The sequence below is a fragment of the Hippocampus zosterae genome, chromosome 2, assembly GCF_025434085.1.
Source record: "Hippocampus zosterae strain Florida chromosome 2, ASM2543408v3, whole genome shotgun sequence".
Classification (NCBI taxonomy): domain Eukaryota; kingdom Metazoa; phylum Chordata; class Actinopteri; order Syngnathiformes; family Syngnathidae; genus Hippocampus; species Hippocampus zosterae.
In genome coordinates, this window is record NC_067452.1 from 12,683,178 (window position 1) to 12,885,034 (window position 201,857).

The 201,857-nt window shown below is 43.2% G+C and overlaps 6 protein-coding genes and 4 long non-coding RNA genes across 29 annotated transcripts; 5 read left to right on the forward strand and 5 right to left on the reverse strand.

The window, feature by feature from the left end:
- Positions 1-528: 528 nt before the first annotated feature.
- nt5dc2 (5'-nucleotidase domain containing 2) lies at positions 529-14,085 on the forward strand. Its single transcript, XM_052058055.1, has 14 exons — positions 529-976; positions 3,149-3,333; positions 3,421-3,495; positions 3,559-3,614; positions 5,756-5,849; positions 7,125-7,253; positions 9,513-9,573; positions 9,636-9,738; positions 9,887-9,988; positions 11,313-11,394; positions 11,527-11,613; positions 12,015-12,155; positions 12,239-12,303; positions 12,652-14,085. The coding sequence occupies exons 1-14, from the start codon at positions 625-627 to the stop codon at positions 12,911-12,913; spliced, it is 1,794 nt and encodes a 597-aa protein (XP_051914015.1). The 5' UTR covers positions 529-624; the 3' UTR covers positions 12,914-14,085.
- A 1,606-nt stretch (positions 14,086-15,691) lies between these two features.
- On the forward strand, positions 15,692-126,402 carry rap1gapa (RAP1 GTPase activating protein a). Of its 19 annotated transcripts, XM_052058006.1 has the most exons (26): positions 29,586-29,926; positions 52,687-52,722; positions 81,519-81,612; positions 96,106-96,141; positions 97,991-98,038; positions 98,146-98,184; positions 99,398-99,592; positions 100,516-100,619; positions 100,949-101,027; positions 101,096-101,149; positions 102,726-102,809; positions 103,914-104,014; positions 104,754-104,883; positions 108,857-109,012; positions 110,055-110,126; positions 110,208-110,294; positions 110,375-110,518; positions 112,890-113,024; positions 116,226-116,303; positions 116,967-117,076; positions 117,147-117,266; positions 118,480-118,636; positions 120,133-120,244; positions 122,149-122,228; positions 124,461-124,508; positions 124,580-126,402. In XM_052058006.1, the coding sequence occupies exons 1-25, from the start codon at positions 29,883-29,885 to the stop codon at positions 124,467-124,469; spliced, it is 2,304 nt and encodes a 767-aa protein (XP_051913966.1). In that variant the 5' UTR covers positions 29,586-29,882; the 3' UTR covers positions 124,470-124,508; positions 124,580-126,402. The 19 variants fall into 19 exon arrangements, 18 of the variants coding, with proteins under 18 accessions (XP_051913980.1, XP_051913981.1, XP_051913965.1 ...); XM_052058020.1 differs by lacking the exons at positions 29,586-29,926; positions 124,461-124,508 and adding an exon at positions 15,692-15,779; XM_052058005.1 differs by lacking the exon at positions 124,461-124,508 and having other exon boundaries at positions 29,584-29,926; positions 125,994-126,402.
- Positions 122,908-123,527, reverse strand: LOC127596085 (uncharacterized). The gene is made up of 2 exons (XR_007961369.1): positions 123,260-123,527; positions 122,908-122,965 (listed from the first exon to the last, which is right to left on the reverse strand). It is a non-coding gene; the product is annotated as an uncharacterized LOC127596085 (long non-coding RNA).
- Positions 126,403-130,727: 4,325 nt separating the features above from the next.
- On the forward strand, positions 130,728-132,819 carry fitm2 (fat storage inducing transmembrane protein 2). The gene is made up of 2 exons (XM_052058182.1): positions 130,728-130,947; positions 131,791-132,819. The coding sequence occupies exons 1-2, from the start codon at positions 130,775-130,777 to the stop codon at positions 132,431-132,433; spliced, it is 816 nt and encodes a 271-aa protein (XP_051914142.1). The 5' UTR covers positions 130,728-130,774; the 3' UTR covers positions 132,434-132,819.
- A 3,732-nt stretch (positions 132,820-136,551) lies between these two features.
- Positions 136,552-151,274, reverse strand: gdap1l1 (ganglioside induced differentiation associated protein 1-like 1). The gene is made up of 6 exons (XM_052058158.1): positions 151,041-151,274; positions 146,408-146,600; positions 145,088-145,261; positions 141,625-141,719; positions 140,640-140,754; positions 136,552-140,563 (listed from the first exon to the last, which is right to left on the reverse strand). Exons 1-6 carry the CDS (start codon positions 151,221-151,223, stop codon positions 140,220-140,222), a joined length of 1,104 nt encoding a protein of 367 aa, XP_051914118.1. The 5' UTR covers positions 151,224-151,274; the 3' UTR covers positions 136,552-140,219.
- A 2,626-nt stretch (positions 151,275-153,900) lies between these two features.
- jph2 (junctophilin 2) lies at positions 153,901-176,426 on the forward strand. Of its 2 annotated transcripts, none has more exons than XM_052058001.1 (6): positions 153,901-154,851; positions 156,974-157,790; positions 169,189-169,307; positions 171,340-172,190; positions 173,758-173,919; positions 173,992-176,426. In XM_052058001.1, the coding sequence occupies exons 1-6, from the start codon at positions 154,473-154,475 to the stop codon at positions 174,121-174,123; spliced, it is 2,460 nt and encodes an 819-aa protein (XP_051913961.1). In that variant the 5' UTR covers positions 153,901-154,472; the 3' UTR covers positions 174,124-176,426. The 2 variants fall into 2 exon arrangements, with proteins under 2 accessions (XP_051913961.1, XP_051913962.1); XM_052058002.1 differs by having other exon boundaries at positions 153,903-154,851; positions 173,819-173,919; positions 173,992-174,136.
- LOC127596103 (uncharacterized) lies at positions 155,107-178,242 on the reverse strand. The gene is made up of 3 exons (XR_007961390.1): positions 177,723-178,242; positions 156,670-156,716; positions 155,107-155,498 (listed from the first exon to the last, which is right to left on the reverse strand). It is a non-coding gene; the product is annotated as an uncharacterized LOC127596103 (long non-coding RNA).
- Positions 178,243-180,617: 2,375 nt separating this feature from the next.
- Positions 180,618-190,535, forward strand: LOC127595971 (nuclear receptor subfamily 4 group A member 1-like). The gene is made up of 7 exons (XM_052058071.1): positions 180,618-180,739; positions 183,269-183,977; positions 184,946-185,075; positions 186,308-186,471; positions 186,551-186,753; positions 187,032-187,210; positions 188,580-190,535. The coding sequence occupies exons 2-7, from the start codon at positions 183,279-183,281 to the stop codon at positions 188,828-188,830; spliced, it is 1,626 nt and encodes a 541-aa protein (XP_051914031.1). The 5' UTR covers positions 180,618-180,739; positions 183,269-183,278; the 3' UTR covers positions 188,831-190,535.
- LOC127596102 (uncharacterized) lies at positions 183,847-186,295 on the reverse strand. The gene is made up of 3 exons (XR_007961389.1): positions 186,177-186,295; positions 186,031-186,082; positions 183,847-183,949 (listed from the first exon to the last, which is right to left on the reverse strand). It is a non-coding gene; the product is annotated as an uncharacterized LOC127596102 (long non-coding RNA).
- LOC127596097 (uncharacterized) lies at positions 186,341-187,032 on the reverse strand. The gene is made up of 3 exons (XR_007961383.1): positions 186,891-187,032; positions 186,617-186,775; positions 186,341-186,456 (listed from the first exon to the last, which is right to left on the reverse strand). It is a non-coding gene; the product is annotated as an uncharacterized LOC127596097 (long non-coding RNA).
- Positions 190,536-201,857: the final 11,322 nt, after the last annotated feature.

Below are 201,857 nucleotides of genomic sequence, written 5' to 3' on the forward strand. Positions count from 1 at the left end.
AGGAAAGTTTTTTTTTGGGGGGGGGGGGCAGGTAACTAAGTATTAGGACCCTCTTACTGCATTGATATAGCTTATAGTGTTTTAAGACTTTTTATACTTCGTTTGTCATCGCCCTCCTCCCCCCAAAAAATGTTTTTGTACTTTTTTACTGAGTCTAATATGTTGACTATTGAAGGACGAAACCAAGTACTCGTACCTCGTTACTTTGCTTTACAGGTAACAAAATATTTGAAAAGTGTTACGGTCATAATGTAGTCTAATGTTACTTCCCCTAAAAAGTAAGGAATACAGAAGTCAACTTTTTGTGAAGTAAAACATTTTTGTTACTTCTTCCCAATTGGAACAAACGATTCTGACTTCATTATTACTGTGCTGAAGTGTACGTAACTGTGGCATTTGTACTTCGTTACTTTCCATCGCTGCTCGGGTAAACAGCTATTTCCAGTGGAAATGTACTTTGTCTTCAGGATTGGCTGCTCGAACAGACGCCCCGCCCTCTTTTGCATTTAGGGGACGTGCTCGGACTTGAAGCAGGGTAAGAGTATTAGTACAGTCTTACTTGTGGATTCACCCGTTGTTGACGTTCACGCCCAGTAAGCTTGAGCAATTTTTCAGGCTCCTGCAATGTCGCTGAAATTCGCGGCCACGTCGCTGACTCGCAGCCTCGGGAGCGGACGAAGTCGAAAACAATCCGCCAAAATAAACCGCGCGTGCTGCGTCACGTTACTTGGCCACGATGGGACAAAGGAGCGAAGCAGTTGCTCCTCCGGCGGCTCCAGGGGGCCGAGTGGCGACGTGCAACCGTGCAGCGAAACGCTCCACGCGGCGGCCGGACAGCGAGCCGAGGAGCCCGCGGGTGCGCCCGGTGTGACTGGCGCAAGGAGACGGGCGTCAACGTCTTCTGCCACCGCGGATCCCGTGGACCACAAGACCTACATGTGGGCTCGTTACGCTGATCTGAGACGGCTGGTTCACGGTCAGTAGGATGAGAAACTGGGTGACATGAATAATCGTCCATCGCATCTCGAAATAACCGTCGTCTCTTCTGGCCTTGCCACTTGAATTCCTTGCGTAGTGTTTGATTTAGTATTGTTGTTGAGCCCTCAATGAAAAATAAAACCAGAACCGTCAGTAACTTCTCCCAGCACGGCAAATAGACGCGTATATGCGTTTTTGTTCGATAGCCGTGATATTCCGCTTCTGATCGTCACTGGCAAGTTAATGGACCCCACAAGTAGAACGACTTGTTCATAAAAAAATTCCCCACTTCTGCATGACATTTCTGGACACTTTGGCACACTAGTAGTAGGACAACTAAATGTTCGTACTGCGAGTGGCAATACTAATGATACAATTCCGACTGGCTAACATCGAGTGCTTCATATCTAATAGCTTGCAGAAATGTCACACTAACACTAGTGGAGCAAACGTCACGAATAAGGCACACTTGTTCTGCTTTTGCGTTGAATGTTGAAAATTGGCCCATTACTATTTTTGTCTTGTTCACATTCATACTTTTGATTAAAAAAATATATATACACACCACTAACCCATTATCTGCTCTTTCTTGAGTGCAATTTTTCAGTACTCTTCCCACCTCTGCTTACTAGTCACATGTTTTTGTTCCTCTAAGGTGGATGTCAAATGTACTACTAGTTACATGCAACTGGTAGAATTGAGCACATGACATTACTGCACAACAAGAGGACAATTTTGACTATATTATCTGTGAGGCTAAACTGTGTGCTAGTTGACATTTGCGTGCTGCTACCACTACCTGGGAAGTGTTGGGTGTTAACTGGTATAAATCAACTGAATTAATGGGACAAATACTTGATAATGTAAATGCTTGGAGGTGTTTTGACTCTGGCTTTTGGATTATAGTATGAAACCAAATGTGGTGGGTGCATGTGCAGCTGCATCTCCCAATGCCCTCAGCCACACTCTATCACTCAGGAACACTTTGTAAACTCCTCGTGCAATCTGTTTTTCCTGTGTTCCTGTGCAAATACAAGACTGCAAATGCTGATTGTGCTGTTTCTCTAACATCAGGGTTGCCCTAGTCCAGTCCTCGAGAGGCCCGATCCAGAATGTTTGACGTTTTTCCTCCTCCAACACACATGACTCGACTGATCAGCTCATCATCAAGTTTCAGAGAAGCTTGATAACGATTCTGATCATTCAATCAGGTGTGTTGGAGGAGGGAAACACGTCTAACAGGCTGGATAGGGGCTCTCGAGAACCGGACTTGGGGGGGGGGGGGCCCTAATCTATAGGATGTTGTTTATGTGATAAACAAAACTGAATCTAGAAGAGGGTGATGGAATGTCATTTAGCTGGATATACCATCGATGAAATCTGTACAGTCATTATGCAACTTCCTGCCATTTTGCCAGGCTCTCCAAATTGAAGTCAGCTGGGTTCGCCGCTGAGCTACTTTGGCTTCCTGTTTCTTTTGCAAGTTTCAATATTTTGTGGTGATTGAAAGCACTTATTTTACAACTGCTTTTCTTCTTGTGTTAGTTCAGGCTTGGGCTCCTTGAATGACGATGAAATTGAGTGCAAACATCACAAGACTGAAACAAAATTGAAAACCATTTTTAATGGATCATCATAGCAAAGTGGAGTTGGACAAGCACTGGTAGATAATTGGGACAAACGGCACTTTTTGTTGTTTTCTATTACTATACAATCTATATTTCTTACAGCTTGTACATGGCATGTGTTTTTCTTTTCGTTCCTTTAAGGTTTACAGTACCGGTACTTGCAATTTCCCAAGTTGTTATGTTTGTATCCAAGATAGGATGTCAAAAGCTACGCTTCCTTCAGTCCCTCCTTGTTCGGTTCTGTTTAAAAAAATACATAGGGCTGCAGCTAACGATTCTTTATATTTTATGTTCCCATATATATATATATACATACTCACACACAATATTGATCCAGAATTCCATAAAAAGCATTAAATCCGTGAATCTAAAAGCAAGGCCTTAATTGGCATTAAAATGCCTGAAATCGTATTGCCTGTTGAGCGAGTGAAATTCCAAGGATCTGGACATTAAAAGTTAAACCTCCGTGAATCCATTCTTAAATTAGTTGTCGACTAATCAATGAACTGTTGCACCTCTACTTATTTCCCTTTCTCGGTCAGATCTAATTCCACCCGGAGCGTGCAAGTCCCTCAATTCATCAGCCATCTACGCCAACAATGAAGTCAGCTTGGCCGAAGTGGACATCTACGGCTTTGACTACGACTACACGCTGGCTCTGTATTCCAATGCGCTCAACACAATGATTTACAACACAGCCAGGGACTTTCTCATTGAGCACTTCAAGGTTTGTACCAGTTTGAAGTTGGGATATTAGAAATGTCATATTGCACAAATGCATTCAAATGTTCCATTTTGTCCTTCTGGTCTCCAGTACCCCGAGGGAATCCTCAACTATGATTACATTCCCAACTTTGCGGCTCGGGGGCTTCACTATGATATCCAGAAGGTAAATGAACTTCAAGTTCCTTGAGTCAAGTTCCTTGAAGTGAAACTACTTTTCCCCTTTTAGGGCCTCCTGATGAAGATAGATGCCTTCCATTACATCCAGCCAGGAACAGTATACAGGTGAAAAAGTATTTGCTGTTGCTGTGTTGCACATGCAGGGCGTACGACGAGTTACTACACAGTTCATCCTTTTAAAATCCCATTTTGGGAATCAGTCAGGCAGATGTGAGACCATCATCTTTTGACAGTTTAGACCGGGGGTCGGCAACCGGCGGCTCTTTTGCGCCGCCCTAGCGGCTCCCTGGAACTTTTTTTCCCAAAATGTTTGAAAATGGAGAAAGATGGGAGAGGGAAATATATTTTAATATGGTTTCTGTAGGATGACAAAAACATTCTTAACATTTTCCAATGCTGTAAAAATGTGTACAATAAATATTACATTTCAACATTTCTGTCAATGAAGATTTGCATCACAGCCTACCACACACATTTTTATTAGCAGGGTGGGATACCAGCCAGGTGGGTGTTATTTAAAAAAAATAAATATATAATATAATAATGGTGTTTCATGTACAATTCGCAGAGGGTACTGGCAGAGAATGGGAATCTGGAGGGCAGAGAGGAGCGTTTCTAAACGGCACACATGAGCGACAATAGTTAACGCGCTGCAAAAGTGCGTCCCATACCTCGGGATGCGCGTGTGCGGTAACGGGTCGATTTTGGGAGGCTGGTTGATTGAAAAGTGGATCTTCGGTCACAAAAGGTCGGGCCCCCCTGCTCTACAGGATGCACTGCAGGGGAAAAAAATATCATGAAGGCTCATTGTGTATTCCAATTTGTATGCCTGTGTGGTCTATCGCCCAGAAAGTATTCGTGTAGTACCCTCCCATACCGCTAGGGAGCAGCAACAGCTATCCAATTGCCTTGTGTTTAGACGAGACAAGCGAATTTGTGACGCACGAATGCAGGACGACGGTGAAACAATAAATATGAAAGATGATCAAATGCTTTGTGTTCATTTGATTCCAATTCGAGCTGTTATAACGTCATTCTTAAATGTTAAAAACGGTTATAGTAACAATATAACAGGTTAATTGTTAAAATAAGCGGGGTTTTTTTCATTGTTTTACTCATGTGAGCAAATCTTTGTGTTCACGGGAAACATTTAATTTTTAAACCGGACAGAAAAGCCACATCAGGACAGAGGAAATTTATGATCATTTTATGTGAATTGCAATCTCATTCTAATTAATTCACCAGATACTTTTTAATGGATACAAAAATGAAAGAAGTGTGCCCTGGCTCAAAAAAGTTTGAAAAACACTGGTGTATTTGTTGCCAACTTAGTAATTTTGATTGGAGGCTAATATAGCTACAGTACAGCATGTTTCCTTCATCATAAGGCTTTTAATTTTTTGCTACTCCAGACATGTTTTTTTTTTTTTTTTGCCTTGGCTTATGCTTTACTCAATTGTGTAAGCATTCCCTTTCCTCTGGCTCATCATTTGAGATTGGAACAGTGTTGCAAAATTGCCACCTGGCAAAAAGTGAATATGTCCCCGACCGCAGTTTAGCGCCAGTTCAAACACATAGGCGAAGGTCTGCCACTACTATCGTTGATGAAAACGCTGAACTCAGAGAGCAGGCATTCGTGCGAAGCCCGGGAGTTTATCCAGAGGCGTGCACTGAGGACCGGCCTTCACAAAAGCTCCATTCAGCGGCTGCTTCGCTGAGTGATAAACTTTTACCCATTTCGACTTCAGGTTGTGGAGCACTGTAATTTTCAAGCTCGAAGCATTTGAGCAACCCAAAGTCTGTCTGTGAAAGATTTATCACTCTCGGAAGCATCCTCCGAATCAAGTTTTGGAATCAAGTTACGGCCGGCTGGATACGCCTGCTCTCGGAGTTTGGTGTTCTCATCAGTGTTGGTCGTAGCGAGCCTTCCGCTTTGTGTTTGTCCAGCACACAGCCGTTCTTGAGAAACTTGTCATGGATAGCGTAAATTGCATTGTTTGTGACGGCCGTAAATCTTCGTAAATTGGCGCCGAAATGCTGGCATGGGCAGCGCAACTTCTTGTTAACGCTGGTCCAACGTCAATTGGCGAGCCACCAGCAAAGGAGTGATATGCTTGCAGAAAGAGCAACATCTAAGCTGACAAATGCAGATGGATTTATGTCTGTCCAAAAACAAACTAGAGCAAAGGAAGTGTCCAGTGACTTTTGAAACGGTCTGTCATTTCATTTTTGATGTTTGATTTTAGGGGCCTGAGCCCCGTGCCAGACGAGGAGGTCCTCAAACTCTACGGGGGAACTTACCACATCCCTCTGCAGCTGGATAGCGGCTTCTATGGAAAAGTGAATATACGTTTTACAATGCATTGGCGCCTTGAGAGAAGAGTGACTTGACTTAAGTGTTTTTTTTTTTTTGAGATAAGAGCCGTTGTTCAGATGATTTTTCCTTTGTCTTGTGAGCAAAGAGATACGAGCGCTGTATACTGGCCGTCAACTCAACTCATTTCACAACAAGCAACAGTTTGGCAGATAGTGAAGAATTCTACAAAAACAAGCTTCAACTCTCTTGATACTCCCAGCTAAAGTGTACTCTGAAACAAATGACAGCATTCTGAAATTCAACCAACCCCCTAAATTTGCTTTAGAGAAGTCAGGTTAGCTTAATGCTGGCAAACAATGCAAAATATCACAGGCGGAATAATGATTGGCATTATCATGGTGTGACAGCCCTTTAAGCAATAAATACTTCAACTCAAAACGGTGGAGCAACACTTGTAGACAAAATACAACAACATTCACAGGCGTATACTTCTTTTTCTTCTGCGAAGAACTACTCATGTTACTGCAGCTTGCTGAGGAATTTTGACCAGCTCCACGTATTCCTTAAGGAACAGCACAATGCCCCCCTCCGAAAAAAAAAAACAATGTCAGCCATAATACAATTTCTTTACATTTTTTTAATCATGCCATTACAGTATATTTGATGTAAACTACAATTCTACATAGTGCTATTTTTTAATTAAAAGCCACGACATTATTATTATTAATTTTTTTAGGAGCGGTGGGAGTCAGGCTGGGACAGGTCAATGGCATTTCCATTCTTGTCAACAGGGGAAAATGATTTGAGATTCTTGTATTTTGAGTTAATCTCAAAAAATGCACAAAAACAAATCCAGTTTTTATCCCAAACTCTGATGTCATAAAGATTACATAAATATATTAACTATCCAGTCTGAGATGAATGCTTACATAAGCAAGCGATCATGGTTGTTTTATAATCTCATTTTGGGTCTTTGTCATCATGAAGCGGAAAAAATGTTGAGATTTTTCTGCAAAATAATGATTTTTAGATCAGATGATTCTCTCCCCTGCATCCAGTGTGTTTGACGTCACAAAGTTTAGTTTGTCCCAATTGCTCATTAGCAGAAGCTCACACTGATATTTGGAACTGCCAAGATGCTTTCCTGCTTTAAGTTCTCGTCCCTTTCAAAAGCATCTCAGTCAAATGGGTCCCAACCCAGGCTGCCCCGTCTTTGCCGTGCTATGATGAATGCTGGAAAAAAAACATCGCAATCAAATCTGGCTGTGAATGATGAGAGCTGTTGTACTTTGCAACAGGGCCCAAAGGTGAAACAGTTCATGGACATCTTCTCCATCCCTGAGATGACCCTCTTGGCTGTGGCAAATGATTTCTTCATCACCAACGACATTGATTACGATCCGGTTCACCTCTCCAAAGACGTCTCCGTGAGTAAACATATTTGGACTGTGAAATGTGTGAAAGTTTTTACGGGCTGTGTGAATTGGAATGGAAACCACCCCACATTGTGTTCACTCTGGCAGTCATCTGCGCTGGTGCAATTTCTATTCAAAACCTATTGTCATTTGACACTAAATGTAAAACACACCGTACATCTGCTTTTAGCTCGAACAATAATACATGTTTGTTAAAACCCTATTGATCAGAAAGTACTATATAATGGACCCAAGATGCTCATGAGGTGAAAGGCCGTAAAGATTATTTTGTCAGTGCACCGTCACTGGCAGTTTTCAAAGTCTTTTTTCCTGTTGCTACTCAATACTCATTGAGCAGTTTGTTTGTGTATTAACTTGGGATGAGGGCTCATTCGACCCGTATTCATTTCCGTCTTTGCCTCTCAAGACGTAGTGTTAAACAGTATCTCACCAAAGTGAATCAGCCCCTCACATATTTGGAAATATTTCATTCTTTCTCTGGGACAGCACTGAAGGAAGATTCACACTTTGCTACAATGTAAAGTCGTCATCTTACCGGGTCGCTGAACTGCCCTCTCAAAATAACTCCCCACCGCAGTTTTAGTCTGTGGAAACTTCCCATACCGAAGAAAATCCTTTGCCTTCTGCAAACACACCGGGAGAAATGCACTTAAGACGCTATTTAACTTTTTAAAGGTTTTGTCACGTCAAGGGTGCAAGACATAAATATAAATAAAAGTGTTTTTGGGACATTGAAAAGCAAGAATAGCCTACCCGCCTTCAACCTGTTTTATGAAGTTGACCATGTTTTGGTTTTTTTTCCCTCATTCATTCATTTATCCAAACTACAGATTTTGCTTCCAAATATATTGTTGACCACAGTGGTGCTTGGAGAGCTGGATTTCCAGCTTGAAGTGTCAAACGAAATATAAAACAGAGAGAACTACACAATGTGTATGCAAAATTGACTCGCTTTACATAAGTCCATTTAGCTTAATGCTAGCAAATGATGCATAACACCATTGATGGGTTAACGAATAGCATTTGTTGCGGTTCTCACCCCTTAAGCAATTTTGTATTTGAGCACAAACTGGAGAGACACACAGACAGACAACACTCCCTGGGATATTTTTCTCTTATCCTCTGTGGAAAAAAAATGACTAAGATAAATGCAGCTTACAGAGTCAGCAGTGACACTTTTCTTTGTTTCTGTTTTTCTAAATTGGATTTGGATTTAATGTATTTTCACTTTGGGAACGAATTAAGATGGTGTCAGCAGACACCACTGTATCTCCTCGGTTGGTGTCGTAGCTTCAGCCGCGTCTCACAGGCATGGTGCGAGTCTGCCGCACCTTCTTTTCGTTGGCCTTTGGCTCCTACTGAGAGGTTTAAAGAAACAATCCTTTGACGCTCCTCAGCTGCAAGCACAGGAATCCGCTGAGTGAAACAACCCGGTTGGGCAAAGAATAATAACTCTTGGCCTTGACTAACGAGACTTTCCACTTGCAGTGCACACAACTAAGGGCGGGTGAACACAGCAAGACAATCAGGCTGTTTTTGTTCCTCTTTGTTGTCCCTGACCAAGGACGAGACCGCCCGATTGTCTTATAGGTTTATTATTATTAATATGATTAATTTTTCTGCCTGAAGTGTTTTAAGAGTGGATTTGTCTCGATAATAGTGCTTGAAACTGATCGTCTCGACAATATAAAATATGAAACGTGTTCAGGATTTATGACCATAAATCTTAATGTATGGGGAAAGCAGACATGCCCATTTAACTCGGTGCACTGAAGAAGTGCACTGATTGACAAACAAGGAAGCGGCGATAAACAAAACCAAATGTATCCTACTTGATGTTATTAATATATATATATTGCACAAATGTGTCTTCCCCAGACAGCAGGAATTGTTTTCCAAAGCAAGTGTTTTTATTGAAGACATCTTCACCGCTCCCCACTCGTGTGCTCTTTAGAAGCACTCGGCAAACATCAGCACATGTTGGCGAATGTCTGTATTCATTTTTGTAAGGTCACGTGTGATCTCGCGAGATCTCTTCATTTCGTGATCGATGGCGGAACAGAATCCTAATATGTGTTTGGTCTTCTGTGTTGGGATGATGGGAACACAATACGAGCAAAGCTGTTGAATTCTGATTTGTTCTCTGTATGTGCTGGGTCTGTCACAGATGAAAACGATTATGCGTCTGAGTGTGTAAGCACAAAGTATCAATTTGTCTAAAGACCTTTTTCCCCCTTTTGTCATTTTCAGGAAGCAATCGGCATGGTGCACCTCAAAGGCTTCATGTACAAATGGATCATGCAAGACCTTGGTAAGATTTTTCAAGTCGGGACAACGCGGCATTTACCTGTGAGTTGTCCTCTTTGTGTCTAGACAAGTTCATTCTGAGAGGAGATGAGACTGATGCTGTTTTGCACCGACTCGTCAGTCATGGAAAGAAACTTTTCCTCATCACCAACAGTCCCTTCAGCTTTGTGTAAGTGTGGCCCAGGATTTGGGCTTGCAAGCGTGTTAAATCTTTACAAAGTAGTTTCAAAATATTTTCTTGCTATATACTGTAGATTTTTTTTTTTACCTTTTATGTGAAGTACCTTCCCAAGTGATTCTTTCGCTTTCTTGTGTAGGGATAAAGGCATGACGCACATGGTGGGCAAAGAGTGGAGAGACTTCTTTGATGTCATCATCGTGCAGGCAGACAAACCTCACTTCTTCACTGACTGTGTCAAGTATGTAATGTACCGACATGTCCTGTAGTGCAACCACTAAGACGCACAGACAGATCGAACAAAAAATATTAATTGATGTTTTATTTTGAAATCAGCTGCATCTGCCTGTGCCTCTGTCCATGTCAAACCACTTATTTCGGTTAAAAAAAAAGTGATGTTTGTAATCGGGCAATAATGAGATAGAATGCACACCTACAATTTACAATCCAAAGAAAGTTGCATTTTAAAAACGGCGGGCCTCATTCACAAACAGTGCATATGCACAAATTGGCGCTTACACTGTGAACATAAACATTTGATTCATCAGTTTTTTTCCCCGCCTATATCAAGCCATTATGAAACACACACACACACATATGCATTGCAAGTAAGAATTCCAAATAACTAATGGTCTGTAAATTATTAATTAACGTCATCACTTCCGCCCTGGTTGCATTTACATATGTCAGAGATGGCCGAGTTTCTGATTATAGCCACCAATCCCTCCTTTTGTGGAGTGACATCAGTTGGTCCTGGTGTTTGACCTCCTCCAGTTTCATTTTTTTCCCCTCTGCTTCAATATCCTTTTCTTTGCCTCCACCTGAATTTCAAACCATTTTTATTCACCTGAGCCACGGTGCGGACCTCAGGAGACAGCATTGATAGCCTCTCTGATAAGGGCTCAAGTATCGTTTTTTGGGTCATCAACATGTTAGTGGAAGCTGCTTTAAAAGTGTTGTTTTTCTTGTCCCCAACTCGGACACAAAAAACGAAATTGCCACCATCGTACTGTATATTTGAATGTAATTCTTGGCGACATTTTTTGCAACTTCAATTCTTTTTGACAATCTCGTTTTGATGCATCAAACGGATGTCCTTTTATCAGAAAACTGGGGTGTGGTGTATGCAGATTGTGAGCATGAGCTAATTCTAACCATTTCATTCAGCGTAGTGGTGAGCTGTGTTTTTATAACTTTTTTTGTATATTTTCTACAAGGGGTAGTCAATATATTTCTTCAGGTCCGTGGCACAAAAATGGCTGGTTGGGGCCTGCTGCTGTATGTATTAGTGTGCATAAAAGCAGCATCTCGCGAATCAGGCTAGCCTTGATTTAATGTGGGATTGCAAGGGGTAGTGTGGCTTCCTCTAGTGGTGCAAAAAAATCACAGCCTAAGTTCAGTTCAGTTGTATTAAATCTTTACAAAGTATTTTAAAAATATTTTCTTGATATACAGTATATAATTTTTTTTATGTTAAGTATAATTTCAATTGAATCATTATTTCAGGGCATGTTGTATTTTCATGTATTGAAGGGCAGTGTTAATGTTCAAAGTGTGCATTGCAGACCCTTCCGTCGTCTGGATGGCAATGGGGACCTTCGCTGGGAAAAGATCAGCAGTTTAGACAAAGGCCACATCTACAAACAGGTCAGTGCTTTGACACTGCGGGTAAATAAACAATGCGAGGCGACTTTCATCAGGTAAGGTGGAGAGCGCAAATGTGGCATTTCCTCATCAATCACAGACCCACTGACATTGCATGTTTGTTTCGTGTCGCAGGGAAACCTGTTTGACTTTCTCAGGTTAACGGGCTGGCGAGGATCGAAGGTTCTTTACTTTGGAGACCATCTTTATAGCGACTTGGCTGTGAGTGTCAAAGCCTGATGGGCATCTTGAACTGACCTCATGTCCTCTGTTAGCTTCTTATTTGCTAACATCAAGAAGTACATTCTCGTTCAGTACTATTTTTGCCGAGGTAGATCTTTCATATTTCGAAAATCACCGCCAAACAAAATTGTCACAAACGTAACACATAAAGTAGGTTGGAATAATGACTTTTTAAAGATGTCCTGAGATTTTTGGCTTACTCGAAATATATCATTGAAAAAAAAGCAAAGATCCACCACTAGAGGGCAGTGCTCGCACAATGTGGTGGGAGTTTTGGATGCCATGTTGTTTCCCTTTCAAGTTTTGTTTTGTGCAAACTCGGAGTGACGTACAGTAGATACCCATTCAACGGTGAGAAACATTTTTCTTTTCTGCGGCAGGACCTGACGCTGCGACACGGCTGGCGTACGGGCGCCATTGTACCCGAACTGGAGCATGAAACCAAAGTCGTGAGCACTGAGCGCTACTCTGTCAGCCTCACTTGGCTGCAGGCCCTCACTGGCCTGATGGAACGATTACAGGTGAAACGTTCACGTCAAACCAAAAGCAGAGTGCTAGTAAAGTTGTGCTTGGCTATGTTTTTGACTCGTACTCGATTCCCCAGACGCACCGTGACCCGGACTCCAAACAGGTGCTAGACGAGTGGCAGAAGGAGCGAGACGAACTTAGGTGTGTGACTCATACGCTATTCAAGCTCACTCGGGGGTTGTCTCATTCACTTCTGTCTGAAATTTACGCTTTGACTTTGACACTCTTTGGTCAAAATAGACCAATAAAATAATATAATGCGAATCAGGAATTCCACCCAGTGCACTTAATATTCGCTTGATGTTCACTTGGTTAAAATTAAGCAATTTCAAAGTGGCCAAACTGCTGCTTGCTGGAAGTTTGGTGCTGTCATCTTGCTCACTATACGCTGTATATGTCTACGTTGTCTGTAAATGATCAAAATGGCACCAAAACAAAGTTGGCAAAAATGTTGCTCAATCATTTGACTTGACTAACTTTGTTTCCCAGGGTGATGACAAAGAACTTATTCAACCCTCAGTTCGGCAGCATCTTTCGAACGTGCCACAACCCCACGTACTTCTCCCGACGCCTGTCTCGCTTCTCCGACCTCTACATGGCCTCCCTCAGCTGTCTCCTGAACTACGACCCTTCTCACACCTTCTACCCACGCCGCACCCCTCTGCAACACGAGTCGCCGCTGTGGATGGACCAGCTCTGCACCGGATGCATGAAAACGCCGTTTCTGGAGGAAATGGCTCAAATTCGATGAGCGCATGGATTTTTCAGACACTCGATTGCCTTTTACAACAAATATGTTTGGGTGCGGCAAAGCGCCACAAAATTGTACATTGTGACCAGTTTCGCCAAAGAAGTAGATGGGAAAACAGCCTGAAGAAAGTAAAGCTGATTGGGCTGCTTCAACTCATCAAAAAAAAAACAAAAAAACTACATACGCACAAGTAGCTTTTCCTATTTACAGTAGTTGTGGCAATAAACTAGTGTGTGCATAAATAGTGGACTGCGGTTCACTCTTTCATCTCAAGTAGGCGTTTACATCTTTCATTGCTTTTATAATTTTTACATGAAGGAACTCACATGGGGAAAATAATGAAGCATTGAATGACTACACTATTAAGGAAAAAATTTGAATGCAATGGTACTTTGACTTGCAAGTTTTATGAGTTGTCATTTGGCTGGGTTTTTTTTTAATATACAGTACAAGCAAAATTGGATGGAATGGATTCATTGCATCACCATTCATTTCAGCGGGGAAAGATGATTTGTGACATGAGTGTTTTGAGATATGAGCCAGATCGCTGAATTAATTCAATTTGTATCTCAAGGCACCACTGCAGGAACGTCAAATTGTAATCTTACAAGTGCAGTCATATTTTCAAGGGAAAAAAATGGCATAATGCGAGAATCAAGTCTAGCCATCAACTTAATCACTCTGCGAAAGGTTATTCAGAGGGAAGATACCTTTCCCCCGCCCTACGTAGTTGTTTTAACTTTAATGTAAAATTAAAACTTTTTCCCTCTCATACTATTTAGTTTCTGTGCAGCCTTAATAGTTATTTGTGAAAAATGTCTTTGTGTATAATCATGTCATTATGTTTTTTGCAGACAGTTTGGTTTGTTCATTGCAAAGTCCAAATGTCTCCTGATCACAAACTCAAGTAATTGCACGTTGTAATGTAATGCTGGTGTTGTTTAGGTCAGGAAATAGAATAGGTGGCAACTTCAAACAGCTTTAAAAAAAAGAGGTGGATTCCTCTGGGCTCTGCGTACCCCTCTTCAGACTTGTCTCAAATCGTGTCAGATAGTTGCTGTTCATGTTTACTTGCATCGTACGAGTATTATCTCAAAGACAAGTACGACTGAGTTCAGTGGCAATGCATCTGATGAATGTACGTTTCAATAAACTGTCTCAGCAGGAAAACATTTGAGTGTCATGTCCACATTATTTTGTCAGCAATCAAACATACATTTAATGTTATTCTGATACTTTGGAATTTGATGATGTGAAGTGAGCCAAAATATGCAAACGTGGCAAAGAAAGTTTTACAGGTATAATTTGTGTACACTGACCAAAATCCATTTTAGATTTACAAGTGTTAGTGAATCAAGGAAAATGGTGGGAATTTTTAAATTGTACTGAAGCTAAATGCTTGTATTTTTATGGAACAGTGTTCATTTGAGAGTTTGAAACAAGTGAGTGAACTGTCTGCAGTTCCACCACCCATTTGCACTGATTCCCAGAGAAATCTGGCTCTGCTGGTCCTTGAAGTCTCAAATAACTCTTAAAACAGTAGAAGAGTCCACGTCGTACACTATAATTGTATTTCTGTTGGACCGTGAGCTGGAGTTCATGGGCGAGTTTGAAACTGTCTCGAGAACTGACTGTGTTTTTTCACCACATTTGCACAATTTTCTGCAGATACATGCCCCCGTTGATCTTTCAAGGGTCATGGAGGATTCTTGAAACATTGAAAGAGTATCACATGAGAACACTCAGATGTAAATAGAACATCACATAGTTTGATCGTAAATGCTTTCAAACGAGCCAATCAATACACACGCTACAGCTAGCCCGCCGGTGGGTCAAAGAAAGAATGAGGTCTCAAAAGGACAGTTGGAAATGCATGCAGTCGGAACCTCACCTCCACCTTTCATTATTGTTCTTGAGCAGACAGACTGGAGTCGCTTCTCACGTACTCTAATTACACCACCTGTTGTGATTTATGCTTAAAAAAGGTACCCAAGCACGGTAAGACCAGTGATGCAATAACAAATTTGACATTTGCCCTTAGCTTTGTGTGCATAAAAAAGTGACATTATGTAAGTTTAAGTTAAAAAAAAGAGAAAGTACAGTAACATTCCTCCACCTCCATTCACCGATTCTTTTTTGTACAATTTATAACTTTTGTTTTACTTTGTTTATTTTGGGTGTAATTCCACAATTGACCACTAAATGGCAGCGCACTAATTTTACATTAGATTTGAAAGAAGAATGAACACTGGAAGTATTTGAACTCAGCCTATTTTTTGCTGATGATTATTGATTGTCAGATCTTTAGTCCTGTGTTTTACACCTACAGAAAGCAATGGCTGTCGATTCATTTTATAATATACATCTTTTGCATTTTATTATGGATGTATAGTGTCCAATGACAAGTTTATTAGTTAGAAAAAAAGTGATTTGTTTACTGTAAACACAGTAGTAGCACTGTTTGTACAATACAACCTTGCTCTCCCAATATATTACTGAGATATGTATTTAAATGTGTTTTTCTTATTTTCAGATATATTGAAAGACCTTCAAAAAAGAAGTGCTGCAAATGCTGTGAAACCATGCCTCCGTAGTTGTTGGTGTATTTCTATTTTGCAGATTTCGATGGATGGAAATTACTGCATAGCTTTTACATGACCTGCACAAGTCTCCTGGACCCAAAGAGGTGATCTCAGCTTTGCTTGTGAGTTGTGCATGTGGGATTGAAGTCTAGGTCGGGGCACTTTTTGTTCGTGTATTTCATTGGCTGCGCGGTTGCTAAGCAGTGCAGCATCCGTCGCCGCACTACTCTGAACAACAAACTCACTCACTTCACCACCCGCCTGCAAGCAGACAGCAGAAAAAGGTAACGTTCTCTGCATGCTGCTCTTTTTCATGTGTCAATGTTAGTCTGCTTGCTTTTGTTTGTGGTAACAAAGCATATTAGCGCGTGTGAAATTTGGCGTGCAGAGTACAGAGATCTTGCGGTACTTTCAGAGGCTATTTTTCACAAGTGACATGGGCACGTATTAATAATGAATGCAAATCTCTCTGCATGAAGTAACTCATTAGTTGCGTGACCTGTTTCTGCCACCAAGCTCTTACATCATTGCTGCATATTTTTTCGGGTTGCGAAACGTGTTTATTGATGACAATGTGGTACATGCTCGTGCTGACCTGTCTTGCGTGTGCCTCGCAGGGCCGGTCGTAGCTTGAATGGTGCTTGTTGTGTGTTGTTCATTCAAATATCAATGCAGGAATCATATCAATGAACAGTCACAGAGGGCCAGTTTAAGAGTACAGTACATTAAGTATGGTTGCTGTTTAATTTTCAGCCCGCCTACACGCTATTGTTCGGCCAAACTCGAGATACGAATGCTGCATGATGGCAGCAAATTCTACTCACTTTACAGTTAGAAGCCATTGTTCTTCATGCAATTTTTCAAAAAAGGGCATTCCACCTGTTTATTGTCACACACATTTTTAGTTTACCGTCATAAGCATCAAACAAAGAAAAATAGATCTTGCAAATTTAAAACAACCATATAACTTTTGGTGAGAAAAGTAATGTAGCTTTATTCTAACAAACAGTACAAAACAGCATATATTGGCTTACAAATGGCATCCGTGTCACGGTGTTATAGACTAGCGCAGGGGTGCCCAAACTTTTCGGATCGAAGATCTACTTTTCGATCAACTAACCTCACAGGATCTACCCTTACCGACTTGTGTGAGCGCACGCGCGCGCGCACACACACACACACACACACACACACACACACACACACACACACACACACACACACACACACACGCCATGATGAGAAACAGCCTGAAACTGAGGCATGCGATGCACTTTTGCAGCCTGTTAACTATCGTAGCTCACAAGTACCATTTTAAAGTGCTTCCCTGGACTCTCCTGGATTCCTATTCTTTGTCCGTGCCCTCGGTGAATTGGACACGAAGTAAACTCTGAATGAGAAGAATGATGATACAAGATAGAGCGCAACAGCTCTGATCACAAGCTGCAATTGCAGACTGCTGAGCGCTAACAACTTCCGGTGACGTAATCAGGCGCCACCGTAAATTCAAGATTTACCTGCTTTATTTTATTTTTTTTATATTTATTTTGTGAAAATGAGACTGATAGGATGATTAGGATGCAGCGTACATGAACACAAAAAAATATGTTACGAACATGTACAAAGACACACAAATGGTTGTTTGGTTTTTTTTCTCCTCGACACTCTTCAGATCTACTTGGGACCTGCCTTAGATCTACCGGTAGATCAGGATCTACCTAATGGACACCCCTGGACTAGCGGATATCGGACCAAAAATGGTGGAGCGACACATATAGACAGACAATATAACAATACTTACAGGTATATTTATTCCTTGCAAAGAAGGACTAATATTACTGCAACGTGCAAATGAATCACTTGAGACTGTACAGTGGTACCTCTACTTGCAAAATTAATTGGTTCTGGAAGAAGTTTCCGAACTAGAAAATTTTGTAAGCAGAGATGTGTTTTCCATGTAAATGCCCTAATTCATTCTAAGCACCCCAAAATTCAGATGTAAATGTTTTATAAAGTATAAAAATGTATCAAAATATGTAACAAATACATGTTACAATTAGATTATTGCACAATAAATGTGAGTTGTGCATAATGTAAAAAAACAAAGAACAGAGTAAAGAATAAAAATGATGGTCATTTAATTTTTGGCTGTGTCCTCATCCTTTTTTCCCCCCTCTTTAGTCCATGTTATCTTTCAGAAGTGGTTTTTGCCTTTTGAAAGAACTGATCCAAGGATGTTTGCGTTTGTCGGCTTTTTACAATCTTTTGAAAATATCCAAGGCAAACATCAGCATAGTGAGCGATCTCCCGACTGGTCAAAACTTTTTCTGGGTGATTCACATTTACGTGAAACTGTCAGAACCCCTCATGGCTCGCAGGGGTGAATGGTGATGAGGCTGCATGGACACATATCTATCTATCTACACAAACTGTAGAGGTCCCTCTTAGCCAATGCCAGGAAAATGCTAGGTCAGAGCCAATGGCAGAGCAGCTCTAAGTATGTTGCGTTCAGGAAACTCGAAGCTGCGCGGAGCAGCCCATGCTATATTTTTACCTTTAGTATCTTGAAATTTCTTTCGTAACAAGAGGCAATATTTTCCAGGTGGGACGTTTCGTAACTTGAAATTTTGTATGACGTTCGGAAGTAGAGGTACCACTGTATATCCGTCTCTAATAACCTGTCACAGAGTGAACAATATATACACACCAGAGGAAGCACCACAATGTCCAGTGAGGTGAAGCAAAAAATAAAAAATAAATAAAAACCAGAGCAAAAATCAATATTTCTTTACATTATTTCACATTCTAACATTGCTGTCTATCTTTTCCAAAGTATGATATGATAGAGTGCTGTTTTTGTAATGGAAAAATATTTTGGGACCTTTTGCTCATGTAAGCATTCCTCCTTCCATGCCTCGTTCTTGAATGTCTCTTGATATGGAACTTGATTTCTTCTTTCTTTCCTTTTCAAAATGCGTTCATCCTAGTCCCATTTCGTCATGTGCTCGGCTGCTAAATCTCACGCCTCGCCGTTTTTACTTCTCATCGGTCTCAGTTGAGTGCATCTACGTAGTGATGCTGTGTTGGCAGCACAGAGAATCCCTCCTCCCAGTAGCCTCCTGTATTATTAAATGTCACAGCACCTTTACTTTTATAGCCCCGCAATGATGGAAGTATTCCCTGGGGAAAGAGTATGTGCACGGAAAGGAAGCCATAAAGCAAACATTTGCATTGTTTGTGTAGCTGCATGGCGTCACGCAGGCCACATCGTAGGTAGGGTTCCCCACGGAGGGCCGCGGAGACTACAAATATTCCTTTCTTGTCGTGTGTTTCACACTAAACAACTGTCACGCAGAGTAAGATTTCACAGAAATGTTGTCTTCAATCGCGTTTTGTCTTCACTCGACTGTATATGTCTGCAATATGATTGAGTGAGCACGACCACAAAAAATCAGTGTAAGAGTAGACAGGACCCAATCAGCTGTGTAAATAAGAATCTTCAAGAATTTCAAGAATCTTGTGGCTGCAATACAGTATATCCCAACCGGGTAGTCGTTTTCCACACCATGACAATGATGCGCTCTAAAGCCACGACGGCTGTCCAAAGTCCCGTTCCATACATTGGCTGTCATATTGGACTGTTTTTATGCATGACATTCTTACATTTTGGGATGAGATGAGCATGATGGTGAAGGGCCCTGCAGTCAGCAACTAATTGAGTGTGCTGCAGCGGGGCAGTTGTTGTGCAATCATTAATCAGATGCCGCACGACAGCATTAGGGATGAGTCATTCTTCTTCTTATTATTATTATTTCACAAAAGTAATGTTGTCTCATGTCTTCAAGAACTTTTGTGTCAAACAGTCAAGTCCATTTTGAGCGCGTTCCACCTCGATTGGGTCATGGTGATTTTGTGAGGAGATCATTTGGCTTTAAGTGATAGGCATTCAAACACAATCGGTGGAGCAACACGTGCGCACACAGTGTAACAATACTAACAGCTATATGTTTTTCATGCTCAGTGAAAAATTAATAATATTACTGCAGCTAACTGAGTAGCTGAAGGCTGCCTCCATGTACAGTACATCAGTATGCGTGTATTAGACTGTCCCAAGGTGGCCAAAATGTGTACACCGGAAGGAGAAGCACAATGTCCATTGAAGTGAAGTACGAATATAGCAAAAATTGTTACATAAGCTACATTCTATTCATTATTCTCTTATGCTACTACCCCATGTGTTCTTGATGTAAAATAGTATAGGGTGCTATTTTTATGATTAAGAAACACATAACAAACATTTTGGTTGTTTTTTTTGGGGGGGGGCCGGGGGCATAGATTAAAAGGATTTCTATTCACTTCATTGGGGAAAGATGATTTGAAATATGGATATAAATATTGAAAAAAAGTCCTATCTCAAGGTGCCACTGTATTTATTTTTTTATACACCTTCAGACTATTTTCATCCAAATCTCTGCTCTTCTCGACACAATATCTTTTGGCTTTTTGACTGATGTAATTTCCAACCTGTCCTTCCAGTTCCTCAAGTTAGACTTACAGAATGCATACTCATTGAAACATGCCCACACAATGACTTTGTCAAACAGTAGCAGTTTAAAAAAAAAGTTTGCAAGGCCGTCACAATGCTGTGCCAGGTCAGTGTCTATTACCCCTCACAAGCAGTTCATTGTCCATGAACACACAATATAATACACATACTTCTAATTGTCATGATCGGTTTAGGGACCAACAGGTGGCACTGTAGGGCTCCCCCGGCAGCTGCACGCCTGTTGGTCATTTGGTAATTAGTTGTATAAAAGGACTCCTGCTCGGTGTCGGGTCATTGTTGCTTCTCGCTACTGTCATGTGTGTTGCTGTTTGCTTTTGTTTTCTGTCATGTTTAGTTCATTGTTATGTTTTAGATTTAGTCATGGTTTTTGTTTGATACTTTGGACTTTCTGTGTTTTGGATTTACTTTTCTTTGTTTTAAATACAATTCTTCAAATACATCCCGCTCCTCCCTCCTGCCTGCTTTTTGGGGTCCACCCCCTGCTACATGACACTAATAATTGTCTATGAACAACAGATCTTTTCAAAACATATTGATTGGCTGTCCAACATGAATAAAAGATAATTATTCCTTCATCAATTCCCTTGATCCTTTAAAAGACCACAACAGGTCAACATTTCTGTGGGAACACTGAAGAAATCTGGTGGACTGGTGACATAGACAGCTTACATAAATGTCTAAAGCCAGAGACTGTTACACCCGCGCTGCAAGAAGGAGAGATACCGACGCTCGTTCCTACCGACTGCTGTCAGGCTGATGAATAAAAAATAACAATCATAATAATAATAATAATTAAATTATGTGAAGGAAAATTGTAAATAGTACTGTGATTTATCCATTGTGTTCATATTGTATTTAATTGAAAGATGTTTGTTGTTTTTTTTTCTCTTTCTCCTTTCTTCTTTCTACATACATTCTTGCTGCTGGAGGCTGTAAATTTCCCCAGTGTGGGACGAATAAAGGATATCTTATCTTATCTTAAAGCTCCCTCTTAAAAAAAGCCTCACTGTCTCATGAAACATATCCAATTTTCAGAGTGGAGTTTCAAAACTTCCAACTATTCCCACAGTTTTCCTCAGTTTAACACACACTATTAAATTCTGGGCGGCCCGGTGATCCAGTGATTAGCACGTTGACCTCACAGTGCAGAGGTACTGGGTTCAATTCCAGCTCCGTGTGTGGAGTTTGTATGGGTGGCCTGCGTGGATTTTCTCTGGGTACTTCGGTTTCCTCCCATATTCAAAAAAAACATGCATGGCAGGCTGATTGAACACTCTAAATTGACCCAACTCTTGTGAGGATATGTGGATCGGAAAATGGATGGATTATTAAATTCTAAAATTAAAATTTTTGTCAAAGTGTCAAATCTGACCGGACACGGGCTCAGTGTAGACAATCTTTGTACCACTTGTAGAAAAGAATATTTTCCCCCTTCATTTTTGTTTATTTGGATCACATTATCAAAAAATAATTCACCGGAAGAATAACATTGAGGGTATATTGATTGCTGTCAAAACAGTGCAGTATATGCAAGGATTATAGAGAGCACTGGGACCCTGAGAATGTGAGCAAGCGACCTTGGACACATGCAATGGCAGCTTTGCCATGGATTATTTATTGGCGGGTTTATGCGAGGCCAGCGGGCCGTATCGCTCTTTCATTGCCAAACATGCTGCGAGCCGCTTCGGCTTAGTTGCCTTTGTTGCTCTGTAATTCGCTGCACTTGTGAATTCGTGCTCCACTTTGACGTCTGATGTGTTGGCACAGGCCATTTCGACCACCTCCACAGCCATGTAGCTGCACGAGAAATGCCTGATGGTGTGAACATGAACACAATCAGGGGGCGGTGGATAGCATAGTGTCTGGCATGAAAAATGAGGTAATAATCAAGATCAGTGGCTCTAAAACTGAGCCTTGGGGGTCCACAAAATAACTTACAAGAAATGCTTATGTCATGTGACTTAAAGTAGTGCAGACCTCCAGATTGGGGAATTTATCGACCTCATTTTTGGGTCAATTAAAAGCTCTGTTAATTAAAGTAACAAATGTAACACATTAATCTGACATCCTTCGTATTTGGTTACTTTTCTTTAATAAAGTTGCATTCTTCCAGGAATAAAGTCCTTGTTTTAGGTACAAAAAGCAGGTAGTTTTACAAGAATTATTTCATAGAGCAAAGGTGTCTTTTCCAGAATATAATCCGTATTATTACGAGACTAACCTTTTATTTATGAAATCTGTTGTTTTTCTTCTCTTCTTAATGTTTTGCAATGATTAACTCAACTACTAATTGTTTTATAAGAATAAATGACATAATCAATTAATCATTTAGAGACCTCGTTCAACTTAAAATTGGCCAAATCTTCGGAATTTCATCCACTTAATGATTAAAAACAGTACAGTAGCTTTCCAGTCCTGCATAGAGACTGCATGACAAAATGACTGACTTGAGTCCTAATAAGACAAACATCTGCTTTTAATTTGGAAAACAACAATCAACATCTTTGAAAAAATATTAGGGACCAAACCAGTGACTGAATCCTAATCAATTCAGATTTTTTGCATTTTCTGCACAGTCAATTTGAAAAAATGTCCTGTTTTTGATTATGACTGTTTGATTGGCGTTATGATAATAATTTCCTGGACCTATCATGTCTTTTCAGTGACTGTTTCTATAATGCATTTGCATGTCAGTTCATTTATTTGTTGTTTGACAAATGTCACTCATCTTGAGAGTCATGCTCATACTTTGATGGCTTTAACAAAGACTATGCGGCGTTGTTTTTGCTGTTTTTCTGTTGGATTGTCGCAGTGGTAAGATCCCAGGGTGAAACGTATTTTCCCTCTTCTATTCGCAGAACTGTTATTCATAATTTCTTTCCCTGTTGAATTATTCATGTTTTTGTGTTTACGTCAGGCAAGACTACTGGAAACAGATTATTAGATCTGAAGTATATCTTCTCTTTGATGCTTTTTGAATTAGTCACCCTTGCTTCGAAATGTATTCTCTTTCTCACCTTCACCCATTGAGTTGTACTTGCATGTACTGTACTTGTATGTACTTGTTTGATGCGCGACACTTATGAACGTGAGGTGTTTGTGTGTCCTTTGTCGTCGCATGGCAAACCTGATTTAAGAACCATTCAGGAGCTGAATGGTGTCAAACACCTGCTTATTTAAAACAATCAAACAACTTTCTCTGTAGTATGCCCCACTTGCTTTACGTTGACACATGTTACAAAACGCCATTGCCGGGATAGTAATGAGCAGTGACAGTTTTGGAGTTATAACCCTTCAAGCAACTCATATTTGACCATAAACAGTCAAGTCAAGTCAAGTCAACAGTATTTATAGAGCACTTTCGAACAGCCATCGCTGCATACAAAGTGCTGTATATGGAGCGATTTAACATACACAATAAACAGTAAGACGAATCGGTAATAAAGGCGGTGGAAAAGCACCAAACAGTAAAATCAAGGACAAATCATGCTGAGTCGAACGCCAAAGAATACAAGTGAGTTTTGAGGAGGGCTTTAAAGATGGGCAGCGAGGAGGCTTGCCGAATGTTCAGTGGGAGGTCATTCCAGAGAGAGGGACCAGCAACAGAAAAGGCTCGATCCCCTCTGAGCCTCAGTTTAGCTCTTGGTACCTCTAACAAAGACTGGTCCACAGACCTGAGGCGCCGAGCAGGTGTGTAGGGGCGGATGAGCTCAGAGAGGTAAGGTGGCGCGAGATTATTTAGAGATTTGAAAACAAAGAGGAGGATCTTGAAAATAACTCTAAAATGAATGGGGAGCCAGTGAAGGGATGCCAGAGTGGGAGTTATATGCTCCCTCTTACGAGTACCAGTCAAGAGGCGAGCAGCGGCATTCTGGACCAGCTGAAGGCGCTTAATGGAGGACTGGCTGACTCCAAAGTACAAGGCATAGCAGTAATCCAGCCGGATGTGATAAAGGCATGAATTACTGTCTCAAAGTGTTCATGTGAGAGGAGAGGTTTTATTTTGGCCAGCTGTCTAAGGTGAAAGATGCTTGATTTAACAACGGCACCAATTTGCCGATCGAGTTTGAAATCACTGTCCAGTTTAAGGCCCAAGTTTGAGACCGTTGATTTCAGATAAGGAGACAGGGGGCCCAAGTCTACAGGATGGAATGTACAAGGGCCACTGGGACCAAACAATATCACCTCTGTCTTCTTTTCGTTGAATTTCAAGACATTTTGTGCCATCCAGGTTTTGATTCCTTCCAGACAGGATAGGAGTGGCCTTAATGAGAAGGCGTCTTTCTTGCTCAGTGGGACATAGATCCGGCAGTCATCTGCATAGCAGTGGAAGGGAATACCATGTTTCCTTAAGATGGAACCCAATGGGAGCAGATACAGCGAGAACAGCAGAGGCCCCAGAATTGAGCCCTGTGGAACACCACATGACAGGGGAGCAGTGCGTGACTCAGAGCAGCCAAGGCTGACACAAAAGGTCCTGTCAGCTAGATAGGACCTAAACCACTCAAGAGCACTGCCGCCAATGCCCACCAAGTGCTGCAAACGAGTCAACAGAATACTGTGATCCACTGTATCAAATGCTGCAGTTAAGTCCAATAAGACCAGACACACGTGGTCTCCAGAGTCATTTGCCAGGAGGATGTCATTAGAAAAATGTAACAGGGCTGACTCCGTGCTATGCATCGTCTTGAAACCTGACTGGAAGACCTCCAAGATGTTATGTTCATCCAAGAAAAGTTTCAACTGCATGTGCACCACTTTTTCCAGAATTTTGTAAATGAAAGACAGTTAGGAAATGGGCCTGAAACGTGACAGCACATCTGGAACAAGACCAGGTTTCTTGATCAAGGCTTGGACCACAGCATGTTTAAACTGTTGGGGAACTACACCAGAAGAAAGGCTGCTGTTGATGATATCCAAGACCGATGCACCAACACTCGGGAGAACCTCCTGAAAGAAGCGTGGGGGAAGAGAGTCGCAAGGGGAGCCAGATGGCTTCGTCTGGCGAACTACATCCTCCAAAAGCGCCAAGGACACAGTATCAAAAGAATTTAGTACAGCTGAACATGGAACATGGACAGAGGGGTCAGATGCGGTATTTGAGACCGGAGTCCTAGCTGTAGAGACCTTATCAATGAAAAACTGAAGGAATCTGTTGCACATCTCGGGTGAAGAATCCGAGCAAGTAGGCAGAGGGCGTTTGAGTACAGAATCTATCGTTTTAAATAGTGCGCGTGGGTTGTAACGGTTAGCTAGTCCGCCAGTGGAGCAACACGTGTAGGCAGCAATATCAGACTTTCAGTCAAATTGTTGAGTTGTTAATACTGATTACCACAGGGGGTGGCCCGGTGGTCCAGTGCTTAGCGCGTCGACTGTTCAATTCCAGGTCCGACCTCCCTGTGTGGAGTTTAGATGTTCTCACGTCAGACCACAAGCCTTTTGGTCTTCATTTACTTTTTGAGGCAAACTTTTTAAACTTTCTGTTACATTACGATAAACACATTGTTAAGAAATGAACGATGCTAGGATGATGAAATGCAAAAGCCTCATAATTCGAAAAGAATGCCGAATATGTTTGGAATAACACCGTCATGTTGTCATTTTAACAGTGCAAATGGGTGCAAGATCTAATTACAATACAACAAATTACACTTGTGAAACTGATGGAATTCGAAAGGTAAAGAAGTCCTGTTACCATCTGTTACCTGTTACCCTTTTAGAGATGTTTTAATTTCACGGCCCTTTTGCAATCACACCTTGCACTACGGACTCCAAGTTGAGAAACACTGACAGGCACCAGTATTAACCCCTTAGTATTCACTCCCCTTGAGATGCTTTCAAATCATGCTTTCACTTCATGCAAAGAAAGGTTCATTCATTCATTCTCCATTGATGCTGAATGCACTCTTCAGGTCCTCTCTAGCTGTCCAAAGGAGGGCGCTATTAACCAGCATCTATCTATCTGTCGCGGGTCCTTCACAGGGATGTCTGTCTATCTGCCTGCCTGTTCGACTCAGCGATGATCTTTTTGATAAACTTGTTATGTTGGGCCATTGATTTTGTCTTCTTGCATGACAGTTTTCTTCTTTTGTTTCTGATATTGTCATCATCACGCAAAGGCTCTGAACCTGAGCGCAACGCCGCTACTGTCTATTAATCAGCTTTCATGAAAATTCCTGCTCGCTCTTAGAACCGTACATTACAGCCAGAAGTGTGTTCCAGGGCACACTATCTGTGACCCTGATGCTCCATCATGAGGGAACTAGATCGTTGCAGTAAAGAATCACAGGAAACATACCTTTGTGTGTGTGTGTGTGTGTGTGTGTGTGTGTGTGTGCGTGTGTGTGTGTGTGTGTGTGTGTGTGTGTGTGTGTGTGAGCGTGTGTGTGTGTGTGTGTGTGTGAGTGTGTGTGTGCGTGTGTGTGTGCGCCGCGTATGTATGTATTATACTGCCTCCACATACCAGGAACTAAACTGAGGCTCAGAGGGGATCGAGCCTTTTCTGTTGCTGGTCCCTCTCTCCGGAATGATCTCCCACTGAACATTTGGCAAGCCTCCTCGCTGCCCATCTTCAAAACCCTCCTCAAAACTCACTTGTATTCTTTGGCATTTGACTCAGCATGACTTAGATTTGTTCTTGGTTTTACTGTTTGGTGCTTTCTACTGCCTTTATTACCGATTTGTCTTACTGTTTATTGTGTATGTTAAATTGCTCCATGTACAGCACTTTGTATGCAGCGATGGCTGTTTGAAAGTACTCTATAAATACAGTTGACTTGACTTGACTTGACATGGCCAAAAGAAGGAAGCAGCCAAATATGCATTGCATTGGAGCAAAAAATTAAAAAATAAAAAAGGCAAACATTCTTTACATTCTGTTTTATTATGTAATTACTCTACATCGAGTTATCGAGTCCTATTTTCCTCATTCAAACAACACATATGAAAACGCCTTTGTTATTTTATATTGGGAGTTTGCAACAGATCAATGGCATTTTTGTTCATTACAGCGAATGATGATTTGTGACATAAGTGATTGATTTGATTCCAGAACATGGACACAGAATGATGTGAACTTGTATCTCAAGGCAGCATGGTACTCAAGACAAGTAGAAAGTAAAAAGTAAAAAGTACTTCCCTAACATCATATGCAGAACCTGGAATAAGACGCTGTGAAAGGCAATAGTGTATGCAACAGTGGCGGCTGTTAGGGTAAAAGTGAAAGCAACAAGCGATCTCTTCAACACTGTTATTTGTAGTCTACATACTGAGTTTGTCTCAAGGATGTGAAAGTGGGCTATTTTCCACACACAAATAAGTAAGCAGCACTAGGTGACCAAGCAATCCTATTAAATTCTCCTAAGCCGTAATTTTGTTGTTGATGTGTTTTTCATAATGACACAAAAGAAAGCTAAAGGTGAGTTAAGGTCTGGTTCTTTCCAGTGACTTCAAAGCAAAATTGGCTTTTGAATACTTGGACACTTGTACATATTTGGACGGCAGCTTTTCCTCTGCAAACTCTCCAAATATCCGCTTCTCTGTGAAGTCTTGTTCACTCAAGTATCTGGAAAATATTTAGAAAGTATACAGCGGCAATGGGGAGTGTGTTCATTGATATATAGAATAAATATTGATGGGGGAAAGCACCCTCCTTCCTTTTAAGCGGCTCTTTGCGTGCTTTTCACGTTTTTACAGTTCAGCTCTTTGGTTCATGGCCAGGACCCAAAAAGCACATTATTGTCACAAAAAATCACCCTGAAGAAAATTTCATCAAGAAATACAAATAAATGATTAAAACGTCCGGTCTGACGAACAACATACACTGTCGTCAGTGACTGCAGTCATGTCATGAAAATGAATAAATAAGTAGAAAGCCATTATCTTTGACTTACGTTGTCATTTTGTTTTTTGACATACTCATGGCCATCACTTTCCTTGACATCACCTGATCTTAAAAGTAAATAACACTTTCAACTGTAAGGGGGGTCTAGGAGCAGGAAGAAACAAGACTTCAGGACTTGTTGCATTCATCAGTGACTGTGACACAAGTCATCCTATCCCTCATAAATCTTTTTCTTGATTGCATTCGGGAAATCTTACAAAAGAAAGCAATGTGAGGCCAATGCATGAAGAGATTTGAAAGTTGTTCAGTGGCCCTCCTCTTCAGTGTGCAGGTGTGGAGCAGGGCAAGCTGTGATTACAGTGCCTATGTTTGACGGTTTGTCTTTCAGAGAGCTGAACAAGTAGCCCATCAGGTCCCACAATGGACAAAATATGCCAATGTCTGTTCTTCATTGAACTGACGTACTGTACATCACAGTATCTTAATATTTAACGTTATATTTCATGCTTAGTGCTTGTACTTTGTATAAAAGATCCAGCCTTCAACAAAAAAGGGTCTGAAGAATAAAAAAATAAACACATATTGTGATTTCTTTTTTCTCAGTGCAAAGGGCATCATGCATCAACATTACAGGACGGCACAAAACTGTTGAACAGCAAACAAACTTTAAGTGCAAAAAGTCATTTTGTGCATTTTTTCACAAAAATCAACTCACTCAGTATTGTAATATTATCCAGGTTCTATATTTGTCCTACATATCATTCCAAATCCACCCAAAATATTAAGCCTACTCACGTTGTACAAGTAGTAAAGAGGATTGTAGACTTGGTGCAAGTGCAACTAAGTGATGTCTGCCATCCATTCGTGAATGGTGATACCATAAGTTAACACTAAGGTGGACCCCTCTTATTTGTGGGTTGTGGGGTTTGTGGTGTGTGGGACGACAGGGCTGGCCCACGAATAGTGAACATCTGCATATAATTGTCAGCACTTTTCTTTTATCACCTCCAAAAATATATCTATTCAAAAATGTTGATACATCTACTCAATAAAAAATATTTAAACCATTTATATTTTTTATCACAGCACCATTAGCCATCCCGGATCACTGGAGACAAAGACATGTCCCAGTTGTCACGTGGCATTATTTACAATAACAATGACAGATTACCAGGTGAGTGTTGCAGAACCTTCTGAGCATGACATTGCTTTTCCAGAAATATCTTTTGCTTCTCACCATCAACAAGTGGAGATGGAGAAATAAAATGTATTATTATTATTATAATACTGCAATACATGTTCTTTAATCCACTGTGTATAGGACAAAGTAGTGGTAATTTCAGCGTTTACATGTATTGACAGGAAACAGTTTTCAAAAACATCTTAAAAGCAAACACGACATGGCTTGTGGCTCGATTTAACTCTCTCTCTGTCCATCATGAATTTAAAATGTCACAATGACGTGTTTTGCTACTCCAACTCGGCTGTGATAACACCTGCTCCCACCAACCAATCAAAGGGTGGAAAATACCGACGTCATGGCCCTGTGAAGAATTTAAAATCTGATTGGTTAACGAAACTGTCCATTGTAGATTGCTTTCAGATGCGAACGCATACAGTCTAAAATCTGACTGGAGAAAATAAACAAATAAACAACATTCAAGTCCTGGAAGCAGAGACGAAATACACATAGGTGACTGCTGGGAATAAATTAATTCATTTTCCTATACACATTTAGGAACGTCCACCAAAGGGGTACGACTGTATGCCACTACACTTGGCGGTTCGCAGGAGACTGACATTGTCAGCACACCCTAGTCTATTCCATGCCGCTCAGCCTGTGTCTTTCCCTCCCTGTTTGTGAAGGAGGCGTGTAAGCAAAGAAGAGGCAGTTGGGGGCAGTGGACTAACACACAAGCTCCGTCAGAATAAAGTGACGAGTCCATTCAGCTCTCGGTGGACTCAGTCACAGCAGGTATGCCGCAAAGAAAGAGGAGTTTCACTTTTGGAGCCTATGGAGGGTAAGGGTCTAGTTCACTCTCCTGAAGGACGTGATGATACGAACGTGTGGTAGAACGTGTTTGGTTTTGTAGCTCGGACTGACTCCGGGTTTGATGACTTTGCACATTCTCGTTTGTGTGCATGCGTGTGCGTGGTCGGCTCCATGTTTTGGATTGCCGTCGTATTTATCACTGCCGTTTAATGATGATTAAACGGCTCCGCTTGCTGTCTTATAGTCCGGTTGAGAGGGATGAAATTTCATCTGTGCTGTATATTGCACATACAGCGCATTTGACAATACTGTTCTACTTGGCTTGACTTGAGTTTTTTGATGCTTCAACCCAGAGGAATTAATGGGTCACTCTTGATTTGGAAACATGCTATGTTTAATTGAGATTTCATTAATTATATTTTGCTGTTTCTCTGCTTGTACTGCAAATTCAAGCCATGTAAACAGGTGTGTGCCACAAGCTTCGACTGGACCAAACCTGTCAACTTTTCGGAGTGCCAACCTGTATAAAGTACCAAAAAATCCTTATAAAGAGCAATAAATCCTTATAACATACAAAAGCATTTTATATGTCAAAATAACGGCAGCAAAACACCCACGAAATTTTCAATGGTATTTATTGTATATCTCCATAATACATTCATTCATTCATCTTCCATACCGCTTGATCCTCACTAGGGTCGCGGGGGGTGCTGGAGCCCATCCCAGCCGTCTCCGGGCAGTAGGCGGGGGACACCCTGAATCGGTTGCCAGCCAATCGCAGGGCACACATAGACGAACAACCATTCGCACTCACACTCACACCTAGGGACAATTTAGAGTGTTCAATCAGCCTGCCACGCATGTTTTTTTTGGAATGTGGGAGGAAACCGGAGCACCCGGAGAAAACCCACGCAGGCCCGGGGAGAACATGCAAACTCCACACAGGGAGGCCGGAGCTGGAATCGAACCCGGTACCTCTGCACTGTGAAGCCGACGTGCTAACCACTGGACTACCGGGCCGCCCTCCATAATACAATGTCTGGTTAATGTCTAATTATCATTCTACTTAGTGGCATTACTGTGTTCAGAGTTGTGTTCCTGCGTTATTTTTTTCACCAACTCCAAATACTGACCCATCGGCTCGATGTTACAGCATCCATTCATATCTACTTTGCACTGCAATAATGCTGTCAGTGTTTCTGGGGCAAGCGATTTTCGGAAATCTGTGTGAGGAGAAAGTTACCGGAAATGAAAGCATTCGAGTAGACTAGCACCATTCTGGGCAAAAGCAAACGGAACTACCCGTTAGGGGGGAAACCCCCCCGGAAATGTTCAGTATCCGTATGATTTGTGCCATACGGCCATATACATAAAATTCACCACAAAATCCATGTTAATTATGGCTAAAACGTATGAGTTGACAGGTATACTGGACACTCATGATTCACTTTTTACAGAAAGTGAACAGGGGCACTAATTTATCTGTGCCTATTTAATGCATTTGGAAATGTGCATTCTACTTGAAGTCTTGCTATGAACACCCATAATAATGCATTTGATGTATGTAGTCAGCAATGGCAATAAAATTGGGTTTATAAGGTGAATGGGCATCTTGCCTGGTCTTGGTCACCTTGCGGCAGAAAAACACAGACATGCACGGCCATCTCACAGCTGCTGTGAAAAAAAAAACAAGTGCAGCAAATGAACTCTGACCTTGTCAAACGTCCCAGATTGATGACGTTTGACAAACGAACTACAACTACTGGACATCGGTGGGAACAGGGAGTTCTAAGTGAAGTTGCGAGTGGTGCGGGAACAATGCCGAACACACCTTAACTAAAAGTGGGAGGCAGCGCTGGGCAAGTAACGCCACAATTTCTGTATGGATTGTGGATGCTGGGGCTAACGTGTCTGTTTGCACTGTTGTTCGAGCTTTCGCAAAAGGTGGCATCATTTTTGAGGAGCCGCACAGCAACGAGACCAACTCTGACAAAGACGCAACGGAACCTGGTTCCTTGTTTGATGGAGAACTTGCCCAGCTGTTCATTTCGAATACAGAAGATTAGGACTTTGATGGATTTGTGGATGAGGATTGATAAAAAAATAACATGAGTACATTGTTAAAGACTTCAATAAAGTACAACCAAACTCAGTTTTACTCCCTCTGCCTTTTTAAAAACATACGCTACGTGCATGCATGCTACAGTATTTTTCTTAAGCTAGCATACGTTTTACCATGCCCACGTCCATTAATGCGTTGCGTCTTGTGTATGTTTTAAATATGGAAACAGCACCCATAACTGACACTGTGTCTCTTGACGCATTGCGCAGTATTGTCGTGAAAATATGGCACTGTTCATTGAGATGTCTCAGCTGTTGTGTGCTCATCAGTAAGGCACAAATTAGTTCTACGTAGAGGATAAAGATTATAAACGTTCACATTGTTATATTGTCTCTGCACTTTTTACATCAAATCTGTTAAAGCACCACAAAATAGATTATTTTTAGCCTTGACAGTGAGATAGCAGAGTAAAGAGCTAAAATGTATGTTTATTTTAAATACACAAGTTATAACTATATTTTTGGCCTAATTTGGCAGTAAATTACAACTGAGAGATGCATTAAATGCTTTTTTTTAAACAATTAACCATTAACTCGAAACTCTGAAGATATTTGATCAAGTAGAGGGAGTGATATATCTATTTAAACCACTTGTATATTTATTCTACAGTCGACCCCCGTGGGGTATAGGGACTTTCCCAGTCCACAAAGCTAAAATCCATGCACAAGTGATGCCTGTTGAAATGCAGTGGGTAAAACAAATAATTATAATTTCATAAATTTTATTTAAAAAAGCTTTGAGAAACATTTAAAGAATAAATAAATAAGTAAAGTGAAAAGTTTTTCTGACTTTTTACCAGCCAATCACAAAACCACACAAACGCTATTGAATGGTCGAGGGTATGGGGGCGGAAGATCCACCTGCTCAAAGGCATTCTGCTCACGCGACAAGGTTAAAAATAGATTTGCTTTTGGACTCACGTTTATCTCCACCCAGTTGACCAGTAAAAATCAGTCACTTTTCAGTTTTTTCATTTTGGATTTCCCATTGAAAATGGAAAGCGTGACTGAGACACTGTTTCAGAGGCGATTTGTGCACTTGCATTTTCTACTTTTTAGCACAAATGTCGCCTGCAATCACAGTATTAGTTGCTAGTCCCAGTTTGGGACATTTTAATGCAATGCGAAATCAAGCCTGTCACATGCCTGCACGATAGGAGTTTACAGTATATGCTCTGTTGCTCCTCCCCTCACGCGCATTTGCTGATGAACTAAATTAGATGGATGAGCGTTGTCCTCAGAAGAGCACAATGCTTGATCTGTGGCCGCGGGGAGGGGAACACCGTCAGGCGATATCAACAATGTGATGCTTGGCATCATGATGACGTACAGGAAGAATTTTGTCTCATTCAAATGCCCAAAAAACAAAACTTTTTTTTAACTCTTACACGCTTCTTTGGTCAAATTTGACCTGTTTTGACACCCGAGGGCCATTAAAAGATATCCTTGCACGGAAAAGATTTAAGGTACATTGAAGGGTGACTTTTCCTAAAGTAAGGCAAAAAAATGTGTGTGTGTGTGTATATATATATATATATATATATATATATATATATATCAAATCTGACCTTTTTTTACAAGAAAAGATTTTACCGTTAGAGCCATTCCACCAAATCACTGCTGTTTGTATGTTGTAGCTGTCTCAAAATAAAGTAACTCACATTCAAAAGTCACCAAGTTCATATGAGCCTGCTGTATGAAAGAAAAGATGGGCGGCTGTTGCTGAGAGAGATTTGATGTCCTCCGGCCTTACACTTATTGTACTGGCAATGAAAGGGTGTGTGTGTGTGTGTGTGTGTGTGTGTGTGTGTGTGTGTGTGCGCGCGCGTCTGTGTGTTTGGGGGGGTCTTTTTTTTGTTTTTTTGTATGTCAAAAGTTGATTGGACCGCGAGGCAGGGCTACTTGAGGACAGGAGGCCATTCAAGTGCTTTTCCAAGGGCAGAGGCCAAACAAACAGGAGATGGAGGCCGAGTGGAGGGCTCTTAAGCGCCTACTCGGGCAGTCCACCTTGCATATTTACGCTCTTCAATGCTTTTCAAAGCATCTGCCGATGAACAAGACATTGGGCCAGATTCAGATCTTTTTCATGCTGCTAATTAGGTGGTATTCGATTATACAGTAATCCTTTGTGTTATATGAATATGTATCACAAGACAAAACGGGATGATTTGCTTTCCCTACAGCAAGGAGGTTCTCGCATCTCTGAAAGATTGTAACAGTGCTCAACACATATTTCCTTACATCCTCATGTGACACAATATATTTTTTTTTTCTGACAGCTAATGTGTATTTATTTTGAGGCGCTGTACTAAAGATACTAGAAAAGACCAGTAAAAGTAGACAAACTGATTCAACTCATGTACTTACGTAAAAGAAAAAAAAAATACACACCTGAAATGTACTTTAGCACAAAAGTAAAAATACACTTTCACTGTCAATTGTGTCGAATAATTATGAGGATCTCTTGGCACAAAAGACAAACAATTTGATGCGCAAAAAAAGCCACCACTACTTTCATGTTAAAGTAATGAAATACACTTGTTTTAGGAAAGTATTTATGAAAGGAATAATATGGATTTGAAACAGCAATACTAGTGTTTTCGTTTTCTTTTTTTTACGGTGTCAGCCGTTTAAATGCTTTCTGATGTATGAATACGGTGCATTCAATATGAATGCACCGTATCAATATTGACTATCACATCTGATACCTGCCCACGTCGCAGGCCGCATAATGAGTTTGTTTGTTGTGATTCTGCTGATGGATGGCTCTTTGACGTGTGTGTGTGTGTGTGTGTGTGTGTGTGTGTGCGTGCAGATTCGCTGCATACTGTACTCAAACTTGTAGTGGAGATAAATGAGAACACTCTGCTCTTTGACACACGCGTTTGTCAAAAGGCTCATTCAGTCTCTTGTACAGTTCAGGCTTGTTTTCCTTCTGTGTGCTGACGGTATCGATTGTATGTTCGCTTCTCAGTCATAAATAGTAAAGTAGTTCGTATTTGCGTGGGTTATTTTCATTTGAACATGTCGCATGCAGTCAAAACACTTTGGGATTTTGACTGTAGATCTTTTAAAGTCCCTTTAAAAGTCTTCTAAATTTGCCACAGCACAGAGTGTTGGGAACAAACGTGCCAAAGTTTATTGAAATATTGCTGAGTATACTAAATGAGGGCTTTAAAACAGTGAAAAATCTCCACTTTTAAACGCTGTGGGTTGCCCGCTAAACGCGATAAAACAGGTGTACCGTCTCGGCCAGATTTGGACAGTCAGCTAAACTCATCTTCTACACCACGACTCTGAAGACGTTATTCTTAGTCCACAGGTTTAATGATGGAGAAAAAGGTGAAACCACGATGCTACCAAAGGCGTGAGATGTTTGTGGATTGTGCTGCATTAAACTTGACTACCATGCGTTTCTCTCTTGGTGACGATCTATCGCTCTACTTCCTGCTTCCGCCTACGCGTTTTCCGCTTTCATGACGTCGCGCCTGGTTGTGAACTACGCTGCTTGCAATGAATCAATAAAGTTACCTTGTATATAGAAAATACTCTTAACTATGCACCAGAATATTAACGTTACCTTAGTGTAACTTAAATTCAACACTCAAATTTAGATTAACTGTAAATTGGCTACAGAACAACAGGGGTGTCAAATATACAGCTCGCGGCCCGGATCAGACCTACAAGCAGTTTTATCCTGGCCCACAAGATGAATTTGTGAAGCATAAAATGAAAAGGGGCCAACCGATCAATCAGCCGGCCCAAATTGGCCAAACAAATAGCCGATGCTAGTTGTACACGAGTAACACTAGTTTCTATATTTAGTACACATTATTCTTCCAGAAAGGAAGCCTGTAACAGACCTTGGTGAATTGGTGATTTATTTTTTTAAGTGGTTGTAAGTAAAGTGTGGTTGTTTGTTATGTCAGTTCAATACTGCTCAAATATATTTTTTTACTCATAGAATTGGTTGAAAATACAACTGTTGGTTTATGAAAAGTAGAACGTGTCACAATTCTGATTTGTTGGCTCTTGTATTTGTTTAAATTGAGGAAATGCAAAAATATGCCTGCTGATACCGGAGACAAATTCCTTGTGTGTTCTACATACTTGGCCAATAAAGATGATTCTGATCTGTTTGTCAATGTTGAAAAAATGAGTTGAGCATCTCAGGGTTGGGGTGTGGGGCCTATATTTGGGTGTTAGCCCCGGGGACTATCAGTAGGTCAAGGCGGCCCTTAAGAGTCGTCTATACATATTTTTCACAGCTTCACTTAATGCCGGCTTTGAAACCAACGTAAATGCAGCCAACAGGTTTTGCGTCCTCATTTTGTTGTGATGAAGCCCGGCAATCAATCGTCAGAAAAAAAAAGTCCAGCTTGTTGACTTGAGATGAATGCTTTAAATTTCTGGAGGATCTCGTGGTTGTGCGAAATGTGAAACACTATCTCAAGTTGCTTTTGAAAATGATTCACTGAATGATATGTTTGTCTCACGCGGCTTGCACTTGGACTACTACTTGAAATTCACATTTAGAATGTTGCCTCCACGCCTAGTCAGCCCAGCTGATTGCAAGATGAACAACACAATTGTTTGCTTTAAGATGATTTATTCAGGAGCCTGTTGCTGAATTGATAACATATCACAGCTCACTGGACATGGTTTGGTTTGGTTTGGTTTGTTTATTGAACATAAAACATATACAGTAATAATTTGACAGAAAATAAGGTAGATAAAAAAGTAAAAGAAAGAAATCAGTCTTCATTCAACACAGTTATTATGTTCAAGGGAGTAGGATGAAGTAAAAAAACTTATCTAGTCCTACCCCGTTATGTGTTTATATCTACTAAATCATTTTTATATCAATCAGAAAAGAAAAAGTAATAAGAAGTCTCCATTAAGGCTCATACTTTACCCTTAACCGTGATATTTTCACAACTTTTGGTTTGTATCGGGATTATATACATCCTCACCCTGGCACTCTTGTGTCAATTTTCTCTTGTATTCATTATGGATATTGCAATACCTTTCTCTATTTATCAACTTAGTTCTGATTTATCATTATATTTAATGTTTAGAATTTATCATTTTAACTCTGATTGGTGTAGGTTGTTTGTACTATTTTTTTGAATTTGTTTTTGAACTCAGCAAGCGATTTACTCATTTTTAGGTCCGTTTCGAGATTATTCCACAGATTAACACCTTTGCTAGATACACTTCTTTGCTTGATGTTTGTTCTTGTTTTGAGTTTTTTGAATAAGTTGGTACCTCTTAATTCATAGTTGCTTTCTCGAATTTCAAAAAACTTCTGAATGTTTTGGCAGAGCAGGTTATTGTGTGCTTTGTACATTAATTGGGCGATTTTAAAGTCAACTAGGTCATAAAATTTCATCGTATTTAATTTAATAAATAGTGGATTTGTGGGTTCCGTATATTTTGATCTATTAATAATTCGAATTGCTTTTTTTTGTAGTTTGAGAATAGGGAGTGTGTTTGTTTTGCAGGCATTTCCCCATATTTCCACACAGTAGGTCATGTATGGTAATAATAATGAAGTGTATAATGTGTACAAGGATCTCTTATTTAGCACTTCCTTGGTTTTGTAGAGGATCCCTACGGTCTTGGCTATTTTTCTTTTTACGTTATCGATATGTGGTTTCCAACATAGTTTTGAGTCTATTACTAATCCGAGAAACTTGGTTTCATACGCTCTTTCTATTTCAATTGAGTTTACCATAATTTTAGCTTGGTGTTTGATTGGTCTTGTGCCAAAAACAATTGACTTCGATTTTTTCAGGTTAAGTGACAATTTATTTCTGTCGAACCAGTTTTTTAATTTGTTTAATTCGTTTTCTACGGTTGCCAGGAGCTGTTTCAGATTTATTCCAGAACAGTAGAAAGTTGTATCATCAGCAAATAGGACACATTTAAATAGTTTTGAGACCTTGCAGATATCATTTATATATAAGATGAATAGTTTTGGACCAAGCACTGACCCCTGAGGTACTCCGTGAGTGATTTTCAGTTGATTCGTTTTTTTTATTGTTGAGTTGCACGTACTGATATCTGTTTTCTAAATAACTTTTTATCCATTTATAAGCTACACCTCTAATGCCATATCTTTCTAGTTTTTTCAATAATATACTGTGATCTATTGTGTCAAAAGCTTTTTTTAGATCTAGGAAAACCCCAACAGTAAATTCTTTGTTGTCTATATTAGTGGCTATTGCTTCCACAAACTCCATAAGTGCCATTGAGGTGGTCCGTTTTTCCCTGAAGCCATATTGATTCTCACTTAACAGCGCATGCTTTTGTATAAAACTATCAAGTCTGCGAGAAAATAGTTTTTCTAATATTTTTGAAAATTGTGGTAGTAGTGATATTGGTCTATAATTTGTAAACAGATGTTTTTCTCCACTTTTATAGATTGGAATAACTTTAGCAATTTTCATTTTTGATGGAAAGATACCAGCTTTGAATGACAGGTTGCATATGTGTGTGAAAGGTCGCACTACATATTCTATAATCTGCTTGATTATTGTCATATCAATATTAAAGCAATCAGTTGACTTTTTATTTTTAAAAGTTTTTATAATATTTGATACTTCTTGTTTTACTGCAGTAAGGAACATCGTGGAGGAGTTTTTTTCTACGTATCTATCCACTTCAAATAGGTCTGTTGGATCAGGAATTTGTTTTGCTAGGTTACTGCCGATGTTGACAAAATACTCATTAAATTCAGTTGCTATTTCTGCAGTTTTTTCCAAAATAGTATTTTTGCCTTTGATAAAATACTCTGGATAATCCATTTTTTTAGGACTATTTCTGATTACTTGGTTAAGTATTTTCCATATTTCTTGTGTGTTACCTTTATTCTGCTCTAATAGTGCATGATAATGATCTCTTTTACTGGTTCTTATAATATTTACTAATTTATTTTTATAGGTCTTATATTTTTTTTCTGCTTCTTCAGTTCTGAATTTTAAAAACAATTTATATAAATTGTTTTTCTTTTTACATGCGTTTTCTATGCCTTTCGTTATCCATGGCTTACTTGGGTCTTTATACTTTTTGGAAACTTTAGTTAATGGAAAATGTTTATCATATAAGAAGATTATGGTAGACTGAAATACTTCAAACGCTGTATTTGGGTCTTCGTTTGAGTAGACCTCGGTCCAGTTTTGTTTTTCTAGGTCTTGCTTAAAGGCATCGATGGAACGTTGGGTTCTTAGTCTTATTTCTGTTATACAAGTTGTTGATTTAGCTTTTCTATCGAAATAATTATGAAAAACTGCAAAAACAGGCAGGTGGTCACTTATGTCATTTATGAGAAGTCCACTTTCCATTTTATGATCAATCTTATTTATAAATATGTTATCTATTAATGTGACCGTGTCAACTGTTATTCTGCTAGGTTTCAGGATTACTGGGAAAAAGCTGTTGCTGTACATAATATTTATGAAGTCAGTTGTTTTTTTGTGTCTATTTGGGTTTAATAAGTCAATGTTAAAGTCACCACACATTATTCGTGTTTTCTTATCGTTGCAGTAACTGAGCATATCTGTTAGTTTTTTATTGAATGTGTCAATACATGTTCCTGGTGTCCTATAGATGCAACTTATGATGATATTTGATGCCTTTTTATTGTGTATTTCAATGGTTAGACATTCCATTAGGTTTTCTATTGTGTTTGTCAATCTCTCGATTTTACTGCATTTAAGTGCTTTGTCTACATATATTGCAACCCCCCCTCCTTTTTTGTTTTCTCTATTAGTTGCAAACATTTCATAACCTTCTATTTCCATTTCAGTTGTTTTATCTTCATCAAGCCAAGTTTCTGATATGGCAATTATTTTAAATTTATTGAATTTAGTCAGGTATGCTTTAATTTTTGTGAAGTTTTTATAGAGACTTCTACTGTTTAAGTGTATTACCGAGAGTGCATTTTCCAATTTTATATTAGTGTTGAATTAGTGTGAAGCAGGAAACAGAACCTTGAAAGTTGCTCTTATGTTGAATTGGACGCAGAGGGGACATCCGACTTTTAAGGACCAGGGACACCAAGTCACCTCATAATCTGAATGCCAGTTAAATACTGTAGAAGGACCGCAGGAATTCAAAATTCCTATTTTCAAGATAGATGTCGTTATGTCTAATATGTCAAGTGTGTGTTTGCGTGTTTGTGTGTGTGCGTGTCTGTCTGTCTCTGAAATCATCACTCTTGTTGAAATGAACGGAAATGCTGTCAATCCATTCAGATCTCTCAAAAACAAAATCCGCAGATTTTTCTAATATGTTTTTGGCTAAATTAGGAAAAATAGCACTCTATCGAATTGCATGTTATCACATAATACAGTATTGAAATGCAATATAAGGAAACATTGTTTTTCTTCTATTCAGTGGACATTGTGCTGCTCCTTATGGTGCGCGCGCGCGGCTATACACGGAGACAGGCCTCAGTCAGCTGCAGTTATATGATGGCTTTTTGGAAAAGGATAAAGAATACTGTATATGCCTGTGGGTATTGTTGTATTGTCTGCCTCATTTGTTGCTGCGCTGTTTGTGTTCAATTAGACATTGTTATAACTGCACAACACCAATGCTATTAGCTTGCCCTCTCTGGCTTTTTGCAGTGCTGTTTCGCATGAAGTGAAAATGGCTTTACGGGGGGACACCAGTTTGAGAAGCGCTGGCCCAGAGTTTCCTGATATTCATTTCCATGGAAACAGGCTCATGTTTGATCACGAGTTGAGAGAGGAGAGAGAGCGAGAAGCAATATTTCTTCCTCCTTTGACACAAATGAACCAGTTCATCAAGTTGATCTACTTTTTTCAAGCGAAAAGCAGGCAACGCACACCGTTTGCACTGTGCAAATATCACACATGAACCACATGCACATTTGTTCTAACCTACATTTCTCCATCGTAGCATATCAAACAAACTCTTCTTTATGTATAACAGACAGGAAACAAGAAAGACCAAAAAAAGACCCAACATGAATAATGAAGGAAAGTGTTAGACATTACAAGTTCCTGTCATTTCAAGATATTTAGTAATATTACATTATTATCTTGTCTGAATCAGGGTTAGCATAATTTAGGATTTTTACTTTTCACATTTGTATGTATATGAGTGGGGCCGCTTTGGAGACCTTAGTATTGCATCTCTTACTTCCAAATCTGAGACCATGGCCCTCAGTCGGAAAACGGTGGCATGCCCTCTCCAGGTCGGGGATAAGATGCTGCCTCACCTGGAGGAGTTTAAGTATCTTGGGGTCTCGTTCATGCGTAAGGGTGGAATGGAGCGTGAGATCGAGAGGTGGATCGGTGCAGCGTCTACTGTGATGCGGACTCCGTATTGATCCGTCGTGATGAAGAGGGAGCTGAGCCGAGAGGCGAAATTCTCAATTTACCGGTCGATGTACGTTCCTACTCTCGCCTATGGTCACGAGCTGTGGGTTGTGACTGAAAGAACAAGATCCCGTGTACAAGCGACCGAAATGGATTTTCTCTGCAGGGTGTCCGGGCTCTCCCTTAGAGACAAGGTGAGAAGCTGGGAGGGACTCAGAGTAGAGCCCTGGGAACAGCTGAGGGAGAGGGAAGACTAGGCTTCACTGCTAATGCTGTTGCCCCCGCGACCCGACCCTGGATAAGCGGTCGAAAGTGTGCGTGTGCGTGCGTGTGTGTGTGTTTTTTTAGTCAAGTCAGGTCAACAGTATTTATAGAGCACTTTCAAACAGCCATTGCTACATACAAAGTGCTGTACATGGAGCAATTTAACATGTACAATAAAAAGTAAGACAAATCGGTAATAAAGGCGGTAGAAAGCACCAAACAGTAAAACCAAGAACAAATCTAAGTCATGCTGAGTCGAATGCCAAAGAATACAAGTGAGTTTTGAGGAGGGCTTTGAAGATGGGCAGCGAGGAGGCTTGCCGAATGTTCTGTGGGAGGTCATTCCAGAGAGAGGGACCAGCAACAGAAAAGTCTCCCCTCTGAGCCTCAGTTTAGTTCTTGGTACTTCTAATAATGTCTGGTCCACAGACCTGAGGCGCCGGGCAGGTGTGTAGGGCCGGATGAGCTCAGAGAGGTAAGGTGGCACGAGATTATTCAGAGATTTGAAAACAAAGAGGAGGATCTTGAAAAGAACTCTAAAATGAATGAGGAGCCAGTGAAGAAATGCCAGAGTAGGAGTTATGTGCTCCCTCTTACGAGTACCAGTCAAGAGGCGAGCAGTGGCATTCTGGACCAGCTGATGGCGCTTAATGGAGGACTGGCTGACTCCAAAGTAAAGGGCATTGCAGTAATCGAGCCGGGGTGTGACAAAGGCATGAATTACTGTCTCAAACTGTTCATGTGAGAAGAGAGGTTTTATTTTGGCCAGCTGTCTAAGGTGAAAGAAGCTGGATTTAACAACGGCACCAATTTGCCGATCGAGTTTGAAATCACTGTCCAGTTTAAGGCCCGAGTTTGAGACCGTTGATTTCAGATAAGGAGACAGGGGGCTCAAGTCTACAGGATGGAATGTACAAGGGCCACTGGGACCAAACAATATCACCTCTGTCTTCTTTTCGTTGAATTTCAAGAAATCTTGTGCCATCCAGGTTTTGATTTCTTCCAGACAGGATAGGAGTGGCCTTAATGTTGTGCTGAACCACCTAAAGAACGTCACTGGACTCCTGCTGGACCCTCTCCAGTTTGCCTACCGGGCAAACAGGTCTGTGGAAGACGCAGTCAACATAGGTCTGCACTACATCCTCAAGCACCTCGACAGCACAGGGACCTACACAAGGATTCTGTTTGTGGATTTCAGCTCTGCGTTCAACACCATCATCCTGGAACTCCTCACCCCCAAACTACTCCACCTCGGTGTGTCCCCTACGATCTGCCAGTGGATCCTCAGCTTCCTGATGGGACGAACACAACAGGTGAGACTGGGAGCAACAACATCATCAATACGCACCACCAGCACTGGAGCCCCACAGGGATGTGTCCTCTCGCCACTGCTCTTCTCTCTCTACACAAATGATTGCACCTCAACAGATCCAGCTGTCAAACTCATAAAGTTCGCAGACGACACCACGGTCATCGGTCTCATCAAAGACGGCGACGAGTCTGCGTACCGCCAACAAGTGGAGCAGCTGGAGCTCTGATGCGGCCGACACAACCTCGGGCTGAACACGCTCAAGACTGTAGAGATGATCGTGGACTTCAGGAAACATTCTTCTCCTCAGTTGCCCCTCACACTATCCAACTGCCCTGTGTCAACCGTCGAGACCTTCAAGTTCCTGGGAATCACAGTCTCCCAGGACATGAATTGGGAAGTCAACACCATCTCCATCCTGAAAAGGGCCCGGCAGCGGATGTACTTCCTGAGGCTGCTGAGGAAGCATGGCCTGCCACAGGAGGTGCTACGACAGTTCTACACGGCAGTCATCGAATCAATCCTGTGTTCTTCCATCACGGTTTGGTTTGGGGCTGCCACAAAAAAGGACAAAATCCGACTTCAACGGACAGTTAGGACGGCAGAAAAAATCGTTGGCACCGCCCTACCCACTCTTGAGGACTTGCACACTGCAAGAATCAAGACAAGGGCATGGAAAATCCTCCTGGATCCCCCGCACCCTGCCCACCACCTTTTTCAGCCACTCCCCTCAGGCAGACGCTACAGATCCATGCGCACCAAATCCAGTAGACACTTAAACAGCTTCTTCCCTCTAGCCATTAACTCCTTAAACAGTCACTGACATAGTCACTCTTCTTGCACCACAAAATGGTACTACAAAACTACTGGTTACTCTAAAATGGTTCAATGATTTTGTTGTTTACGATGATACTAGTGCAGCGTGTTATACCGAAGACAAATTCCTTGTGTGTTCTACATACTTGGCCAATAAAGATGATTCTGATTCTGATTCTGATTAATGAGAAGGCGTCTTTCTTGCTCAGTGGGACATAGATCTGGCAGTCATCTGCATAGCAGTGGAGGGGAATACCATGTTTCCTTAAGATAGAACCCAATGGGAGCAGATACAGCGAGAACAGCAGAGGCCCCAGAATTGAGCCCTGTGGAACACCACATGACAGGGGAGCAGTGCGTGACTCAGAGCAGCCAAGGCTGACACAAGAAGTTCTGTCAGCTAGATAGGACCTAAACTAATCAAGAGCACTGACGCCAATGCCCACCAAGTGCTGCAAATGAGTCAGCAGAATACTGTGATCCACTGTATCAAATGCTGCAGTTAAGTCCAATAAAACTAGACACACGTGGTCTCCGGATTAATTTTCCAGGAGGATGTCATTAGAAACGCGTAACAGGGCTGACTCCGTGCTATGCATCGTCTTGAAACCTGACTGGAAGACCTCCAAGATGTTATGTTCATCCAAGAAAAGTTTCAACTGCATGTGCACCACTTTTTCCAGAATTTTGTAAATGAAAGACAGTTAGGAAATGGGCCTGAAACGTGACAGCACATCTGGATCAAGACCAGGTTTCTTGACCTTGGACCACAGCATGTTTAAACTGTTGGGGAACTACACCAGAAGAGAGGCTGCTGTTGATGATATCCAAGACCGATGCGCCAACACTCGGGAGAACCTCCTGAAAGAAGTGTGGGGGAAGAGAGTCGCAATGGGAGGCAGATGGCTTCGTCTGGCGAACTACATCCTCCAAAAGCGCCAAGGACACAGTTTCAAAAGAATTTAGTACAGCTGAACATGGGACATGGACAGAAGGGTCAGATGCGGTATTTGAGACCGGAGTCCTAGCTGTAGAGACCTTATCAATGAAAAACTGAAGGAATCTGTTGCATATCTCGGGTGAAGAATCCGAGCAAGTAGGCAGAGGGGGTTTGAGTACAGAATCTATCATTTTAAATAGTGCGCGTGGGTTATGACGGTTAGCTAGAATAAGGTCCGACAGATATTCTCTTTTGGCCTCTTTTACTGTGAGCTGGTAGTTACGCCAGCAGTCTTTCCAAATTTGATAAGAGACATGCAATTTGTCTTTTTTCCACTTGAGTTCAGCTTTGCAACACCCCTGCCTAGCTTCCTTTCCTTATACATTTTTTGTCCTATTTTTCCCCATTTTAATGCTCTCAGGGGCAGCCCGGTAGTCCAGTGGTTAGCACGTCGGCTCCAGCACCCCCCGCGACCCTCGTGAGGATCAAGCGGCTCGGAAGATGAATGAATGAAAAAATAACTGCAAAGATTTTAGAGCTGCGATTGGCTGGCAACCGATTCAGGGTGTCCCCCGCCTACTGCCCGGAGGCGGCTGGGATGGGCTCCAGCACCCCCCGCGACCCTAGTGACGATCAAGCGGTACGGAAGATGAATGAATTAATGCTCTCATCAACTTGGAATCATGAATCAGTTTTCTCTGTGCCATATGTAAATATTTACTGAAATAACAATTTTAATTTTAAATTTTACATGAACATTTTTCACTTGGAGCAGTTGTTCACACATAATCTCTCACACAATATTACTGTCCATCAACAACAGTGAAAATTTTTTTTTTGTCACACAACAGCTGCTTTAACAGCTTTTTTAATGAAATCAAAACAGAGCAATATAACATTATAAAGTGCACATCTAAGGTACACTACTACTCAGCCTATAGTGGATTTAAACCATTGTTGCATACTTTTTCTCAAGTTTGCTTTCAACACAGCATTCTGTTTCTGTGTTTGTTGAAGAATAACGAGACACCGGACACCAGTGTTCATTATGTGCCGCTGTATTCAAAATTGCCGGTCTTACAAACAAGCACACGCACTTCCCCCGTGCTGCAGGGTCAAACCATTCTGAAAGGGGGGGTTCACTCCCACTAACACAGTCAGGCTATGTTGATTGTGTTGGTCCTTCTTGCGCGGAAGTCTCTCTACGGTTTTGTGTAGACCTTATTTCGAATGACTACACTTGGTTCGATGACAACACTGGAGACATTTTACTTTCGCTAGGTCGCTACCACTACAGCGCGCTGTCACTGTCAGACGAACACAGAGAAGCTCTATTTATATGGAGACAGAACACTGTAACCTTCCACACAAAATAGTTCCAAACAAGTAACAATCGCGTCAGTGGCATACATCGTGTACCTGTATGATATATACAGAGAGAGAACGGGTAACTTAGATCTTGTCAGTGGAGCAATCTGGCAACTTTTTAAAAGTAAACTTCCCATTCATAAACTCTTTAAGTTTCCGTTTTTGGTGTCTCGAGCTGCCGTGGCTGGTAAAACAGACATGGGCGTGGACTTCTGCAGCGCCCTTGTTGTTTTGTTTCTGGTGTATTTATAGAGCAACGTAACATCCGATTGTAACATGTGCCGCGTTAATCTCGCGAGAAAAAATTTAATCCCGTTAAAATTCATTTAAATTAATGCCAATAAAAACACGCTAAACTGACAGCTCTAATATATATATATATATATATGTAGGGCGGCCCGGTAGTCCAGTGGTTAGCACGTCGGCTTCACAGTGCAGAGGTACCGGGTTCGATTCCAGCTCCGGCCTCCCTGTGTGGAGCTTGCATGTTCTCCCCGGGCCTGCGTGGGTTTTCTCCGGGTGCTCCAGTTTCCTCCCACATTCCAAAAATATGCATGGCAGGCTGATTGAACACTCTGAATTGTCCTTAGGTGTGAGTGTGAGCGTGGATGGTTGTTCGTCTATGTGTGCCCTGCGATTGGCTGGCAACCGATTCAGGGTGTCCCCCGCCTACTGCCCGGAGACAGCTGGGATGGGCTCCAGCACCCCCCGCGACCCTAGTGAGGGTCAAGCGGTACGGAAGATGAATGAATGAATATATATATATATATATATATATATATATATATATATATATATATATATATATATATTATTGTAAGATAAGTGGACACATGGATCAATACATGAGCGAAGCACAGAAGGGCATTGGTAGAGATACCAGAGGAGCCAAACATCAGCTCCTGGTTGACAGAACAGTCGTACAAGACTGCAGGTCCCGACGTACCAACCTGTGCACAGCTTGGATTGATTACAAGAAAGCCTATGACTCGATGCCACGTACATGGATCACTGAATGCTTGGAGTTGTATAAGGTGAACAGGACCCTAAGAGCCTTCGTTGCGAACTCGATGAGGATGTGGAAAGCCACACTTGAATCCAATGGCAAGCCACTTACCCAAGTGTCCATCAAATGTGGCATATACCAAGGTGATGCACTCTCCCCACTGCTGTTCTGCATAGGACTGAACCCCCTAAGCCAGGCATGTCCAAAGTCCGGCCCGGGGGCCAAATCCGGCCCGCGGTCGAATTTCATCCGGCCCTCGGCCCCTGTCATAAAATCAGTGCCGTCTGGCCTGGAGGTTGGGCGCAATGGAACACGTGTTGCATTGACTGAGGTCTCGTAGACTGGTGAGTGATGTTTCATAGAGTACTGCTTCCCTCTAGTGGCTAAATGAGTAATAGCATTCACTAAATGAGTAATAGCATTTAGACACTAGAGGGCATCACTCACGAGTTAACAAGACATCACTCCGTGTTTATATTGACTGATATGTCATCTTTCAAATGATCCTTGCAGTTGTGGATATGTGTATTGCTTGTTCATTTCCCTGTTGTTCGAGTCAAAGGTTTTGTGACTATTGAAAAGTCATGGTGATACATTTTATGTTTCAAATCAATCAATTTGCACTCAGGAGACTTCTGTTTAAGAAAAAGTCAAGTGAATAAGCAGTTGCATGTGATATACCTGTTTCAAATGAACCAAAAGAAATTCTTAAAATTGTTGAAATTAAATTTAAAATGGAAATGTGAAACAGACTGGCTTACTAAAATTTGTTGAACAATATTGTTGTTCAATGTAAAGAATGTCAGCCAAGGTCGGCCCCCCGACATTTTACCACATAAAACCTGGCACCCTTGGCAAAAAATTTGGACACCCCTGCCCTAAGCCAAGTAATCACCAAGCCAGGCTATGGATACCGCCTCAGGAATGGAGCTACAATCAGTCACCTCCTCCACATGGATGACATAAAGCTGTATGCTAAGAGCGAAAGGGACATAGACTCCCTGATCCACACAACCAGGATCTTCTACAGCAACGACATTGGGATGTCATTCGGGCTTGAGAAATGTAGTCGGAATGTGACTAAGAGAGGAAAGGTAGTCCGCACTGAAGGGGTCTCAGTCCCTGATGGAACAGTAGCAGACATTGAGGACAGCTACAAGTACCTCGGTATACCACAAGCCAATGGCAACCTCGAACTGGCAACAAGGAAAGCGGCTGTGGCCAAATACCTCCAGCGAGTGAGGCAAGTCCTAAGAAGCCCGCTCAGTGGCAAGAATAAGCAATAAACAGCTCTGCCCTGCCAGTGATCAGATACCCTGCAGGAATAATAAGCTGGCCAGAGGAAGAGATTCAGACCACGGACGTTAAGACCCGAAAGCTCCTAACCATGCATGGAGGGTTCCATCCTAAATCCAGCACCCTGAGACTGTGCGCTAGCCGAAAGGAAGGAGGCCGGGGACTAGTGAGTGTGAAAGCCACTGTCCAGGATGAAACATCCAAGCTCCATGATTACATCAAGGAGAAGGCTCCAACGGATGACATACTCAGAGAATGTGTCAGACAATGGGGAACAGAGGATGAGGCGCTGGAAGAGGGACCATCATGGGAAGACAAGCCCCTACACGGGATGTACCACCGGACCATAACTGAAGTGGCTGATCTCAAGAAGTCCTATCAGTGGTTAGAGAGGGCTGGCATGAAGGACAGCACAGAGGCACTCATCCTGGCTGCTCAGGAGCAGGCCTTGAGCACCAGAGCCATCGAAGCCCAGATATACCACACCAGAAAAGACCCAAGGTGTAGGTTGTGCAAAGAGGCACCTGAGACGATCCAACACATAACTGCAGGGTGTAAGATGTTGGCAGGGAAAGCCTACTTGGAACGCCATAACCAGGTGGCTGGCATAGTCTACTGAAACATATGTGCGGAGTATGGACTGGAAACCCCAAGGTCAAAATGGGAAACACCTCCAAAGGTGGTGGAGAATGACAGAGCGAAGATCCTGTGGGACTTCCAGATCCAGACTAACAAGATGGTAATGGCGAACCAACCAGATATCGTGATCATAGATAAAGGGCAGAGGAAAGCCGTTGTAGTGGATGTAGCGGTCCCAAGTGATGGAAACATCAGAAAGAAGGAACACGAGAAACTCGAGAAATACCAAGGGCTCAGAGAGGAGCTGGAGAGAGCCTGGAAGGTAAAGTTGACAGTCATGCCTGTGGTGATCGGAGCACTTGGGGCAGTGACCCCCAAACTACATGAGTGGTTGCAACAGATCCATCGGACATCTCAGTCCAGAAATTTGCAGTGCTGGGAACAGCAAGGATACTGCGCAGAACCCTCAAGCTTCCTGGCCTCTGGTAAGGAGGACCCGAGCTGAATGAGGGACGGACACCACCCGAGGGGTGAGACGAGGATTTTTTTAATACATATAATGTGTATATGTATATAGCCTATGCCAGCTGTTTTCGGGCAGTAGGCAGGGTACCCCCTGAACGGTTGCCAGACAACCCCACGCTCACACGGACACTGATGAACAATTTAGAGTAGGGGGCTCAAACTCAATGTACTTGACTGGAGGCATAGTCAGGGTGAGCCTGGGCCGCATCAGGTTTTCCACAAGAAAAGCTCTGGTTAAAAACATTTAAGTGTTTTCAAATATCTCTTTTTAACACAAAATAAGATGAATAAAATAAATGAACAGATTTTGAAGAGAATCAATCAATTATCGGGAATAAATAACTAAAATAATAATGATACAGCAGATATAGATGACTGAAGAAACCCCATGTCATTGCTGATGAGAGAAATATAATTCTTTTCTTTTTCAGATTCTAATGTCTGTATTAACAATTCTTTAACGTTTCTTAATAAGAATGAAACGTGGAATATGAACTTTGGCTTGAGGGAGGAAGCAGTTGAGAGCCTCAGTAGGGCTTGAAGATGCTCATCAGTACGTCTGGACCTGTACTTGGACTTACTGAAGTTCAAGATGGAGAAGAGCTTTTCGCAGAAGTACGTGCTCCCAAAAAGGCACATGGTCCGCTTCAACATTCGGGAAATCTCAGGGAAGCTGGGGTTCATTTCCCTGCAAAATTGCTCAAGCCTGTCAGCTTCTCCACTAACGTCCCTGAACTTGGCTTTGAGTTCAGTGTTGCACTGAAGGTCAATGATCTACATTTGTTAAAAATGTCAATCATCATATTTTAATCAAATTAAATCTTTGACACATTTAGCAGTGTTTTACAATTCAATTACAATTTGGTTGACGAATAGCCCAGATGGAACTTCAACAAGTTGTTGCTCTATACATAAGTCCTGCCAGTACTGAGTACTGAGTGCGCTGAAGATTACTTGGAAAAGTTCTGTTTTGTTTGGAATGCAAGATAGCAATGTGTGATGAAACGGCTTGTTAAGATCATGTCACACACCCCATGATGTCATAGCAAGAAACATTCGGATTCTTTATGACCTTGTGACACTTTGGAGCCTCGTATGTTTCACTGTTTGGACAAGGAGGTCTTATGTACATCGAGTGTTTGACCAAATACTCGTTTTAATGAAAATGTCCTGGATTGGTCGAGTCAATTGGCAGGAATGCCAAGAAACTTAAGCAGCAAATGAGATTTTGCTGTTATTCCCTCAAAAATGTGGAACAGAACCCCGTGTGTGTGTGTGTGTGTGTGTGTGTGTGTGTGTGTGTGTGTGTGTGTGTGTGTGTGTGTGTGTGTGTGTGTGTGCGCATGTGTGTGTGCGTGCGTGCGCATGTGTTTTGGAAGCGCTAACACTCACTTCACTTGTATTACTTGCAGTGGTGAAATTTTGGTTTGAAAGTTTGGGGGGGACAAATATTTTATATGGTAGACCCTTGATGATTTTTCCTAAAAAAAAAGTAGATCAGTCTGGTGTAGTTGGAGGGTCACATGAAGAACAATTATGCATAAAACAACAACAATGGTTCAGCAAGTGTGGTGTGACGTCGTCTCCCTCTGGTGGTCCACTAAAGAACAACTGAATTAAATGTTCAAAGCGTGCCTTACGTTTCATGGCTACAACTTGTCCACATTATTGGTAACGGAAGAATTGAACTCCTGATAACCTGAAGTTATGCATCGCCATCGTCAGGTGGGGCAGCAAAACCATGTTAATTCTATTCTACATGTGGAGTATTTGCACCATGTCATGTGAGTCCCGACAAACTAAACATTGTGTGTTCCATGCCTTTGCAGCATCAGCGAGCTGTGGTGTGAATCCATGAACTGTGGACTAGTTCATACATGGAGTAGCTTTGGCGCTGTTGTACATCTGTTGAGCAGAGGTCCGTTTCACAAGGCAAGTTCAATGATAACTGTGAACCTTCACTTATCATTGAACCTCCTTGTGATAAGTCTGTCCACCCTAAAATGAGAGAAACTCTTGAGTTTTACATTGTAAAAAAAAGAAAAAGAGGGGTCACTAGATGTGATTGTAAGCACAAATTTTGCTTTGTCTATGTGTGCCCTGTGATTGGCTGGCAACCAGTTCAGGGTGTCCCCAGCCTACTGCCCTAAGACAGCTGGGACAGACTCCAGCACGCCCCGCGACCATCGTGAGGATAATACGGTTCTGATAATGCATTGATGGATATTGTCATTGTATTTATTCATTCTTTTTCCTTGTTGCAATATTTAAAATATTTTGCATTTTATCCAAACAAAGTGTCTGGGGAAACCATTAGTTCGACTGATTCACAGACACCTGAGAGTTGAGTGCTTTTTGTTCCCATACAATTTATATGTCTAACGATTGATTATTGTACTTGTATTGAGCGACTGTCAGTTGAATTGCGTGTCTGGGATCAATAACGTTTTTGCTTAATTCTGAAATCTTTATTGTTTTTGGGGTAACCTTACCTTTTTTGTTCCCCCACTTCCAACTCATCATTACTTATCTTAGATTTTATCATTTCAAACTATTAATTGGACTTCAACCGTTTGACTTAATTTGAGTTTTTTTGATTTTATTCATGGGGTCGGGGGTCAAACCTTTGATTAGTAGCGTTGCCCATCTTTACCTACACTCTTGGATTGCTTTGACTGTGTTCAATAAATGAAAGTTAATGTGAAATTGGTCCTTGTAGCAAGTCAAGTGTGTCATGTGAGCACAGCCCCCTCTATTGTCTTGAGAGAAGGCGCTCTTGCTGTCAGTGTTACGAGTGAGTGATTTAAGGACACACGCCAGCATTGCGGACATTGTCAGCAGTTTACAGCATGCATTAAAACCTACACAAGCAGCAATCCTGTCATACTTGGTGATGATAACACAGCTTCAACAGAACATTTATTTCAGGCTACTGTATTCAGTGCACATTACAGGCAGCTTTCTTCCACGCTTATCATACATACAGCAGGTAATGCAGGAAAATGTATGACTCTGGAGCTATGGTGTCTTTTTGGGTGGGCTGGGGGAGGGGGGGGGTTCTTCTCGTTTTGTTAAGCGCTTTGTTACAGCTGCCGCTGTTGTGAAAGCGCTATATAAATCAGCATGTATTGTATTGTATTGTATTGTATGCATCACTCATGAGCTGCCAGTTATGCTTGTTTGTAATCGCTGTCCACGTATGTGTTTATTTCAGGGTGGACAAGACCTTCTCCAAGGCAAGGAGCATATGGTGAGTTTTCATCATCGTGTGTTTCTTGATGGCATCATGTTGCCCAAACATTTATTGAGCCAAGGCATACAGTATAGTTTATTTTTGAAAATTCTCACAGCACAATGCACACCATCAAACAAAAATGTTCAAAGGTTGAGACACAGATGAGTTCTATACCTTTTGCCATCTAGTGGAAGAGCATTGAATTGTTCTGCCTGTCAATATTTATAATAATAATAATAATAATAATAATACATTGCCATTCTTACCTTTTTTTGTAGATAAGAACTCAACTCAACTGTATTTATAGAGCACTTTCAAACAGCCATTGTTGCATACAAAGTGCTGTACATGGAGCAACTAACGTATATAGAACAATAATCAGGAACAAAGATGTTGGGAGGCACCAAACAGTAAAACTAAGATCAAATCTGAGTCATGCTGAGTCAAATGCCAAAGAATACAAGTGAGTTTTGAGGCGGGTTTGAAAGATGGCTGGCGAGGGGGCTTGTCGAAGAAGTAGTAACCAAGTGAAATTGGAGGCAGTTGGGGTTCAGGTTTGTTGGCTCGGATTTTGTTGCTTCTGCCACGTTATTAAAGAACGCTACTGTCGCGTAGTGATGAGGTCTTGCATGACGTATCATGTCACGTGAATTTTGTGAAAAAGACATCACGGAAGGATCGATTTATGGTTTTATGATTCAACATTGGGCTGTGAAAAGGCAAAAACAATTTGATTGATTCATAGATTTCTTTTTTAACCCAGGCCTAGTTTTAAGCCAGAGTTACAGTTTTAAACAAGGGTTAGGGTTTCAAATTTCAGGTTCGAGTCAGATTATCCATCCATCCATCCATCCATTTTCTGATCTGCTTTATTCTCAAAAGGGTCGCGGGGGGTGCTTGAGCCTATCCCAGCTGTCTTCAGGCAGTAGACACCCTGAACCACTTGCTAGCCAATCGCAGGACACACAGAGACAAACAACCATCCACTCTCACACCAAGGGAGTGTTCAATCAGCCTACCATGCATTTTTTGGAAATGTGGGATGAAACCGGAGTACCCGGAGAAAACCCACGCCAGCCCGGGGAGAACATGCAAACTCCACACAGGAAGGCCGGAACTTGGAATTGAACCCGGCACCGCTGCACTGCGAGGTCGACGTGCTAACCACTGGTTCACCGGGCTGCCCTTTCAAGCTAGGATTAGCACTTCAAAATGTGGCTTGAAAGAATAGTTTGATGGTTTCAAGCCATGGTTATAATTACATTTAGGGGTGTCCTGATACAAGTTTTTCCATTTGCAATACCGATATTGGAGACTGATTATACAAATATAATATCTTTATACATATATATATATATATATATATATAATAGCGGCTGGATAGCTCAGTTGGTAAGGCATCGGTTTGGCATACGGGAGACGGTGGTTCGAATCCCGCTTGGGGCAAAAATGAGCACATAACACCATCCAGTGTGGGGCCTTGGGCAAGATCCTTCACGCTAATGCCTACCTCATACAATGATGAGAGACAATAAAACGAATGACATGCCGGCTCAGACGTCGCCCGGCCAAACAAGGTCTGCGTCAGGTGCTGGGGAACCAGAGCACCTTGATGAAAAATGGGTTACTGGAACAAAGCGGAGATGGGCGAGAGGCGATAACATGGCTCTGTTGGAATGCTACTACTCAAGCAACCCTAGTCAGAGGGGTTACATGCAGAGAATGTGGGTTGAATGGTTACTTCGAAACCCACAGTCACGGTTGACCACGAAACAACTAGTAGCTCAGTGTTCCAACATCCACAAACGGCAACTGCTGTCACAACTTGAGATTGATGAGGTACAACGCAGGTTCCATGGCGAAGGGCCCCAGGCTGCCAGATCAGAGGAGGAGGTCATACAAGAGATTGGGAGGCAAGCCCCAATGAATGCAGATGATGAGATTGGGTGGCCAGCCCCAATGAATGAAATGCTGAGCGAGGCAGCAACTGACCTGAAAGCTAAGATCATGGCGAGAATGAAAGCTGGGCAACCTAGAAACCGATTACAACGGCTATGTGAAGTACCATCTGAAAGTCTCATAGAAAGTGTGAATGCAGCACTGAGGGCGATCCCTACCGTAACGATCACAGAAACCAATGAGCTGATATACGCTTCAGCATCAGTGATCCTGGAGACTCTGGGCTATAAGAGCAACCATGGAAGCCATGAGATACGTTACCCACCATGGAAAAGACGGTTGGAGGCTAAGATCAAGGCGGCCCGGAAAGATGTGAGTCAATTGACAGAGGCCCAGAGAGGTGTGATGAAAAGGCCGATACCCGAGAGGTACATCCAGATGACCATACCTGAAGCACTCGAAACTGCCAAACAAAGGCTGCAAGCCTTGTCCAGTCGCCTAAAGCGGTACACGAAAGAGAATGAGGCCAGAAGAATAAACAGGCTGTTCGCAACACAACCTGCGAAAGTGTACGCTCAGTGGCAGGGTCCTAACAACAGAGCCGACCCACCAAGACTGGAAACTGAAAGGTACTGGAAAGGCATATGGAAGGAGGTTGCACATAACAGCAGTGCACAATGGCTGGTGACCCTGAGAGAGGAGCACAGCAACCTCCCTGAACAGAACCCAGTTACCATAACAGTGGCAGACATACAGGAAAGAGTCTCAGATATGAAGAACTGGACAGCACCAGGCCCGGACATGGTCCACACCTACTGGCTAAAGAAACTCACAGCACTCCATGAGCGCCTAGCAGTACAAATGAATCAGCTGCTGAGGGATGGGACTCACCCAGAATGGCTAACCGAAGGGCGAACGATCCTGATCATGAAGGATCCCTCAAAGGGTGCAGTTCCATCCAACTATCGGCCAATAACCTGTCTCTCCACAACATGGAAGCTCATGTCAGGCATCATTGCGGCTAAGATAAGTGGACACATGGATCAATACATGAGCGAAGCACAGAAGGGCATTGGTAGAGATACTAGAGGAGCCAATCATCAACTCCTGGTTGACAGAACATTCGCACACGACTGCAGGTCCCGACGTACCAACCTGTGCACAGCTTGGATTGATTACAAGAAAGCCTATGACTCGATGCCACATACATGGATCACTGAATGCTTGGAGTTGTATAAGGTGAACAGGACCCTAAGAGCCTTCGTTGCGAACTCGATGAGGATGTGGAAAACCACACTTGAAGCCAATGGCAAGCCACTTACCCAAGTGTCCATCAAATGTGGCATATACCAAGGTGATGCACTCTCCCCGCTGCTGTTCTGCATAGGACTGAACCCCCTAAGCCAAGTAATCACCAAGACAGGCTATGGATACCGCCTCAGAAATGGAGCTACAATCAGTCACCTCCTCTACATGGATGACATAAAGCTGTATGCTAAGAGCAAAAGGGACATAGATTCCCTGATCCACACAACCAGGATCTACAGCAGCGACATCGGGATGTCATTCGGGCTTGAGAAATGTAGTCGGATGGTGACTCAGAGAGGAAAGGTAGTCCGCACTGAAGGGGTCTCACTCCCAGAAGGAACAATAGCAGACATTGAGGACAGCTACAAGTACCTTGGTATACCACAAGTCAATGGCAACCTCGAACTGGCAACAAGGAAAGCGGCTACGGCCAAATACCTCCAGCGAGTGAGGCAAGTCCTAAGAAGCCAGCTCAATGGCAAGAATTATGGCAATAAACAGCTATGCCCTGCCAGTGATCAGATACCCTGCAGGAATAATAAGGTGGCCAAAGGAAGAGATTCAGACCACGGACGTTAAGACCCGAAAGCTCTTAACCATGCATGGAGGGTTCCATCCCAAATCCAGCACCCTGAGACTGTACGCAAGCCGAAAGGAAGGAGGCCGGGGACTAGTGAGTGTGAGAGCCACTGTCCAGGATGAAACATCCAAGCTCCATGAATACATCAAGGAGAAGGCTCCAACGGATGACGTACTCAGAGAATGTCTCAGACAATGGGGAACAGAAGATGAGGCGCTGGAAGAGGGACCATCATGGGAGGACAAGCCCCTACACGGGATGTACCACCGGACCATAACTGAAGTGGCTGATCTCAAGAAGTCCTATCAGTGGCTAGAGAGGGCTGGCCTGAAGGACAGCACAGAGGCACTCATCCTGGCTGCTCAGGAACAGGCATTGAGCACCAGAGCCATCGAGGCCCAGATATACCACACCAGACAAGACCCAAGGTGTAGGTTGTGCAAAGAGGCACCTGAGACGATCCAACACATAACTGCAGGGTATAAGATGCTGGCAGGGAAAGCCTACATGGAACGCCATAACCAGGTTGCTGGCATAGTCTACCGAAACATCTGTGCGGAATATGGACTGGAAACCCCAAGGTCAAAATGGGAAACACCTCCGAAGGTGGTGGAGAATGACAGAGCGAAGATCCTGTGGGACTTCCAGATCCAGACTGACAAGATGGTAATGGCGAACCAACCAGATATCGTGATCATAGATAAAGGGCAGAGGAAAGCCGTTGTAGTGGATGTAGCGGTCCCAAGTGATGGAAACATCAGGAAGAAGGAACATGAGAAACTCGAGAAATACCAAGGGCTCAGAGAGGAGCTGGAGAGAGCCTGGAAGGTAAAGGTGACAGTCGTGCCTGTGGTGGTCGGAGCACTCGGGGCAGTGACCCCCAAACTAGATGAGTGGTTGCAACAGATCCCTGGAACAACATAGGACATCTCAGTCCAGAAATGTGCAGTGCTGGGAACAGCAAGGATACTGCGCAGAACCCTCAAGCTTCCTGGCCTCTGGTAGAGGACCCGAGCTGAATGAGGGACGGACACCACCCGAGGGGTGAGATGAGGATTTTTATATATATATATATATATATATATATATATATATCAGCAGGAATTATACATGCTTTCATAGTTGTGAGAATAAGTGGTTCGGATCATGCATGCATGGATGAATGGATGGATGTTAGATGAGACTTGATCCAGTGATACTCTTCAAACAAAGAACAAGGCATGAGGAAGTATGACCCATTTATTCTTAATATTTCGGTAACATAAATTTAACCTCAAACATGAGAATGTACTGCACTTGAATAAAATAGATACAAAATGAAGCAGAGGACACAGAGATTTAACCTGAATAAAGTCAACACAAACAAATTATACTCTGAAGTGCAAAATAAAAATTCAAGTTTTAACTGTAGTACACCCAAAATCAAATCTTCTTTACTTTGAGTATATGTTGGGACCGGAGTCTGGAATGCACAGGTTATATATATGAGCTTTTGGATCTAGATCGATATAATCTGATACTGTTTTGTTGGCTGATATCGGACCGATAGTCGTGACCCCCTAATTGAAATTTGGGTTTTAATCGTGGGTTAGTGCTTCAAGTTAGGGTTTCAATACGGGGACAGTGTTTCCAGACCGGATTTGGGTTTCAAAGGAGTGTTCGGGTTTCAAGGTAAGGTTTCATTCCTGAATTAGGGGGTAAGGGTATATGTTGGAATTTCAAATTAGGATTTCAAGACAGAGTTGGTCTTTCAAGTTAAGGTTTCCACTGAGCATTACAAGGAGCCTTTAGGTTACAAAGGACACTTTCCAAATGTCTTGCAAGTTGCGGAGCACAAAACGAGCTAAGAGTGCGGCCCAAAATGTGATCAAATCATCTCTTAAGTTGCTTGTTCTAGTCTTTACATTCCGTACAGTGAAAAGTTTCCACAGCCTGATGCAAGTCACATTGCACCCGTCAGACAGAGTTCTCCACAGGGCGCATCAGCAAGTTGACTAACAGAAAGGATTGCTGCTCGAGTGATGCAGCGTTAAGATAAGATAAGATAAAATAACATAACCTTTATTTGTCCCACACTGGGGAAATTTGCAGTCTACAGCAGCAAAATTGGGGGGGGGGGACTGTGTTTCATTGCACATCAGACATCAAAGTCGCATGCAAAGCCTTCCACGTGCTGCCGGCCAAAGCCGAAAATTGATTTTAACACAATGCGGCTTGAAATGAGGAAGTAAGCTCAATCATTTTTCCAAATCAAGCCTACTTGCTGCTCATACTCGTTGCTCTTTCATTTATGCTTTTTTTTTTCATCTGAATGAAGTTCAGTTCATTTCAGCCTTTTTCAAACCAAGATTGGGGTTTCAAAGTAGGGTTTGAAGATAAGATTAACATTTCAAGACAGGCTTAGGTTTTGCACTCCCTTCGTGTTGGGATTTCAAATGAGGGTTTCTGGACTTCAAGCAAGACCTGGGGTTTCTAATTAGAGTTTCACTGATGCAGCAGTGTTAGATTTTTCAACCCAAAGTAGGATTTGCAGCAAGAGTTTCAAGGCTTAGGGCTGCAAATTACAAGTTTCACGTCACTCTTGGGCTTTCAAAGGCGGGTCTCAGGTTATGGTTACAAATTTAAGTTTGTATCCTGATTTAGGGTTTCAAACAAGCTTTTGTGTTTCAAATTAGGGTTGAATGGCTGCATTAATCTGAATGATTTTCCAAGCCAAGGTTGTAGTTTCAATCTGGCTTTATTTTCCAAACTGAAAGTAGCTTTCTATTTGTTTGGCAAGGTTACACTATTGACATTGTCATTTAGTAACAATGGATTTATTCTTTTAACTCTTTCATTCCACAAGACGTACATGTACGTCTTTTTAAAATTAGGCCCCGCCTAATTAGGCCCCGCCTACCAAGAACGTACACCTTGCAAGATCAGTCAAAATCCAGTAAAACGTTGGGATTGAGGGGGTTGCTCCAGTGAAAATGGCTGGGATTGAATGAGTTAATGAACGACAACTACCCCACAGTGAAATGTCACACATGGCCTCATCCAAAAAGCTTCTAAAAGTCATCGACCTGCCTATTGTGTCGACCTCTCTCCTGCACTGTAGTCCATTATTGTAGGCATTACAACTCCAGCCAATTGATTAGGTACTGCACAGTCAAATCTAATACAAGTCACCCTTTTCAAAGATTTCACTTCTGATTTAGCCCATCAAAAAGCTATTAATAGCACACTATTTTATGAGAACTGTTCCATGGAATTGCCCAGCATTTGCGCTGAGTCCAGGGGGTACTCTGCCTCTCGCCCAACGTCAGATGGGAAAGGCTCTGGTTTTAAGGGCTTGTGTCACTTTCCTGGAGACTAGTTGACAACCTGATGGCGACTGAAGTCTCAGAGAGGTCTCCTGGACTAGTCGCAGTGAATTGCTACATTTTTCCAAAGACCGTTTGTTGGCTTTTTGAAGTCCCCAGCAGGTCTTGGCACACATTTCTGGTGACGAGAGCTTTATTGTACCTGTCCTTGGTACACCCTGTTGACGTAGGGAAAATGAATGATTTTTGTAGGTCTCCATTGACACGTTGGAGAAGTCCATTCCTCTCGGGGATGTCGCCGCGACTGGTCACCATACGACATTGCCTTGTGAGACTGTGAGAGTGCAAGCAATATTTTGATCTCCAGAGTCGGCAGTGGACAGTCTCTGCATGTGGTTAATGATGTGTCCTCTGAGTGCGCGTTGCCTTGTCTTCCACGCACACTTGATAGTTTCCCCTTAACATGCAAGCGCTAATAACATTCTTATGAGTTCTGGGGATCTAATATGACCTAATCTGTTTTTAATGTCGGGAACTGCTCGGCTTCCGATGTGCACACTTGATTACAATGTTAAATGGATATTGTGGGCCAAAAAATGATCCTTTGGGAGGCTCCTAATTGGTTGTAATCCTGTTAAGCTAAATTCCCCGAATGGCACACACATGTACATAAGGTGCACCGTGCCTCGCGGTTCCTGGAGCATGATGGATTATTGTGTCCGGCTGTCCATTGTGTAACTCCCTACTCATCCTTTGTAACAAGAAGGCCTCTGGTGCCACCGCGCTATCCACAAGTGACTTTCATGTTGGGTGGGCTGCCCATCTGCGGGGATTGCTACGTGAGCGAGGTTGGAATTCAAGACAGATACTCTCTGAGAGAAAAACAAACTAGAATCTTAACTCTCAGCAATTGTTAATTGTTTCTCAAAAGGGCACAAGCACAGGCATCCACGAATAGCCGAGAGGCAACACCTTAAAATACAGTTTTATTTGCTGTAACTTTTGATTTAATTTTATAAATGATACTGTACACTGGTCAGACCTTTTGACCATGACATCACATTTAGCTCACAGTAGCCCAAGCTCAAACATTGTCACAGTTAAAACATTTTTACATGTCGCTTGACGAAGGCAGAGTGATTGAGAAGGGTGGGTCACAGGCTTGAATGATGATGTTAGCCACCTTTTCTACCACCGTAGTTCAAATGTTTGAAGTGTCAGTCAAAAAGATTGATGTGCGCACAGTCATCATCTATTACATGGGGATTTGTCATATGTCTCAGCAGACTTGAATGCGTTGTTCGTTGACAAGCCAGAAGGATTCATCTATTCTTCACTTATTCTGGCCTCTTCATTTCCTGTCCAACAGACTACTCTCGATTGGGCTTTCTACCATGAATAGACTCAGCTCTTAATCTTTAACACACTATTTTTAACGGGAAGTGTGGCTTTTATCCTTAATTAGTTCCTGTTTTTGAGGCCTGTGTCATCGGAAGTCTGTAATTGCATGAATGTAGCTCTGGAGTAGATGATGTCATCTTGGTCTTTTGACCTTAAGCAATCTTAATTTTGTATGACTCTAGTATTAATTGTTGTCATAACCCGAAGCAATGGCCATGACCAAAGAACCCAAAATAATTACATCTAAAGGTGAGGCAAAAGAGTAGCTACATATTTGGAATGTGTAAATGAGAAGTGTATTTGACGATGTGTGAAAATGGTGTGGTGCAAAGTGTTTAAAAGTGTACAAACAAAGAAAATTAAATGATTGATGGATGTGGCTTAGCTGACGGGAGCAAAGAAAAGAACGACGGTGGGTCACCTGAAGCCAGCATATGTGGTGGAAGTGGAGTGGCAGGCCTCGGTGCTTCAGATCACATTCATTTTACCTGGCCAGTCCCAAGACCTCAGAGAGAACAGGTCTCATTATTTCCTCCATTAGACTTACACAAGGGTTGACACTATTTCTTTGGGTCTGTCATGCCAAGTCAACAGCTGACAGGAACAAATGTTGGTAGTTCTGTTGGCTTGTTGTGGGTGGGCCATGGCATTCTCAAAGCAGGCTATTTTAAGACTGTTGCTATTTTTTTTCTGGAAAGGATGACGTGATTCTATAATTAAGGGGCTCATTAAATCCTGGACCTTGCATTGTGTTTTGCCCTCCGTCTGTCCAACAGCAAGAATATGAATCAGAATTTCTTGTCACTTGAACAGGTACAATATCATGAAAGCTCCATTCTCCTCAGTTTCTTAGTGCAGCTGGAAAACTGAACGCCAATGCAGTGCTTTACTGGATACAGTACTCTCATTGGAGGGTCAGTCAAAGGACACAGACAGCTTCTGTGCAAGGTTATTGTTTCTGAGAATCCTCATGAAACAGTCTCTCAGCTGTGCCTTTCTGATTCTGGCTCTGGTGTTCAGCTCAGATTGTCATCGATACACATAGAACCAGAAGTTGGAGACCCTCTCCATCAAGTCTGGACCAGTGAAAAGTGCCGGAATGGCAAAGTAGTATGTTTCCAGTAACCCGACCGACCGAGAATTTCTACGTCGAAAAAAAACTTTACGGTCGGCTTTTTTTTTTTCAAGTTGAGCGCGTGCGTCGTTTGCCCTGTCGTCTGTCAACAACATTGAAACATGGCGGCGGCCACGATCTGCGATGACAGTTTAAACCGCGTTCTCTGTGTTACAGTTGAATGCTCGCACCGTAATGTTAAGAAAGTAGCATCCATTGATGTATCGAAAAAAATCAGCGAACTATTTGATGAACACCACGGGCCGAGAAAACACCGAGGGCGGAGGAGGACGTCGGCGGAGGCGGCGGCGCGCCCCGGCCCCCCGAGTCTGGAGTGGGGAGAAAACTAGGCTGGGGCTGCTTCTTGTTTTATGGTTATTTTGTTGACATTTTTGATGGAAAAAAAAAGATTAAAAAAAAAAAAACTTTGTCCGACCTACCGACCCTGTGCTGAAATTTCATGTTACCAGAAACATCACAGTGGTATCATCAATTAATTTGATGATCCTGATGCTGGGGTGAGTGAAGGTACAGTCATGGGTGTAGAGGGTGTAGAAAAGGGGGCTCAGCCTGTGTTAAAGGCGATGACGGTGGAGAGTGAAGTTTGGTGAAGAGCCTATGGCCATATACTTAGTATCCATTCCAGGATTTCAGTGTAGCCTGCACTATTGAGGAATCACTCCTCTTTGGTGTTTCCATGTTCATTCACTGTAAATATGTGGCGTGCCAAATGTCTGAGTGGGTGGAAGCCTGTAATGTAAATGAAAAGTGCAAGTGCAGGCTCTTGAAAAAAAACTTGTGTGCGAATGGGAAACTTAGTGATTATTTGCGGAAGCCTGACTGGACGATATTAAGATGATGATGGTGTTCTGCTTGGGTCGTGTGATGATGGCCGACTCTGACTGGTTAGAAATCTTGGTGAAGACTCGAGCCAGCTGAGATGCCGTCAGGACCTGCAACTTTGCTTGAGTTGCCCTTGGACAATGTTTCTCCACTGTGAGTCATTGCTACTGTGCGGTGGGTGGTTGTTATGTGGCAGCCTCTTTTGACTTAAGAAACACTACAGACCCTCCTGCTCACTGAAATCTCATCAGTTGTTACTCAGCATCACCTTCTGTCTTGACATGCGCACGGGCATCTGCAAAGCTTGTGCTGGGTGTCAGCTTGCCTGCATGTGCTCTTCTACTATGTGTGTCCAAGGGGAGAGTTAAGTGTCAAGGATGGCTGGAGCAAAACGTCTGCTGTGTGTTTCCCCTGCCGACTAACCGAATTTAGACGCAAAGTGACAAGCGTGCCCCTGATTCAGACTGACTCCCAAATCCACCTGCCATCCAGCTATAGAGTGCCACAGTAGATGTCCTAAACCTAAACAATCCTTAAGGCCACATGACAGCGGCTTGTTGGAAGAATGATGCAATGAGGAAACATTTTCATATTATTTTTAACTGACTGTTGTGCTCGTCACTGTCAAGTTAAGCATCCTCTGCCTCCAGAAAACCATGACGATGTGGGTGTGAATGGTTGTTTGTCTCTCTGTATGTGCACTGTGACAGGCTGGTGATCAGTTCAGGGTGTAGGCTTCCTTCCGCCCAAAGTCAGCTGGGAGAGGCTTCAGCAACTCCCCGCAATCCTGTGTGAACACATGCAGATGTCTTTGTGTATCGATGACAACCTGACTGACAGGATGCATGTGTACTTGCGAGATTTAAAACGGGGCGACCATGTGTCTGTTGTACAAAAGGCACACGTATATGAATGTGATTTATGATGAGGGTTGCGGAGGATTTGTTGCCGAGGAAATCTGGGTATATTGTTAGAGATGAGTGGGCTGGTATTATAGGCTGCTGGAACAATAAACATACACAAGAATAACAAATAAATACCTGCTTTTGCTGTCATTTTGAGTGAAGCACACGTGATTGTCTCTTCATATTTCAGATCACTCATGTTTATTTTATTATTATTATTTTAAATCCATCCACTTTCCAAACCGCTTAATCCTCACTAGGGTCGCGAGGGGTGCTGGAGCCTATCCCAGCTGTCTTCGGGCAGTAGGCGGGGGACACCCTGAACCGGTTGGCAGCCAATCGCAGGGCACACAGAGATGAACAACCATGCGCGCTCACTCTCACACCTAGGGACAATTTAGTGTGTTCATTCAGCCTGCCATGCATGTTTTTGGAACGTGGGAGGAAAAAAAAACATGCAAATCGTACTGCCTTTTTTGTTACCACATCTTGTAAACAGACTTCAAAAACAGCAACAGGTAGCAGACTACCTGCTACCTGTTGCTGCTTCCCGACTTCATTACTCCGGTCCGGCTATGTCGATCAGCTGTGATTGGCTTGCTTTCTGCTGGTTCGCTCTGTGTGTTTTCCACCACCCATTGGAAGCGCTTCACCAATATGCAGCCACTGAGCTCAAACTCAACTTTAATCCACACGGTCCACCACCGCCTGCTCTGCTCCAACATCCGGTGAGAGCGAAGGTGCACTCACCGGGGCTCACGCCGAAACTATCAGTACGACAACTCCAGTTCCATCAGGTCGTTCTGGTCCACCGCTCGCCGCCCACGGAAGAACACCGGACGCCGTGCGGATGCCTCTGTGTTGACACGCGTCCCGAGGTCGGATAGCGTCGCGGTCGCTCGCAGCTGCACTGCTGTCAACGTTGGCCTACTGAACATCCGCTCCCTTACGAGCAAGGGCCAGTTCGTCCACGACCTCCTGACAGACCGTGAGTTTGGCATTCTGTGTCTGACTGAGACCTGGCAGCAGCCAAATGATTATGGTACTCTTAATGAAGCTACTCCACCGGGCTTTGTTTATCACGCTGTGCCGCGCACGACTGGGAGGGGAGGCGGCCTCGCGATGATTCTGCGCGAGGATTGGAAATTTGCACCTGTAAATGTGCCTGCTTTTTTATCTTTTGAAGCTACAGTTATACAGCTCTCTGGATCAACTCCCACACTGATTGCCACTATTTACCGTCCACCAAAACCAGACAAGAATTTTATCACTGACATTACTACACTCCTCACTCATCTGTATACACTATCACCAAATGTGATTCTCTTAGGAGATTTTAATATACACATGGACAATATCAATAACTCACTCACCAAAGACTTTACCTCCTGTCTGGACAGTTTTGGTTTTCAACAATATGTCAACTTTCCCACACACAGTAAAGGACATATTCTGGACTTGATCTGCTGTATTGGATTATCACCAACAAACTGTAAAACCGATCTCCTCCCATACACGGATCACCTATTGCTTTCATTCAATGTTAACCTGTCATTTTTCAAATCCAACCCACACCGCATTATACATTTCTGTAAAATCAAGGACATTAACCCGGACAATTTAGAATCACTTATCAACAACCTCCCCAGTACTGATGGTCTTACTACAACAGATGAGTTTTTGACGCACTACAATACAAATCTCCATAACATTCTCGATATCCTGGCCCCACTCAAAACCCGAACTGTCTCCTTCAACCAAACAGCACCCTGGTTTACCACTACCCTCAGACAACTTAAATCAAAAGGCCGTCAACTTGAAAGATTATATAGAAAAACTGGACTCGCCATTCATAAAGAAATGTACACTACCCACTTTCTCCATTACAAGGACTCAATATCCAAAGCCAAATCAATCTTCTACTCTGGATTAATCAGTTCGAATGAAGGCAACCCCAGACCACTCTTTTCACTCATTTCTAAACTCACTAAACCTGCTGACACTCTTCCCTCACATCTCTATTCCACTGATTTTTGTAATACTCTGGCCTCATTTTTTACATCCAAAATCCAACTTATCCACCAGCAACTCACCCCTTCAGCTGCTCCTAACCCTCCTTCTCCATTCTCCCCGGTTCCTACCCACCTATTCTCTGCATTCACATCCCCATCTGTCCACCAAATCTCCATCTTAATCCAGAAGTCCAAATCCTCTACTTGTCAACTTGACCCTCTCCCTACTGTTTTAGTCAAAGCTTCTATCCCGGCCCTCTCCCCTCTCATCACTAACATTATTCAAACTTCCCTCTCTACTGGCATTGTACCATCCCATCTCACAACTGCTGCTGTCACTCCCATACTGAAGAAACCTGGCTCTGATCCCTCCGACTTGAACAACTTTCGTCCCATATCAAACCTTCCGTTCATCTCCAAACTTCTAGAAAAAACAGTAGCTGCTCAACTTCACACCCATCTTTCCTCCAATAACCTCTACGAACAATTTCAATCTGACTTCCGTCCCCTCCATAGTACCGAAACTGCCCTCCTCAAAATATGCAATGACCTTCTTCTCTCTGCTGACTACGGTTCACTGGCCATCCTCCTCCTGCTTGACCTCAGTGCAGCCTTTGACACCATCTCTCACTCCATCCTCCTCGACAGACTCTCCTCCATTGGCATCACCAGCATCCCCCTCTCCTGGTTCCGCTCCTATCTTTCTGACCATACCCAGTTTATCCAGCTCAAACGTTTTAGATCTCACCCCTTTCCCATCACTTCAGGTGTTCCTCAGGGTTCTGTCCTTGGCCCATTGCTATTTCTAATCTATCTTCTTCCCCTTGGTAATATCTTCAGGAAACATCACATTCACTTTCATTGCTACGCGGATGACACCCAGCTCTACATCTCTACCAAACCTAATACCATACTTCCACCATCCTCCCTAACCAACTGCCTGCAGGAATTAAAATCTTGGTTCACCTCAAATTTCCTCAAACTGAATAGCAATAAAACTGAATTCCTCCTCATTGGCACTAAATCCACTCTAAACAAAATAAACAAATTCTCCATTCCCTTCGAAAGCTCTTCCATCTCCCCCTCCCCTCAGGTCAAGAGTCTGGATGTCATCCTTGATAGCACCCTCTCCTTCACCTCACATATCAACCACATCACTCGTTCTGCATATTATCATCTTCGAAACATCCACCGGCTCCGCTCTTCTCTCACTCCTCAGTCCACTGCTATACTTGTACACACCCTCGTCACCTCGCGACTCGATTACTGTAATTCCCTTCTGTTTGTCTCCCTCAAAAAACCCTCCATATGCTTCAACTGGTCAAAATTCAGCCGCCCGCATTATCAAATCACACCATACATAAACCATATTACACCTGTCCTCCAACATCTCCACTGGCTCCCCATTTTACACCGCATTCAATATAAAATCCTGCTCCTCACATTCAAATCCATTCATAACCTAGCCCCTCCATACCTATCTGACCTCATCCATATTCCTACGCCTGTCCGCTCTCTTCGTTCCTCCTCCTCTGTCCCCCCTGCTTGGCTCGTCACCATGGGAAATAGAGCCTTCAGTCGCTCTGCTCCCCAGCTTTGGAACTCACTCCCAGCTGACCTTCGTAATTCAGACTCACTAACACATTTCAAATCCAGCCTCAAAACACATCTGTTTCGACAAGCCTATTCACTCAGACCATAAAGCCATTATTTTATTTATTTATTTATTTTTGTTGTATTTATTTTTTCTTATTTGATGTTGTTTTTAACATTGTACTCGTGATTTTAACTGCTTGTTGTAAGGTGTCCTTGAGTTTCTAGAAAGGCGCCCACAAATAAAATGTATTATTATTATTATTATTAAAAAGTTGTTGAAGTAAGAATTAGTGAATTCAAAAAATTGCTTCGAAATACTTTTTACATGTTACATGCTATACATACTGAAAACCTGCAAAGCCTGAGCATGATGTTGTACTCACTTATGGACATAAAGGTCCATATTTTTGTGCCCAGCGCAGGTCTAGTGCAAAGCACTGTCCAACTGCACATGGGTGGAGTTTATTTTCTTTTGGTGTTTTCCGAGACTCACACAGGTGGAGAAGAGGGTGTTTGCGCCGGGAGAGATTACAGCCGTCTCCTGGCCAATCGAAGCGGCTCCGCTCATTCCTTCCCTCACTCCCTTTAAAATCATGGAGGTCGATTTGTCAAGCACACATTGCTTGACAATGCGGAAGCAGCAATTAATTCTGCGGTCCGTGTATGAGTTTGGAACACACAGTGTGGATTTATACAGGTAAACTGTATGATCTCCGGTTGAGGATGATGTCATCAGCCGCACATGTGACATGTGGCATTGGAGACCGCCTTGCACCCCGTGCAACCATGTGATAAAGCGGATATAATTTTGTGGCTCAAAAATTTATAGGCATAAGAAAGATAAAGTAGCATGCATTTTTCCAGGTCATCGCAGTGGTATTTGGACAACAGTTGAAAGGAGTGTGGTTTCAGCTGTCCCCTGATGACTACCACCGTCATAGAGGCTGACTGTTACACCACAGGCAATTATCTTTCCCTTTGGCCGCGTGCTACGGGGCTTAGTGCTGATAAATTTGGGCAGTCTGAGAAAAGGTCAATTCTTGGGTGTCTATTTGTGTGCTGTTTGATTCTATCGGTGAGAGACAACAGGTGCTGTGATTTGAGCATGACACAATCTACTCGGAGACAATACGGACATGACTTGCTACCTTCGTGAGGATAAAGCGGTTCGCATAATGGATTCATGGACATTCTCGGGCAAAGTTAAAGAAATGACTCGGCACACAGGAAAATTGTCTTCAATATCGGCGAGAGCGGATCTCTGTGAGCAAACGACGGGTTAGTTGTTCCGATGATACACACTCCGCTCCCTCTCCGCCGGTTCGAACTTTTATTACAAAATACAAGAAAAACACTGCCCCCGAGATTTGCATACCGCGCCCCCCGGCCCGGCCTCTCGGTAATGATCTGATCTACCCGAATACACAAGTCACAGACTTTGCTGATGACAAATGATCACCTGGGTGTGACAGCTGTTCCCAAACTGTCTTTTGGTATTTCAACAACTCATTGTTCCCAATTTGTTCATTCCCACTCTGTGATTGAATATAGTCTTCTTCCATCTGTTCGCCCCCTTTGCTTTGACGTGATTACTCAAGAAAAGGCCCTCCGCCCAAACGGCCGACGCCTCTGCACTGAGTATGTCCAGACATGCCCAAATTAACCGAAACTTTAAACATGATACAATTTTGTTCATAAATTTCTCTATCAAGGTAATAATAATGGTTAACAAAAAGCGCTTGCATCCAAAAGGCAAGGGAACAAAAATAGAACCGAGTATGCATAAGAAAAAAAAACGTATAGGAAAACACGCGAGAAAAATCCATTGTATATATAAGATGGAAGTCTGCCAAGCAGAATAAATAGTACCGAGAAGCTTAGAGCGAAAAACACGACGAGAATGATTTCAGAAAAAGGTCAACGAGCGTGGAAGTAGCAATGCAATAAACAATACTCCGACAACCATTTGACAGCCGAAGGGTCCAATATACAATGTCCCTTAATTACAAGATTGGCAGCAGGTGTGCAACCAGAAAATAAGCTCGGACTGCCACCTACTGGCCAGGCCGAACAACAGAACCCTGACACCAAGAACGTGCATGGCAGGTTCATGGAACACTCTAAATCAGGGGTGTCACGCTCATTATAGTTACCGGTTCCTTTGGTGGGCCCTTATGACTGTGAAACTATATAAGGAAGCCAAGAATAATGGTTCATTCAACTATCGTTTAAGTTGTAGGGATGTGAATCTCAGCCCTGAGGACGATTCGATACACATCTCGATGCACTACCAGCGATGCGATACTTAAACGATACATGGAATTTTCTGGCGACACGATGCGATACGTTTCACTGTCTTCACGATGTGATACGACGTGATACACATGTAGTTCAAATCAATGCGATCCGATCCGATACAGTGCAATTTGTTGTGATATTGTGCAATTAAACATGATGCAAATACGCAAAGAAAAAAAGTTTAAAAAAAGATGGAATTCAGTATGGTATTGCAAAAAGTAGACCACTTTATTCCTTATAAACAGTAGAACGTGTAAAACAACTTATTTAAGCCCTTTCACAATTGGGTTTTGTGCAAAGAAAATGTAAACAATTTGGCACCTGAGACTCACAGCTGTTGCTGCAGTGTAAACACAAACAGACTACTAATTGAGTGTCTTATATGAAATATCCATCTCCATAGGACAGAAAAAATATATAATTGAAACAATGTGGCAGTCACAGCCTCAAAGCTGCTGTGTGTATTGTAGCGTACACAGACCACTCTCACTGAGTGTCAAAATGAAATGTCCAAAAGAGTCATCCATATATAGTTTTTCCTTGCGCGGTCACAGTGAGCTGCAAGGGGTCCCCCAAAATAAGAGGCGATTTTTTTCTGATCCTGACCTGGTTTGCCAAGAGTTTCTCCGGTGTCCAACGAGGAACTGGACGGGGAGGCGGGGGGAAACTTGTCGGTGATGTGGTGCCATCGTTTTAAGTGGTCTGCATATTTGTGGTGCTGCCGTTGTATGGCTTCGTAGTGCGACATTCTTTGCAAATTACGGAGCTTTTATCAATCTGTCCGTCTTTCTTTTCGAAGTATTTCCAAACATAAGATCTGAATGTTGCGGAAGCATTAAATACAGTAGTTTCCTCGCTGCTGCTTGCGCGAACTTACATAGTGTTTCGCTAGTTGTGTACTGGACTGTATGTGACTCGCGGCTTCCGTCCGTATTCAACACAAAATAATGATGGTGCATTCATAACGCCTAGGAAAGGGCAGATAGGTGACGTTTAACATGAATAAAACGGCGCTTGAATCGGATTTTACCGATACCCACCAATGCATCGTGATAAATCTCGATTTCACCCGTCAATCGCGTCGTACCCAGTGAATGAGCCGATGCACTCGCACCGCGCAAGTGCGCATCGATGTATCGATTAATATCGATTATTTTCCACACCCTTATTAAGTTACTGTGTTGAGGGCTTTGGTAACAAGAAAACATAAAATAGCTCTCGTATATATTACATACAAGAATTTGAAATGTTGGTACAAATTTTAGCAAGCATCATAGAAGTCAATATGTTTGATTTGCTTTCGTGGGCCACATCAAATGATGTGGCGGGCCAGATCTGGCCCCCGGGCCTTGAGTTTGACACCTGTACTCTAAATTGTCCCTTGGTGTGAGTGTGAGCGCGGATGGTTGTTTGTCTGTGCGTGCCCTGCGATTGGCTGGCAACCAATTCAAGGTGTCCCCCACCTACTGTCTGAAGACAGTTGGCATAGGCTCGAGCACGCTCATGAGGATAAGCGAATTTTATTGAAGACATTTTATTGGTGTTGTGAAGAGAGAAACTTGCCAATTCAAGTCTTCAAGCCATTTAATGAAGGATTACGGTTTACATCTTGACCTTGTATTTAAACAGGGGAATATATATAGAGGATGACATAGTAAAGAGCCAACAATCAAAAGTGACAAAATCCACAAAAGTGGAGGACGAATAAGTTTCAAGAAGAGGAATATACCTGGCCTCACATGAATCCAGTGTTATATTTAATTGTACGGAAAATCACAGTTTCATAATTAGCTGTCGTCCCAAACGTGGATATCTTAGGCCACAAAAGCTCAATGTTTAACTCGTTGATGAGTTGTAGATATTCATATTGTTCTTTAGAACTGCCTCACTTCAAGTGAGGCAGCTTGGTGAAAGTACAGCCGCAGCAATCCTCAGGGGATTAAGGGTGTTGGGAAGACGAGGGGAGTGACCACAGCCCAATTTGAGTAGACTAATGTGGTGTGGAATTTGTGCCAGAGGGGCCAGCTGGAGGGGATTTACTGAGGGAGGATGCTGTTAATTCCTTCCCTTGTATCTCCCCTGACAAGAACCAATTCAACAAGTACTTTCTGTTGCTCTTTTCTGACTCTTCTTTTTTCCATCATGTCAAATTTCACAGGGCCTCATTTTGAATGCACGCAACATTGATTTGATCAACTTTTTTTGCAATGATGTGTTTGAGAGCCATTCTGTGCTAATCTGAATTTCGGCAGTACATATCCGAATGTGAATCAAAATCATCTTTATTGGCCAAGTATGTAGAACACACAAGGAATTTGTCTCTGGTAGTACAGGCTACACTAGTATTACAATAGCAAGCAACTACTCAATTTAACAAGGACATGACATAAAAGTATTGAAAGATTTTCCGTAATGTAAAAGTACCATTTTGCACCCAATGACAGCTGTGCGACAATGTTCATAGTCATTGAGCAGAGATGAAGTGAGCAGTGGTGCAATACAATACTGTGATCGTTGTGCAGTTAGGGCAGATAACCATTTTTAAGTTACCAGTCGCAGTAAATGTACAACTTTACAGTGTACATTAGTACAACTTTTGGTGTACAATTATACAGAAATCTTTGGGCGCTTTAAAGTGTCTGATGCTGTAGAATATTGATCAATGACAATTGTTTAATGTAGCAAGCTGGCACTACAATGATCAGTGCGGTAATATTGTTCCACAGGGGTATGCAAAAGTATGAAAAGACACTTAAGATTTGAGCTACTGTTTAAGGAGTTCATGGCAAGAAGGAATAACCTGTTTGTTTTTTTTTGTTGGTTTTGGTGCGCATGGTTCGATAGCGCTTACCTGATGGGAGTAGCTGGAAAATGTGGAAGTCGTTAGCAGTAAACAGTTTTTTCAGCCTCTCTGCATAGCTTACCTTTGAGATGTTAAATTTCCTTTGCCAAATGGTTTCAGGCATGTTTGTACAGTGCCCGACCTCCACTTCTAAAGACGGCCTCTTTCGTTTTTCTAAATTGTTGGAGTTCGGCAGTGAACCATGGCTTGTTATTGTTGAAGGAGCTGAAGGACTTTGTTGGCCCGCACGTCCTCACAGAAAACGAACGAAAGGACAAAAAAAAGACAGAAACCAAGACAATATTGGGTGTGCGTAACTGAGGCAGCCACTCGCGCTGGCGCAATTTTGAACAGTCATCTTCTTTCATCAGATGACTATCTTTTTATGTCCAAGCGCAAGCGTAAAAGAAGTGAAAGCGTTCGCTGATAGCATTACGAACATAAATTCATCGAGGGAATGTTTGTGAAAGAGGGATTATGATCCAAAACAGCACTTTGCCTTCCCTGCCTTAATCCAGAATACTGAAACAGATTGTAGCTAATGTGGCCGTTGGACTTTGTCTAATGGTATAATACTGTTTGCTTCAAAACTCTGGCAAGTGAACAGATTATTGTGTTGTTTTCAGTGGCGCACATACTGTTGTAATCCACCAGTTAGTGTTCACACATCACAAATACATGTTGTAAAGTCACATTGTGGTCTGTGCCGATTGGTGCAGTGCACTGGTTCCAACCCTTATTTGTCTTGTGTACGCCCCGAACAGTCGGTTTGTCACCTGCGCTTTAGATCAATGAAAACCTTGCAGGCATGCGTCTTCCTTTGAACATATTGAACAAGACACGGCATTAGTAAACATGCCTGCTGGGGTTTTACATCCAAAGCCCCGTCATCGTTTTGGCTGATGCGGTTGCCACGGCAACTGCCCAAGCTGACTGGCAATGGCATGCCCCGTCAGTCTAATCAGCCTTGCCCGCTTTCCTCACTGTGAGCAGATGAGTTCCATCGACACTTGAAAGCACAGTGGGGAAGACTCTCCTGTTTTTCAAGCGTTGTTGTTGCTCGCGTGGACCACATGATTCATGGGAGCAGACAGAGGGAGGAAGTGACAAGCGAAGAGTGCATATGTGCATGTGAGAGACCGAGTGGGAGGACGCAGAGAAACAGAGAGGGAGGGCGGGAAGGAGAAGATTCACTCCACTCAGTCCACTCAGAGCCAAGCATGTGGACGTCGTAAGTGAGCTGATGGTGCGGATGGAACGCGGCCGTGCCGCCTACTGGAAGGAAAGAGAAGTGCGAACCTGAATGCGCAGTGAGTCATCTGCTCACTGCGCACCCTTACCAGGGAGCTTTCCATGCCGCCAGTAAGTTTGGCTGCTCCACTTCACACTCACACACACATGCACATGCACGGCGATGACGTCAGCGCATCCAGACGCCATGCTGGGACTTCCTAGCGCGGCCGCTTACCAGCTGGGCTGTATTATGTAATTTGTTGTGTTGTTGGGATGAAGCTGTGGCTTATTGCTGCTGAGCTGCAGGAGGTTGGACAGTACGTGCTCACTGTACAAGTGTGCGTGTTTGTGTGCGGAGTGCAGTGTGGGTTCTGTGTGCTGCGCAACAGTGGGCAAAATCCCTCACTCTTGACGTGATGGGTCTCTTTACGGACTGTCAGAAGCAGACGCAGTGTCTTGTAAGTACCCTCTCTGGTCAAATGTTTTTGTTGTTCTTGGCAAGATATGCGCAGGTCTTTCATTGAACTGTAGCTTCAGTATTATGGGGGTACTTTGCGGTTGTGCAGATTCTTGTACACATCACTGAGAGCTCCTTCAAATGCACACGGTGGTGCCCTGAGGTGTGAGTTGAATTTGTTCTGTGACTCAAATCATTTTGCCCCATTTAAACGAATGGAAATGGCATCAATCTGTTCCAGCCTCTGATGTCCAATAAGAAAAATAAGCAATGTGTTTTCAAACAAGGAAAAATATCCATCTAGAATACTGCACATAATTTTTAGGTAACCTTCAACCAGGAAAAACCTTATTGAAATATAAACTCTCTCTTTAAGTAGCAACCTCACCAAAGGGGCAGCAAGAAGTTTACATGACATAACACATAAATATTCATACAATAATTACAAAGCTGTACAAATAAAGAGCATGATTTAAAAACATTGACAATGCCCAATGCTATTAAGTTCTTGGATTCTACAAGTTCAACAAGGTTTGACAATTTTAGTTTAGCCTGCAGGCAGTTCCATGCAGAAGAAGCAGCAGAACGGACTGCATCTTTAGCCAGCTCTGTGAAGAAACCCGGGTTAGTATATTTTTGTACATATGTGTGTGGTGAGGATATATATAAGTGAGGATTAAAAACAGGAAATTAATTTGTCTTGCTGTTTGTTAAATGCTTTTTACACAACTTCTGAAATGTTTCATATGAATTCTGGCAAATGAATGGCCAACCTACCTTTTTTTTTGTTTGTTCGTTTATTTTTTGGTAGGAAAACTGAACAGATGTACAAAAAACCCCCACTGTACAATGGAAAATGAGAAAAACAAAAACGGGTTGCACTGAACTTTGTTTTTATCAAGCAAGTGTTTCTATTAGTTTACACGTTTTCAGTTTCACTGATGTTGCGATTCACTGTAGATTATTTTTTATGGTTACGCGATTGTCACAACTTGTCATAATGGCCATTGGGTGTGTTATAATTCAGGACAGACCATGCCTCTTTGCATCCTTCGTGCTTCTCTCCAGTCTGGGTTCATCTTGTCTGAATGAAGCAGAACTTGCACTTGTTTTTCAACAGCCTGCTGCATGTTGACGATACATGTAATTTTATTTATGTAATTTGTAAATTTCCCCAGTGCGGGACGAATAAAGGATATCTTACATACTCGCCTTCATCACCTGCCTTCTGAGGAGCAGCTTTTTTATTTACATCCTCAGAGACTCTCGAATGGGGCTGTATTGTGTCACCCAGCTGTCTATCATGCTGGAACTGATTTGTTTCAAGGGAAGTCCATTATGGCGCATTGACTATTTGAACGTGCGAAGGAGCATTTCTCAGTGCATGGAGCTTTGATTCATGCCTGTTATGCTTTGACAACTGTTACATACATTAGCTTCATTAGTGGCTACTGGGATCCGCACGAGGGGTAATTAAACTTCCCACTCTGTGTGAGCTCAACAACGAGGTGATTCCACGTCCGCGCTCATCGAGCTCGTTGCGTGTTTGAGACGAACTCAATCAGTGGAACAAATTGAAAGGCCGCTGTGCGAAACTGCTCTTGTCAGTGTCAATGGAGCATCGGGTATTGATTTGTGGATCTGTGAGGCCAGAGCCACCGTGGTTGACATTGAATCTAGAGCCGAGGATACATGACAATGCTATCGCTTACTTGTGTTCGGGGAATGTGCATGTCACCCTCTGAGCATGCAGATGTGGTGTTTGAAAGCATAGCCTTTTGCTGTGTCCGTACTTGTTGCGAATCATGTTTTTTTTTTTTAGCTAACAATAAATAAGTCATGCATGAAGAGAATGCAACGCATGAGGCTCAATTGAAAGCATGCAAATGGTTTTAGTTATTAAAGGATTGTTTCAGTTCATTCCTCATCCATGTTTGTCATCCTACATTTTTTTGCATGATTGAATTTTGTCGGGTGGACTGAGTTATATAAATTGCATGCATACATGGATGAACAATGCTGTGTACATACATCTACTGATGCCTAGTCTGGACACATCATCAGTGATGTTCCTGGATTCACTGGACGTTTCGGGTCTTTCAACTATCAGACGCCCTCCTCCAGGTGACCCAGCCGGGGTTGATCAAGTCCCGGCTTGTGTCCAGACAGCTAGCTAGCTACCATGACTCCATGGATCTCCTCTTTTGAGCCACAGCCATCTTGAGGCTCTTTCTGCCGCTTCAGTGGTACAGTGCACTCCGCTTAATAGAACACCATTGGGCCGAAGCGCTTCTGTTCTACTAAGCGGGGTTTCTATTAACCGGAGACACTTAGGTACACCTTCAGACACGTCGACGACCAAGTTATGCACGCAGAAAAACCCCTGCTGACGAGTTAGAAGAGATATTTCGACTGTGGACGTCCATATCTTTAATCAAACAACAAAACAACAACTTTAATCAACTTCAGTCAAACATCTCAAATCACGAGAAAAATTTCGTTACTTTTGTCTGGAAACAGGAGTCCGTAATTTTGCGGTTGACTTCCCTCTCAATGCGCTGGATAAGATAAGATAAGATAAGATAAGATAAGATAAGATATCCTTTATTTGTCCCACAATGGGGAAATTTACAGCCATAAGACATAAGAGGGAAGTCCTGGAAACCGCGGGCGTACCTTCTGAGAATCCGGCAATGCATCGTATCGTCTGAGTATGTCCTTCTTATCTGCAGGTGATAGCCCTCGTCTCTTGAATGAAGTTGAAGCCATTGTGACGTGCGTATGTCTATGTGTGGAGCGACGCGTGCTACCTGTAACTGTATACGGCTAGAACTACCGCGTTTTCTCGCGATAGTGGTACAGTATCGCGATAGCTACACTTCGTCTCTCTCTCGTCTCTTGAATGAAGTTGAAGCCATTGTGACGTGCGTGTGTCTATGTGTGGAGTGACGCGTGCTACCTGTTACTGTATACGGCTAGAACTACCGCGTTTTCTCGCGATAGTGGTACAGTATCGCGATAGCTACACTTCGAAAACCACTAGTTTACAATGTTCATTGCTTACGGCCTGTTCTATTAAGCGGAGATCTGTTCTACTAAGCGGAGTATCTTTATAGGAAATTGCATTAGGCAAATCCGTTCCAGAGCCTTTTGCTCTATTAAGCGGATTACTCTATTAACCGGTGTTCTATTAAGCGGAGTGCACTGTATTGCGGATGGCTCTCCTTTTCCTCTCTCCATCGATGCCTAAACTACAGTAGGCTCTGGCCAAGGAACGGGCTGCAAATCCTCTGCAACCAACCTCCACAGGGAAACACCTTGCTCTCCAACCAGCCAGCTGGCAGTCGCTGACCAGTCCTGCGTACTTGGAGAGCTTCCTCTCAAAGGCTTCTTCCAAGCGATCTTCCCACGGCACTGTCAGCTCCAGCAGCACTGCTTGTTTGGTGGACTCCGATACGAGGACAATGTCAGGTCGTAGGGTGGTAACTGCAATATGGCTGGGGAACTTCAGCTTTTTTTCAAGATCCACCAACAACTGCCAGTCTCTTGCAGATGTCAAGATGCCTGCAGATGATGTTCTGCTGGCCGCGGTAGGCTTGTCCCCAGCTCTGACAAAGGCGATGGTTTTATTGGAGGGGCGGAACTGTTTAGCCCATGCCAGCCCTGCGGTAATGGCTTCCGCGATAGTCTTAAGGACTTGATCATGCCTCCACCTGTACCGTCCATCTCCAAGTGCCCTTGTGCAGCCACTGAGGATGTGTTCCAGGGTTCCTCGCTTGGAGCACAGTGGGCATGCCGGTGTCTCTTCTATGCCCCATGTGTGCAGATTTGACGGGCTTGGGAGCACATCATAAACTGCCTGGATGAGGAATTTAATGCGTTGAGGCTCTGCTTTCCAAAGCTCTGCCCAGGTCACTTTCCTCTCAACTGCGTTCTCCCATCTTGTCCAAGCACCCTGTTGTTTCATTCCCACAGCCTTGCAGGTTCTTGTGTCCTCCACTGCTGCTCTCACCTCGTCCTGGACAAGACGTCGTCCCTCCTTCCCCTTGGTGTTCAGCTGGGGAGATGGAAAGGATCCTAGCCCAGCTCGACCTCGTGTGACCACTCCAGTCAAGCACCTGTGCCGGAGCCTTGCATCTGCCTCTTCAACCGCTTCCTCTGCCCTCCATTTCCTACCAGTCCTCACTTGGATCCCAGCCTTAGCCACCTTCGGATCTCTTGAGTCCCTGTATTGAACCACTTCTCTGGCTCTGGTGACCTTAAATTCCTCCTTAAAGGATTTGAAGGGCAGTTGCAGTTTGTTGCTGTTTCCGTAGAGAGCGATGCTGCTCAGGCTCTTTGGAAGTCCTAGCCATCTCCGGAGGTGGCTGCTGACCTTCCTCTCTAAGGTCTCAACTGTCGAGATGGGGGCGGAGTAGACCAGGAGGGGCCACAGGATCCTAGGAAGAATGCCGTGCTGGTATACCCAGGCTTTAAACTTCCCCGGTAGGCCTGACTTGTCCACTGATTTCAGCCAGCCATCCAACTCCGTGCATGTCGACTGGATAGATTTTGTGTCTCTCAGAGAGCAGTCGAAAACCTTCCCTAGGCTCTTAAGCGGCTTCTCTGAGATTGATGGAATGGCTGTGCCTGAGATGGTGAACCGGAACTTGTTTTCCACCTTCCCTTTCCTTAGCACCATAGATCTTGATTTGGCGGGTTTGAAACGCATCCGGGCCCACGCCACCAGCTTTTCAAGACCCTTCAGAATCCAGCAGCCTGGGACTGATTCTGTCGTGACTGTGAGGTCATCCATGAATGCCCTGATGGCTGGTTGCCGTTGTCCGGAGTTCGTGCGGGGCCCTCTGCACTCTGGCTCAGCAGATTTTGTGAGCATGTTCATGGCTAGCGAGAACAGTGTCACAGAGATAGTACACCCTTTGATGATGCCGATCTCCACCTTGTGCCAACTGGATGTCATTGCTCCTGAAGAGATCCTCATCCTGAAATTGCTGTAATAATCAGCGATGAGATCTCTGCTTCTGCTGGGTACATGATGCTTTGTCAGAGTGAGCTGGACGAGCTTGTGTGGAATGGAGCCGAATGCATTTGCCAGGTCAAGCCACAGCACTGATAGGTTACCTTTGTTCTCTCTGGCCTCCCGAATAAGCTGTGTGACCACACCGGTATGTTCCAAACATCCTGAAATTCCTGAGATGCCACCTTTCTGGACAGATGTATCGATGTAGGAGTTCTTTGCCAGGTAGGTACACAGCCGGTTGGAAACAGCACTGAAGAAAACCTTTGCCTCAACACACAGCAGGGAGATGATGCGGAACTGGTCTAGCTGAGTGGAGTTTTCCTCCTTCGGGATCCATACCCCTTCAGCCATTCTCCATTGTTCAGGGATCCTTCCCCTTCTCCAGAAGACTCGCAGGATTGTCCACAGACGCAGCAGGAGTTTGGGACAGTTCTTGTACACTTTGTATGAAGTGCCACTCGGTCCTGGAGCAGAGCTCGCCCTTGCTCTGCGGACAACCTCCCTGACTTCCATTAGCTGCAGCTCCGACATGTCGAACTGCTCTTCAGGTTCAGGGGGGTCTATGAGGATGTTGCATTCTCCCAGCTCCTGCTCTCTTGCGGGGTCGCTGTACGTCTGCTTCAGATGTTGGTTTATGATTTCCTGCGAGGAGACCAGATTGCCACTCCGCTTCTGCCCCAGCAAATCCTTCGTGAACTTGAAGGGGTTAGCGAGGAAAGCAACACGCTTCCGTGCCCTCTCGCGTCGCCGCCTCCGGTGCCACTCTGCACGGCGGAGAACTCTAATCTTTTTCCGTAGGATGCACATTAGCTGGGCCAGGCCAGTGCGTTCCTCTTGTCCTGCCGCCTTGTACTGGGACTTCAGCGTTTTCATCTCCTGCCTGATGTTGTGGATCCTTACCGCTCTTTGATTCTTTGCGTACGTTGTTCCCGGGCTTTTCTTCTCCTCCTCGCCAAACCTTTCTGCTGCGAAGCTGACAATGACTGCTGTCATAGCTTGTAGCTTCCCGTCGGCGTGTCCCTTCGCCATAGCCTCCAGAATTTGGTCGACATCGTCGTCGAATTGCTTCCAGAGAGAGGTCATGCTAGCTGCAGGCCATTTGATCCGCCTTGTTTCAGACTTGATGCTCGAGGGATTAGTTTGCAACACGTGGAGGTTCTGGGCACTGTGGGGTGACTCCGGGCCTGGCAGCTCCTGCGTCTCACCAGGTGTAACACCTGTGTGTTGTGTATATTTTCTGCCCTTTTTTCTAGGGCTTTCAAATTTTGCTTTTAGCTGTTCTATTGCAAGAAATCCAGCAGTTTTCTAAATATTTTTAAGCCTTTGTTGCAGAGTGCCATCTTAATTAGTTTATTAATTTTATTAGCTTTTGAAGTAGATGAGCTTGACTCCTTTGTTTCGTGGTTGTTGTTCCACAGCATCGCACCTTTCACTGCATTCTCATTTCCATCACTTTAATTCTCAATATTGGTCCTCTTGTGCCTTTCAACCTGTTGTTGCGTACTCTTTTTTTCCAATTATATTTGTATTTGCCTTGTACATTGGTCGTAAAATTTGAAAACCAAATAAATAATGGAAATTCAATACCATATACTTTCTAAATAATGATCAGAGAGATTCCCATAGCGATTGTCACAAATGATTTTCAAAGCTGTTTTCTATAAAATAAATATCGGTTGTTTTGTATGTTTTGCATGTTGATCCCCAGATTTCTACACAGCAAGCCAAGTCTAGAAGAATGATTGTGTGTATAATATTAGCAATCCATATATGTCAAGTGTCAATTGTATTTGATGTCGTGCCGTGTTGGCTTTTGCTATTTTAAGATATTATCTTGTATCTGTTGCCATGACCAAACCAAAACAAGCACCTAATCAGACATGTGCGTGTTGCTGACTACCATCTGTTGCTAAATGAGAGCGATCTCGTCTTAGCTGACCGATCGTGATCTACTGTATCAGCAGACTGATATTCTCCTGCGTCTGATTCTCGTTGCAGGAAACATGATGGGAGTGAGCCCAGACTTTGTGGCGCACTAGAGCCTCAGCTGTTCCAGCCAAAACTTGCGCAGAGCGCCGTGACAACTCAGAAGGTAGGCGGCCATTATAAGCAAATAGAACACAAGAGAGTTCATTTAAACTACACTGGTGCCTGGAGATGAGGAATGACACAACCAGCAAAGCTTTTTTTGTGAATTTATAGGTCATTTGGCTGATTTTTGTTTTTGTTTTTTGTTGTTGTTTTTGCTTTTTGCTTTGACTTTCAAGTTCAAACTAAACTTATGAACGCTGTCAGGCGTTAGTGAAGTCAATGCACCTCCCCGACAACACCGTTTTGGCAAATAATCACTTAAATTTGGAAAGCCTGATTAGTTTAACGTTAACAATGCAAGAGATGCACACAGTTAGTATCTGTATTTGCAGAGATGCAAGACAGCACAACACTCACAAGCATGTTTATCCACTATGAAGAGTGAGTAATATTACAGCAGAGTCTCTTACAGTAAAAGTGGAAGAGGTACGATGATTGATGCGACCTCCCAATGGCCAAAGCGGGTGCACAAGAAGGATCAGCAGAATGCAGCATTAAATCATGATGCTCAAACTCTTTAATTAATTCTGCTTACCAATGTAATTACTCCTTTTTTGTTATAGAGTACAACTTCAAAGAGCACTATTTTCACTCTTATTTTTTATTTATCATTTTTGCTGCTCTGTCTGGAATGGGTTAGTAGCATTTCGATTCATTTCACTACAAAAGGTGATTTGAAAGAGGAATGTTTTGTGTGAGGATAAGCACCGTTAAATTTAAGTCACCCAATTTAAAAGTGTTAAAAAAAATAAATATTTGATATGCAGCTCTGAGCAACGAGCTTATTAAAATCTTTAATAATAGATCGTATTAATACAATTTTGTGTCAGCAAGAGACCGCTAATCATTTTTCCTTTTTTTTTTTAAGTTAGTGCATATACAGTACATATAATTTTGGCTCGTCAGTGTATTCATTATTTCAAGCGTCACACTTCATATCAGATCCATTTCCTCGTCGTTGTGCTGCCAGACAGTACGTCTTATCATTAATAACCAGCGACTGGCGTGGGAAAACTGCCAGGGATATTTTGGGAATGCAGAGAGTGAAAGAGCTGAGCTTCGTGGTGATTAAAAGAGGATACAATTTCATTCGCGTTGGATTGATTTCATAAGGTCCCTCCAACTTTGGAAAGGGGCTTACGCGACAGACTTGATCAAGAAGAGCTGCGGGAAGAGAGGGAGAAAGATTAAAAGCAGGGGCCCCCAAACTACGGCCCGCGGGCCGGATACGGCCACATTTGACCCGGACCTCTAACCCTCCTGTTGTCCTCGGGTCAAAATGACCCGTCACTGTGTTAAAAACGCCCCCCAAACCCCCTAAATGATAATTTTTTAACTTGAAATTTTATGACTTTTCCTAGATTGTCCCCAACTGCAGAAAAGTTGAAATGTTTTTATTCACATTTCCATGGAAGATGTACCAAAAAAAAGTACAAAGGTGGTCTTAGGGGCAAAATGACCCATGACTCAAATGGGGTTGAAATCAAGGACACAAAGTTATTTACACACCATAGAATGTTTCAGTGTTTTAGTTGTGTCTCAGATCAATTAGTAGAACACGTGAACAAGACGGTAGCAGACATAAACAAGACAATATAGGTGGCGTTCTCGTAGATGGCAGAACTCTTTTTGGTGGATTTCAAGGGGCTATAAAGAGAGTTGTTTAGTTATTATTTATTTCCTGTTTTTTCTGTGAAGACCTCAGGGAGGGTTATTTAATTATTATTTATTTCATTAATAGTGTTATTATTTGTTTCATGACTTTTTTTTCTGTAAAGAACCTGGAAAGGGTTATTTGGTTATGTGTGGCTTTCTGGGAAACAATAAATTTTTTAAGCTCCCCTACGATCATTGATGTTACAAAATGACACCGGCCCCCCATCAGAGAAGGGAAAAGTTATGTGGCCCTCACAGGAAAAAGTTTGGGGACCCCTGATTAAAAGACTTTTGGATCAACTTTTTACACTGCATTCAATATAAAATCCTGCTCCTCACATTCAAATCCATTCATAACCTAGCCCTTCCATACCTAACTGACCTCATCCATATTCCTACACCTGTCCGCTCTCTTCGTTCCTCCTCCTCTGTCCTCCTCTCTGCCCCCCCTGCTCGCCTCGTCACCATGGGAAACAGCCTTCAGTCGCTCTGCTCCCCAGCTTTGGAACTCACTCCCAGCTGACCTTCGTAATACAGACTCATTAACACATTTCAAATCCAGCCTCAAAACACATCTGTTTAGAAAAGCCTATTCACTCGGACCATAAAGCCATTATTTTTATTTATTTATATTTGTTGTATTTTTTATTATCTTATTTGATGTTGTTTTTAACATTGTATTCGTGATTTTAACTGCTTGTTGTAAGGTGTCCTTGAGTTTCTAGAAAGGCGCCCACAAATAAAATGTATTATTATTATTATTATTATTAACTTGTTTCACATTCCTGATGATGTTGATGGACTTGGTGCCATCTGAAGGCTCCTCCGACATTTAATCTGATTTTAGAGGAGAGATATGGGGACTTTTGTGTCACATTTATTTCGGAGTGCCCAAGTACGCCTAAAGTGATTCCCAGAAACCCAGGTTTAGATCATTCAGTGAGTTGGGTTTTTGTTTGTTAATTTTTTTCCCCCTGTATGATTTTTTCGCCCTATTCAAAGTAGTAGTGTTGGGTGATATGGAGAATAGTCTTTGATCATTGTACAGGCCATTTTACATCACAATAATGATACAACAGGATATATTTTCAGTTATTCTACAAATAAAAATACACAGAACTCTTTGACTGCTGACCTTTTCTCACATTATTTTTAAGTGACATTAAACATACTTTTATCAAATGAGAAATGCATCCAGTAGTGCTGCTATATGGAATTATCAAATGTAAACAGAAGCACAGTAGCCTACAAATGTGTTCACCAATGTGGATATCAATCTAAGAGACATAAAAAACAGTTCAGAGAGAAGTGGATTAATTGAAAAAATGAGCGCTACTGTAATGTACTTTTGAAAACATTTACTGTATTCTGGAGATCTCAAAACAAATCACATTTGTGATATTTTAAATATTAAACATCCTAAATGCATCTACTCTCTGAAATGCTTAGTTTCAATATTAAAATATTGATCCATAATCCTCTAGGCCACTCCTCCTGCCTGTGTGACAGGACGCCGTAACATTTCTTGTTTTGTGATGCGTGTAGCATTATTTTTCATTAATTTTCTCTCCAGACACTTAAATTAAAGCGCCTGCTATTTTTGCTGATCAAAGATGGACACCCACTCCATGAGTCGTCACCTTACCGTGGTGGAGGGGTTTGTGTGTCCCAATGAACCAAGAAGCTAAGTTGTCTGGGGCTTTATGCCTCTGGCAGGGTCACCCATGGCAAACAGGTTCTAGGTGAGGGGCCAGACAAAGCACGGCTCAAAGACCCCAATGATGATCGAAATAAATGGATCTAGGTTTCCCTTGCCCGCACGCGGGTCACCGGGGCCCCCCTCTGGAGCCAGGCCTGGAGGTGGGGCTCGTTGGCAGGCGCCTGGTGGCCGGGCTTACACCCATGGGGCCCGGCCGGGCACAGCCCGAAGAGGCAACGTGGGTCCCCCTTCCCATGGGCTCACCACCCATGAGAGGGGCCAAAGGGGTCGGTGCAATGTGAGCTGGGCGGCAGCCAAAGGCGGGGACCCTGGCGGTCCGATCCTCGGCTGCAGAAGCTAGCTCTTGGGACATGGAATGTCACCTCTCTGGCAGGGAAGGAGCCCGTGCTGGTGTGTGAGGCAGAGAATTTCCGACTGGATATAGTCGGACTTGCCTCCACGCACAGCCTGGGTTCTGGTACCAGTTCTCTCGAGAGGGGTTGGACTCTCTTCCACTCTGGAGTTGCTTACGGTGAGAGGCGCAGAGCAGGTGTGGGCATACTCATTGCCCCCCGGCTCAGTGCCTGTACATTGGGGTTCACACCGGTCGACGAGAGGGTTGCCTCCCTCCGCCTTCGGGTGGGTGGACGGGTCCTAACTGTTGTTTATGCATATGCACCAAACGGCAGCTCAGCATACCCACCCTTTTTGGAGTCCTTGGAGGGTGTGCTGGAGAGTACTCCTGCTGGGGACTCCCTTGTTCTGCTGGGGGACTTCAATGCTCACGTGGGCAATGACAGTGATACCTGGAGGGGCGTGATTGGGAGGAACGGCCCCCCCCGATCAGAACCCGAGTGGTGTTTTGTTATTGGACTTCTGTGCTCGTCACGGATTGTCCATAACGAACACCTTGTTCAAACATAAGGGTGTCCATATGTGCACTTGGAACCAGGACACCCTAGGCCGCAGTTCGATGATCGACTTTGTAGTTCTATCATCGGATTTGCGGCCGCATGTTCTGGACACTCGGGTGAAGAGAGGGGCGGAGCTGTCAACTGATCACCACCTGGTGGTGAGTAGGCTCCGATGGTGGGGGAAGATGCCGGTCCGTCCTGGCAGACCCAAACGTATAGTGAGGGTTTGTTGGGACCGTCTGGCGGAATCCCCTGTCAGAAGGAGTTTGAACTCCCACCTCCGACAGAGCTTTTCCCATGTTCCGGGGGAGGCGGGGGACATTGAGCCCGAGTGGACCATGTTCCGTGCCTCTATTGTTGAGGCGGCCAATCTGAGTTGTGGCCGTAAGGTGGTTGGTGCCTGTCATGGCGGCAATCACCGTACTCGCTGGTGGACACCAGCAGTAAGGGATGCCGTCAAGCTGAAGAAGGAGTCCTTTATGGCCTGTGGGACCCCAGAGGTAGCTGACGGGTATCGACTGGCCAAGCGGACCGCGGCTTCGGTGGTCGCCGAGGCAAAAACCCGAGCGTGGGAAGAGTTCGGTGAGGCCATGGAAGCCGACTTCCGGACGGCTTCGAGGAAATTCTGGTCCACCATCCGACGTCTCGGGAGGGGTGCTGGAGAGGAGGGTCCGTCAGGAAGTCGAGCCTCAGATTGAGGAGTAGCAGTGTGGTTTTCGTCCCGGCCGTGGAACAGTGGACCAGCTCTACACCCTTAGCAGGGTCCTTGAGGGTATGTGGGAATTCGCCCAACCAGTCTACATGTGTTTTGTGGACTTGGAGAAGGCGTTTGACCGTGTCCCTCGGGGAGTTCTGTGGGGGGTGCTTCGTGGGTATAGGGTACCGAACCCCCTGATACGGGCTGTTCGGTCACTATACCACCGATGTCAGAGTTTGGTTCGCATTGCCGGCAGTAAGTCGGAATCGTTTCCAGTGGGGGTAGGACTCCGCCAAGGCTGCCCTTTGTCGCCGATTCTGTTCATAACCTTTTTGGACAGAATTTCTAGGCGCAGCCGAAGCGTTGAGGGGGTCCGTTTTGGGGGCCTCAGTATTACATCCCTGCTTTTTGCAGATGATGTGGTGCTGTTGGCTCCTTCAAACGGGGCTCTCCAACTCTCACTGGAGCATTTCGCAGCCGAGTGTGAAGCGGTTGGGATGAAAATCAGCACCTCCAAATCTGAAACCCTGGTTCTCAGTCGGAAAAGGGTGGAGTGCCCCCTCCGGGTCGGGGGGGAGATCTTGCCCCAAGTGGAGGAGTTTAAGTATCTTGGGGTCTTGTTCACGAGTGAGGGCAGGAGGGAGCGAGAGATCGACAGGCGGATCGGTGCAGCGTCTGCTATGATGCGGACGTTGTATCGGTCTGTCGTGGTGAAGAAGGAGCTGAGCCAAAGGGCGAAGCTCTCAATTTACCGGTCGATCTACGTCCCAACCCTCACCTATGGTCACGGGCTATGGGTCGTGACCGAAAGAACGAGATCCCGGATACAAGCGTCTGAAATGAGTTTTCTCCGCAGGGTGTCCGGGCTAACCCTTAGAGATAAGGTGAGAAGCTCAGTCATCCGGGAGGGGCTCAGAGTCGAGCCGCTTCTCCTCCACATCGAGAGGAGCCAGATGAGGTGGCTTGGGCATCTGATTCGGATGCCTCCTGAGCGCCTCCCCGGTGAGGTGTTCCGGTCATGTCCCACCGGGAGGAGACCCCGAGGAAGACCCAGGACACGCTGGAGAGACTATGTCACCCAGCTTGCCTGGGAACGACTCGGGATCCCCCGGGGAGAGCTGGAAGAAGTAGCTAGGGAGAGGGAAGTCTGGGTTTCCCTGCTAAAGCTGTTGCCCCCGCGACCCGGCCCCGGATAAGCGGTAGATAATGGATGGATGGATGGATGGATGGAAGATGGACACGCTCCGCTTTAATGTTGTTCCAGCGAGACCTCTGTGAAGTGTACTCAGTCACCCAAGTACTTTTAATTCCAGTCTTTCACGATAACATTCTGATAGCTAAGAAATTAGCATGGCTTCTCCGGCTTTCCTTCTGTTAATTATTCCTCGTAATCACTTCGTGAGAGCGAGACTTGGAAGAAGTGTAGCTTATTTGCCGCCCTGCAGGCGAGATGATGCCGTGATTTCCGAGTTAGCAGCGAAATAGCAATGTGTTTAGCAGGCAGCAGTAGCCAGCCGGTGTGTACTGTATTGCAAAGCTGGCTATCGTTAGCTCCTGCAGTGTCTCGTCTCGACGTGTTGGATACCTGCATGGAGGTGATGCCAGCATCCCAGTAAAGCTTTTAATGACAGTCTCCGCCATTCATTTGTCGGAAAAAATTAAAAGAAAATCTGCAATTCTCAGTTTTGCTGAATTGAACTTGTTGGGAGTTTATTATTTCCCAAAGCAATAGTATTCATCATTAGCATTCAACCATCTCATTAATTTTCATTGACTCTTAGATTTAATTTGGCACCATATTTACGGTGACTTTGCATTATGATTCACTTTCTGGTATAATTTTTCAGTCTACTTCCAGGTGGCAGCAGTGTGGCAGAAGATTGATCAGTTGTAAGTGTTTGGCCATCAAATCAAGGTGCACTTGATGTATAAATTATTTGCAATTTCCTGCAGATCACTAATGAAGATAGACACGATAATCGAAGAGTGACATGATCAAATCTTTTCGACATTTGTCTTTGCGATAGAAATAGAGAGAAGCTGGCTGTTGTCATGTGACCCTGTTAATATTAAAGACAAGGTGCTACTGACAGGCTATGGTTGCCAAGATGCCACTTATCAAACGGTGACAGTTTCCAATTATCTTCAAACATATTTTTTGAAACGGATCTCTGAATTGACTTTACGGGGTGTTGAAACAACTGCTACTTAAGAGACATGGAGCAGCAACACATACAAACACAGCACCCAACATGGTACTACACTGTCAACACACAAATCAGTCAGACTTGCCTGTATACTGTCAAAACCCATTGAAAATGATCACCTGAAGATTTGCCTCACTGTATTCAGTTCTTTTATAAGTAGATCATATTCTGTCAGACTGTTGCTCTTCCACAAAGTTGTAGTTGACTGAAATAGGACTGTTAGAGTCCATGTCCAAAATGTCTAGGGAGTATATTTTTCAAAATGGTTGTGTGCGGGGCTTCTCACTCCATGTTTGTGTCTTTTCAATCCTTTTGTGATTTTAAAAATGTTGCACAATGTATGCTTCTCAATGACAGCTCCCTGGTAAAGTTACATAAAAATGAGGCTCTCCGACAAGTGCAGGCAGCCCATGAACTCAACCATGCTATTAAATTATTGTTACATTTTAAGATTTGGCCTCACCGATGCATACTGTGAACATGTACTTATTTGATGAGGATGCGGAAAGACAGTGTGATAATGGGTGCATTGATTGTAACCACTTTAATCAGAGCCTATAGAAAACCGGGTCAATCTGCAATTAACCCCAGTGGGTTTTAGGGTTGCTGCTTTATTCATGCGATAATATTCCACCGAGGTCCTCATTATTCACGCTTCCTCATGATAAACGCATTAAAAGCAACGTGTGCGGAGTGTCAAGACAATATAATTGCCAGCGGCTCTATGCAGATCAAAACTTCAAAATTTGTGTGACGACAAAGATGATCCTAGCTGCAGTTCTGCTTGAAATGAGTGATCGAGATTCAGCCTTCTCGAATCATTCGTACAACCAGCTTGAAATAGCTGCTCACATTTAATCAAGACATGTACAGCTGAGCGACAGTATGGGTGTCTTTCCCTGATGGGCATAATGCAGTGCGGTTTTGGCCATGAATCCGATATAATAAAAAAAAAAAAAAACAGGACAATTGAAAATGTGAAAAGCAGTTTAGCGCTATTTCTGTTAGGATTATGTCCAAAGAATCTAGATCCAAAATATCAGAGCCATCTAAAAAAAGCAAACCATTTGGTGTATCCCAGGGTGCACATAGACTGTGGGGAATAAAAATACAGGGAACGAACAAACAGTTGATGAGAAAAACAAAGTACCGGTATTGTGAGTAAAGGAAAACGAGTGCATGGGCAAAGCACACGAGGAGCTACATGCAAAGAAGGACAAAATGACTGAAAACACTGGAAATGAAACTGGATAACTGACAGGAGTACACAACAGTACAAAGGGAGAAAATACCGACTACCCAATACAATACAATTAACAATAGCGCAGACACAAAAATGGATTCTCAACTACACTAGTTTGGAAACAGAGAGGACAAACCAACTAGGAGACAGAAACTAGACTACAAGGATAGATGCAAGGGCGGCCCGGTGGTCCAGTGGTTAGCGCGTCGACCTCACAGTGCAGAAGTGGTTCAATTCCAGCTCCGGCCTCCCTGTGTGGAGTGGGCCTGCGTGGGTTTTCTCCGGGTACTCCGGTTTCCTCCCACATTCCAAAAACATGCATGGCAGGCTGATTGAACACTTGAAATTGTCCCTAGGTGTGAGTGTGAGTGCGAATGATTGTTCGTTTCTGTGTGCCCTGCGATTGGCTGTCAACCGGTTCAGGGTGTCCCCCACCTGCTGCTCGAAGATGGCTGGGATAGGCTCCAGCACCCCCGCGACCCTTTTGAGAATAAAGCGAAATAGAAAATGGATGGTTGGATACATCGATGCAAAAGAGAGAGAAACAGAAAAAAATGGAACTACCTATGTGGAACAAGACTCCACAGTACACAAACTTGATGGTGTGTGTGTGTGTGTGTGTTTGGGTTCAGAGAACATAATCCTTAAACGGAAGCAATATTCCGGTTGTTTTGGCAAGTTTCAATAATATGCTGGTGAAGGAAATTTTCAACGCAAACTCACCATGGCTTGAAGTTGTTTGATAGGATTTCGTGTTGCTCGATGTTGATGGCGAGATTGTATTTGTGGCGTCAAAGAGGTCAAGGGTTATTCAGAATCGTAGTCATTCCAGTCCAAAAGTCATGCATTAAGATCGAGTTAAAAAAAAAATGGCGCACTTAGTGTCTTTCAAACTTCGAAATTAATGAATACACGCATCTGTGGTGTTCCATACTATTTTCTCCTGTCTCTCCTTTGCGTTTGTGCGGTTGTAAACGGTGTTGGACCAGCGTTCATTATTGATATGGGCGCACCTACTGATGGCATCATCTATCGCCCAGGTGGTGATATTGCCAAATTTCATTACACAACATAAAAACTACTCCAACTACCACACCCGCGACCCCTTGTGAAGATAAGCGGTTCTGATCATGGATGGATGGATGTTTTCAAAGCTGTTGATAATGTTTCAATCGATTCCACATTGTTCAACGATGTGATAGCAAGTCCTTTGTTGTTGTTGTTGTTGTTGCACCATGACTTTTTCAAGAATTTTCGCAATAAACGGGAGATTTGAAACCCAGAGACTCTCTGAGTGAAGGATTGGTCGCTTAATTAAGGGTCGGATAACAGCGGTCTTAAAAACTGCTGGCACAGCACCAGAGGGGTGTGATCAATTAATATTTAAGAAGGAAGTTCCTAACATTGTAAACAGATCTTTAAGGAGGTTGCCAGGAAGCAGGTGGAGCAGCAGGTTGTCTGTTTTGCCGTGCACAACAACACAACAAGGTGTCCGCAGGAATAGTTGCTACAATTGTATGACTTTCCAGGTCTTATGTTATGTGTTGTGTTATCTTAAGCTATTTTATTTTATGTTAACTGTTCTGTAAATTACAGAAGAGGATTAGGGCCAATGAAGAAAGAAAAAAAATAATTGTGCTCAGGCTTTTTACGTGATTGTTTAAAGGTGCACATTTCATCTGTGGAGTAAGCGTCTTGGTAAAAAGAAAAAATACAAAAAAAGAACATTGATGTATTATTAAAACAGTCATTCTGTGAAACATGTACAGTATGTTATGAAAAAAAGCACTTTCCTGTTCATGTTTTTGAGTCTTGAGACTTTGGTCGGTCTGCTTAGGATGAGCTGTACTCCTTGCAGTCCTGCTTCCCGCATTGCCTCCCGTCCGTCTCTCCTCTTCCTCCTCGAGTAGCTCTTCCTCTTATGCTGCCTCAGCATCTCTGCTTGTCTCGATGCATTGTGAAACTCCAATAATCAGGGATCACTGAACTGGCTTCCTTTAGTTTCTTCACATCATTAGCCACAAATGTGATCCATTTTGTGTTATGTGGATGATGAAAACGGGGGAAAATGAGAAGCAAATTCGGCAAAATTTCCAAATAGAAAAACATACTGTGAATTAAAAGAAAAAGAACACAAATATACGGACTGCAGACATGCAGATATGGAGCAGAGTTTGAAGTTATAATATCAGAAATCACCACTAGATGGCAAATGTGTCTGAGTTGCTCTTACTCTGGGTCTTACGCTGCCCTTTTGTTAAGGTTATTTGCAATAATATGAGGAATAAACATAGTAGCTCATTACGGTTTGAGTGAGTTGATTTTTATGAAAACAAAATTCTTGCACTTAATGTTTTGTTATTGTAAAGTGACCTTGGGTGTCTTGAAAGGTGCTTATAAATAAAATGTATTATTATTATTATTAATGTTGGTTTCATGTACAGCAGTTTTGTGCCATCCTTGATTGCTATTTTTTAAAACAAGAAAGCCATTTGCTCTGGAAAAAAATACAGTATGCGGTTTGCTTCAAATGTTGTCTACATTTATAATAGCATTTTTTGTCATACATTTGGTTAGGAGCTGTGTGGTCCAATGTGGCCCCACCATCAGCACTGATGAAAAATTGAGGCCCCCTCCAGCATTCAAGTTCCCCATTCCTGCAATCAGGTTTTTTCTTTCAACCAAGAAGAAATACTGTAAATGGACATCGCTTACAGCTGTACCAGGAGTTATGACAATGATTGATGAATGTCAAAGATGCTTGCTCTCTTGCAGTGCACAAAAGAAAGGAAGAAAGTAAGAAATAGCTCACTATTTCTGTAAATAATCTAAATTGACACATTATATCTCAGCCGTGGTATTTACTCTACTGATTAGATAGCTTTTCCAATGTTTAAACAGGAACCGATGGCTTTAGACTTAGCACGTGAACGTCAGCACGTTCAACAGTTTTCCGAGGAGATAAGCTCCACCTCTGGAATAGATGCAGGTGGGAGTGCTAACTTAAGTTCGGGGGTGCGTGCGGCTCACCGTGCCAAAAGCAATTTGGATGAGACACCACTGACATCGGTGTATACAGCCTGAGCTCAACTTCTAACTGCTTCGAGTGTGGATCTACACAACTGGCTGATGTGAAAGGTGATCACGGATGCATTGAGCCAGGGTTGGTCATGGTCTTCGAGAAAGATCGATGACACCGCAGCATCTTTGAAGCATCATAGCTTGTTTGAGGAAGTATGGCTGAGAATCTCAGTATCTCCTATGCAAAGGTGACTCGGGCTCACTGGAACAAACCCAGACATGTAAGTCTTTTTATTTACAAACCTAACTACACGGATGGTGGCGGTTAGAATTTGGCAACAGAACCTCATTGCAAACTCATTTGAGTGCACGATGATCTGATTTCAGGCTGAAGATGTGTTAGTGTTTATTTTTATTGAGTTTTGAAGGCAAGTGAGCGGCGTACGCTTGAGGACTCAAGCTTCAGTACACAGATGAGGTCTATCCGCTGTAACTTTAATCTCTGAAGAACATTGTTCAAGTTAGCTTTTATTTACCTTCGGGGTTTGTGGCAGACTATTGTTTGCACATGGCGGAGGACTGAAGGTGTACTCACACTGAAAGCTAGCACACCATCGCTCTGTACACAAATGCTTTTACTGGCTGGGTTGATCTGCCTTCACTCCACAATGACTGCGGTGCTGTCATATAGCTGGACATCAAATGCATGTAAAGACGTGCACAGGCAGCTTTGCTGCTTCTGGCTCGCATTTCAGATAAACGCAAGTTGAATGGTTAACAGCAAATACGGTACCACTCCGCAGTAGGACAGCTTCCTCTCTGGTCTCATGTCATCAGCATGCATTGTTGGTTTGAGAATTTAAAACTTTAAAAGTGGTGCCCTAAAACTGAGAGAATTACATGTTGTCTATTAAAAACAAAGCAAAACACCATTGATGATCATGAGCAGTCATGAAACAATGTTACAACCAGTAGTGCACATTTGGGGTGCACTGCACCGTATGAGCAATGCAAATTGAATACTGTTCAAGCCTGTCAGTGCGCTTTTGCGCACTCAGAATAGGTCTGGCCAGCCACGATTTGAAGTCGTCAGCCACCAAAAGGACTATCCATGGACAATATTATTTTTGTACTTTGTCGCGGCGCTTTGCATAGTAGCCTGTGAACAACCATTGTGGAGGCTCGCTTGACTAGGCCGGTGACCCGCTAATGTCTCCTACTGCCGTCAGGCGGTGGCAGAGGGCCACGGGCAAGATACTTATCTCCATGTCGGCGCGCTGCAGCTTGGACAGTCCATCAAAATGTCCTGGCTTATGCGGTGGTGCAAAAAAAGATTTTTGCATCACCGAACTCTGCAAGTCAAAGGTGGACAATTCATTTTTCCAAGTGACTCAACTGCGTTAAGTATGAATGTAATGCTCTTGGAATTGTGTCGTTTTCATGAATTAGTTGCCATTGTGTAGCCCTGGTATTATGTTGTTGTAACTAGGACATGTAAACTGAAAACTCAAGAAAAAAAAATGATGTAAAGTTGTATTCAGTTATATTCAAATGGCAAAACTTGAACCCAGATGGGCCATCAGTTTTTTTATCATCCATGAGTTTGGAAAAAAGGAGCAACCTGTGATGCTCATTTGAGAACTATGTCAAAATATTTATACGCAGCCCTGTTTATATCCCTTTAAGCACATTATTTTAAACACAAATGGTGTAATAACACATTTATTGAAGACACATACTCATGACTCAGGGAGTAGAATCGTCATCAACCAGCTCAAAGGTTATGGGTTCAATCCTTAAGGTTTTTTTTTCTTTCGATTTTTGATCAACAGTGGTCTTCAACCAACGTTTGCCCCTACCGGTCCTTTCTCTCTGTCACCTTCTGTCCGAAGCGATAACTATCGCTCCGTGCAGAACAATGAAATAAAGGTTGGATCCCCGGAGAACATTCATTCATTCATTCATCTTCCGAGCCGCTTGATCCTCAATAGGGTCGCGGGGGGTGCTGGAGCCTATCCCAGCTGTCTTCGGGCAGTAGGCGGGGGACACCCTGAATCGGTTGCCAGCCAATCGCAGGGCACACATAGACGAACAACCATCCTCGCTCACACTCACACCTAGGGACAATTTAGAGTGTTCAATCAGCCTGCTACGCATGTTTTTGGAATGTGGGAGGAAACCGGAGCACCCGGAGAAAACCCACGCAGGCCCGGGGAGAACATGCAAACTCCACACAGGGAGGCCGGAGCTGGAATCGAACCCGGTACCTCTGCACTGTGAAGCCGACGTGCTAACCACTGGACTACCGGGCTGCCTCCCCGGAGAACAGACAACGAAAAAATCTTGTCAAAGAAAAAGAGCGTCTTTAATGACAAAAAAACAGAAAGAGCCCGACAGGGAAAAACGGTAACACAAAACGCTGGTCAAATAAGGACCAGGAATAACAAGAAGGATACTACAACAGAAAACGCTCGCGGAAAACAAAACGACGCGAGGAGGACCTGAAATTGGCGGAAATACGAGCAATACAAAATCTAGGAGCTAAACGCGAATAACAAGAGTAACGGCCGTAAGGCAAAAAGGCAACTGGTCAAATGACAAAATAGCGAGATCGAGCGCGAGAGCAATATGGCACGCCGTGGAATTCTCCGGCAGTGAGTAAACTGCCGGAGTCTCCTAATAAAGGAAGCATAATCATCCCGAAATGAACAACAGGTGTGCAGTCGGGGAAGAGAAAGCCCGCCCCCTGCAGGCAGGCACGGAACGTGACACTCTCTGTTCCACTGCCATTCACATCAGTCACACAGGGATCATTACATATTTGTGTGGTTTTTGGAATACACATTTCAAAGAAAATGGTCATGCTCTTGCCTTACCAGAGTTGATTTTTGGAGAAGGGATCTTTGTAGGCGTGGCGCAATGCAGGAGTGCTCTGCACTTTGTTTTCTGTCTCCTGAATGGAGTTGAACTATGCTTCATGCTAAGAGAGTTGAACACAGTCAGTCAGAGAAGCAAATTAACAAGCACAACTCAAAACATTTCCTCTCCTCTCTCCAGACTGCGGAGTTATTTGAAATGATTGAAAAGATGCAGGTAAGGCCCATTGCTACATGTTAATCGTCCCAGCAACTAACACGGCGTCAGCGGGACTCCTCTCGAATCCGTCTTGAATTGTGCTTGTTCCCAAGCTAAATGACGTTGCTTTATTAACACTGTACCTGCACAGTGAGCTCTTCACCTCACAAATTCTCCCCTGGTCTCTGCGGGCTTCGAAGCAACATTTGTTTTCATCAGGCAACCTGGCTCATGACAAATGAAGAGTTTTAAAATGGAGCTCATAGTTCTCCGCGTGTGTGCGCCATCAATCAGTTCATCATCAAATAATGAAATGAACTACTTGTGAGGTCATCTTTCATGTCTGGCCGAAATGAATATGTTGAAGAGAATTGGTCCCCTGTATAAAGGGGGTGTAAATGCACACAATTTAATGGAATGACATTTTAAGAAAAGAAATAATCAGTTGCACTTAACAGACGGAGAGATATTTCGTTTTCCATACCACTTATCACCTACTGTGGTGAGCTTTCTCAACTCAACTTTACGCAGAGAGCGCTACTTCGCGATGGTAGTGGACCCCAAAAAAAAGCAGGGTGTATTGAAGGAAATATATTCACAAAAACACCTACAGGGGAACGCTGGATAAACAAAATCCAAAACACAAAGTCCTGAAAACCCCAAGAAATCAAAGTAACATATGACAGAAGCACAAACAAAGTCCCGGAAATGCCAACAAACGAAAAGAACAACAAACAAAATAACGATGACAGTAAAACGAAACGTGACAGCGACAACAATCCAAAAAAGACTGAGAGAAACCAGGGAACTAAATGCGGTACGAGCAAACTGTTGAGAGGCCAAAGAACACCTGGACAAGGGTGGAGGGAGCTGATTGCGTGACACGAGGAACCCGGCTGACAAGATGTAGGAACAAAACGAGGAAGACAAAAAAGGCACATGAGGGGACAAAACCAAATATAATGGAAACCAAAACCAAACCATGATAACTGCTCGACACAAAAGTCAATCATTAAAATAATAACTACATTCAACCTTGTTTTCTAAGAACTCCTTTTATATTGGCATTTAGTATACAAATGTTGGTCGATGAGAGGAGCAACACCGAAGTCTCCTCCGTCCTGTATGAATGCATGACATTACTCGTGTTGGCTACAATTTGAAGTGCACTTATTTAATAGCTGGTGGATAGCCTGCTTCCTGGGGGGTAACAATAAGTCTAAACCAGGATGGCACGATGCACAGCTCACATTAAATGGCCCGAGAGGGCGGACAAGTTCAAATTAAGAAGCAAATTAGCATGGCAGTTGTAACAGGTTGGCAATACACAGGCTCCTCTTTCATCTCCCTTTTTCCTTTTCGGTAACGACATCATGCTGAAAGCTGTTAGCCCCAAGCAATCGATTTCTTGTATGAGACGTCATGTCGCGATCTAAGAAGGCCACCGTTCAAGTTGAGCATTATTATTTGCATTACACTTCTTCTACAGTTGTCATTCCCAATGTGATGGCAGTGTATGGGCTTCCTTATTTGTCTGCTTTTCTCGTTGCTACTTCCAAACAGATGCTCCAGTGTGGAGGCAGCACTTATCTCTGCATCTTTTTAATCCCCCCCTGGCCTCACTCATCACGCTTGCTCTACACGCTAACGGACTCTTTAGCATTCTTAACTGCTCTCTGTCTGTTTGCTTCCATCTGTCCCTCCATGACTTATTATTTTATTTTATTTTATTTTTTTGCTTTGTTGTCTGCTGTGTATTCTTGGAGAACATTGCCTTCTCATTTTGTTCCCAGTGTCACTTTAGTGCTTGAATTGAGCTTGATCAATTACTTGTCGTCCATCTGTCTTATTCTTCTTCATCTTGCAGGGCAACAGGATGGATGAGCAGAGATGCACCTTTCCACCTCCACTCAAGGTACACTCCAAAAAAAATGCAACCAGTGAATGAATAATTACATTGAGGTATATCGTTGTTTATCTTCATTATGAATGTTTGATGACAAGCCAAAATTCTCTTTTCAGACCGAGGAGGACTACATTCCCTATCCAAGTGTCCATGAGGTAGAGTGCAGCACTTTCATCCTAACGTAGGATTTGTTTAAAGACCCTGTAAAGTAATTTTGGTGTTTTATTTTTTTTTCTTCCAGTACACGTGTTTTAAGATAGGAAGTCTTATACTGTTTTTCACGTTCTCCGTTGTCCGAATTTTTGGGACGTGGCTCGAGTCCAGCGTCTCACTACCCCAGTCATGTGTTCGGTCCTATCCCACTATATGAATAACGTGTGCTGGCATTTCATCTGTGGACATCCGTCGCAATTACAGATTTCCTTGGCTCATTTCTACTCTTTCAGTGTGCAGTTAGCCATCTAGCTATGCCTACCCTCACCCCAAATATGTTATGACATGTGCTCATCTAGAGCGCCGATGTCGAGTTGGATGGCTTCACTGCAAATTGGCAGGCTACTAGCGACTAGCATCTTATTCGTTGCAAGTGACACAGATATAAACACTTGATACGCCAGCACAGCTAACCACCGTGCCTTCGTGGCAAAGGAATGCATATATACTGAAAATTAGTCATCACTTTTTCGTGAGGTTAACCACACAATTAATGCTAAAACATGTACCGGTACTATCAATGCTGAACATTTGAAAAAATAGAACAAAAAATAAAACAAAACAAAAAAGACCTAGGAAAGGTTATTCTCAGTTGCCTTATCGTAATTGCACGGCCTGGTACGTCACTATATGCAGAACAATGTGCCAACATCACGGTTCTTTCCATTTTCTTACTCTCCATACACATGGAATACACTGACAACTTTGGCCGCCTGTTTCTAGAGTCTCAGCTTATAAAGGGCGTGTTGTATCAACCTATTCATAGATATGGCTAGTGGGCTAACAGTCTGGTTGAATCCATCCAATACTCCACAGCCACTTGGAAAGTTAACTGCTTATAAGTTTCACTAGCCCGCAAAGGGGTCATACAATATGTTAGCATATGTTTGCGTGTGGATCCCCACATAACAGAGAAACTTGAGAGAAAGTGTTTATTTAACACAGCACCATATGGTTTTCAGCCTCTGAAACCAGGCTCTGTGTTTTTCATGCCTTTCCAGCTTTATTTTATATACTTTCCGACGTTTTTTTATTCAATTTTGCAGGCTTGATAACGGTACTGTTCTCTGTGTTGTATCAAATGTGTAAGATATTGGTTTTTGTCATATTAGAAGGTCTTTAACATTTTTTTTAAACATGTTACACCTGTGACAGGTTTTGGGAAGGAAGAGCCCCTTTCCTCTTATCCTTCTGCCACAGTTTGGTGGTTACTGGATTGAGGGAACAAATCACGAGCTGCGTAATAGTCCGGACTCATCGGCGCCGATGCAGACTTTGTCCCCGGACACTCGCACAAAGCTGGAATGTAACACAACGGCCACACTCTACCGCAAACACTTCCTGGCAAAGGTTTGTCATAAGCACTGCATCTGTTTGTAAACTCAGTCTGCTAGGTCAATGCTAACACAAAATAGGAAACACCAAAGGCAGGCGAATGAATAATGTGCACATGGTGGTGTTTTTAAGCAATGGATATTTCAGCACAAACAGGTGCAGCCACACATGTCGACAACCATTATAATATTACTCACAGGCATGTTTTGCATCCTTGATGTCAAATGACTATTTTGTGCCACACTGATGAGCAGAGTGAGGAGTTACGACCATATTAAGAATCCCACTTTGGTGCTAGGCAGCTCCTCTGTGAAAATCAAATTACATTACCTCAGATTAGTGAGCCATGTACAGTAATTGAGCGAAATTCTCCTTTGTATGTGTGATGTGTGATATATTATACCGCTGCTCAGTGGCCAAGTTGCTCACACCACGAGAAGCTGCAATGAATTAATCATGATGCACAGAGCGTTTAAATTATTAAATCTAATGAATTGCATTATGAGTCTACAGTCTACACTATGTTTATGCAGACATAAATTTTCAGGAGGGAAGATTGAATGGATGAATGTTATTGCCAAAATGATGTGAGCCACCACTACTCGAAAACTATTCAAATGTAACAACTGCACTCCTTGCACAAATGAGCAAAACTACCCTGATGGAGGACTCAACAATCAATTTCACTTTGTGCTCATTAAACTGATTAAGCAGTTGTCTGGCATCAAACTGCCTCAAGTTGCCTTTTTTTGCACTTATGCAAATTGAAATGCATAAAGCCTCGCCACCTATTTTTGTGAGCGCATCAGATAAACAAATTTGATCTGGATTTGGACACTGTTCAGTGCGTGTGTGTGTGTGTGTGTGTGTGTGTGTGTGTTTGTTTGTTTCAGCGTATGATATTTACTAATGGCCGTACCCTTGCACTGTGCCCTCAGGAACACTTTAATTACTATTCAGCAGACAGCGCCCTGGGACATCTGGTGTTCTCTTTAAAGTACGATGTGATTGGTGACCAGGAGCATCTCCGACTAATGCTTAGGTAACACATACACGCTGCAGAGAACTTTAACTCAACAGGACATAAGAACTGCCTAACATGTTCAGTCGTGAGTGCATCAACACATCCCCCCTAGCAATGTTATCACAAAAGTCATAAAGCATGAGCGAGTACCAACAGTGTAATTTCCACAGTAGGGCAACAGATGGACTATTTAGCCCAGTGAGTAGGTGGGGATGGAATGAGGGAGCAAGCGAGATGGGAAGGGTGGGGAAGTTTGATAATGTCCCACACCGGATCCTTTCTGATATATTCTGAGAAGTGTTATATAACCTTTCATTTATATGAGGCTTATTTTATGACTTGACCAGGACCAAACAAAAAACATACCACGATGTCATCCCCATCTCCTGCCTGACTGAGTTTCCCAATGTGGTCCAAATGGCCAAGGTGAGTCTTTGATTTAAGGATACAAGGCACAACAGTACATTTGACATGTCCTGCTTGTTTATTCAAAGCTTGTCTGTGAGGAAGTCAACGTGGACCGCTTCTTCCCAGTGCTTTATCCAAAGGTAAGTTTTTGAACAGTTAAAAATCCCTGTAAAATGAAAAGAAATAAGTGTCTGAAATGAGGCTGCAAAATCATTTCAAATCCCTCCAATCTCGCTGTGGGCGTGTCTGCTGAAATAATGCTCAGCTGTCACCTGTCAACCAAATATTCTCAAGAACCCGGACAACGGGCGATGAAGCGTTCTAAAGCGCCACATGCCACTGCAACGTCCCAGTGAACATCATGGCCATCAAGTCTGACAACATAGTATCCCCCTCACTCGCTTTTGCTTTTCCACCTTTCTGTGTGTGATATGCACTCAAGGCCAGCAACCTGGCACTCTTTCTCTCTGTGACGTTTGCACTGTTACCACCAACCATGAGGCACTCTAAAAATGCCACAATAAGTTTTCATCTGTCATATACCTGGATGTTGGGAGTGTTTTATCAGGAAGTTCTGAGGCTCAAACATTATGCTCATAGCATGTTTGAAAGTACATCAAAGCCATAGATTATTAACAGCTGAGCAGTTTAACAGTAGCAGCTGACGTAATTTGCTGTTGTAACACTACCTAACCGTGATACTATATATATATCAGAGGCGATTGCTCTAAGACTGTAAGGGAAGCTCAGCTTCCCCTAAAATGTCAAAAAGCAAGAGATAAAACACATGTGTGTACATACAGTTGTGTGGACATGTCAGTGACTAAATATGCGTTCTAACGCGCTCAACTTTTGTTCCGAATCAGCTTCTTATTACTGGTTGCGGCGCGACTCTCTTCTCATTCATTCCCACAGCTTCACTGTGCTTTAAACTGTGTGGACGCTGAGCGTCGACCGCGCGGACGCTGCGCGTCGAGAGAGGTCAAGTTAGGTTGTCCCAGTGGATTGAAATGAGACGAGTTATTGTATAATTGCTGGTTTTGTCCCGCCCATCGGACGCTCAGCGTCTCTGGTAGTCGATAGACAGTGGGCGTGCAGAAGCTCTGCTTTTCTTCATGATGATTGGATGATCTCGCTGAGGCTGAATCTCTTTTTGATTGACAGCGAAATAAGCTAATCACTGATCTTATGGTGAAGGCAACCTTCTCATTTTTTTTTTTGAAAAGGAACGGAGAGTAGCATTCACGTATAAATAAATGGACACATTTTATGATGTAGGCCAAAATTGAGCTTCCGCTCCTTCACAGACCAGCATCCGCCACTGATACATATATGATCGATAGATACATTTGATCAAATTAGAAAACTTAAATCATAAGATCGCTGATTCAGGTTTGAGAAGATGCTTATGATGGATTCCCACCAGAGGGGGCGGGGGGGAAATAGACAGCAGACACAAAATATGGTCCACCGGGCTGTGACTGAAAAATTAATCAGCCAATCAGAACGCATTCCTTAAGAAGCCCACCCACCTGTTAGGCTTGGAGTGAGAAAGCCTGGAAGCGCAAACGAGAAACAAGAAAGTCTAATCAAGAAACTAGAAATGATGCCATTGAGAGCAAAAAAAATCTTTTTTGGAGCACAAATTTGATTCCATCTTTTTTCCATATTTATTCTCTTTCCTTTCCCCCAAATCTCTTGCTGCTCTTTTTACAGGCCTCACGACTTATTGTGACTTTTGATGAACACGTCATAAGCAACAACTTCAAGTTTGGGGTCATTTATCAAAGGTTTGGACAGGTAAAAGGTTAATCTTAAATATAAATGTATTCACTCACTGCCATCCATGCTCATTTAAAATTGTCAACTGGAAATTAAAGCATTTACAGTGAAACTCCTCTCCAAAAAAACCTACATGGGCGAAAATACCGCCTAGTGTGAGAAAACGTTCATGCATGAAAGCCAGTCCCACTTTTCTGATCCCTCTACAATGAAAAGTACCCCTGTTCCGTTATACGAAATCATTTTCTCTGCTCCTGCCTCGCAACGAGATTCACTACAGTGAAAACAAAAAAAGCCTTCCGCAAAAGTCTTATCCAACCCCAGCATTCCACAGCGACCTCTACTGCTTCGTTCGGAAACAGCAACAGCAACCACCACACTGGTTTACACATGCACATGAGTACAGGAATTATTTGTTTCAGACGCAGCACGAACTTTGCATTGCTAAAATGGCGACAAAACGTACCTTTGCATGCCAAGGAGTTAAGAAAAGAAAAGCTATAACGCTTGAAGACAGGATAAAGGTAATAAAAATGAAAGTTGGAGGAAGCAAAATAAAAGACATTATACAAAAAGTTGATGTAAGTGAAAATAAATGCTGATTGTAAATTTCGCAAATTCTTTCGTTTTTTTTTCTTTCTATGCAGGCTATATGAAGTGGCAAGTCAGTGTGTGCTCATACTTATGCACTATTGAAATAAAAATAAAAAGTACACATTTACTTTTTTCGTGTGTGTTTGTATTTACGTCTGAGGTAAAATCTGCTACAGTGAAAGTCCCCTGTTGTGAAATGGTTCTTGCTGCAAACAAGATTTCGTTGTAGAGGAGTTTCACTGTACTGCCACCGACAAATGTATTATGTGTCAAGTCCATTTTTCGACTGACCGGCATGGAAGAGGGCCACGCCAAGCTCATCTGTGAAATTCCAGTATGTAAACCGCTGTAATGACTACGGTAGCAGATCCTCGTAGATGGGCCCATTGTGCTGCTTTGGATTTGTAATGAGCACTGTTGAAGAAAATACAGATTACATTGGGTTAGTTATCTGGTCAGAGAACACAATATTTTAGATACACTTTTATGCTCTCTGAGTATGCTTTTATTTCCTGTTTTATGGCGCAGACTTCAGAGGAGGAGTTATTTGGCAATAGCCTAGAGAGTCCTGCCTTTGTGGAATTCCTGGCGTTTCTTGGAGAGAAAATTGAGCTTCACAACTTTAAGGGGTAATCATGACATGAAGCCACTCTTTAATATATACTGTATTAATTAGTTGTTTTTAGAAGAGGGCAATTGTGTTACGTGTATTGACAGCAGTGACATCATTGAGTAGTCGACACCAATCCAACCATCATCGCCTTAGCGTCGGTTGAAGATTTGTTCAACCCCTAGTGGGTAATAATGATATTATTGTACGGTTATTATCAACATGTAGTACCCGTTCCCCGGGCTTGTGTCTTGCGTGTTCTGTCTAGTGGTACCTGACGGAATCACTGTAGAGCTCGGTTTTATTTAACTTTTAAATTCAATACATTTGCCGTTAATCTTTAAGAACTGTTCGTTTTTAAACATGTATTTAGGTACAATTTCTCAAGCTTATATGGGAAATAATTGTAATTGGCTCATTCTTTGAGTATTTTTTTTAAAGTCCAATGTTCATGTTCAAAGTGCATACTGTTACAGTGGCATACAGTAACAAATGCGGTGTTTTCATGCTGGTCATCGTGGTATTTTTTTTAGATGGTACATGGTGTAAAACGTTCGAGAACCACTGCTTTCTTCCATGGTGAGCAAATCACAGGGTTAATGTGTGTGTGTGCATGTGCGTAATGGTGTGCGTGTGCGTGTGCGCGTGCGTGTGCGCGTGTGTGTGTGCGTGCGCGTGTGTGTGTGCGTGTGCGTGTGCGTGTGCGTGTGCGTGTGTGTGTGTGTGTGTGTGTGTGTGTGTGTGTGTGTGTGTGTTAGATTCCGTGGTGGCTTGGACGTGACTCATGGCCAGACTGGCACAGAATCCGTCTACTGCAACTATGGCAATAAAGAGGTCATGTTCCACGTGTCCACAAAGCTGCCGTACACCGAGGGGGACACGCAGCAGGTACTGTAATACAACACCGACACACATTGGCTGACGTGTCGTTTCCCTGTGCAGTCATTTTTTATAGAGTCAGCTGTGGGAAGGTTTGTCTTCAAAGAAGTAATACACGGCCATCTGCTGGAAAATCTAATGTGGGCAGCAATGTTCTCTCATTGTGATTTAAAGCAAGGGGCACTGCTCTCAATCACAATGGACTTTTTTTTCCGGCACAGACTAGTAAAGCAGTATTTTCACTGACATAGAAACTCTTGAAAGAAAGTGATTAAAAACTTACCATTATGCTGAATCCAGTTGTCCTTAGTGTGTACTTGTTTCAATCTTGGGGTAATGGGAGACACAAACACTCATGTCCAGATTGCGATGATGTTAGTATGGTCATCATCAATGCAGAAAATCTCGCTCTACAAAGATGAAATGTTGGAAATGGAAAAAGGCAGTTCTGTTCTTGAGCCTACAGCCGCTTAAATGCAGATTTTTTTCCCTTGGAAATTGTAAGCTTTTCTTCTGTCCTGTCATCAGCCACTGAAAAGACGCCAGAATTGGAATTACTGTATGGATGTGCTCTGTTTTAGGTCCAGAATGCACACACAATGATTTTTTATTAACATCTTTTAATCTGTGACAGAGCTCACATATGAAGATTAAAAATCAGGCCTAGACCAGCTTTGGTTGCGCTGTGTGTGGTCTGCTCCGATAATCTCAACACGGAGCACCATGCACATTAAGAAGATTAGTGTTTATTGGTTGAAAAAATTGAACAACTTTAATATGGCTTAGACGGCGGGATTTGGGCCGCCATTATTGGGACACATCTACTCCAAACACACCTTAAACCACAGGATCATTTTATGAAACTTAAGAAAAGATTGATTGGCATTTGCCGCCATTGTGTCAGAAGGGGCAAAAGTGGGACAAAAACAGCCCGGTTGTCTTGATGTGTGTGTGTATATATATATATATATATATATATATATATATATATATTAGGGATGTGAATCTCAGCACTGAGGACGATTCGATACACATCTCGATGCACTGCCAGCGATGCGATACTTAAACGATACATGGAATTTTCTGGCAATATGATGCGATACGTTTCACCGTCGTCACGATGCGATACACATTAAGTTCAAATCAATGCGATCCGATACGATACAATGCAATTTGTTGCGATATTGTGCAATTAAACATGATGCAAATAAGCAAAGAAAAAAAGCTTTTAAAAAGATGAAATTCAGTATGGTATTACAAAAAGGATACCACTTTATTCCTTATAAACAGTAGAACTTGTAAAACAACTTATTTAAGCCCTTTCACAATTGGGTTTTGTGCAAAGAAAATGTAAACAATTTGGCACATGAGACTCAGCTGTTGCTATAGTGTAAACACAGACTATTCTCACTGAGTGTCTTATATGAAATATAATAATAATAATAATATTATATATATATATATATATATATATATATATATATATATATATATATAAAATTCCTCATCTCACCCCTCGGGTGGTGTCCGTCCCTCATTCAGCTCGGGTCCTCTACCAGAGGCCAGGAAGCTTGAGGGTTCTGCGCAGTATCCTTGCTGTTCCCAGCACTGCACATTTCTGGACTGAGATGTCCGATGTTGTTCCCGGGATCTGTTGCAACCACTCATCTAGTTTGGGGGTCACTGCCCCAAGTGCTCCGACCACCACAGGCACGACTGTCACCTTTACCTTACAGGCTCTCTCCAGCTCCTCTCTGAGCCCTTGGTATTTCTCGAGTTTCTCATGTTCCTTCTTCCTGATGTTTCCATCACTTGGGACCGCGACATCCACTACAACGGCTTTCCTCTGCCCTTCATCTATGATCACGATATCTGGTTGGTTCGCCATTACCATCTTGTCAGTCTGGATCTGGAAGTCCCACAGGATCTTCGCTCTGTCATTCTCCACCACCTTCGCAGGTGTTTCCCATTTTGACCTTGGGGTTTCCAGTCCATACTCCGCACAGATGTTTCGGTAGACTATGCCAGCCACCTGGTTATGGCGTTCCATGTAGGCTTTCCCTGCCAGCATCTTACACCCTGCAGTTATGTGTTGGATCGTCTCAGGTGCCTCTTTGCGCAACCTACACCTTGGGTCTTGTCTGGTGTGGTATATCTGGGCCTCGATGGCTCTGGTGCTCAAGGCCTGCTCCTGAGCAGCCAGGATGAGTGCCTCTGTGCTGTCCTTCAGGCCAGCCCTCTCTAGCCACTGATAGGACTTCTTGAGATCAGCCACTTCAGTTATGGTCCGGTGGTACATCCCGTGTAGGGGCTTGTCCTCCCATGATGGTCCCTCTTCCAGCGCCTCATCTTCTGTTCCCCATTGTCTGAGACATTCTCTGAGTACGTCATCCGTTGGAGCCTTCTCCTTGATGTATTCATGGAGCTTGGATGTTTCATCCTGGACAGTGGCTCTCACACTCACTAGTCCCCGGCCTCCTTCTTTTCGGCTTGCGTACAGTCTCAGGGTGCTGGATTTGGGATGGAACCCTCCATGCATGGTTAGGAGCTTTCGGGTCTTAACGTCCGTGGTCTGAATCTCTTCCTTTGGCCACCTTATTATTCCTGCAGGGTATCTGATCACTGGCAGGGCATAGCTGTTTATTGCCCGGGTCTTATTCTTGCCATTGAGCTGGCCTCTTAGGAGCTTTATTTGTCCAGTGTGGGACAAATAAAGGATATCTTATCTAACACATTTTTTCTATATTGAAAATCAGAGACTGAAAACATTTCATTTTGAAAATCCTGTGCCGGTGCTCACGTTCGAACCGTTTGTCTTGGTCATGTGAGATGGTACTTAAAAAAAAAAGACCCTTCTGTGCGTCCTGTGGTGGCAGACCTTTAATTTAAACTCATGCTCAACTCATGCTTGCGCACGTTATTAATGTGTTGCTTTTTACAAGCACAGAACTAATAACGGTTTTCGAGAAGCGGTAAGGGCTCAACAGCCCAAGTGCAACAGCAGAAGTGATAAGCAGCACTCCCTGGTGGTGTTTCACAGTGGGAACCGTCAGTGTCAGTAAAGTCTTATTTCTCACATGGCCCAAACACAACCTGGAGCACCGACCACCATTTGCAACCATATTGATATTTGTTCCATGAGATGTAATTAATTTATTTCCCACTGTCTATTTTCTTTATTTTATAGTGTTTCCCTTGGTTGCACTTCACAATCAATAGTGCTGGCCCATGAAACTTATAATTGGCAAGGCAGTTTTATTTAGACAGCACATTCCATGCACAAGGCAACTACTACTACTAACTTCCTTCTACAGACCCTGCCTCTATCTCAAATCAGTTTTTCACATCGAAAGGATAGGAAACACAATTAATCCATTCCAGCCCCCCTCCAAAAAAACTAGAAAAAAACGTATTTCCATACCCTCTAAAGTTTAGAGGGTATGGAAATACTCGCATTTTACATGTTTAGAGTCTAAACATGTAAAACGCGAGTACAAAACTCAACTGTACCCAATGTCTTGTCCTTCCTACTTCTGTTGGCGCTTGGCAAACCATCTTAACGGCTGCTTTAGCACAACCAACTGATGTTGACCTTTTATTGCAAGGACATTTTAGATGAGTTGATGATGGGTGGATGTTGTGATTTTTTTTCTGCTGCCATCTACCAGTGGTCTGAATTCCACTCATTTCATGAGATTTCAAATTCACCGCAATAATCTCACCATTTTTCTGTCCTTTGCTGGTCAGACCAAACCAAGTGCAGCTTGTAAAACATCTGTAGCCATCCTCACACTAAACAATACGATAATGCCATTACATTCGTCATTTCTATAAGTGAGATGTGATAGCAATGGGATTAAGAGGGGGATTAGGGTCCAGGTATCAATTGCATGGCCTGCCGCAGGTGCTTTGTAATCTTTTTCTGCTCCAGAGGAATATCTGAAATGGGTAACCCACTTGCTGTGCGCCTCTCGCATTACAGTTGCAGAGAAAGAGGCATATAGGCAACGACATTGTGGCAATTGTATTCCAAGAAGAAAATACTCCCTTTGTGCCAGATATGATTGCCTCCAACTTCCTCCATGCCTATGTTGTGGTCCAAGTGGTCAACGCATGTTCGGACAATGTTCTCTACAAGGTAAATAAACTTCATTGCCTTTTGTATTGTGCGTTCCCTGATAAATTCTTGTTCACCTTCATCTTGTCTTCAATCATATTTTGCAATACAGTTATTGCGGGGGTTACGTTCCATAAAGAAGCCGTGATCAGTAAATTCCGTGAAGTAGTCATCTTTTTTACAATTATTACATAAACAAGACAATACTGTATTGAATGAAACCAAAGATGAAAAATTTTTTCAGGACCTAGAAAAACTAGAATACAAACGTGTTTTTTTGTTTGTTTTTTAAACAAACAACAGACAGTTTTTAGGAATAAAGTGCAGAAAGTTTTGTCTCACATTGTGGGTTTTGTCATGGAGAAATTTTGGCAAGGTGAACAGTGATGAAGCCCAGAGACCTATGACATTAGTCTACAGTCCCTTCGCCAATCAGGATGCAGAACCCAATGCACTGTTAAAGAAAAAACAACATTAAAAAAGCACCAAAAAAAATCTGTGAAACAGCAAAGCCGTGAAAGATGAACCGTGAGAAAACTGCAATACAATGTGACAATTGTCGAATTGAGTCGTGTTGCCCGGTACGAGATGTTTGGGCCTGACATGTTTGGGAGCTTCTTGTTGCCCTGGGAAAACAAAACACAGGATCACTTTTGGTATTTTGACCATTTTTTTGCATTTTTGCAACAAAAAATAAATGTAGCGTTATAAATAAATGGAAATGTGGATGTTGTGTTGACAGTAGTTTACATAATGAAACAAAAATATTCATTTTCATTCATTTATCAGAGAAATGTCCAATTTTGCAGTCATTTTTGTCCCCCAGAGCCATAAATGGCTGCACTGCTCTACTTGTCTCTCATGATCAATGCTCAGTAATTGCCATGGTAAGGCAAAACTTTAATGAGCAGTGGCGTCTTTCCATGAGATGTGACAGCCTCCAACAGCTCAAAGCAGCTGCTTTGAACAGACCTGGGTGTCAAATGTGAAGTCATTCTCGATTCTTGTAAGCTTTGAATCTCTGGGGGGAAAATTATCTAATATTTCACATTAAAACTCACAGGTGTCTGTGACAGCACGAGATGATGTACCTTTCTTTGGTCCCGCCCTCCCAAATCCTGCTGTCTTCAAAAAAGTAAGAAAGTGACAACTTGGAAATGTGGACCGTCAATTCCCAATTTTGGTGCTTTTGTTTGAACAACCTTTTATCCTGCAGGGCCTTGAGTTCCATGAATTCCTTTTCACTAAACTCATCAATGCTGAATACGCCTGCTATAAAGCTGAAAAGTTTGCCAAGTTAGAGGTGGGTTTTACTTCATTGTTGTTTTATTTTCAGATCAAAATGACAAGTGTCCTTCGCACATGTTTGTGTGCCCGAGTTAGGAACGAACCAGGTCAGCCTTGTTGGAAACGCTTTACGAGGAGCTCCACGTGAACAGTCAGGCCATGATGGGCGTCGGGGGAGATGACGACAAGCTGGAGAACGGCGGCGGTGGTGGCAGTGGAGGCTTCTTTGAGTCCTTCAAGGTAACCGGCGAGGCAGCAGTGGAGGCTTCCAACAAGTAGCCTCACTTCCTTTTCAAATGATGCTGCCCCAGTGGAAAAAAAGGATATGGCAAGGAAAGTTGGGCATTTTAGGAAATGGGTTTTGAGTTGGTTCTCATTGGAAAGAAATTGACAAAATGCCTTTTCTCACGGTGTGGAGATATACCTTTTAAGGTAAGTGATTCAGCACCTTTTTTGGTTTTAGGGAAAGCAATGCAGTCGTGCCTTGAGATGTGACTCAAAGCAATGTTTAGCTGATTATTTGATTTGGCGTGTTTTGCCTCTTTCAAGGATCTTCATGTTTGGACTTAAACAAAGGACTCACTGTTAGTAGGGCAAATCCAATTTCTAGTGTTAGAAATATAAATCAATGCGACGATAAATACGATCAAATTAGTGAGCAAGCAATTTCTCAATGGCCAGTTATGTTCTTGTGAGAATAGCCTGATTATTTTGTCTTCTTTTTTTTAAATAAGTAAAATGGTACCCCATAATTTTGTGCTTCAATAATATACAGTAATGACATGATAAAACAGAAAATAATGACATATTTTTTGTTGTTGTTGCTTTAGTTCAATCAGTAGCGAACGGTGAGATTTGGACCTGGGCCTTCAGTATGTATGAAGTGATGTAGTCAAACCCTGTGGCATTATCGAAAGCAATGTGATATGGTTGTTTTTAATAAACAACATCTTTCCTCATATGTTAAGAAACTCACAAGTCGGCTCACTTGTATCTCAAGGCACCACTGTATTGAAGAACTGGCATAGAAACAAACAAACCCCCCCCAAAAAGATGGAAACTACTCTGCATCAGCCTGAATGTAAACAGTGAGATCCCAGCCTGCGCTTGTTTCTATTCAACAACTGAGCGAGAAGAGTGTCCGGCCAGCTTTTGGAGACTGCTGAAAGTGAAAGTGTGATTTTTCTTCCGTCTGTTTCCTCTCTGGCTGTGAAGCTGTTCTTGAATGACTGTGTGGACTTTAGCAGGAAGGTGTTCTGTCACGCCACTCGCCTTCCTGTCTGCTTCCTCCCATGCTTCCTTGCTTTCGACGTGCTTTTCACCTCCAGATGTAGCTGCTTCTCCACTTTGTGCTCTGCCTGCATATCTACACACTTGGCGTTTTCCCGCCAAGCGCCACTTCCCCTCGCTTCCTTTGCGAGCTCACTAAGCATCATGTGAGCTCAGCCACCTGAGGGCTCGTAAACGCAACGGTGGCTTCCTTGTCTGTCAGGGTGAAATCAACACCAGACTATGGCTGCACAATTAATCGAATTGTAATTGTGATCATGATTCTTTTCTGCCATGGTTGAATGAACCCGAACGGCAGCCATATTTATATTTCAAATGTGGGCTCTGCATATTTAATCAACAATTTCTTCAAACAGCAGTCAGCCAACCACCAGGGGGCAAACAATGCATGGTTTTAGCTTCATGAAGCTGCCTAAATAACAAGGGGGAGCACCCAGCAGTGGCACCCTAAAGTCACGCTCTGGGTTGACGAGAGCGAGTCATGTCGAGAGAAAAAGTACAGCAAAAATTGGAGATGGGAAGGATTATGGCGGGGAGCGATTCCTCCAAAGGGATCAACAGCTGTTTGTCAATTTTTGGTTAATTCTTGGGTGATGTTTTTTCAATTGCCCTATTTATTAAATATCAATTTTAAAACTTTTTAAAAATGTATTAATTTTTGGTGGGAGTCAACCGCCCCGTTTTTCAGGTAAAACACTCATTTGCATTTTGGGATCACAAATAGCAAAAATCCCCAGGAGATTTGTTTTATGTTCCCTGTAAATTTCACAAGATGATGACAAAGCACTACCGTTCTAGAAACATGTCATGGGCAAGTCATGATGCTCCTCCTCAAACTTCAACATAGCTCCAAGATGGTGCAAAAACAATGCTTTTTTAACAAGACAAAGGTTTGGCCTGAGTACAACTACAGTGCATGCGGGTTCGTTTTTCAGCAATAAATAAATAAATAATACTAATCCAGGTATTTATAATGCGTATCTCTTATACTGGGATATTTACTTTTCAGTGTCCAATGCGATATTCTTTTTTTTCTAGTTACATGTTGTACTAAAAACTGTTTACATACGTTTTTTTGAAAAGTAGTGAAATAAACATCCATTATTTTTTCTCCCCAACATCATGATTAATTGGGATTACAATCTTGATCAAAATAATGATGATTATTATTTTGGCCGTAATCGTGCAGCCCTACATCAGGCTTTCTGCCTGTATTGTAAGTGTTGAGGGTCAGCCCGGAGGTGGTTCCCGTCATCTAGCAGCCATGCTGAGGGGTCCTCGCCATCTCAATGCATGTCCTCCTCCTCGTCTCTCTCCGTAGCGGGTGATACGCAGCAGGAGCCAGTCTATGGATGCCATGGGTCTTACTTTCAAGAAGCCGCACGCGATGCCCGCTAGCCTCAGCGGAAGCTTTAACCACAGCACACCCGCAGAGAGCCCCAAATTCCCAGGGATAGTAAGTACAGCCCTGCTCCTCCTGGTCTTTGAGGAGCTGCACCTCGGGCCCTCTTTTCTCCCATAGAACTACTAGAGCTCGTACCTTCCCTTCCTCTCACTTGCCTGCTGCACTAACGTCTCACATTGAAGCACGGCACACTCGCTTGACTGAAGCTGTGTGCCTCGTGAGGCTCCTCTCTCACTTTGATGAGGCTTGCACATTTGTCTGCCAGCACAAGCACGTGCCACTCTACTCACAGCAGCGGCAGACTTGCAGCAGCAAGAGGTGATGTTGTGTATCTCCTTCGAGGTGCACCTGAGAGTTCTTTTCCCTTCTGAATAAATTGTCACTTACATTCTTATGTACAGCGTAATTCGCCCTCCATCATTGTGATTACATTCCGGACGTGATAAGTGAAGTTTGCGATATAAAAATACCCTATCAAAAATACACAATGCCTATTTTTATAGCATTTATGTAACTTTTTAAAAATCTTTATACTGTTTAAAACAATACAAAAAGAAAATGAAAAAAAGAAATGCTGTTTTTCCAAACTAACAAACTGAAATTATCACCTTACAATGTACTTCAATAATCGGGCCAAAATATGTACATAATAAAGCTACCCTACATCCATCGCTTTCTGTAAGTGTAAAAATCAGGATTGAAGAGGTTTTAGTTTTCAGTAATCTTCAGCACAAACTGAACTGACTGAAAAATCCGCAATGGATGGAGGATTATTGTACAGCCTCATTGTGGGATTCTATGAGGGGGATTTGGGGGGTGGGGGGGTTCTTGTGTGTGTGTGTGTGTGTGTGTGTGTGTGCGTGTGTGTGTGCGTGTGTGTGCGTGTGTGTGCGTGTGTGTGTGTGTGTGTGTGCGCGTGCGTGTGCGTGTGCGTGTGCGTGTGTGTGTCACATTGTAACAGCATTTCTCAACCTATATGAACATAGGTCACATATTGCATGTATTCTCAAAAAAAGCCACCAAACAAAAATGTCAAAAAAGTACATATACAGATGACCTTGTCCATTTTACTAACCAGTACGATAAAGTATGAAATGTGGTTCTGTTTAGTTGAACACAAAGCTATTTTCTAATATAAAGGGCAACTAATGCGTAACTGTACCTTTTCTTACCTAGTGGATGAGCATTATCACTGGAACATAGGTGTTTTTTAAGGTAAATGTTGAAGACGCTGTAAAGTCCAATCAGATTTATATTTAAATATTCATGTTTCTGTGTAATTGCTGAAAGCACATGCAAAGATGGTGAACCACTTAGTGGAGAGATCAATTTTGGAGCTATAGCTTCAAACTGTTTTTCGCCATTTCAGTTTTCCTAACTTTGGGGGGGGGGGGCGCTTGGGTAAAACCGCATCCAGTAAGGCACTTTGGCATGCGCGGACTCCTTTGTTCGCAAAAGTGGTTATCCGGCACAGCTATGACTTACATCCTGAAGTTGTTATTACTTTTTACTACAACTACATCGTACAGTTAGCTAGCTAGGCCTGTATTCCAAAATCCTTTGGATGCTCCAATTTACAGAACAGCTCGATGTTGTTTTTGAATTCTCAAATGTTATGTGTTTTGTCTTATTCAGATTACTGTAATATGTTGGAAGACAATGCATTGTGGTTATATAGTGCAGCTAACGATCAGTACGTATTCGTTCATGCCATGTTGGGTGAGCCGCAGACTGTTTATTACGTGCTGGTGTGTTTAATAGACCTCGACTCAAAATGTCTCTGTTATGTGAACCTAAACAAAGAGACAACATCAAGCGGCGATGATGCTATGGATGAGCCTGCAGTTCCAGAATCCTGTTAGCTCATGAGATTTCTAAAGACTCTTGTCGTAGAATTGAAAAGCCCCACAACAACTTGGTGGGTGGGTTGACCAGATTTAAAAAATTGAAAACCTGGACACTACTATTTCGTTGAAAACCAGGAAGTATTCTTAATAAATGTACATAGGTCAATCTGGTGAAAAGTAGTTATGTTGTTACTTTAGCTAATGCTAAATGCTATGTTGGTTGACATAAACTCAATGCACTCACCATTACCCAACCTTTTTTGTTTGGTGCTGGTGTTGTGGCAATGTAGTTTCCCCCGAAAAAAATTGAATCCCCTGTCCTGCGACTTGAGTTATAATAGTAGTTGTCATTGCTCTTTGGTACATTGAATGAGTACTGTATTTATTATCACATCATAATGTGATACGTTTGATGTTTTTTCCACCCCCACAATATTATAGAAGAACATGATAGTTACATAGATATTAACTGAAGTCTGTAGGACACAAGAAGGACTTCACCACTGACCTGAAATGTAAACATTTGCTTTTGTTTGTCAAATGTGGTAGCCAAACTTCGAAGTGAACACTCATCTCATCCATATGGTGTTAATTTTTTCCAAGACATTTTTTTTCACTTTACAGGATCTTTCATGGTTTGGGCAATAAAAAAATGGAGATTGGAGAACATGATGCCTGACTGATTAATCCATTCATTAGGAGTTGTGTCTCCCAGATTTTGCCACACTCAACAGCGTATAATAAAAAGACCCATCATGACATTCCAGTTTAGCATAAGAGTCTCACTTGTTTACACAGTATTGCCATTATATTTTTAAATATTGTCACCTTCCTAGAATAAAAGCCTAAGTCCTTTTTTAATCCAAATTAAATTAATAATCATTTCATTTCATAAGTAGAATTGAATGTTCGGTTTAGCTACTGACTTAGATTTTAGTGGAGGTGGCCAGCATCATCATATATATATATATGGCGGAGGCCATTATTTTACGAAGGTGACGGCGTCTTTTCAAAATGCATTTTGATGCATCACTCTGTATCACTTTTCGGTTGCTAAACTAGCAATAACAGTGGTCCAGTACTCACATGACTTAAAACGCTGCTTTGGTGTGAACCCGAATGTATAATTTGTATTTTTTGTACTCTGCTGCACTATTTTGTTTTTGCATCTTCTTCTGCTCACAGGCTCGCTTATCCGGCTCACCTTTTCTTTCTCTCATCCAGATGCTTGTCTCACACCACGCAGAACCGAAATGATGCACACTCTGGATTTTGTTTGAACCACACGACTTGCATGGAATCTCATGAGTTTTCTCATTTTGACCCTCCTTGTCGACTGTCACCATCTTCTCTCCCCCCTCCCTCTCTTTGCCCCTCTCCATCTCTCTCTTCCTGCCTGGCTCAGTCATTGCTTGTCCCAGGAAAAAGTCCCAGTAAATATGGACGTCGAGGCAGTGCCATAGGAATAGGATCAGTAGAAGAGGTTCATGTTTAATTCTCACTTATTTTTCAAGCAACTCTTACTCTGTTTGCTGTCTGTCTGCTCGGCACCACTGCACCATGGCCAAGTCCTTCTCATGTTCAACTTCATGCCAACATTTTTTTTTTTATTACCATGAAAGAGCCATTGTGCACGTCTAAGGATAAATACAAAATTAAGAGACCTCTGCAAAATGACGAGTTTCTAGGATTTATGTGTCAAGTATGTGTTATGTTGAAGGAACATTTTTGTTTCCTTCTGCAGGTACAGTACATGCTACGAACAACTTAACTCCCAAATTCCAAATGCTAATACAGTGGGGCCTTGATATACCAGTTCAATCTGTTATAAGATCATGCTCACAACTTGCATCTCAAATCATCTTTCTCCATTGAAATGCATTGAAATACCATTTAACCAGTTATAGCCTCCCAAAAACTATTTAAAAATTGACTTTTTAACAGGACATATAGCTTTTTAATAGTGTAGATTATAAACACCAACAGTAATTGCATAATTGAATAGAATGTAAAGAATGAAATTGTCTTTATCACCTTTCCCTTTCATTCCTTGGACACTGGGCTGGTCCTACTGGTGTGTGTGCCAGCTGGTGGAATGCACAGAATAGGTTTTATGAGTCTAACAATGAGTTCTGTCCCTTTGCAGTCTCTGATCATCCCGGGGAAAAGCCCCACAAGGAAAAAGTCTGGTCCCTTCAGCTCCAGGCGGAGTAGTGCCATCGGGATTGAAAACATCCAGGAAGTGCAGGAGAAAAGGTGCAATTTGAATAATACTGTCTCAAGTAGAATCCCAAAGTGTTAACGTTCTTTTTGTCTGATGGAGCAGTAGAGAGAACTCCCCGAACACCCAAAAGACCCCCGACAGCGGCCACGTCTCTCAGGACCAGAAATCGGACAACTCGTCCAATCAGAGCTCACCTGAGGGGCTCACCATTGCCAAGAACAGGTGTGACTTGAGCCAAGTATCATTGTTTTTGTTTCCGTTTTCAGTGGTCCGTATGCACAGCAATGAATGAAGGATTTCTAGTTGAAAGGTCAGACGCTATCTTACTGAAAAATAACCTGTCAATAAATGTGTGTTCACTTGCCGTTGTGTCATAGCTGCAGTGCTGTTAGCATGGGGGAAAAAAGTTCAAACCTTCACTAGTTTTGGTAGCGGTGCTTCGTTTTCCTCACCACTGCTTTCGTACCGCCTTCCTGAGTCAAGTCTGCACATGCACAGTCAGAATGTGGGTTGTCCTGAGAAGGACGGGAAATAAGATCAGATGAAGCAGTTGATGTGTTTTCAAGCATTTGAATTAAGACAATAATAAATGCTTTAAATCAAAGTAAACTAGCTCAGTTTTTCTGAGACGTTTGTGGGCACCATACAATTTCCTGTGTTTGCCTTTTTGTACGTTAGCCTCTGCATCAATATACCATAATTTCATGATATTGAGACACATCCATGTGTCTTTCCTCAGTAGACAGTAGTTTTTTCCTCTGTAGACATGTGTTGCCCCTGATTTGCTGGTATCCACACTCAAAAATTGAAGTATTGTCCTCCGCATATTTTTGGAGGTTAGAGTTAGCCTTTGTCTGAGCTTTCTCTTTCCTGGTGTGAGACACGAAGCCCTTTCGTGTGATTACGTGTTCTCACAAAACCAAAGAACAGCAGAAAATCCTGGATCTGCGCCCAGTTTTATTGAGTGACAAGAGTGTTTTGAAATGTCCATGTGGCGAAAAAGATTTGTATTGGAAAATACTTAATGCCGTCGACTGCTGTTTATGTTTCGGCTAAGTCCACTTGCGAGGCTGTCATCGTTCTTTGTGAGCAGCCAAAATTATGTTTTGTATTCTGTAAATTTGCAACCTAAGACAATCTCCCTCTTGATTTTATGCTTAATGTTATCAAAAAAATGTGGGTCATAGAAGAAATTACGTTAATATGGCTGATAGATCATTTGTTGGATTTAAATTTTAAAATAAAATGTCATCTAATGGCCCATTTAAAAAAAATGTTTTGTTTTGGAAAAACAAATACCAAAATAACCAATCCTGTTTTCATCATTTGCATTTTTTTTAATTTTGGATTTCCAACTGAGAATGGCAATAAATGACTATGTGGCAGTTTTGTGGTTGACCGTGGCATTTAGGTTTATTTTTTTAATGTGCGACAGGGCCCCATCCATCCCCGAGGCCAACGACCTTTCGCGCTCCTCATCCAATGCCAGCAGCTTCGCCAGCGTGGTCGAGGAGAACGAGGCAGTAGAGGATTACGACACGGGCATGGTGAGTTCCGTGTCCCTCATGCTGCAAAGGGAGAGAAGATTTCCAGTAAGTTGCCAATATATTTTCACGGGAAGTTAAGCTGCGGCATTCTAGAAAGGTAGCATATACAAAAAAATAAATGTTTGGTGTTGACATAATCAGACATTTGTGAAAAATAATTCGCAATTCGGACGGCCCCGTAGTCCAGTGGTTGACACGTCGACATCACAGTGCAGCGGTACCGGATTCAATTCCATCCCCGGCCTCCCTGTGTGGAGTTTACATGTTCTCCCCAGGCCTGCGTGGGTTTTCTCCGGGTGCTCCAGTTTCCTCCCACAATCCAAAAACATGCTTGGCAGGCGGATTGAACACTCTAACATGGTCCCTCGGTGTGAGTGTGGGTATGGATGGTTGTTCGTCTCTGTGTGCCCTGCGATTGGCTGGCAACCGATTCAGGGTGTCCCCCGCCTACTGCCTGAAGACTGCTGGGATAGGCTCCAGCAGCCCCCGCGACCCCAGTGAGGATGAAGCAGTTCGGAAGATGAATGAATGAATGAATTTGCAATTCAGAAGCATGCCATTTCAACAAATGTACTTTTATTTGCCTTCAAATACAAGTTGAAATCTTTCCGCGACCACACTCTTTACTCAAAACACTAAACTCCTCTTTCCTCATTCAAATGAATGAAAATGCCATTGAGCCGTTCCAACTTACCCTAACACAAACATTTTTTTTTAATCGGTAATGTGATTTTTAATTCACAAAATAGCACTCTGTGATGTAGTGCTTTATATACTGTATTCAGGAAGTAAAATGTAATGAAATAGAATCTAAAGAATTTAATCAATTTTGTATGGTTATAATGGGACATCATGGCTCCTTCTGGTTTGTGTGTCTAGTCCACCAGGGGGCAGTATAATACAGACACAGTATGAGTAAACATTTGCACACGCTTCAGTAGTATTGGTTTGGATAAAGAAAAGACACCTGTAATTATTGTTATACTGTCTGTTTACATGAGCTGATGCACCATTTTTATTCAAATAATTGTTGCCTCAAAGATTTTAACAGCTTGACACAGATGCTATTCATGAGCCCATCTATGGCATTTTAATTGTTGGTTAGAATTACATTAAGCAGCCTTTCTAAACTACGTGGTTGTTTTAATTACACAAAGTGTAATTCACTTTGTCGTGTGTGTGTGTGTGTGTGTGTGTGTGTATGTGTGTGTGTGTGTGTGTGTGTGTGTGTGTGTGTGTGTGCGTGTTAAGTTGATTTCACGGTCGCCATCAAGGATGCCAGCTCACAATTTGAAAAACTCAGGTGTCTGGTCACTCGTATGTCAAGGCACCACTGTACTTGAACAATCAATTCTTTCACTGAAGAACAAGAACACGAATGCTGAGGGAAATATGAATATGATAGTAATTTGCCAACACAACCCAATGAAAGTGAACAAAAATACAGTTCTCAGTTTTTCAAAAATTCCCGAGCATTCCTCAGGTGTGCATTTCATCTGACAGTCAAATGTGCATTTGCATTGCGGCCTGTGGTCTGTCAGGAGAGTTTGTCGTCCGCCGGGACACCGCACAAGCGGGATTCTCTGACGTACAGCACATGGCTGGACGACAGCCTGAGCAGCCCCAGCACCAACAGCCGCGGCAGCTCGCCAGGTGAGCCGACGTGGCGTGCACATCAAATGGCAGGCCTGTAATTGTCAATTTCAAGAGGAGGATGTCCTGTAAGTCGCATTTGCCTTGCATTCTCTCAGCATTATGACTCACTGTTCCCTTTTCAGTCTTGTGCTTGTTGTATGTGGAAAGGTTGCTGGGGATTTTTTCACCCCAAAATATGCAGCATTTGTATCACTTTTAAAAAACAAAATGTAAAAATCTATTACACTACTAAAATGTTACGAATAGATTTTGAATTTAAAAAAAGATATTGTCATTTCAGTCATGTTAAAAGATACGAGTTTTTAATTTAAAAATAATAATGATGAAAAAAGTAATCTCCTTTTTTATTTTTATTTTAAAACTGTAAAATAATAGTTACAAAATACAGTATCTCACATTTTAAAAATATTGTTCTCAAGTTGAATTATATAAGATATTGGCTCTTTTTTATGTTGAACAGCATACAAATTTGAAATTATAAAATAAAATTGTAGAGAAAAAATGAGCATTAAAATCAAGATACTTTCAAAAATGTTTTTTGTTGAATCTCTGGTTTGCACCTCACGGTGCAGGGCTCTAGAGTTTGATTCTAGGCCTTTGCTCCCACATTCCAATAATATGCGTGGCAGGTTAAGAAAACCTTTATTTGTCTCGCAATGGAGAAATTCCCAATTCACAGCAGCAAAGTTATGAAAGGAAGAAGTAGAACAACAAAATGTAGGAGCTGCTGGAAAGGCAGCCACTCTCGCGGCGCCATTTTGAAGTCAAAATAACAAAAAGAACACAACACAACACCTAGGACACAGACAGTCGTGCAATCTTCACCACCTTTCTGCATACACGTTGTTGTCTGAAGCAGTTATAGATGAAAGAGGAGAGGATCAGAGTGTCCTTTCACCAGTGGGTCAGAGACGTCATGCTGAAAATGTGCACATGTCTGCTACAAGCTAAGTTTTGAAAGCGAGCACGAAAATGGAGCGTCCATTGATGAAAAAAGAGATTAGTTCACTTCTCCTGTCCCACGTAATCCGCTTCAAACTCCAAGCCGCGACTCCCAGTTCCAAATCTGCATCTGTGCTCCGCACTAATGCTCCTTTCCTCTCATCTGCCTCTCCAGCAGCTCATATCCCTGTTTGAGTTTCTTTTTGTCCTTTTACTTTATTTATTTCTTTTGGGGTTTTTTTTCTTTCTTCTTTCTACCTACATACTTGCTCCTTGAGGCTGTAAATTCACTCAGTGTGGGACAAATAAAGGATATCTTATCTTATCGTCGGCTCCTCAAGCCTTACATCTATCCAGCCGCAGACCGATCAAAAGCACCGATCTCTCCGCTGAACAAAGCGGGGCTGTGAAAAATGCTGCCCATTACAGGCGCAAGACACAAGCGCCCCGGGACTGTCCAGCAACGACAGTCAAATGGCGCCGACATTCCTCCCAGTCAAAAACAGTGCTGGTATACCCATGCTGCCGAGAAGGCGCAACCACCGAGCACGGAGTCTCCTCCTTGATGAATGTCGTGGCCAAAAACTGCTGAATAAAGTCCACATCTGGTCCACATGACGTAACAACAAACACAAAGTGACAACACAAACACAAAAACAACAAAAAAAAGCAAGGCTCATGAGAGCACTTGCCGACGGCTGCCTACTCGGGCTCCATCTTGACTTTAATGGAACACTTGTCTAAATTGTCCCTCGGCGTGAGTGTTTGTGCAGATGGTTGTTTGTCTCTGTGAGCCCTGTAATTGGCTGGCAACCAATTCAGTGTTTATGCCGCCTACTACCCGATGACGACTGGGATACGGTCCACGATCCCCGTGACAATAATGGATGAATTTCAAAACGATATTGGTTAATGCTGAACGATAAATGATGCGGTATGTGTGTTGGCCAATCATTCAGGTCCTGCTAAAAGTGAGCGAGGGAAAGGAATAGACATTCGCATCAAACTCGAGCGACCTCACGATCATCAGTCATCATCGGTGAGTTCACCCAGTTTTTCTTCTTCTTGGCTTTGTTTCTCGACAGCGAATCAAAGAATCATGAACAATGGCGGCCACTGTGATTCAAGGTGAAAATTAAGATAAAAATTTGGTGTGTTTGGAGTTAGGCTGGCAAATATTGCTGTAGAGGGGCTTTTTTTTTTAATTTCCTTCAAAAAAAATGAAGTAAATGAATTCATCAAAGCCTGTGAGCGAGCAACAGTAAAGTCATATCATTTACCAGTCCCTTAACCATATCAGATTTTCCACCATGTCTATTTTTTAAGCAACTTACCTATTGAAATGTAAATTATATGCAGTGTTTTGTTTTGAAACAATTGAGCTCATGTAACATCTTTTTGATTGACACGTCACACATTCACACTATACGATGGCTAAGATCATCATTTAAGCCATGTCATCTGAATTCTCAAGCTTTTGGCCCCCGGAAGTGCAAAAGTCATGATGAAAGTGTTTACAGCAGGGGTGCCCACACTTTTTCGGCCTGGTATCTACTTATGACATGACCGAGTCAAAATGATCTACCGCCTGTTAAAAATGAAAAACACATTATTTTTATCCTATATATTTTGAATTATTTTTATTTGTACATTAAAGGTATGCATGAGTGCATCAACCTATATAGCACAATACAACAAATAAATGTTTTGTAATTACCTTACTCTGACGACTTGCACTGAATTAAACCAGACAGGGATGCATAGTCCGGACAGTAGCTGCCTCAAGCAGATTTCCAGATGCTCATCAGTCATGGTGGAACGGTATTTGGATTTGATGATCTCCATGTGGGAAAAGGCTGACTCACATAAATAAGTGGAGCCAAATAATGCGGTCAAAAAGGTAGCACATTTCCTGATGTTGGGGTACTTGTCCTCTGGGGGTAAGTTCCAGAATTGCACTTTGAAAACGAAAAATAAGTCCTCCTCCCACTCCTTATGGTAGTGGTGGGTCTTCGGATTTTTACTTAGTCCAGCTTTTCCACTCATATTTATCTCTTGTCTTATTTTCACATTTACGAGAGTTGTGCATTAATTAGCGGAGTTGAATGTGCATGCGCAGTGAAGCGTGTGGCAGAGAAAGTTCGAATGTCATTGTCAGGACGGATAAAAAAAAAAATTGTTAGGACGGATTTTCTGTGATTTGTAATTGACTTCTTAAATAAAGATTGTTATTTAAAAAAAAACTGTCAGGGTGGATGGTCGACCTGATCTACCCACAATGCCTTTCAGATCTACCGGTAGATCAGGATCAACGTAATGGGCACCCCTGGTTTACAGCATACAATGATGCCTTGAGATCCGGGTTTTATTTGTTTCACGACCACATTTGCAACTCAAAACAATCTTATCACAACTCCACTTTGCCCAATTAAATGAATGGAAATGCAATTAATCTGTTAAAAAATACATTTGGAGTGTGTTTTTTAATTTGGAAAATTGCAACCCATAAAACTGTACTATGTAAAAAAATTGTTGCATCAAAAAAATAGAATGTAAATGAATGCAATACTTCAAGCATCATGAGTTAACGCTTAATTTCATTTGTTGTGCTGCTTCTTTTGGTGTACCCAACTTAGCTACCAGGGGCAGCATAACGGAGTCATGCAAACATAAATGAAGAAGAATAGTTTGACAACTATTGTCACCCACTTGTTGTAAGTGAGAGATCATCATATTGTTTGTATACATGTGTTGCTCTGCCATTTGTGTTCAAATATATTTTTCTTCAGAATCAGAATCAGATTCATTGGTCCAGTATGTAAAACACAAGGAATTTACTTTCTGACCCGTCTGGGGGAACGTAAACAAAACAATGACCCACAGAGGGAGACAGAACATGAAGCCTGGCAGTTCGCTGTTAAGCGCCTTGATATCTCACACGCGAAAAGAAAACATTTGGGTTCTTGCGCGTTGACTGCCATTGATAAATGGTAGATGGTTAAAGACATTTTCAATTGTGTGTTCGCATTGAACTAGAGGACTTTAAGGCAAAGTTGTTTTGTTGTTTTAAATACTCAACATGTAATTCTCTTCATTTTATGTTTAGTGGAGTAGAGTTCACTGCCATCGTGTTGCGCTTGTATCTCAGGTTTGCGCTCACAAGCTAAAGCAAAATAAATGAATAATCAGTGACAAGTCACTCATATCTTAATCCACCAGTCTCTGTCAAGCGCTGCTTCATTTGGTCGTGCTTTGAATGCTTTTTGTACAGAACTGTTAGCTCAGCCCACCTACTAGCGTCGTGGATTCCCATCTTCAGGTTGGATCGCCTGGCCGTTCTTTAATTTGTATGTAACTTTTGATTGACATTCTTGTCCTTCTCTTCCGAAGCATTCCCATCACGGTCCCTCCGGGAGATGAGCGAAGTACAGGCGTTTGCCATGACCATGTGCAGAACGGGGGATAGGAGCAGCAGCAGGCTACGGGCATGGAACCCCGTCTAACGGCTGCTCGGTGATGGCCGCAGCGTGGCGCATTAACACATAGGGCAGGTGGCGTGGCAGGAGGGCCAGACTTCTTCACAGTGTGATTTCCTGGCACTCTATTCTTTGTCACTGAGCTGCAAATGCACACTCACCGTTCCCGCAACCTGAAATGTTTTCATGCCTGACACGTTTGAGTATGTCTTCTTGAGTGTTCCGACTCCACAGGGTAAAGACATGGAACTCTTTGTGAAAAGGAACTTACAGATTTGTAGTTGGTTTAATTCAAATTCAAATAATTTAATTTTGAAAAGGGACAGTGTACATTAATTGAGATTTTAATACATGTGAATGCACTCAAGATCGTTGCAAGACTAGTTCTCATTGAAGGTCTCTATGCTTGATGTTACTGCACATCTTCGAATAACTAAGTGTACAAAATACACAACAGAAAAAAATGTACATTATCACTAAAAGTATATAATACAGTTAATAAAATCCGGACACGATGTCCACAATCACATCACACAAATAACAAAATTGTTTTTCCAACGCCGTAGCCAAAATGATGCAGTGGTGCCTTGAGACAGGACTGACCCCACTTATTTCAAGATACAAGCCGTCATTATGCAATTTAGTCTTTTGTTTTTTTGCTTTGGCTTGCAAGTGCAAACTTGGGATACGAGCACTGGATGGTGACAGAGGGTAGTTGTGACTCTTCTTCGTTTGTCTGTATGACTGTATTATACTGCTCCTTGGTGGCCAAAGTGGGCACACCACAGGGAGCTGAAGAATATTGAATCGAAGCACTAACATGAAATCACGGGTGCCCAAGTCCAGTCCTTGGGAGCCCCTATTCAGCCCCTATTACACGTTTCCCTTTACAAGCTTGCTAATTAGCCAATAAGTTGAATCGGATGTGTTGGAGGAGAGAAACGTGTAAAAAAAAAAAAAGGCTGAATAGGGGCTCCTGAGGACCGGACTTGGGAACCTCTGTATGAAGTCATGATGCACAAGCTGTTTACCTATTTATATTCTATCATTATGCTAATATCCTTACGTTTTTATGAAGTACAATATAGAGTGCTATTTTTCTGATACACGTGTCTAAAGAAACATTTCGCAGAGTGAGGCGGGGGGGCGGGGATTTTGTATTTCCAATCATTTCAATGGGCAGAGGTGATTATCGATACGATAGTCACGGAAGGAATTGAACTTGTATTTTAAGGCACCACTGCATTTTTCACATTTGACAGTTTTTGTCATTTTCCAACTGTTAAGTGACTGCCCGTCCTCATTTCATGGATGCAAATATCCTGCAGCCGACGAGAGAAGGCGGTACCTGATTCCACCGAGTCACTCCAGTACGGCCGATATTTGTTGTGAACTTTTGGAAGCATCCGCCTTTTACATGTTTTCATGCTTTGTGTTTCCTGACCACTTTCTATTTAATAATTTTCTCTATTTAATCTTCTACTTTGTTTTTCTTTCAATGTTTTATTTATGAATTGCATTGGTTCTTTTTGGAGTGATGCTCTTCTTTTTCTTTAGTGTGAATTTGAATGTTTTGAACTGTGAAATTCTTCAGGTGTCAACTTATTGGTAAAAAATGTTTAAAATGATCTTTTATTTGCTTTGAAGTTGAGCAGAAAATGCGCGAAATTCAACTACTGATGATGTAAATATTTTTTTGATTGTGTAAATATTTTTTGGGAGAGGGTAAAATAAAAACTCAACAATGTATTATTGTTCAGAGCTGTACCTCTGAAATTGTATTTTTAAAAGCTTTGGGGTTACAATGATTCCACATTATTTTTTGTCTGTTGTATAAAAGGGAATAACTTTACTTTTTCTGTGTCATTTCAGTTGCCTTAACACAAAGCAAGTATAGTTCATGAAGCAAATGTTTGTTGTTGTTTTTATTGTAAATAAACACCATCGTAAACTGATTGTCAGTGTACTGTATTCTTAAATCATCAATGACAAATTTCATATCGGCTCTCAAAAATGTCTCCATATACCGAACAAAAGTTCAGCTTACTCGGTTAAACAGGTACAACTGTGTCACATAGAAGACAACATGCAGTTCCATTAGCAGATGAAAATAAAACGACTTTTGTTCAGCGGTATTCATTCAAACTTGGTATGTCCATCCATCCATCCATCATCTACCGCTTATCCGGGGCCGGGTCGCGGGGGCAACAGCTTTAGCTTCTCCCTAGCTACTTCTTCCAGCTCTCCCCGGGGGGGTCCCAAGTCGTTCCCAGGCAAGCTGGGTGACATAGTCTCTCCAGCGTGTCCTGGGTCTTCCTCGGGGTCTCCTCCCGGTGGGACATGACCGAAACACCTCACCGTGGAGGCGCTCAGGAGGCATCCGAATCAGATGCCCAAGCCACCTCATCTGGCTCCTCTCGATGTGGAGGAGAAGCGGCTCGACTCTGAGCCCCTCCCGGATGACCGAGCTTCTCACCTTATCTCTAAGGGAGAGCCCGGACACCCTGCGGAGAAAACTTATTTCGGCCGCTTGTAACCGGGATCTCGTTCTTTTGGTCACGACCCATAGCTCGTGACCATAGGTGAGGGTTGGGACGTAGATCGACCGGTAAATTGAGAGCTTCGCCCTTTGGCTCAGCTCCTTCTTCACCACGACCGACCGATACAACATCCGCATCACAGCAGACGCTGCGCCGATCTGCCTGTCGATCTCCCGCTCCCTCCTGCCCCCACTCGTGAACAAGACCGCAAGATACTTGAACTCCTCCACTTGGGGCAAGATCTCCTCCCCGACCCGGAGGGGGCACACCACCCTTTTCCGACTGAGGACCATGGTTTCAGATTTGGAGGTGCTGATCTTCATCCCAACCGCTTCACACTCGGCTGCGAAACGCTTCAGTGAGAGTTGGAGAGCCCTGCTTGAAGGAGCCAACAGTACCACATCATCTGCAAAAAGCAGGGATGCAATACTGAGGCCCCCAAAACGGACAACCTCAACGCTTCGGCTGCGCCTAGAAATTCTGTCCATAAAGGTTATGAACAGAATCGGCGACAAAGGGCAGCCTTGGCGGAGTCCTACCCTCACTGGAAACGATTCCGACTTACTGCCGGCAATGCGAACCAAACTCTGACATCGGTGGTATACTGTCCGAACAGCCCGTATCAGGGGGTTCGGTACCCCATACCCTCGAAGCACCCCCCACAGAACTCCCAGAGGGACACGGTCAAACGCCGTCCACAAAACACATGTAGACTGGTTGGGCGAATTCCCACATACCCTCGAGGACCCTGCTATGGGTGTAGAGCTGGTCCACTGTTCCACGGCCGGGACGAAAACCACACTGCTCCTCCTCAATCTGAGGCTCGACTTCCTGACGGACCCTCCTCTCCAGGACCCCTGAATAGACCTTACCAGGGAGGCTGAGGAGTGTGATCCCTCTGTAGTTGGAACACACCCTCCGGTCCCCCTTTTTAAAAGGAGGGACTACCACCCCGGTAGTGGTGGTAGTCCCAACATCGCTGTTGACCACGCGATGTTGCAGAGGCGTGACAACCAGGACAGCCCCACAGCATCCAGAGCCTTGGCACCGAGGAGCCCCTGAGCCTTGCCACCGAGGAGCTTTTTAACCACATCGGTGACTTCAGCCACAGAGATAGGAGAGCCCACCTCAGAGTTCCCAGGCTCTGCTTCCTCCAAGGAAGACGTGTTGGTGGAGTTGAGGAGGTCTTCGAAGTACTCTGCCCACCGGTTCACAACGTCCCAAGTCGAAGTCAGCAGTGCCACATCCCCACTGTACACAGTGTTGGTGGTGCACTGCTTCCCCCTCCTGAGATGTCGGATGGTGGACCAGAATTTCCTCAAAGCTGTCCGGAAGTCGGCTTCCATGGCCTCACCAAACTCTTCCCACGCTCTGGTTTTTGCCTCGGCGACCACCGAAGCTGCGTTCCGCTTGGCCAGTCGATACCCGTCAGCTGTCCACCAGCGAGTACCGGGGTTGCCGCCACGACAGGCACCAACCACCTTACGGCCACAACTCAGATTGGCCGCCTCAACAATAGAGGCACGGAATATGGTCCACTCGGGCTCAATGTCCCCCGCCTGCCCCGGAACATGGGTAAAGCCCTGTCGGAGGTGGGAGTTGAAACTCCTTCTGACAGGGGATTCCGCCAGACGCTGCCAACAAAACCTCACAATACGTTTGGGTCTGCCAGGGCGGACCGGCATCTTCCCCCACCTTCGGAGCCTACTCACCACCAGGTGGTGAACAGTTGACAGCTCCGCCCCTCTCTTCACCCGAGTGTCCAGAGCATGCGGCCGCAAGTCCGATGATACAACTACAAAGTCGATCATCGAACTGCGGCCTAGGGTGTCCTGGTGCCAAGTGCACATATGGACAACATTATGTTTGAACAAGGTATTCGTTATGGACAATCCGTGGCGAGCACAGAAGTCCAATAACAAAACACCACTCGAGTTCTGATCGGGGGGGCCGTTCCTCCCAATACCGCCCCTCTAGGTCTCACTGTCATTGCCCACGTGAGCATTGAATTCCCCCAGCAGAACAAGGGAGTCCCCAGCAGGAGTACTCTCCAGCACACCCTCCAAGGACTCCAAAAAGGGTGGATATGCTGAGCTGCTGTTTGGTGCATATGCACAAACAGTCAGGACCCATCCACCCACCCGAAGGCGGAGGGAGGCAACCCTCTCGGTGTGAACCCCAATGTACAGGCACTGAGCCTGGGGGCAATGAGCTTGCCCACACCTGCTCTGCGCCTCTCACCGTGAGCAACTCCAGAGTGGAAGAGAGTCCAACCCCTCTCGAGAGAACTGGTACCAGAACCCAGGCTGTGTGTAGAGGCAAGTCCGACTATATCCAGTCGGAAATTCTCTGCCTCACACACCAGCTCGGGCTCCTTCCCTGCCAGAGAGATGACATTCCATGTCCCAAGAGCTAGCTTCTGCAGGATCGGACCACCAGGGTCCCCGCCTTTGGCTGCCGCCCAACTCACATTGCACCCGACCTCTTTGGCCCCTCTCAAGGGTGGTGAGCCCATGGGAAGGGGGACCCACGTTGCCTCTTGGGCTGTGCCCGGCCGGGCCCCATGGGTGTAGGCCCGGCCACCAGGCGCTCGCCAACGAGCTCCACCTCCAGGCCTGGCTCCAGAAGGGGGCCCCGGTGACCCGCGTCCGGGCTAGGGAAACCTTGGTCCATATATTTTACTCATCATAAGGCGTCCTTTGTCTGGCCCCTCACCTAGAACCTGTTTGCCATGGGTGACCCTGCCAGGGGCATAAAGCCCCAGACAACTTAGCTCCTAGGATCATTGGGACACACAAACCCCTCCACCACGGTAAGGTGACGACTCATGGAGGGGACTTGGTATGTCACAAATTTGATTTCATAGTCATCTCAATCCAGTTCAAAGACCATCACACCTCCTTTCCAGACATTAGCTTCCTATATACCATACCATATGTACACACATAGCAGCATTTAATGAAATAAGACAGTATGCTTCTTCAAAAAATAATGGCTTGGCCATCGACAAGAATTCCAGTTTCTCACATACTGTACCTATAGTTTCTTTGCAAAATTAATTGCCCCCCCTACCCTGGTCTAGGGTATACTGTATCTGATGTCTCTTGGTATATTCGCGTCATACGTGCTATGGTGGACCCCCGCTCATTGTGAGAGATAGTTACCGGGTCGGCCCGAGGTTAGTGAGGATCCGCATGTAACTGATATTTATTGAAATGCATTGTAAAAACAAAACGATTACAAATAAATGATTAGTAATTTTTAACCCCCCCAAAATATTCACAAATGCTGATAAATATTCAGTTCAAATGGGAGAAATGTCTGTACCCCCCCTCAACAATCATTAAAATGTTTATATAAACATATATTTAAAAATCTCAACAGAATTGGGGGAAACAACTATCTTTGGATACACGGGTGCAGAAGCGCGAGTATAAGGGGTTCGAGTGCACTTGTGAATGAGTTCCATTCACCTTGTCACCACCAGGAGGCAATAAAGCGCCATGTTAGCGTTGTCACGTCAAGCAAAGTGCAGAAGAAGTCAATGTCGGGCGAAAGTGTCAATCAACATGGCGGCGGTAGACGTCGTCGTGAGCAACTTGGTGACTCTGTGGAGGATCCCAGCCGTCAGACACAATTTCCCGTGGATGTTCTTGGTCATTTCAGTCGTGGGCTCCATTCTCAAAGAGCTCCAGCTCGTGCCACAGACTTATTTCAGCAGTAGAAGAAATTTCCTGAACGTGTGAGTAGAGCTAAAGCGGGCTAGTTTGTCGTTAGCCTGCTGAGGTCAGAGCAATGTTGTGTGTTATTTATTATTTTATTTTATGTTAACTGTTTTCTAAATTACTTTGTTACAGCTTCAGCTGTTGCGAAAGGGCTATTTAAATCAGGATGTATTGTATCACAGGCTTCGTGAAATTGAAAAAAAAAACATCTGGGAGGTTCTTGAAAATAGTGGCAGACAGCAAGTGCTTGCTGATGCCTATTTTAACACGAGTTTGTGTTCATTTTGATCATTGTGAACACAGCTACCGTATATCCCCAATTGTATGAGCGTGTATAGAGTTATGCAGCCACATTTCTCAAGTTTGGTTTTATTTCTCCCCACTTAAAGTATTTTTAGGGTTGCGTGTTATAGGTTAAAGGTCACATTAAAGGGGCTGTCAACCCCGAAGTGTTCTTTCATCAAAATATGTTGTCGAATAACGCCATTCAGATTTGCATTGAGTTGAGCAGTAAAATCCACCAATTTTTGTCCAACTCAGCGGTTGACCCTTTTGCCACTCGCAGTCGACTGAAAACAACATCAGTTGCTCAGGGTTCAGGTAATGACCTATCATGACTTTACTTCAGAAAACAGGTTACCCCGTGATTGGTCGTGCCCTGAGCAACTATTTTCAGATGACAGAAAGTGTGGAAATGGTTACACAGCCTTTGCTGCACAATTCATATTTCACAAACACCATATTAAGCAGAATGCTGTGTGGAGGCGCATAGAATATATTACTGTCAATGTGTGGTTTGACTTCCTCTTTCCCGCCTGAGTGGAGAGGTGAGTCCAAGTGTCATTTTTTTGGTTTTGCAGGTATTTCGTCAAAGTGTCGTGGGGTTGGACGCTGCTTCTGCTGACTCCCTACGTCCTCCTCTCCAACACGGCCTTTAGCCGGAACGCTGTCTTCCTGGGCAAACGGCTCCTTTCCGTGGCGGTGGCCACAGCCGTGTGGTATGCGTGCACCACGACCTTCTTCTACATCGAGGGTGTGACCGGCTCATGTTTTCAGACCGACTCAATGGATGTGAAGGCCGACCGGTTTGCATCCATAGCCGAATGCAAGCGCGCCGGCTTCTACTGGCACGGCTTCGACATCTCGGGGCACTCCTTCATCCTGACCTACTCGTCCCTGCTCATCATGGAGGAAACGGCGTCCATGGCCTCTCTGAAGACGGCGAGTATATCTGCGCTTCCGAGGGTGGTCCTCAACCTTCTGTACGTGGCGCTTAACCTCATCATCATCCTCTGGGTGTGGATGTTCAGCTGCACCTCAGTTTACTTCCATGATGTGTCTCACAAGGTGGTGGGCACTGCAACTGGGCTCGGGGCATGGTACTTGACATATCGCCTTTGGTATCTTAAACCGTTGTCGCCGGGACTCCCGCCACATCACCAACTGAGGGAGCAGAAGCAGCTGCGCCTGCGCTCATCTATTGATCCACTGCACTCCCAGTGACGTTACCTGGATGTCATTGCGTACAGCAAGACATTCCCTTGTCGTGAAATTGCAGAGGTTTTCAAGTTGGATTGACAGTTTGCTTTCCTGACCAGTGAAGAGTATCTTTTCTGTTTTTATTTTAACCCCCCCCCCCCCCCCCCCTTGAACCAGCATTACCTCTTGATTCAAAGTGAATCTGACACTACAGCAATCCTCCATTTGGGAAAATTACTAAATCTATGTGTAATTGACCCCACCAAAAATGTTTCAAATTGCATCTACAGTATTGATAGTTTCAACCGTTTTGTATCACAAACTCTGATCGACAAACACTGAAATATTTTTTAGTCATCTTACGAAGTTATCCATGCAATTAAATTGCTTATGATTTCAAACAAATTCACCCCAAGTGCCAAACCCCTGACATGTCACTTGGACATAGTTCCATGACACCGCAGTGCCACTAGATAGTGTCAGAGTCCTGTCTAATTGCAGAGAAGTTCTTAAAAACACTATTCATTCATTCATCTTCCAAACCGCTTGATCCTCACTAGGGTCGCGGGGGGTGCTGGAGCCTATCCCAGCTGTCTTCGGGCAGTAGGCGGGGGACACTCTGAATCGGTTGTCAGCCAATCACAGGGCACACAGAGACGAACAACCATCCACGCTCACACTCACACCTAGGGACAACTTAGAGTGTTGTATCAGCCTGCCACGCATGTTTTTGGAATGTGGGAGGAAACCGGAGCACCCGGAGAAAACCCACGTAGGCCCGGGGAGAACATGCAAACTCCACACAGGGAGGCCGGAGCTGGAATCGAACCCGGTACCTCTGCACTTTGAAGCCGACGTGCTAACCACTGGGCTACCGGGCCGCCAGGTCTGAACACTAATTAAAGATTATTTTTAACAATCGGTTAATCTGTTGCTGATTTTTCCATTGGACTGTTGAATCATATTTTAAGCAGCATTTTTAAATTTCCATTCCTCATCCAAAGAGTGTTGTTGTTTCAAAACGACAATCAAATTGATTTTGTTTTATTTCCAGGTTTGTATTTGTAACATGTCAGAAAATCGGCACATGTATGGATCATTTGTCTTTCAAAGTGAAAATCCGTTGTTTGCAAAGGTCTTTGTGAGTCAACACAAAAGAGTCTCCTTCCTTGGAGGACTACAGAGATTGTTGAATATTTACTCTGGTGATGACGATTTGGACAATTCGAAGATGAGCGAGGTCTCGAAACAATTAATTGATTTTCCAAATGGTTGATTAATTTGATAATTGATTATCCATTCATCCATCCATCCATTTTCTGACCCACTGAATCCTCTACCATCTGTCTTTGTGCCCTAGGCGGGGTACACCCTGAACTGGTTGCCAGCCAATTGCAAGGCACACATAGACAAACAAACATTCACACTCGCAATCAAACCTAGGGGCAAATTACCGATTGTTCCATTAACGTGCCATCGTGGTTTTGGAATGTGGGAGCAAAGTGCAATACTGGAATAAAAACCCACGCAGTCATGGGAAGAATATAAAAACTCCACACAGGAAGGCCGAGCCAGTTTTGAGCCCATGACCTCTGCACTGTGAGGCGGACGTGCTAACCAGTTGTCCACCATCCCGATAATTGATTAATTGTTGCACCTCAACTGGTGCCAAATACTGTATTTCCAAGTCATCTTACAAATAAGTCACTTAAAATGATTTGATGAGAAAAAATGCAACTGAAATGCTGCACTAGGCTCCTGATACATCACTTACTTCAATGTTATTCCTTTGCAACAATTTACCTAAGCTGATGCCCGCCCAAGCCCTGCTTAATCACACAAGTGTTCGGTTCGACCCGTGGGTGGATTTTTGGCCATTTGGGGCAAAATAGGTTTATTGTGTGTTTGTCGGCTGTTCCGCTCGTTTCAGTTTGCAGATACCTCGTTTCTACCTGAATATGAAGGAAAGTTTGGTGCCATTACTTTTAACAGATCAACATTGAATTTAGTGAAAAATGAAATCGTATTTGATTAACAAATGGCCTGCTCTCTTCTGACTGTCAAAAAAAATTGTCTTCATAATCGATGCCTATCTCTTTTTGTGTTGATTAACTGGCCTGGATTATGATTGGATGAGCATCAGATATTAATTTTGTGAGGTCTCTGTGGAAAATGTCCTTTACGTCTGTTTGTTTTGCATGGTGACATTGATGTCAAGCTGAGTGATAAGATGGCTGTCAAGCAGGTCACAGTTCACATTATTTTTCGGCTTTGGCATCATTTTAGGGTGACTCAGAAAGAGACCCCCACCCCCAAAAAAACAGTAAACAAGCACTTTTTTTCCCCACTGAATAAGTGTTTATGCAACAGGTAGTCGAATAGAATTTATTTTTTGTAATCATCAAACTAATGAGAAAATAATTTCCCATCACACACTTGCATGCGTCAATAACGTGTATTGAATGTCTGAATGTACATTATTCAATGTTTTACCATTTTGAATTGTAATGGCAGCGGTTGTGCTGCGCACTGTTACAGTTTAGAATTTCCTTCGTTCGCCTTGATTTAAAAATAACACATTTTAGAGATAAAGATGGCGGCTTGTGGGTTGCACCCAAAACTTCAAGTCTTTAAATATTAAATGTATCGGAACTGAACTTTGAAAACAACTAAAAAGTACATTTGGCACTGCATATGATTTGTTGTACTATTACACAAAGCTCTTAGTTTAATGACTGGATACCGATATGAAGCAGACTAAAGTCCCCATGATGTTACTCAAATGCAATGATACACAGATCAACAATGAGATGAGTTAAAAAGAAGTTGAATGAGAGGAGACATCTCTCCATTAGTGCATATCTGTGGAGTCGTGTAGCAATAATTCATGACAGCACATCCAAGACCACCAAAATGAAAACAACCAAATGAGGGCATTTTTTTGCTGTTGTCGTTTGGGTATTTATTTTGTCATTGATGGCAACGGAATAAATTAAGGCCTATGAACAAACATCATAAAAAGCACCATAAATAAATGCATATTTATATATATATAAATATAAAAAAATAAAAATAGATTATCGTGAAATGTAGCGGCCACCCACAATCACAAGTAGAATTTCTTCACTGTGTGGGCGCGTGAAGCGCGAGGTTCCAGGCGGACACACAATGAACTGAGAAATAAAATAAACATTGAATTCAACTTCCACTTTCTTCATTTGCGCTTTGTCAGCGGGAGTGTTGCAAATATTCACAAGAAACGTCGCAGTGCCTTTTAAAAAGTGACTCAATATCCTTAGCATTGCTTTTATTTCCATTCTCACAAACACTTGGCAAATGCTGTGCATTCGATTCCAATTTGAACAAAAGAAATCAATACCAAGTTGAATGGTCCATATAAACGTATGCTCAGAAGCACAACAAAATATTTGTTCAGTGAGCAGAATCTTCCCAGAATGTTTTTAATCGTGTCATTTTTTTTTTTAACGCCGCTTTTCTGTAAAGGAATAACAGATGTGATAGAGGTCCCCCCACCCCATGCTTGAATTCAAAATAGAGTGTTTGAATTATTCTGGTCACAGCTGTCAATATTCTAAAACTCAATCGCACTCGAATGTGCATTTGCTCACAAGCCAAAACTTTCTCGCCACCTTTGTGCTTTGAGTTCGCTGCCCCTTGAACAGGTGTTCCTCCACTCCAAAGTCAAACAGTATTTCTATGCAAATGTCTCAACTGAATGTGTGACAGAGGTCATGTGATTCCATACTACGATTAGTCTACAAATGATGTATCTTTGTTCACCCGTCTTTGCTAGTGTCATATAGTAACAGGCATAGCAATGAAATGCTCTTCCGCAAAAGTAAACAATTTGTCCTCTTTTCCCATTCAGACAGCAGAATCAGAGCAAAGTGTTTAGGTTTTTGCACCCCATAAATTTGTGACTAAATTGAAACGGGATCATTATTTCGCCGCCCTGATGCACCACCTTAACTATGTTCATAACGCGAAATGTCGTATTGAGTTTTCTATTCCAGAAATCATCTTTTGCCACTGGAACGAATGGAAATGCCATTAATCTGTTCCAGCCACCAAAATACCATCAGAAAGTAATTCATGATGATAAAAAGGCTTGTAACCAGGGCTGCAACTCATCATTACTTTAATAATCAATTAGTTTGTTGATTCATGTTTTGATTGATTGATGAATCAGATGCAAAAAATGAAAACAAAGACATCCACAAAACAGGAAATGATTTAAAATTGACATTGCAGAAATGTGCATGAATTGATTCTGAGTCAGTTAGTGGTTTGGAGTTTCCAAACTAAAAGCAGACGTCTCATTTTGAGACAACACAAAGATAGTCGGTCTACTTTTGTGGAGGACGACAGAAATGTGGCTGGAATTCTGAGGATTTGAACAATGTCTCTAAATGATTAAAGGATTCTGAAAATAGTTGGTGATTAAATAGTTATCAAGTAATCGATTGCACCTCAGTAACAACACTAAATAAAATCCCCCAAAATAAATCGCGCATCATGCTAAATCCTGTATTTGTGGCCGCTTCCGATGTTTGTAACTTGTCCACCAGGGGGCGGTACAGTAGTCTTGCGGACCCAAACAAAGAAGAGTTTTACAACTACTGCAGGGAACTTAGTCAGCGGCAGTATTCGTCATATTGTTTGTTGTGCAGAAAGCGCTGGATAAACACAACCAAGTAGATGCCGTTTGTTACCCCGATGGCCTATTGTATTGCTGCCATTAAGCTAAATGGACCGCTGTCAAGCTTCGTGGTTGTTTGTCTTTGTTTTACGTTAAGGGTGACAGGACCCTGTTGAAGAGTAATGATGAATTGACAACTCATTCATTAAACTGATCAACAAATATTTACTGAATTTATTCATCAAGGGTGCAAGGACACATTTCCAGATTTGTATTTTTTGTGCTGATTCTGTTATCTGTCATTTCACAGGTTTTCGTAATGACAGCGTTCATATATTGTGTTTTTGTAATATTTATGAATTATGGGTGACTTAATTGGTGACTGAAAGGTCAGTTATAAATTATGCGTGGTAAAATGTGTCGCGTAATCTTATATAGGTCAAATTTTAAAACAAAAGGATGAAAACATTTTAAAAACTTGGTGTAGGAAAAAAAGCTTTTTTGAAATCATCCTCGAAAATATGTTTAGGGACACAAAAAGCCACCTCTCATTTCAAATTTTCTTTTGACTAGTTTTATGAAACTAATTGCTAATTACTTTTTTGGGGGGAAGGATATCTATTTTGGTCAATTTGGTCTTGTTTAATTTTAAATTGTCTTGGTGATTTCATCCTCCAGCAGTAAATCTGCGATTACTGTCGCCCTCCTTGAAATGATGTGGATCTCCTACACTGTCAATTTGAAATTGTTTCATGTTTTTGTATAACGAGATGGAAATTTAAAAAACATTTTTGAAAATCCAATTCATCGGTGAATCAATTCTGAAAATGATCGTTAGTTGCCGGCCTACACGTAAATCGAAGCAACATTTCGGGCCAAGCGTGTCTCACTGTACGTTCTTTTTTGGCCATTTCTGGCTGGTGCGCTGTGCGAATTTTTCAGATGTGCCAAACATTGTGGCTCAACAAAGGTTGGTTAACGCCACCATTGAGGCGTGACTGTACAAAACATCTCTGCCGCAGAGCGTTACCTTCGCGCAACGTTGTTCGCGCGCGATTACGGACACAAATAAAAACCTGAAGGCAAACGGAATGCACTCCTTTTCACTGCTCATTATTGCTGGGGATCCATTAAACATTACGCACACATTGAAGAGGACGTGACAGTGTTTTCCTTTAAACCTTCAACTGTTTACAAGCGTAGAACCTCAGCTCGCTGTCTGCGGAATGTGTGCGGTGAGATTGCGTCTCTGGTGCTCCCATCAACCGAGTGGACGTGCGTGCGTGCGTGCGTGCGTGCGTGCGAGTTGTACATGTCCAACCCCAAGCTGGTATGTTTGGGAAATGGCGTTGTTTCGCGTTCTGCAATTGAATTACACGGCACTTGCCTCGAAAGTAAGAACGTGGGCCCGTATCCATAACGACGCAGAGATGCTTTGGATTTAAAGGAGTTAAAACAAAAGCACAAACAAATTCGGTATAAAGTTGAAAGTCTTATGACAATAGTCAAATTTATGCATATTTTGAGGAGGAAAAAATGGTCGTCGTACAATAAACTCATTTCTTTCCAAGAGTAAAGTTGGTCTGGAGATCCCAAAGTCAAAAGAGGAAGCATTTCTTTAGTTGTCTTTTTTTGCGACAATAGAGCATTAACTCAGAATGGAGTCATTTTTTTAGATTAGAAAGTTGTACCACAAAATTGTGCTCCTTTAACAATACAGTTGTATTTTATTCTAGGGCAAAGTCAGAGTTTAAGAATAATGTCAAAAATATTTCACAAAAAAGTGTTTATCTGTTGTGGGGGGGGGGCAATAGAGCATTAACTGGGAATATAATCACATATTTTACATAAAACAGTTTATCCTTTACACATTTGTATTTTTTTTGGGTCAACAAAAATGTGTTGTTAAGTGAAAATTTTTGACCCCCCCCCCCCCCCAAAAAAAATCTAACAATAAACACTTTAATGAACACTATTTAAATATAGTCTAGTCATACTATTTGTGAGTCGTCATCTTTGGCAAATAAGGTCAGAAATCAAGAGGGGGAACATTTGTAATCTGATGAGAATATACTAATTTTCGCATTAACTGAAAATTAAGTAACTTTTTTTAAAGACAAAAATCTTTTTTTTTAGCATAGTGGTATTTTTGTTGGGAAAAAAGTCAATGTTTTTTCCACACTTGGTCTTTTTGGCAAATTAGTCAATACGATGATGATGATGATAAACTAAATTTTTTTCAGTATGGTTGCATTTCTTGGAAAAAAAAGTAACCATCTTATGAGAAAGAGTCTCACCAATTAATTCGTCGTCTGATGAAATTGTCATATTGTCTCAGGAAGAAATTTTTTGAGGGAAAAGTGACAATATTACAATAAGAATTTGACAAAAAGAATACTTTTTTTTTTTAATGAAGCCTGACAAGAATCAGCTTTGTTTTTACTTTTTTTTTTTTTTGGTGGTTATTTTAGCATGCGGATATTTTGGGAGGATAACGTAAATGTTTTGAGAAAATGTAATCTTATGAGAATCAACATAAATACTTTTTTCAACAAAAATAGTGACAATTTAGCAGCTGACTTTTAACATTTGATTGTAATTATAGTCATGTAAAAGCTGTATTTTCCTTGTGTCACATGCTGAAAAAAAACTGGCACTTTTTAGCATCGGGAACTCGAAGGCTGAAGATGTTTTATCGTAACTGCTTTCTGTTTTGGACACGGGCCTCAATTCAAAAGGGAAACATTTTCCTGCGGTTTCGTGCTTCCAGCAGCGATGAGTAAATGGCGAGGAGTCGCGCCCGGCGTGCCAAGGTCACTTAACCCCTATGTGTACGCGCGCGTGTGTGAGTGAGACTTGCACTAGTTTCATTGGAGTGCAGTGTATTTATAAGTGAACCGGTTGAATGCCTTGAGCAAAGGGCAAAGAAGAGCAAAGCTGCTCGATGAAGGCTGCGAGTACCCGAAAATGTGCAGTCAAGAAATGTCTCCTTATGGAATGTTTTCATAGTGTGTATCTTGCCTCGCCCGAGTACACTAAGTATAGGCGCTTCCTCTATTCGGTACGGTTTTCCTGCAGTCGTCCAATGTTACAGAAAAGTTCAAGCATCGCACGCGGAAACAGACGTTGAACACACCGAGAGAGCATTCACTACATGTATTTCTTTTTTAAAAACCAGTAGGCAAAGTAGCCCATGCCGCCGAGGGATCCCATAAGAAAGGAGGCCCCAAAGAAGGAAGGCGGCTTCTTTTTGACCATTCGGAAGGCGTTGGGGAGGACCGCCGACAGGAGCGTCGTGTGGATGTCGCCCAGGACCTTGCGGAAAGCGTAGCGTTTTTGCACACGCAGAAAAAAGGTCTGCAGATTGGGCCGACTGCCGTCCTCCCAGTACTTCTTAGAAAGTCCTAAGAACTTGAGCCTGTGCAGCAAAGCGCCCAGGCAGATATCGGCTAGTGTAAAGTCTGGTCCGCATAGCCACAACTCACACTTTTGACCTGCCAAGGGGAAACGACAGTGCTGTACTGTTGCCGACGTTTGTCACCAGGACGGAGAGGCGTCGGGCCGGCCTACCTTGGTACTCCAGTTTCCTTTTTTCCAGTTCGGCCTCCACTTGATCCAAAACCATTGCCAACTCTCCCAGGATTTTCTTCAGATAGTTGACATTGTCATGGTCCAAGATCTTTGCCTGCCAACGGTAAAAAAGTTTTTTTCAACATTTCAAAATAGACATAGACGTGTTCTCGGTCTCAAGGTAGCTTTCGAAACTGCCAAGACTTTCCATCGAAGGTATGAGCTGTTTATTTGGGATATACAGTGTGTGTGTATATATACCGGTATATATTTTTTTTGCATCTTCATTGCAGGCAAAATGTCACGCCCCCTCCTGTTGTTAGTGCGCGACGTCGGCGAGTCTGCCGATTTTTACCCTTGTTGGAAAACTTGAGACTTTTGAGCTTTTTCAAGTACTTACACGTACATAAATACTTTTGGGATATAGAAAACACCCTGACAAAGAGTGGTGGACAAAATGAGGGATCACTGCGGTCCCCGCGGGTTCAACACATTTTTTAATCAATATACCTGTAAAAATGTAAATGAGGGCCTCAATACTCCATTCGAATCAATTCCAATTCATTCAATTGATTCAATTTACCATTAAAATCTAGAACACACTTAACATCTTTTTCTCAGCAAACATGCCACAGCGGGGAGCCTGTTTTCTCAATCACCCTCACACACGGGTGTTTTTTTTTGGTTAGTAGATGTGCAGGCAAAGAACGCTTAGGCTTTTGCTACCTAGAAGACGTCATGCTATAAAGGTCCATGAACAGGTAGAAAAAAAAGAAAAAGCAGTCGCATAGTTAACGGTTACATATAATGTACAAATTTAGAAATAGATTTTGTAATGTTGGAGACATGGGTTGATTAAATGACAACTTTACAGTAACAAAAAAAATGTTCATATGAAGGTATCCTGCCTAAAATGGTATTTGGTATTTTACTGACAAAAACAAAACACAGAATAGAGATGCAAGCCTTCATGCACAGAACTGACCATGAGCTTCTTTTGCTTGGACAGGTAAGGTTCTGTCAGTTGGGGTTCCTCGTGGTCTAACTTCATCAATTCTGTCGCTGCGTTGACCAAATGCCCTGCAGTCACAAATGCACAACATGCAAATACTGGGGTGGCTTTAGCTCGTTATGTCTCATGACGACATGCAAGGGCCCTGGTACCAGTCGGTGGGCCATTTAGTTTGCATGGAAAAACTGAGCAAAAAAGATATGTATATTTATTTTGAAAATCCAGTGCTTTGGCCTGTCCCTCAAATGGCTGCAATCCATAAATTAGGGGGTTGGCGCTATGGTTGAAAAGTATATCATGATACAAGAATTTCAGATTGGTCCCGGATGATAAGTATATATTTTTTTTTTACTTCAAAAGAAGGACCCAGAGATATAAGTCAGATTTACGTAATTTTCTTTTAACATATAATACTTAACCTTTCATAAGAAGTCAAGGCAACTATGGAAAAAGTCAAACTGGTCAATATACAGATTACATCAACACCCTTTTAAACATTGCATGCTTGGTAGGGCTGGGCAATATGGTTGAACCCTGTTTCACAATGCATTTCATTTCAGTAATATATTAGTAATGACAGATTTTGTTTAACCTACTCTATTTAAAATGAGAAAAACGATTAAATTGATTAAAGGTCACATTCAAACAATTCTAATACTCCATCCATCCATCCATTTTCTAATCCTCTTATCCTCAGAAGGGTCGCCGGCATGCAGGAACCTATCCCAGCTGTCTTCGGACAGTAGGTGGGGCACACCCCCCAAACTGATTGCCAGCCAATTGCAGGGCACACAGAGACGAACAACTGTCTACACTCACACTCACACTCACAATCAGGGACAATTTGGAGTACACCATTAATCTGCCATGCATGTTTTTAGAAGGTGGGATGAAACTGGAGTACCCAGAGGAAACCCACGCAGGCACGGGGAGAACATGCAAACTCTACATAGTGAGGAACCCATAAGCTCTGTACTATGGGGCGGACATGCTAACCGGTAGACCACCATGCCACCCCAAATCAATATTATATCGAGTGCAATTTCTGATATTGATCAGGTTTCTATCATGACATACTGTATATTGATATTGAATTATTGCCCAGTTCTACCATAAGGTAAGACCACAAGCTACCAAAAATTTGTAAGAAACAAAGCTCTTTGGAGAGCTAGTTTTCGGAAAGGTGGAAAGACAAACAATGAGAGGGAAGAGGCTGCAACTTCCTACAAAACCTTTTTTTCCCAAACGAGCTAAAGTTTATCATCTCACAATTTACATCAAAAATAATGCCCAAATGTGTACGTAATAAAATTAACCTACAGCTTTTGCTTTCTGTAGGTGTAAAAAGCAGGTTTGAAGAGGAATTTAGATTCTCCAGCAAAAAATAAACTGAATTTGAAATAGACCCAATTCCAGTTTTCACTCGTCTTCCAGATTTACGGTGTCAAACAAAATTACTGTGCCACCATCTAGTGGCCAACAGTGGAATTATACCCAAACTAAACATGAAGGAGGAAAAAGTTTTCAATTGTACAGAAAAAAAAACCCAGTAAAATTGAGTGACCGTGAACTATGACAGCAAAATTAAATGAATAAATCAGACTACTGCATATGCTGCAAATGAGTAACGCACTTAGGATATCATTGTCTCTCATAACCCCAAAATGATCTGCTGAAGAGAAACAAGTGCAGACCTCCCAATAATTCCAACAACTACATTTACCATACCAGTGAGCTATACAGAACCAATTCTTCTGAAGTGTCCTATGAATCATAAATAAAAACAATACAATCATTTGAAAATCATTTTCAACCTATATTTAATTGAGTACAATACAAAGACAAGTTATTTAATGTTCAAACTGATAAACATTTTTAGCAAATAATTAACTGAGAATTCTATGACTGCACCACATTCCAAAAATGATGGGACAGGTGGCAAAAAAAAGAAAGTTGAGGAATGCTCATTTAAACACCTGTTTGGAACATCCCACAGGTGAACAAGCCAACTGGCAGCCGGTGGGTCCCATGATTGGGTAGAAAAGGAGCTTCTCTGAATTGCCCAGTCATTCACAAGCAAAAAAATGGGGCGAGGTTCAACTCTTTGTGAACAACTGCGTGACAAAATCATCACTTGAAGGACAATGTTTCTCAACGTACGATTGCAAGGAATTCAGGGATTTCATCAGATACGGTCCCGAATATCACCCAAATGTTCAGAGACTCTGGAGGAATGACTGCAATGTAAGTAGCAAGGCCGAAAACCAGCATGAATGCTCCTGACCTTCAATCCCTTAGGCGACACTGCATCTAAAACTGACATCAATACGAAAAGGAAATCACCACATTGGTTCAGGGACACTTCAGAAAACCAATGTCGGGAAAGGCAGTTTGACGTGACATCCGTAAGTGCAACATAAAACTGTATTACGCAAAGCAAAAGCCATTTATCAACAACACACAGAAATGCCGCCAGCTTCTCTGGGACCGAGTTCATTTAAAATGGAGTGATGCAAAGTGCAAAATTGGTCTGTCATCTGACAGGTCCACATTTCAAATTGTTTTGGGAAATTCTGGACTTCGTGTCCTGTGCTCCAAAGAGGAAAGTAACTTTCCGGGTTGTTATGGACGCAAAGTTGAAAAGCCGGCATCTGTGATGGTATGGGGCTGTGTTAGTGCCAACGACATGGGTAGCTTGCGCATCTCTGAAGACACCTTTCATGCTGAAGGGTTTTGGAGGAACATGTGCTGATGTCCAAGCAACGTCTTTTTCATGGACAACCCCGCTTATTTCAGCAAGACACTGCCAAACCACAGCCTGCATGTGTTACAACAGTCTGGCTTTGTCGTAAAAGAGTGCAGGTACCAGCCTGACCTGCCAGCAGTCCAGACCTGTCTTCCATTGAAAATGTGTGTTGCCGCATTGGGAAGCGTGAAATAGGACAAGGGAGACCCCAGACTGTTGACCAGCTGAAGCTGCAAATCAAGCAAGAATTGGAAAGAATTCCACCTACAAGGCTTCAACAATTAGTGTCCTCAGTTCCCAAACATTTATTGAATGTTGTTCAAAGAAAACGCAGTGGTCAACATGACCCTTTAGCAGCTTTTTGGGGGGAACCCGTTGCAGCCATAAAATTAGAAGTTAATGATTATTTGCAAAAAACGGTAAAAGTTGGAACACAGCATATTTTGTCCTTGTTCTATATTCAATTGAATATAGGAAGAACATGTTTGGCAAATCAGTGTATAGTTTTATTTATGGTTTACACAATGTCCCAACTTCATCTTGGGTCTGTACTTTATATAATTACACAAAATTCCCCATCTCTAGTTTGCATGGAAGTTTACTGCAAACGTTCCAGAAATTCAGCGCAAACTGTCCACCCTGAAAAGGACGCATCTTCCCCGCATGATGCAGCGAGTTGGCTTCACTTACGACGTATTTCAGCAGTGGCGTACTTTGGGATCATAGAGTCGGTGGTGAGCTCCGGGTGGAGGATGCAGCCGTGAGTGTACGCGTCCATGGGGAGGCCGTCCAGCAGCTGGCGGTACTGTTGGACTCGCCCGTGAACTGGCGAGTCTGCCGCGGGAATCAACTGAGCCACCGAGTCTGCAGGTGAGAAGTGAATACAACACCGAGGAAACACTTTGAGGTCACGTAAATATTGCCCATCTTAGGGTTAGAGGCGGCTACACACTGGTCTGACGCCTTGTCAATCACAGGACTAACACATGCTTGTGAATGTTCTCACTCATCCCGGTCATTTAATTCTCAGGGCACGGGATTGACCGAAACCGGCTTGTTTCAGATGTTTCGCCTTTCATCCGAGAGTGCTTTATCAAGATATGCAAACAAGGCTATGTTCGGGCTGCACCAGCCTCAGTTGGTGTGGTAAAGCATTTGTGGTTTAAGGCATGCGTCCCTCTTGGAGCTTAGACGGTTGGGTTTCCCCACACTAACTGAGGTTCGTCTGTCCTAATCAAGCCATGTTTGCATGAAGTGAGAAAGCCTGAGTCATTGAGAGTAGTGATGACATTGTCTGTGTCTGTCGGACAGCATTGTATGGCCAAGGCGGGTTGTGCTCATTGTTGTGGTTGAATAAGAAGTAGAAACATATCACATTCCAATATAAAAAGTGCAATTCGTTTGCATTTAATCTTGCAAGACTTCACCTTTTCAAACGTTTATTTTAAGAAGGCTTCGGAGCCTTTTTATAATTTCCAAGTCAGGCCCAGTCGACTCCCACAGTCACTGGGAATGCCGCTGACAGTTCAAAAACAACACCCGAAAAGTTATTGCCCAACAAGCTGGCTGCTCATCGAGTGGGAGAGCCAAGCACCTTAATGAAAAGATGCCGGTAAGTGGAAGAAAAAAAAAACTGTGAAACCAAACTCATTCAAGAATTCCCAGCAAATTCAGAAGGAGGGGCCTGAGGTTGGCCTCAGTGTCAAATCTTGTAATGCTCTTTTTTTTTCTTTCTTCTGTACACGTTTACCACTTGGCACTTTTATTTAATCACGTTCCACTTTTTTGTCTCGTCTGTTACGCTCGCCTGACCCATGACAGCTGGTGTGACATGAAGAATATTCAACATGCCATTTTGGAATGATACGGTGTGTTGACATTTTGTGTTAAGACTGAGGGTGTTGATGTTGGTTTGAACTGGGGCATTCTCCAGCAACAGAAGCTTCAACAGCAAACTTGCAGAACCATTCTCAGTCTCTTCCGGCGTGCAAATTCCGCCTGAAATCTTACCTCCCACAAAATTGGTCTCCAAGTAGTTTATAATCTGGTTGTAGTCACTGATGATGTTGTCACCGTGGAGGAAGACGGGCACCTCCTCTCCAAGGTTAAGCCTCATGAACCACGGCTCCTTGTGCTCCTGCAGTGGCAGGCTGACGTCTCTCTCCTCGCACACCAGACCCTTCTCGTTGATCACCAGACGGACCTGCAACATGGAGCATCCAGCTGAGCGAAGCTCACTTCACATCTGTGGTTGAAAAGAGGCTGCTGTGATATCATCAAAGCGAGAAAAGAGAGCTCACGGAATTTGAAAAGCATTTGTCAGGTTTAGATGAAAATGGCAACCAAAAAAATAATTCTCCAACTCCAGCGACATGGAAAATAAAATTAAGGTATTCGGGTTGGTATGAGTGGAAAGTTGGCGAGATCTATTCAAAGGGTTGCAACATATGGGAACACTTGTTGTTTTTTGGAAGCCATTGGCGGCCATCTTGGAAAGTGTGGTGCCCATCGCTAACCCTGGCTAACTTGAATACATTGTTTTCGCGGTGCCCGTCTCACCTTGTTTTCTGTCTCTAAGGTGAAAACGTCACAGTGTGTGCCATGCGGTTTCTACCCGTACATCTACAATTTAAAATTTTGTATTACGAGTATTATATTTGACTGCTACTCAAAGACTCATGCTATCAGATCCATAAAAAGCAAAATGCAAGTAAAGCCCATCAGGACAACATTTGCTGAGAAAACTGAAACTTCTGTGAGTCACAATTCACGATACAGAGATAATAGACTCTGGACGGTTGATGAGAATCTCTCATTACTCCCTAAAGGCACCCTAGCATCAAATACGCACTGATTGCAGTGTTTTCAGCGGAAAAAAGTGTAACGATAGTATACACAGGCACACCCAAAAATTCCTTCCATCCATCAATTTTCTGATCCGCTTTATCCTCACAAGGGTCGCAGGACGTGCTACAGCCTATCCCAGCTGTCTTCGGGCAGTAGGCGGGGGACACCCTGAATCGGTTTCCAGCCAATCACAGGGCTCGCACAGACAAACAACCATCCGCACTCAGACTCACACCCAGGGACAATTTAGAGCGTTCAATCAGCCTGCCACGCATGTTTTTGGAATGTGGGAGGAAACCGGAGCACCCGGAGAAAACCCACGCAGACCCGGGGAGAACATGCAAACTCCACACAGGGAGGCCGGAGCTGCAATTGAACCCGGTACCTCTGCACTGTGAGGTCGAAGTGTTAACCGCTGGCCCACCGGGCTGCCCTCAAAAATTCTTAATTTTCATATGTCAATCTTAGGGTCGGATAGAATGTACTAAATGGAAAAACAGGCTACAGAACTGAATTGGATTTTTATATGAAATTAGTTACAGTTCTTGAACCTAAAAAGCCTGTCGGCGATGAGCATTAGAAAGGATGCATTAGATTGTTAGCTGCTTGGGAAAATAAATGAAGTAACAATGTTTTTTTTTTAAGTTTTGATTGTCAATTGCAAATGAACTGAAAATTACATTTTAATTAAATGTAATTAAAAACGGAGGATTTAGTGAGATTTCAAACAAAGCTGACACTTTTGCCACATTTCGTTATATAATCGTGTTAGTCACTCATCGTTGAGCCAAGTGGTTGAGCTGCTCAGGAGGCAAAGAATGACTCTTCACTTTATTATTATTATTACTTTAGGAAAAAAAATGTTTCCCGAAAAGCAAGAACATATTTTAGAGGCAATAGCACAGAAAGCAACTGCTGTCCCACTCATATTAAAACATTGAACAACCGAGTGACTGAAAACACAAGACTGTTGACGGTTACTTGGAACATCAAGTACAGAAATAACCCTGCATAGTGAGGCTCATGCTGCTTCACTATGCCCAAAGACCAAGTCATCACACATGGAGTAGCATGTTTGAGTGAACTAGCGAGGGATGCATCAATACTACTTTTTCCAGACAAGTACGCGCTTTCACTTGAGAGTGCCATTGTGTCTTAAAACTGTGATATAAACATCCAGCCCTTTTCTAATCCGCTTATCCTCACGCAGGCACGGGGAGAACATGCAAACTCCACACAGGAGGGCCGGAGCTGGAATCGAATCCTGCACCTCCGCACTGTGAGGTCAACGTGCTAACCAGTCCAACAAAATATATTTGATTTTATTAAAATATTGCGAAAAACACAAACATGTTTCGCTTCGATTAAGCACTTTTTAGAGTAACAAGATTGGACTTGATGGAACTTCCTCTCCAGCACAGCTGAATAAACCTTAAGGATGCTGAGTTGGAGTTGGCACAAACCCACCGGTGCCCCTTTTTATAAATGGGGACCACCACCCATCCAGAGGCACGGTCCCGATGTCAACGCAATGTTGTAGAGGCGTGTCAACCAGGGAAGCCGCACAACATCCAGAGCCTTTAGGAAATCTGGTTGGATCTCATCCACCTCGGCGCTAAGGAGCTTTTTAAGCACGTCTGTGACCCAGAGATAGGAAAGCCCACCTCAGATTTGCCAGACTCTGCTTCGTCATGGGAAGGCGTGTTGGAGGAATTGAAGAGTTCTTCAAAGTATTCTCCCCACCAATTCACAACGTCCCATATAGAGGTCAGCAGCACATCATTTCCATTGTACACAGTTGTTGCGTATCCATGCGCGCGCGCGCACACACACGCACACACACACACTCACACACCTGGCTGTTTTCTGCCGTCCAAGACGTCAGCTTCACATTTACGCTGTCCAATACTTACATACAGTGCACTTCTATGGGAGACATTATTGTATGGCGGAGTGTAATGTCACTTTGCTGGGAGTTTTTACATTTTACACCACCAACCAAACATTTTGTGGTATCATGATGCAGCAGACTTTGCAGGAAACTTTGGGCATAACATTGAAGGTGCTCTTAACATGCGCCCTTAAATGCTGTTGCACTGATCTACTCCACTCACTGTGCCTTTTTCACCTCCTGCATGGCAATACGGTATGTTCTTTTTAAATTCACCGTGCACAGCTACATTTTGAGCAGGATGAATACACCTTCTCCAGCAAAGTGTAGTCACATTTGCAGTCACGTCATGTCACTGGTACAGCTTTTCACACTGACCCCCAACGCGCATTTGTGACTGATCCTGTAACGTCTGACCATGACAGCGTGTTGGCATCAAGAAAAGTCTTCCAAATGACTCCTTTGCCCTTATTCATTGCTCAGTTGTCCTGTGCAAAGCCGTTCTGGTTATTTTGGAGACGGGATTAAGAGTGGAATCAGATTGAAAGCATGAGCTGATTGAGTACTCTTTGCAACGGAATCGACAACCCGATACACTCCAGATCCCCTCGCAATGCATGTCTCCCATGTTTCTATTAAGAAATAAAGTCAAACAAAATATAATCAACGGGGATGCACCGATACTGCTACCGGGGCTGCTACTGTACATCTGTACTAAAATTTGTACTCCGATACTATGACACTGATATCACTTTAACAGCCTCAAACGAACCCTCCCAGCCGCACGTGGTGAGAAAAAAAAATGTCGGATGAAACCAAAGTCGACCTGTGTTATTCAGCTGCAACTGGGGTCTGACTTAAGTTGGAGGATTTGATGAAAAGTTCTCCCACAATATTACAGTCTGTAGCTCTTTTTTTTCCGTTAGTCACTTTGAAAGCTTTGCTTCTGCGCACAAAGTTTGTGCACAGTCATGTGACTGCCTGGCTCCGTTTGATTGGTCAAATGAAATCAAACGTCACAAGTAGTTCTGGTGCATTGGTGAAATATAGTCATGTGCCAGCGTCCGAAGTGGGAGTCTCTCTGATGGAGCAAAACAAATAGAGTAAAAGGATTGTCAAAGTAAAAAGCATTTTTCATGAAAACTTCTCTGACAAGTACAAATTGAGGGGCAAAAAATGACTTCGGTAAATGTAATGTGGCACTATTTACTCACCTCTGATAATAAGTGAACCTGAACTGCAAAATTTATTTTAACTCAAGATTTGTAATTGGGGTTTTACCTGGTATGTCTAATAAATGAAAAACGGGCGCCATTCGTGCTTGGGACGCCTGGTACAACATTTACATTTTCCATATACATTTTATGCAGTTCGTAGCTGCCCAGTCACCTGCATGACAAGTTGACAAGCCACACTTGCCAAAAGGCAACTGTTTGCAGTCAGCACTCGCGTGAGAGCCAGTGCTCGTGCAACACACGAGCGCAAATCAAGGCCCATCCATGAGCTCATGTAGTGTGCATGTTGATAATAGTGAGATTGCAGCTGCAGATGTGGGTGGGGGCTTGTTTTGCTCGTCATGTGAATCAATTATTCAGCCTGTCATGTGTCAGAGCGACCCAAGAGTCAACTGGGGAGGTGGTGAAGAAGGAGGGGGATGGTGGTGGGGATGATGATGATGCGTGCGTTGCTGCACGGTCAACATTGGCCACGCGTCGAGGAAATGAGCGAGCGCCTTGCTGCAAAAAAAAAAAAAACTTTCGAACGGATGCTGCGCGCAGCTGCAGGCGTATTTTGCGTGCACAGGCAGCAGGACGCCCAAACGTGCACGCCAAGAGAATACAAAACCAACGCACGGTAGCATAGCACCAAGCAAGCGAGAGGTGCCTCCATTTTTTGCTACCTTACCTTCTGGGAGGCAAAAGACTGCGTCCAATGGTACAAAACCAGCCTGTCTTTGTTGAGCGCTTTGGGTTCGGCCGTGCAGGGGTCGTCGCACTCGTCCCCGTCTGTCATTTTGCCGTCCTCGTCCATCGCCGAGATGGGCCACCAGCCACACTTGGTTGGGGTAACATGGTTGGAAGACGCCATGACAGAGCGTTTTGAGCGTGTGGAGGAGAGGAGCGACCGGAGGAGGGGGAGCAATGGCTGTCAGGGGGAAGGGGAGGTGGGGATGCGGGGTGCATCGCGAGAGGATGCGGCTGGTGGTGGGGGGCGGGGGGTGCGGGGTGTAAGCAGAGCATCGGCGGCCGTGCGACATGCGGACGGACAGCTCCGACGGTGCTGAAACAAGAAAAACAAAAAAATAGGAATGCAAAAAAAAAATAAAAAATAAGTAAAGAAAAAGCACCAAGCACATTCGTAAAGATCCCATATCCTCAAATTTGATTATTAGGACAAGACGACGTCCGAGGTGTTTGTTATTGTACGACTGATTTTTACTGCATGTACAGCACCTTGGAGGCAGCAAGAGTTGCTTCAAGTTGAGTTGAGAGACATCAGTTTTTCTTTCAAAAATGGTGGGGGCTCCTCAATTACTGCCACTTGACATCATTTACACAATTCTATTGTCACTTGATCTTGCTAAATGACTGTACCGTTTTTGTTTATGTCCCTAATGTGCATTTTGAGATCGTGTCTGATTTTTACCATACTTTAGTGACCCTGCGGTGTTATGTTTGTGTTTAATGTGCAAGTACTTGACCAATGAAGATGATTATGATTGTCATGTTTTTATTAATTGATTTTGTGAAAAGGATGCAAAGGGAACTAATGCAGCTATTAACGTTGTCCAGTAGAGGAAGTAAAGGAGAGTAGGATGCAGTACTATGCTGTCTCTCACCCAGCCCCAGTGAGACTAACAGTTGAAAAAGAACCTCAAATAAAGTTGTCTGAAATAAAGCCCTTGAATTATTTGGTGTCAAACTTGGTTTCAAAAATAGTGTGAGAATTTCCAATTAGGGTTTCATACTCGGGTTAGCTTTCAAAGTAGGGTTTCAAAAGAGGTTTCAGGTTCCAAACTACTTTGAGTGTTTGAACCTCCTTTGAACTTTGAAACCAAAACACTATTTTGAAACCCCAGTTCTACTTTAAACCCCAACTTTGACACCCGAACCATAATTTAAAGACTTACTTCAACTCCAACTCCACTATAAAACCCGACTTTGAAACCACAACTGTAGTTTAAACACACATTCTACTTTAAAACCCAACTTTTGACCGTTAACCCGACTTTAAAACCTTAACCCTTGCTTGGAACTGTTACCCTACTTTAAAACCCGAATTTGAAACCCTTATGTTGATTAGAAATCCTCTTTTCAAACCCGAACCCTATTTAACAACATTAATCCTACTGGAAAACCCAGTACTGAAACCCTAAACCTACTTTGAAATTTGAACCCTATTATGACATCATACTTTGAAACCATAATTCTCGTTTGAAACTGTCAGGTTCTACAACGACCCAAACAATGTTTTGGATCCCCAAAATGCATACACAGACAAAATGCGAATAACAGAAATGTTGAGGGTGAAAAACACAAACCCAACGAACTAAAAATCAGTGATCCCAAGGAGCGAGAAAAAACAAGGCATGAACAAAAAGAGGCTGCAAAAGGAAAGGTCATGGTAACACCCAGAATCTAAACAAAATGAGAAAAGTCACAAATTGTTCACATGACAAACAAAAGCAAGATGAAATGACTAAACTATGACGATACTTGCAAAAGGAGGAAACTAAGAGAGCAAGAACAACTATGACAAGTTCAAGCAAACAAGACTTGAGCATGACCAGCAAACAAATCAAAAATCTAACAAAAGACAAGGTATCTTGGCAGTCCTGAAATGCATGCTAAGGCTTGATTGGAAACTGTGTGCCTGCGGGAGGGAAACACCCTCCACTCCAGCTGGTGCTAAACCAAAACACACACACACATGCACACACACATACACACACACACACACACGCACGCACACACACACGCGGAACATGACAGAGACCCTGCTAAAAAAAAAAAAACTGGACAAGAATTTCAAACACAAATTGTAAACCCTAACCCTAATTTCGAAATCCCAACCCCACTTTGAAACCCTAATTTGAAATCCTAGCAATACTTTGAGATGTTACCCTATTTAAAAATGGTGACTTCAAACCCTAAAATCCTCACCCCGAGTTCATACCCCACTTGTAAATCCCTACTTTGAAACGGTAACCCCGTAAAACCCTATTTTGAAACCTTTGTTCTACTTTGAATCTCCACTTTCAAGCCCTAATCCCACTTTAATTCCCTACTTTGACACTCTCACTCTACTTTGAAGTCTTACTTTGAAAAACGAACCTGGACTTTAAAATCCCTCACCCTCGTTGAAACCCTAATCTTACTTTGAAACCCAGTTTTCACACTCTTGCCCTACTTTAAAATTGCAATCCTAGTTAAAACTCCACTTTGAAACACTAACACTGCTTTTAAAACCATCGTTTGAAACCCTAACCCCTCTTTGAAATCCTACTTTAAAACAGTAGCCCTACCATGAAAGCCTAATCCTGATTTGAAGCCCTGTAGGTTTTCTCTTTTAGGCGTATCATTTCAGTGTTATTTTGTACTTGCGTGAAAATGTTGGCGCTGCCTGTTTTGAACGAACATACTTTCCTGGAGTCGTCTTGTTTTGATATTCAATGGCAGACCTTTTTGAAAGGCCCCGTTCCTCCCCACCCCTCCCACTCCATTTCATCAAACGCCAAAAATGCAATTGAATGCTTTTTACGTTTATCATGCGGTGTGGAAAGAAGTGTTCTCAAAGTGGAGTCGACAAAGTCATGCGTCTCCGCCCCAAAGAGGAAGACTCTGGCATGGCTCCTTGCAGGCAGCGCTGCTAAGGATTGGGTTGTATTTTTGGAATGGTGTGTGCGTGCGTGTGGGTGCGCGTGCGTCCACGTCGCCTTGTTAGGTGTGCTCAAATGTTTCCTCTAGCAAGGCGAGTCAGGAGACACACCGCTGGGTGGCAGGGACAGGGGGACAGGGGCTTTTCTCCGTGGCCAACTGGAAAGCCATGAAAGACCTCCAGCTTGTCGGGAAAGAACCACAAAATTCGGCCAGTACAATTCTGGATCAGCTCTAAATTGAAAACAGTTGAAGTGGAGAAGAACTTTCTTTCCGAATCTTCATGGACACGCGGATAAATCCAGAAAGACGAAGAGGAGGCCCACTCGAGTTGACCGCCCAGAATATCGCCAATCAGTTTTAATGTCAGCAAAAGACGGAGTGAGTCCGAAGGGGGTTTTAATCTTCAGCCAGGCTACAGGCTCCAAAGCGTCCCTCTTCGGCGTGCGTGCGGGGCGACATGAGCGGAGGTCGCTTTGAGTTCGATGACGGCGGCGCATACTGCGGCGGCTGGGAGGGCGGCAAGGCGCACGGCCACGGCATCTGCACCGGCCCCAAAGGCCAGGGCGAGTTCTCGGGATCCTGGAATTACGGCTTTGAGGTGGTGGGTGTCTACACCTGGCCCAGCGGGAACACCTACGAAGGCTACTGGTCACAGGGCAAGCGTCACGGTCTGGGAGTCGAAACCAAAGGTCACTGGATTTACAGAGGGGAATGGACACATGGCTTCAAGGGAAGGTATGGCATCCGCATCAGTGTCGGCAGTGGGGCCAAATACGAGGGAACGTGGAGCAATGGGCTCCAGGACGGCTACGGAACTGAAACCTACGCTGATGGAGGTAAGAGGGGCAGACTGATCGCAACGTTCCAGCGGTTCTCTTGCAGCAAAATAATCTAGATCAGTGGTTCTTAACCTTGTCAGAGGTACTGAACCCAACCAGTTCATATGCACATTCACCGAACCCTTCGTTAGTGAAAAATAAAAATGTGATTTTTTTTTTTTTACAAATTCAAGACATAACAAAACACATTTATTAAAAACAGAAAAGGTAAACACAACATTGTTTTTGCCATAGTAAGCTAAAAATGGCTAACGATAGAGCTTTTCTAGATGTGAAAAACTGTGAAAGATAGTAAACAATAAAACAAAAATCATTTATGACATCATTTATGACACAGTTGTTGCTGTCCCACTTTCTGCTCCCAGTCGGGCACATCTTAGTACAGTTTTCTTAGTTTAAATTGTGAATGTTCAGATGTGATTCCGCTGAGGATCAGTAAAAGCTTGGATCTTCCCTTGTGGGCCACCAGAAAATCCATAAAAGTCATTGACTTTTTGTTTCATCACAAAGCTGTTTTTCATATAAGTAATGATTCAGTATACAAGCCAAATTAGCAACATTGAACATATCTGTAGTTTCACTAATGGATGACTGTAGCATGGCGGCCAGTCGAAGGTGTAGTCAGATGGAATCTCCTTGTTAACCTGAAAAAGACTTCCCAAGAATGAATGGATGTACTGTATTCATATGACACGTGCGAAGTAAGCACAATGACACAATTGTCATGCCTTCATACGACCCAGTCTAATGTCATATTTCAAGGGTCTGTAATTCCTTTGAGTGGGTCCTCTTGTGTAACCTGGTAATGTCAAAACAAAATAAGTATGGCATTGAAATTTTCTACGACACAAGGTTATTTGCCAATGACCGTGGCTATGGAGGATAAACGGTTGTGACAATCAATGAATGGATGGATGGACAAGGTTCCCTCATTTGTATTCTGCCTGATAACTATTGTATCATTTCGCGATTACATTCAGGAAGTTCTCATTTCCATGACAAGATTTGCACTTAGACAGTCCGTGTCTGTGGGAAATAACAGAAACCAATCAAACAGAAGTTTTTTCCCTCCGTCCACAGCTGACTCATCAGCTGTGGGTGTTGGGGATAGAGGGCACCAAATGTGTGCATGTAATAATAGCACAACACCCCTCACTCTTCCTCCCCCCCCTCCCCTGCGTACCCTGCTGGCCTCCCGGCTGCCTTGCTATCACGATAATCCACCCATGTCCATTTTAGCATAAGAGCTAACAGCCAGTTGACTTCTCATGGGTTGTCAACAGAAATGAGCCGACATATTTCTACATTATCATAACGTAGAAATATGTCGAAATATGGCTCAGACAGCTTGAAAAAAATACAACCAAGTCAATATTGTCAGATGAGACACTTCCAATGGGCTAGAAGTTTAATTAAGGATTGTTCGAGCAGACCAATTTGCTGCTTAGAAAGAGAAGTCATCACTCGCGGCAGCTAATTCATTTCCAGCAGTTGCTACCAGAAGCACAAGAGGCGATCAAAGTAGGCCAACCCGGGTTAGCCCTACAGTATTTACTGAGCCCCTTCTGATCAGCAAACATGTTAGAAAATCAATAGCTAACAGTTCAAATTCAAGTGCAAGGTACAGCAATCCTACCTTTATCGCGGGGCTTATATTACCCCTTCCAAAATGTTGTCTATATTATACTTCCGATATTTAAAAAGTTCACTTCAAATGCAGTCCTCCAATTCAGTGCAACAAATAGTTGACATGTGGTATACTTGAATGAACTACTTTTTGCGAAGGGTAACGGTATTTGTGACATTTAAGCCTACCTATGACATGGTGCCCACCTGGGGAGTGGATCCACATCTCGGGACTCCTGTAAACCAAACATACAATCTGTCTTGGGTTGTGAGAGACAACAGACCTCAACAGAGAAAGCCCGCACCGGCATAAAACCAACACGCAAACACCATAAACAAAGGTCACAAACCAGAATCGAAGCAGAAGCATTCTAACTTTTACTCCCATCCGGTTAATGAGGGCTTTGTTTGTTTGTTGGAGCTCGGATGTAATCTCAAGCAACTAATTGTTTCCTGCAATTTATAATGAACAGTTTGAATCCTATGTTTTCAGGCACTTTCCAGGGTCAGTTCACGGGCGGCATGCGTCACGGCTATGGGGTCCGTCAAAGCGTCCCCTACGGCATGGCAGCTGTCGTCCGTTCTCCTCTCCGGACTTCCCTGACCTCCTTACGCAGCGAGCACAGCAATGGCACCATGCTGCAGCAAGACATCCCCATCATCACCACCACGAGTGTGTCCGGAGAAGAGACTCCTGTTGCCAGCCCTGCCCAACTGGGACCATCGCGGGGAGGCTTCGCCCTCACTCTCCAGGTGGACCTAGAGGCAGTGAAACCCAAGAAGAAAGGTCTGTTTCGCAGGAGCGCTCTGCTGGGCAAGTTGAAGAAATCCGACTCGAGCACTTCGCTGTCCAGCCAGAAGAGCAAGATCAGTTTCCTGAGGACGGAATCAGCTTTGAGCTCCAACATCAGCGACACTAACTCCACCATCAGCATGGGGGACGAGAGCCTGGCTGGCGCGGAAGACTTCCCCCCCGTCGAGGCAGACATCGACGCCACCACCACCGAGGTCTACATGGGCGAATGGAAGAACGACAAGCGCTCAGGATATGGAATAAGCGAAAGGTCTAGTGGCCTCAAGTATGAAGGCGAGTGGCTGAACAACCAAAGACACGGCTATGGTTGCACCACTTTCGCTGAGGGAGGCAGAGAAGAGGGCAAGTACATGAACAACATGCTGGTGAAGGCCGTGAGGAAGAGAATGATCCAACTGAAAGGAACCAAGATCAAGCAGAAGGTGGAGCGGGCCGTGGAGGGCGCTCAGCGGGCCGCCGCCATTGGCAAGCAGAAGGCGGAGATTGCCGCTTCAAGGTATAAAACAAACCCCTCAAAAGCTATGGCTTCCAGACCATTTGATGGAGAAAACATGAACCGGAAGCGAAAGGATGCTGAAGTCTTAAAAATACCAATGATCAAGCTGTAATGTACACCTATGTTGATTTTAATAGCCACTGAGTAGAACAAAAACATAAAAGGTGTGTCGGAAAGGTTCCGGGATTGGTGTCAGACAAGACACATTTCAAAGCCAAAAGGCTGCAGCGTTTTCTTTGAGGCAATTGCGGTAGTGGAACAACCGGTGCTTCACCAGGACAACGTGCCTGCTCACAATGCCCCGAACATCCGACGCTTCCTGGCCAGGGGGGGGGAAAAAAAAACACTGTGCCAGAGCAATTTGTAAGGAGACCCGTTTCAAATACGGAGACAAAATCCCTGATGAGGGAGTGAAGGAAGATCCCGGTGTGACTGAGGTTGCGGCTGAGAAGGCTGTGAAAGCATGTTAGACTCCAGGAAGATGACTTCCAAGGGGAAAACCTGTAGTTTGGATTTGAAATATACAGTACCTTTTATGACTCCAGCCACGGAACATTTCTGACATACCTCGTATTACTTATGATGCAGACTAATTTCCACTAGGCCAAAACATTGCTCCTCCTTTCTGACATACAAAGATCTTAAACAGTGGAAATTAACCACTCCAATTTACAGCAAGGATTAGTTTGCTACGAGCCAGGACTGTTGGCATATTAAGGCTTTACAGAAAGAGTCCAAAAATATTTTCCAAAGTGGTGCTGATTTATTTTTTCTTATGAAGACTGTCCTTCCACCGAATAGTGCCTGCATACTTGTACTTGAAGTTTTGGTGGTCTCTCATCTCTCATTAGCAACCCTACAGGATGTTTAAACACATGAGGCGAACCCATCAATCGTCATGATACATATCGGAAACATGTAGAGTGCATGTTGTTCACCAAAAGATAGTGTTTTTCAATCGGAGGCAGAGCTCCTTTTGGGACGACATCAGCCTTTGTGAAGAGGTGAAGGGACAATTTGTTAGTCATGCCAAGTTATGTCCGGAAGGACTACTTGAAGTTTGCGTGGAGAAAAAAAAGTGGGATTTCAACAAACGATTTCATGTTTCTTCTTAAAAGCACATTCTTATTGTCCGTAGTCCATCGGTGACCGTACAAGGTGTTCTTATCTTCTGCACCTGAAATGATGCTGTTGTTTACAGCAGCACGACTTCCACTGACAGACTGCAGACTACCGTCCCGGCACAGGGAACTCCAAATATTTCCCTTCAAGTATAAGCACTACACAAGAGTTATGGAAGAGTGTACAGTGGATTGTTGCTTTTAGAAGCCACTTCCAACGTCTGGACACTGCGGACTTAACACGTGAACCTCTTTCACTCCTGAACTGGTGCCAGTGCTGTTTTGGTTATGGTGTTGCTGCCAGTGCTCAGTTTGGTTCCACGTGCAACTCCAAACACCCTGTTGTCGTCAGACTAGCAGAGCCAACCAAATGCTGCATAATGTCACCAACATTACGCCCACACATTAGCACCTTTATTTACAAACTTCACTTTCCTGGCCTCGGGTCAGAGAATGGCAGTTGACTGTTGGCGCCGGGATAGATACAGTATTTCGTGTTTTATAACAATACTTAACCATATTTATAATTTCATATGTAGCTGTGGGTGAAATAGCCAAGCGTGCAGTCGCTGTCACAAAAATGCACCTCCGCGATGTACGTGGGCGCCAGGTACACTGAGTGAACGGGGCGAGGCAGCCTCTTAAAATAGCCCCACTCTCTGCTTTCTTCCCTCCTACTTCCTCTCTTTGTATTAACCTGCTTATTCCTTCCATCCATCCATCCATCTTCTACCGCTTATCCGGGGCCGGGTCGCGGGGGCAACAGCTTTAACAGGGAAGCCCAGACTTCCCTCTCCCTAGCTACTTCTTCCAGCTCTCCCCGGGGGATCCCGAGGCGTTCCCAGGCCAGCTGGGTGACATAGTCTCTCCAGCGTGTCCTGGGTCTTCCTCGGGGTCTCCTCCCGGTGGGACATGCCCGGAACACCTCACCGGGGAGGCGCTCAGGAGGCATCCGAATCAGATGCCCAAGCCACCTCATCTGGCTCCTCTCGATGTGGAGGAGAAGCGGCTCGACTCTGAGCCCCTCCCGGATGACTGAGCTTCTCACCTTATCTCTAAGGGAGAGCCCGGACACCCTACGGAGAAAACTCATTTCGGCCGCTTGTATCCGGGATCTCGTTCTTTCGGTCACAACCCATAGCTCGTGAGCATAGATGAGGGTTGGAACGTAGATCGACCGGTAAATTGAGAGCTTCGCCCTTTGGCTCAGCTCCTTCTTCACCACGACAGACCGATACAACGTCCGCATCACAGCAGATGCTGCACCGATCCGCCTGTCGATCTCTCGCTCCCTCCTGGCCTCACTCGTGAACAAGACCCCAAGATACTTAAACTCCTCCACTTGGGGCAAGATCTCCCCCCCCCCCCCCCCCCCGACCCGGAGGGGGCACTCCACCCTTTTCCGACTGAGGACCATGGTTTCAGATTTGGAGGTGCTGATTTTCATCCCAACCGCTTCACACTCGGCTGCGAAACGCTCCAGTGAGAGTTGGAGAGCCCTGTTTGAAGGAGCCAACAGCACCACATCATCTGCAAAAAGCAGGGATGCAATACTGAGGCCACCAAAACGGACCCCCTCAACGCTTCGGCTGCGTCTAGAGATTCTGTCCATGAAGGTTATGAACAGAATCGGTGACAAGGGGCAGCCTTGGCGGAGTCCTACCCTCACTGGAAACGATTCCGACTTACTGCCGGCAATGCGGACCAAACTCTGACATCAGTGGTATAGTGACCGAACAGCCCGTATCAGGGGGTTCGGTACTCCATACCCACGAAGCACCCCCCACAGAACTCCCCGAGGGACACGGTCAAACGCCTTCTCCAAGTCCACAAAACACATGTAGACTGGTTGGGCGAATTCCCACATACCTTCGAGAACCCTGCTAAGGGTGTAGAGCTGGTCCACTGTTCCACGGCCGGGACGAAAACCACACTGCTCCTCCTCAATCTGAGGCTCGACTTCCTGACGGACCCTCCTCTCCAGCACCCCTGAATAGACCTTACCAGGGAGGCTGAGGAGTGTGATCCTCTCCGTGAGCCGTCACCTTACCGTGGTGGAGGGGTTTGTGTGTCCCAATGATCCTAGGAGCTAAGTTGTCTGGGGCTTTATGCCCCTGGCAGGGTCACCCATGACAAACAGGTCCTAGGTGAGGGACCAGACAAAGCACGGCTCACAAAGCCCCTTATGAAAAATAAAATCGATGGTCCTCAGTTTCCCTTGCCCGGACGCGGGTCACTGGGGCCCCCCTCTGGAGCCAGGCCTGGAGGTGGGGCTCGTTGGCGAGCGCCTGGTGGCCGGGCCTACACCCATGGGGCCCGGCCGGGCTCAGCCCGAAGAGGCAACGTGGGCCCCCCTTCTCATGGTCTCACCACCCGTGGGAGGGGTCAAAGGGGTCGGGTGCAATGCGAGCTGGGCGGCAGCCAAAGGCGGGGACCCTGGCGGTCCGATCCTCGGCTGCAGAAGCTAGCTCTTGGGACATGCTTATTCCTAGACCATCACAAAATGTTTTTTTGGGAGGGGTTAAAAAAATGAAATATCGATATGCATGTATTGTATGTGGCGTCTCAAAACCCCATACGGTGTAAGTTGGGATACACAGTAAATCGAGTTGCAAATCAAATATTCACCTTCACACTTATTTTCACTGTATGATTGATAAATACATAAACTTCAATGTTTTGAATTCACTTTTATTCTAATCATTTACATTTGTAGGGCCACTACACTCAGCAAATTTCCTGTTTGGATACATATAGCAGAATTTATAGTTCTTTGAATTCGTCTCAGCCAGATGAACTTATCAGTCCTCTCGAAAACAGAATTTCCTGCCATTTATTGCCATGGCCATTTGCTGACAAAACAAGCCTGACTTATTATCAGGTCTCATCTTTTGTCTGCCACACTTCGTTTATTAGGAAGAATGTAAGCGCAGATACCCGTCTTGGCCGTTGGTCATTGGTTCTAAGAGTTACACGTAACCCATAGATTTGCGTGATAACTACAAGACCCGCCCGTTTTTACCAATCTGCCTCACGGTGCAGCGGTGTAAGTTTCAATTACGGTTCCGGCCTTCCTGTGTGGAGTTTGCATGTTCTCCCCATGCTTGCGTGGGTTTTCCTAACGTGTGACTGCGAGTGTGAATGGTCGTTCGTCTCTGTGTGCCCTGCGATTGGCTAGCGACCAGTTCAGGGTGTACCCCGCCTAGTGCCCGAAGACAGCCGGGATAGGCTCCAGCACGCCCGTGGACCTTTTGGGGATAAGCGAATTAGAAAATGGATGGATGGATGGATAAAGGAGTGCTATTTTGTTTCCTCCTTAAAGTCATGATCATTCATTTCAATAGGGAAAGGTGATTTGCAAGTATACCTCAGAATCGTTCACTATTTTCTCGATTGTGTGAACCTACAAACTCTTTAGCATCGAAATATGTTGTTCTATAAAAGGGCATGGGGGGCGGGGTGTGGTCATGACACATGTGTTCCAGGTTTCCATTCTTTCCTCTAATCTGGTGTCAGTGGAGACGAGTTAAAAATACATGTCCAACATGCTCTGTGCGTGGAGAGCCAGACTTGTCCTTCCCAGCTGCGCTACAGCGTCCCTAATGGTCAGACGATGCGCGGACATTGTTCTGTCGTATGTGCTGGCAGACGGCACGTCTGGAGGGGTCTTGTATGTCAGGACGGGGTGTAAATGACGCACACTCGGGGGCCCTGTTGTTACGGAGGAACCCTGACTAAATAAGGACAGGCACACTCTTGCTGTATCACAATCAGAGGGGAATGCAACAGCTGATTATCCTCCACACTGCCGCTATTTTGCTGCGTCGTCGCAGATACACACCCAAACTGTTCTCTTAAGCTCAACCGGAGTTGCCCTTTCTTTTTTAGCACACAACTAAAGCGTCTTCGTGTCCTGGTGGGAAATTCAACTGGCGTTTACCGTAGGCGCACAACACCATCTCATTTCATCACGCGCTGCAAGCTTTGTCCGTTGCTAACAATTACAGGTCGCAGAAGTATGGCCATCTTGCGTCAGTTGTGGTGTCAAATGGTTCTAGGGATATAAATATGACACACCTCATAAGCAAGTGCTCAGGTGACAAATGAGTCGAGTATAAACATACCCCACACAGCCTTACTTGTGCAGCCTGGCTCATGGTGTACTGCTGATCGCTGCAATTTATGCTGGTCGACCATTAGCCCGTGTGAGCTGATTTGAAATTGTCAAAAGAATGTCTATTTTGGGGAATTTGAATTGAGAATGTTGACGCGGGGTAATTAGAGACATGGTAAGCAAACTCAAAGCAACTGTGGAATAATGACAGTTAAATTAACCCTAGATGCAACCACATTTAGTTAGGTTCACACGCAGGAGAGGGCAATTCATTTTGTAAAAGGGCCACATGAGAAACTGGAACACTTGCCGAGTGGCAAGCTAACATCCGAACCTCAACTTTGAGTATACAATGATCCCTCGCTATTTCGCGGTTCATTTATCGCGGCTTCAGTGCTTCGCGGATTTTTTCAAACATATTCATTTAAAAAAAAAATGTAAAAAAATCATCATATACCTGTACATGTAGTACAGTACTGTATATGTTGCTCTATGTGACTCACTTGCAGACTTTTTGCGGAATTAAAAAAAAAATGTTTTACTGTATTTTGTTATTCATAAACTAATCTAATTTATTCATGTTTAAATCTATTCGTATACAGCATTGTCATGTTAATTACTTCAAAATTTACTTCTCCATGCATGTATACCATTAAATTTGGCCTTATAAATATTTATGTACATGTACCAATATGGGGGAGGGGGGTTCGCTACTTCGCGGATTTTCGTTTGTCGCGTGTGGTTTTGGTCAACGTTAACTGCGATAAACGAGGAATTACTGTATTATTTTTTAATGATTTTAGAAAAAGCAATAATTTGCTACATGTGTAGATATAGAAGGTATTGTTATGATTGGAGCATACATAATTTAAACAGCATGCTAAGCAGTTATTCAATCATATTATCACACCCTAAAAATTACAACTATTTTGTGTGCCAACTAACAACTCATATTAGCCGTTCCTTGTCACATAGATCGACAAGTCGAAAATATGATGGTACTATTGACAGCGATTTATAATGATACAGTGACGACTCGTGATACACCTAATATGCATAGTATAACTAGATTTGCGTACAGTATTATCAGGGCATTCTCTTGGACCTCTTCATTACACTGTGCAGGAAATAAGAACGATGTTAACATAACGACCACTGTTGTCATTTTTGTTCGTTTCTTTTTTTTTTTTTTTTGATAGAGGAGTCATAAATATCACTAAATATAGCAGATATGTCACTAAGTTGGCAATGCTGCAGACAAGTCAAAGCTCTTTCTTGCTCCCTCGCTTCTACTGTAGCTTTCCACTGGTGTGCAAATAAAATAGAAGCACACCTTTCAAAATAAAAGCACCGCATGTTTCACAGTTTACTTGGACTGCATGGTCAGTGAGGGCCAGTCAGAGACTGCGGGCAGGCCGAATTGGCCCCCGGGCCTTACTTTGCCCAAGTCTGTTCTGGAGCGTGTCGTCATCTTTTTATAGAAACTAAGTCACTCTTTCACATTGGCTCTGCCCGCAAACACTCTGTACACAGTTAAACAGGACCCTTCACACAGATCCAGTGGCACATACCACAATGACAGAATACCTCACCATCAACAGGCAGCAGGTCAAAATACAGATCGCCCATGACATTTGCATAATATGCAAGTACTGTCTAATATGGTATAGCATAGCACAGTCTGAATTAATAGTGTCGACTTCTGCGGCCAGATATAATATTGAGCAGTCAACTGCATCGCAGTACCGGTACGGAATGTAGTATGATATATAGCAGTATGGTACGGTACAATACATATAATATAGGTACTGAAATGGGAGTATAGTTATAGCACATTCTGGTATGCTATATTATTGTATTATAGTTCAGCAAGGGCTACATTCCAAACCACCCTCACAAAATGTGAAATATAGAAATAACTCATTTATATACTCCCTCAACAAGTTTTTAGAGCATTTACAGTGCTTTTTAAACAAGGTCTTTAAACACCCTTTAAAAACAGATGAAACACATGGTAGAGCATATTGAGAACGTTCAAGAACCATGGGTGACACAAACTGTCAAATAGTGGACTGATCCCTCTTTGTGTTTACAGCAAGACAAGTCTTGTTTTTTTTTTCCAATCCAACAAATTTATAATGTGACAATATGCTGTCGCTTTTTGTTGGCCTTAAAACAGGATTAAAGAGTTCATTTGGGGTCCACTTGAGGCTCAGTTGATCTTTTAATAAGTGAGCAGTGCAGTCTTTGACCTGCTTCATGTGTGTGATTTGTTGCTTAAGTTGAAACATTCAATTTTGATAGTTGCGCAACAAACTCAAATATCACCACTACATTGCTGTATACATTATCTACTCTGTCTTAGTCTCACACCTTAATTTTCCTCTGGGACCAAAAAAGAAAAAAGCTTCTTAGTAAGGCACATTATAAAATGTATAAGGTTCAAATGTGAATGTCAATGAAATTTAGAATCCCTTCTATTTGCTGTTTAATTCCTGGAGGAGCTAGTTGTTTACATGTAGCAACACAGGCCCGCCAGCATTTTGACAGCTTGACAGGCTATTTAAGAAATGTGTTTTTCTTGACAATGCCTCACAACCGTGTGTGCTCACACTGTGACCACTCCACTATGTGTGTTGCTTCGTTGGTCTGTGTGTTGCGATACATCAGCCGGCGAGAAGGCTTTGATGGTGACTGGGTTCTCTTTGGTGAATGTGAATGAGGTGGGAGTGGAACTCAGATGCCTTTTGCACAGGTAGAAAGTAAGCCGCGGGAATTTGAAGTTGTAAACAAGAAGCACAGCTAAAGTCAATTGTAATCCTCCAGTTGTTAGGCGGCAAACTAGTAACGCAATGATAAGAACAATCTAGAATGTTGAATTGGATCCGTGAGAATGGGAGCGTTGTTCCCAGACTGTAATCTTTGGGACTTTTCTCATTTGTCTTTGGCCTTACTTTGTCATTGCTGAATGTAGGCCCGGAACGATTGGGAGGTTGAAGGCTACGCGGGAGGAGGCCATCTGTCGCCACCCTTTCTTGGCCGCCATCAAACTGGCAAGGCACCAGCACAGACCACTGGCTGTCATTTGGTCTGTTACTAAACACAATCTTCTGTTGGAGGACATCACGAACTAGATACAGTTGATAGAAGGCGGCCAATAAAATTCTGCATTGAGCGTGGCGAGCTGTGAAACATGAAAGTGGATGTGATCCCCAGCCACTGTGAAACCTGTTTCAGTAACAAGAAATGTGGACACTTTTGACTGAAGTACAAGTACATGAAAATATAAATCATCATTCAGTTTTATGCAATACAGTCACTGCTTTTTATTTTTTTAATTGATATAGGAAAAATTAATAGAATTCACTGTGACCCATAAAAAATGGTTTATTGATTAATAGCCCATTATATTTACTATTATATTTGTCGAACAACTTTACTTGTGGGGGCCACAGTCAACAATGAAGTCAATGTAATACATACAATATGCGGTGCCTTTATTGTTAAAGTAGTGTTTTTATTTTATGTGCACACAAGTACAAGCAAGGCAGTGAGCAAGAGTTACTACAACTTGTGTCTACAGTGTTGCAAATGTCGCAACATTTCGAGGCTTTTCAGACCCCTCTAAGCAACTATTCCAAAAAAGAGACAAGCGAAAATGCCAGTAACATTCTTATTTCCTACACGGTCAAGGGAAGAAGGCCAAGAAGTGTGGCCTAATAATAGTGTCGCGAAATCAACGGTTTCATGTTTTCTAGGTATTACGTGTATTTTACTGTAAGTCATCACTGTATCAGATGTACATATACATCCATAATGATATCGTCACTCCTGTGAAAAACACATTTTTGTCATTTATTTATTTATTTATTTATATGTTAATCAACAATATGATGCACTGTAACGCCAACACGCTTGATTCAAATGACCAGCTCATCAGCAAGCTCTGCAGGTGTGTTGGAGAAGGGCAAACATCAAAAACTTGCAGTTGGTGACACCTGCTGTAAAGTATTAATATTGTTCATTGCAGTGCAAAAACACTGAATCACATTACAGTGGACATTTGTTCCAAGCGTTTTTCTTCTCTGTGTTGGATTCTGGATGTCAAAGCTACGAAATTGTCACGACAGGGGATGAATGTGTCATCCAATGCACTGTCACCCACGCGCCGGCTGTTTTACAGTAAATGCAAACCAAAGTCCTCAATTTCGCAGCCCAGCGCAGGGAAGGGAATATCTATGTTCCAAAACAACAACCAGTATGAATTGTTGTTCAAAAGTAGCAAGATGGACATGATGTCCAATTTAGTGGACAATTGCCTCCCAAGGAATCATATGACTCGAAAGGCCTTCTCTTTTGGCTTAAACACTGCCACAAGTGCTGACCTGCATTGACAACCCCAGTGCTGACATTTGTTCCATGAAATGGCATTCATTTATACCCTGTTGTGTGTTCTCTTCGTTTGGTCGCATTTCTCTTGGCGACACTGCTTCCAGTATGTGTAGGTTAGATGTATGGATGTATTTATTTATTTATCAGATTTCAGCCTCGCCGTGTTGCCATATCAATCCAATTGGCCCAGGCCTTTTTGAATGCTGCCCTATGTAACTTCAACTATGTAACTACGTTAGCGGTGGGACAGTTTTTTTTTTTTTTCTAATTTGCCTCAAGCTTCAGCACTCTGATTGGTTGGACAAGAGTTTCAACCTCGCCAAAGCACGTCTGCGCCATGAAACAGGTGTGGGGAGCATCCCCAACATTGATTGTTCATGTGGTGCCCCATTGATGTGGCTGGGAGGGGGGGGGGGGTTCTTTTAAAAAACACAGTAAAATGATTCCGAGCGTTTGATGTCAACTATTCACATATTTATGAATGAAATACATCATGGAGACCAGGTGTGTATCTTCTGCCGTGACCTAAGGTGTATTCACACCTACACTCTTTTGGTCAACTTTAAACGGACCAGCATTCATTTCTGATGCTGGTCCAGACCTTTTATGAAGGTGTGAATACACACAAACAAATCCTGGTACGGACCTAACAACAGGATCAAGACCCACTTTCTGAGGTTGTCTTGCTACACCTCCAAAAGGACTCGGCGTGCTTCGCTACAGGTCGGAATACAAACCCATGCCGATCCGCACCAACAACAGGATACATGCAGCTTTTTGGGCTTAACAAGACACTGTAGCCTAGAATTATGTGAAATTTTAGCCTGTAGTGACTGTTGATCAGGAGTGGAGTGGCCATCACAAAGTTCATGAAAATATATACAGTACATTTCCCCAAATGGTCAGGGTATTTCCGGGTCTTTCCTAGCCATCCCAGACCTGAGCAGCCGTCTGCAGTTTGTCTACAAATAATAAGCATCTCTGGAGAGTACAATGTGTTTTAGACATGTTATTAGATCATGATTGTGTGTTGGTGTGTTATACTCCAGTGAAGAGATATGGAGTTGTCACTGATAATGTAGTGGGACGTTCGCCTAACTTTGTTCATTGAAGGCAGTGTGGGTTCAGTTCTCGCTCAGTGATAGCGTGAAAGTGAGGGCCCTGCACTGACGAGCAACAAGCTCCGGGCGTCGTCCTCCTTTCGCCAGAAGTCAACTGCGATTGACTCCAGCACCTGTGACCCTGAACAGGAGAAGTTGTGCAGCGAATGGATGGATGGATGTTGTCATGGAAGCTAAAGAGTTGAACTATTTTTGTCACCAGGCACTATGGCTACTGATTTCTCAGAGTGACTTGCCACTCCCCATTTTGACTAGACAGAATGTCTGATGCAATTCAAGCACTCTTGCCGGAAGGGATTGCTTAGTGAAGGCCCGTCTCTGAAAGGCATGGCCCGCCACCGGGTTCTGGTCCTAGATAAGGGTGGCAGTGTTCTCAATATTGAGTCAAAAGAAGATATCCTGACTGCATGTGGACAGGTGGAACACTCTTGTTCACGGGGAACCGTTCAGAGTGTGATTACATTTTGTCAGCTGAGTCAATCATAACAAATCCCCAGGAGCCTCCAATGTTCACGATCCAGGTGTGAAGCGGCATTTACGTGGCATCTCCGAGCCTTCCTTTTTGTCCGTCTTAGTTCTCAGCAATGATAAAGAGTGAATGTCTCTGATGAGTCTGCACTGTGAAAATGTGCTTAATGTGTCCTCTTCAGGTCCACCCACGCCAAGGCCAAGTCAGACGGAGCCGACCAGGCTGCTCAGGCCTCCAACAGCGAGTCCAGCATCGCCAGGCTGGTGGCCAAAGAGCTTTCACCTTCCTTCTACCAGCCAGGTCAGTCGACAGCATCATCGCACCAACGCTGCTTTTAATGTTGTGGCCCCTATCTTGAAACACTAATTAAATATGGTAACTTTAGACTTGAAGTCATAATCCTGTCTGTAAAATGCAATTACGTCCATGGATGTTTTTCTATTTTTCAACTGGAGTCCCAGCATTTGCTGCCATCTATAATTAGAATTGCCAAGTACATCCCGAGCATGTCTGTGAAATCAAGTTTTGTGAACGACCGCAATGATTAACAGATGCCTGTAGATGGTGGTGTCGCATCGCTTTGGATTTGTGTTCACTACAGCTTCCGAGTCGAATAAAAAATAAGTGGTAAATTTCAGCCTGTCATGACAATTATGATGGAAAGAAATGGCAGCATGTTGGAACTCAAAGTTTAGGCCGCTCACACTCAGACAGGATAAGATAAGATAAGAAATCCTTTATTAGTCTCGCAATGAAGAAATTCCCCATTCACATCAGCAAAGTTATGAAAGGAAGGAGGAGAAAGAACAAAATATAGGAGCTGCTGGAAAGGCAGCCACTCTCGCGGCGCCATCTTGAAGTCAAAATAACAAAATAACACAACACAACACAAGATACGGGCTCGAAAGAGTGTGAAAAGTTGATGCAGACATGGAGTACCGTAAATGGCAAGCGGCATGTAAAAGTCAACGTCGGTCAGTCGCTTTCCTTTGTTTTTGTTGGCTTACAGTTTTGTGTTCTAGTTTTCCGCAAAAGTAAAAAAGATTGCCGTCAAAGTCATTGTTCTGTGTGACACTTTTTTTTTTAAATGAGTCACGTGTTTTGGTGAAACACTGCTGAATACTAACTACAATACATCTTTATTGATATTGAGCTTCCAAGAGAGCTGAAACAAAGCGCTTTACAGAACATTTAACAAAAGAAATGACAAAAAATACAAGGAAGAGAAAAATCTAGAAGCAAATTGTTTTTTTTTTCTGGTGAAAGTAGAGTCTACTCTTTCGTTTGGTAGGCTTGGTGCTTATATTGTCACAGAACACAATATTCTGGGGGTCTTGATGAAAGATCACTCAAAATGCTCTGAAGCGATTGGCAAGGAGGAAAACTCTGCTTTGAAAAACGGCGTCTAGTCAATGAGCTACAAACCATCACCCTACTTCAAAGCTTGAAACCCTAACCCTTGAATGAAAGCTTAGCTTGGAACCCTGAACCTGCTTGACATTTTCCCTTTCTATCTCACTTTGTGACCACATCAATAAATTGCAAAAGGAATGCAAATGTGAGCCCAAATAGGAGTTCATGTGTCATTTGCAGCTGAAAATTGAACTTCTCTGTACTTTCGCAGCATGTCTCTGTGCTGCAGCTTGACATGGCAGATCCTCTGGTGAGGCTCGCTGCCGAGGTCATCACATTTGAATGTCTAAAAGAAGGAACAGCTTATTTGAACTGAGAGATCAAATCACTTTCACTGACTGTATGGAAATGCATACAAGTACATCCATGCAAAAGTAGCAGTGTCCTTTTATTTTTGTAATCAGTGTTAGCATCTAACAAGCAGCAATTATTTACACCGTTTGTGTTTATACATCACATAGCAACTTCACAATAACTGACAGTCACCAGAGCTAGACTCAGTTGGCAACAGCACTATTAGTCGTTTTTCAATCATTTAAAAATCTAATCTATATAAATATATAAATCACCTGTCTACATGTTTCTGTGCTCAAACATCTGTTGCTTAAAACACGTAGCACTGCCACACATAGATGCGATTCAGTGGCATGTTGACGGCATTGTTTTAATGACGTACACAGCATGTAATGTTCTTAGTTTGAAGTTTGGTTTGACAGCAAACTGAACCTGGGCACAAACAGATTGAAGCCTCTTTTTTGTAGAATTTTTCCCTGTGTGTGTGTGTGTGTGAGTGTGTGTGTGTGTGTGTGTGTGTGTGTGTTTGTGTGTCTGTGTGTGTGTGTGTGTGTGTAAAGAGGCTTTATGGTGAGCTGCGATTTTAAACTATTCGAAACACCTTCATCCAACTGCTCCTGCACAGGTCCGGAGTATCTGAAGAAGAGAGTGATGCCGGAAGTCGGGGAGGGAAGTGAGAACACAGATATCGTCATGCATGAGCCACTGTTGGCCGAGGAGGAGCCAGCTCCTCCGCCGCCTGAAAGCCCGATAGTGTATGAAATAGACCGCCTCATGCCTGGCTCCTCCCCAGCCCGCACCCCCTCCCCCAGTCCAGGCATCTTCATCAAGGAGGACCCCAAACTCCCGGGTCCTGACAGCTCAAATGACAAAAAAGCTTGTAAAGGTAGCAGTAAACCCAACAGCAGGCCCACCACACCTTCACTCCCTCTTCCTGTTCCCACTGGACTTGAGGGCACCAGCAGTCGCAGCCTCGCTCGAACCCCAAGCCGCCACAGCACCAAGAACGAGCAGGGGTCTGATTTGGAGATCAAACCCTTGCGGAAGTTTGATGCAGAGGTGAATGCTCCAGACACCGCATCCGCACCCCAATCTGCAAGAAACAGCTTCCTCGCCCGGGAGGACGAGGAAAAGCTACGGCCCAGCCCCAAAGTGCCAGCTGCCACTCCAAATTCGAAAGCCAATGACCTCAAGCTCGAAAGAGTTCCGACAGTCCACGATCGAGAGCAGTCGCGGGAGGCGAGCGGGCCTTCCGTCAAGGCGGAAGCCAAACTGCCACCGAAACGACAACCGAGCCCCGCTCCAGCCCCAAAGCCTGCGGCCAACCAGGAACCGAAGACACCAGCCAAGCCTGTGGAAGCCAAAAGCAACAGTGTCAAACCTGCCGTGAAAGCGGATCCTAAAGCAGAAGCCCGACTGAAGGCGCCGATGTTGAATTCAAGTATTGATGTGACTGCAGAGCCTTTGGAGCAGGAGGTAAGACAGTCCGTGCTCACATAGTTGATGGATTTAGACCTGTTTCACAGCCTTTGGCTTTTGTGATTTGCATCATTTTGGTGGTGAAATCAATTATCCTCGAGCTGATTGCAATCTCTCGTTCGGCCTTTTTGAAGGCCAATGTCACATACGACATGGCTAACCCTAGTCCCTCCTGACAACGTTTGTCTTGAGTTTTTCAGTCATGTTCCATCACTGTAATATACTTCTTCACACTGATTACTACTTTCCTGTTAAACAGGGCTTCAGTGATTTTTTTTCCATTTTAGAGCACATGAAGGAAAATCAAACAGTGATTGGACAACATGCACCAGGTCCATGCCGTACAGCCCCTTCGAGCCAGTGATCGGCATATTAGTTTCCATTCAACTTCCCACTTTTCTCACAACAGGGAATAGTAACAGACAGAAAAATGACTAAACTCTAAAAAGAACTTTACGATAAGATGAGATTACCTTTATTCGTCCCACACTGGGGAAATTTGCTGTCGACAGCAGCAAGATGGAGGGTGGGGCGGATGGGGGGGGGGGTTAAAGTGTTTCAAAGGTCAAAATGGGAAACACCTCCGAAGGTGGTGGAAAATGACAGAGCGAAGATCCTGTGGGACTTCCAGATCCAGACTGACAAGATGGTAATGGCGAACCAACCAGATATCGTGATCATAGATAAAGGGCAGAGGAAAGCCGTTGTAGTGGATGTAGCGGTCCCAAGTGATGGAAACATCAGGAAGAAGGAACATGAGAAACTCGAGAAATACCAAGGGCTCAGAGAGGAGCTGGAGAGAGCCTGGAAGGTAAACGTGACAGTCGTGCCTGTGGTGGTCGGAGCACTTGGGGCAGTGACCCCCAAACTAGATGAGTAGTTGCAACAGATCCCGGGAACAATATCGGACATCTCAGTCTAGAAATGTGCAGTGCTGGGAACAGCAAGGATACTGCGCAGAACCCTCAAGCTTCCTGGCCTCTGGTAGAAGACCCAAGCTGAATGAGGGACGGACAACACCCGAGGGGTGAGATGAGGATTTTTTTTATATGTATATATAGCGTCCGCTGCATTCTGAGGTCCGGCGGATCCATTTGAATGTATATGTGTGTAGTCAAAGGTGAGCAACAAATGATGTTCCATTCAAACAATGACTGTATGGCATTTGTGACTCAAACTCGTCTCTTCTGAAATGTCTGCGACATGACTTTTGTGCTGAGTAACAACAAACTCCCTTCTTTTGTAGCGACACAAATGCCCTCCTTTGTTTCCTGTACACTCTTTGGATGGCATCTTTAGGAAAAGAGTAACAGCTAATCTTGCCCTTGTAGCTTCTCAAGCCGACGTAAAGTGACAAAGCAAAGCTCATTGAGGCCAATCATTGTTTTCGGGGATGATCCCTTTCACTCTGTTTACCTGTTTGTTTGGCAGTCAAAGTGCTCGAGATTCTCAATCTGGTCACTTACCCGACTGTTTTGAGGGAAGCGGGCAGTGAACCGGAAACTAATTTGCCGCTCATTATCGAGCGTGGAAGCACATCACGGAGCTGTCACTTGTTTTGCAGAGAAGCATTTTGGAACTGTTCTACCAACGTCCCTGGACTCACATGTTCTTTCCTTCTCAAGAGCCCCAACACCATCATGATCTGCATGGTCATCTTGCTCAACATCGGTCTGGCCATTCTCTTTGTGCACATTTTGTCGTGAGGAGTTTGTCGTCACCTCGGGTAAGCACGTTTCCGGGCAACTGCCAATGGAACAAATCGGGAAGGGCCAAAATATCACTTTTCTTGCCGCAGGTCACCATTGGCGCTATCGCGAGAGGGTCGTCCTCCACCGCAGTTTGGACCAGAGCTCAAAGAGATGTGAAAGGGGACTCAGAAGCCTCGTGTGACCTAGCAGCAGCTCCTCTTCTTGCGGTGTCTGTGTGAGCTTTTGTCTGGCTGCAGACGAGTGAGAAGACGAAAGACAACGAATGATGGAAATGGCTCAGTAGGAAGTTTCTGTGCTAAAGTGGGGGAGGGCGGGATGCTTCCAAATGCACTGAACAAGTCTATATTCAATTTAGAATGTCCAAGTGTGTCACCATTTAACCCTGGAGAACCCAAGAACCTTTATCTTCTTTGGAAAATAATGAATTATACATGAAATGACTGCTATATGTTCACTGAACACCAAAATATATGTTTTTTTCAAATATTCAATGCTTTAATCCTAATTTAGGATTCGGGCCAAATATGGCCCTTTGGGATTTAAGGGTATCATTTGAGTAGCAGAATTTATAGGGGCAACATTTGACCCCGTGGGTTCTCCAGGGTTAAAAAAAAAAAAAAAAAAAAGAATACTTAACGACCACCTACGCTTGCTCTCACATCACTTCTGAAATCACATATTTTGGTGTTTTTGTTTCTGAAGCAACATTACTTCTAATTTGAATATTGCTGTCATTGTATCCACCCACTCACATTTTCCCCTTGCCAAAATGGTCCGAAACAGCAGGTCGACATTTGACCCAACACTTCATTCAGACTGCGATACTTTGCCGAGTACTTGTTCTAATTTGCGGATGCTGCCTTAACCAACACAAAAGCAATCAGTCTTAATGTTGAGAACATTTTAGTCAATCAGTGTTTGGTAAGGTTGGACCATGGCTTCAACTCGAGAAAAACAACAATCTCAGTATCAGTGGGGTCAGCGTGGACTACAGGCGCATGGATTTTTTCCAATCACAGAAAAAAGGACGATGAGACTACACGATTTACGGAAATGTGTTCAGCACTCCATCGCTTATCCTGGGAATTGGCACCTATCAGCAGAATTGCATCTGAATGGCCATTGCCCAAATTTAACTCACGACCAACGTGACACGATTTGCCAGAATGCTGAGTTGGAATAGACAATTCGACCTGACTAAACCGCAACAGAAATTTGGAACATCTGATGAGTCAGTCAGTCTGCTTTCATGAAGGAATACAGAACTCTTAGAATATTTGCGGTTGGGTGACTGAAATCAGGGGATTTGGACAGATCTCAGTATACCCTTTCAGGGACAGCAGTTATGACAGTGGACATCTTACCATGTTATCAGGTTACAGGGTGCACGAAAGAGTGAAACAATGGATCCAAACAATGATCCCAAATCGTTGTCAATGGATTTGATGATCGATTAATTGTGACACCTGTACAATACTGACGATTCATGCTAGATTCCAGATTGTCTGTTACCAGTTGGTTGACCTGTTCTTTCTGCTGCATTTGACATCTGGGAATGAACCCGCGCTAGGACAAATGCGGCTCACGCGTCGATGTTTTCGAGTAAATGCAATGACTGACACGGTTGTGGTCTGAGCCGTGCTCTGTGTTCCTGTAAGTCTGTTTGAAAATAGACTATTCCAAGTTGCATTTCAGCTTTGGTATTCTGGAAAAGCCGCGTTTCGGCTGTGGTGTTGAACACTGTGAAGTGTGATGTTTTCACTGTGCCTTTGTTGCCGTTCGCTGCATCGGAAGAGGCTTTGTAAGGCAAACAGAGAATGGCAATAGAGAGCATATCATCAGTGTTTGTGCACATTGTGTTCAGCATGTGCCTGTGGAGGATTTTTGGGTGTATTCCGTGGGAGACAAGAAAGCAGAAAATGGAAATTGCGAGCTGACTGACAACGATCACTGCTTCGCCTGTGGGTATGTAGCGGTCAATTTCTTATGTAAAGTACCAAAAAAAAAAAAAAAAAAGGTTTTCCGCAGCAACTCCATCCACGCGCCTGATGTGCCGTTTGAAGCCAAATGAGTTCATCTTTTGTAAGCATGAAGATACCGTGTGTATGTACCAGAGTGACACAGACTGCATCAGCATTCAGAATAGATTACCTCGTTATTGTGAGCTGAAGAATATTTTCCTCAACTCCGCGTCTTACAATGAGAGTATCTGCCCAGCTATTTAAATTATTATTTGACCCATGTTTATGTGGGAGAGCAATGATTTTATTTGACTGTATGGTAAAACTATTCGTTTGTCAAAAGAGGCCAAGTCAATGTGCTCCATCATCTTTCAATTGGCACCTTTTTTCGATGAGTTGCCAAGTTATACAACACACATCGCAGTAAAACAGATTAAACATGTAACACCAAGTACCCAGAGGTCTTTGTATGTATAAGCCAAATTCAAATATGTGTAGTTTGTGGATTGAAATCTGGCACAAAACAACTTAACTTCAATGATTAAAAAAAAGTTAAACAATTGGGTGTCTTTTTTGTGTGTGCATTCTCACTTGTACCGGTCAGCGCAATTCCAATAAAGTCGGGACGTTGTGTTGAAAAAAAAAATACAGCTAATGATCAATCTGTGTTCAACAATATGAAATAGAAAAGTCAATTGGAAACTAAATTATGACCCCCCCCCAAAAAAATCATCAAATACAATCATGCGAGAGTTTTGCCTGCTGAAAGGATGCTGCAAAAAAATGGTCTCAACGATCACCGCCTATCCTGAACAGGGTCGCAGGGAATTGCCGGAGCCTAAACCAGGTAACTTCAGGCGGAAGGCAGACTAGACCCTAAACTGGTTGCCAGTCACTGGCAGGGCACATATAGAGACAATTGAACACTCACTCACATCTACTTTCACACCGTCACTGAGTGGGAACTGAGCCCATGCTGCCTACACGTGTACCACTACACCATCAGTGACTGACTACAACCAGTCAACTTCAATCATTACATAAGCGCGTGCTTTCACTTTGAAACGCCAATCATGGTTGAATACAGGTGACACCCCATTTCAACAACATATCAGTGTTAACGACACAGGCTATTAACCACTGGTGTTGATGTAAGACCGACATTCGGTTTTTAAATACTGTCCCCAAACTTTCAGCACTGATATATTTGCAGTGCAGTGTACTGCAATTAATGGCCCATTCAGTCAAATCATAACTAAAAAGTATAAGTATATATGACACAAAACCCATCCATCCACCCATTTTCTGAACATTTTACGTCAATATTTCCCAATTCTCAACATTGCTTTATACTTACCGTAGTTTTGTTCTTGCATACGTCATGAAGGTGTTGGGCAAGATTGGTACATGCGTGCAATTTTATTTCATGAACCCATGACTGTGGATGGACTTCGTAGTCATGTTGTCTCCTAATAAAGTAGCAATTTTTATTTTTTTAAAGGGGTTGCATTCAGATCAATTGTTAACTTGTTCTATAAATATACCGGTACATGGAATATAAACGAATTGTGGCAGAGTATCAATAATACCGCATCCTTGTGAAAATGGCAGGAAAGTCAAGGGCATCAATTTTTTTTCCCCGACATGTGGGGTGAAGAGTGACCAGCGTAACGTCAGTTCTACAGTACAGTACTGACAGGAGTATTTTTAAGCAGCACCTGTTTGAGGCAACCTCCCACTCACCACCATATCCACTTTGAACTGGATCACTCAAACGTCACTTCTTCTAATATTTAAGAAAATAAGGCGCGGACATCTTTCACATCCCCAAAGGTGAACATGCTATCTCTGCTTACATACATCAAGTTGCTCGGCGGCTCAACTCTTGGAAGTGTGAAGCAGGCTCGGCACTGCCCCTATGTGGTGAAAGCCGACTCCATCCATCCATCCATTTTCCGAAGCGCTTGATCCTCACCAGGGGTCGTGGGGGCCGCTGGAGCCTATCCCAGCCGTCTCCGGGCAGTAAGCGGGGGACACCCTGAACCGGTTGCCAGCCAATCGCAGGAAAGCCAACTGCGTTACTTTCAATATCCAGTGTAAATCAAGTACAAACACGAACAAAGTGGCAAAAGTACTCACACTGCACAGAATCTGGTTTCCCCTGGCATGAACGAATCACCCCCGTCTCCCCTCTATGGTGCTTTATTAAATAGCTCATGCACAACATTTGTGCAAGGCGCTCATAAAGTGGTTGGTGGGAGAAACGCTGCTCGGGTTGATGGCTGCACCGTACCAGTTACACACTAGTCTGTGTTTCTTGTCCGGATTGGAAGATCTCGGAGGCCTTTGCTTATTTGCAACCTTTATGACGATGAAGCAGATCAGAAAATGGAGAGACAGAGAGAGATCTCCTTTCTGCCAAACCTACTTGTACCATTAAAAGAAGAAGGGGAAAAGCAAGGGGCCCTTGTCTCCACTTGGATACAAAAGACTGATTGACAAACACGATGCAACAGATTCCGAGAAGCAAGCTACAGTATTCCTCTTCCATGGCCTTGTTGAAGAGACTTTTTCGACAACAGGGACGATTTGTGGCATCTTGTGCCACACTAAAACCCAGAAACATCTGGTGTACAACAATTTGGATCTGATAAAGCACATGTGGGCTACTTGTGGCCAGTATTTATTTTTATTCTGCTTTTAGTTATTAAGTAAAGGGGTTGAATCTGTATTTTTTTATGCAATTGCTGCAACCTAACCAAATGTTATCAAACACTTCCCCACACCCACAAGGAGCGTCTTCGTCTCGTTCTCTTGGAGTTTGATCACGGTTCGCAAGTAGTGTTTAAGGGCCTTACCTCAGTGCCAACCTCTGGTATGGAGTGTGTAGACCTGGTCATACAAACCTATTTCAGCCCACCGGTCGCAATATTGAGTGGAAACAAATGACCATCGTTTGAATGAAATTTTTTTCACACCCCCACATTTGTACCACTGGAATTTAATATGCAATTCCTTTATTCAAGACTATCTATATTATGTATTTTTGCAAAAACAAGCAATAAATCTGGACGACAATCGATGTGGTATGTTTTTATTTCTGATACACAAATGTTTTGGTGTTTTGTGTACAAATAAAGAGAGTCATGAATTCATATGAAACACGGTTTATTTACCTACGTCAGTTAGTTAACAACTCTGTGGGCTTTTGAATGAAGTCCTCCCTTTGAGATTTGTTTGTGATTAAGGGCTGTACAAAAAAAAAAAGACCAAACACTTTGACTTGCACTTCTGCTTACAGTATGGCAAAAGAGGAGCAAGCAAAGGCGAATACAAAGTCACAAATTCATAGGCTGCATCCTCCAAAGGCCGAATTTGAAGGCCAGAAGACGTAACTTCCGGTGCGCCTCGACATCACGCCAGTGTCCACATTCACACAGCCTTTGAATCGAGTCTTTAAATCTTGCCTCCATTTCTATGGACACAGGCCCTGAGGGAAGAATGCTTCAGAAGAACACTTTCATAGCCAACGTTGCTCGGCTCTTTTTTAAATACCGTTCCGAGTCTACATCCGGCCGACAGCATAACTGCCATTTTCCGTCAAATGAGAGTAACTTTGCCTGCCCAAATTTGTCATGGTTTAAAGTGGTCACCTGAGGCTAGATAAGATGACGCCTTCAAAGGGCCTAGCCTGAGGAAGGTCTGCCATGAAGCAGCATAGGAATGTGGACGACTGACTTGGAAATGATCGGACTAACAACTGAACCCAACAACTGAAGCCAAAGGTCAGCCATCTTATTTGATGAAATGCTTTGAAGATAAGACGTTTGTTTCTTTATATAATATTATTATTCTAACATAATTGATCACAAGTGAAAACTTGAGATCATTGTGATTTGCTAATTTTATGTGTGGGCGGCAAGCATTCCCGGCCTGATCTCATCTGCATGCACCAACATGCTGCTCTCTAAACGAATGTTCTTTCCTGCTTTTTTTTTTCACGCCCACCTTCTAATGTGTTCATTAATGTTCCTCCATGTTATGTCATGTATCTATTGTCATGGAAAACATGGAATGACCTCCCACTGAACATTCGGCAAGCCTCCTCGCTGCCCATCCTCAAAACCCGCCTCAAAACTCACTTGTATTCTTTGGCATTCGACTCAGCATGACTTAGAATTGTTATTGGTTTTGCTGTTCGGTGCTTTCTGCCGTCTTTATTACCAATTTGTCTTTATTACCAGTTTGTTGTATATGTTAAATTGCTCCATGTACAGCACTTTGTATGCAACGATGGCTGTTTGAAAGTGCTCTATAAATACTGGTGACTTGAGTATAATTTTGTAGGATTATGCCTTTTTTCCTCTTGAAAATGCATAACTCTAATCGCGTAAGATTTGTTCTTTTTAATTGAAAGTACAATAAACGTTTTCATTTTATGAATTTTCATAACATATTTCACTTGGTTTTCTAAATAAACATTTTACAATAGTCTCGCGTGCGTGCGTGTGAGTATGTCTTCCTGCTCTAAATATAGAATCTTCATCACTATCACGCTTTCATCATCGCTGTGTGTGCTTGTACGAGTGTGTGCTGCGTGTGCGTGGGTAATGCTGCGGTTGTTCTACGCGCGCGTCACCGGAATCCCGTAGTGCGTCATTTGCACGTCCCGTCGACAAAAAAATGCTCTGTGATTGGCCCGAGGCCAGACGTCCCGCCCACCGTTCTGCCAAGAATGGAAACGCGCCTCTGACGTCACGGTTACTCGCGTATTCCCCGGAATAAAACCTGCCAGGGTAAATTTGAGGGGTTATTCTTCAGGGGGAGACGCGGACGAAAACAAAGAGTTGTTGGTGCTGCTGTTGCCGTTCCGGTAAGTGATCTTTTTTAATTGTTTATCAGCACAGTTGGCAATGTACCCGCATTAGCTACCGAAGCGGATGTACATGCACCTAGTCTACTTAAAGAGACTCCAGTAAAATTAGCGATTCGACCGTTTTCAGTAAAAATAAAAAGTACATTCTCTGAAACTTGCTTCCAAATAAAAAGTTAAAATGAATTGTTGCCGTCATTACATACAAAATCCGTTCTGCTAACTTGACAATAGAAAGAGTCGGAACTCAACAGTTTCCCTGTTTTATTAAGTTGCATGGTGCTCTATTGACAAGATGCATTTTATTTATTTAGTTGTGCTCTAACACACACACACACACACACACAGTGGTGTAGTGGGGATTTTTTAAGTGGGTGTACGCGATTCTGGGATGTTCTATTTATACATACAGATTCTGTATTACAGAACATCAATCATAGGCTACAACACCAGTTGAACTAACGTTAAATTTAATGTTTTACTACTCCAAAATAATCACAGGCCAGCGTTATTAAGCATAACTCGCATTATAAAGATGATCAACAAACATTTCAATAAAAATTGAATGTGGCGCCGGGAGAAGTGGATGGACGGCGTACCTCCGCGTACCACGCCCACTACACCCCTGCACACACACACACACACACATTAGACTGACAATATTTGCGAATCATTCGGTCGGTGAAGGCCCTCGTTGTAACATTGTGAACTCACCCTAACATAAATGCTAAATTAGGGATTTTTTTTCACGAGTCTGACAATGAACCCCCTCCCCTCCACCGCCTTTTCACGCTGTTGGTTGCTCATATTTTGGAATACTGTAGTTGTGAATACTGATGCTGTGACACTCTGATTTTTAATTAATAATCAAAATCTCTACAAATAATAAATGAACAAAAAAGTACATCTACTATTTGTATGTTTTTGTTTTGTTTTTTTTTTTTACACCTGAAGCTGTGTTTTTTTTGGCTAACACAAGCAACAACATATGCGGCACCAATTCTGGATGGGGAATATCTTGTATTATCTGTATTGTCATCATTAATAAGATAAGATAAGATAAGCTATCCTGTATTTGTCCCACACTGGGAAAATTTACAGCCTACAGCAGCAAGAATGTGGGTAGAAAGAAGAAAGAAGAAAAAACGAACAAACACCGTTCAATTAATAATGCTTGCTGGTTCACTTGCACCTCTGTGCCACTCTTTTGTCTGTTTTCTCCCACCTTACTTGACCTCTATTGACTAGTCGTTCTTAGTTTTTAGTTATTAGTGTTCTACCGTACTACTTGAAGTGCTCCTCCTAGAGGCAAGAAAGAAGACCAATGAACGATTCTGTATTTGCATAAGGGGAAACAATGTAAACGTTCTGCCTTGATGCCATTTCGAACTGCGTTGCCAAAGAGAGTGCCTTGATGATAACAATAATCATAACATGATGATGATGATGATGATGATGATGATGATGATGATGATGATGATACAGTCCATTGAGAGAGTTGATTGTTTGACGATATTTGTCTGATGAGGTCTGGTGTTTTTTCTGCATTGGGGGTGCTACATACGTGTTTGTGAATGAAACTGCCGGTAAAGATGAAATGATGGCTGCTTATCAACAAGTCAACTAAAAGCAGGCGACCTCATCACGTACACAGCACCTCAAGATTTGATTTACAACGGCTTTACAGCGACTGGTTCATGGTGTCCCCACTAAAAATACAACTTTGCTCAACATGTGTGCCACGCGCACTGCACAATCCAAGCTTTTACAAAATGCTTTGGACACTTACAACCTGAGTTACGATGTAGTATTATTATGTATTTAAACATGTGATGAATTGTTATTAGCAATATCATTATTATAATTGTTATGGCCCATGGGGTATGGTGAGCGACTGGTCTGATCAGCCAAGACCGTCTCCATGAGATGACCTTGACGTAGCAGCTGAGGCTCTCACACCCACACACAACCAGACGATCACACGCGCATACACTCCCTTGTATCACTCACTGCCTTCATTGTTCATGTCTTGTGACCTGTTGGAATTGTCATATGCTTGTGCAGGAGTTTTTTTGCCTAACTCAAACTATCCTCAAAATGACGATAGTTTGAGCGTGGTTTTTTTCTCTCCCTCTTCCTCCCTTGTGGTTTCTTCCAACTTTCAGGGTTCAGTGAACGCTAGCGCGTCTAGCTGCCGCTGCTCAACCTGTTCTGTGTTTTATTGTTTTTGTCTGATTGTAAAGTGTCCTTGGGTGTCTTGAAAGGCGCTTGTAAATAAAATGTATTATTATTATATAATTTATTTTTAATATGTTTGAAAAAAATCTGTGATGCACTGAAACTGCGATCAACAAACCGCAAAGTAGCGAGGGATCACTGTATTATGTATGTAGTAGGTTTAGGGATGATCAGCCATCTATATTATTGTCAGAAATGGAGGGACCCACAATTACCTACTGATGATCTGCTTGTGGTCATTTTATTGTTGAGTCAGACGGTTTCCTAACAGTTGTCTTTGTCCTTTGCCAGTTTTGCAGCCATGACTTGCATCCACCCCCTGCAGCACGGTTCCCAGCCCTACGACAACAACCTGGGCAGCTTAGAACCTCACAGCCCGGACTTGTACTCCAGGCTGTTGGTGGATCCAGCCAACCCGTGGAACCACCCATGCACCCCGTGCCTGTCCAGCGTCGGCACTCAGGCGGGCACATTTGATGCCTACACGTGCCCGACGAGCGCAGGCCAGGAGAGCCTGTTCAGGCTGGATGAGCTCCAGCTTTACGGCTGCTACCCTGGCGCCCTCATGTTCACTTTCCCGGATGTGACTGTCTCGTCTTGTGGCTCAAGTGATTTAGCTGAATCCATCCCCAGCTTCCAAAATCAGCATACGCCCGCCTGGAACTCTTATTCACCTAGTCCCGGATACTGGGCGGCTGAGGACATCCCAGCACCGCATGTCCCGTCCTTCTTCACGTTTGCTGCGGGGCCTGCGGACGATGTATCTCCTCTGGGGCAACCCCACCTAGATGTTGTCACTGAAGCCTCCTCACTCGCCTTCCCTGCACTGCCCATGGAGGGGACGTGCGGCCCGGATGAAGCTGACCACTCGGAAGGGACTTTGCCGCTGAAACTAAAAAGCCTGCGAGGCAACGAGGGCTGCTGCGCCGTCTGCGGGGACAGCGCCTCCTGCCAACACTACGGCGTTCGCACCTGTGAGGGATGCAAAGGCTTTTTCAAGGTAATCATATATGCACCGTGTCTCATAAAGCCGATGGGCCAATGTTAGACTTTTGAGGGTCATTTTTAGATACAACCATTCCATGGTGGCAGCAAACTCAACTCACTTCAAAAATAAGCAGCAGTTTGGTAAATAGCAAACAATTGATCAAAAAGAGGCTTCAACCTCCACCACTAGCTTAATGCGAAAAATGAATGGGAAATTCATTGACTCGCTAACGAATAGCATTGCAAACCTTTAAGCAACACGTATTTGAACAGACAGTGGGGAAACACATGTCGAAGTAAAATATATCAGTACTCACTGGCATACATTCTTTATCCTCTGCCTAAAAACACTACTCTCATCCATCCGTCCATTGTCTGATACGCTTCTCCTCACTAGGGTCACGGGCGCCCAGCTGTCTTCAGGCGGTGTACCATGACATTTTGCTAAGATAAAATATGTGCCTCGGCTCAATAAAAGTCGGGAAACATGGCACAAGAATGGGGTGGCTTGGTGGTCGACTGGTTAGCGCGTCAACCTCACAGTGCAGAGGTGCAGGGTTTATGTGAAGTTTGCATGTTCCCCCGTGCCTGCATGGGTTTACTCCGGTTTCCTCCCGCATTCCAAAAACGTGCATGGCAGGTTCATGGAACACTTGAAATTGTCCCTTGGTGTGAGTGTGAGCGCGGATGGTTGTTCGTCTCTGTGTGGCTTGCCATTGGCTGGCAACTCGTTCAGGGTGTTCCTCGCCCACTGCCCGAAGACGGCTGGGATAGGCTCTAGCACGCCCGCAGCCACTGTGAGGACAGTGTAAGTGGATTAGAAAATGGATGCATGAGTAGCATGAGAAAGATGTGTGTCACTAAGCTGTGAACATTTTTAGTTATCGTTACTGCACACCTGCAGTCAGAAACTGCCACAGAGTAGCAGCCCGTTGATCGCTGCTCACTTTAACGAGACAAATGTTTCTTTTGATTGGCTAGCGGACGGTACAAAAGAATTCCAAGTATGTTTGCCTGGCCAACAAGGACTGTCCCGTGGACAAGAGGAGGAGGAACCGCTGCCAGTTCTGCCGATTCCAAAAGTGTCTGGCTGTAGGAATGGTCAAGGAAGGTGAGTTCAGACCTCGGGACAGGAAGTACGCTAAACTTGAGAGTAAAAATCTTGAACGCACTACGTTTGTTGACAGAGAAACCCCTGCCCTCACTCATACGTTCAAGTTGGCGATCTTAAACTCAAGCACTTTGCTTTACTTTCAAGTACATTCCAGGACAGTGGAAACTCTCAAATATCACTGGCCCATCGTGAAAAGTAAACAGGCTGGCACTTTCATCGTGCCATTTTCTGCCATGTAAACACCTGAGAGAGAAAGAGAGCAGTTTTGCTCGGTAAAAAGAAAGTGTAGCTTTTTGTGATAACAATCTTGTTTCGAGAAAAACACAATCAGCCACGCTGGACTATAGATATAGTATTTTATATTGACTATTTTCTGTATCTGTTTTCATCATGGTCCTGGGCCTAAATATGAAATATTCATCAAAGCTTTATTCTCTTTCAGGGACCTTTCCGTGCTGTTTGAAAACATAAGGCACCCAGGTGCTTCCAGATGGCACAAACTGAACTGAAAATGAAAACAGTCGTGTTTCGGGTTGCACCGCCAGATTATACAATAACTAAACAATTGGCGACAAGGTATTTCAGCTGGTAGAACTCCAGTGATGCCAGCAACGTGTTCTTTCATAATGTATTCCTCGAATATTACCAAGGAGGAATATAAATGGAGTGTAGTTTTTTAAAAAAGGTGCACACAGAAGAAGGCAAAACATACGAGCCACTTCCACGGGGCCAGACCGGCTCCCAAATCTGTGTCGGTCTTGTCTCACACGTATGTTGGAAACGTTTGCTCAGTTCATCTTTGACTACCTCATGGTTAGCCTTCAAGTACCGGTACACTGCAGCGTGCCATCCATTTCAGCGTCAAAAGAGCGCGTCAATTTATTAGCCTAACCCGCAGTAATCATGTTACTGCGTCTGAGTTTCCACCACGTCTATTTTTAAATCACTTTACCTGTCGCCCTCATTTAAAATCTTCTACTCGACTGAGACTTTCCGCTTCCAGGCTACGACAGTAGAGAAGAAGGCTAAAATGATTCGTCTAGCCATTTCGCATGTTTTCTCAATGGCTCGGCCATGTCAAATGAGATGTTTGCTCACAATTACAAGCATTCCTCTTTTGCCATCAGCAAGTGCGTGTGACGTCGTGCTGAAAAAGTCTGTTGGATCGAGATTACGTTGTGATGGGGTGCCTCATGTTTTGACACGAAACATTTTCCTCCTATTTCCAGTTGTGAGGACCGACGGCCTGAAGGGTCGCAGAGGTCGCCTGCCCTCCAAGCCAAAAGTAGTCCAGGAAGCGTCGCCCGCGGTGTCTCCAGTCGGCATGATCGCTTCTCTCGTGAGGGCTCACATCGACTCCAATCCCAACGAAGAACACCTGAATTATTCCAAAGTAATAAAACAATGTTTGCTTTCTTCCACTCGCACGGGTGACCCATCTTTTTAAACATGCCCATCGTGTATGATTTTAGGCCGAAGCAATAGACATCGGCGCAAACCAGAAAGAGGAGGCGAGCGACGTCAAAGAGTTCTATGACCTGCTGACAGGCTCCATGGAGGTGATCAGGAAGTGGGCCAAGAGCATTCCGGGTTTCTCGGATTTCTGTTCTCCAGATCAAGAGCTGCTCCTGGAGTCAGCCTTTGTTGAACTCTTCATCCTTCGTCTTGCGTACCGGTGAGCCGTCCACCCTCTGATTCTGTTAAGTGAATTCAGAGATCTGTTTCTAAATACATCGGGCACGTTTGAAGATAATTGCCGAAAACATGCAAAGACAGAACAACGTGGTACTTTTATGCTGAAATCAAACTTACATTTGATGAACATTGACGATGACACTTCTCGTACTTCACTGTCGGTCACTATGGTCGTACATAATGCGCAGAGCCAAATCTATTTCCAGGTGCTACTTGGTGTGAAAACCACTGTTTGACACACCGAAATGTTTTTCCAAGGTCAAACCCCGAATCGAACAAGTTGGTCTTCTGCAACGGCAAAGTGCTTCACAAAACGCAGTGCGTCAGAGGCTTCGGTGACTGGATCGACTCCATCTTGGAGTTTTCCCGAGGCCTCCATCGCATGAAACTTGACATCTCCTCCTTCTCGTGCCTCACGGCACTGGTCATCATCACGGGTAGGCGCTTCTAACACACTGAAAACTTTTAGCATTGGTTTTTATGAGGTCTCGGGTTTCACCAACAGGACAGTTATGCAACACGAGGATTTACACAACAGATGCGTGACAAAATTGAACACGTGCTCATTCAGAGCACACACTAGACGTGCAAACATTCGCATTTGACGCCGGACTAAACCCAACCACAAAGGAGGTTTACTTTTTGTAAGAACCTTTTTGTCATGGGTTACTTGTTCAAACGAGGATATGGCCAAACCGTGAATAGCCCAAAATCTAATTGATGCTCACTATACTATACTGTACTGTTTTCCTCGAATAATAGGCCCCCTAACCTCTCCTCACCCCCCTACCCCCCCCCCAAAAAAAGAATCAATGAATAAGGGAATCCACGAATGCCAAAGCACAAATACGTTGAAGTCCACTGTACTATGAAATGCAATTTGGGGGGATGATTTCTAAAGCTGTCTTATGCTAGCGACCTGAGTCTTCATCACTGCAGGAACCTCGAGCTTGTCATTCCATACACGCCTTCCTATGTGCAAAAAGGCAAGGTAACAGAAGGTCACAGGATAGCACAGTTCACTCCATTACTATTTTTGTTGTTATCCTCTGATAATATCAAATGATTGGCAGCCCCAAACGCTCCTGAAAAAGTTTTTTTTTTTTAATACTACGAAATCAGCCGTTAAAATATTAATGATGGCGCATTTTGTCCAATTTCGTCATTGGAATTTCCTCCATTCATCCATCAATACTTGGAAATTATTTAAAAAAAAAATCTCCAACTTCTAAGCTACGGTACATGAAAACGTGAGCGCCTTCTTTCATATCAGCAGTTGCAATGTGCAGTTAGCTAGTGGGCTATGCTTACACCTCAAAAGTACATCCTCTGTTTGGATCGTCCGCACGGCCGCTTTGGAGTGCGCGCGTGTCATGCAGAGAAAGGCAAAAGAGCACGGTCAAATATATTTTTTAATGTCTGATGCCCAGCACTTGGGCCACTTTAGAGTGCCTCATTGTGACAATGTGGACAAGCTCCGTGACAACGCAGTGGGAGATATTGCATACATCAAAGGCTTTTCTGCAACCTGTAAACTGTTAACATGCTAAGCTGTCCACTGTAGTGACCACTGTCCCTGAAAGGGTTAAATGGAGAGATTTTCATGGCTTAAACAGTGTAGCTATGTGTCGGCGTAAGGAAGATGCATGAATCCAATCATCATGGTTGTAGAAGTGAGATTTAATTATGTCTAATTAAAATTTGGCAGGGTTATTAACAACACTCAAAAGGAACATGACATATTTATGTTCACCTCACCGGGACTCATATTGATGTTTTTTTGTTGTTGTTTTTTTGGGGGGGCAGAGCGACATGGTCTCAAGGGACCAAAACGCGTGGAGGACTTGCAGAATCAGCTGGTTAACAGTCTTAAAGATCACGTGTTGGACTGCCCGTCGCCGCGGCCCAACTATTTGTCCAGACTGCTCGGGAAGCTGCCTGAACTCAGGACGCTGTGCACTGAAGGCCTTCAGCGCATCTTCTACCTTAAATTGGAAGGTCTAGTCCCGCCACCACCTATTGTGGACACCATTCTGATGGATTGCTTCCCATTTTAAATGGAAGGACTGAGACAACACATGTGGAGTCAAAGACAAAGTGCGACCCTAATTTGAGGTTTCTTTCTGAATCATATTATGTGATGAGGGACAATAAACAAAGCAGCTCAAAGACCAAAGTGCTGACAGTTTTCCACTCAAAGGGCACTGAATGGAATACCTGACGGAGGCAAGATGGAAAGATTTTCCGAACACTGACAAACCGCACATTGGGTTGCAAAAATTCAGTGAATTTTTCTAGTGGGAAACGTTCTATGGAAACAAACAGGAATTTGTGAGGAAAATGGGAACAAAGCAGGAATGAAAACAAATTGAAGGATAGTTCTCAATGGGGAATTTAATTAGAGTTGGGGAAAATATCTTTTCTTCGGTTAATTTGGTCCGAAAGTGGTCTGACCGACAATCTTAAATATAAAACGTGTTCAATATTTACGACCAAAAACCTTCACATGTGTGCGGAAAGCAGACTACTCACGTGTGACATCAACGGAACATCGGCAAGCACCTTGCTGGATGAACAAGCAAATGTCAAAATAAAATGTATAAATTATAAATAAAACTAAATATGTCCTACCCATGTAGGCAACAAGAATTTTCCAAAGCAAGACCTTTGTTGATGACCGCACCTTTTTTTTCAATGCTCCCACCTCCCGTTCTTTTAGCGAAAAAATTGGGGAACATCGGCCCATCAGCAGAACTGTCTTTTTGTAAGATAACATGTGATCACACGGAGTTTAGATTATTGGAACACAAATACGACCCTAATTGTCAAATGTCTTTTTTTTTTAACCTTCATTTGATCTTTTAAGATTTGAAAAATCCTTCTGTGATGACCAGGCCTAAAAAAACCCCAACAGATTTCATGCCGATGGCACCCAGATTTATGAGTGCCACAATTCTTGAGTATTTCCAGTTGTTTTCTTGAATTTGTGCTTTGTGTTGTGAGCCAAAATTTGAAGTATGATTGTGCTTGGGAACTAAATTGGAGCGGTGAAGGTACTGCAATGCCCTCGCATGTGGGCAAGGAGAGCTTGCTCTGTTTTGCCTGAGTGTCTGCTTTTGATCAAATTTTTACACCCCCAAACCAAAACAACAACGGCACGTTTGTTGAACATTGACAATCAAATCGCATTCAAAGACAGCGGGCCTTTTTCAATTCTTTACATTGTTCAATAATTTGTCAATTAAATAAATAAATAAACATTGATAGAGTTAAGATACTGAGGAGTTACCAATGGTATCGATTTTTGAACAAATGTGAAATTTGCCAGATTTGGACATGGGAGATTTTCGGCTCATCACTCTTGATTCCTAGTTACTTCCCATAATTCCCACGGAAAGTTTCCAGTATTGCCAAAAATCCTTACATTAAGTTCTCATGAATATGTACTGAAAATATAGTGGAGATTTCCAGCCTTCTGCAACCTTGTGTTGACCTGTTTTTATTTTATTTTATTTTTTTATGGAGCTTTTGTTGTTGGGACAAGTGACGTAACCACTGGCAATTGTTTGACGTCCACTCACATCATAAGGCATCAGTCTTGGTGAGGTCCAAGTGGTCCCCGCCATAATTATTCATATCGTTCATGTATCATGAATGGATTTGGAGCCGCTAACATATTGTATCTTATGCATTATTTTGCAAATGTTTCTGTAATTTCCTGGACTCCAGCTTGGAATAAAATGTTCCATTTTCTAATCAAGATTCTTTGTTGATTTCAAATGAAATATTTTGAATTACATTAGTCGCCTTCCGGGTGAAATTTGCGGATTAACCTTAAATGTTCTAGAGCTCGTGGGCCGACACGCAAAAGTGGGTCGTGGGCAGCTCGTGAAAAAATGACATGCATTCTTATTTAGATTTTTCTGTTACAGTACAGGACCAAGTTCCAACATCACTTTTTGTAATTGTACAAGTGTTGTACATGTACTCAGTGGTCGGCATGTTATATCCTCCTGAGTAAGTGAATTGTCTCTTCTTCTGTGGTTGCTTGGAGACGCTGAATCCCACTACGCACCCAGCCTGTAAATTCACCTTTCAGCACATCAGAAAACAGGACTGAAAAAATTGGAGCTCTGTCCGTCTCCCTGCCAGTTATGTACTGCTCTCTTTTTAGAGGCAGATGAAATTCCCCGCAGCGTATCAAGTGACCCACGATACCAGACTGTCATGCAGGAGCGTGTCCATGTGTCACAACATCATCACCTTTGCAACCAAAAAAAGAGTGGATGAAGTTCATAATTATTAATGAATTATCAATTATTAACTTGGATGAGATCACAATTGGAAACACGTACGGTGGCACCTTGAGATGCGGGAGACCAACTGACAATTTTTGGGGCGATACGACCTGTCATCCAGACCGTTTTTGCTTTTGACTTGAATGTTAAAAAAAGGGGCCAATTAACAGAGCACAACTCACTTCACAGTAAGCAGCAATTTGGCAGATGACGAAAGATTCATGAAAAAAACAACAGGCTTCAACATGAAACTAAGAATTACATGTTAGGGATTTGAAACAAACACGCAACTTTGTTTTCCGCTTAATGCTAACACACGATGTTAACGCCATTGGCAGGCCAACAAAATTAAGGATCATGGTGCTGTTATGACCCTTTAAGCAACAGGTATTTGAACACAAATGGTGCGTCAACACATGTAGAGAGCCAATACAGCACAATTCGCAAGCGTGTTTTCTACCCTGTGAAAACCAACTCATATTACAGCAGTTTACTGAGTCACACTGATGTGAAAATCTATGATTGTGTCTTTATGAATCTATTATAATGCCTCCCGGTGGACGCGTCGCACATACCAGAAAACCTAAAACCGGAGAAAGAAATAATCCAATCAGACATGGCCAAGGTCGTCATGAAAATATAGCACAAAAATGAATCACGTTAATTAAATAATTGAAGTGTTTCATGTTTTGTTTAATTACTTTGGTCATGCAGTCAAGTCTGCGTTTATATTTCGCAAGGTGTTTGTTATCAGATATAACTGCTGAGATGAGCAGTCACAACCACAAACGTAAATCTATTTTGGCATGAATACTTCTCAAATAGTGTCAGTCAGCACGGAACGTTATTACCTTGGCTTGAATTTCATTATAATGTGCGAGTGGTCAAAATGTTGTGATGTATATTTCATATTGACACTGACAGTGAGAGGTGGCAAAATGGCGCACGCCCTGTGATACAAGGACTCTGGTGAAGGAAAAAAGAACTGATTCTACTACTGCACTGTTATAGTAAAAGGCACCCATTCTGAAATGTACTGAAGCTTCAAAGGAAAAATGAATGTTGACTGTCAATTGTACACAATAGGCTTGACATATTTCAGTAGAAAACAAAATAGAGTTGAACCTCGTTGCAGTGTACCTCGAGGGACACAACAACTCTGTACGTTATAACGGTAGTTCGTCATAACCATTTCCAATAAAATGGCAGCCAACTACAATGTATAACGCAGGATGAACATTGATAGATGTTAAAAAAATGAACATGTAATGCAGTATGAACATGTCAATTACAAATACATGTATTTAAGAAGAAAACACGATTTTAGAAGACATGAAACAAACAACTGTAGTGTTCCTACTCAATCTTTCAAAACATTCAGTCAGCAAATGTTACCCACGATAGGCAACTGCCTGTACTGCCGATGTATGGGAGGCTCCCTTTAGAAAGGGAGAGACCATTTCAGCCTTCACAGACTTGAGATTTGCTTCAGACATGTTTCCAGACAATGTTCTCAGGAAGGTGCCGTGCCTCCGCAAGTTACGGCAAGAAGGACAACAGTGTACCGAATCGATCGGTCACGTTGCTAAGCAACGGAGGAGAATCCCGCGCTGCACACTGTGTTCATAAGCAAGGTCGCAGCGGCAGTTAGTTTCTCGCGGTGCGCCCTAACGAAGGCCTTTTCAATATTTTGTGGGAAAATCTGATCATTACAATGAAGTTTACGTTATGAAGTTGTTTGTTGTCTGCAAAATCGGCAAATGGAAAATGAATTATGTGAAATCGGGACTTTGAAATCTGAACATTACAGGGGTGAAAACGTTGCGAATGGGGTATGTTGAAATGAGGTTTGACTGTATTTGTAATTTGTGACTTCACATCCATCCATTTTCTAAATCGCTTGATCCTCACAAGGGTCACGGGCGTGCCGGTGCCTATCCCAGCTGTCTTTGGGCAGTAGGCGGGGCACACCCTGAACTAGTTGCCAGCCAATCGCAGGTCACACGGAGACAGAACAACCATTCACCCTCACAGTCACACCTAGGGACAATTTGGAGTACCCAATCAACCTGCCGTGTATGTTTTTGGAATGTGGAGCGGGGGGAACCGGGGTAGCCGGAGAAACCCCACACAGCCATGAGGAGGAGGAAGTGGGAAGAGGCTGCAAGGAGAAGAGATTGCAAGGTCGGAGGACTTGAAGTTCTTTGGAGTTGAGAGCAATGGTGAGCATGATAAGGAGGAGAAGAAATGGATCCTGGTTCCTTTCAGGTTTGAATGGGTAAAGGAACGTGCCCGGTGTGTTATGTGATAGAAAAGTCTCTGCTAGGAGGAAGGGAAAAGTTTCAGGTATCAGACAGTAGTGAGGTCTGCCGTGGTGTACGGATTGGCGACAGTGGCACTGAAGAGAAGAGCTGAAGCAGAACAAGAGAGGCGGAAATGTAGATGTGGAGGTTTTTTTGCTCGAGGTTGAAAGAGATCAGAAATGAGAACATCCGAGGGACAGGTCAGTTTAGACGTTCAAGAGAGAAAGTCACAGAGAGCAGATTTGGATGATCTGGACACATCCACAGGGCAGGCAGACAGTGAGTCAATTAGTAGAAGGGCTTTTGAGGTTGGATCACTCAGGAAAGAGGAAGACCAAAGAAGATCCTGAAAGATGTCATGAGAGCAGTGTTATTAGAACAAACGATCCAGGAGATAGACTTAGATGGAAAAGGATGTGGTGGGCGCTCACGAGACAAACCCAAAGAGGAAAAAAAATGAAGCTCAAATGTAAGGGCCCATTTCTTGGATGGCTTGAATGTGAGCTCATTTGACAAGCACCTCGAGCCACAGCTACGTACGCCGCAACGCAGACTTTGTAGCGGCTCACCAGTCGCTTCCGTCAAAATTCCTGGAGCTTCCTTGCACTTGACTCACCTGTCCCAATTCCCATCCAAGGTCATTTTTCGAACAGACTTTTGGGAGGTGCAAGTCTCTCTCAATTTTCCAAAGCAGCAACACTTGATCTCCTACCTCGCTTGAGTTTCACATGCTGGTGTTGTATTGTGACCTGGCAAGTCTGTGAACTTGATAACCCGGCCAACGTCGGACTCGCCCAGGATAAAGTTGACTTTTCGGGAACAGAAATTTGTCATGATGTGCCCATGATCGGGCTTTGACTTGATTGAAGACCGGAGCGCTTTCATAAGCCTGGCACCGATACCCCAAACTTGTTTGTGATGAATTTCATCAAGGTCACATTTGGCCAGCCATAAATTTAAGGCACGACAACTAAAGACTCCGATATGATATCAATCAGCAGGGCTCCAAGTAACTGAAGTCTAAATGTGAGAGCGGACGTTGAAACGAATATGAGAGGCAAAAATCTTTCGGTTCCATCTAATTGAATTATGCACAACACTGTCTGTCTTTTTTCTGGCTCGTGGTTTTGTGGAGTGGGCGGGGCTGCCACTGCCACATCTCACGCAATCGATGGAGAAATTGTTTCTCTTTTAATGTCTGTACTCTGTCATCTTTAGATAAAAGCTTGAGCATGCCCGCTCAGTTTAGAACTCAAGCTACCGACCCTATTTTGATACATTTTATATTGCTGGCGGGCAAGGATGCAAATAGGAACAGCGGCGCCTCCTCAGTTGAACAAAATCCGCTCCATTATGCTGGTTCAATTCCAAATTGTTCTCATTTCAAAACACATTTCTCCCCCATGTCAAATCACGTGAATGTGGTTGTCCCTGGCTGGCGACCAGTCCAGGGCAAAGACCTCTTCAATCATTTTTTCATTTCTTGAGGCAGTGAATTGGTGTTGTTTTTTGTTTAGGGGGGGGTGGGGGGGGGCTCTGATCATCACATTTAACTCGTTCACTCTGTGGTTAGTGAATCTGCAAGATTCGTGTTTTGAATTTAAAAACGTTTTTTTTTTTCCAGCCACAGTTGAGTGATGCAAAAATGTTTTTTGATGCGCATTGTGCGTATTGTTGATAGAGGGTGCCCCAAAATTCACTCTTACTTGTTTCTGTTTTGTCAGGTGTGATTGAGACAGATGTGAGGCCGTCGGAATTTGACATCTTAGACTTTGCACTTTCATCATCAACGCGCGCGTGGCTCGGCAACTGATCAGCGTCTCAAAGTTGCCACCCGGCAAGACGTTGTTCTGCCCCTGAATGCATTTCCAGCGCCAGTTTGAGAAGCCTTACGGCCATCATACTGCTATCACACATAGTACAAATGACCCAATCCATGTCATGCTACTCGAAAACTGATTTGCTCTTGACAAACCGATGCAGTGGAAGGCCTGTTACTACCACCACTGATCCCAAAACTGAACTCCGAGAGCAGACGTTCATGCAAAGCCAATGGAAAAAAAAATCTATCCTGAGGGACTGATCGGGGAATGAGCAGCAGATGGGGGACAAAACAAACAAACAAAAAAAAAACATCTTCAACCATCCAATGTCATTGGGCAAAAAAGACACAGTTACATGAGTTACAAGTCTAAACCGTCAAATGCTGATGGGGTCACGTCTGTCCGGATGATACCTGAAAAAAAAAAAGGAAGTATATCACAACTTTTGGGGCGACCTGATTATTTGTTTTGCACATGAAAGCGTTAACTTGTGTCACATCAGGAGCCTCGGTCCTTCCAGTCTACCGAGTGAGGCAAGGCCAAGGAGGGGGTTCGGTTTCACTCAGACTAACACTGCACTCTCTTACGAGGAGTCGGAGCTCATCGTGACACAGCGGCCCTCCTTCTGACTGAACACTCCCAGTAATAGACGGGACAAAAATAGATGGTCAGCATATGAAATCGATAATGTCAATTACATGTGACAAAGGGGGCCGGCAGGCTGCCCTTGCTCGCTCACAGATTATACGAGTCATCAGCACCGAAATTCACATCTCTGCAAGAGAAAGGCGTGCTCATGTTGCAGGCAACATTTTGAACAGGAGGAGATATTCTTGGTTCAAGTGCATCAATAAAACACGGCCAAATTGAAGCAACGGCGATTTAAATGGAGTAAGGAACATACAGCATGTTGTTAAAGCAACAGTCGTGCTCATGTGGGCCCTCTTCCATTTATGGATTTTTGCGCCTCGTGCTTCGTTTTGCATTTGAGTCAACGTACAGAAGGATTTGGGGGCCTCCAACTAAATGCAGCACAGACTCACAGTGCCCTCGTTGACCCGATGGAACGTCACTTCTTAGTGTCATCTAGTGGACATTTAATGACACAGAAAACGCGGAGAGTTGATTTCCTTCAGTGACCCATACTCGGTGCATCCATTTTCCGAACAGCTTGATCCTCACTAGGGTCGCGGGGGTTGCTGGAGCCTATCCCAGCCGTCTTCAAGCAGTAGGCGGGGGACACCCTGAACCGGTTGCCAGCCAATCGCAGGGCACACAGAGACAAACAACCATCCACGCTCACATTCACACCTTGGGACAATTTAGAGGGTTCAATCAGCCTGCCATGCATGTTTTTTTCTTGGAATGTGGGAGGAAACCGGAGCACCCGGAGAAAACCCACGCAGGCCCGGGGAGAACATGCAAACTCCACAGAGGGAGGCAGGAGCTGGAAATGAACCCGGTACCTCTGCACTGTGAACCACTGGACTACCGGGCCGCCCCCATACTTAGTGTTCATTACAAAATGTTTGTCTTTTTTTTTTTTAAAGAGGCCAACAGCACAATCGCTTTTCTTTCCACCAACCATACCAACTAATTGCTTTACTTAATTTAAAATAAAGTGACATGACAAATACCAAAATCCCACTCATGCATTTACTTTTTGACAACAGTGGGCTGTGCATTTGTCACCTGCAATTTACACAACTTAATTCACCTCCTAATACCAAAACCATCACGTCACATTTAGAAAAAACGGATCAACACCAGACTTACTACAGTCGATCAAATGCAAAATAACAACCACACAAATGTGCCATGTAAATCAACTGAAGCAGTTTACAATCCGTATTTCGCCGGGGAATTTTTTTGGAGGGGGAGGGGGGGGCAAAAAGAGAAACGTGAATTCAATACATTACACTCACAAGAGATGCTGCTTATTAAAAGTATTTATGTGTGCAGGTGTGTTTTGCTATTCGAAATTGTCTTGCTCTCACCAATCCAAAAATAGAAAAATTGTAACGTGATGGGATTAAAAATGTGGTCTTTTGAAGCAAATTTGATTTTGATTGGATTAAGAAACAGTCAATGCTTTCCAATTTCAATTCAAATTCAAAGAGAAAAAAAATACCACTTGAATGTAGCTGCAATTTTTTGTTGTCATTTGTGGGAGTGCTGTACTTCCTCGTCTTCAATAAGATGGTCCCATCATGGCATAGTCTTTGTTTTTGTTCAAAAAATTTTAAAGCCTTGTCTTTTAATGCCGTGTGCCAAAGGATTGTTGGTGCATTTGTGAGCCTTCAAGTAAGTACAAAGAAGTTCTCCAAACACTTTGGCTTTTTTTTGTTTTTGCATTTTTGCTTGCTTGTGGGCTTACTTTTTCCCATATCACGGGTCTGAGATGAGAGTTTTGACAGAGCTACAGGCAGATGCACCCGATTTTAAAAATAAAACTCTGACCTCTCACCATCATATAAAATTAGAAGTGAGGAGAAAAAAAATGGACGGAACGTGTATGCAAGTTCCTGCATCGTGAAAGCACGCTGAATGCCCGTTTTGCTTGCTGCAAGTCTGTTTCGTACATTCTTCATTGTGAGCCCACTTAAAGGACTGTCAAATTAAAAACGCAACAAAAAGAATTACACACGTTGCATATACAAATACAACTCAACGTGATGTGAACCGATCTGCGGAGAGCTCGAATGGACTGGGCAGCTGGTTGGACGGGCCGCGTCGCGTTGTGACTTGTAACTGTCATACGCTTGTTTACGTGCTGGGGTCTTTCTTTCTCCTAGACTTAAATTATCCTCAGAGGAGGATAGTTCGAGCATGTTTTTTCCCCTCTCCCTTCCTAGCGGTTTCCTTTCTGAACTAAGATCCCGGGGCGCTTCACACAGCGAGTCCCGACAGGCCCGTTGCACTGTATCCCATGTTCGTCATTGTTATTCATGTTTCTTGTGCAGAGCGTGCCTGTTAAGTGAAATTTCATTGCACAAATGTGTAATGGCAATAAAGGCAATTCAGTTCAATTCAACATACTTTGTTTTAGTGATATGGCCAACTTATCGCGAGCAGTCAATGGGAAACTATTGACGGGCGAGTAAGAATTTGCATTAGAACTCACTGCAGGCATTTACCTCAATAACGAAGCATGTAGTCCAGAATTGAGGTTTTAAATACAGGTCAGTGCTTCTGATGAAGTTTAAGCCAGCAGAGATGGTTGCTCGCTGGTGCAAATGCCCCCTTGCCAAATATTTTTGAAAGGGCCACTTTCTCATCATTGACTGTTTTAAAACCCACCATGCAATAATATGCACATATCGAACAAATGTTGTCATGTATTTCTTTGATAGGCATTCCAATGTCTGTTTTGCCAGCAAGGGCTCCATCTTGTTGAAAAGGATTAGTATGCGTTTAAATGTTTTCCGTCTAGTGTGCAACATAAATCACTGGCCTTTGTTTTCCTCCCGTGCTCGCTGTCACTGTGGTTTCACTGTTGCATGTTAAGAGATTGCACTTGGTCCATCTGCTCCCTCTGACCAAGATCTACCATCTGTTAATGGCAAAGGTGGACAATTGCCTTCAATGTCTCCTGAAACCTCAGTCTCATTTAGCCTTTGTACTTGGTGAACGGCTCGTCATATCAGTCGCCCCATACAGTAGATGCTAATCATCAAAGGGCAACTTGGGGCAAAAATGTTCAAACATGGTCTTCTGATCAATTTGTGGCCTAAGAACCAAATGAATCCATAACTTTTCATCATTCTCACATTGCTGCCATTTTCTCCTATCAACTGAAACTATGGTTAAAGTGCCCTCAGGCTCGCATTATGAACACCCGTTTTTGGGTTTGGTCACATGAAGTGGCTTTAGCACAATCGTGCTGTCATTTGAAGATGGCTGATCTTCACCCAGTCTTTCTGCCAAGTCATGCAATCTGTGTGGGGACGGTTCAGATGTACACGAACCACAATGATCCGCAGAGGTGGACATTCCGTCAGTACCGATCGAAGATTTCGCAGTCCATCGCTGACGGACTCCCGTTTTCCTAGTGAATGACAAATGACGGAAACTTTGAAACTAATCATTATGAACCCCGGTGGTGGTCGTTCAGTACCAATGCAAGGTCTGTCAGGGACGGACTTCCATTTTGATGATAACTGATGGAAACACGCGCCGCGTAGCTCGGCTGTGTTTGTTTGCGGGCTGACTACTCCTTGGTTGCTTCAAGCAGAGGAGAGGCTCACCATCCTGCAACATTAAAAGAAAAATTCAAACCCACTAGTCAATGTGGTGACCTGTGGTTTTGTTGTTTGCTAAATTTTGGGTACCATTTTTCAAGGTTGCTCCTTTTTTCGGTTGTCCCGGCCAATTATGGAGGTTGGCTATATTGTCTACCTTTTGGTCCCGCAGGCCGCAATGACATTGTGCCACATTGTTTTTATTTCACAAATTACTACACTTTGTGTGTGTGTATGTGTGTGTGTTTTATTTTATTACAACTTTATTTGGCAGGATGTTTGCTTGTGCGGCATCTGGGTGTGACCGAGTACGTGCATTCTTGACGCCAATTGGCTGTGACTGCATCACCAAATGTTCACTTCACGGGCTGATGGACTGGGCTGAAATAATGAGAGACGATTGATGACAGACTGACCCCTGATGGAGGACAAATGACGGACCGGTGAAATTTACTGACACGTTCGTTACTGCTGTTACCTTTGTAAAATAAATAAATAGATAAATGAATAAATAAATAAATACAATTTTGATGGTCATAAAATAACAGTGAAGAACTGTAAATTAGCAGTGACAGAAGGCTGGTCAAAATGACAATGATGGAGTGATGGCTGACGGACTAGGTGGGCTTGAAATAATGACAGATTGACAATGAGTTACGGGTGGGCCGGCCGCTGGCGAATGACGAATGACGGACTTTATTCTCAAAATTACTGGAAAAATACAACTATTGTTTTCTAAAATGGCTCAAGTACTTATTTTGGAAGTGATAGATGTTTTTTCAGTGGCTTCAAGTTCTAAACAATTCTGTTCCTTCCATTCTCTGAGGGGAACATTTTCCAGACAGCACAGAGCAGGAGCCTTTCAGGGAGTCTGGCAGCATTAAAGTTACATTGGTGCTTTTAGCTAGCGGCCTCGAGAGAGCATTCCGCTTTTCTTGATGTGCAAATAGACAACAACATGCATGTGAGGCTCATGTGTCTCTCTGAAGCTGTGGTGTCATAACAGTGGGAGTTGCACACTCATCGTTTAATCGGACAAAGCTCCCCAGATGACATAAATGACACTATCAAGGTGACGAAATCGAAACTGCGCCAATGTTAATCTTTAGTAACCGTTTACACGGCCCTTTTATATGTGCAATAGATATTAAAGTTCAAATAAATCTACTTAAACTCATGTCCAACTAGTCCAAATGATGATTTCTGGCAAATGTCTTATGTGCGGGCGCACAAGGTGCCACAAAATGCATTGAGGAGGTGCACAGGATTCTAGCACGGACCGCCATTGCTAATCATTTGTTTTGCCAACACACAGGCGAATGACCGGTCACGATGTGGGGTAGTCGTTCAAAAGCCATCCCAGACAGTAACAACGAAATTCTTATTGTGACCACCCTCGGGGGGAGATGTGGACGGTAACTCGGGCTGCACAATTAATTGACTATTTATCACGATCACTATTTTTGCCACGATGAATAAATCAACCGGATAGATGGCAATAGTCCCATATAACATTCAGGCTGTTCTGCATATCGAATCAAGCACTTTTTCAACCAGGAGTCAGTCAACCACCAGGGGGCAAAGACATGGCTGTGGCCTCATTAAGATGCCTAAATAACAAGTGAGAGCACCCCGAAGGGAGAGCCTAAAGTCACTTGGTAGACTGATAAGAACAGGCATGTCAAAAGAGGAGAGCACAGCAAAAAATGGAGATGGGGGAGCATCACAGTGAGGAGCGAGCTGCTTCAAAAAAGAATCACCATCTGTTGTCTGAACATTGTTTCAGATTAAAGTGGCGTTAAACAAATTAATAGCATATTTATTTAGTTAGCCCAAGGTACATTTTAAATTCTTGGGTGTATGTCATTTTTTTCATCATTTAGCATCCATTATTTCAAGTTGTCCTATATATTGAAAAACTGTATACTGTGAGGTAGAGCAATAAAAAGGCATGATGAATAATTGTGATTAATAATTAATTACATTATTGATCAAAATAATCATGAATACAATGTATTCCAAAATCTTCCACAAAAATTGAGATCAACGTGACCTCTAGCTTGTATCATGAAGGTCACGGCTCATCTCTTTTGTTGGTTTGGTCACGTGACGTTCGCAATGCAAACCCTAGGGCACTTTGTCACACACAGATGTGCCTCCAAGTGCCCACTTCACTAGGCCAACTTTACGTAATGCGCAAGTGGCAATCGTCTTGTGGTTCCTTATAAACATACTTTGTGCGTGTCAGTGTCCTCTGGCAAATCAACTGTGTTCATTCCCACACTGGCGCAAATGCCCATCTTTAACTGCGCTCATCTACAAGAATACCAAATGAACAAAAATCCACCCCATAGTGTACACTTACGCTATGAACGAAAATAGGGCTCTGTCTCTCAACATTTCCGTACGAAATCGTTTT

Bases quoted from the DNA above. Each gene is read 5' to 3' on its own strand.
- nt5dc2 (XM_052058055.1), top strand. From the start codon at position 625: ATGTCGCTGAAATTCGCGGCCACGTCGCTGACTCGCAGCCTCGGGAGC. The intron at 9,574-9,635 runs GTAAGATTTTTC...CTTTGTGTCTAG, and splicing joins ATGGATCATGCAAGACCTTG to ACAAGTTCATTCTGAGAGGA. The intron at 9,989-11,312 runs GTATGTAATGTA...TGTGCATTGCAG, and splicing joins TTCTTCACTGACTGTGTCAA to ACCCTTCCGTCGTCTGGATG.
- rap1gapa (XM_052058004.1), top strand. From the start codon at position 29,883: ATGCCGCAAAGAAAGAGGAGTTTCACTTTTGGAGCCTATGGAGG. The intron at 99,593-100,515 runs GTTTGTCATAAG...CTGTGCCCTCAG, and splicing joins GCAAACACTTCCTGGCAAAG to GAACACTTTAATTACTATTC. The intron at 113,025-116,225 runs GTAAGTACAGCC...TGCCTGGCTCAG, and splicing joins GCCCCAAATTCCCAGGGATA to TCATTGCTTGTCCCAGGAAA.
- fitm2 (XM_052058182.1), top strand. From the start codon at position 130,775: ATGGCGGCGGTAGACGTCGTCGTGAGCAACTTGGTGACTCTGTGGAGG. The intron at 130,948-131,790 runs GTGAGTAGAGCT...TTGGTTTTGCAG, and splicing joins AGAAGAAATTTCCTGAACGT to GTATTTCGTCAAAGTGTCGT.
- gdap1l1 (XM_052058158.1), bottom strand. From the start codon at position 151,223: ATGGCGTCTTCCAACCATGTTACCCCAACCAAGTGTGGCTGGTGGCCC. The intron at 145,262-146,407 runs GTAAGATTTCAG...TCTCACCTGCAG, and splicing joins GGAGACCAATTTTGTGGGAG to ACTCGGTGGCTCAGTTGATT. The intron at 140,755-141,624 runs GTCAGTTCTGTG...TACCGTTGGCAG, and splicing joins CCAAGCAAAAGAAGCTCATG to GCAAAGATCTTGGACCATGA.
- jph2 (XM_052058001.1), top strand. From the start codon at position 154,473: ATGAGCGGAGGTCGCTTTGAGTTCGATGACGGCGGCGCATACTGCGGC. The intron at 154,852-156,973 runs GTAAGAGGGGCA...CTATGTTTTCAG, and splicing joins TGAAACCTACGCTGATGGAG to GCACTTTCCAGGGTCAGTTC. The intron at 173,920-173,991 runs GTAAGCACGTTT...TTCTTGCCGCAG, and splicing joins GGAGTTTGTCGTCACCTCGG to GTCACCATTGGCGCTATCGC.
- LOC127595971 (XM_052058071.1), top strand. From the start codon at position 183,279: ATGACTTGCATCCACCCCCTGCAGCACGGTTCCCAGCCCTACGACAAC. The intron at 185,076-186,307 runs GTGAGTTCAGAC...TCCTATTTCCAG, and splicing joins TGTAGGAATGGTCAAGGAAG to TTGTGAGGACCGACGGCCTG. The intron at 186,754-187,031 runs GTGAGCCGTCCA...TGTTTTTCCAAG, and splicing joins ATCCTTCGTCTTGCGTACCG to GTCAAACCCCGAATCGAACA.